The 262020-nt window shown below is 32.1% G+C and overlaps 3 protein-coding genes and 1 long non-coding RNA gene across 6 annotated transcripts; 2 read left to right on the top strand and 2 right to left on the bottom strand.

Moving 5' to 3' along the window:
* Nucleotides 1–40337: 40337 nt before the first annotated feature.
* LOC126749093 (uncharacterized) lies at nt 40338–42040 on the bottom strand. Its single transcript, XM_050458726.1, has 2 exons — nt 41254–42040; nt 40338–41195 (listed from the first exon to the last, which is right to left on the bottom strand). Exons 1-2 carry the CDS (start codon nt 41704–41706, stop codon nt 40662–40664), a joined length of 987 nt encoding a protein of 328 aa, XP_050314683.1. The 5' UTR covers nt 41707–42040; the 3' UTR covers nt 40338–40661.
* Nucleotides 42041–51276: 9236 nt separating this feature from the next.
* LOC126749130 (uncharacterized) lies at nt 51277–57561 on the top strand. The gene is made up of 3 exons (XM_050458786.1): nt 51277–51445; nt 54615–55039; nt 57203–57561. Exons 1-3 carry the CDS (start codon nt 51426–51428, stop codon nt 57394–57396), a joined length of 639 nt encoding a protein of 212 aa, XP_050314743.1. The 5' UTR covers nt 51277–51425; the 3' UTR covers nt 57397–57561.
* Nucleotides 57562–59022: 1461 nt separating this feature from the next.
* Nucleotides 59023–256906, bottom strand: LOC126748895 (protein strawberry notch). Of its 3 annotated transcripts, none has more exons than XM_050458439.1 (24): nt 256770–256906; nt 255801–255931; nt 247063–247254; nt 229333–229530; nt 227504–227625; nt 227315–227450; nt 227030–227230; nt 222769–222950; nt 196881–197109; nt 183798–184016; nt 167153–167363; nt 150972–151150; nt 144683–145004; nt 142360–142484; nt 142074–142256; nt 132695–132869; nt 102560–102745; nt 102299–102500; nt 88850–88983; nt 85514–85775; nt 78262–78438; nt 73617–73740; nt 73376–73525; nt 59023–59342 (listed from the first exon to the last, which is right to left on the bottom strand). In XM_050458439.1, exons 2-24 carry the CDS (start codon nt 255868–255870, stop codon nt 59257–59259), a joined length of 4065 nt encoding a protein of 1354 aa, XP_050314396.1. In that variant the 5' UTR covers nt 255871–255931; nt 256770–256906; the 3' UTR covers nt 59023–59256. The 3 variants fall into 3 exon arrangements, with proteins under 3 accessions (XP_050314396.1, XP_050314388.1, XP_050314405.1); XM_050458431.1 differs by having other exon boundaries at nt 255801–255882; nt 256770–256852; XM_050458448.1 differs by lacking the exon at nt 229333–229530 and having other exon boundaries at nt 255801–255882; nt 256770–256851.
* On the top strand, nt 150333–151222 carry LOC126749171 (uncharacterized). Its single transcript, XR_007664916.1, has 2 exons — nt 150333–150538; nt 151021–151222. It is a non-coding gene; the product is annotated as an uncharacterized LOC126749171 (long non-coding RNA).
* Nucleotides 256907–262020: the final 5114 nt, after the last annotated feature.

Genomic DNA, 262020 nt, shown 5'->3' with positions numbered 1-262020 from the left:
TTTTGGCCGGCCATTTTAGTACGAACGTACAGGGTGACTATCTTATTAGGGCCCTATAACTTTTCTTAGAATCTACAGTTCGGATTTACTCTAAAACATCTTAAATATTTTCTAAATAAAGATCGAATTGCACTCTTGGGATTAGAATGCAGAAATTTTGCAAGTGAATGAATAATTTGGAAACCGAAAAATTTTCCAAATGAGTTTCTGTGATAATTAACTCATTATGTTTTGCTTGACGTGGAAATAGCATGTTTTAGTCTACCTCCCACTCTATCCAAAATATGGATTCATCCAAAAAGAGGGCTAATTCGCTAACTCATCGCTTAACTCATGGGGTCCACATCTGCAGCTGTTATTAATTGTAATTCCACAATTAATAACAGCTGCATATCATATCCCATTTGGATTCCATCGCAAAATCCATGAGGCTCAAGAGTCTCAAAATTATTTGAAATCATTCTACGACAAATTTTTATGTCCTGTAATAACGATAAATAACTTTAAAATTGTTCCTCGCGATTTTCGAACTTTAGGTAGAGGCTGATCCCAATCTATTCCCAATACCCATAAATACCGTACAAGATATTTGGCAAAAAATTATATATAAGAGCTATAAAATCCAAAGGGTTCAAAAATTCGTGCTTATTCAGATAGGATACTTCTATTTGCGGTAGCTAACCATGTGAGATCCAAGAATTTTATAACACAATCCGAATTATCAAAACAGAGGAGTTGCTGCAGAAAATCTAACAAGGGTCTGCTTGAAGAATAGCCTGATTGCTTGAGGCCTCGACAGCTCGACCCAGTAATTGGATAAGATCCGATTGTAGGCGTAAAGCTAATTGAATGGATGTGCCGCAATCGCCTAAGGAGTCCGACTGCAAAATTTAGGAAGCAATAGCAAGTTTGCCTTTTGATATTTTGCTACTTGTACAATATTACGCAAAAAGAGAAATGGTGAAGAAGAAACACCATAAATAACCGAGTTTAAAATAAATTCTTGAATCAGCTCTTTCTGTGAAAATCGCCATAATATTCTTAGCCTTATGTTGTACACAACCCATTTCTTTCTAATTATAAAGACCATCTCTTAATTCCCTTTTCTCGTTAATTTCTTTAAACTTGTACTATTATTGTAATAATCGTCGCGCTGGTTGGCTACATCAGCATATTTTATATATATACCCTTAGTTTTAAGATTATTGTGACTTAGTAAATTATTTGTATTTTACAAGATTTATAACCTGTCACTCTTTCAGTTGTACTTTTTAAATAAATTACTTTTTAAAAAGTCTCAGTATCGCATAACGTTTATAATTGGCGCAGTCGGCAGGATTGTGCCCCAAAAGCAGTTTCAACGTCGAAGAAAACTTCTGGGAGTGTTTCAACACTGGTAGCGTAATCAAAAGAACCAGCGACATTTGGTATCAGAGCTCTGAGAAGTCACCGTAAGTGCCTTTTCCTTTTGCTTCTATAAACCCTCTGTTTAAGGAATTTATAGGGACAAATTTAGTAGCAGCGAATTGAACGCTTTTAATTTTTAAGTTGATAATAAATATATTTAGAAAAAAAATTCATTGCTATGTGACAGATATTGATCAATTAAGTTATTCACTTGGTGGATTATCTATTATAAAAGAAAAAGAAGAAATGACACCACCAAAAATGAACTGGGATCTTTTTAGATCTAAATTAAACAATATTAAACCAACCATATGATGGGGATCGTAATAAATTAAATAAATTTATTAATCGTGAAAGTTTTATAGATTATAAGTGTGCGAATGACGATGAATTAGATCATCATATTTTTGAATGTATACAAGAAAAGCTCGTGGAAAAAGCTGAAATTATAGTTGGCAACCGAGCTGAAATTACCAGTTGTCCAATATTAAAAGTTGCTTTAATCCAACCTTTAAATGCGTTTATTGTAGGTTGTAATGGCATACAGAAAAATAATATGCATTTAAAAAAGACCCGCTAGTCTCGAAGATACAATGGCTTACATTACTGAATTTGAAAATTTTGAAAGACTTGGTAATATATGGTAATCTCGAAATATCTATGAGTTTCTAAACCTAATTATAATAATGCTAATAATAATTTTAAAAATAATTAAAATAATTATACACCAATATATAATTGACAATTTTATAACATATCCCATATAATAATTTCTCTAATAATTATAATCAAACTCCACAAAATTCAAATTTCGCAATAGGCCCAGTTAATATGCCACCTACAAGGCAATTACCGCCTCAGAAATATTTCACTAATAGTCAAGTTTTTGGAAAACCAAAAAATGTTTTCAAACCCAATCAAATAAATCCAAGAGATTTACTTAAATCAAAACCCATGTCAACAACTTCAAGAAATCCCCCTATGCGAAGTATTAGACCACTTCCACAATACAGAAATACACAAAATTATTTCCAAAATAATGCAAATATTAAACCTAATTTTACATTTGAAGAATTACATATTCAAGAAAATCCTGATGAAATTAATGAATATACTGATTCATATGATCCAGATATAAGTGATATTTATGAAAATGGGGATAGTTTTCCTGAAGAATATTTCACTGCACTTGATAGGAGTGTAAAAAATTCTGAAAATTATGACGACCAACAAGAAACAAATTATAAACATGAAAATTTAAAGAACTCGACATGGTAGACAAACCAACGTAACAGAACTATATGCTTCTAGTTATAATTCATTACCTTATCTTGAAACTAGTCATCCTAAAATAAAATTATTAATTGATACTGGTAGTAATAAATCAATACTTAAACCATCCATTGTTAAAAAATATTTTCCAAATTGTATTTACAATTCTAAAAATGTAATTAGAACAGGCGTTGGTAGTAAAAATACTCAATATCAAGCGGCAATTCCTTTATTATCAGAATATGGAATTAATCATAAAATGGATTTTATCCTTTTTGATTTTCATGATTACTTTAATGGAGTAATAGGACTTATTGATTTACGAAAAATGAATTTAAATATAAATTTAAAGAATCAAATCCTTTTTAACGAAAAAATACAAATTCCGGGTTTCAACAAAGTTTCGGGTTGACGGAACTCCTGATGATATTAATTTCACCTTATTTTTAAATCCGTATGAACATGTATTAAAATATCTACCTGTGATCGTATACAACGGAGAAATATTAATTCCTCATTTACGCATTAATCAGCTGTATATTCCACAAACACTTAGCTATGCAAGAAATGGATATGGAGTAATTGAGATAATAAACAACTCGGATAAAATTGCAACTTTGATTTTAAATAGACCTATCAATGTCGAGCCTTTTATTTCAAAATCTTTTTATTTTAGTTCTTATGAAACAATGAAAAACAATTCAAAAATAATGAAAAATAATTCAATAATAGATTCCAAAATTTACCTAATAGCAATGAGATAAAAAATTTAATAAGTTTAAAACATTTAAATTCCGAAGAATCGCGTGCTATAATTAATTTATTTACAGAATTTAAAGACATTTTTCAAAAATTAGGAAACAAACTAGAAGAATTTGATTATTTTATAAAAAATCCAAAAGGTAAACAGAATCAAGTCGCTGATGCTCTATCCAGAAATCCAACCATTAAAAAACAAAAAATTGATACAAACGCTTTAGAAACTTCCTTTGTTATAAATGAACCCGGCGATATAGATGAAACGATAAGAAATCTTTTAGAAAACCCTAATGAGTTACCTTTCATCAGTGATGAAGAATTAATTCTTTAAATTATGAATTTTAGTAGTTATTCCTAGAAATAATCCAGTTCCCAGTATAATTTGATTCTTGAAAGAATTTATAGAACCAAAACGTTTGTAAGCTTCTTATTTCAAATCAGAAAATATTGCTCGAATTTTTATAAAAACTACATAAGAACTTTTTATGAATGCTTCCTTTAAATTTATTCAAACAACAACATTTTTAGAAGACATAGAAACTCCCGATGAACAACAAGAAAAATTAAAACTTTATCATGCTACTAAAACATGTCATCGAGGAATCTCCGAAATGAAATCCGCCTTAAGTATTCGATTTTATTGGCCTAAAATGATTGAGGATATTAAACGATTTGTCAACCTTTGTGACATATGTCAAAAAAATAAATATGACAGAAACCCACCAGCTATAAAATTCAATTTAACCCCTTCTACTTCAAAACCGTTTGAACAAATACATATTAATTTATTTAAAATAAATAATGAAATATTCTTAACAATAATTGATGTATTTTCTAAATATAGACAAGCATATCCTCTTAAAAATTTGACTGGCCCCAGCATTATAGATTGTTTCATGAATTTTATTTCCCACCATAGTCTACCCCTTCGAATACCTTGTGATCCTTGAACTGAATTTAGAAATAAAGGCTTTTGTAAGCTTTATAACATAAATTTACATTATACTACTGCAAAAAATTATAATTCTAATTCCCCAGTAGAACGATTTCATTCATCCATAATAGAAGCTTATCGTTGTCTTAAAGAGGATCAAAATCACCTCATAACTAAACAACTTATGAAACGTGTTATAGTTGGTTATAATAATTACATTCATAGTGTAACTAAATCTACTCCTTTTGAAATTGTTAAAGGTCATCTAAATAATAACAACCTTTTTGATCTTAATGATCACATTATTGTCTCCGATATATTCAAAAACACAAAGAAACTTGTCAAAAGAATTATGATAATATAGCACAAAATAACCAAGCTATAAAAAAGAAATTATAGACAAAAGAAACTTGAATCGTGACGAAGCTCCAGATTTTGAATCTTCTAAACCCGCTTATATTAGAATAAAACTACGTAATAAAGCATTACCTAAATTTAAGAAAACTGTTGTAAAAGATCAAACATCAATAAAATTAAAAACTAATTCTGGAACATATCATAAAAACCTTGCTGGAAGACCTAAGACTAAACAAGACAAATCTGTACAGGAGGATAAAAATGCAATTGAAGATCCGCTGATGCTTGTAATCTTCCAAGCACTTCAAGAGACACGTAGTGACAATGTTAAATTAAATACCATTAAAAATTCTATTCTTCCTATCTCTCTAGGACCATCTAAAATAATATATACTAAACATACTTTCTTGCATTACATTAATAAAAACAAGAAAACTTACTAATACTAATATTCAAATACATTTTAATAAATTAAAAAATCAAATTAATCAAGGAAATTTTTCAAGCCCTGTAAGTTTTATAGGTCATACTTACAGTTTGATCGTTGATTGAATAATAGGATGTTCCCAATGAGCTTGGAAACGACAATCCGATTATTTTTTAGTAAAAAAGAGCAGGCTCCAACTTAAATTTAGCAATTTATTTAAGTTCTCTAGCATTTATAGTTACTTCACAATTAATTTTCAAAGATCGAATAAATACGCCATGTTTAATTTTTACCTTGTAGCAGCGCGGCCGGGATGCATTTTCATATTTAACGTAGCGTATCGCAATTCGAGTTAAGCCGAATAAAATTTTATAAATAACGTCCGTGGTCGCAGTACACTTGCGATATCGCACGCGGAATATTTTGTAAATAAAAAGATCAAAATTCTGCATAATTTGTGTAGATAGGATTATTACAGTCAGGTTTTTTAAATTAAATAATAGGTAAAAAAAAATTTATGTAATATGTTATTATTTAATCGACACCGTGTTTATTATTACTATTTAATAAAACTATTAATATTTAAAATGTAATCTAGACTGTAAATAGAAATCGATTATTATTTTTTTAGATTTAAAATCTTTTTTACCTTAAAATAATGTTTTTCATAAAATGTAAAATTAGCAGTAAACTTTTAAGCGAGTTCAAAATTTAAAAAAAAACATTTTAAATAGTCAAATAATTTATTAAACATATGGTAATGGTGCGTACTTTCAAAAAATCCTTTTATTCACAAAAAATTATTTTTCACATTTGTTGTCCACCATACTTATGTTTTTTCCACGCATTCTGATAATGAATGCACAGTTTTTTGTTTTTTCTTAACTAAGCTTGTTGTATGTCGACCTGCTTGTACTTTTCTTCGTCCAGTTATGAGAGTTTTTCGCCTTGCAATTGATGTTGGCTTGAACTCCTATCTTTTTACCTTTCCATATTGTTTTTGTAAAGCTTCGTTTAGTGGTGCGACATTTAGAATCATTTGATTTAAATAAGGTATAAAAGCTACTTATCAAACTGGAACTAGAGTTTATGTTTTTTTGGAAGGACGTTATACAAGTCTGAATTGCTGGTGAAAACCCAAGCGGATCATCTCTTAATCCTGTAACCACTTTCTCATTAAGATTTCTCATAAAATCTTCCCATAAGGTTTCTGTTGCTGAGATGTCGTTAGAAATATTGGAAGCTCCGCGAATGGTGGTACAATCCAAAACTTCATCGTTAGTGTTTTTCGAAGTGGATGCTTGACTGTTACATAAATCCATTGTAGGGTGAATTATAGACTTTCCTTGATTCACTGTTTTAATCACTGCCTTTAATGGCATTAAAAGTTCTTCTGGAGGTTCCAATCCAGTGGCGATTTTGAAAAATAAAGTTTTATTTTTGTTTTATTAAAATGTTAAAAATGTTGTTTAGTTCCCCATTATTTAAAATAATACATGATTGATGTTTTTGAAACTTTTCCGGAGGTTCCTATAGGGCAACTACAAACACCAATACTTAAATCCACAAAATATTTATCTTCCATTTTACTATCAAGAACACAGAACTTCATGTCTTTAATATGCTTAATTTGGCTAAACGAAACATCGTTCGCATTTGGACACAGTCGGTTAATAGTATTTTTTGTAACTTTATTAAAACATACATCCAAAATTCTTTGTTTGTAGTAACTTTCGAAGTCAGATATAACAAAAGCAGCTAGGATAGATTATATGCTTTTGTTCGTTCTAGAGGGATGTCCTTAAATAAACGAAACATTACTTCTACAGTATTGTTTGTATCGCAACCTCTGGTTAAAAGATTTTTTCTATAATACAAAGCCCATGACTGTATGTTCTTAATTTTTTAATCTAAATATTTCTTATAATTCTCGAATTTATTTTTGGACTGCAAAGCTTCAATATTTAAGTCAAGTTCTTCCTTAGTTTGAGCATATAGGACATTTTTGAATAGCTTATAATGATGTGGTCTTTCGTCTTTTGGTATATTATTACGCGCAATGTTAAGCCACTTCCAAACGGCTTTTAAGACGTGAAAAGTACAGAGAAGTATTTTGGATTCGGGCCAGTACTTTTGAAGAACCTTTCTCTCAGTCATGTCATCATCTGTAAGAATAATTTTTTGTGAGACATTCTGTAAATTAATATCTAATAAGTTCCTAACTGCCAAGTCGAACAATTCCTCCTTTTGACTTGTTGAAATTATACACCCCAATGGAATGCCACCAATAGCAGATTGTGTTGCGAAAAAATATATCTTGTGATTTTGAACATCACAATTGCTTGTTGCATCTACAAAAAAAATTTCCGATGCTTGAATTAATAAAGTTGCAGCCTGTTTCATTATAGAATTGCATAAAGATATCGCATAATGATCGATGATGTGACATATTTTGTATGACACTTTATTGTTTGTTAGATTTTCTTCTAATTTTTTAAATATATCAGAACCTGTTCTCTCACCGTAATTCTCTTTAAAATGCTTTACTCATAAATTTTGAAAGTCTGTTTTATTTGGAAAATAATAACGATCGGCCGATAGCGTATTATATTCATCTTCCCATTCCTCCATTTTTTTAAAACAAAAACTGTGGTATGCAGAAGACACTGAGTGGCCCCTTTCAAAATATTGCAATATTTCTTATTTAGTGCTTTCACCTATACGACGTCGGATGAGTGCAGCAGCGCTAAGAATAGTGTGATTATGTTCTCCAGAAAACTGTATTATACAGGGCCAATCTTTTGCCAAAACATCTGGGGATTTGGATCTTGTTTTATTTTTGGGTATGTAAGCCAAAATAATTGTCAATTTGGCAGGACAAGATGTATTTCTGGAAACATATTTCTTCTTTTGAGGATCAGCCGAAGAGCGATAGTTAGTATTAAAGTGACAGTGGTATAATCGTTTGAAAGTATGCTTTTTGGCTTTTTCATGTGGTGTTCTTATGGTTCTGGTTATTGACCATATGACCTTGGATACCCCCATAACTTCGGTAATCCATTTCTGAAATAAATTAAAACAAATTTTCCACAACCTAAGAATAATAAAATATACGATAATTTAAAACATTTACAACACTTAATGGAAGTAATTAAATTATTTAGTTTACAAAGTAAATTGAAATCTTTTTAAAGTATTTAATTTATTATGCTAAAAATGTATGCCATAAGATTAACGCTTAAAAATTATGATGGGAAAAAATTACTATACTAACTTCGAATAGGTTGAACGCCACGCGCCACACACGTTTAAGTTAATTTGCACAAACGTAAGTTTGAGGTCTCGGAATCGAAAATTGAAAGTTTCTGGAGTCTTGTACAAGTCTTGACACTTGCGCAAACATTTTTCAACACTTGTAAGTATATCCTTACGTGTATGACTGGCAACGAAAGCGTAAAACTTAAAAAAGGAGTCACTCTTAGATATATGTAAGTAGGTATAAAATATACAGGTTGTCCTGTAATAGTGGTCCAAGCGAAAACTGCAGATAGATTAGACAATACCCCATCGGAATAACCCCATATAGGGTTAACAAAAGTGCAACGGTTTCCGAGATATTCGCATTTTTGATAACTTTTGAAAGGTAAAAAAAAGCCAGAAAATATTAAATTATTTGGTTGATTTTATTTTTAGTTGGATTTTTTATGAGATGTATACCAGAATTTCTTCGTAAACCATTTATCCAAGGAAAAAATTTGCAAAATCTGCAGAATATTGTTTCTTATAGAAGTGTGAAATTCCTGTATAAAAAAATAAGAATACCGACCTTGTCGTACTTAAGCTTAAAACCTTTTGCATTTAATGTAGACTTGGAAACATGATAAACCAATAAAAAAATGTATCTATCAAAAAATTCAGTCTTAGTCTTAAATTTCAGTCTTAGTTGCTTATCATCGATTTTTAAATATTCAGCACCAATTTTTTCCACAAAATCCATTTTTGTAAACAAATACTGAATGAGCGTGCTGAAACGATTCTTTTACTAGAAATTCTTAAATCACGTTTGATATTGCAGTACGCGATGCGATTTCACGCGTGATTTATTAAGCCGCATCGTGCAAGTTCGGACTGCAATACGCTACGTTAAATATGAAAATGCGGCCGGGATGATACGTCACAGGCGCCCAAGTGGACGCGACGACCGATGCTAGCATGTCGACCGCGCACGCTGCTTTGTTAATATTATTATGCATGTTTTTGCTGTTGTTTGTGTTTTTCAAAATGTCTGCTCCACATACCTGTTATAAATATTGTATTGTATTTTAATAAGTTCATATGTACATATGTTCTATGTCGAAAAATGCCTTAGACAAGGAAAATGGTTGGACCGGTATTAGCCTATATTTACAATGTTAACCAAGTGAGCCGAATTTTTCTCGCATTATGGTGACACGCTTACTTGTTTTTGAGTGTATTTTAACAGATTCTTGTTTTTTTTTAAGTAATTTTTGGTTAAATCTGTACTTTTTGGATATTACATCAGTGGGATGTTCAGTGTTTTGATTTAAATTTCGTAGGAAAAATAATTGCCAGATGACATTTTTGCAGATTTGGTGGCAAGCAGCTCGTTTCAGGTGCATGATTACAGGTCCACTCATTTCCCTTGTCTAAGAAGAATGCTTAGTTAAAATCAGGGTGTCAAAGTAAAAGTTTATTTTTAATTATTTTTGAATAGAATTTATAGTTTTAAAATATTTACGTTTATATAATGGGTAAGTTGTCTGACTGACCACGAACAAATCCCTGCTCCATTGTAATTAGTCAACAAGCAAAATACGTCAATAATAAAAGTTAAAAGTCAAAATGTCAACAAACAAAACCACCCTGTCAAAATAACGCCTGGGCACTAGGCTGTGGCTGGCTGGCTAGCGAGCGCTCTATAATACACCGTCGCGTAGCGTCGGCGTCTATCACGTAGCGCGTAATTGGGACGGAATCTCGGGAGGTATAAAAAACCCCAGACTAGCAGCCTTATAACTTTGCAAATACTTATCCTAAAAACTTGAAATAAACGTCATTGTTCTCATAAACTTATGTTGTATTTATTTTTGGGAAAATATATATATTTTGTTAAATTTTCCAAGCCCATTCTCCCCATATTCTCAATCAACGGTTTAATAATAAAAAAAGAATATTTAATAAATATTACACAAGATAAATTATTAAATCTTGAGCCTTATGATACAGTTAAAAGAGGACTATTTAATATAGTAGGCAAAGCAATTAAATGACTATTTGGTACACTTGATGCAGACGATGAAAAATATTATAATGATATAATAATAAAATTATAAAAGAATAGAGATAATTTAATAAAAACAGTAAATTCACAAATTTAATTATCAAAAAGACTTATTGATGATTACAGTTTAACAATATTTAGTCTGGTGAATAATCAAGAGAAATTAGAAAAAGGGATAAACATGTTGCAAATGTATATGGAAAATGAAATAAATAACACATAATACACTTTATATTTCTTTTGAAGACGTAATTTTTCAAATTAATTTAGATTGCCAAAATTTAATTAACTTTTTAGATAATCTTGAAAATGCAATTACATTCGCAAACCTTAATGATGTCCATAATTCTATAATATCTCTTAATGAAATTAAAAAAAATGATCAAAAGTCTCAGATTCATTTATGATTCTAATGCATTACCAAATGTTGAGAATATTCTGTTATACTATCAATTTCTTGGGAGACAAAGTAAGTTTTAAAGAGTAAGTTTAAATTTTTAAAAGAGTTTTTAAATTTTTAAAAGAGTAAGTTTTTCTGATCATAAAATAATTTTTGCTATACATGTCCATATAATAAAACTTAAACAGTCCACCTTTCATCATTTACTTCCTATTATACAAAATAATTCCATCGTTATTCCAAAATATCCATATTTGGCACAAGAAGAAGATAACAACATTCAGTTCGAAGACAATATGTCCTGAAATTGAAGACTTTTTATTGCCTCGAGAACTTCCATCTGCAAGACAGTTCTACTACAGAGCTGTTAAATAAACGACCACCGACAAACTGCATACCTATACAAACTCATTTAGTTCAACCAATCATTGAACAAATTGCTGATGAACAATTTTTTATTTTACCGACCAAAAATAAACAATTATTGATCAAATGTAAAACTGATCAATATATAATGCTAGAAGAACCAACTCTAGTCCAAATTCCTACAAATTGTGAAATCAAACTAAATGAGTCCAACTAATTAGAGGAAAACCTTTGATATTGCCAGGAATTCAAGAATATGAATTTCAAAAATCAAAATTATAGAAGATGCCCAGAAGATGATAAAAGTCATGTTAACCTTCAAGACTTATATGAATTAAAGAGCCTTGCAGACCAATAACATCCAATCGGAGAAACCTCACCTGAAATATCGATCATAGCAATAATCAACAACTGTTTAATTATTGCTATCATTATTGTATTGATATTGGTGATTATTCAGAAGAAAAAGATGCTTCCAAGATGCCTGTCACTCTGTCAGTTTTACTTTTTAAATAAATTACTTTTTAAAAAGTCTCCGTGTCGCATAACGTTAATAATTTTCGTTTCGTCGCTAAACCCTAAAATCTCGGCAATAAAATAAAAAAGCAATCAAAAATACTTGTAATAATAGCAAATAAATACTCGTAAATTTCTCGCTCTCGCTTTATCTCGAAGCTGGCTGTAAACTAAAGTTAATTAGTAATTACGGTATTGTGTGTAGTAATATAAATTATTAAATGACAAGCAATTCAACGCTCTTTTGATTCTTCCATTGAACCACCGCAACCCCAGTAATGTTTACTCTCAAACACTTGATCCTTCGATCGGATAATATGGAAGAAAATTATTTCAATTGCTTATAATTTGTAAAACTGTCTTGTGTTGTGCCCGAGAAGCAACGTTTTGATTCGCCGCTGTGCAGATGAGTATGAAGTACAATAATTACTGGTGTATGTATGAAGCCTAGGTTATGTTATGGTTGCTGCCCTTCAACATTCCATTTAACTCATGGGTAAGGCTCTAGCTCCTGTTGTTTGTAGAAGACAGATAAGTATATACAAACTTTCTGAGCTGGTGAGAATTTTTTACTAATATCTATAAAAAAAACAATAAATAAAATACTTTTGATAGTGGCTAAAGTGTTGGTGCTCGTTATTTTACTTTACTCTCGTTGACTGTTGATTAAATTAAAGTGCTCTCAATGTTGGCCTGGCTCTCTACCAGGGGCCGTATTTTCGAAACCATGCGAGAATCTTCGAATGCGAACAAAGTCGAGCGGCAAAATTCGCACACGAATTAAAAAGTGCATTTTTGAACAGCACTCGAAATTTCATTCGCATGCGAACATGAAATGTAGTGGCAACGTAGCAAAGTCGAGTGCTATTGGAGGCCGTGTCAACCGGGATGAAGACGATAAAGATTTAACCTAACCTAAAATTTAAGTTTAAAAACATAACGGAATTTTGAGGTTTTTTCATGGCGTTTCTTGAGTTTTTGCGACTTTTTTTTTTAAATGAATTCAAAAAATAAAAAATATTGCGGTTTTGTGTCGAGCGAGCGAAAGAAAGAACTAATTTCATTTATGGAAGAGCACCCGGAATTAAAGGCGGGCAAATTCACCCAAAATTTTTCGGCTAAAACTTCACAAGCCTTGTGGATAAAACTAGCGGACAGATTACACACTTACACAGTCTCTGGAGCACATAAAGAGCACATCATCGTAATAGGCTTAATCATTCTATCGTAATAGGCTTGTTTAATCTATATTATTAAATTGAGAATCTGAATACATTTCAAATGGGTCAAGAAATGAAGAGTACATCCTATTCCTTCTATCTGCCAGAGTTTTAGTCTCTTCCAGTGCATCGACGACTTTTCTTTGCACAATATTGTTTAATCTTGCTATTTGATTATTCTTATTTTTTTTTTCAATAAACAACAAGAAAACACTACAAAAAAACCTAACCAACTCACAAATTAAGAAAAAAAACAAAGCTAGTTTAAAATCAAAACAAGACAAGCGGCAGAATCGCACACGAACTTTGAAATTCGAATGGTATATACCCATTCGAGACACCGCATGCGAAAATGTTCGCATACGAAGCGGTCGAAAATACGAATATCGATTTTTCGTGCGAAATTCCCTAATTTCGTATGCGAATCAAAGTCGAATGGTTTCAAAAATACGGCCCCAGAACCGTATTTTAAAAAAAAAAGTTAAATTTTTATTTGTTGACGTAACTAATACATAAATGCATGTACATATTTAGCTCTTAGTGGATATTATATGGTATACATTTAGCTTATAGAAATTTAGACTAAAATTGTGTAGGTTTTACTCGGGGTATTCTCCTTCTTAAAAGTATATGTCTAGCTCTCGGTGTTTTCTCTTATAGGTCTATGTAAATAATTTTAGTAAGAGTTTGTTATATTTTAACACAAAATGTCTCTTGAAAAGTTAAAAACTGAGCGCAAAAATAGTAAATCTGGTCTAACGAGAGCCATAAATTGGTTGAGTAATAATCAAGATACAATCACTGATATTAGTTAAGTTTAAATTCGTCAAGAAGGTTTAAAAAAACATTTTGATAGATATAATGTGGGTTTTCCTCAGGCTTCTACCGAGGAAGATGCTGATAAGGAAAATAGGCTAGAAACTGAAAATAAATTCTATGATACTCTTGCTCAATATAAAAATTGTATTAAAAAATTGTCTATTTGAACTCTTACATTACAAAATGTAAACTTACCCCAGGATACCTCACATAGAATTTCAGGTGTAAAATTACCCGATATTACCATAGCACCCTTTAATGGTAACGCTGCCCAGTGGCACTCTTTCTATGAACTGTTTGACTCTTTAATTATTCGGAATGTTAATTTATTTAATGTATAGCGCTTTTCTTATTTAAAATCCTTCTTAAGAGGGGAAGCTTTAAAGTGAGTAGAATCATTGCAAGTAACTAATAAAAATTTTACTACCGCTATTGACATTTTAAAAAGTAGGTATGAGAATTTAAATTGTATTTTTAATGCTCACTTTAGTTCTATCTTAGATGCTCCTAGCCTTTCTAAATGTAAATCAAAAATCTTAGAGAATTTTTAATGAACTGTAAAACAAATTTAGAGTCATTAAAAAATTTAAAGCTAACAGAATCTCAGGCATATGAATGTTTGTTAATTTATACTTCAAAAGAAAATATATTATGGTACACATAGACTGTTCGAGCAAGAGCGAGACATTGCAATGTTGCCCAACCTTGATGAATTTTTGGATAAAAGGTGTGTTTTTGGAAAATTTATCAAGTTCTGAAAGTCATAGCAATAGAAGGCAGGATAAAGTTTCTCTTTTTGTGAATAAGCAACAGCATTCCCAAATAAATGCTTTCTTATTCCCCTTTTGCAATAACAATGGTCATCGAATTTATTCTTGCCAAAAGTTTATACACTTACCCCATTCTGAAAAACTAAAATTTTTTGACTTGAAAAAACTTTGTCCAAACTGCCTCGGAACAAAACATTCAATAAATGATTGGAGTTCTACCCACAAATGTGCTGGGTGTAATAAAAAACATCACACAATTTTACACAATCAATACCCACCTCGACAGAATAGTCAAACCAATAATAATTATCCACCCCGACATCATAATAATTTTCGAAACAATGTATCTCGTATGCAAAATGAAAGACTTCTCAATGAACAAATAGTTCAACCCCCTTTTGATTATCAGGTACCCTGTAGCTCAAGTTTCTCTGACGTTTTCACAAAGAATAAACAAATTCTCCTAGCCACCGCACAAGTGACTTTGTACAATAAATATAATATGCCTATACAGGCCAAAATATTATTGGACAATGGATCTCAAAATTCATTTATCACCTCTCGTTTAGTGAGCCAACTTGGATTCAAACCCTATAATCACACACACACATATCTGGAATATCGCAAAGCAGTACCATATCAAGCTAAATGACAGATATTGTTCTTTACACAAATGTAAGTCAACAAAAATATTTTAAGGTATCTTGTGCAGTATTAGATAAAATAACCCATCAAGTTCTCCAAGTTTCTATCCAGATTGATAAGTTACCTAGTTACCTGAAATACCTAGTGATATTTTTGAAAAACTCGCAGACCTTGGATTTTTCACTTCATCTGATATAGACATACTGGTGCCGATGTTTAGTATTCTCTTTTGTCCAGCGGTATTTTTGAGTTAGGTATTAATTATCCTTAAATTAATGAGTCTGAACTAGTTACTGATCGTGAATTGAATTCTTCTTTTTTATAGACATGTCCACGAAAGTTGAATCTCATTCATGTTCATATTCTACTAGTAAAATTTAAATTAGCTCTTCGAAAAACTTAAGTATCTTTATTCTTAATATACAATCCCTAAGAAACAAGATGGATGAGCTTCATCTTTTGCTGGACACATGTAATTTTCCTGATATTGTACTTCTGACTGAGCACTGGTTGAGGCCTAGTGAATGTTTTTTAATATCTGATTATCTTCCTATATCAAATTTTTGTCGTCAACAATCTATATATGGAGGAACCATGATCTTGGCTAGGCAAACAATTGAAACGATTTTTTGTAATATTGATAAGTATGATAATCTTCTGTTAGAGAATGTTTTTGAATTCTCTCTTTCTTTTTGTAAGCGTTTTAATTTATATATTCTTTGTGTTTATAGGCCACCTACAGGAGATATTGCTATGTTTCTGGACAAACTTGATTCTATTTTATCCCAGTTGTCCCTATACTCTAAGGTTATATTGGCTGGTGACTTTAATATCAACTACACTGATGAAACCTTGCCACGTACTTCTCTTTTAAGTATTTTAAATTCTTACGACTTGAAAATGCACGTTCTTTCTCCCACACGAATAACTTCTTCATCTGCAACTACAATTGCCTATTTCTGTACAACTTTTGATGACGTTTTATGCACAGTACTCCCATCTGGTATTTCCGACCATGAAGCTATTCTTGCTAAAATGCCATATAATACTGTATCATCTTCATCTCATTATATGGGAAGAATTTTCAGCAGGAGAAATTTCAATGCTTTTTCTGCTGCTACAGCTTCGGTAAATTGGAATGCACTTGAAACGGCTTCTGACCCACTTACTTTATTTTTTCAAGTTCTGTGTGATAAGATCAATCAGTGCTTTCCTAAAATGAGGCTTAAAAACTAAGAAATGAAAACCATACAAGAGGCCTTAGAATTTCTGCTAAAAATCTCCGTTTTTTGACTAAATTGTGCAAATATACCACAAATGAAAATATCCTTGTATATCATCAGAAATACCGTAGTCTGTACAGAAAGACAATTAAAGCAGCAAAATCTAATTATTATAGGGATCGCTTAAATATGTCATCAAATAGGCAAAGAGAGTGTTGGTCGATTATTAATGATTTTAGACATTGCCATAGAAAAGTATCGGAACCGGAGTTAAGACCTGACATTTTAAACGACTATTATTGTGATATACCCAATATCTTGCTCAAGGGCATTCGTAGTAACATTGATCCCTTACACTATCTTCAACAAGTGTCGGTTGAGCATTCATTTTTCTTTCATCCTGTCGAACTTACCGAAGTAAAAAATGAAATCAAACGCCTAAAAAACCATAAATCATCTGGAGCTGATGGGATATCTTCGAGGTTGTTACTCTTTTTGCCTGATTCAGCCTTAAATGCTTTAGTTTCTGCCATAAACAATTCTTTACATAATGGCATTTTTCCTTCATGTTTAAAAGAGGCAGTGGTTATCCCTCTTCATAAGGGTGAAGATTTGGATCAGCCTTGTAATTTCCGTCCCATTTCTATTGTCTACCCTCTCTAAGATAGTTGAAAAACTTGCAAAAAGCAGAATTTTGTCCTTTTTACATCATAATGGCATTTTGTCTGCAAATCAGTTTGGATTTCAAGCCGGTAAAGGGACTCATGATGCTGTTTTTAGCTTTTTGGAGAGCGTCTATGTGTCCTTGAATTCTGGAGAGTCATCGGCGGCAGTGTTTTGTGATCTATCCAAAGCATTTGACTGTGTGGATCATGGAATACTGTTATCTAAGCTCGATAAATATGGTTTTAGAGGCGTAGCGTTGCGATGGCTTGAGTCCTATCTATCAAATCGTACTCAGAAGGTTTCAGTGTCTGGGCGTTTGTCTGCTTCTAGATCCCTAAAATGCGGCGTTCCCCAGGGTTCAGTATTGGGACCACTGTTATTTTTACTGTATGTGGATGACTTGAGTTCATTGAAACTGCAGGGCAAGGTGGTTCAGTTTGCTGATGATACCACGATACTATGGAGCCATAAAAATTCTGACTATATTAAGACTTGTATCCTTGAAGACCTTCAGATTTTATCAGGGTGGTGTGCTTCCAACAGGCTCGTGTTTAATGTAAGAAAGACGTCTATTATGGGGTTTAAGTGCGATGTTCAGGGTCTGATGTTTGACGAAAATTCCCTCTTGCAGAATAAAGAGTGCTGCAAGTTCCTAGGAATTACCATTGATGGTCGCCTTCGGTTTGAAGATCATATTTTACATTTAGCTGGGAAATTATCTTCTGGATGTTTCGCAGTAAGAATGGCAAAACAAGAGCTGGGAGGGGTGGTTGCACGTTCAGTGTACTTTTCACTTATTGAATCTCATATTCGGTATGGCTTGCCTTTTTGGGGTTTAACCAATTAAGGGCTACTTAACATTATCTTTGTTATTCAAAAAAAAGCAGTTGTGTGTAGCAGCAGTGTGTTCTGCTAAGTTAAGAGATTCTTGCAAACCCCTCTTCATTTCTGAAAAAATCCTAACTTTTTTTTCACTCTTTATCTTAGAAACAGCTGCTCTTATTCACAAAATTCCCAAACTACCCTCTGACACTGGCCATTTGACTCGTCGTGTAAATGATGTTCCCCTACCTATTCCTACGTCTTCCCTTACCAAAAACTCATTAATTTACATAGGTAAAAAAATTTACAATCATGTTCCTCTGTGTGTTAGACATATATCGGATGTTAAGAAATTTAAAGGAGAATTAAAGTCGCTTTTATTGGCTAAGGCATATTATAACCTGGATGACTTTTTTAATGATAGGTTTTAACCTTGGACATGTTGGAAAGTTTTCTTTTTTTCCTTTTTTCTTCTCTAGTTTTGTCAACAAGTTTACCTTTACTTAGTAATTGATTGTTTTATTTAGTTATCTTTAATTTAAGTATGTTCAAAAAGTTTTGTCTTCTTGTGTTTAATTTTGTTCATTGTTTTGTCAATTTTTGAAATTGTATTTGTGTCTTGTTTTTTTAGCTTGTAGGATGCTTGTACACAAGATTATTCTTACGTAATATAGCACATTTTCTTTCTTTCTTTCTTTACTCTACTGAACACACTTAGGTTGGATAGCAGCAGGTACAGTACCAATACACTGTTCAGCGCTTCATTTACGCTCAGAGTTACAACTCTCATATTGTAACTTTTCTCAAGAAAACAATTCTCTTTAAAACTTAGATTTAGATAATAGTATGTGTAAACACTGAAAATTTTTTGAAGATATTCCCCTTGCACCTGAAGATAAACAAGCAGAAAGAATATTTGTTTTAAAGACCTTAGTACAAAAAATGGCTCCTATCAAGTTGATATCCCCCTCAAGTCGCCAGCTGAGAAAAGCGGTTTCAAAAGGACCCTTCTTTATTTTCTCGTTATTTCTCGATATGCGCAATATATCCCTTTTACTCTCATAACTCCAAAATCGGAAAAAAAAATTGTATTCCTCATTTATGTGTCATTCGTGAGTCTAGCGCCACCACGAAGCTTCGAGTCGTCTTTGACGCTTCCTCTAGTTCAACAGGATATACTTTGAATGTCGTAACACTCAAAGGTTTTACAGTTCAGCCTGAACTGTATGACATCTTATATTGTTTCAGAACTTTTAGATATGTCTTAACCACTGACATTGAAAAAATTTACCATCAAGTATCATAAACCCTGAACACAAATTTCTACAAAATATTTTATAGAGAGATAACCGCAAAAATCCATTAAGTTGTATAGAGCTCTCAACGGTAACTTATGGAACCAATTTTGCGCCCTTTGTTTGCAATCGCGTGTTAAATCAAATTACTCAAACCCATTCACAAAAATTTCCCTTAGCCTCTGAAGCTATTATGACTCAATGTTTCATGAAAGACATTTTGAAATCTGGATTTTGGTTTCACGAACCAAAATTCTTAAATTCGATGGATTTAAATTTGAAAGCTATTGACACTTCCTCCAAAGAAACTGATCTTCGAGAAGAACGAAAGCTTAATCTACACGTAGTAGAAACCTTTTTGTCTCGACAAAGTGCATTCTGGGATGATTTGTTTCTAAAGTTTTCTAGTTTTTCTAAGCTTCAACGAGTAATCGCATACATTTTGCATTATATTCATAACTCCAAGAATAAATTAAGTAGATCTGATGGCGCTCTGGCAGTCACAGAACTTAGTTCGGCTCTTCAACTAATACTTCAGATACTTCCGAAAAAATATTTTCATAAAGAAATCTGTGAGCTTAAAAGTAATAAGCCACTCTCTAACAAGAACTTAATTTCCCTAAAACCCTTTGTAGACTCTTTTGACATTCTAAGAGTTGGTGGTAGGTTGGAGTATGCTGAAGTTTCTTACGATCAAAAACATCTAATCCTTCTTCCAGCAAACGATTATGTCGTCTCTCTCATGCTTTTACGTGAACATAAACGTTTAGGTCACGCTGGGCCGCAAAACGTACTCTTCTATTTCAGAGTTAGATTCTGGCCCTTAAATGGCTTGCGCCAAATTAAACGCTTAATTAGGAATTGCACAGTCTGTTTTCGATTCAATGCTCAGACAAATCAGCAAATTATGGCTAGTCTCCCAAAAGAAAAAATAATAATTTCAAGACCCTTTTAAAAAGTTGGTATAGATTTTGGTGGTCCTTATCCCTCAAATCCTCAAGACTTCGAAAAGCCCATGTTATTAAAGGTTACATTGCTCTATTCGTGTGTATGTCCACAAAAGCCGTTCATCTTGAGATTGTCTTAAGTTTATCCACTGAAGCCTTCCTAGTGACATTTAAACGATTTATTTCTCGAAGAGCCAATCCCACAGTTGTGTTCAGTGACAATGCAACCAATTTCGCAGGCGCAAGAAATCAATTTAGAGAACTGTACGAGTTTATCCAAATTGACAAACAGTATGATGCTTTGAAGACGTTTATAACTCAAAACGAAACCGAACGGAAGTTTATTCCCCCTCGATCTCCTCTCTGGGAAGGTATCTGGGAGTCCGAAATTAAAAGCCCGAAGTATAACCTATACCAAATTGTGAAGAATTCTCAGTTTACGTTTGAAGAGTTTAGTACTATTCTTTGCCAGATAGAGGCTATTTTAAGTTCTCGGCCGCTTTGCTCTACGTCTAATGATCCCTCTGATTTCTTCTCATTAAACCCTGGTCATTTTTTAATAGGTACGTCCGTAACGGCCTATCCTAGACTCTCTTTTTGGAAGAGATATTGACAGGTCCAACAAATTTTTTGGAAACGATGGACTTTGGAGTACCTAAATCGTCTCCAAAATCGACCAAAATGGTTTCGGTCATCCAAAAACCTCGAAGTTCATTATTTGGTCCTCCTCAAAGAGGATGAAACTCCCCGTCTTAAATGGCCTTTAGCTAGAGTGACTGAGGTTATGTTACTAAGGTGCAGATGGAAGAGTCAGGGTGGTTAAACTCAAAACTACTGACGGATATTATACCAGACCCATCACAAAGGCCTGTCCGCTACCCGAAGAAAACGTTCAAGTTTCTCTTACGGAATCTGATAAATAATAAATCCCTAAATTTTAATTCTTGCTCTTATTATTCTATTGGTCCTTCGAGTTAATGTTACCTCTTATAGTAAATCTCTTAATCCTTTTTTTTCTTATTTTGCTTTGTTTGAAGCTTCACTCGGGGGCAGAATGTTGTGGAACACAACCCATTTCTCTCTAATTATTAAGGCTCCTTATCTATCTCTTAATTCCCTTTCTCGTCGATTTCTTTGTATTATTATTGTAATAATCGTTGCGCTCGCTACCAAACCAAAAAATATAAAAAAAATTGAATACTGTTTCGAAATTTTTTTCAAATAAGCTACTAGCCCAATAATATTTTGTCCTAAATAAATGTTACGGCTATGTATTTGTGTGTTAAAACCAATTAATTCGTTATTAGAGAAATTATCAGGCGTGAAAAAGACCGTGATGGAACTGTATAATTTGTAGGGAGCGCGGGTTCAATTCAGTCGCCAAATCCCACAGTTTGAGTTTCAACACCCAATGAGGGATCATATTAAATCGCATATATATATAAAGCAAAATAATAGACGAAGGGTCCTGTTTACTTCACAATCTTTATTTCAAGAATCCCGACGCGTTTCGGTTGTTAAACCATTGTCAAGGGAAAACTATGTAAGTAGAATATAAAAGATTGTTATTAAACTAATAAATTAATTAAAAACATAGTAAAACTTACATGATATTATTACAAAATGTCCATAAAAAGGTTAAAAAACGGCACACACATAACATGACAATATATCAATCTAAAAACATGTCAACACACCGTATTTACAAGCAATAACGGATTTTGGTTTTTTGAAAAACTTTACATGGGTATTACATTATACACAGATATTTAATACTATTACTAGTAGGGACATCTAGGATTAAATGCGGTTAACAGAACATTAAAAAAAAAAAACAGTAAATTCACAGGAATGTGGAAACTACTTAAATAAATTTACAATTTTGGCCGCCTCTCGGTAGTGAGCGTTAATAGGTTCGTTCAGACAATTAACTCTCAATCTTTATGTCAGATTTTGAAGAAAAACTATTTAACACACAATACAATCTTATCAACAAGATTTTAATATGGAGACGGTTTGTGGATGATATTTTTTTAATTTGGACAGGTTCCAAAGCGGATTTGCAGAAATTTCACGTTTTCTCAACTCTTTAAATCCGAAAATTCAATTTACGATCGAAATAGAATGCAATAATAAATTAAATTTTTTAGATCTAACTATTAATAGGATAGGTAAGAGTTTACAATACTCCATAAATAGAAAACCAACACAAACCGACAATGTCATTCCTGCAAAATCAAACCATTTCTTTGGACATAAACTGGCAGCTTTTCACGCATTAATTCATAGACTCTTTACGATCCCTCTTTCACCTTTGGAATTCTTAAAAGAACAGAACACTATCTATCAGATTGCAATTAACAATGGATACAAAAAGTCTTTAATAGATAATTTGATTAGAAAAAAGTTCAATAAAATGTTATTTCGATCCCTCTCTAGTGAACCCCTTGATCAAACCATCCATCCTTACCAACCTCCGAAATATGTAATCATTTCCTTTATTGGTCCGATTTCTTTAAGAATAGGTAATTGACTTAAGTCCTTAGACAACAATATTAAAATTGTGTATAAGTCCTTTCAAAATATAAGAAATCCTTGTTCAAGATTAAAAGACTTTGTAAGCCCATTAGAAGGCAGTGGCGTTTATCTTTTATCATGCGACTCTTGTCCAGCCAAATATGCTGGTCAAACCGGCAGAAATTTCAAATTAAGAATTAAAGAACATTTAAATTCTCAGAAGTCGCCTAATGATAAAAGATCTGCCTTTGGATTGCACCTAAGAGAAACAGGTCATTCATTTAATACAGACGACAATTTCAAAGTTTTGCACAACCTAAATAAAAGTAAAAAATTAAATATATTAGAAAATCTAGAAATAGCAAAACTAGAAATAAATACACAAGTTAATTGTCTGGACAAACCTATTAACGCTCACTACCGAGAGGCGGCCAAAATTGTAAATTTATTTAAGTAGTTTCCACATTCCTGTGAATTTATTGTTTTTTTTAAATGTTCTGTTAACCGCATTTAATCCTAGATGTCCCTATTAGTAATAGTATTAAATATCTGTGTATAATGTAATACCCATGTAAAGTTTTTCAAAAAACCAAAATCCGTTATTGCTTGTAAATACGGTGTGTTGACATGTTTTTAGATTGATATATTGTCATGTTATGTGTGTGCCGTTTTTTAACCTTTTTATGGACATTTTGTAATAATATCATGTTTTACTATGTTTTTAATTAATTTATTAGTTTAATAACAACCTTTTATATTCTACTTACATAGTTTTCCCTTGACAATGGTTTAACAACCGAAAGCGTCGGGATTCTTGAAATAAAGATTGTGAAGTAAACAGGACCCTTCGTCTATTATTTTGCTTTACATAATGGTACTTCACCCTGGAGAAATTTATGATAATTGCATATATATATATATATGTTAAGCACAACGTAAAATGGATATTTAGCAAGGAAAAACAGCTCGACTTACCTTAAAAGGTGTAGGTATAATTCTAGGGAAGCAAATCACTTTTCCAGAAATGAAGGTGTTTATTAATGCACTAGCTAGACAGCCCGACGTGAGGTCAATTCTCAACTTGGTACTGTTCGATTTTTGGTTCTTATTTAGTTCTTCAGTATTCGTAGTAGGTACAATACGTACTACGAATACTGAACAACACGTACGATAGACGGTTGCTCATATTTTGTGGAAAGTCTGTAAAAAATAAATGAAACAACAACAAACAATTGTTATATTATTGATTGATACTTTGTGTACCAAGTCAGATTTATTTAATGGAAGGTTTTTGTTTTTGTTCCAAAGGCCATGGCTATGGCTAGACGAAACAATATGGGTTATGGTGACCCTATAGAGAATTGTACTAAATGTAAGCAAGGTGTTCTGTTCTTGTCGTCACCTCAATTTCACTTTATTGATTAGTTTAATACTTAGTTTGATTTAGTTTAGTTCTATAAGTTATATTCTTAGGTGCATTCAAAGTATCGCTTCTTGCTGTTAATATTTTTTTGTTTTACATAATGAATGTTGAGATTTGCCTTATTTCCTCGCCTCTCCCTATAATATTTCCTTACTTGCTATTCTTTAATTTTACTAAAAACCTGGTACATACCCAAATAATACGTCACACGCAAGTACCGAAAATACTGACGCGGGGAATCGAGGTGAAAAATTCTCGGTACTAGATCGTCTTACTGTTAATAACCATTTTTACGACCAGTGTTCGCGCGGCCTTCCGCAAAAACCTCCTGTGTTATCCTGATCCTGACTGACCCCTAGGTAAGTCTTTTTACTTTTAATTTAATTCAATCACTTTTATATTTTTCGTGCTAAGTCAGCAGGCTATGATGTAAAACCGTCCAAAGGTACATGAACCATCGGAACCTATAAATTTTACAGTCTATAGGGCCTCAATTGATTAGAACTCTTTTCTAATCAATGGCACTCTATTAAACATGGTCCTTCGAGCCGGATAGTGCCCCTTTCCTAAATTATATTAATTTAAAAAAAAAAAAAAAACTTTGAACGATTTTCTGTACTTCAGTTTGCTCACCATATATACTTTAAGTGCTACTTCATGAATACGATTTAGTTTTACTATTAATTTGCATAATTTGAAATACGATTTTGCCTAAAACTTTCGAAAGTTATACTATAAAATTATTATAACCTTTATTTTTACATTTTTACATAATTGCTACTACTGTTATTAGAATACTGTTTCCACTAACCGGGCAATCTATATTTGCTTTTATTTGGTTGCATAACCAGTTCAGCTCTACTCTACTATACTTATACTGTACTATACTGTATACAAATATAATATACAGAGTGGCATTTGAAAACGAAACAGAGCCTATTTTGGGTCCCTCAGAACATTTGCGAAAAAATCCTCGGATCCGTCAATTTTTGATTCAAGGGGGAACCATTTTTTTGCTAGTTTCGCCCCCCTGAGGGCAAAGCCCTAGCGGGGGTGACAAGGGCCCCCAAAATTTTAAATGGAACGGGGGGTCGAGTGATACCTTATTTGAAGGTATTTTTATGTGGATTATAACCCTAAAGTTTTAAATCGTTACTATTTGCCTTGTCGATACAGGGGCTAATAAAAGTTACAAAAACATGTCAACATTTTTTATGAAAAAAAATGCTTGTAAATTTAGCAGTTAAATAAATACAAAAAATTTTGTTCTCCTACATTGTGAAAAGTACTTTCTGTTGTTTTTTTTTAATACCCGTAGGTATCTATGCCAATTCTGCAAGGAAACTCTTGGTTATTGTTGAGACTGTTATTATAGCAACATTTTGAAATTTAATTGTGGTTGTCAATTACTGCTGTCAGATCGTAGTGTGTTAAACAAATAGCTCTTTTTTAAAGTTAGTTAGTTACAACATTGAGTGTTATAATGGTTTATTCACTTGCTGAAAGAGTTGAAATAATTTCTCTTTTCTTTGCGAACAATGAAAATGCTAATAGAACTGCCTAGTTCTTTAACACACTACAACACCCTAATCGACAGGTCCATCGCAAGTACATTTTGGAATTGGTTCAAAAATTTAGGGAAACTGGGTCTGTGGCTAATAAAAAGCGCGAAATGGATAATCCAGTGGTGAATGAAAAAATGAAATGTTTGGGCTGGCATTTTTGGTAAACATATCGTAGGCCCCTTTTTTTTACCTGGCAATTTAACAGGAGAGATGTACCTGGAGTTATTAGAAAATATAATCCATCCAGCATTAGTGGAGATACTAGAAAATAACAACGAGTACTTGGAAAATCGTCTAGTATTTCAGCAAGATGGGGCGCCACCCCACTATGCTGCAAGGGTTCGTATTGATTCGTTCGAAATATTGATTTGGACCAAACGTTTCCAGGACAATGGATTGGAAGAAGAGGAGCTATTGAATGGCCTCCTCGTTCCCCGGACTTAAGCCCGTTAGATTTGTTTTTATGGGACCATTTAAAAACTAAAATTTATGCTAGTCAGCCAACATCGCTAGACCATTTGCGACAAAGAATAATTGATGAATGTCGTCAAATCACCCCAGAAATTTTGCAAAATGTACTTTTTAGCATTTTTTTGTAACTTTTATTAGCCCCTGTATTGACTAGGCAAATACAGTAAACAGTAACAATTTAAAACTTTAGGGTTATAATCCACATAAAAATACCTTCAAATAAGGTATCACTCGACCCACCCGTTCCATTTAAAATTTTGGGGGCCCTTGTCACCCCCGCTAGGGCTTTGTCCTCAGCGGGGCGAAACTAGCAAACAAATGGTTTCCCCTTGAATCAAAAATTGACGGGTCCGAGGATTTTTTCGCAAATGTTCTGAGGGACCCAAAATAGGCTCTGTTTCGTTTTCAAATGGCCACCCTCTATATATAAAATACTTCTTTCGGCCGCTCCGAGATCAGCTAAAATTTTAGTTGGGTTTTGTTGCATTATGTTGCTAAAGATAACGTTTGCATTGTGTACGCCAAGGCCGGGTTTTTTATTTTTTTTTTGTGAAGAATTTTATTATTTATGTTTCTTTACCAGGGATTCTCGGAAAGGGATACTTTTAAGTGACCTGTTTTTTTTCTTTTTTGCTTTTCGTTAAGGTGGAGCCTTTTTTATTTTCCATTTATTTCATTCTACACTTATAGCACAGGGATTCATAAAAGAGGTAACATTTTTGCTCTGAGATTTTTGGATTTGGAGTGATTTTGGGGTTTACAAAAAAAAACCTTACCATGACTTCTTCAGCAAATGATAAGATTTTAAAATCAAAAGCCTTAAGGCAAAGTGCAATATCCCAACTCTTTTTAGTGAAAGAGGCTGCGGCATTACTTGTTGATTCATCGGAATTACTTTCTTTTAAAATATGTTATAGAAGCTTGGCAAAAATTAAGAAGGATTTCGAGAAACACCATAACTCCATACTCACTTTACTTGTGGTTTCTCCTGACGAGATTAAGGTTGAGGAAAAAATAGGTTTAGATTTTGTTAAACGTTGCCATGAAATTGATACAATTTTTTATCAACTTTTTGAATTGCCGCTAGAGGAAAATGGTATTCTGGATACTTCTATTCGTCCTGTTGGCCCTACTTCACAATACTCTCATGAGATTGATCATTTGCCTCGGCTCGATATACCTACTTTTAATGGAGAGATCACATTTCCCACATTTCATCAAAGCTTTGCTATTATGGTCCATTCCAAACGTAATTTAAGTAATATCGCGAAGTTTAATTTTTTATTAGGTGCTCTAAAGGGACAACCTCGTGATCTCATTGCTGATATTTTAATCACTACTGAAAATTATCCTATTGCATTCAACACCATAATAGAAAGATACAGGAATAGACGCCTTCAGGCCTTTACTTATTGGAAATTAATGAAGAATGCCCGCGCATGTCTTCGGATAGTGCCTTTTCTTTAAGAAATTTGTTAGATACTTTTAACAAAAATTTATGTGCTCTTCAAAATTTAAAATTTGAAATTGATCAATGGGATTTTGTTCTTGTTTATATGCTGCTTAATAGATTAGATCCTTTAACAAGAAAAGCCTTTGAACAGTCTCACGCGTCTAATGGCGTACCGAAATATGAGGCAGTCAAGCATTTTTTACAAAAGCAATGCATTGCACTTGAGTCAATATTCACAAAACTCCTTTAATGTAAGTAAACCAAAATACCGTTCTGCTTTCATAAATTCATGAACAGCCAGAAATCAATTTTAATTCTATATGTTTTCTTGTGTAAATTGTCTTGCAAATGCTCACACTGTAAGTGGGTGCACATCTGAAAAACGGTGTCGCAATTGCAATCAAGAGCATCATACCTTACTGTGTTTTAAATCAAACAATGAAAAGTTTAACGTTAATAAGAATTTAAATTCAAATTTGCCAGTCGAGGCAACTAGGAATCTTGAAAGTCCAATGCCATCTACTTCTAAAGCTTCTACTGTGGGCATGCTAATAAATGATCAGGAAGTTTTGCTTGCTACTGTGTTAGTAAAAATTAAAGATGCCTTTGATCAATGGCATACCTTTAGAGCCATTCTTGACGGTGGAGCTTAGTCCAGTTTTATTTCTAAAAATTGTGCTAATAAATTATATTTATCCAAATTTAATATATCTATGTCCCTGCATGGTCTTAATTCTATATATGCTACTGCCAAAACGGGCGTGCATTATATAATTTCATCAATTTACAATTCAAGTCATGCCCTTTAACTTGATGCCGTTATTTTGGATAAAATATGTCACGATTTACCTTCTGTGTTTCTTTTTAAAAGAAAACTTTACTTTTCCTTCGGATTTGCAATTGGCGGACCCTTACTTTAAAACTCTAAAACTTACTTTGGGTAGACTATAACTGGCAAAACTTCCTATGAAAAACCAAATAAAACTATAAATACGTTTTTTACCACATGTAGTATTAATATGTTAAATGAAACATTACAAAATTTTTGGCAAATTGAAGAAGTACCAGAGATTCATGCCCAATCTAAGGATGATGAATATTGTGAAAACCATTTTTTAAACACAACTTTCAGAACCGAATCGGTACGTTACGTAGTTTCTTTGCCTTTTAAAATAACAGCCCCTAAGTTTGGTGATACTTACAGTGTAGCTTTACGTAGATTTTTATCTCTTGAAAAACGGTTCTTACAAGACAAAGAGTTTCATGCATCTTACTCAGACGTAATTAAACATTATTTAGATAATAATCACTTACAAGAAGTTACTAAACCCTTTTGTTCCGAAATTTCTAATTATTTTTATATAAGTCACCATGCAGTTTTTAAAAAGGATTCGACAAGTACACCCCTGTGTACGTGTAGTTTTCGACGCTAGCAGTTGTGCCAGCAACGAATTATCTTTGAATAAAGCTTTGCATACGGGACCAAAATTGCAACAAGATTTACTTTGTCTTTTGCTTAATTTTAGATTGCATAAATATACCTTTACTTGTGATTTAAAACAAATGTTCAGAAACATTTTACTGAATCCGAAGGATCGTAATTACCAGAGAATTCTTTGACGTTTTTCTCCCAATCAGCCAATGTTACACTACCAATTGGATACTGTTACTTTTGGAGTAGTTTGCAGCCCATTTTTAGCCATACGCACCCTTCTTATGTTAGCAGATGATTATAAAGATCTTCCTTTAGCGCAGAGATTCTTAAGTCATCAAGTTACGTGGATGATTTAAACGGGGGTGGAAGTAGCCCTGAGGAATTAATTGCTATAAAAAATCAATTTGTTGAACTTTTGTCTAGGGGTGGGTTCGAGGCACGGAAATGGGCCAGTAACTGTCCTTTGCTACTTAAAACTTTACCTAAAACACATGTTGCCCAAGACATTTCGTTCGATCAGGAAGAAAATATAACTTTAAAAATGTTGGGCCTAAAATGGAATCCTATTCGAGATTCATTTTTCTATAAAGTCGTTATGGATGATACGGGATGTACAAAACGTACTCTACTCAGTCACTGTGCTAGGGTGTTTGACCTTTGTGGCTATATTACCCCTATTATAATTGCTATTAAATTACTAATAAAATCTCTTTAGATTGCTGGTATTGATTGGGACGAAAGACCACCCTCTGACATTATTACTAAATGGAATAAGTTTAAGACGGAATTAAATAATTTGCATTTGGTTGAAATTCCACGTCAAGTAGATGTTACTGAGTCTAAATCACACGAATTGTTCAGTTTTTGCGATGCGTCAGAACGTGCTTATTGTGCTGTCGTATATATTCGTGTATTTTTCTCCCGAGAATTTCTGTATAAAACCTACCTTGTCTGTGCCAAATCTAAAGTAAGCCCTCTAAAGGTAGTAACTTTAGCGCGACTTGAGTTACTTGGCGCTGTTTTGCTTAGCAAATTAATGCATTATGTTTTGAATATTTTCTCACATAAAATTAAATTTACCAACATATTTTCATTTACTCATAGTTCCGTTGCCTTAACATGGATTAAAAGTTCTCCTCACCATTGGCAAACGTTTGTAAGCAACCGCGTTTCTTATATTCAAGAAAAGTTGCCACCCGAATATTGGCACCATGTTCCCTCTGAACTGAATCCAGCCGACTGTGGAAGTAGAGGCCTATGTGTCTCTGAGCTCGCAGATTTTTCTCTTTGGTGGAACGGGCCCAGTGTTTTATTATAAAACGGAGAGGAATGGTCATTTACAAAATTTGAAGTTCCTAGTATCGATTCTTTTAATTTTAAGAAGAGAAAGACTGTTTTAAACACTTTGATAACACAGCAATCTCCTCATTTTATTGAATCTTTAATTGATAAATATAATTCCTTGCCAAAGATTAAAAGAATTGTAGCTTATGTTTTGCAAGCTTCTAAGAAGTTCGAGTCTTTTAAAATTAAAGCGACAGTTTTAAATACTTCTTATCTTACTTTATCTTACTTCTTATCTTACTTTATCAAAAATAATTAAAAAATAATGCACTTTACTTACTTATAAAATTCATCCAAAATCTCTATTTTGCTGAAGATATTACATTGCTTAGATATAATAAACGTATTTCGAAAAGTCTTCAGGAATTAAGACCTTTTTTAGATAAAGAGGGCTACTTGAGGTTTGGTAGTAGACTCCATAACTCCGATTTGTCCTATGATAAAAGATTTCCCTTGCTTTTACCAGGTAATTGTAAATTTACGTCCTTATAAATGAATTCCATCTTAATTACTTACATTGTAGTATACAAACCACATTCAATTTGCTATTTCAAAACTACTGGATAATCTCAGCAAAGAGAATAGTTCATAAAGTAATCCATAAATGTCATATTTGTTGGAAGGTTAACCCGAAACCATATCAACCTCCTATGGGTAATTTACCTAAGTTCAGGGTATCCGCAAATTCCAAAGCTTTTATTAACTGCGGCCTGGACATGTGTGGACCGTTTCCAGTTACTATTGGCCGATTAAGGGGTGCTAAAGTCCATAAAGCATACGTATGCTTATTTATTTGCACTAGTACAAAGCCTGTTCATTTGGAGTTGCTATCGGACCTTAGTGCAGAGGCTTTTTTGGCGGGCCTTCGCAGATTTGTTGCACGGCGCGGAAAAGTACTTAACTTATATTCAGATTGCGATACAAATTTTATTGCTAGTGAAAAATACTTACGTCAAATATTTTTAGAATCTGCCGAAGTTGAACCAATTACGTGGCATTTTAATCCCCCCTCGGCCCCCATATGGGTGGTATATGGGAAGCAAATATTAAGTCCATTAAAACTCACTTAGTACGGGTAGTAGGCACTCAGATATTCACATATAAAGAGTCTAATACCGTAATTATACAAATCGAAGCTGTACTTAATTCAAGACCACTTTCCGCTATAAGTTCAGACCCATCAGACTTATTGCCACTTACTCCTGGACATTTTTTGACCCTACAACCTTTAACTGTTCCTCCCGATCCGGACTTTACTAACACAAATGTTAATCGCCTTACGCGTTGGCAGCTTTTACTTAGACTGCATCGTGATTTTTGGAGGTGGTGGCATTGTGAATATCTACATACTTTGCAACAAAGAGCCAAATGGCATAATGCAATAGGTAGAGTGGAGCCGGGTACTATGGTAGCTATTAAAGATGATAATTCGGCGCCTTTACACTGGATTCTTGTTCGAATCGCGGAAGTTACTTTGGGCAAGGATGGGGTTCCTAGAGTGGCAACAATACGGACACAAAGGTATACTTAAAAGACTTTTGGTAAAATTATGTCCACTTCCAAACCAATAATTTATTTATTGTTTCATGAAAACCCCTTGGTTTTCATAGGCGCGGGAATGTTCTGTTCTTGTCGTCACCTCAATTTCACTTTATTGATTAGTTTAATACTTAGTTTGATTTAGTTTAGTTCTATAAGTCATATTCTTAAGTGGATTCAAAGTATCGCTTCTTGCTGTTAATATTTTTTTGTTTTACATAATGAATGTTGAGATTTGCCTTATTTCCTCGCCTCTCCCTATAATATTTCCTTACTTGCTATTCTTTACTTTTACTACAAACCTGGTACATACCCAAATAATACGTCACACGCAAGTACCGAAAAGACTGACGCGGGGAATCGAGGTGAAAAATACTCGGTACTAGATCGTCTTACTGTTAATAACCATTTTTACGACCAGTGTTCGCGCGGCCTTCCGCAAAAACCTCCTGTGTTATCCTGATCCTGACTGACCCCTAGGTAAGTCTTTTTACTTTTAATTTAATTCAATCACTTTTATATTTTTCGTGCTAAGTCAGCAGGCTGTGGTGTAAAACCGTCCAAAGGTACATGAACCATCGCAACCTATAAATTTTACAGTCTATAGGGCCTCAATTGATTAGAACCCTTTTCTAATCAATGGCACCCTATTAAACACAAGGGTTTGATGATGTTAGATCTATCATACTATGTAATGGGTATAATAGATATTTCTATGGGAAATGCTAGAACATTGATATGCGTAGATTTCATATGAGGAAATTAACATGGAAATGAGAAATGTGTGAGCCTTTAGTAAGTGTATCGGAGGCTGCTAAACAAGAACGTACAAGGAAAAAGGGTCGTGTGGAAGGAGTCGTGTGGAATATTCTTTCCCTGTTTAGTCTGATTTTGCAAATGAGGTCAGTGCTACGTTGAGATGTTTAGTTGAAAAAACTAAAGAGCTGAACCAAAAAGTGGATCTTCGTAAAATCATGAACGCAGTGAAGTCGTCCTATGCTGCAGCTGTTGCTAATAATAGTAACAAAGTTTTGGTGGTAAAACAAAAATGCCCTGAAAAAGATGTGCAACAGTTAAAGCAAGATTTAGGGAAAAACGTCAATCAAACTGATATAGAGGCTGGTTTATCGTTAGGTAAACCAACTAAAAATGGAGGTGTAATAATCAGATGTGAAAATGAGAAGGCAATTACTACTATTCCATCGCAGATCCAAAGGAAAATGGGTGATAATTACAGTGTGGAAATAACAAAGATCTTAGAACGTAAACTAAAAGTAATTGGCATTAATGAATCGGAGTATCACCTCAAAGACAATGAGATTACGTCCAAAATTGAAAATTAGAACGAAAAAAACTGAGAACAAAACATTTTTAATGGTGCAATTGATGATAGCACTTACAACGTTTTCATGGAAAAAGAGAGAATGAATATCGGATGGAATCGGTTTCCTGTGTTCAATGAGTATGGAATTTAAAGATGTTTTAAGTGTTATCAGTATGGTCACCGGTTAAACGAATGTAAAGGAAACAAGGTGTGTGCTAAGTGTAGTGGACCACATGATGTAAAAGATTGTAATGTTATCAGTGTTAAGTGTATAAATTATGTTACATCTAATGAAAAATTCGGCCTTAGTCTTAATGTGAATCATGTTTCTTGAGACGTCAATAAGTGTGACTCTTATAAGAGAATTACAGAATTTAAAAAAAAATAAGTACATTAAATAGCAACTAGACTTAGATATTGTACTCAATACTAGTAAAGTTTACTTTAATTGCCAGAGTTATCTAAACAACAAACATAACATTGTCTTATTGGTAAATAATTGAAAGCTCAAGATCTTACTATTAAGTGAGACTCACGTAACGCGTGAAATTGAACCATGCGAGTTGATCATTGATGGCTACAGGTTGAACCAACGTACGAGTAATAATAGTAGAACAGGAGGGGTCATGGCTCTAATCAGAGATGATATTAAATATAAGGTTAAGTCTGTAGTGTATGATGGAGGTTATGTTTGGTGTTATCTGTCGAGCTGTCTCTGAGTGGCATTAACTATTTGTGTTCAGTTTTATACCATTCGCGAAGATTACTTAGAACAAGTTAATAAATTTAATGGTACTAACATTATTGCTGAAGATTTAAATTTTGACTTATTTCAAAACTCTTTTTATGATAACAAAATTCTAAATAGCATTTATTTTAATGGATTTAACCAAATAATAAAGACACCAACTAGAATAATTTCAAGAAGTCCGTAATAAAAATAAACATCTTCCGCATAAAGTCCATCTATTTATCCATTTTATCCATCACTATTGGTAATAAACAAAAAGAACAGCCCATAGACATCATAAAATATCAAAGGTCTCTTAATAATTGCAATAAACTTCAAGAGGAAATGCTTACAATGAATTGGAATAAAAATTGTACAGACGTCAACCTAGTAGCTGATAGCTTTGTTGGGGATATTCGAAACATTTTTGGCAGTACGTGTCCAAGAGTTAAAATTGTTCAAAAACAAAAATACATTGATAAGAAATGGCTAATACCTGATATAAGAGCACAAATTAATGCAGGAAAAGAATCGACTTTGCAAAAAAGCTCCCATAGAAAATAGTGAAATCATATAAAATGAATATAAAAATCTAAGAAATAGTATGGTAGATACTAATTATAATGTAATACTGTAGATACTAATAAAAATAATCCAAAAGAACTCTGGAGAAATTTGAAGACTCTTTTGCTCAGAAAGAAAACCAAAATCTACCGAATGAAATACTTTGTGATAATATCACATGCACACATGAGGTTTAAATTGCATAGAGATTTAATAATTATTTTTATCTCAAGCGGCAAATGGACTAACGGATTTTACAAGAACCCTGGTACCAAATAATATGACAAAATTTAATAAGATTTCCATGTCAAGAATAAAGGAAATACTCAAAGATCTAAAAAATGTTGGAGTTTTACCCCGAAACTGGTATTTCAGAGCAGGTTCTGTGTGATGTGACTTATGCTGTTGATGATCGTTTTTTGGATATTGTTAATACCTCATTGAGTACTGGCATCTCTCCAGAATCCTGGAAGCTGTCTACTGTTGTTCCTGTTCCCAAAGTACAAAACACAAAACGTGAAAATGAATTTCGACCTATTAATACTGTACCAGTCTATGAGAAGCTTTTAGAAGTTTGTGTCACAGAACAACTTCTTGGCCACTGTAAGAATAATAAATTGATTGTCCCGGTTCAGCGAGGCTTTCGTGAGAATCACTCATGCGAGTATAAGTATAGTTAGTAATTTTCTTAAAGCCCGAGACTCTGATAGCCTCGTTTTAGCTGTATTTTTAGATTTTAAAAGAGCATTTGAAACAGTCAGTAGGGAAATTTTAATTAAAAAATTAGAGCATTTGGCAATAGGAAATAATGTGTTGAGGCGGTTTCAGTCATACTTGTCCAATAGGACTCAAGGTATAAAAATAGTGTGTCTAAAAGTCTTAATGTCAAATATGGTGTGCCGCAAGGAACAGTTTTAGGAAGATGTAACTCAAAAGTGTAATAGAACATAAACATTGAACAGAACATTGAAAGTAACATAAACATTGAACTAAATAATTTATTTAACTGGTTCTGCAATAATAAATTGAGTTTAAATGAAAATAAATCGAAATTTTGTATTCTTGGTAAAAAGTCGATTTGTTTTGTATTCAGTTTCATTGAGGTGCGGTTGTTGTTATATTCGTGTCAAACCTCTTCACAGTTCACCTTAAAGGAGTTGATATCAACGTTTCGGTTCAAAAGTCAGAAACAAATCATTAAAGATACATAAAAAATTACTTTTTTCTATTTTCTCTGTTATTAATACCAGCAAATTTGGCAAGTGAAAAAAACTCCAACATGCGTTAATAGTTACACTTCTTATGTAGGTGATTCATGAGGAAATGTCCTATTTCAAGACCTTCCAATTACTGTTAATAGAGGTATTACTATTAATGGGGAGAACATTTCCTATGAAAGAGAAATTAAATACTTGGGCACAATTCTTGACGCCAACTTTAACTTTCATGCACATGCAGATCATGTAACAAAAAATTTTCAAAAAAGTGGGTTTTTTGACAAGAATTGGTAAAAATTTATCGCTACAGAATTCATCCTGGTCAACAGATGTAATATAGTACAAATGCTCAACTCAATTCTTAACAGAGGCTTGATTGAATATAATAATTTGCCTACAAACTTAGAATATTGAAAGACTATAATTAGTAAACCTATAATTAGTATCAACTTTGTTTGAGTCCAACATGTGCACAGGGGTAAGAGGGGTGTTTTGTTTACATACATCTCTGCCGATTCTCTGTTATCAAGTCTACACAAATTTCCAACTGAGGAAATTTTTAGCTATATATTAACAACCATTATAACGTTAATTTAACTTATTTCTGTTGTATTTTACAGGAAAGTTTAAAATAAAAAGTATAAATAGAATTAACCTATTTTAAGAACAAATATAATATCCTTAAGCAAAAAAAAAACAAAATTAATAACATACTCATTCCTAAAACTGCTTCTAAAAAATTTGAAGCGACAATACCGGAAGCTTAAGTGCCCGAGCGATACGCGTAGTGTGATCTGTCAAATGGCTCTTTGTTTATATTCAGGATTTGTGTATTTTCTTTCATTTTTGGTTTAAAAAGGAAAAAGATCATATTTTAGTGTTTTTGTAAATTGCTAGGGTGGCAAAAACTTGTGTCGTTTGTGCCGCATCGTGGAAAAAAGGCGATTCAAGCCGATCTTTTCACAAGTGACAAGTACTGATACTTTCATAACATCACATCATGGGGCTCCCATCATCATAAGCGTAGCATAGAAGGATCTTATAGAAATAAACCTAATAAAAACTTGAATGTGAAAGTGTGCGTGAAATACAAAAATCTTTATATTTTTAAATCCAAATATTTTTTTGGCAGAAAAAAGGCATAATACCTATGTAGTTATGTTTTTTTAATATAGACATTAGTTAGATGAAATTACTAATTTTTTATTGCTTTTAAAGTATTTTAAAAATTATTTAGATACTGATATCCATGTATAAAGTTAATTTTGCCTTTCCCTAAAATTTTCATTTCGGGAGTACTTTGAATCAATTTTTAATTTGTCTTAGTTTTTTTAATGTATTTTGAAAGTGTATTTTAATTGATTTTTACCTCTAATGATAGCCAATTTAAATTTTAAACTTTTGATATTTCTATTTCATATTTTTTTATATGTATATGTAGGTACAAACTATGTTGCAACTTTTTTTTTTAATATTTCATCCCTAATTTATACGTTTCATTATAGTCCTTTTATTCTCACTTCAATGCCGATAAAAATGATGAAAGCGTGCCGACGAAAGACCGATAGACCGGGACCAGTTTTAAACCAACTTTTTCTCCCAGAATTATCTTGAGATCGCGGTACACCGGCAGCATATAATATTATACCCTGCATATTATACCCTGTCGCGGCGGATTTGCAAAGAGAGACCGCCCGATGCAGGTGTGCGTCTGAATCGGTCCTCAATAGCAGATCAATGCCCATGCCGCCGTAAAAAAATTGCCTCTAATATTTTAATATTTAGATTATTTTAAAACAGTGGCGTAGGATTAAGTTATATCGTGAATTAAATAGACTTAATAATATATTTAGATGAAACGTGGTTTTACGCATGACGTAATCAAATACCATTGGCTTGGGTTGGATTATTATGATGATTAGGTATTATGAATTATATATTGGGACGTATTCACAAAACCACTTATATCTAGAGGCTGACCCACTATTCGGAGCGGTGTACTGTGGGTTGCCTATAAAACATAATAGAATGACAGCTTTCATAGTGTATTGTGGGTTGCTTCTCTTATTTTCTGCTGTACATAACCTCAGATAATCTGAATTATTTTTCCGAACACCAAAAATAATAATATTATAAGTATAAAAAATGTTTAGGTTCAATTCGAATTATTAAAACAGTTGATTGAAAATAAAAAATCTCATCGTGGAATAATAATTATTCAGTGCTCTTTGTGTAAATTTAAATAAGGATTTTGAGGTAAGTTTTTGATATTATTTTATAAGTTAGCTTATATTTATTTTAATTGCAGCAGTGGAAGACAAATAAATACGGAAAAAGAGACAGTTTCCTTATTTCGATAGTTACAGATTTGAAAGCTGCAATATTTAAGTTTTGATAGTATAGGGGAGATTATTAGTATTTATTATATTATTACTATATTATATATAGTATTTATTAATGTAATATAAATAAACAAATTATATTAAATAGTGTTTTTTTATTAAAATATAAATTAATTATTTGGCTGTTTGATATTATGCCAATTTGATTAAAAAACGAAATAAAATAGTGGATATTTTAAAGAATCAATCGAAAATAGTTTTTAATTTTTGAGATCTTACGCCTAAGCCAAACTCTTTTAATCGCTAATTTTTCCAAGCGTAGAGAATAGTAAATTACATTAATTTTAATTTCCTTTAAACGGCAATTTAAATCATTTTAATATGGAAAAAATAAAATCGCGTATTTTTAGCGACCAAAAAAAAAACTAATTCGAAACATATCCTAAATCATATTTAGCCCTGTAGTAAAATTTTAACTTTCCATTCATTTATCCTTTAATATTTCAGAGCAAGCGTAAAAAGTGTTATTACCAATTTGACCCCAAAATGAGCAAAAAAAAAAACTGATCATTTTATAACTTTAGGACAAATTTCAAGCCCCAAACAAATATATTTTTAAAATATAAATAAACGGGCAGAATAGCCAAAATTAAAAATGTATTTTTTATGCTTTTAAGACTATTTGAAAACTATGTAGGTGGGCCCAAATATTAATTCTTACCTCAAAAAGCCATATGTATCGGGATAAGCCAAACGGGTTTTCACGTATAGATTCCGACATGTTAGTTAAAGTGTAGGAAAACAAAAGAAAACTTTTTTTTTCACAGTATTTTAAAATGGGAGTCGGAATAAAGACTTTTTAATCAGATATAAATAGTAGTAACTAAATATTTTAAATAGTTTTAAGTGATTGTGTTTAGTAGTAAATGTGTAAATAAATCAATTGATTATTTTAACGAACGATAAAAACGATACATATGCTTTCCTAGATCCTTTAAAAGTTGTATTACTAATTTGACTGAAATAAATCGAAAACGTATATCTTGGCCTTGTTTGATTTTAGAACAAAATCCTATCCCAAAATAAATCCCATTGAATATCCTGAAATTTCTTTTCGAAGAAACGAAGACACTTTTAGGTAAAAAATTTTGCAGATGGCTATTTAACAATTTAAAAATAACTAACTTGTTATTTTTAAATTGTTAGTTTCGTAGAAGACCGCCATTGGGATAGGGTACTATACAATTTTCAGCAACTTATAGTTCCTTGAGATAAAAATTTTTATTTCGCAAATAAATATTTTTGTCGAAGTAAAATAGCTAATGAATAGAAAATCAGTTTTTTAACCTAGTGTAAGAAACAATTAAACTTTAATTGTTTTTTTTTCTTTTAGAAGAAGTAGTTTTCGAGAAAGCAAATGATTTAAAAAATGTTTTTCAGGATGATCAATAGCTTTATACGAAAATTAACCGTCTAAATAATAATAATTATTAACAATAACCGTAACCGATAAGAATAATCAATAATTATACTAAATGGCTAATTATTAATTAAATATCTTTTGGAAACGCTCGAAATGGTACCATTCCAAAGGTCACGAAGCGACTGGTGATGCGATCATGATCCGTCCCGCTGGATCCATTCCTAGTTGTTGTAAAATCCCTTGCGATGACTTTTTGGATGGCTTTTTTCAGTGCCGCCGTTCTAGTTTCTTTCCAAATATAAGATTAGGCTTTTTTCAAATTATTCAAAAGATTTTAATGGTGTACTCTACTTTTCTAATCATTTGCACTACAAGGAGATTGAATGCAATAGTTTCTGTGTAAACACATCCCTCTTCCCTCATTTATTTTCCCTCTCAGGAGGTTGAAACAAGAAGGCTAAGGATATTCACCTTAAGTGTTCCCCTCCCTTACAACTAGATTGACGTGTCTTCCCGATTTCTCATTTTTTACCTGCAAGAAAGGTATTAAGGGTGGAGAGTTTTTAAATTGATACTCTATAAATATATGTGGAATAATATTAAATAATTAATATTTCTTATTATTATATAAAATATATTTACTTCAAATCAGAGGATCGTTTTAAATTTTTATTCTTTAATCTCCGATTATATCGCCCTGTAATAATTTATATATATTTTTTTAATGATAGAAACTGTTATTCGGTTATATCTTATTTCTTCATAATTAGAAGACAGGGTTTGGCTGTTTTCTAATTGAAGACTCTGATGCAAAAAGGGGATAAGTAACATTTATTAGTTTTTATTTTGAGCGCAACAGTTATCACTAAATAAGTACAGAATTTTTACGTTTGCGCTGAGTATGTTCTCAATATAATATTATAAAAAGCTTAAAACATCGTTGGCTCCTTTTTTACAAATAGTTTCATCATACCTAAAAAAATGTCCCGATTTTTTTTCGCCGAATGCACACAAAAATTTTGAACCCATAGCTGACGCAAATAAAAAGTATCTCCAGATGGTACCTTGGGAAGTGGCATATTTTGCTGAAAGTCAAAAGACAGAAGTTCAACATGATCATTTTCTTCTGCCTCTTTTGATTTTTCTTTCAGTTCCTTGTAGAACCACTCAGACCCTAGAACATGTAGTTTTTTTTGGGTTTCGAAACTTCTCTTCTTCTGATTCAGCTCCCTGAATCTTGTTTTCGAACATATCACATTTTTTGCACGTATCTTTCCTTGGACGGCCAAAACTGATATTAAAATTTTCCCGAAAATAACGACCATAAAAATCATAACATATTTTAGGTTTAAACGGTAGTTCGTCTTGTTTTAGTTTGTAATTTTCTGGCTCAAATTTTTTTAGGTATAGATCGTACATGATTGTAAGATTTAAATCAGGAGACAAATACTGCTTGCTGCTTCTTGCTCGAAAATAATGCGATATTTTATTAGGAAAGCTCTCAATATGCTCACGAACTTGCTTTCTTAAAAATTTCGGAATCATATTTGGTCTATCACCGTGCTTACCTCTTTTATCTTGAACAGGAGTTACGTTGGCTGTTAAATGACTTGCTATGCGTTCCAAGCGCTTTTTGCCGATTCCGTGGATCAAACATAAAGCTTGCTTACAGACTGGTAACTCGAATGCTCCCTTTCTAAGCTAAAATAAAAATAAAATATGAATAATAAAACAAGATGCAAAACCCTCAGTGGCTTACCTTATACTTGTAGGTATAATTTCTTTGTGGATTAATGTTTAAATTATTTTTACGACGTCTTTTAATCTGGCTAACCGTTATTAAGCTAGATAGATATGAATCCTGTTTTTCTTGATCATTAAATGATGAAAATAGTTCATTTTTCTCATCAGGAGAAAGCCTTTTTATACACTCCTTTTCACATTTGCAGTCACTGCCTTGTGTTCTTGATGGTACTATTTTTCCCGACGTTATGGACTTATAGGTTTCTCCTTTAGCTCTTTTTACCTTTTGCATATTCCTTTTCCAACTTTTCACATCACGCTTTTTTTTCTTTATAGTTCCGTTGGCTTCTGGTACTTCTACTGGTTCGACAGTTTCACATTCAGAAGATGAACTTTGTGAGGATGGTTGATATTCGCTCTCCGAACTGTGAAAAGGATCACTATCTTCTTTTTCACTTTCAGTACTCATAATAATTTATTCTTTATTTTTAAAACAACAATGTAACAAAAACTGCAACAAAAACCAACCTGAATTACAACGCGCGAAGCTTTCTTGTCTACGAAAACAAAATACTAACTACTTATCCAACAGCGTTCCCGCGCACTCCGTCGCTTGTGAACAAATATGACCGTTTTACTGCTGCAGGGAACGGATGTGGTATTTATATCATAAAATGAAAAGTATTTGTGGTGCAAGAACGGGATCAGTTACACTACACATATACCCTTAATGCACCAGTACATCATAGGGGATATGTGTTTTCCTTTAATAACTTCTAGGTATTCATCGGACATGTACCATATTTGCACCACAATGAAAGAACATATTTTCTAAACTACACCTAAAATAACCTCAATTTTCCAAATTTTGCACATATCCCCTTCTTGCATCATAGTCTTCAATTATGAATGAGGCAGGTTTTTAAAACCGTTTTAAAAAAATGTAAAAAATACATTAACCAAAATGACCGTTATAATTAATCTTAATAGTAGTATAGTTGTTAAGTAGTTTGTTGTGTTATTCAGAAATTACCAATATAGATGTAAAGAAAGGTTATTAAATATGTAAGCATGATTAGAAAAATAGTTAGATAATGGTAATTAACCAAACAGCAAAAGGCCTTCGTAGTCATAGCTGACTCTGCAAGAAAGATGTGGGAAGCTATATCTGTCCATCGGAAGTTTTCTCACTAGTTTTTCTTTAAAGTGATTTAACATTGTTTATATTATACGAAAAATGTACCTCACAGGACATAACTCTATTTTAAGTCCCGAGTTCAGTTAGTTTTAAAGAAATAAAACAATGTTAAGTCCATATGGACTATAGTCCATAGTCCATAGTCTTTAGTAAATGTCTACATCAGAGAACGAAAATCTTACATAAAATAACATTTATTAAAAAATATTACATAGAAATTTAGTTTAATCTAAATCTTCTACATCTCGACCTTCACCATGTGGAAGTCGAGATTTTGATGAAATGGATGAAATTGTTGAGGAATCCATTTTAAAAGCTTCTGTAAATAGTTATACTTCTTATTTAAAATTGTTTTAAAACCATTTTTTATTTGAGGCAATGTCTTGAGTATTAGATGTTTTTTTCAGGTAGTAGTATTTAAATTAAGGGATGGAAAGTCGGCTTGAAATTTTATTTTATAAAATAAAACTCCTGGAGCACTTCGCCGAACTTGAAAGTGGACAATCTGAGAAATTAAAAAATTATCTCCCGATTCGGTTTTTTTTTCGAATTATGAAAGGAGCCATACTCACTTCAAAGAGACCAGTGAAAATAAAAATGTCTTTGGTTTCCATTCTCGTAACATGAAAGGACTTCTTTACGGCAGCTAATGTTACCATTTGCTATCAGTCCCATGGCGTAACCATTTTTAACGGGGGCAATTTTTTTCTTTCTGTTTCAATCACAGAGTGGTCTCCATCTACTTTCATGTGAGGATGTCCTTCTGCTAATGCTTTTGCTTTTGAGTTCGTAAGCTCGGTAGGCAAACATTCCTGTAAATCTATATAGTTTTTTGAACGTTATTTTCCCGTGACAGGTTTTTGTCTTCAGCTTTTATTTTATATCTTTCTCCGGCATCTTGCTAGTGCTCTTCATATTTTTTCTGTATTGCTAATCTTAGGTCCTCTGTTTGCGCCTCGCACGACTTTAAAGAAAACATATCACAGGTATCACATGTATCATTATCCGGATTTTTAAATTCATAGTTAAACTCATAGTTATAAATTTCTCCATATGGTTAGAGAATGGTTATTCTTTAGCAATACTCTATGGTGGAACGCCTGATTCTTGGTAATTCTCTACATAAAGTCTACACATTTTGGCAATATTAAGATGGTTTCCAAAATACTTTTTCTTTGACCTTTCTCGTGAGTAGTTCGCGACTCATATACGGGAAATTGCAAAATATGATTTCTTATACTGTGAGGGACGTTGACGAGAGATTAGATAACCATCTCTTTTTTTTGCAAAAGCAGTATCTACATACTGCTGTGATCTTAATAAAGTGTTTAGAAAAAAAATTGGCATACCACTATTCTATTCTTATTTATCTCAAAAAAATATTTGTTCGTATGTTGTTTTTTACCTTCGCGAAGGTTACTTCTTTTTCATCTTCGTTGGATGGGAACTTGATGGACATGAGAAGCAATGAATTATCTTTTTGTATCAATAGATTTCTAATTTATCCAAAAGTTCTGATGAATCTGCATTCGGATTGCTTCAGATATTTGCTTGGAACATTTTAGTTTACAACTATCTCCACAGGGAGCCTTTATAGATTTTTTTGCAAGTCTTTTAGCTTTTGTAGTAAATTCTACACTTTCTAAAAAAAAATTATGCTATTGGTCACGTTTTCCGCTTTAGAACTTTAGCCTTAAAATGCTTTAAATAAAATGTTTAATTAAATTTAATTAAACTATTTAATTTGACTCATTACTTTAAATTCTAAATCACAAACTAAAAATTAGAGTCTTAGTTTTATAATTGTTAAATAATTATAAAATGTGACATATTTTTAAAAAAGTTTTATAATATTATGAAATATAATTTTTTTATAAATATCCAAATAAATTATTTTGAAATGTGTTTTTTTTAAGAAGATGTTTATTTGGGAATTTGGCCGAAAAAATTAAATAAAATCTAAAAACTTATCTCACTCATTACTCATAAAAAACTTAAACTCTAATTTTTAGTTTGTGATTTAGAATTGAAAGCAATGAGTCAAATTAAATAGTGTTAAAACACATTCGGCTGTTAACATGGATAATCAATTAACATTAAAGAAATAAATTTAAGTTAAACAATAATTAAACACAGACAAGCACATACTATAAAAGCTGAAATTATTAAATATTTAACTCTTAGTGATAAGCTAACAAAGTAAAATAAAATCCAAGCATCTACACTAAAAATATTTTAACCCAGTGAGATATCAGCCAGACAGCATTATATTATGCCCAAGCATTTACACTAAAAATATTTTAACCCAGTGAGATATCAGCCAGACAACATTATACCATGCCCAAGCATCTACACTAAACATATTTTAACCCAGTGAGATATCAGCCAGACAGCATTATACTATGCCCAAGCATCTACACTAAAATGATTTCATAGCTGGATGGTTTAGGGATGCGTTTTCGGGTGAGGCAGGTTAAGCACGCGTCAATATACTTTTTAATGAATGCCCTCATTCTTGGGAACCAAAAGTGAGAGTTTATACTTAATAATGTCTTATCTAAACCAACATGAGCTTGACCGCCATGATATTCCTTTAATAATGCATAACGTGCATTTTTAGGCACAAAGTATTGTGTTACTCTTTCCGAATTTATCTTACTTAAATGGCACAGAGTACTACCAATCATACAAAACTGATTTTTATCAAGCTCGCCATTGTTTAATATTTCTGTAAGTTTCTGAGTTTCGCTGTCTGTACTTTGCTGTATAGGCGTATAATTTGAATGGAATACCGACAAAATAGTGTCTAAACTGTTTCAGTGCGTAAACCACGGCCAACGTTTCCGACTCGTATGAGTGGTAACGTGACTGGGCATCAGATGTGGCTTTACTGAAATATGCAACAACACGCTTAATCCCATCATGGATTTGTAAGATAATGGCTCCAAAACCATGACTACTGGCATCCGTATGCAGCTCTATAGGAAGATTGGGAAAAAATAAAGAAGATATGGCTAAAACCGGTTCATTTGACAAAATATTAATGACATATTCAAAAGCGTTAGATTGTTTATCACCTCAGCATTAAGGTTCATCTTTCTTTAGTAAATGTGATATTGGTCTGGTTTTAACTGAAAATTCGGGGACAAACTTGCGGAAATATCCTGCAAGACCTAAAAACTGGCGCACTTCTTTAACATTTGTCGGGGGTGACAGAGACTTTAGAGCCAATGTTTTTGAAGGGCTGGGTTTCACGTCACCTTTGCAAATTAATCTACCTAAATACTCAATTTCTTCTTTAAAGAAACTACATTTATTCATATTTATGGAAAATCCGTAAGATCTTAAAGTCACAAAAACTTTTCGTCGATTTGTTAAGCTTTCTTCAAGGGTAGTAGACGGAATCAGAATATCGTCTAAATACACCAAAACTAGACCTTTTGTAATTTCATCCTGTAAAGCAAGATTTAGCGCCCTTTGAAAAATGGAGGGGGTATTCGCGAGGCCAAATGGCATACACAAATACTCGTACTGGCCGTCGGGTGTAATAAATGCTAATTTTTCTACTGATTCAGGATGAACTTTAATTTGATGGAAGCCAGCGGCCATGTCTAAAGTAGTAAAATACCTACCTTAAACGATCAATTTGATCGTCGATGCGGGGAAGGGGAAATCGATCTTTCATAGTTATACGATTTAAAGCCCTAAAATCACAAGCTAGGCGCGGCTCGCCATTTTTTTCTTCACCAAAAGTATGGGACTGGCATATGGTGAGTGAGATGGTTGAATTATGCAATTATTCAAAAGATCTTGAACTATATTTTGCACTGTCTCTCTTTCAGTGACTGATAAGACGGTAAGGTCGATATTTAATTTCCTTATCGGATATAAGGCGTATTTGAAGGGACCTTATTTCCACTAGTAAAAATATCTTGAAATTCATCAAATAATAAATAAAGTTGATTTTGAACTAAATCCAAACCCAATTCAGGGGACTGAAAATGTAAAGACGGTACACACTAATTGTACGTAAATATTATGCCTGGAATGCTAACAGTTCCGATAGCATATTTGGAATAAAAAGAATTATCATTGCCTACTCCCATGATTAATTTTTGTTTCAAAATATGCAACGAAGATATTTCCTTAGCTTTATCTTCGCGAATAAGCGAAACCTGAGCGCCTGTATCTAATAATACTTCATAAAAAGTCCCGCCGATATTAAGAGAATATAAACAAAAATTATCAGTATTCTTATTTTGTGTAGGTGATGACTCACAAACATTAATGTGTTTGGACCCGTCACTTTTTTTATCCTTGCGTAATCTTTTAAAACAATTTTTAAAAGAATGTCCAGTTTTCTGGCAAAAACTACAACTATTTATTGGATCATTAAAGAATTTTGAAGCACTGGGAGTTGAAGTAGTGAATATCCCGTTCACGTTTTATACCTCGCTCTGGAAAAGATATTTTTCGGTGGCCTAGTTTTCCACATTTAAAGCATTTGATATTATTTATATTACCAGATGAGACTTTATCGTAATTATGAGCAATATCAACACCTTTGTTTTGGTTATCACGTCGATTATTTGGTTTAGACTGAATACGTGATAAATGAGCAATCAAAGAAGTTGTATTTTCATGACCTGACTGTGTTAATAATTGTGCCTGCAAAACAAAATCTTTTACCCCAAAACAAATTAAACATATCAGCTGTTCTTGAGAAAAAGTTACAAGCAAAAAATGTATTTTCTGTAGTTTCATGCGATCATAAAAGCCATAAGATGGACATCCATCAGAAGTAAACATTATTGCGTCATGTGCTAATTTTCCAAAATTAGTACAACCCAAAACTTTCACATAAATCTCGCTTTAGGTTAACCCAAGAACGGCGATCTATAGGAGCCCAAAAAAACCACTCACCTGCCTCCCCTTCAAAACAGTTTGCAATTCTGCCCATAAGAATACCATCGTTCCAACATAAATCAGTAGCCAACTCAGAAATATCATCAATCCATCTTTGCGGTTCGTCTCTTCCAGGCACAAAAGTAGGTAACTTTATAGAGTCACTAGCATAAGACACAGAGGGCACATTACCAGGAACGCTATTATTTGCTCGCGAATTCACTCGGTCCAATAGGCCATGTAATAAAGTCTCTAAAGTGGACGCAATCGATTTTTTTTCCGCCATAACGTTTGGGACGCCACACAAAAATTAAATAACACATAAATAAATTATGTTAGGGATAACTGCACAATGCACAATATAAACAGCAAAACGGCACATATATTTGGGATTCTTTATTCCACTTCTGATGTTAGAGAAAAATATTATTTTTACAGGAGATGCACAACAACCGTTTCAAACAAGGCACGTAGTCATTCTCTACTCATCGCTGGTAAATATTTCTGTTATTTTTACCAACGCATCGCATTGCTAGAATCACTACCTGGATCACTACCTTGCATTAAAAATGCAACAGTGGCATCGCATCGCGTTGCCCATATTATTATTAATATAATAATAAGCTTGTATATTTATCTCAATATTATAATAAATCAAATAATTACATAGAACTACAAGATTATTAACAAAAATATCGCTTGACGCTAACAATTTATAACTTTTTCTTTTGAATAGAGTATTTATTATTATACTATTATGAAACTTTTTGCATAACGCATAAATACATACAATACAAAAAAATTATTAAGTGACCTTAACAAACATACAAAAATTGAGTTAGTTTAACTTTAACTTTATATAAAACGCCATATAATCGATGTCTTACCATAGATCCATACAATTAAATCAAAAGAACAGATGAACAGGTGAACAGGCTTATAGAACATGTTCTCGGAAAAGAACGGAACAGTTCGAACCTGTTCACGATTTTTACCTGTTCTTTAACATCCCTAGTCTAAAGACGCCTCTAGAGCTAAACACGGTCACGTGACTTAACTTTACGTACAGGACCGTAATTTGGACTTAATTTTATTTAAGGCAGGCTATTTTATTCATTTAGGCTCCGGTAAAGTTAAAGGGACGTCTAAAAAATGATTTTTTTTTGAAAATGTTTACATAGAATGTTGAGTTTGCAGATTTTATTGATAAAAAGGTGAGGATGAAGTAAAAAAATGCAAAATTTTAAAAATTATAAAGGATTTTCTACTTACGTATAATTCACAATTACACCCGGCTTAACTACACTCTATTTGAGACTAGGCATCACGTTGACCATTATATATGCTATTAATTGAAATTTAAAGCCTTAAGTAACAAAATTCTGTAACTTAGAAGGATTTACATCACTTATTTAGGTCAGAAAGACAAATTTCCACACGCAAATCAGGAATATCAAATATGTAAATACGGATTTATTCATAAATAAAAAAGACTGTCAAATGTGACTTACGTCAACTAATATTATTTATTGGGAGTGGCTACTGTACTAGTACGATTATCGTAAGGTAGTATCGTGTTAGGTAGTCGTTTGAGCCCTACTTAGAGAATAGGATAATAGTTAGAAAATGGGAATTATAGGCACAAACACGGGGCTGCAGCCCTATTGTGCCTATAATTCCTATTCCTAATCCCTATAATGAATTTAAAGATATTTACTGTTTTGACTATAAGTTAATATACATTAAACCTGATCGTTATTATTTACCTATTAACAATTAAATATCTTAAATTATGTTTTTTTTTTAATTTATACTTATTTTTTATTATATATTAACATAAAATATCAAATAATTTAAATAAATAATATCTATTTTTTAACACCTGTTCATGTAATGTAAAATCTAACTATATTATGCCTTTATTATTTAAAATTGAGTCCACAACCAACCCATCTAACTAAAAAGTGTTCCAGACAAAACCAAAAAATACTACTAGGGACATACTGAAGCCACTGCCATTTGTGTCAATAAGGTTGTTGTTTTATTTTTCTTGTGTGTAAATTACAAAATATGCAATTAAAAGGGGTACAAAGCGATAAAAAAAATGCTATAAATTTACAATAATAGCCTCCAAAAAGTTCCAAAATTGCCCCAATATATATATATATATATATATATTTTAATTATAGCAAAATCAATAGCTAAAAAACATTGTGCAAGCCGGCAATAATTACGTATTTAACGTATGTAGAAAAACCTTCATAATTTCCAAAGTTTTGTATTTTTTCCAATCATCCTCACTTTTTTATCAATATTTTGACCACACTTAACATTCTATGTAAGAATTTGCAAAAAAAATCGGTTTTTAGACGTTCCTTTAACTTTACCGGATCCTTCATTTATTGTGATTAAGTCACTTGACATATTTATTTAATTTTTGACGATTTTGGACTTTAAAAGGCTATAAGATTAGTATTGCCGTGGAACTATGGGCAGGTTGTTTGCTTGCAATATCTCTGATGTAATAATGTCAAATGCCTATGTAGAAATGGCAAAAAAAACACCTTATAATATCATTAAAAAGTGGTCACTTATTTGCACAGGCACAAAGCATTGCTACTGCTCCTGTTTAATAAAATATGAAGCATTTTCTTTAATAAAATGTGATAAGATACTCTATAAAGAAGTTAATATTCAAAGTTAAATGAATGCAGATAACGTACCTATATTAGAGAAAAAGGCAACAACATCGCAACGCCGCTTGGTTATTGTTGATTTTACCAACACAAGGAATCTTTACCAATGACGTCGTCAAAAAATATTGACATGAAAAATATTTATTAATAATAGATTATGCTTTAAATTAACATTACAATTACCGTTTATGAACTATTTATAAAACAATATTACCGATGAACTCTTTATACGTTTTTTAAGCGTACTTCATTACAGTAAAGGTATGTATGTACCTATGTATCCTTAGAACATTGAAAGGCCTTTCAATGTTCTAAGTATGTATCTAATATAAAGCATTTTTATGGAATTTGAATATCTTATAATTATTATAGATTTCCTAATAAGTTTTTATTATTCTACGTTTATGATGACATTATCATGAGGTTATGACATTATTGGTAATTTACTTGTGAACAGATCAGCTTGAAAAGAAGCACCATAGAAAAAAGGAGATTTTCTATGGTGCGGCATAAACGGCATAAGTTTTTACCATCATAACAGTTCACAAAAACACTGAAATGAGAGCTTTTTCCATTTGAAATCAAAAACTAAAGAAAAAAAAGCAGAACTTCACAAAAGCCGAATTTAAACACCATAGAGAAATGAATATTAAATACTTTTAATTACTCTATGGTAAACACAAAGCCTTTTGACAAGATGATTTTTCGCAAGATGACATCAGTTTTTGCTTGCGGTGTTGTCATTTCAAAGTTTTTACAAGCGGTTTTAGGAATAGGAATATGTTTTTTTCCTTTAAAGATCGTATTTTTGCACTTAGAATACGATATATCTATTTCTACTTTTTATTTTTGACCTAAAATCTAAAACCAATAAGTTAAATTAACATTATTATATGCGTTTATATATAGCTAAAAATTTCCTGTTTTGAAAATGCGTGGAAACTTGACAATACAAAATCGATGAATATCTTTGTAAACAAAACACCCTACTTGCCCCTGTGCACATGTTGAACTCAAACAAACTTGTTTACTAATTCTAGTCTTTCAATATTCTAAAATTTTGGACTTATATTGATTTTAAATTTTTTTTAATGGCTTGCGCAAAGACGTTTTTCTTTCCAGCAATATTTCCAAATGCTCTACGAGTAAATGATTTGGAATATAGGTGAGAGACAATCATCCTGTATATAAAACTTTAGGACTTGAATGACCTTACATTAAAAGTATGTTTTACGTCGCAGACGCCTTTGTAATTGATTTGTCAATGTTAAATGACGCGAATTTTTTTTTTAAGTCTAAATAATTATAAATTTTTAGTTGTTTTAAGGGACTAAGGATACACGCTTAATCCAAAAGCTGCAAGAAGTATGTTCCTTTAGTATTTACACAATGTTGCGGAGCGTTTTCAGGTAAATATATTATTGTATTTCTAGAAAGTATGAAATTAAGAAATTGGTGATATAGATCCGTATTTAGCATCGATAAAACTTTTTTAAACAGGAGAAACTTAGGCCTTAAAATGGTTTTTTTTAGTTGCACAACAAAAAATAGGTTAGAGTAGTTATTTTCTGCTTATAGGAGTTTAATAATCATTTGGTTTCGTTAAATATTACTTTCTGCTTAACATTAAGGCTAATTTGACGTTGTCTTTAAAATTTTTGCAATGTTGATCCAATTTTGGTAGCCAAGCTCTAAAAAGTCAAAATATATCAATTAACGCATCCAAGAAAAAATCTGTCCAAACTTGCATTTTATTTAAATTAGCATATTATATTAAATTGGGTATACATGTATCAGTATCTTAAAAACTATAAGACATAGAAAATTTGTTAAATGAGAAAGTTGTAGCTAATCTAATGGCATATCCAATGCCGCTTCGAGAATAAGATAAAAAAACATTTTTTAGTTTTTCAAAATTTAAAAAAAAAAGTTGCATTTTCGAAAAGGTTTCGTTTTTTTTTTCAATATTCTTCAAATCTACATATAGTTTTTATTTTTGACTATTCGGTTGGGAGTTAAACCAACAACTTCGTTTTTTTCTTATGGCAGCCATTTTGATTTTTTGCTTAAAGAAAAACAATATTTTCTACTACCATGCATAAAGTACTCACTTTACACACTTCCAGGGGTGTGTAAAGTTTAATTTTTTACACACTAGTGCATAAAAAAGTCTTTTTACGCACTATTGCGTAAAACGTAATTTGATGTTTATTTGACAAATAATTTATAATTTGTAGACAAATGTTTTAACTTTTTTTTTACCGTAAAGTGCTTAAATTTGATATTTTTGATTTTTTTTTATGTTTTCTTCGGTAGTAGAAAAATATAAAATTCGGTAGTAAAAAAATTTTGTATGTTACACGTGTGTAAAATTCTTTTTTTTTATTCATGGGAATTAATGACAAGTTTCCCATTCATAAAAAAACTATTATTTTACACACTTGTTACATAAATAACTATTTTTTTTCTTTAAAATGATGTATGACACTTCATAAAAATATTTTTTCTACTACAAAAGTACTTACTTTACACACTTCCCAGGGTATATAAAGTTTCACTTTTTACGCACTTACGTTTCTGACCTAAATCCATGCTCTATAAGGCCATCAATAAAGCCTCGGGCAGTCTCGACGCCTTTTTCGTGTGCATAAAATTAGAAATCAGAAAAGAAACTTTATCTTCTTTTTTAAAACCCCTCAGATGCCAGATGCCGTAGACAAAGAATTTTTTTTGTAGTAAACGAGCCAGTAGCTTTTATAGTTTTTGACCAATGTATTCTCCTCGTCCATGAGGCGCACCAAAAAAAATTTGTTAGTGCTTGAACCGACAATCATCTTTTAGTAGAAAAACCCTATCATTTTTATTAATTTTTTTCTTCACATCCCTGGCAAAATCCCTGTCACATGGCATGTAGGTATGTCCTCTTATGGGAAAATACTGGTTCACACTTTGAAATCGTCCGTCTGTAAGGCCTAAGCACATCCTAACAACTGAATAGTTTTTATTCTGAGCACCGCATCCGTCAGAAAAAATATGGAAATGTTCAATGTTTGGTGGAATTTCACTATTTACAAAATCCATGATAAAGGAACAAACCTTATTTGGTCCTTTTTTGGCCATACCTTCATAATATACATAAAACATTGTTTTTCTAGTATTAAGGTCGTGGATATTAAAAACATTGATACTAAGTTGATGCAGGTAAAATGTATCTTGAACTGGAATAACAGGGAGGGCTAGATTTTGCATGTAGTCAACGCAAATTGCTCCTACCGTGGCATCTGTTTGGCACAACTCTTGAATGGTTTTCATTTTGCTATAGAATTTTTTGGCTTTTCTTTAGTTGACAATTTTCTCCGCCACAGCTACACGTTTAGCTACGTCGTTTAGGGCCTTAGATTTAATTTTGTTGGAATATCTTGCGATAAAAGCTGTACTTCACAGATGATTCGAGATATTTAATGATAAATAACTCATGCATTTTTTTGATGTCGGATTTTTCACTAAGATAGTGATTAGTCTCAACTGCCATAATCCACCACCTTTCCAGGTTTTTGCATTTCCTGGGGTACTTTTCCCTCGTCTAGCGTTAGGTGATTTTCCCAATGATAATAAATTAGCAAAGCGTCGAACACGGTCTACTCACGGTGGTTTTGCAGACACTAAACTTTCACAAATTAGAAGCGTTGATTGAATAATAGAAGCGTTAATTGAATAATACCTATTATTCAATCAACGCTAGAAGACACACAGTATTTATATGATTTGCTTTTTGGTTTTGCATTATTAGTTAATACTCTAGGCCGTTTTCTTGAAATTTCTGAACACTCAATTAAAGTCTGCAAATATGTATCTTGTTCATTTTTCGTTTCTAGAGCATAAAATTTATCAAAAATCTCTCGCCGCTCACCTTCGGGAATTCTATGGAAACAGCGTGATCTACACCTAAAAGCGAAAAACAGTGATGAACAATGATACTTAGATCGACAAAAATAAATTATTTATTTTACCGGCATGGTTCACCATTATTGGTTGCTCATTTACTTTAATGCCTCTGTAATTCATACATTCTTTGCCCTTCATTCGAGAACTTTTAATCACTTCATTTTCATAAATAACTTGTTTAAATCCCTTTTTGCGTTTCTTAGAAAATTTTCCACAGAAACATCCTCCTCGGATGACGACATTGTGAAAACTAAATATAAATAAACGCAACACGCAAGGCATGCTATTTGTCACGTAGGCGTTTATTTGAGAAACACCACATGTTCGGGACTTTAGGGTTTGTCAAATAAATACATATTTTAAAGTAGCGGTGAAAGCGTTATAATATGGGCTGGACATGTGTGATTTCTCTGTAAAATATGCGTCAAATATGTAAATATGTCAAATTTATGGACATGTGGGGTTTCTCAAATAAGCGATTAAGCAGTCGATATAATAAAAAAAATATTACATCTTTAATTTATGTATATTTTACAATTTGTTAACTTGTCAATAACTGACATCTCTAAGATGTATACAATTAGATATTTGTTATATTTGTACTAAATTTTTATCTTTAAATATCTTTTTTAGCTTAATTCAAAGAATTATAGACTTCTCAGAAAAGAACTACACAAACACGAAATCAAAATCTCTAATTTTCTGCTTTGTTAACCTAGAACATATCGGCGATATGAATTTAGAAAGTGAGGATAAAGAGCAGCTATTAAAAAGCTTGGAATATAACAAAGAAGCTAACCGAATCCAGCCAACGCATAAAAATTGTTTTCCAGTTGAACCTAAACATGGGGATGCTGTTACGAGTAAACCTAAAACAAAAACTGACAATAGATTACCCCAAGAAGGTAAGGATGAGTTAAAAAGAATTACTTTCTGGAACTCCGACAAAAAGGGTGAAGACAAAGTTGTGGAGAATGCAGTGGATGCAGAAATTCAACCAAATGTTCACCTTTTAATAGACCAGTTGTCTGAAAAACGTATTGAAATTGCTTCCAAGGGTAAGAATAGAATGAATAATTAAAATTAGGTAGAAAATTCTAAAAGCAAATAATTATTTAAGTAGGTCCATGAGAACTTTGAAACATGAGAACTTTAAAAACATTTCACCTTGTTAAATATGAAAATTACGGTTTTCAATGCAAAATAAATGCTTTTTAGTAAAATAAAATATTTTATAGAATAGGCACTTTCCACCAATAAAACGTACCTACTACTACCACAAAATATTAAATATTTTTACAAAGCGAAATAATGTTAATTTTTCTCGTTAAAATTTAAACCTTATTTGACGTTTGATACAAATATGAATATGTTGCAACCTTCCATCAAGAGATGAACAATGTTCATACAATTAATCTAGGCCAATACTCCCAGAAGGGAAAATAAAGCCTTTAAATTTTGACCAGCAAAAACATCCTTCCTCAATACCTACCTTTAGCGCCTCCTTTGACTTACTAACTTGCTTGGCGAGGGCCGCCCTTTCTGTTTCCTCAGCTCCCTCCGCTGATAGAATGGGCGACTCCTCTTTCCGGACACATCCGCAGTTGGCTTGGCCTCTCCCCCTTTTCTTTTCAAAATTATCAGGGGTGAAAACTTGATCACGACTAGTAAAGGCCTGCGCACGGGATATGTAAGCTGAGACGTTAAAAGGTCGTAGTTCGATCATAGGTACATCTTTTTCCTCTGCCTTTAAGACCTTTATTTTCTCACCCAAGTTAGTGGAATTTTATGAACCAAGTTCTTAACTTCAAAGGTGGAATTAACTGCCGTCTTTTATTCGACACAGAATTAAAAAAAAAAGATTAAAAAAACTCGTCCAACATCGACCACTGGTGCCAGTACTTTTTCCTTGGTTTCCTAAGGAATATTTAAGTTAATCATCCTCTAAGAGAGTATTTAATTCCAACCTCAAAGTTGAAAGTGACTGGCCTAAAATAGAATGATACCTAATATGAGTTTGGTTCCTCACAGAATAGAAACTGTTCAATTCTTTAGCGCAGCCAACGGACTATAATGTAAATATATAAATTTCAAATTCTCTCCCCTCGGTTTTGTTGGTAACAAATGGCGTGTTGCTCGGTTTTTGCCAGTAAATTTTGTATTTTTTTGTAGTCCAGCCGTTGTCCTTGTTCATATAAACATTCGTTAGTTAAAATGTGTCTATATACTTTTTAATATTTATACCGGGTGGTGCGTCGCCGAGAGGAACGTAGGAAGTCCCATTTAAATTTTAAGTGGGTCAATTAGACCAATCTGGCAAACGTTCGTGCAAAGTTTCAAAAAATTTTAATAAGCGAATCTTGAATTATTCAATTAAATGTAATTGCAAAATTACCAAATTTTCGGTTCAGGTAAAACCAGACACCAGCCACTAGCAAACAATTTGTTATAAGGCTTTGTCAAATCTGACGTACAGCCGAATACAAGAAATGTTTTTTTTTTCGTTTTATCAATTTTACAACCATACATTCAAAGTAAGACACATTAACATTACTTTTTTATCTAAACTTTTATTTAATATAACGATGAAGTTAAACCAATAACAATTATTATTATCGATTATTAAAAAAATAATTTTATCATACTTAGAAATTAATTAAACCAATAGGAGTATCTGAAATATTTCCAATTTATTTTCCCATCAAGCCTATCTGGTCCATTTCAACCATTAAACCTATTGTTAGTAAATTCGAGTCCAAAGACATTGCAATAAATAATTGTAAATGTTTAACTCAGAAGATCGAAAATAGATCCGAAAAAAAGAGAGAACAGAACTCTTAATATTTTACTAAGTGTGGAAAAATAAAATAAAATAAAATACAATATCTATATATTTCGTCGATTGAATAATTCATACTTGTTTTCAAATATCGACTGACACTGATTTATTATTCCTCACTGACGTGAGGAAAAGTGTCAATAAGTCATCAGTCAAAACTTTGCACACGCGTTTGCCAGAGGGGTCTCTTCAAAGTTATCTTACATTTTTTCTATAAAATGTACAGGGAAGCTAATAATTGACCCCCTTAAAGTTTACATGGGTTTTCCTATGTTCCGCTCGGCGACACACCATCCGGTATACAACCTATGTATAAAAGCAAATATTTACATCATTACATTTACATCATTTTTTTTAATTCACTTAATTCTTTTTATTTTAGAATCAGATCAAGTTTCAACGTTACTGGAACAAGTCAAAAAAATGAAAACTGGATTAGAGCGACTGCAAGAAATAGCCATGCAGTTTAACTGCTCTGAACGCTTCAACGAAGATGTAAATTATTTAATGAATAATGCAAGAGAGTATTTAAGACGCCAAAAAGATGATAACAGTAATGTTTCTCCTAAAGTATAAACAAACTGAATTAAAAGTAAACTGGAATGAAAGTACGCTGGGTAAAAATGTGTGAAAATTCAGATATGTTACTAATGTTTTTTCTGTGCTGTTTAAAATCAAAATTGTGAGTGTTTCAATAGTAACAGTGAGGTGATGTGGTAAATAAAACTACATTTTAAGTAATACTATTTTTTTTCTTCTTAATAACTGAACATTTTTTTAATCCATGGCCAAATGTTTCATTATTATGAATTGTCATCATATTCTACATTGTGAAAACTAAAGAAGAAATTTTTCAATTTAAAATCATTTTGATATTTAAATGAATAAATCATCGCTACAGCACAGTATTTAAAAAATCCCGAATTAATAATATATTATATTAAACTTTAAAAAATATTTCGGAAAATCTTTTTTTTTTGAAAGATTTATCTAAATTTATATTATACAGAGTGTAAATACAAACATGTCATGAGTAAAATTTAATTTCTCTAAAAAAAACGTATATAACTATAGCATAAATTTGAAATAAATCATCATACTGTCAGAAAACTTGGAAAGCGGAAAGAATTGAAAAATTTAGTTTAAGATGAAATTGCTTAATATTTTTATAATATAGGGAGATTCTGATCTGTTTTAACTTTTAAAGATGCTATCCATCAATAAAAAGTAATTTGATTCAAAACAAAAATGTTAAAAATATTTAGCAAATTTATTAAGGAAATTATGAAAATTAAACCTTATCGGAGATTTTTTTCACAGCTGTTAATAAAATATTTTCCCTAGTAAAATTAACATTTACACCCTGTATATAATAATACTTTACAGAGTGTTTCGTAAAATCAAAATGTTCTTATTCAGTGTATAAAAAAATAGAAAATACCTATAATATAGTGCATAATCCCTATTATAAGGCCAAAAATTAAAAGTTTAATTTTAAAGGATAAAACCTGGCGAAAAAATCTAGATCTTCTTAAAAAATCTGAAGCCCATCTAATAGAAATTTTGAACTATAAAGAAAAATCAACAGAGACAAATCAACAAAACTAAATTAAGTTTACCTGCAAAATTGAGGCCTAAAAACTATCACTGCTAGTATAAATTACCTTCGTATTTTCTAAAATACATAAATATCAAGTATTTTCACAGTTTTTTTTTATGTTTAATTTGGAACGAAGCTGTTCAATCTAGTGAGGTTTATTATCTTATACAAATATATAAATGTTTGTCTTTATGTGCATATACTGGTACACATAAAAAAATGAGAGAAGTCTTAGACAACTCGCTTTTAAACTGGCTGCTTGGCCAGTTAACAAAACATTTAGATTAATTCTTTCACGACTTTATAAGTATTTTTTCAACCCTTTTTTAAAGATTTATATGACTTAATACCATAATAGCTTATTAAAACTAACTTTTCTTTAAGTTTTCGATCTGGTATCAAACAATTTTATTAAAAAATCGAAAACAAGGCTTCGTTTCACGAAATCTTAAACTAAAAATGTATCACTCAATAAATATCAAAAAAATAACACAGAGCCATATGTCAATTATTATTGTAGCTAATCTAAACGTAAAGCTTAACAATAATTTTTACGCTGCTCTTATTTTATCCCAAATTTTGTCGCTGTACTCAAAAACCGCTAAATCCAAATAGTTTTTATTGTGTATATGTCTATATAAAGTATCAAATTTGGGTTTTAACGCTTCTAACAATTTTCTGGTTCCACTTCAAACCTATTTTACAGTTATCTGGACTCACTTATCATTAAAGAGTGCGCTAAAATACTTTTTTGCCCTGTAATAGTTACAAAATCTAGAAAAATAAAAACAATTGAGAAGCTTTCTTTCCCATTCAATTCAGTCTCGAGTTGTTTCCTAGAATGTCTTTTCCTCCACTTTTTCAGCATCTGAAGACAGTGCCTCTATCAAAGCTTCTACGCAATTTTTAGGAATTACGGTACCTAAAAAAAATCAATAGGTAAAGCCGGTTTTTTGTTGTTATTCTAGCATGGCAATGGCTGACAAAATCCAGAACTTTGAACAAAATTTACACTGCGGTATCTTGCCGGTGAAAAACAAAGATTATCTTTGCATTTTTTTTTGGGTATCCATAAAAACTTTTAGCAAATATTTGTTTTTACGTTAAAATTAATTACTGCTCGTGTTTTTAATTTCGGTATCTCACTCTAAACCATCATAGTTTTTATGGATGGCATAACAGGCTTTTGCATTTTAAAACCGCATTTTAAATATTTAAACAATGTTAAAATTATTATAAATTAAATTTGTCTTTTAAATTATCAAAAAAAATTTGTAGAATATTTCTGCATCAATGTAATTATAGTGACCTCCGAGTGTAACGGTACCGTCTAGGGCGAAAAATATGAGTATGTAATCTGTATTCTCGTAATAATTACATTCATACGTGATAAATTTATAGCGGACTTAAACATTGAGTATGAACAGGGTTGGACAGTTGTATTTTTTATATGTGCTGTATAAATTGTAAATACGTAGAACGATATAATAATTAATTGTCGGCCATATATTCTAATAATATTTCTATCTTATTCCACTGAAAAAGTTGGCCTAGATCTTTTCATTCTATTTACCAGTATATACAAAATTGTTTTAAGAAATGCTCGCGTGCAATGATGAGTCTATTGTCTACGGGATGGGCAACAGCAATATAAATAGGGGAATACTGTATTTCTCAGCCAGTCACAACATATTTTTATACCCAGTATATTACATAAACCTAAATAATACATATATTTTAGTATGAATCTTACTATTTTGAAACAACAACGCGAATTTTTAATATGATGATATTTAAATAAAAGTTAGATAGATTAATTATATCCGAAATAAAATTGGCCGACAGTATATTTTAATAAGTTTAATATTTTTCCAGAAAAGGCCCCTTTAAAAACTCTTTTTTCTTGCAATTTTACGGCTGTTTTTGACAAATCATTGAGTAGTTTATTGTTCAGAATTCATAATAATATTGTTTTATACAATAAAATCGCAAACAGAAAACCATCTATCTAATTTAACAATTTATTTTGGCTAATTCAAAAAGTTGATAGCGAGAAATTAAATTAGCGTAAATGCCCCTTAAGAATATTAAACTAATTTCACTATTTCTATGGCGAGAAGGTACATAATTAACAAGATTAAAAATAAGAGATACTAAAGGACAAAACTAACGTCACTCCCATACATTACAAGAGACAATAGAAGCACTAATTTTTAATTAAAATACTTACTGATAACATCATACGTAAACGATAATAATACGATAATAAAGATACTATATACAGTTGAAATTACTTAAAACTAGCCGCTACCACCAGGTGTGATAATATCATAATATGTTCGAGCGGTGAGCCTACCGGAGCGAGCCAAAAAGGTTTAAAACACAGGTTGCTTCTTTAAATTGAGTTTTGTTCTTTAGTATCTCTTATTTTTAATCTTTTTAACTAGTAGATATAAAGAAGAATTACTACTTACTGAGAAAAAAATTAACAGAGGTTTATTCATCCGTACAACATATTAAACTTATAAATATAAATAAAGATTAAGCAATTAGTCAAAAGTGAAGACAATTCAGCCTGCTCTTCACTTTTTACAAACTAACCATTATTTCATCGGATTAAAGGTAACAAACCGTTATATAGATAAACATACATATGTATATTAGCTAAACGAGCAACATCAAAAACAACAAAACAGAAAATACTCATAAATACATTTACATCTACTCATAAATAGATTTAGGTGCTTTGTCAAAATAGATATGTTATTGTCGTTTTTCTCTTGTTCAAGACTGCTTTTGACAAGGCTACAACCGAAACGCGTCGAGGGAATTAAAGTTTTTACTAAACAGTGGACATTTGGATTTGTTATGTTCTTACCCTTAATAATATTAATTTCAGTTCGAGATTTTAAAAAACTGGTAAATTTTTCTTTAATCATATTTATAGGATACCATAGGGACACATTAGCATAATAGACAGGAAGCAAGTTGTTTAATACATAATTTATAAAAAAATTATAAAACAATGCAATATTATAAGGAAAGGGAGTCGACAGGAGAACTAAGGCATATAGGATTTTGATTTTTTTGTTTTTTGAGATATTTGCAATTATACGTTTTATTTCTTATTTAACAAGGGCTATTTTTAATTTAAATGACTGATTTTAAACCAAATTTAAAAAGTCGATTGATTTGAATTATTAATAAGCTTTCGTTTGCTAAAAAACCTAATTTTTTGATACATATTAGGGGATATAATAGTTATGTATCTAAAAAGTGTGTAAAATGATCTAGTTTTTAGAAACTTGTCGCATGGAATTTGCATGGAATTATCACAATTGACAATTCCCATGAATAAAAAAAGGGGATCTTACACACGTGTAACATACAATTTTTTTTCTACTACCGAAACATAGAAAAAATCAAAAATATCAAATTATATTTTGACAAATTATAAATTAAATGTCAAATAAAAGTCAAATTACTTTTTACGCACTAGTGCGTAAAAAGTGAAACTTTACACAACCTGGGAAGTGTGTAAAGTGAGCACTTTATGCACGGTAGTAGAAAAAATTTCTTTTAATTAATTATTGGGTTAGGAATAATATATTTTATATAATAAAACGTCAAGATGGAAGAAAAAAACCATAGCATTTAGATTATAGTAAAAAAATTGAATATTTTAAGGCTTATATTTAAAATATGAGGTTGAAAATTAATATCTTAAAACTTTTCACAATGGCTTATGGCTTTTTCTCTGCTTTTAGTTAAAAACAAAAATGTATAAAAAGAATTAAAACATTTAATATTTTAATTTTAAAATCTACGAAATATTACTCAATTAAATATGTTTTTTAAATCGATAAAAAATTAATGAAATAGGAAAAGTTTTAGTTTGTATGTACACTTAAGACAGTAGCACCGCGCGGAATGTCGATGGTTCAAAGACAGTACCATGAACAACCTCTTTGATGCAACAAACAGCGAATGGCTTATTTGACAAAAATCCTTATCGTTGTGGTTTGAATAATAAAAATACAACGATAAATGAAATTTTAAATCGAAGTAAAAATTTATTTATCACTATGATAAAATTTCGAAAGAAGTTGTTAAAAGTAAAATGGTGGAAAAAACTCTCGACCACCATGTTTTAATCGCATAATTCAGACCACAAATACTATATTTGTTTTATTTGAAGAAGAATATTTGTTGTTTTTGATGTTACTCGTTTAGCTAATATATGTATGTTTATCTATATAACGGTTTGTTACCTGTAGTCCGATGAAATAATGGTTAGTTTGTAAAAAGTGAAGAGCAGGCTGAATTGTCTTCACTTTTGACTAATTGCTTAATCTTTATATATATTTATAAGTTTAATATGTTGTACGGATGAATAAACCTATGTTAAATTTTTTCTCAGTAAGTAGTAATTCTTCTTTATATCTACTAGTCAATAAAATTCATTTATAACCTTCCCAATAAATTTATTACCATTTTATTTTTTTTTATTAGAACTAATTATGTGAAATATTTTATTAGCAATTTCTTGCTAACGCAAAGATATTTGAACAGTTTACTCCACAAAAATATAGGCAGATGTACTTTCTTTGCCTTCCCCACTATCCACATCAAAAACGGTAATTGAAAACCGAATATTATCTTCAAAAACTCTACAAAAATTAAACCATGATAACGTCGCGCAGCCAAAAGCAGATGTCGGTGGCGCTTATTTAAATTTAGCTGAAATATTGGGTCGAAAGAGCACCTATCGCGGTTCGCGTTCCTTCATAAGCCTGAGCCTTCTAGAGGGACTTATTATATTCTATGCTCGTAAGGTAATCTGTTGTATCCACAAACTCTTCAAATTTTTTTTCGCATGGTATAGTAGGAAACAATCAGAGATTATCTCATGGTGATGAAAGGTTTCATAGCTACTTAACCTCATTCATTTTATAAATAATTTAGGGGAATAAATTGCTGTTGAATTTTAATGTTCACCTTACTCTGCTATTCATGTTTTATCTATGTTTGGGAAAAGAGATTTTCGCTATGTTTAACTGGCATTTGCTTTGGGAAAATAAGCAATTATGAGTCATTATTGATTTTTCTAAAGACAATATGCCACTTTCATTTTCTTATCGGATCAAATTTCTGACATTAACGATTCCAGTTGTGTGGTCAACAGCTGTGAAAAATTAATGCGCCACGCTCAAGCGATATGTTGACAAACAAATTTAAATATAGATATGACCTTACACTGGTTGCCTTAGGGCGGGTATACACGATCCGGTTTAAACGAATGCGGGAGAAATGCAGCGGTACAGCATTGGTACGACAACAAATAGGAGGCGTTACTACTAGACGGAAGAGAAACGGACGACAGGATGGTCCTAGCCAACACATGTTTGTAACGCGCGTTTTTAGTCATTTTCACCCAAATTATTACATTAAATATCTTGTTCTAATGTAGTTAACAATTCGCCAAATGATTTTTTAGACATTCTATAATAATTGAAAAACTTATCATTATACTGCCGAATATTTGTATCAAATTTGTCGATTTTTTTTTCTACACCATTTTCAAAATATGGATGCCTTTAATGTTTACTTTATACTGACCCTCGCAAAAAAATCTTCTGCTTAAATAATTCTAAGCAATAAAGATATTATTTCTCGATGAGTCTCGAAGGAAATTAAATTTTGGAATTTTTCTTAGTGCATATCCGTTTTCAACGTATCGCGTATATCCTGCGGTAACCATGCGGTAGCAACGTATCCGTTTCTACTGCATCCATTGAAACCGGATCGTGTATACCCGCACTTATTTTCTATTTAATTAGGCGTTTTAATGCTTTAATTTTCAGTTTTTGTTTTATTTTTTGATAATTATTTCTGGGTTAATTATCGCTAGGTTAAATATGGACTGAGCCCAATTTCTCAACAGAACCAGATTGGTGTTGAAATGTGATTTATGTTGATAGACCGTCACTTTTTTCTTGTGCAGTTATCTTCAGGTTATTAATGAGGCGTAGTCGTGCTTAGTTACCGGTTTTCTGACATCTAATCCGCTCTCGTGATTGGTTACTTTTCGCATCTTAGAAAAGTACAAGAAAAAGAATTTCACAGCGGAATAAATTAAATATGGTCAAAGGGTTTCTTCTTCGATTATTTTGTTTAGCGATCTATTTTAGCTTCGAATCATGCAAATTATTTACACTTTATTAAATTTAAAGGTAACCAAATCGAATATCGAAAAACACAATAGGCGGTCTGAGCGCCATAATCGCGAAATGAGCGCCTTACATCTGATGTAAGGTGTTTTAATTTTTTACTTTTTAGGCTTTCCTTGATTTTGTCGAATAAAATTGTATCTAAATTGTTAAAGCAGTTTTTAAAAGATAGCGCCACATGTAAATCCTAACAAATTAATAAAAATATTTAAATTTTCAATTTCGACAAGGCTTTAATTTCTCTTTGTGATTTAATTCTAATTATGAATTTTTCGATTCTGAGGTTTTTACATTAAAAAAGAACTCGTATATTGATAAATTTAAAAAAATAGATTTGTCAGAGAATCACTATTATTTGTTTTCAGGCTCCATTTTAACACTCGTTAACAAAAAGAAATAGTGAAATTTTCATAATAAAATAATGCCAAACTATCGATCCGTAAAGGTAAAAACCTGCGATCCGTAGCCGGTTAACGATCTCGACCAAGTCTCTCTCAAAACTGTCGGTCTATGCTCCTAAACGTACTAATAAATAACCTTTTTTATGAATGATCTATTCATTCCCGGAAACGTTTCACTATTTCCATATTATTTTAATATCAGATAATTTTCCGTATCAGTTCGAACGTCGAATACTTGAAGTATACATTCGAATTAAATTCACATTGAAATTAAAATAATAAAGAAAGCTTTACTTTTGTGGTAAAGCCGCAGTCGCCAGTCACTTAATATTTTTAAATAAATACCCTAATTGAAATCAAAATTATATCGAAAATCAACACAAATTACGAGACAGTTTTACCATTAACTAAACCTCTTTATTTTACTCTCGACACGTGTTTCGCTAACAACGTTTGCATCTTCGGGAGAAGATTAAAAATAAACTAAAACTACTTACAAGTGGTCTTATATACTAGTACTTTTTATAAGAATTAGCATAATTTCAACGATTGTGATAAAAACTACATAGGACAAACCAGAAGATCAATTAATGTCAGATTTAAAGACATGTAGCTCACGTGAAATATGAAAGAGTTGAAAACTGAAGTTTGGTTGAACATTTTTTAAATACTGGTCACTATGTAGGATTAGGCAACTTAAAATTACTTAAGTGTTTAAGACTTGTTCGGTCATGATTCATTGGATTTTCTGCTCTATTAGTTAGTTACACCTTTAATATCTAAGGCCACTTGTAAGTAGTTTTAGTTAAGTTTTGATCTTCTCCCAAAGATACTAACATTGTTAGCAAAACACGTCGAGTGTAAAATAAAGAGTTTTGGTTAGTGGTAAAACTGTCTCGTAATTTGAGTGTCACACCAAAGTTGTAATGTAACCTTGTAACATAAACAGGTTAGGAAAACCCATGTAATTTATAATAGGGTCAAAGTCCCCTAATTATTTTAGAGAAAAAATGTATTATAATAGTTCAAAGAGCACCAAAATCTGCAACCAATAAAATAACTTGTAATTCTTGGTTTGTCCGTTTAGAAGTAACACCCAAAAATATTTGCGAAAATTTGTATTTTTTTATTGCCTTGTATTCACACGTATGCCAGCGAAAATTTATTACCTTGACTGGTGATAAATATCAAATAATTTGTCATAATATCATGTTATGTCAGCTATAAGTTACACTATTGAAGAAAAAGTACTAATGGTTAAATGGTTTTTAGCAAGGCAATACTTTCCGAGAAATTTCAGACTTGTTTGCAGCTTTTTTTCCAAATAGGCCAATACCAAGAAAATCAACAGTTAATAGAACTGTTACAAAATTTCAGCACTTTGACAAAAGCGCACTGTAGTAAATAATTCCAAATGTGAGGCCAACAATGAACGAAACAATCATCAAATACAAGAAAACGATAAAAATTATAGACTTCAGTGTTTTTTACATGTGGAAGAAAATGAAGGAAATAAAGTACAAGAAATGTACGAGGAGAGATCATAGGCATTGATCATACAACTGTGTTTCAAGCTTTAAAAAACCTATTTAAGGAACAAATTGTGCCAAATTTAAACGATCTTGCCGGGAAAAATCAAGAGGTTTGGTATCAAGTAGATGGTTTTGCCCGACGCATACTACGTTTGCTGTTCGGGAATATCTAAATAACGCTTTCAATAGGAATGTTATTGACCTGCGACACGTAATAAATTGGGCACCAAGGTCTCCTGATCTCTTTCCCAACGATTTTTTTCTGTGGGGCCATTTAAAAAATAAAATTTACAATGATAAGAATTATTCAAATCTCAAAGAATTAAAAAATGCGATTATATTTCGTCCTCGTTCCGTAAATAAGATAACAACGTAGTCTCTCTACTCATACCGTACACCATGAAATTTAAAGAAAACAATCCCCGCTCCCCTGGTCGCAAGGGCTCCCACGATGGTCCGAGTTAGTTTAAACTTTTATTTTCATCTGTTTCGCAATTAGTTTGTTTTTTATGTGTAACTATATTTAGGGTAAGTCAAATTAAGCAAAAGACAGGTCAGCCTAGTGTAGACCCGGATAGGGATGACTATATCTAGTACAAGATCTTAAAATTAAAAAATACAAGAAAATGTTTTAAAAATTGCAATCGAGTATTGAAAGGGGTGCCTTATCTCGATTTCGCCCATGGTCCACTATTTCAAGGTCGACACAGGACAACTGAATGTTGTTTTAACGAGGGATGATGACGATGTGGCCTTTATACGGCCAATATTTGCTTGCCGTCAATGGCAGGTAAATGTATTTATTAGTTGATTCTTAATTATAATATTGATGAACATATTTTACATTGAATAAATATTTTCAATTCTCTTATTCATTAGTTAAAAAAATAGTTCTCTTAAGTCAAAATAATATACCTAAGAACGATGAAAGCAACATATTAAACAATTGTAAATTATTATGGTATATTTTACATTTGTTGTTTTGCTAAAATATTATGATTAATGATTTAAAAAATTATTGATAATGTTTTTAAAATATTGCACTATTGCAGCATGTTCACATAGAAATAGGTCATTTTTGTTGGATAAGGAGTCAATTGAAATCGAAGCTCTTCAAGAAAAACTTTCTTTCCTTTATTGCCAATGTTTTGGCAGATATTACGCCTTCTTCAGGGCGCTTAGCATATAGGTTTTCAAGATGTGAGTTTTAAGTATTAAAGTGCTCAATATCCTGGAGAAATCCCATCCTGTGTAGTTCTTTTGTCAATGTGATTATTGATTTTGTTAAGTTGATAAAGGGGTCGAAGATTGTTGAAAGAAATTAATTGATTTTGTTAAGCTGATAAAGGGGTCGGAGTAACTTTAATTGTCATAAAATATGAAATATTTTTCAAAGGTTTAATTGAAAATGTGATTGAAAAAAATTGAAAAAAAATGATTATGGTATATATACTACAAAAATTGTCGTAGATTTTCTAAAATATAGCATATTTTACATAGATTAATATTATAGAATATTTTTTAAATTTAATTACTTAGGAAACTATTGTTTCAAAATATTAGGACATATTTTATAAAAAAGTAAAAAGAAGGGCATATAAAATGTAATAAGTATAAAATATTAAGTTTTCTAATATGCCATATTTTAGATCTACTACCATTAAACGCCCCATAAAGCACACAATGCTCTTTTTAATATTATTTATAAAGATAATTTATAATTATCTCTTTAAATTTTATGTGATAATAAATATCAAAATTGTTCTGCTACAAATGACACAATAATACTATAAATAATAAGGATATATTATTTCATAAGAAAAAGAAAAATGGCATACTATATTTTACAAGATTTGTTGTAAGATCTCTAAGATATTATGGAATATTTTAGATCCACAACCCCCTAAGATCATTTATAAAAATGACCTCTTTTAAAAATTTGGTAAGATCATAGATGCTATAATCCGTTTCATGCAAAAAACAGAATGCTACAAAATATTATGATATCTTTCACATAAGAAAATGAAGATCCACAGCCATTAAATGCCCTTCCTTACTTAAAAATCATTTAGGCAAGTGACTGATAAGGACTTAAATTTTTATTGATTTAAATTTGACTTAAATTTTCTATAGGATAATTAAATAAAAAAATTAAATAATTAAATCGTTCCGCAAATGATGGATTAATCCTATTAAATATTATGGTATATTTTACTAATAAAAAGCAAGAATGGCATATTAAATTTTGTAATTTATGATGGTATATTTTACAAGTTTTGTTGTTATGGCATATTTAGATCCACAACCATTAAATGCCCGGTCTTACTTAACATCATTTATGCAAATGATTGATAAAGGATCTTGAAATTTTGCGAATTATTATGGTATAATTTTGCAAAATTTGTTATCAGTTTTCTGATATATTATGGCATATTTCAGATCGACAACTACCAAATGCTAACCCTAAATATTTAAAAAGGTCAAGCCTAAGTTGAAAACTTGTCCGCTTAAATATATTGAAATAAAAATTCTGATGAGAAAGATAGCAATGGAAAGACAAGGGCAGCAAAAATATTGTCTATATATTTTACAAAACTTGTTCATTTTTTAAAATATGCCTTTCTTACTTATTCAATAATCTCTTCTTAGAATTCATAGCTTAATACATAGTATTATCCCTCTCTTTCTTAGGAGAGTTTAATGTAAAATATAATTAGAAATTTTACAAAGTTTGTTGTTAGTTTGCTATAATATTATAAGAAATTTTATATCCACCAGCATCTATAAAAGGCTTCCTTATTCAAAAAAAAATTTATAATGATCTTTTCGTAGATTGTTATTGGTATAATAAATATTTTATCCCTTTCATGAAGAAAGAGCAGAAGTTTGCACTTTAGCACCAAAAATACATACAGAACTAGCAAGTAGGTATAGTTCTTGTCCTGAGTCCACCTTATGTACCTTGTTAAAATAAATTCAGAGGTTGCCTCAATCCTCAATGAGCAAGTGGCTCAAAGATACTAAAATTTCCAGGTATTTTAAACCCATATTAAAACATACATAAAACAATCTTATGCGGAATTATTTGAGTAATGTTAGCACCCTGCTTTGGACTTTTATCATATATACTCTAAAATACATACAGATATTATTATTGGTTCTCCGGAAAGAATTGAAAGAGCAAATATGTCTGCAGATAAATGGTTGTTCTGGAACATCCTTCAAGAGTGACAGGAGATACTATAAGATCTCTGGTTTGGTTTTTAATGTATGCTTAACCCACATATTATATTCGGCAAAATTCAATTCCTTCTTAGTCGCTCCAGCAGAGCTTCTGCTAAATTGTCGGGTCCTTGGAACAAGATCATGGTTGTCGACAGGATGGGCAATGTTCCAAATTCATCCAATATGTTCCAATAGTTCATCTACATACTTTTTTGCCAATATAGAAAGACTAGAGAAATTATTCATTTTGTTACAAAAAAAAATCAAATCCTAAAATCTATTTGATTCCTTTTAAGGAGTAAACATTGTAAAACACATAATTAGTTTATGTACGCCCGGCTTTTTGGGTATTTATCTAGTTACTAGAAAAACACTTGTAGATTTAAAACAATCTATCGGAAATTCCCTTTTACCTAGTAATCTCTGATGCTGGTCACACATAACACATAGCTTGATTTGCTTAAAGTTATATTTTTTCCAATAGAAATTTTTGTTTATAATAATGGAAAATCTCATGGGTTTTCATCGTTAGAAGGGGATCGTTGGATAAATAATTTATAATTGAGAAAAGATATGATACTGCCAAATTTTCATTTTTATATAACATCTATGGCAGATCGTAAAGGTGTATCAATAAATATAATTGAATTAGGTGCCAGCTGGAATTCAAGTTACCTTTGCTAATTTTTGCAAAATAACTGTTGTAATGCTGATATTAATGCAAGGGCATGTTTTAAAATATTAAAATATGTCAATTTGTATTCTAATGTTTAGAAATATAACAATATTATTGTTATTTTGTTATTACTAAGTGTTTAATATTGTCTTAATGAAATAATTCTTATATAGAAGTATATATTACAAATGCAAAAATTTAATATTTTGTATTTTAATATCTTTGTTTTAAAGATTGTTTATTTTTTAGTCTACAGTTGCACAATTACTTGTCTTAAACATCTACGTTGTTATCTTATTTACGGAACGAGGACGAAATTTAATTACTAAATCAAACGAACTTACCTGTAATGAAGTTCGATTGTAATTATATGAAGTCATATTGTTTGATTGTTGTTTTCTTTAAATTTCGTGGTGTACGGTATGAGTAGAGAGACTACGTTGTTATCTTATTTACTTCACGAGGACTTCATATAATTACAATCGAACTTTATTACAGGTAAGTTCGTTTGATTTAGTAATTTCGATGGAATGTAACAAAATTTCAGTCTATCAATTAGGGTATGTTAGGAATGAGTCTTACCACCGTTTGGATCATTACTTAGCGGCTTACGGAGGATTATTTGACCATTAATATTTTGGGTTTAATAAATTATTTTTAATAAAAAGTATTAAGTCTTAAAGTTTACCAGTTTTTTTAAAATATTTCATGGTTTATATTATAATAATTTGTGTGCATGTGTACGATTGTACTAATTTTCAATAGGAATTTAATTAACAGCAACATTTTATTATGACAACTTTACTTGGCAGTTTACTCTTACCTAACTTTCTCACCTTGAGCGATACCGGTAAGTACGGGGCGACAAAAAAGATAAAATTTTCACCAAAATTTTCTTCAATAACTTCTAAGGGCAAACTACAAAATTAAAAGGTTATCGTGTTGGTTGCAGATGTTAGTGCTCTTTAAATTACTCCAATACATTTTTTCTCTAAAAAAATTAGGAGAGCCAATGTTTGACCCATTTAAAAATTACATGCGAGTTCCTATGTCCCGCCTGGAGGTGCAACACCCTGTATAAAACTTATTCCTATAAACCCCTTACTGTGGGTGAAATTTAAATTTTTTCCGAAGAGGTACTGAGTACTTTACCACGGCTCAAATTCCATAACGTCAAGCTGCCACAATCCGCAGTTAATCATGTAAAAGATATCTTTTTTCAATCTTCAGGACAGAACTTAACTTTCAATAATCAGGTTGTTATATCCAATAAGAGTATTGTCAATCCAGCCTATTGGCTAATGATTTGGTGGGTACATTTACCCAGCATGTCATTTATGCACTATAGGGATAGCTGTCTTTCTTCGTTATATTGGTCAACACCCGGTAAACAAAATTAAATCTGTAGATCCATCATTGAATCCGTGGACTGGTAGATAATCGCACTATACCCTTTCCTTATATTATATTTATTTCCTTATCCTAGCCATAGTGTACTAATGGGGCAAATGTTTGCCATATTGATGTTAGGCTTTTTAGTCTTTCTTCGTTATATTGGTCAACACCCGGTAAACAAAATTAAATCTGTAGATCCATCATTAAATCCGTGGACTGGTAGATAATCGCACTATACTCTTTCCTTATATTATATTTATTTCCTTATCCTAGCCATAGTGTACTAATGGGGCAAATGTTTGCCATATTGATGTTAGGCTTTTTAGTTTTTCTATAGAGCGTTTTCTTAATTGTTAATAGATTCGATATAACCTGAAATATTTTCTAGTTGTCTCCTCCAGATCTTTTCAGACTAGAAGAGTGCTGCTTCCAAAATTGTATGGAATTTAATCCAGCCAAATGCCAGAATATTTGCATATGCCTTGTACAATACACCAGTGTCAAATGTGACAACTAGAGATCTACGAGTTGTATTCGACTCGTCCCTATGATTTAAGTTTTAGAAATCTAAGATTTTATCAAAAGCACTTAAAATGACAGGCACTTTTTATCAAAAGATATACAAGAGATTTTAAAAATATCTCTGCTAACGCATGCTGGTCTGTACTTTTATTGGATTTTACTCTTGCTGGAACATGTCTCTTCAGTCTGTAGTCCTCAGTATGCATAGTACAAACATTTACAGGTGAAAACAGGTGCAACAGAAATATCTAGAATTTAAATCAAAAATTAATTTTAGTGACAACTACCATAATTATAGAGTTCTTTATCAGATGTTTGGTCTTTCTCCTATTGTTGTTCATCGGGAACAGCAGAATTAAAAAAAAATTATATACTATTCTAACATACATTATTTTTGTAGCTTCTTTAAAGTTGCTATATTCAATATGTCTAGTAATACCTACAAAAAATACAAAGTCAAACCACCTTTTTTACTAATCTTTCTGCAGAACAAATATTAAGTACAATAGTTTTACTACTAGTTCAGTCAGAGTGGCAAAAATAGTACATCTCTGAACTTTATTTACTTCAACTTAGTAACACTTTGCTACGTTTGTTCAGATTTTCATATATGATTTCGTGTATTCGATTAGAAGGTTTTTTTTATAAAATTCATATTTTTATTTAAGTTCATTAGATGCAGAATTTCAAACTGATGTGGGCTGGTAGAATCCAATTTGGGATGTTTCATCAGGATCTTGTTGTGTTCTTTTGATACTAATATTTCTATCGTTTCGTTTTGCTATACCTGTTATTACTGTTTTTATGATCGTGATAGTGATAGGTTGTGAAATCAAATGATAATTGTATGAAATATCATTAAAAAATAATTGTTGGATTTATGCTATTTTTTTAAAGATGTATAGGGCCAATTAATAAATAAATGTTTTTAAATAATTGATGGTAAAATAACATACTGAATAATAAATACTCACCCACAACCTTCAAATCTTCTTCGGTCCTTAATCTAATCACTTGCATCTTATTATTTTGTACTCCTCCCCTAGCAGCTAGAACACCCTCGACTCTACTCCATACTGACAGAACGCTTCCGCTAACTACATGATATGTACGCCGACGCAAACCTATCATTAATATTAAATATGATTCATTTTCATATTATTATATGAAAAATTATACTTTACTACTGCGCAAAATATAGAAATGAACGCTTACCAACTTCACATTCATGTCCGGCAGTTGCGTTTCGACAATTGCCTCGCCAATAAGCATGCGAGCACGTGTTCACTGATGAATCATATTGTTCAGTCCACGACTTTTCTGCGTCTACAGATTCAACCTTAATACAAAAATAATTAATATTATATTTGCAGTAGAGGAAATAATATCAAAAAGCAAGATAATTGTTATACCAAGACAAAGTGTTTGGCTTGCGATAAAATTTGCATGTAATAACGGTGACCTTAAAAAATGTCTCTAGTACAATTTTTGCTCAAGTATTTCGTAAGCAATAGAATTTAGGATATAATATAGCTTCTGAACAAGTGATGTTTTTAACAGATAAGCAAGAAAGCTTCATCTTTGATTTTTTTATTTCTCTCGCTCATTAATTTTTGTTACAAATTCACACTTGTAAGAGATACAAAAAGTTCAAATAGGGGCTAATTTGCATAATTTTATAAATAGCTACGTAAATATACCGGCTAGTAGTCCGGGAAAAACCAAGAACTCGGACAATTTTTTTCCCTTTGCTATCTGATTATAATTTAAAATTTAGAATACGGCGTTTTACTTTTTGAGGATCATCATTTTTTTCTTATCGATGGTTTATTAAATTATTTTTTCTACTACCGTGCAAAAAGTGCCGATTTTACACACTTCCCAGGGTGTGTAAACTATCAGTTTTTGCGTAAAAAGACTTTTAAACTTTTATTTGACATTTGATTTATAGTTTGTCAACAAATATTTTGACCTTTTTTACCGTAAAGTCGTTTGATTTTTTGATTTTTTTTTTAATGTTTTCTTCAGTAGTAGAAAAATTTTGCATGTTACACGTGTGTAAAATCTCTTATTTTTATTCATGGGAATTTAATTTATATTCATTATTAATATTCATGGGACAAGTTTCCCATTCATCAAAAAAGGATCATTTTACACACTTGTTACATAAATAACTATTTTATACTACCGTGCGTAAAGTATATTGGTATTTTTGATTTTTTTAAATGTTTTCTTCGATAGTAATTTTTTTTATGCTACACGTGTATAAAATCCTCTTGATTCAAGGCAATTGTGGCATTCCCATTCATAGTAAAAGGTTCATTTTCCACACTTGTTACAAAAATAATTATTACTAAAATTTTATTTCGGTAATTTGTTAAATACCTTTTCAGTGACGTATCACACTCAATGATGTGTCACATAATGGCGGTTCCCTTTTGATATATCAAAGTGAGCTTAGTTAGCTAGAGGTGAGGAGGTAATTGATAGAACTTTGTCAAGTATAAAATTAAACGTCCCCCTGTATATCTAGATTGACGTGTTTTTTTTATTAAGTTATGAAGGGTGGTTGGTTTTGAAATGAAACCATTGCATATTAAGTGATTTACGCATGATGCCATTAGACTTTGAATCATTTTGTCGCAACGATCTGGTTTTAAAATAAACGAAAATCAATTGCAGATTGACGATGAAACGATATGAAACATGGATGATATGGAAATTATTTCTTTATTTGTAAAATCCAACTGTACATTACATTTATTTCAATATATAAACACACTATTTTTTAGAAGTTACCAAAAAACTAGTCCTATGATTGGAATCTTTGGTGTTACACTCAAATCACAAAAGAACTTTATCACTAATTAAGACGCTCGATAGATCAAACAGCGTTAGCTTCTTCGGGAGGTTTTTTAAACGAGTTTTAAGCTTCTCCCGAAGATACTTAAATAACTTTGTTAGCTAAATACGTGTCGAGAATAAAAAATAAAATAATAAGTTTTGATTAGTGGTAAAACTGCTTTGTGACTTAAACTAAAAAGCTAGCTCGGAAATTAATTTATAGTAAAAAACTGAAGGTACTATCATTAACAAAAATTGTATGTATTTAAAGTAAAATGTGAAAACTTTCTTGTAATAAAAAAAAAATTATGATTTATGGTAAATTAGAAATTTAACGCCTTTAGATTAATATTATATTAATATATAGTATCTATATTAATATACAGGGTCCTGCAACAGTGCGTCGGTCTTCCATAAAGCCTAAAAAAATTAGGTTAAAATTTTCTAACCTCTTAAAAAATGTTTGGGACCTGACCTGATTGTTTCCTTCTGTCATATACAGGGTGTTCGTAGTTAGCAATCATATTTTAAATTTCAAAGCTCCATTTCTCGCTTTTTTTAAATGGAACACCCTGTATATTTTTTATCCATTTAATGAAGATTTAATACATGAAAATTTTTTATTATGTAAACATAATATAATAAATAGCTATCTTTAATCGTTTTTAAAATATTCACGGTAATTATCCGTAGATAATAAAATGTTTAAATAAGAACCAGGAAATATGTATTCTTAATAAAAAACATAGGTATAAATATATATAGGTATTAATACCTTTTTTGTTGCCAAGCAAAATATTTCACCTGTTTCTCTAAATAAATTTTTGACATTTTGGTGCGAATATCATTTTTGTATGTGTATTATCAGCTTAAGTATTCAGTTATTTGAATTATCGTAACTTTGTTTGTAAAAGAAATTTGGAGTTTTGTTTCAGAAATCTTAATCTGAACGAAAATTGCATACTTAAAAATGCATTTTAGCAAAGACGAACTTGACATGATATTTGTGTTGGGGGAATCTGAAAAGAATTGCCTCTCGAATGTATGGGGCGCGCTATCCTGATAGAAGATGTCCAGAAGAAAAATCTTTTAGAAGGTTACTAGCAAGATTTGTGGAGACAGGGAGTGTTTGTTACCCCAAGCAAGATAGAATGAGGCCTGTTACTAATCAGGAGCAAGGGTTAGATGTGTTATTAACGGTAACCGAAGATCCTCACCTAAGTCAGTCAAATATTGGAGCAGCAGTTGGAATAAGTGAAAGATCAGTGCAACGAATTTTAAAAAGAAATCATTTTCATCCATACCACATCCATGAACATCAAGCACTTTTTGATAGGGATATACAAAACCATTTCAACAACTTGAATTTTGTACTTGGAGCAGAAATAAATTACAAAACGATCCCACGTTTTTTAATAATGTCCTATTTACGGATGAGGCAACATTTCATAAAAACGGATCAGTAAATAGACATAACTTTCATTATTATTCATCCGAAAACCCCCATTTTATGCGGCAGATCGACTACCAGCATAGGTGGTCATTAAATGTGTGGGGTGGAATTATTGGAAGCACCATTATCGGTCCCTATTTTTTTAATGGTCATCTCAATGGAGAAATGTATCTTTAATTTTTACAAAATGAACTGCCTAGAACTAACTTGCAAATGTTCCATTAATTACTAGAAACCGAATGTGGTTTCAACAGGACGGAGCTCCTCCACATTTTTCTCGAAATGTCTCTGAATATTTAAATGTAACCTTTGAAGAAAAGTGGATTGGAAGGAATGGACCTATTAATTGGCCTATTAATCACCTGACCTAACAAAATTAGATTTTTTTTATGGGGTTTTGTAAAAGAAATTGTTTATAGTAGAAATCCATCTACAACGGCAGTAGATATGAAGCAGAGAATACGGGATGCGTTTGCTCAAGTAACTCCACAAATGCTACATGAAGTAGAAAGAAGTTTTCAGGAACGTATTAATTTTTGTTTTGAATGAAACGGAGGACATATTGAACACTTAATGAAATAATAATAAAATGATAAATATTTTTAATATGCTTGTTTAATTATTATCGTGAATATTTTAAAAACGGCTAAAGATAGCTAATATGTTTACATAATAAAAAATGTTCATGTATTAAATCTTCATTAAATGGATAAAAAATATACAGGGTGTTCCATTTAAAAAAAGCGAGAAATGGAGGTTTAAGATTCGTAAAATATGATTGCTAACTACGAACACCCTGTATATGACAGAAGGAAACAATTTAGGTCAAAGTAATTCTCCATTCTTCTAGAATCCCAATTAAGTCCAATATTGATATTGAATTAACTATTAATTAACATTTCTAGTATCAAGATGAAATTAAATGATGTAATGATTTTTAGATTTTTTTTATAAAAAAAATTATTGCAGTCAAACTGCGCATGACAAAGCAGCCATATTTAGCGCATATACTAGGTAGCCTAAGGCGGTCTTAAAAATAAAATAAAAAGAGTGGCAGTCTGTTTAAAAAAAATGCTGCTTATATCGCCCTACTTTTTTGAAGCACCCTGTATACTTCAAAATATTTTCCAGATATGCGCTATCAGGTCCCAACATTTTTTTAAGAGGTTACAAATTTATAACCTTATTTTTTTAGGCTTTATGGAAGACCGACGCACTGTTGCAGGACCCTGTATAGTATTTAATTCCACGACAGTTCTATTTCACATCAACTTATTTGGAAATTCAGTATGTAAGAATTCATTCACATCCTTAGTCTCATGGGATGAAGCCTTGCTAAAACCTGCAGAGCCAGTCTGGCTAGCGGGATATCGGATCTAAAATATTATCACCCAAAAAAGTTACATAAAATTCTTAAAATTTTAGCATGATTTAAGATGGCTCTATTAGATTACAGTACATCTGTCTCGTATGGATATTGGCGCATTGTTTTCAACGAAACCCTTTTACAACTACTTTCTTGGAGTTGGAATAACCTGCATGTGTGAACATATACAATCTTACCTTTTTGTACTTTTTCTCAAGTTCTGCCAAGCTTTCTTGTCTAAACTGCAAGCCAGTATTTGGTCTGTAAATGGAGAACATTTGTTCTTTTTTACTTTCTGATTTCTTTTTGTTACCAGATGTAGTCCCGCCATCTACAGCCACCGCTAGAATGGCGGTATTTTTCCCATTTCTAACCTGTAATAAAAGAGTTAAAATGTAAACTATAAACTATATATATGTATCTAAAACTCGGGGTAAATTGATTTAATGTTTGGTAATAACAAAAAGCAAAATTTAGAACTTATGAAGGTGAAATGTAGTGTAAGAAAGTTTCGATTGTAGCTTTATAATAAAAATATGTAAATAAGTTATTTTTTATTAAAATCGTAAATTAGGGGCAAATATCATGGACAATGTGAGAATAGGTATATTATTGATTATTGTATTTTTACTTTAGTTATTACTATTGTATTGATACACAACAGACAAATATGATTGGGCATTGAATTTCCATAAATTTTAAACAAAAACATGTCTAGAATTTAGTATTTATAGTCTGGATGTAGCACAATAGCAAATACATATACAAAAATGGTTTATTAAAAATGGCAGTTGTTAAGAAAGAATAACAAAAAAGTGCGAGTTCATCGTTCTTCGAGATACGGATACCAATGTTAAAACGGCTACAAAAGTTATGAGAGTCAATAAAGAATTCTGCTTATACATAGAAGTTCTACTCCGCAGCTTTTAATAGTCATTTCTCTTAAAGCGTAAATATCTCTTATCCATTGCACGAAAAATAGGGACTTGAAATAAATCATTCGTCTCCCTCCATCTAGAGGAAACTTATACAAAATTTAAAAAGACGTCATGCTAGGTATTATTAATCCAAATATTAATTATGAGAAAGACTTATCGAGCTCGTGCAAGAAATGCCTACTAAACTTTTAAGCCGTTAATGAAATCTAATATAAGGCTACACTGGAATAAGACCAATTTGATTCGACTGGATAATTAGTTATTACAAAATGTATTAAACTGGAACGAATTAAATAAGCAATCTCTAATCGGGGTAATGAATTTGTAAAAGACAAACCGTGTTTTTAGCACATAGCAGCTTACATGTACAGGGCAAAAGTTCCATTTTGGGTACTTTTGCGGGGTGTCTCTGTTATTTTTAACGGTAACGAGTTGCGGTTTTCGCGATAGTGTGCTAATATTTCGTGAACCTTAAATATGTTGTTTATAAAATGTTCATTGCCCTCTAAGTATTTAATCTCCGTTATCTTTCAAATTGAAAAGGTAAAATAATATTATTATAGTTTTTTTTTCCGTAACCCTAAACATAATAAAAATGCACCTCAATATCCATGTACCATCTAAAGTGGTGAGATGACATGGAATTATAATCGACGATAATATAGGCAGACTTACAATTTTAATTGGTTAGTGACCTCTGGGGCAGAAATTTTATTCCATTTAACACCTTGGACATAAAAAATTTAAACAACATAGATCTTCGCTATTTAGGACGATATAAATGCAATCACGAGCAATAGGTTTCACCGAATAGAAAAAGACATCTAACATCGGGTTCCATTAAATAGGATATTTAGGGGACAATTTCCTTCGTCAATAAAGAAGACATTCTTCTTGATAAGCTTCAAGCACAACGGATAACAATTCTTCTCTTTTAGCGGCCCACTTTAGGACTTTAAGAGGTCAAATCCATCTCAAAGACGTTAATTTATTAACTTCTTCGATTTCATAATTCCTTTAACTAAATGACCAGATCCAATAAAATCATTAACAAAACTTGAAAAAAAATGTCTTGACCAATCATAAATTCTTTTCCATAGTCTTCCACTAGTTAATGTAAGATTTGGATGGCTAAGTATGGACTAGAATTTAGACCATGAGTAACAATATGCAAGATATAATCTTGAATAGGTTTCAATCGCCATAACATCTATTGGTAATTCAAATGATGTTCATGGGTGTCAATGCCAATATTCCTATATGTGTCACAACACAATGGTGAGGAAAATAAAATGAGAGGTGGTCAGAAGAGGTGTCATGTGATTTTATTCTAAATAATCTAGCATAAAACCATTACACAAAGTGCGAAAAAGTGGATTTCTAATTCTAGTTTTTCAACAAAGCTTGAAGAAATCACCTAAATCAGAACATGCTTGTTTAAAGTAAAGACAAGCTACATAACGTTCATAAGGTCTTTGAGAACGAGTAGAAACAAAAAAAATCTACATTCCTGTTCCGCGGGATTTAAATGAATCTTATCAAGTATGTCTTAAAACGTTAAAAATGTATGCAAACATACATTAAGGTAATACTTACAACCATTTATTACGCAACAAAACCACTAGGGCTAGTGCTTTTAAATATAGATGCAAAATCATATACATTTAAGCGTATAGAAAAAAAGAAGAATTTCATGGACATTTGTATAAATATTCGATATATGCGAGGATTTCGAATTTTTACACAACATCTCTTTCCTTAAAGTGATAAATATCTATGAAACAAATTTAACGTTTAATCTTTGAATAATACATCAATAACAAATTTGTCAGGAAGTTTAATTTTACTGTGGCATCTTGTAACTTCTATTCGAATTTACTTCACTAGTATCACTAATATTAATCTCTGTATTTTCCGCTCTATTCAAAGAACTATTAACAAACGCAGTACATAGTTGGTATTATTTTAAGTTACATCAATTGGTTTATGGGCTAAGGTAGATCTTGATATTAGAGATAAATTTTAAGCAATATTATTTTCAAGAAAATTTCATTTTAATTGGCCAGTGTGACGTTTATTATTGCATAATGCATGTCTTTATTACAGCCCTGAAAATAATTTTTTTTTTAATTTTTGTTTTATAAAATTTTGTTTTTCACCACTAAAGCTGCTGAAGACAGTAGCAAATCAAATTCTGTTTCTCCCTGATGTGATATGAGGAGTATTTCTTTTGCAAAATTTTGTTATCCCCACTTTAAGCTAAACCATTTCTTGTAGGATGATTAAGTTTTAAAAAAATGTTCGCAAAATATTTTAATGGTATTTGAAGTAATCAAATTATTAACTTCAACCCACTCAACCCACAGCTATTTGAAAGTAGCATCATGGAATAATAAGAAAATTTTTACCAAAATGATCAAAAAAACAGCATGTAGTCTTGCCCAGACATCCTTTGGCCAATCCCAAAATTGTATAGAAGTATTCAGTAAGTTACTTTCATAAATTATACATGTCTATACTCTATTTCAGAAGTGTGTAGAGCAATAAAACCTCATTAGGTATGCAAAAGTGGTACCTGGTGATCCACCAATATTTTATGCCACTACCTAAGTTGGGTATTTATATTTTAATTATATTTTTGTCTTGCCACATTTTTTGGACTATATAACCTTCGTTAATCCACGTCTCATTAAGATAAAAAACTTTCTTTTGCTCCCTGCGGTACTGCTTGATACTTCTCAAGTATTGTCGTCTCCAACAAACAATTTCGTCGCTCTCCAGTAAAAGTGCTTTGCGGTTATGCTTTTCCCAGGCAAAATCCATATTTTTTAAAGTTTTCCATAAAAGTTTTCTACTTATCAACGGAATACTGTCATCTCGGCCAAGCTCCATTAAAATTTTGTCTAGGGTGGGTATTTCCTTTTTAAAATAAAAAGAGTGAACTTTTCTTCGAATTATACATTTAGCATTTTCATCAAGGACTTTTGTAGGTCGTCCTGGCTTTTGCTTGGGAGATTCCACTTGACCTGCTACTTTTCTTTCCCGCAACAATTTGAAAATGGTGGACTTTCCAATTCCACTCATTCGAGAACATTTTTCAACAATTTCTTGCACAGTAAAACTAGGGTAATCCTGTTTTATGCAATCATGTACATTTAAAATAATAACTTTTTCACTCAGCGATAGTGGAGAATTTTTAGTACATCTTTTCGTTGGACTGAATACCTCCATTTTTTAAATATTGGGATAATAATATTGTGATTACACTACAGCGTAGCAGTGACTACTAACGTTTAAAATATGATTTAAAAGTATTTATAGTCTGTATATATAATAGAGTACTCTATTTCAGAAGTGTATAAAGCAATAAACTGGGGAACTCCGTTCTGTTTGGCTACATTTCGTGGTAGTTCATAGGCGCAGGTACTTATAATATTTATGAATTTAATTTTCACGGATTAAATGCCTTTATTTTGAAAGAGATTAAATACTAAATAAATACTTTTAATCCTTTTGTATAGGTACCTATCTTTTAACACTTTGTAACATGCAAAAATGGGGTCAGGTAATATATACAGACTATAAATACTTTTAAATCATATTTTAAACGTTAGTAGTCACTGCTACGCTGTAGTGTAATCACAATATTATTATCCCAATATTTAAAAAATGGAGGTATTCAGTCCAACGAAAAGATGTACTAAAAATTCCCTACTACCCTATTACCTATTACCCCTTCCTATTACCCTAGTTTTACTGTGCAAGAAATTGTTGAAAAATGTTCTCGAATGAGTGGAATTGGAAAGTCCACCATTTTCAAATTGTTGCGGGAAAGAAAAGTAGCAGGTCAAGTGGAATCTCCCAAGCAAAAGCCAGGACGACCTACAAAAGTCCTTGATGAAAATGCTAAATGTATAATTCGAAGAAAAGTTCACTCTTTTTATTTTAAAAAGGAAATACCCACCCTAGACAAAATTTTAATGGAGCTTGGCCGAGATGACAGTATTCCGTTGATAAGTAAAAAACTTTTATGGAAAACTTTAAAAAATATGGATTTTGCTTGGGAAAAGCATAACCGCAAAGCACTTTTACTGGAGAGCGACGAAATTGTTTGTTGGAGACGACAATACTTCAGAACTATCAAGCAGTACCGCAGGGAGCGGTACTGCTTGATAAAATGTGGCAAGACAAAAATATAACCAGTGCTCGCCCAGCTTTCATAGAAGGCCTGTCTACGGGTATTAAAGTACCTTCGGGAAAAGGAAAAAGACTTATAATCACACATATTGGAAGCGAAGAGGGATTTTTAAAAGAAGGTCTGCTAACCTTTGAGTCGACTCGCACAGGAGATTACCATGAAGACATGAACTCAGACGTTTTCGAGGACTATTTTGGTGAAATGATAAAATTTCTTCCGGCTAATTCGGTGGTGGTTATGGATAACGCAAGCTATCATTCACGGCGAATAGAGAAGACGCCAACTTCAAGTTGGAGAAAGCAAGAAATTATCGATTGGCTGACTGCAAAAGGTATTGCGTTTGAAGCAAATTTGATAAAAAAAGAACTGCTGGCAATAGCAAACTTACACAAAACTCGTTTCATGAAATACGCCGTGGAAGATATAGCCGAAAAATATAATATAACTGTACTGCGCTTACCGCCATATCATTGCGAACTAAATCCTATAGAACTGATATGGGCGCAGGTAAAAGGATTTGTAGCAAGACAAAACACGACTTTTAAAATGAAAGATGTTAAGCTACTGTTTGATCAAGCCATTACGGAAGCGACACCAGAGAATTGGCGAAAAGCAGTCCAGCATGTAATTAAGCAAGAGGACAAAATGTGGGATCTTGACAACCTCATCGATCAGACAGTCGATCCTTTAATTATAATGTCAAGAGGTGATGACAGTTCGTCAGATGACGAAGAAGACTACAATCTATTATAATTTAAAATTGTTATACACTGTTCAAAAAGTGCCAGATCCAAAAGTGACATTTTCAACTGTTTTACTCTACATATTATGTTCAATAAATTTGTGAAAAAAATATATTATTCCATTTAAACAAAAGTAACTTTCTAAAATAAAATAGCATTTAAGTACATTAATTATAAGATAAAAAACAAGTCCCAGTTGCACGCCTTTGGCGAACCGTTTTCAATGTTTATCAGTGGGTAACAATGGGCAAAACTCATAAATTGACCCAAAACCGGGTGGCACTACCTGCAATCAACGAAAAGAAAGAATTTTACATTGAAACTAATACCCAACTTAGGTAGTGGCATAAAATATTGGTGGATCACCAGGTACCACTTTTGCATACCTAATGAGGTTTTATTGCTCTACACACTTCTGAAATAGAGTATTTAATATATATATTATTATAATAACTTTTAATTTATGTAAACATATACAGAGGATTTCATTTAATAAACGTACATTTTTCATTCAATTTCAGAACATCATTCAAAGTACAACAGATAATAAGAATTAATAAGTTATTAAGTACGCGGTACATAGCTAAGAGATATAAAGTACGAATATTCAATATATATAAATATTTTCAAATATGTCTATAAAACCATAGCAGCAAATACCAACTCAGCACAATATATACAAAAATCCATTGTTAATAAAATTAAATCAAACTCCAATTAAAATTAAGCTGCAGTCCAAGTTTATTTCAAGTTTCAAACCTATTTCAGATCCAATATTTTTTTTGATTATAGTGAAATTTTGTATAAATAAATAAAATCTTTTGTTGTGAATATATATTTATAATATACAGGAGACTGCAGTAAGATACAGCAATTTTATTACTGCCTCTTGCATTCTTTTAAAACTAAAACTATAAGTTTACTTTTACCTACTTGATATTATATGGAAAATTATTGCCATAACTTGAAACCTTTAGAGATACTGGAATATAGCATAATATTTGTGCAAAACTAATAAAAATAGTTTTTCCTCGAAAACCGTTTACGTAATCAATATTGATTAAGAGTACCTTTTTTTATACTAAGTTTTGTACTATTTTTACTTTTGTCAAATACATAAAGAAAACTGATAAGAATATGTTACAGACAATCCGTTGTATGTATAATTGAAAGCAATTCTGATTCATTAAAAACCACTTGATTTGTGTGCTTTGAATCTAATAAATTTAAGGGGAAATAAAGAATTATAGTTGGCGTCAAACATAATCTATTTTGGTCACCTGTCAAAAAACCTGCTTACCACCAGTCAAACAATGGTTGCGACCTGCTATTTACATTGTTTGACGGGTGGAAAGCAGGTTTTTTGACAGGTGACCAAAATAAATTATGTATGACGTCAACTATAAGAAGTTGACTCATAAAAACCCATCTACTATCTAAAACCTTTCTTCTTTCCTTTGTTTGTGTGTTTTCTTCCCATGTTTAGTATATTTCGCAGAAATAGAAAAAAAATTCCTAGCTATAATAAGTTCATGCTTAAAACTATTAACAAGTACATATTAACTGGTACCTGATGTGACACCCAGAATCCTTCATTTTCTCCAATAAGATCAGCAAATTTTTCTAGAGCTTCGGGCCAAGACATTCCTCGCTCTACATGAACGGTATGAAGTTCTGTAGGGGCAGTTCCGGTTGAGTGTTTCCTCATAAAGGTGACGCACCTCACGCGTTTGACGACTTCACCCCCAGCACCTAAATCTAAAATGCCTAGGTCAAAGCGACCGCTCCTCTTTGCCTGCGTTATAATCGCAGCTAATGTATCCGTAAAATATCTAAAAAGAAAAGGATTGTAGAAGAGTGGTTATTCAAGCCTTTATTCAAACATTATCTGGTTTATTGATGGTTTAAAGAGATGGCCTAAATTTATAACGATTAAATAAATATATATAAACCCAATATATTTGCGATGTGTAGCTCGTTTTTTATGTAACAGTAATAGCAGTGAAATAAAAGTTGTCTTGAAGGTTAAACAAGTCAACATGGAGAGCAAGCAGAAAATATACAGATATATTTTTTCATAGAAAAATTCTCTTTTAAGAATAGGAGATATTCCCAACTGATCCCTTTTTTGAATCTATTTTTTCCCTCACACGTTTTTTTATTCATCTTATTCCTTTGGTACAAGAATAAAAGCAAGAACATCACTTGACGCCATCTTTCTAAAGCTGAATGCCATAGAAGTAAAAAGTGAAAACGAGCCTTAAAATTTAGAAAAAATATTATTTCCAAAATAGAATCATTTACAGTAGTATAGAAGTACTAATATAGCTCCTTATTATTCACAACTGTGCGTATCAACAAAACGAGTAGTTTTAAAATTATGAAGTAAAACTTCAACCAATTCATCGTTAATAATACAACAATCTGCTTGAAGTAATTTTCAACTAACTAAAGTGCCGCATAACTCAAGTTCTATATCCGTAATTTTGCTTTTGATCTCCTTTTCCTCCTCTTAAGTCATCACAAAGGAAAAATGTGGGAAGGTGTTGTTTAGTCACAAGAACTATTAATGTCGCCGTTTCAGAAAAAAATGCTACCTGAGATTTTCCGGGGTGTATAAAATAATGAGTATATAAAATAATGTTATCGTTTCTCCTATTCTGTAGCCGCTCTCAGAGATATTCGTGATCCAAGTATTTCAAGTGCTCCAAGAAAAACTTGTTATTATGACACATTTGCCAATCCTCAAAATATGCCTTCGTACTAAAAATATTTTCGTTTTCGACAATTGATTAAGGTATTATATTTTCCAATTTTTTTACAGAAATAAATTATTTAATCGGCTTCTACAGGTTTCTTTGCAATGCAATAGATATTCATTTAGAAATGTTGAATAGACGTAAAAAAATAGAATTGATTTCCGCTTTGTTCCAGCAAAACAGCAAGTTTGCTGCCAGCAAATACATTCCTATTTATATTGAAGAATAATTCTAATACAGCTATAATATTTAAATAATGCAAGATATTGAGGAATTCAAATGAGACGAATTTTAGGTGACAGTCATTGCGAATTAAAGAGAAAATTTATTAAATTAAATATGTTAAAACTATCGTTTTAGAGATACCATTCCGAAGTACGCATTTAAATAATTTAGGTGTAAAAGTTTAGTTTAGGTTTAGAATTTAAAGATATAAAAAGTAAGGGTGTACAAAGGTGTTTAATAAAAAATAAACAATTTAGCTTAATATATTTTATTTTATTAAATTATTCTCTATTATTCGCGAGACAATAATGAAGTCTGTTTTGAAATTCCTCGCGAATATTGGCATCAAGTGTTTGTCCGCTAATATCTTTACATTCGCGACAATGATAATTGTAACAATCATAATCAACTGGTCTTTTTTAAAATGTTAACTAAACGTAAAATTAAACGTATTAAAAATGCTAGTTACTGCAGTGTTATTTTTGTACCTTATTTAGTGCAAAAAATACTAGTAAAATAACAATAGTTATTTTTTTGCAAATAATAGATGCATATTTTACAAAAAAAAATGTTGGTGCTGTTTGCGTCACACATTATTTTAAATTATTATATTTAAAATACATATAAAACATATTATACACAAAACAATTTAAAATTTAATTTAGAATTTTAAATCGTTTTATGTGTAATTTATATTGTTAATTTAAAATAATGTGTGACGCTATGAGGCAACCACTTGACTTACCAAGTGGTTGCAAGCCACTTAAGTTGATAAAATGTCTTTTATTACAACACATTTTTGCGTACTCTTCGCGTAGTGCGGGTATACACGATCCGGTTTCAACGGACGGCATGGGATATACGCGATACATACTGCGTTCAAAACGAATATGCACTAGGAAAAATTCCGAAATTTAATTACTTCGAGACTTTCATCAAGAAATAATGTCTTCATTGCTAAGAATTATTTGTGGTCTTGAAGCAGAAGATGTTTTGCGAGAGTCAGTATAACGTAAACATTGAAGGCATCCATATTTTGAAAGTGGTGTAGAAAAAAAAATCGAACAAATTTTATACAAATATTCGGCAGTATAATGATAAGTTTTTCAATTATTACAGAATGTCTAAAAAATCATTTGGCGAATTGTTAACTGGATTAAAACAAGATATTTAATGTAATAATTTCGGTGAAAATGACCAAAAACGCGCGTTACAAGCAGAACGTGTACCGAGATACATTTAAATACATGCGTTGGCTAGGACCATCCCGTCGTCCGTCGCCTGTTGCTACCGCAGCAAGCTGCGTTTCTCTTCCGTCGATGCGGTGCTAACGCGTCGTGTATTGCCTCCTATTTAAACCTATGTGTTGTTCTACCAATGCGGTACCGCTGCGTTTCTCCCGCATCCGTTGAACCCGGATCGTGTATGCCCGCACTACGGGTCAACCGATGTTGTTTTTTTTCGGTTCGAACACAGATGTAAAATGCTCCGCAAAAGTGCGGAGCTATTTACATCTGTGGGTTCGAAGATATGAGATTATATTGCCCTTTAAACTGATATACCAACCTTAAGGTAGCCAGTTGAAATACCAAAGTTTGAGGTCGGTAAAATATCCATTATTCCCCGACCTTTTTGGTCACTATTCGCTGATACGTCAACCGCTTTAATTTTTTTTGGCACTGTTGAATCGACATTTATATACTGCTTACAATGATGTGTCACAGGATAGAGGTTCTCATTTAACAAAGCAAAATGAAGTTAGCTGGGGGTGAGAAGGCGATTGACAGAAATGAACTTTGTCAAATAAAAAATTAAACGTCGCCCTGTATATATCTAGTTTCACGTGTCTTTTTTAAGAAGTTATTAAGGGTGGTTCGTTTTAAAATGAAAGCACTCTATATGTTACTGGAGACAATACTTACTTAAATAACCTATTTTGTAATTCTACTGGCATTCCAAGTATTCGATTAAGGAACTTTGACATATTGTTATAGTCTTTATCCAAAGACAAGACTCCAGGCATATTTTCGCTATTTACTATGAGTCCTACTCCAACCTAAAAAGAAGATTACTTTAAATATTTAAATTAAATAATTAAAAACTCTCTTTTAAATAAGTTACATAACATTTCAATATATTGACTAATTATTGTAATATTAAATTTGCCATATACAGGGTGTCCCAAAAGTATGGACACACCCAAAAATCTTGGGAAATATGGGCGCTAGAAAAAATCATTAAATGCAAAAGTTTTGGGGAATCAATCGGTGCATCTGATGGTGACCTTAAACTTGCCCTTGAGCTTGACCTTCAAGGTTATTTGAAGGTCAAAGCGATTTTTTTTAATGGGAACCCCTATTTTTGACACCGAATTCTGAAAGAGCGGAAAATTTTACGTCCGGGTATGTATTGAGGTATGAGGTTGAAGTAATCCCGAGAGGTCAAATAATGACTTCTTAAAAATCTCGCGAGTTCAGTGGTAAAAGAAAACAAATAAAGGTCATACCCTAGGTAAGTCTTAACGAGGAACCCAACGGTGACCTTGGATTTGACGTTGAACCTCATTTTCAAGGTCATTTGAAGGTCGACCTCATTTCTTCAAATAGAAATCCTTATTATTTGACCTCTCGGGATTACTTCAACCTCATACCTCCTCATACCTGAATACATACCCGGACGTAAAATTTTCCGCTCTTTCAGAATCCGGTGTCAAAAATAGAGGTTCCCATTTAAAAAAATCGCTTTGACCGTCAAATAACCTTGAAGGTCAAGCTCAAGGGCAAGTTTAAGGTCACCATCAGATGCACCGATTGATACCGATTGAAAGATTTTTTCTAGCGCCCATATTTCCCAAGATTTTTGGGTGTGTTCATACTTTTGGGACACCCCGTATATAAATTTATAGTTTTAATTACAATTATTTTTTTCCACCATGCTGTAACAGTGAAGGAGGTAATAATGAAAAAATAATATAGAAAACTTAACGCTGCTTTTAAAGTTAAGTGTTTTAAACATTATAAAAATTATGAATTTTATAAAATCTATTTTAAAAAAATGGTCTAATTTATTTAAAAAACCACGTATGTGATAAAAAAGTTTCAACCAGAAAATTTTCCAACGAGATATACTTTCAGATTACCTTTTTTCTCAAAAATCACATATTATCTTTTACTATAATATCGAGATAAACATAACCGAAAAAACTACACAAATGCCGACTTTTCAGAGTAAAAGTTGGGTTTCACTTGAACTTTGCACCTGACAAATTTGTGATTTTTTTTTGTATTTTCGAAATAAGGTTAGCTCCGCACTTCGCTGGTTAATATATTGCGACCCTCAATCAGTATCTATGTGTGTGACATCGCACAAAGGCACTTTTTCTCAAATTTACTTAACTTCATAAAAAGAATACCAACTTTAGTAATATTTACGCATAGTAATACAGTGGGTGATTAAGAAAGAAGGTCATTTTTCTGAACTAGACGCTTTCCATTCACATAACTTTATAGTACTTTTACCAATATTTGACGAACTATGTTTAAATTTTAAAAATTAATTAATTTTTTACCCTACTTGAAATTTGATCTTATAGGCCATATAAAGTTGACCTAGTAGCATAAAAAAGATAAACATATATACTGAAATAAAAACGACTTTTTTGTGTCAGTTTTAATGCAGATATAATTATATAATTATAGTATCTGATCTGTGATAGACCTCACAATTGTTCATGATACATGTCGGATCCTTGACATATTCCTTTTGAGATAAAATATTCATTGAGATAGAATATTCGTGACGCATCTCAGTTTTAAAAAATATTTCTTTCGTGAGAAAGTCATTGCTGGGTTGCCTGCAAAGCTTTAAAGGATTTTTTGAACCAAAAACGACGGAGTGATTAGGAAAAATTTTCATATCAGAAAAATTTTGGCTGCATAAAGCGGGCTATAGACAATTAGTTTGGTTATTGCTTTGGTTGTTTCCAATATTTAGTTCTATTCGTCACCAGTAAACCAAAAATTATACAGGATGTTTCATAATTATTGGGACAAACTTGGATGGGTTGTAGAAGGCCTCAAAATAAGCAAGTTTGCGCTATAAGCCCCTATCCCAAAATGACCAGATTATCAGATACAAGTGATCACCTTTTAATAAAAATTTTTATTTTTCACGATAAATTTGACATTTCTGTACACTTTTTTCTTAGTAGGTAGTTTCTATGCATTTAGTACTATTTTCTAATACATAATTGAACTTTTTATTTTACAAGTAGCGTTCATGCCGGGTTCCTCGTAAATTCTTTTAAAAAAATGGTACACCACTGTTTTTTCAAATAGAAACTTTGTCAATCTTCCGTTATCATCCGTTTGATAATATATACGGTAGGTATTCATTGTTGGAAAAACAATTGCAATACAATTCTTTGATTTTTAGGTTTTATAAATATCTACTGATTCAAATTCTTTAATTAAAAAAAAACATACATGTTTTTGATAGCTTTTATTTGACTGCTTTTTACTCGAACACCCTCCAGAAAACAAAAAGAAAAAAAGTGATTGTTACAAATTTATTGATGTCGTACATAGCTCATAAGAACTACTCAAGGTGTTTCGTGGATCGTGTGCCGAAGGACCACCAATTTAAATGAAATTGGACTGTATAACTTATTTAATTTTAAATTTTACAAAGTAAGATCAGATTGTATTGTCGGTCCTACCAATATTATATCATTAAACGAGATTCCTGATTCACTTTTTGCGCTCACATCAAAGACCACTCTGCACTTTACAACAAAGAATCCCTCAAAACAGTAGTATGAGGCATAAAAAATTATTGACTGTTAATTGATTTATCAAAATCTAAATTATACTTAAAAGCCATGTGCCCTAATGTCTCATATTACAGCACAAAAGCTATGTACTGCTCTCTTAAGTCTTGATTTTTGTTTAACCGTGCTTCTAAATGCTTAAAACGCTACCGATTTGGAGTCTCCTAAATGTTTCTCAACGTATTGTTTAAACGGATATTTAACAATAAGAGAGCCATCGGCACCAAATCGGTGTTCAAATCAAATTCTTGTAGTTTTGTTAAAACAGTGTTCGCAATATTGTTCATCTTTGGACAACACTTTTTCGTTCGATAAATCTTCAATTTGCCAAAATCTTTTTAAGGATTCGTATAAATCGTTATTTGTCACTTTAGTGACAAAATTTGATTGCTGTTCCCTGAAATTTTAAATTTTTACTAATTTTCCACCTCTTTAAACGTGATTCTTGTCAAAGATCGAGTAAGATGTAAAACCATCGGATAATATTGGATTATTGCTTATTGAATTATTCATCGTACGTAAGCTTTGTACTCCTTGTTACTTCCTAATCACATCGTGTTCGCTTAATAATTCACCCGAACTTACGATTTCTCTATCCCTGCGATTTGGTTCACGCTGGCATCGATGCATCGGCCGTGACGTCACCGCACCGTGGACGGTTTCGAGTTACCCTCCAGTAGCCGCTGCTCGTGGGTGAAATGTTGCGACGTTGCCGCTTTGATTACCAATTCTTTGATAAACATGTGTATATTGATCGTTATGTGAAAACGTGTTGTGTTCCAACTAACATTTTTTGCATCCACTGGACTCAATTCGAATTTTGAATGTCCCGATTGCGAACAATTGGTGCATAATTTGTGTTTTTCAACTTCATTATACTTATCATATTTGCTAATTTATTAAATTAGAAAATTTTGGACAGCGATAAATAAAATGATTTTCTTGAAAAACATAACATTGATTTTCATACGATTTTCCCGTTGAAATAAAACATTCTGAGTTTGTTAAAAAACCTCTATTTTGTTGCCGTGACGTATTTTCGCAACAATCAAACAATAGATTTTACAAAATCATTATGTATGATTCAAGTGTAAAGCACTTTTTTGTTAAAAAATCTGTTAAATCATTTATTGTCGGTAAGTTTTGATTTCTCTGCTTACTTTCCTATTCCCGTTTAGTACGATTGTCGACTTTTTGTAATATTACAGAAATGAGTAAGATATCCCAATATTGAACAGGTAGATTTAATTTTTCTAAAGCAGTTTTATGCTGATGAATCTGCTTGATGAGGTGTCCAATAGTTTACTTAGCTGTACAGAGGATTCTTTTGAAACGTTGGGTAAATTAATCAAAAGATTATTAACGTGGTGATTAATGATAATGATTACACGTTTATTTTCATATCGTTTCTGTAATAAATCTAATGCTATAGTATATTTTGATGCCCTGACATCTAAAGAATCGATAAGCATTAGAGCATCATCTTTACAACAAATTTTCAAATATAAAAATTTAACAATAACACTTAAATCGGGTCGATTATTGACCACCGAGTCAAACACATTTTTAAAACCGTACCAGATTTCATATTTACCATAAAACGTTGGTAATCCGAGATCTGGTAGCTTGGCAACCCCGCCAAAACCCCTATGAACATGTGAATGTGATGTTGCCAAATGTGCGTTATGGCTCTCCGTTAAAAGACTTTTTAATTTATTATTATATTCGGATATAAGCTCTTTCGCGCAAGATATTCGAATATAACTTATTTAATTTTAAATTTTACAAAGTAATACAAATTCTACATCCTTTATTCCTTTCTTATACCAACGAATGCTGCCGATCTTCGTTCCCTTCATTAAGCGGCCCACCTTGATGTATGCTGTGATGCAGGCATCGACTCTTATGTTTCATGATGCAAGTTGCACTTTGTGTTTTACTGAATGACGTATTTGGCATCAGTTGCGGCTTGCAGCCACATGTATTAAGCTTGTATGGTAAAAATCGGAATCGTATTTCGGCCATCTTGCTTGGCAAAATTGGCAGGAGCAGATAGATATGACGTTGACATTGACTGATCAAAGTATGACGTTGACATTGATGATGACATGACTGAGAACATCATTTGTCATATCATATTTCTATTATCGTCATATTTTTATTATCGTCAATTTTTAGTCTGTAATTTAGTTGGTTGCAATCAAGATGTTTCACCTTTCAAATATTAAATTTTTAACTTGATTATTATGAATAAATGTCTGGCCCCTCATTTTCTTTTGTCAATTAAAAAATTGATTAAAATTTTCATGTAAGTATCCTTCATGTAAGAATGGTTCAGATACATATTAATAGTAATTAACAGTAATAAAATATTTTTCAATTTCCTTCAGTCCCCATTACAAGAAAAACATGGAGAGATATGCAATGTAAATTTTATTAAGACTGAGCTATAGAATTTGTTCTGATCAATTTTCTCCATCAAATGTTAATAATGCCGATTCTGCTGGATTTACACTACAATACCGATTTATTTAAAAACTTCTTTTGTCATAATTTTTCACAGGAATCATTCAGAGAATTTACTTATAAGGTTTACACTACCTATTTTTGCATTGTATTTCAGTGAGACAAGACATAGGTATAGAGACTAACAGAGCTGAGCACCCAGAATGGATCAAAGTGAATGTTTTTGTTATAACTTGTTTTTTTAATTTTCTAGAGGCATTGAATTTAGTTAGTCTTTGAATTTAGTTTTTTTTTTAAATTTTATAGTTCCAAGTTATGTTGCTAGTATTATCGGATACCAACAAATATACTATGTATGTGATATATGCCATACTAAAGGGTGTTTTATTTTAGAGGCGGAAAATTTTCCTTTGGCAACACTGTTTTTTATGACAGCCGACCTCACAGTTCTGGGTTATTTTTAGATTAGTTTGGTTTGGCAATTCATCATGAACAGACTCACTCCGGAGCAACGTTTCCAAATTGTTCAAATTTATTTTGAAAGACATGGTTCTATTCGACTAACACATCGGGCATTACGTGAGTGCTTTATGGTGCTCATAATCGTCCTTCAGAGAGATTAATTCGAGAAACTGTTGATCGTTTTCGCAATACTTTTACTCTAGTCGACAATACGCATCCCGTAAGATGCCGTACAGTGCGCACGCAACAAGCGATAGCTGCTGTGCAGCATAGTGTTGATAATGATCCAAATGTGTCAATTCGTCGTCGTTCTCAACAAGTGAACTTATGTCCACCCACTTTATGGAAAATTTTGCGCAAAGATCTCGGATTGCGAGCATATAAAATTCAACTTGTCCGGGAGTTGAAACCCCACGATCATCTTTTGCGCTGTACATTACCTGAATGGGCGGAAGGAAAGATTGCTGTTGATCCACGATTTCATATGAAAATTTTGTTCAGTGATGAAGCACACTTTTGGTTAAATGGCTATGTAAACAAGCAGAATTTTCGAATTTGGGGGGATGTGAATCCACGAGCTATTGGCGAAAAACCGTTACATCCAGAAAAACTAACCGTTTGGTGTGCTTTATGGGCCGGTGAAATCATTGGTCCTTATGTCTTCAGAAATGCTGATGGTCAGAACGTTACAGTAAACAGTGAGCGATACAGAAACATGATAACCAACTTTTCTGTGCCTCAATTGGAAGCCGTTGCAGGCGTTGCAAAAATGTGGTTTCAGCAGGACGGTGCCACGTGCCATACAACACGCCAAACAATTAATTTACTGCAAGAAACATTCGAGCAACGAATAATTTCAGGGAATGGACCTGTAAACTGGCCAGCTCGTTCGTGCGACTTGACGCCATTAGATTATTTTCTTTGGGGCTATGTTAAGTCGCATGTCTACGCTGATAAACCCGAAACACTTGAGCACTTGGAAGCTAACATACGACGTGTGATTGGCAAAATACAGCCTGCAGTACTGGAAAGAGTGTGTGAAAATTGGACCTCTAGATTACGCCACGTACGCGCCAGCCGTGGGGGTCACATGCCCGAAATCATGTTTAAATACTAATGCCAAAAAAAATTATTTAATATAAAAGCAAATTCGTTCATATCAATAAAATATTTTGTGTTTAATTTCAATTTAAAGTTCTCCGCCTCTAAAAAAAACACCTTATAAGTTGTTTTCATTTTTAAAGAGTTTATTTGGTATTGCAGATAAATATATTGTTTTTTTATACTAATATAATACTCTGTTATAGAATTTTTAATTAGTTTTTAGAATATAAATTTTTCTTTAAGAAACAGAAAGAAATATATAATAAACAAAGATAATTCATTCAGCAGTGAAATATTTTTTTTTTACAAAAAAATTATTTTACATTTTTATAAAATATTTAATTTAGGTGTAGTTATATTTCATGTATGTATTTTTTTGCTCTTTATGTCTGCATCTGGCATGTTGTTTTTAAATCACTTTTAGTAATATAGATTATATATTCTATTCTATTTAACTTGTGTAGGTTTAGTACAGGGACGTTATTACTTATGTCATTAATCTTAAGTATTATTCAAAAAGATTATGTGCTAGGTGAACTACATACTTTATAAAATGTTCCTTCTTTTTGGGGTCACAATATTGAAGACTTAGAATCTGCACTGTAGAAATTTCAAATTGTCGGCCTTTTATTTGCATGTATAGTTTTGTACTACACTTATAAATATTTTGTGTATTGTATTTTTGCAAATAAAAAACATTTGAATTGTCGAAACAGTGGGCTGCCAATATGCATATAGGTCTTCTAATGGACCAGTCATGCCCCACCAGGGGTTACCAGAGCCCAACGGCCTTAGAGAAACCGATAAGGCTCTCTGGTCTGAGATCACTCGGTACACTGAAAGTGTTACCCAAGTATTTGAACCTGGCGCGCGTGAGTGCTGGGCACTCCCCGACTACATGGTCAACGGTTTCATCCTCCTCACAGCACCATCGGCATTCCGGGTTGTCCGCAATACCGATAGTATGGAGATACTATCGGTAACTCACACACTACAAGTAACGTAGCGACGTAGCGTAATGTAGCGGACACACTACAAAAAACATTTATTATTAATATATTATTATCATCTATAGAATCTGTTTGTGTTAGTAAAATAGGGGTATTATTAACCTAATGGTAATGTGTTTACATGTATGATAAGAAAATAACACAAAAATCTTCAGATAGATTAATTCTAGATTAATTCTAATTTATATAATATCTATTATAATGAATTATTGTGTATTATTGAAAAGTTAGTAGGGGAAGTCTTTTAACTACAAATAATCCTCTAATTTCAGGAGTGATGCATTTCGGCAAGTGTTCTTGCCATCATCAGACTCTAAAATATATTTCAAACAGTTCAAAAACATATACGAACATTATTTTCTTGACAGATGACAAAATTATGAAATTGTAAAATACTTACTGGGTTACTTAACACATACACAAATTCTAAACAATAACAAACAATACTTTAATAGTACATTGCACGACATCTAGTGAACAGTTAAAATTATAATAAAATTGAACAATACGTGATTAGCAGATTTCTACTGAGTACTGGGAGCGAGTGAGAGAGAACCATCGGACTGTAATGTTATAGGATGTGAACAAATAAACAAATAAATGTGTGTTAATAAGCCAAATCAGAATGGACTTCTTCCTTAATATTGTATATTATGTATATAATTTTATTTTATTTTGAAATTGGTGATATGTTGTACACTATTGTAAACTGATTATCGGAGTACATTAACTCATTAAGATATGTATGTGAAATAAGGCTAAAGAATTTTATTTTATCCTGATCAATATCTGATGCTAACACCTAATCAAAAAGTAACCTTTATGATTAGATGTTTGCTATGGATATTGCGATTAAGTAATAACATGAGATTTCTTATTAAATGAAAGTTGAATTTTTTCGCCCTAATTTGGCCACGCCTTTCTACCATTTTGATTGGTCCAATTAGTTACGCGAAATGGTCAGGTTAGTTACAATAGTTTCCGTTGTCTAACGAGAGGACGCTAGCAGATTTGTCAGAGAAATTTCGACCAGTTTGTATGCAACCACCACTTCACTATATTTGTGTTCTGTGCTTGCAGCGATGCAGAGTCTGGAATCCCATTTTGGTCGGCAAGCCACGACGCCGAGTCGGTGATGCTGATGTAAGTTTCAGCGTGTATACCGGATGACACAGAAAAAAGGGAACACTTTTAATTACACTCAATAACTTTTTTACTTTTCAAGATAAACAAATAAAATTTGGTATATCGATAGAATAGTTATAAAAGCATCTTTTGACATATTGTATTGTTTTCCACCACTTCCGGTTTAACAGGTTAACAGTTTAACAACTTATTAACTTATTTTAAATGGGACACTTGGAATATTATTACATATTTCGATAGAAAATAATATTCTATAAACAATGATACTATATTTACTAAATTTTAGTTATATTTACTATATTTACCAATTTTAAAATAGGGTGCCGTGAATGTGTTGAAGGTTTTAACACAAACGGTAAACAAACAGAAAAAATATGAGGTTTACAAACTATTTTAACATATCATGTTCGAACCGACCACCTTCTTGTCTAATGAAAGTACGTATGCGCGGCAATATAGCGTGCGGCATATCAACAAGATGTTATGTATTATGTCAATTGAAAAATAATTGAAGAACACGTCAAAACACATCCTATTCAAGCAATCAAAAGCCTTCTATGCTATTTTTATTGATTAAATGCGTTTATTTATGTGACTTGGTTGGTTTAGACATTTTAAATAGGAGTATGAAAGATTTAAGTCATAAAATGTAACGAAAACTATTTTTTTGTGATTACTGGATTAAAAATTAAAACTTTCAACGCATTCATGGCACCCTATTTTAAAATTTAAAAAAGTAATTTTTTTTATGAGTATAAAACAAAAAGTGGAAAATACAGTATTATTGTTTTTAGAATATTATTTTTTATCGAAATACGTAAAAATCGAAATACGTAAAGTGATCGTCAATTTTGGGAAGAGTTTATAAACATTTATTATCTGCATAAGTGTCTTTTGGAGTAAAGAGTCAAAGGCTAAAAAATATTCAGACAAAAGCATAAGAAACCAAGCATATGAAGAACTTAAACGTAACGTAAAAAAGGCCAAGAACAGATTTCCAAATGCAAATAAGGACTTTGTAGTTTAAAAAATGCATACCATGCGATGCAGTTTTCGACGAGAAATAAAAAAAAGTCGTAAACTCTCTTAGATCTGGGAGTGGCACTGATTAAGTTTACGTCCGATCCCTATGGTATTATGATATATTAAGTTTCATAGCAGATTCTGAAATGCCTCAAAAAGGAAAATCAAATATAAATGAGAGTGGCACCGAAAAAACAGAACGAGGTATGTATGTAAAACACGTGGACTTTAATTTGTTTTTTAAATAATCATATACAAATTTTATTCCATATTTTTTTTAAAAGTAGGACACTGAAAAAAATGAGTTAACAGAATTAGAAATCAATGATTCATCAAACGCAGACTTATCAAACATTCAGTCTCCAAGTACTTTACGTATGAGCAGTACTCCCTCGACGTGTCTGACTACAAGAAGACAGAAGATTCCCCAAGAAAAGGAATTTCTCAATATTGCAACTAAAACATTGGCAAATTACAATTTTTCTAACAATCATAATCTTTCTACACATGTTAATGATAAATATGATGCTATGGACAAAAAAATGGCATTTGATCTAAGGTCCCTTTCCCCTGATCAACTTAATTTTGTAGAAAAATGAATGCGTGATGTTATTGATTATGCCAAAATAAATAAGCTCATTGAACATACGATGGTTTCTATTAAACAAAGTCAGGGGTTTGAAACATACCAATTTCAAGTAAATAAGAATGTTCAATATTGTAAAAATAATAATTCTTTAAATACAGTTGTTACTCCTACATATACTAAGACCTATAAATGATACCAGTACATTTTAACTTCATGATATAACTGAACCACAAAATTTTTAAAGTTTTAACAAATTCTTGCATTTCAATAGTCAGTAGTTTTAAGCTGTGCTTTAATATGTTTATTTTAAATAAATAGATATAATTTATTGTATATATTTACCTTTAAGAAGTATCCTTCCTTTGAGAATTCCTCGTATATAGCAGTACACGTTTCAGGAATAATTTTGCCCAATAGCTGAGGAGAAATCGCAATAGAAAACTTTAAATCTTCATAACTATTACCAGTAGCTAAATATCTCAGCGTTATAGCCAATCTTTCTTCTGTAGTAACGGACTCCCTCATTATCGTATTTACTTTTTCAATTCGGTGGGGAATTTTGTTCAAAACATTTTTCGTTCATATGGAGGTAGTTCGAATAGTCCGCTGGCTCACGTACTTTTAGCTCCTTCAATAACTTGTCATTTGAATAACGTTTTTTTTTCGACAAATCATCTTTTGGACCATTTTCTTTTTGGTTTCCTTTTTCTTTTATGGAGTATAAAAAGTGACCCAACTACTGCTAATAAAACTGGCGTTGGCAAAACGTGCCTTATGTTATTTGACAAGCAAATACTAGCACCCTATTTTTTAAAAATAACTTAACCCAACTGTTTTTGTGAACATCGAGTCGATTCAGACAATGCAACAGGTTTCGATTTGAGTGGGCGCTTATGCAACTGATTCAAGTTTCGTGAAATATAGAATCGATGCCTGCATCGCATACATCAAGGTGTGTGGGCCGCTTTACTCTCGCGTTCATGGCGTCATCGTAATCGCTTCACGACTCTCTCCCATCTCGACTAAGCGTCGCGCGCACGTTGCCACGTTTTTATAAATTATTATTTTTAAAGTCCAAACACAAAGTGTCCGCCAAATCTTTCGTTGCAAAGCTGGCGGCTTATGTTTTGTCGAACTCTTTCAAATGTTCCCAGTACATAGACAACCTCTGCACGTCCAGCAATAGCTCACCCCAAAGCCACCTAGCGGCCAAAACAAGTTCCAGCATCAGTTCCTGCTGCAACCACCACATACAAAACCGGCATCGCGGCATGAAATCATGTGGACCCATGGCTTGAACTTTTTGCAAATGGTATGCATGCAGCTGTTAATCTCAGATTCCGCTAAATAGTACTTGGAGCCGCTCCCACATCATATGCAGACGTCGGAAGCCACCAGTTTCACAAAAATTCTATGAATTTATATTCTCTTATAATTAGATGCATGTCAGCGTAATCCAAATGACCTTAATTTTAAAACACCTATTTTTTAATTATTTATCAATTTCTTGCTAAAAATATTAACACGTAGATACCAGGCAAGTGGTTGCTATACTAAGAATACTGATTTAATATGAAACATTAACAATGGCAAAAATTGACTTACTGGTACCGAATTCCACATTAAAAGCAGGTAATTTTTTATCCTTATAATAAATACCGTATATATTATCAAACGGATAAAACTAAAAATTAAAGATTTTGTGAGAAATAAATTTTGAACACGGATTTTATTTTTTTATGCGAAAACGGTACGTCGGAGAAAACAAAGCCAGGAAACGAGATTTACTCTAAATTAAATGAGGATTTAAAAAATATTTTTTATTTGAAGAAAAAAAGTGGCGTACCGTTTTTTTTAAGAGTTCACTAGGTTCTAGTCCGCATGGATGCCATGGTAAACAAGATGCATAAAAAGTACCTACTAATTTTCAGAAAAATATCTACGTGGATATCAAATTTATCGTGAAAAATAATCTTAGAACACTGAAAGGCTAGAATTAGTAAACCACAACTTTGTCTGAGTTCAACATTTGCATAGGGACAAGAGGGGTGTTTTGTTTATAAACATATTCATCGATTCTCTGTTGTCAAGTTTACACGCATTTTCATATGAGGACATTTTCAGCTATATATCAACACATACAATAATGATAATTGAACTTATTGATGTTAGAGTTTGCGTAAAAATACCATCGTCAAAGCAAAAAAAAAATATTAACAATCTGATTCCTAAAACCGCTTCTAAAAAATTTGAAATGGGAACACCGCAGGCAAAAGCTGATGTCATCTTGCGAATGATATTTCGCAAACTTGACAAACGGCTTTGTGTTTACATTGTTTGAATGTTGACTTCTTTATAGAGAATCTTATCATATTTTATGAAAAAAAAATGCTTCACATTTTTTTAAAGAGGAATAGTATTGTTTCGTGTCTGTCAAAATAAGTAATAAACTTTTATGATATTATAACGTGTGTTTTTTGCCATTTCTACATAAGCATTTGACATCATTTCATCAGAGATGTTGCAAGCAAACAAACTGCCCATAGTTCCACGGCAATGCTAATTCTAGCTTTTCGATGTTCTAAGAAAATTATATTTTTTATTAAAATTTTATCACCCTGTATCTTAAAATCTAACGATTTTCAAATAGAAGTTTATTGCACAAACTTGCTTATTTTGACACCCTCTACAATCCCTCCAAATTTGTCTTTTCGCGTTTTGGAAAATAAATGCACTAACTTACCAAGGCACCAGCAACATCTTTAAAGAAATCTCCTTTATAATCTTTCGGCGGCGGAACTACAGGTGATTCATATCCCATAACGGCTTTCATTGTTGCCTCTAGTGCTGCCCTTCCATATTTGTTATCGATGTTAAACTGGCTGAGATCTCTGGTTTCTGTTGCCCTTCTATCACCATGTGTCAAGGCCCCTAAGCTTTCCAACCTGAAATTAGGTAAGTTGAATGTGTTCTTGTTTCTATTTTTTTTATGACTCGCTATTACCTTTTCGCAACAATCGAAGCAAATCTCCGTTCACCGGCTAAGTCAGATATAAGGAAAATATATTCTGGAGCATTTACTTGGTTACTTCTATGAGTGCGTCCGAACTGTTGAATCGCTCGATCGGCAGACCAGGGTAATTCTAGGGTGATATGTACCCTTCTTCTTTGGTTTTTAACCCTTCGATCACTAAAAAAAAACTTGAATTTATATGTAACAAGCAGCTATTAGCATTCTAAATATCGTAGCAAAAGTCCAGGATATATGGAATTAAAAATATTTAAAACTATATTAGTACACATATGGCAAAATAGTAAGTATGTAAGTATAAAAGTAACAAAGTCTAGAAATAAACATTATTTTACATAGGAAAACAAACAATCCTTGAGAAATTCGCCGAGTAACAATGTTTAAGGTAATTTTAGTTCTTCATAATTGCTCCCCAATACAAATTTCAATCTAACAACTCCTCGTATGTGCCGGGTGACCCAATAAGGCTGCGCCTCGGCCATATCTCGGGAACCATTCGTCGTATGCTGTCGGCGTATAACTGTTATCTTAAATTTTAAATTTGAATTTTCTTTAATTTAGAATTTTAAAAACTTTTTTGAGGAAACCAGTTTATCTCTCGTTTTTATCTCCTTCATAAAAAAATCAGTTATTTTAAAAGCAAAGATGATGGGGCGTTCAATTGTATTTGCAATAACCTGCTTATACTTTTCAACGGTTCGGCTGATTTTAACAAATTTGGTAACGTTAAAACGCTGATTTCTTAAAAATCAACCAAAATATATTTAATTTAGTTGAATCCTCCGCCAGTTTTGACTTAAAAAACAGAAAAGAAGAACTTAAAAAACCGAATTTAAAAGTGCGTTCATTAACTAACTTTTGTCGTACTTCGGTATTTTATCGATGGCGTAAGAGATTGTTTCGAAAAGCACCCTACACTTTTAGGTAGGCCTTAAAAAATGGATCACGATGCATTATAAGATAACAACCGCCGTTATTTGTAAATTATTCTGTTGTGTTTAAATTTAGAAACTGCAGTTTCTTGGATCTGTGATCTTTTCTAAAATGCTGATTTCGAAGTATTTAGTATGCTGCCGATTTATTTTTAGTGTTTTTAAAATGCGACCATCGGTGCCCGCACTTTCTATTTGCTAAGTATTTGCCATTTAACCACGATATCACTATCGCGTGTTTGTGTTTTTGGCTCAGCGCCTGTTAATAACGAATAACATCCATACACATAGCTATAGGCTAAATATCGAACAGAATGTTAATAATCTCCTGTCATGTCAAAATAAATCCCCAAATTAATGCTAACGAACTTTCTCGAGAGCCACAGATTATATTATCATAAAAATAATTCAGAAAATTAACTATAATATACCCTTGATTATACCTATAATATTAAAGTGACCTAATAAGTCCAGGACGCGTTTTGTCCCTTTGAGCAACATGAATGTACTATAAGTAATATATATTTTTTAAACTCACATTTGCCTATTTTTACTTATTTTATCTATTTTGTACCTAAATTTTTAATAGTTTTAGGAAATTTACCGCGCGATCCTTGGCCTTCAAAGATCCATTAATCTCATTTTCCCAATATTGCCAGTTAACAACGAAATTTTGAATAACGGTTTTCAGTGGCTTCTTTGGATGGTATTTGTCTACTTTTTCCTAAAGAAAAAGTGATTTTTTTTTAGGATTTTTGGGTCAAGGTATCAAAACTAATCCCTGGCGATAAAGGATTCAACTAAATTAACTATATCTTGGTTGATTCTTACTGTTCAAGGTGCTTATTTCAACGATACTAAACTTATTCAAATCGGCCAAACCGTTAAGAAGTTAAAGTGGATTATTGCAAAAACAATTGTACGCCCCACCATCTTTGTTTAAACGGACTACGTTCTTTTTCATGGGAGAAACATAGCCCAAGATATGACCGAGGAATCTATAAATTAATACGATAGAAAACCGTATTGGTGATATAACTGATTCTACAAGTGATTGTAAATAACTAATATATTATTTTCAGGAAGCTATTCTTTAAGTTGATAAAATTTGTGATATATTTTTCTTATCTTAGTAGCTATGTGATTGAAAGAAAGGTTTTTTTTATATAAAATGTAATTTATCATAACACTGTGACTCTCAAATTAAATAGACTCTAGGAGTGAAGGCAGGTTCCCTTCAAAGAAAGCCTGCAGACCTCATTTCTGGGGGAAAAAATCAGATATTTTGTGAATTCCTGCATTATGGTGAAGTGAGCTTTCCTTGGTTAGTAGTAGATGAACAATTTTGGCCTAAACAAAAAATAGATACATATTCCAGAAAAAAGACCTAAATAGCAATCATCGACTTTTACTATACATATCAAACTATGTGATCTTATTTCAAAATATTCATCGATACTAAAATTGCAAAGAATAATTGCATTAATTTTCAGATTCAAACATAATTGTTGAAACAAATCTAACAGGCGGTATGGTTCTCTGTCTATAATAGAACTTGAATCCAGTTAATAAGGTAGGTAAAGTTATTTATAAAGGTTGTATAAAGAGAATGTTTGAAACCAATTATTTTAGTAATTTTTAAAAATAACAGCGTTAGCATAAAAAGCAAACAAAAGTTTATTCAGGTCTAACAACAGCGAAAAAGATTTTGAGAAAATGCATTTCATGTTTTAGAAATAAGTCAATTTCAATTAACCTATTAATTAATGGAAGTACTAATCAGAAAATAGAATTATTCCTGAAAATTCTTACTTTTAGGTTTGGAGTACTGTGGGCCTTTTCCAGTTAAGGCTAACAAATTACGAAATTCTAAAATTATAAACATTTATGTTTATATCTTTGTGTGTTTTAGTACTAAAACTACACACCTAGAAATTGTGACAAATTTAACAACGGATGTTTTTTGAACTATTTAACACTTTTTATAAGTCGAAGGGGTAAAACCACTAACTTTTTTTTTGAGACAATGCAACAACACTTTGGGGCAAATATTCATCTAAAGGCAATGTATGACTTTAACTACTGAATCTACCAATTTTTTGATAACAAGGTCTCCACATTACGATGGTATCTGGGAGGCATCAGTTATACCCTCCCAATTTCATTTGAGAACAATTATAGCTAATCCAGGGTATTTCCTAATTCTTTTAAATTTTCATATTAACAACCTTTCCCGAATCTAACTTGCGCGAAATTACTCGATTAAATAAGATTAAATAATTATCCGCATATGACGCAAGTACTACAACATTTTTGGGCAAGGTGGTCGACGAAGTACTTAACTCAGATATAGTCAAGCACAAAATGGAAAAGTATTCAGGAATAATTGGTTTGCCCTAAACAAAATAATTTATCCCCTCTTCAACGGAGACCGGGGCAGATTTCCAAAGTTCATCCAAGTAAAGACAATAAAATTCGTGATGTGACCATTACGACATCTAAGGGTGAAGTGAGACGCGCTTTATCACGAATATGTATTTTACCAGTAGATAATTGATAACTTTTTCCTTATGTACGTAATTGAAACAGTCAACCTATTTCAAGACTAGGGGTATGGAAAGGAGAGAAAAAAAGAGCGGAGAAAGAGAAAAAAGGAGAGTGGAGAAAGGTAATGGAAAGAAAGTTTTTTTTATATAAAATTTAATAGTATTCATATACTTTATTTGATTCTATGGCGGCAAACCCGCCACCCGTGTGAGAACTTAAATTTGGACGAGTCGTCACGCGGCAGTCTCTTTTCAGTAGTCAAACAATAATAATTTCAGACTGGTAATTACACTTAAATGTATACTTACTGTATATACTGTGTTGATACTTAAGTATGTCCCACTTGGGGTTAGTGTTGTCAAATTGTATTGTAGCAAATCAAAAAAATGCGCAACAACTTCAAAAAAGAGAATATATGAAAAAAACAATTAGATCACAGACTAATTAAAAGTCTGATATAGTTTATTCAAATTGTCAATAATAATATATAGTCTTAATAATAAGGAATATAGTGTATTATTAGTTAATTCTTGGAAGACAAGCATATTGTTATTATTGAAAACACATGTATTATATTCCTCGGAAACAAAATGCGAACATTTTTCAAACAACTTGATTTAAATAAATAAGTGGCTTTACGGGTGTAAATATTGTGACTGATGATTTCAATTTTAACCTTATAAAACATTCATTTTACGGGGAAAAAATAGTATTGTAATGGAGATCAGGCGCATACTCCTGTCTGAAATACACTTATGCCAGGAAACAATTTTATGTCAGGAAGATACTTTTTTCATTTTTTACGTCAGATTACAACGTTTATTGTCTTTAAGAGAAATAAAACTGAGTAAAGTGTCAAAAAACATTGGCTCTATGAAAGACCCACTGAACGATTTGGAGATGCTTGAAAGTTTCTACATTGTTTCTGCTGATGAAGACTAATAATATCAAGAGAACATTGACTGCCAAAGCAAGCAAGTAGATAAACTCTAGGATTTACAATAAATCAACCTAAATTGAAGTAGAATCCTAAATAAACTAACCAGTCTAAATTACAAAATAATAACAAAATAGTAAAAAATCTAAGATAATAATTCATGTATTTATATTTTACTAACAATATTCACTCGTTTGGATTTTGTTAGCTAGTCAATACAAGGATAATTAAAATAAGTAGTGCTTTAATTGACTTTGTGAGATTAGATGAAAAGAAGTCCTAGTCTATATCTAAAGTTTTCTATCAAAAGTTGAAATAGAAGATATTATCTATTATAAAGAGTATTCTAGAACCCAATGTACATATTTAAGGTAGGTAAGGGACACTTAGGTGTTAAAGAATTGAATGCTTAAATTAGTGAAAAACGACTTTATTGCGAATATACAGGGTTATTTTCTTATAAATGAAGAGTAGCCCTGTAGCTTCATCGATAGTCATTATTATTATTTTTTTAATTTTGCTGGTATAATACACACTACTAAAGCTAGAAGTGTATCTACATAAATGTAATTCCAGGATCGGACTAGAATATTTAAATATTTATTTCCCTTGTCAAAAAAAAACATCTGTAGATTTTATGATGGTATTCGTTTAAATTGTTTATAAAACTATAATAAACAAATACTATAAAATATAAAACTACAAAAACAAATGTGAACAAAATAACATAAAAAAATAATTTGGCAGTACAGCCACAGAAGTTGGTAAACAAAAAATAATAGTCAAGTGTTATGTAATTTTTTCTATCCTTTTTTTTTGTATTTATTTCATATTGTATACCAGTCTGGCTGGCTACGCACCGGTCATAGGCAATTCAATACCGTATTAAATAAATGGAAGTATCAGTGGTAAGGAATGATCGCGCCGCGTCGAGGAGAAGTTCTCCACAAGGGGCATGAACTATTTTTTGGCGATAGATGGTCTCTGAGGCATCTCCAATAGAAAAGATCATTAAGGGATAAATCTGGAGATCTAGGAGGCCATCAAATAAACCCTCGCGTGCTAATGACTTTATCTGAAAAAGTTTCTTGCAAAAAGTCGCAAACCGCTCTTACATTATGGGCTGGGCAACCATCCTGTTGATACCAAGTTCTATTGAGATTAATATTCAGCCTGCGAAGTGTAGGTTGTGGTGAATTCCTTAAATAATCATAATCAGGTAAAATAATTTTTATAGCTATCTTTTCATTTTAATCTCATAATTTTAATATACCTGTCACTATCAGAGTTTTACCACTTCACCAAAATATCTTGTCATACGTGTCACGTGTTTTGGTAATAATATGTTACCATCTCAGGAGAAGATGATAACATATAAATCTAAACTAAGATTATTTATAAAGCTTCTTTGGGCAGTAAAACTCTTTTTGTGTTAAAAATCTATATCAAAGTTTCGAGTCCCCTTGGACCAATAGTCCGTTTTTAAAATATACAAATAATATTGTTTTAGAATACTCTAGAAAATACAAAAGAAGAACCTAAATTAATAGTCGTATTAGATCAAGTAATTTTATAACCAGATTCTGAAACGTCTCTTTGACAAAAAAAATCGAATGAAAATATTATTTTGAAATTTTAATAATAATTATTTCGAAATGAAATCTTGTCAATCAGCAAGGTAAGATATTTTTCTAAGACAGTTCTTAAAATGCTTAAGTCACAAATAATAAAGTAGTTAAGTTTTACCATTTCACTATAGTAACGATTTTAATTTTTGAAACACTTATAGAAACTTTGACACATAAGTAGTACAAGTTTGTATAAAACTATTTTAAACAGCAAAATAAGAGTACCATTACCAAAATCCAGCATAAGAAAATACTGAAGTGGATACTGACATACTGTCGAATACACTGAATACTTCAGATAACCGAATACTCGATTACTCAAAATGCTCTGATTACTCGAATGCTCGGGTTGATCCATTTCATGCACCATCAAGTGAGGATTCTATATATTCTCCCTGTAGTAGCGATGTAAGTATTGGATGGAAGTATACGATTAAGTTAGGATGTCATTTCTGGTCCGGTTGCTTTTTTAATTTAAAAGATTTTAGAAACGTTTCACTATAGAATTATTAACTTTTGTTTTGATAATAATTAATGATGAAGACATCATTAATTATTATCATTAATTAAGTAAAATAAGTATTATATAAAAATAAATATTACTAAAGGAAGATGAAACTGAAAAACCACTACACGATATTTTACATTTTACGGTAATAGCTCCGACTCCAGCAACAACGAAAAATCAACGTTTGGAAGATGCTAAAGAACTAATCATTCCTGTTAACCAATATCGAAATCATTGGACGTTAGTTTATATTAGTTTTGAGAACGATTTTAACCGCTATTATAACTCGACGGCGAATATTGTAGCAACAAGATGTTATAACACATAAACATAATAAACTGTATTCATGATTTATACAAAGCCCGAAAGTTATCCAATTGAAATGCCAACTATCCCGTATCAATCAGACAGTTATAATTGTAGAGTTTTTATTATTTATTTTGGAAATAGATTAATTAATCAGAAAGCAGTACAAAATTCATTTGTTCCTAATGTATTTAGAATATTTTTAGAAAAATTCATTTAGGGAAACTCGGATAATGTAAGAAATCTTTGCGTATATATGTATATATATATATATATATATAAAAACTTTATACTATTTTTGCGTTACCGAATTTAGTTTCTTCATTTATCATAGTAAAATAATTCAAGTTTATTTTTTCAATGGCATATATAGTAAATATCTATGGATATTGTATTATCATCTTTCAAAAAATCCACTTTTTAGTTTTACTCCACTTTTTAGTTCCACAATTTAGTTACCCTTTAATTGTCGATTACACCAAATTTGGTCTCCTTTTTTATCATAGTAAAATAATTCTAACTTTAGAAAAATACGTCCGTTTTCCCAAACGGTATATATAATAAGTAAATATAGATACTGAGTTATCGTCCCTAGAAAAAAACTTATAATTTCGACCATATCAACGGAGTTTAACGGTTTTTTACTCTTTAAATATTAAATGCCTTATATCGGATTCAAAATTTTTTTCGGATTAAATTTCACATAATTTTATTAATTGTGCCGACATAACAAAATCAGTAAAGAGGAATTTTTGCGTTAAGAAAATGCATCTAAAGGAAGTTATAATCTTAGAACATGGAAAGGCTAGAATTAGTAAACAACAACTTTGTTTGAGTCCAACATGTCCAACAAAAATAAATATAATATCCTTAAGCAAAAAAAACAAAATTATTAACATTATTATCCCTAAAACTGCTTCTAAAAAAATTTGAAGCGACAACACCGGAGCTTAAGCGCCTGGGCCATGTGTCATCTGTCAAACGGCTTTTTGTTTATATTCGGGATTCCTGTATTTTCTCTCATTTTTGGTTTAAAAAGGAAAAAGGCCACATTTTAGTGTTTTTTTTTTTAATTGCTAGGATGGCAAAAACTTGTGTCGTTTGTGCCGCATCATGAGAAAAAGGTGATTCAAGCCGATCTTCTCACAAGTAAGTACCGATACTTTCTTAACATCACATCATGGGGTTACAATCATCATAAACGTAGAATAGGGGATCTTATATATATAAACCTAATAAAAACTTGAATGTGAAAGTGTGCGTAATATAACAAAATATTTATATTTTTAAATCTAAATATTTTTTTCAACATATTCACCTATTAATAGGCTATAAAAAATATAAAACTAGAATTTTGTCCCTGGTCTTATTACAGGATTTTATGTTTTTTTTGTTGTTTTGGCAGAAAGAAGGCATAATACCTATGTACCTATCTATACATATATAGTTATGTTTTTTTTAATATAGACATTAGGTAGACAGATGAAATTAGTAATTTTTTATTGCCTTTAAAGAATGTTTAAATTTATTTAGATATTGATATCTATGTATATATAAAGTTATTTTTGTCTTTCCCTAAAATTTGGTCGATATTTTTTTTTTGTTTTACCATATTGCAACTTACAATAATATATATAGTAATTGGCACCACATATTAATTTATTACTGTAATTTTTTTTTGCTTTTTGATTAAATATTATTATGAAAATGTAAATACGTTAATTATTCTGCTAGTTTTTGTACAATTTTATTAGTATTCTGTAGTTAAAGTTGATTCGTAGGGTTTCTTTAGGGTTCTACTTACGTTTGGTTTATTATTTTCATCTATAGTGTTTAGTTTTTAAGTAGTTCATCTTGTTTGAGAGCCCCATTTTGGGGCTCTCAAATCCCCATTATGGGATTCAGATCTGGGGACTGTGAAGGCCAATCCATTAAAGCAATGCTCTGTTCATTTAACCAGTTTTTCACAAATTGGGACTTGTGTTTAGGGTCGTTGTCTTGCTGAAACAACCATCTCAATGGCATTTCCTCCTCAGCATAAGGCAACATGTTGTTCTCCAATATGTCTTTGTATAGAAAACGGTCCATTATTCCATTAATTTTAACCAGGGGGCCAACACCTCATCGGGAGAAACAACCCCACACCATTACGCTTCCACCACCATGTTTTACCGTAGGCATTTGGTATTTGTGACTGTACCTTGTACCTTCTGGTCGCCGGACATAACGTCTCCCAAAATATTGAACCCCGTCACTCCCAAATAATTGAAACTTCCTTTCGTCACTAAACAATACAGTATTCCAACTTTGGTGAGACCAGGTAAGATGATCTGGTGCAAATTTCAAGCGATCCTTTCTATTTTTCTTTGATATTAGTGATTTCTTTACCGCAACTTTCCAAAAAGCCCCACTTCATTTAGCCTTCTTCTCACCGTGCGAGTAGACACAGAAATCTCTATTTCACTCATTTCTCCAGAAATATCTATAGAAGTTTTCTTTGGGTCGTTCATCGATATTCTTTTCATTACCTAGACCTTTTGGACAACTTGCTTGGTCTTCCTTGCTTGTGGGCTACCAAAACATTTCCTCTCTCTTCAAATTTTTTAATTATTTTTGAAACAGTGCCTTTTAAAATGTTTAAATTTTTACTTATTTCAATTTGTTTATAACCCTTCTGGTATAGTTTAACTATTTTACTTTTTAAATCACTAGATAAGTATTTACACTTAGGCATGATGCCTGTCTTCACTCAAACAAAATCGTACCGTTAAACAGCTTGTAGTAAACAATTATTATGATTTTATTAAAGGTTTCCATACATTTGGCCACATAGAAATAACTCCTCTTTCATCAAAACTAATAAATAACATTATTTTGCTTTACCTCCATTGGAATTTCTTTATTTGCTGATAAGCTGTTTATTTATATTTTTGAGAGTTTTCGCATTGCAATATTTTCTGCATTTTTTGAAAAAGTTTAAAGTTTCCATACTTTTGGCCACCACTGTAAGTTACAGCTAAGAAATTCTTAAACTCTCTCTCACTGTAATTTTATCTATTTTTAAGTATTTTAGCAACAGAACAACTGCAACAATATGCAAATTAAAAGCTAGACAACCGGATCATGAACTTTAAACTAAAATATTTAAAAAAATGTTAGTTATATTTTCGCGGCTGAAACAAATATTAATAATGCACATATTTTTGAAATAAGAATAAGACCTATCATTAAAAAAAAAAGTACAGTGTGTCCCATTTAGAAAATGTTTCTTTTGTTTTTTTTTAAATTATTTTTACAACATGCTGCATATATTACAATATATTTCGCAAAACTAAATGTCAAACCCTATAACTAACCATTTTTTTATGCAGGGTGGTGGAAAAAAGTTTAGGGGTGGGAAAATATAAGGAATGGCCCTGTACCTGTTGCATATAAGACGGCTGTAAATGTTCTTTGTGAAGCACACGCTATACATATTATTAATGGTAATCTTAATTGAACACCTTCATTATTCACTTATCTTAGGATAACATAGGTTAATTTTAATTTATTTAGTATAAGTGGAATATTGAAACTACACTCAGGCATAGTTTTAATTATACCAAACAATAACCTCAGAATAAACAATAACAGTGACACTGGTTTTTAATAAGATCGGAAATGCCCTTTTTAATGACCCCAGAGAACTAGCAAATTATTGCAATGAATATTTCATTACCGTAGGTTTAGATATGTACAGAAATATTAAGCTTCAAAATATGTTATTGGAGGATGCTGTTCGAGTAGTTGATTAATTATTTTTAAATCCAGTTAATAAAAACAAAGTAATCGAAATAATGTTCACATTATTAGCTTAACTTTTGCCACAGGTAGTGTCCCCGAACAATTAAAAGCTTCAGTTGTTTCGCCTATTTTTAAATCCGAAGACAAGGCAAATATCAGCTTATTAGCGTAATAAATAATTTTTCAAAAATCTTTGAAAAGTGCCTTAAAGACAGATTATTAACATGTTTAAAGAAAAAAAACTTAATATCCAAACACCAATATGGTTTTCTTAGTGGATCTAGTACTACAGACGTCCTCTGTCAGCTTACTAATTACAAATTCACTCGACGATAATAAAAAGTGAATTGGGGTATTCTTAGATCTGGCAAAGGCCTTTGATACCGTACCCCATGACGGGCTTCTTGATATGTCGTCCAGCTCCGGCATGAGGGGCACGGTCTTAAATTTATAGAGAAACTATTTAACAAGTAGACAACAATTTTTAAAAATAGAAAATATTTTGACTGATCCCCTGAAAGTGAAGATTGGGATTCCTCAAGGAACCGTACTGAGCCTATTACTCTTCATTTTGTATATTAATTCACTAACAGATCTAAAAAATGTGAACGGATTTGTAATATTTTATGCCGATGACACAGCAGTTATTTTTTCAGATAACACTGGGATAAAGTAAGGAGAAGCACAATTATGCACTAATATATGCATTAACAACAATTATGCACTCAACATATCTAAAACACATTATACTGCATTTTCTTTAACTGAAGCAAACCGCCCAACATTCCATTCTTTAAATGTAGGTTACGATACTCAACATGAAGATGTAATTAAAGAGGTCTCTTTTACTAAATATTTGGGTGTTACAGTGGATAAGCATTTAAAATGGAGCGAACATATTTTAAATCTAACTAAGAATATTCGAAAGCTATAACGAAAATTTTATATCTTAAGGCAAATTTTATACAAAAATTATTAATATCTTTGGTGGAGTCACTTATCAGATATGATATAAAACTCTTTAAATTCCTTAAACGTAGTGCAGAACTATATTTTAAAATTTGTGTTTGAAAAAAAAAGCTCTACTCAATAAATCTGTTATACTCCAGCGATATTTTTGATGTTCGATCAATCTATGTATTAGAGGTATGCTGCTTTACTAAAAAAAAAATAACGAAAAAAACCACTATGTAATGCATTCTTATAATACCAGAAATTGCGTAAACAAACACTTAGTTACTCAAAAAATTAAAACAAATTTGAACAAGAGATCTTTAAACTATCTTGCACCAAAAATTTTTAATTCCAACAACAACAACATCCCATCCAAACAACATCAAGAGTGTTTATAGGTTCAAAACATTTAAAAAATTATGTAAAAACTTTATTTTCGAAAATAGAACAAAACTTAAAGAACTCTTCATCTAGGTTAGATTTTTGTGAAAGTGAATTAAGGTTGGGGATAGGATGATGTGTATTCATTTGTGTGTTTTGTTATTGTGGCTCTTTATTTTTGTAATGGTTAGGGTATACTTTATTAATTTTTTTCTTCGTAAAAACTAAGAGTCGCTAAGAACGGAAAATTGAATTTTTTTGATACTCGGAATAGCTAGGAATTTAAGCATATAATGTAAAACTATAGTTAAGATCATATGGATAAGGTTTGATTTTCTCATAGAGTGCAGGCACGCTGAAAATTAATAAAATGTGATAAGTCGAGTATCCCAAAAACTATTAAAATTGGAAATGTGCTATAATTACATAAGACAAAATCTTGTATACAGGCATCCTAAAAAATTACAAATCCACAGACCAATACTAGAAATATGTATTATAACTATAAAAATGTTTAAAAACAGAAATAACAAAACAGACTTAAAAATAAATAAAACTGCTATCAAAAAAAGTTGGTTATGTATGTTGGTCAGTATGGTTCACAAAAATTTCACTGCATATACAGTTATACAGCATTTCAAAAGCAAATAATGAGGCGTTTTTTATCAAAAAAGTCCAAAGACCTAAAAGCTCCGAAAGAGAACGGAGAGAGAAGAAGCTTCCGCGAAATTGAAGAAAAAAAATTGAATATTTAAAAAAAAAGAGCTCTAAATATACTGTTTTTTGTCAGGTAAAATGAGCTGTTTTGATTAAAACACTTTCATTTTGACTACCCTCAAGCCTCTGAAACAATTTGATTACTACTTTACTCTCTTGTTCTTTCATATTAATTAACCCATCCTGTTTGTTTATCTTTTCCAAAGAGAGTACTCCACATCAGCTCCCTATAAACTTTTATGCTTTAAATTTTAAGATATTTGAAAACTTACAAATTGAGTTCTGGCAAGGAACTAAATATTTTTATTAATTTTAAGAATTTTCCAGAAAAATCGAATTTTGACAGAATTACCACCGTCATTGTATTTCGCCATCCATACAGCCAGAAATCTGTATTTATATATAATTATATTACAAAATGTTATTTGTCAAAAAGTACGGATTTTCTAGTAGTATTTTGTAGTACTGATAAATTATTTGTCTAAATAAATACAAAAAATAAATGTATGCATAAGTATAGTAAGCAACTAAAGAGATGTTCATGAGACAAATTACGAAGACATCGCGATTATAAAAGAGTATCTATATTTTCCGTTTCAGTGACAATGTCATCAACAATTTTTTTAAGGCTGTAGTGCGGTTATGATGTGACGATGAGTAATATAAAAAAATTTTCTCAAAATACAAACCATTCAGAAATGAAAATAGAATTGCAATTAATCGTAATTAAAAATAAATCTTGATGGAGCATAAATCTTGATAAAAATTGATGGAGCATTTTGAAATTACTAAGACATTTTAATATTATTGAAATATTTTCTTAAATAAAGAAAATTGTGAAATAACCGAAGACCCAATATTGGTGGTTAAAATATTTAAAAACGTAATATCGGGAACGAAAAATTTAATTTAAAAAGTTACTATAAAACGAACAGGCACAAAAATAAGCATATTATATCACGCTTATCAGAGAGATGCAGTTTTAAAATCTTCAATCAAGAATCAAGATTAGTCGACGAAACAGCGCAAATTGAGATTCTGGGTATGTTCGCAATAAACTCAACTTTATTTTCGTCAAGCAGCTGTTGCAATTGGATTACTTCATGAATCAATAAGAAAGGAACGTAAATTTTGAAGTTTTATCCCTATAAACTGCAAATACAGTAAGAACTTAATGATGACGACCCGGACAGGAGAATCCAGTTTTTTTAAATAATGACAGATATAATTACGGCAGAACCTCGACTAGTTAAAAATACTTGCTTCAGTGATGAGTGTACATTTCATTTAGATAGGCATGTTAGTAAGCAAATCTGTTATTGGAATGACGAGAACCTACACGTATCCAGTATTTATACCACGACATTTAAATGGTTATATTTCAGCTGAAATGCTACAGAGTAATATGGAACAATTAATACGGCGGGAATTAGAAAATCAGGGGGACACAGACGGAAATTTATATTTAGAAGAAGGCTTACTACAATTCTAACAGGATGGAGCACCTGCTCATTATGTCGTTCCTGTTAGGAGCTGGTTGGATAATCATTACCCTTATCACTGGATTGGAAGAAGCAGTCCTACTGACTGGTCATCTAAATCCTTGGACCTAACACCTCTTGACCTGTTTTTGTCGGGTCACCTAAACTTAAGGCTTAAGCAGAGCTGAAGCTCTAAACCTGAGTCACTAGAATAACTCCAACATAGGATAACTCTGGAATGCCGTGCTATATTTAGAGAAACATTTGTATCTGTTTACAACATTGGTGTTATCATATCGTTGTATCCACTAGTCTATGTTGAGGGTAACGGAGATATGAAGAGGTCCCAAAATGCAACATTTTCACAAATGACCTGTATCTTAAAAACTAAGAGAGCTATGAACTATTTTGTTAACAGTATCTTTAGTTTCACGAAAAGTAGCATACTTTCGCGAAAACCGCATCCCGTTAACGATAAAAATAACGGAAATACCACGCAAAAGTACAACATAGTACACCCTGTAGGTGAAGAATTTTAAAGCAGGCTAAGCCGGTCTTCTTGGGGTAGATTCAACCTGTATACAACCAATGCTTGTATACAGGTTGTATATAGGTACCAGTTGGTTTGCTTAAGGTTTATCACTAGTCTCAAATAGGTTTCAAATGTTCGAATCTTTCAATCTTTCCATCAGACCGTGGGCGGACGTATTGATTTCCAGTAGCTGGCATACTTGTAGGAATATTCGTCACTCAGAGTTCCTTTCCTGGTCTGAACGTATCTCTCTGGGAATAGTAAATCGGCATATCCAGTTCTGGAATAGCACTTCATTTACTGTGGTTGCCTCTTGCTTTGGAATGGGATAAACCTCGGACCACTTACTAAAATAATCCATACCAACAAGAGCATATCGATTTCCGGAGCTGCTAGTAGGAAAAGGTTCTGCCACATCTATGGCAATTCGTTAAAAGGGTGCCAACCACTAAGCTTTTAGTTCTGGCGATTTGTTAGCAATATTGTTCCATTCTGGTCCTGAAATATACGAAGACTTTAGTTTATAAATAAGGCCAAATATTGAATCATCACACTGATCCTGGATTACCTGCGTCCCACTCTTCAGGATTGTTAAAGCCAATACGATGATAAGTAATATCTCTGGGTGTTGTTTCCATTCCTTAACATAACGTTGATTTATTTCCATAGAAGGTGGCCATCGGCGAAAAATACCGGTGCTTTATCTATTTTCTATTGTAAAGTGATATTCTTGCAACCGTTAAAGCCACGTTGCTATTTTGAACCTAAGTATTTCAGGATTTTCGAATTGCAACAGCCATTTCAGAGAAGCATGGTCAGTCCTAAGAATGAATAGTTGACCATACAAATATTTAAGGAAATGTTCAGTCGCTTTTACTGCTGCCAATAGCTCTTGTCTCGTCACACAATATTTTCTGGGATAGCGTTTTACTGAAAGAAGCTATCACTTGCTCGCCATCTTTATACTTTTGTAAAAGGACGGCTCCAATTCCAACAGTTTTTCATCATGTATATACATTTCATCTGTATCCAAAATAAAAGTTTTTTCAGGAATAGGATACGTTAAAATTGGAGAAAATTGTTAAAATTGCTCTTTTTAGCCCTTGAAAAGCTTTTTCGCAGTATGCTGAACAACTAAATACCATCTGGTCCACCGCGAGCTGATGTAGAGATTTTGCAAGGTTAGAGAAACTTCTTACAAATCTTCTGTAATATGTACAAAGACCTAGAAAGCTTCTTAACTGGTGTTTGGCAGTGAATCGTGTTTAATTCTCAATTGCTTCGACTTTATCTGGATCAATATTCATACCATTTCCTGATATAACATGGCCGAGGAATCGAATTTTTTAGAACCTAATATCAGGTTGCCCTCTCGGAGGCCTCCTTATTAACAAATACGCTTGACTATTCGTTAAATGATCTTCAAATGTTCTTCCCATTATGGCGACGGCGTCTAGATAAACCAAGCATGATTCCCAAGTAATTCCACATAACATAGTTTCCATAAGTCTTTCAAAGGTGGGGTGAAACGTAAACCTGATAGCGTATCCAGGGTGTCCTCAATTCCTTTTTCTTTAGTAATACAACTGCAGATGTCCCAGTTCTCCGCGATGGTTTTATCAATGCTTGTGTCCTCATCTCTGGCAGTATTGAGGAAACTGCACCTTGTTTAGCTATGGGAATCCTTCGAGGTGCTTGTTTTATCAGAACATTATCTCCAGTGTTAATTCGACACTGCACCATCGCTGAGTTAGCTGAGATGCTAATATTCTGAAATAAGTTAGCGACACGGGCGTTTCCAATATGTTCATAGATGGTGCATAAGGATCTCTTCAGTTTTTGTCATCTATATGCGGTTATATACCACTTTAAACTTTAACATCTATTTTAAACTGCTGAGCATTCATAACATCTAATTCTAATATAACGTCATCCATAATTTCTGCTACTGATGCTGGAATGTTGTTAAGCCAATGGTGACTTTTGCTTAATGTATCCAATAATCGGGATACTTTTTCCATTCGCTGACTCCCGGATTAAATTTGGTCGTGGTAAAATTCTACAATCCTGTATCCACCACTATCTCATACTCACGGCCGCATACTTTTCCCGGTACTACCAAGCTCTCTCCAGGACGTAGCAGTCGGTTTATTCTTATGTGTGGAGCTTGGTAGCACACAAGCAAATTTTATGAGTGCAGCTAGCTTGCACCTTTTAAAATTTTCCTGGTTCGTTCGGACAGTCAACGGCATTGGTGTTTAAGGTGAACCCCTACTTTTTACAATTCCAACAGCGGAATGGTCTCTTAGGTTTTCCACCCAAATATGACTCGAGCTTCTTCAGGCGGTGTTCAAGATCCGAAGTTCGGATTTATCTTATCCCTGTCGGTCTTCTAGTTGCATAGAAAGCTGCTTCCTTCCAAAATACTTTTTGGTGACCGATCCTTGGAACTTAGTTAGTATCTGGATCTTAAAACCCATCAATAAAACAATTTATAGAAATCTGTTTCCGGAACTTGTTGAGGCGATAAGCCAGATTTTAGGCCTGGTATATTTGTTGCAGATGGACTTTACTGTATTTAATCTTTAACCAGTACGTCGAAATTGAGCTGATCCTCAGATGCCACCATTCTTAATATTTCTTATATTAAGTATTATATTAATAGTAAATATTCTATTTTCTTTTATTCAGTAGCTTGCTTCTCCTCTCAAAAAGAAGAAATAGGTACATCTTATTTTAAGCGCAAAAATAACATTTTCCAAGCAAAAACAAAATTATTAACAATCTTATTCTTAAAACCGCTTCTAAAAAATTTGAAAAGGCAACACCGCAAGCAAAAACTGATGGCATCTCGTCAAACGGATTTGCGTTTATATTCGGTGGTTTTTGGTTGAAAAAGGACGCATTTGAGTGTTTTTGTGAACTGTTACGAAGGTAAAAACATTTGCCGTTTGTGCCGCACCATGGGAAAAAGGCTATTCAAGCCGATCTTTTCACAAGTAAATACCGATACTGTCATAACATAACACCATATCAAGGAACAAACATCATGATAAACGTAGAATATTAAAAACTTATTAAGAAATCTATAATAATTATAAAATATTTATTTTCCATAAAAACTTAGATAGGTACTTTTCCTCTAATATAGTTCGTGAAAAAAACGCATAAAGAGTTCATAAACGGTAATTGTGTTTATAATTTAAAGCATATATTATTATTAATAAATATTTATCATGCAAATATTATTTGACGGCGTCACTGGTAAAGATTTCTTGTGTCAGTGAAATCAGCAATGCGATTAAGCGGCGTTGCGATGTTGCCTTTTTCTCAAATATACGTAACTTGCATTCATTTTACTTTGAATATTGGTTTCTTTATAGAGTATGTTATCATATGTTATTAAAGAAAATGCTTCATATTTGCCCATAGTTCCATGGCAATGCTAATTCTAGTCTTTCAATATTCTAAGTACTTGCACAAATTCTTCTTTAATGGTTTCTTCAAAGTTAGTCATTAATTGTTTTTGTTTCATCTCCAGATCTTCCTTTCTGTCTCGTTCGTCCTCTACTTTTTAAAAATCATCCATCGTCTTCTTTCATGGTTTTTATAAGGTGTTCTTGTTTTCTGTCTCGATCTTCATTTTCACTCTTCGGGTAATTTTTTATGATCCTAATCAGGTCTTCATTTTCTTTCTTCAAGTCGGATTTAATTGCCTTTAATAAATCTTCCAGTTTCATGACTCGTTTTTCTTGATCTTTTCCCTGTTTACGGTTTTTTTTTGTTCTTCCCTTTGTTTCTTGTCTCGTTCTTCTTGTTATACTTTCTGCTCGTCAAACTTCTTTAAGAGCAGCTTAATTAATTTCTCGTTCTCCATATTGACCTCACATTTTGTTCAAGGCATCCACTAAAATGGGCTTCCAAACATCATTTACTTATGACACCAATTAAAACTTAATTTAGGAACACATTCCTACACTCCAGGAATACTCTTTTATGGCAAAAACATACCTTTATTGAAATTGTCAAAAACTCTAATCTGACTCTCTTTGACTGTCGTTTAATTCACTCTAAGTTACTAAAACTTAGTTACGAAAGGTAACCCCTTTTCGTGATCCCATGGAACAATTTAGAAATGTTTAGAATTTCGTAAATTTTTTTACCGATGGAGACCAATAATTTCAAGAAAATACTGACAGTCAAAGCAAGGACACATTCTAGAAAATATAAAATACATGAATTTACAAGAACATAATCTAAATCTAAATTGGGGCCCAAAAATCAGACATTATAGGTGAAAAAAAAAACTAAATGTAAGTAGAACCATAAATAAAGGTTCTTGTCGAATTATCTCCGATTTTGTAATATTTTAAACTTTTAATAGAAAGAGTACTTTAAAAAGAATAGATTAAGAGAAAAAAGTTTGAGTATTATCCGCATAGGACTAAATAGGAATTTAATCTAGTCCATTTGATAATCGAAACTTGCTGTTATTGATAATTATGTTGTAAGACTTTTGAAACATATGCAGCCGCAGTTGCTAAATTGTGCATATTTTCTATAAAATATAATTATTACGCTTCCGCTCAACGTAAGTAATGAGAAACAAACTTACAATACGGCAGACATCTAAGTCTATGTGCCAATGATAGCAGTGTTTTTACATTATAATAGTTATTTTAACAGTTATTTGTACACAAGCTAATACCCAGTTGAAACATTCATACCTTAGAACACTGAAAGGCTAAAATTGGCATTGCCGTGGAACTATGTGCAGTTTGTTTGCTTCCAACATCTCTGATGCAATGATGCTAAATGCTTATGCATTTGAACAATGGAAACATTTTCAAGGACGGAAAAACTATGACCCGTTGATAATAAATGGTTAGCAAATGCTGACTTAGTTTCTGTGGTGTCGGTAAATGTTTCCATTATTCACAAGTGCCCTAAGGGTAGGAAGTTGGTCTCTTGGAGAAAATGGAAATCACCAAAGCCAAAAAGAGTCCAATTTTGACATGTATTAATGATGTCTTCACCTTTGAGCCAGGACTTATCTTTAATAATCTTATCTAACCTCCTGTTTCTGCTCACGATACGCATATGGGCCTTTGACTCTAACATTCATAAGCAGGGCTAGCCGAGTGGTTAACGGTCTGGTGTTTCACTGTTCAACTTTAGAGCGTGGGTTCAAATACTACACTAGTCACGTTTTTCCTTTTTATATTTTTTGTTGAATTTTTGTGCCATGTTATAGTTTTTTATTATAAAATATGTAAGTATTCTCAGATTTAAATTTTATTTGTCAGTACTTAGCAGGTCATCTAGCTATAAGGTAATTTTAACTAATTTTAAAATTTGATTTTATTTTAGTGTAAGGTTTTATTGTAATTACGTGTGTTTTTCTATTTATTGTAGGTCTGATGATGCTTTATTAGCGAAACATGTAACCTGATTGACACATAAAAAGATATTTTGAGACTGAGACTTGCAGTTTATTTTTTCTCTAGTTACGTAGGTCTCTTTGAGATAATGGACGAGTTCTTTCAAACATCAAATACGACAATAAAAAAGAATCATAACAGGAAGATGGAAGGAAATTTTGTTTTTGTTATTTAAATGAAAAATAATTTTTCTTTGGAGTTAATTTTACATAAAATATCATTTTTAATTCAAACCGAAATCTCAACATTAAACAGTGTCTTGTTTTTTACATGAAAATAACGGAATTACTTACAAGAAAAGGTAAATATAATTCAGACTTTTCCCAAACTATAAAATGCTTAATTGCAAAAAATAAAACTGACATAGTTGAAACCCAAACCCAGGCCGCCCAACTCAAAGTGCACTGTCATCGCCATTAAGCTGTGAAGTCCTTACACAAAGTTATCGAAAACGTGTTTATTTGAAACGTAGGCAGATATTACTATGATTTTTTCCTAAAGTCAACTAGAACCCACAAAGAATACTCTAAAAAAGAATAGATTAAGAGAAAAAAACGCTAAAAAATATTTAATTTCTTTCAATTATGTTAAAAAGGGGATCTACTTTAGCATATTTGATGATGAAAACTCGTTGCCATTGATAATCACATTGTCAACCTTTTGACATATGGACTTGCAGTTGCCAAATTGAATATATTTTCTATTATAAATATAATCATTACGCTTAAGCTCAAGGTAAGTAATAAGAAACAAACACGTCTAAAAAGTGTTTCCTTAGAACATTGAATGCCTAGAATAAGCCTAGTTGCACAACATAGGCAAGGTTGTTTGAGTTCTGTTCAGACAATGATGTCAAATCGACTTTCCATTTTTTCATTCAATATATAATTTTCTTAATCCACTACATATTTTTTATGTGTTGTATTTTGTAACAGGTAAAAAATGTACTCTTTAAAACTTTCGTTTATTTGCTGACTAATAATATATATTTTGAGAGTAATCAACAAATTTTTCAGAATAAAAAAAGATTCCTAACAGAAATTAATGAAAAAAAAGCAACTTGGCAACGTAGAATACCTTTATGTTTACAATGCAAGTAACCTATGTTGCCACTTGTTCAGATAACTAAATCGACTTATAGTAATTATAAACCCCTACAAACTAAAGTTTTTTTGTGAAAATTACTTAAAAAGTCGAATGTTAAAGAAATGAACAAGGCTCTGAAAAAATTTGAATTAATCTTTTTTATATATTAAATATCTAAACGCATTTGAGATGGTTGCAAACCTCTACAAACAAAAGATTTTTGGTAAAAAATAATTGAATTGTTAGATGTTAAAAAATATAAAGAGCTATGTAACTCCTAACGGTTAACGGTTATATTTGGCAAAGTTTTATCCATATCTTTTGACAGTTATAGCCCTTTATAACATCTAACTCAATAATTTTTAATCAAAAAACTTTCGTTTGTAGAGATTTGCAACAATTTCAAATCCGTTTAGATATTATATATTACCAAAAAAAGTTTAATTCAAATCCTTTGGAATTGGAAGTTAACCTTTAAATTGATTTTTACAAAAAAACCTTAATTTGTCACCGTTTATACCCACTATAAACCGATCTATTGTTAATATCTAGACAAAAATCATCAAAACAGCTTTGGAATTCCAGGAGATACGGGCATTATATTAATTAAATAATAATGGGCGCAGACTATAAAATCTAATGCTGGCAAACGATATATGCTGCGTTTTCGATTTTGGTTGCTGGATATCGACCAGACACTATCTCATTTTGCACACATTAATTTAGCGGCATTTCGAGTTCGAATAAGCAATAAATTTGCTATTATAATAATATACTTAATTAAACATTTTCATTAATATCTTGGTATGCAATATTTACTCGCAGAGTTCCTTTTACAGAGGAACGGCTTGAATTTCTTTTTTTCCAATATATGTAACTCCACTTCAGACTTCTTTATCATTTCCCAGTAAAAAGAAACTGAAACCACTCAAAACATCCTTTTAATACTAATACTGTATGAAAGGTGCACCATCTAAAAGTAAACAACGAGCGTAGTTACCAAATATCTTTATCGCGTGAATATTTCTGGGCAAAATCTACCGCGTTGCCGCTTTGTGTGGAAATTTGGTGATTTAAAGAATCTAAATTAAAAACATTAATTATTATTAGTGTTTAGTGTAAATATAGTACAAAATAGTTCTGTTTATTAAACGGATTTCACTTTTTCTTTTGCTTTATAACAAAGAATGCAATTCAGTTTCTGCTAATTATAATAATTTATTATCTCACTTTATTTTCCTCTGTAAAAATTGACTAATCACTAGCAACATGGAATACTAAGCATGTTTATCAACAAAATATCCCCTCTGCCCCCCTGTGTAGATGTTGCGCTTAATCCCAAGCTGCCAATATTTATTCTAGTGTATTCAATGTTCTAAGAGTGTATCCTATATAAGAGAAAACAAGGAAAATATCTAAATCCATCTGCCAAAATGATAGCAGTGATCGTTGTGTATGATCTTTTTCAATGTCGAAATTAGTTTTCATACAAATTAAACAATGTTAGTTGCACTTTATACATATATTTGATTAGGTATTAATAACAACATGTGAAGGTATGAAAGTTTGATACAGAGTAAATTTGGATGGTTTTTTTTTGACATGACAAGCTGTCGCGGTGCACCTGCGACGTCAAAGTAGAGCTGGGCTGTGAGATTTAACATACCGCCCCCCTTGAGGGCCTTAAGGGCCTTCAATAAAAATACTTAAAAATTACATAAAATTCATAAATCCAAATTAAATAGATTAAAGTTCTTGGTTGGGGAGTACGCAAATTTTTACTACCGGCCTTTTAAAAGTTCCAGAGTTGTTTTTAATTGTTACGGCACGTATCACGTTATCTGCTCCGGGATGAACTTCAACTATCCTTCCCAGGCACCATTTTAAGGGAGGAACTCCATCTTCCTTCACTAGGACTAGAAGACCAGGTTTGATTATTTCGTTAAAGTGCTTCTTCCATTTGTAGCGAACTTGAAGAGTAGAAACATATTCTTTCATCCAGCGGGACCAGAAATGTTGTACTATTTTCTGGAATCGTTGGTACTTCGAAAGCAGGTTTTCCTTGGCATTGAGCATTGGAGGTACAGGTAAAGCTTCATTGAATGGTTCACCAATTAAAAAGTGTGCGGGAGTAAGGGGAGTATAATCATTAGGATTAGTAGACATTGCATAGAGAGGTCGAGAGTTAACACATGCCTCGATCTGACAGAGTACGGTGTAAAAATCTTCAAAATTTAAAGGAACATTACCAATTATACGTTTTAAATGGTGCTTAACAGTTTTAATACCGGACTCCCAGAGACCACCGAAATGTGGTGCTCTTGCTGGAATAAATGAAAATTCAATGTTCTCATTTGTAAGTTCAGTTTTAATTGCTATTTCGTTTTGTTTAAAGAAACCCTTTATTTCTTTGGCTGCACCAACAAATGTAGTACTATTATCGCTATATATTCGTGTACATTTTCCGCGACGAGACATGAATCTACGTAAAGCTGCAATGTAACACTGGCTGGTTAAGTCACTAACGAGCTCAAGATGCATAGCTTTTGTACTGAAACAAATAAATAAAGCTATGTAGGCTTTAATCATTTTGGGATTCCTAGTATGTCGATCCTTTAATAAGAAAGGTCCAGCGTAATCGACACCAGAAATTAGAAATGGACGAGAAGGTGTACATCGGTCAGCAGGAAGGTCACCCATAATGTATCGCGATTGTGGTGGATTCACCTTAAAACAAGTAATACATTTGCGTACAATATCTCTAACTAAATTTTTGCCATTAAGAGGCCAGAATTTTTGTCGCAGACAAGCTAGGAGTGCCTGAGGACCACAATATAGTTGAGTGATATGTTCATGTTTAATGATCAAATTTGTAAAATGATGCTTGCAAGGCAATATTATTGGGTGTTTTTTCTGAAAACTATAATTTGAGTTAGTAATACGCCCTCCAACGCGAATTAGACCGTTTGAATCAAGAAAAGGATTTAAACAAAGCATGCGGCTATTAGATTCAACTCTTTTGTTTTTCAATAAATTCTGGTAATCAGTATACAGTGATGAAAATTGTATTAATTTTAAAAGAATATTCATAGATTTTTTAAGTTCATTACAAGTAAGAGGACCTATTGTTCTCAAATGGTTTGAAGACTTGCAGTTATTTTTAAAACGAAGGATATGTGCAAAAATATGTTGTAGTTTTATTAAAGATGTATAACATCTAATAAATCATTATGTGTCGAAATTAAAGAAATTTGGTTATTTTTTAGTTCTGGAAGTTCACTAAGATCTCCTGAAATTGAAGTGCTAGGCCATTGATCTTTAGATAAAATTAGCCAAGCAGGACCGTTAAACCATAAATTACAATTTAAGAGGTTTTCAGGTTGTAATCCTCGACTGAGAATGTCTGCAGGGTTCTCAGACGTTTTAACATAGTTCCAAGATGATTGGGGTGAGAGTGATTGAATTTGTTCAATTCTATTAGCAACAAATTGTTTCAAAAGGTTGGTTGATGTATTTATTCAAGCGATAACAATGGTTGAGTCACACCAGTAGTATGTATTTTTAAATGACAAGTTCAGAGATGATTTAACCTTATTAATTAGTTCGGCGAGTAATAAAGCAGCGCACAATTCTAGTCTGGGAATTGTGGTGTGTTTAAGTGGTGCTACTCTTGTTTTAGCACAAAGCAGATGTGATTGATATTCATTATTTGAATCGAGAAAAGTAATATATACACAAGCTCCGTATGCTGTAGTAGAAGAATCTGAGAAACCATGCAAATCAAAAACAGAATTATTGTCGCCAAAGATGTTGCGAGGAAAGTATATCTTGTTAAGATCTACTAGTTGAGTACAATAGTTAGTCCACAAAGTATAAAGTTCCATAGGCAGACTTTCATCCCAGGCTAATTTTAAGCTCCATAGGCGTTGCAAAATAATTTTTGCTGTTACAGTACTGGGGAGAGCAGACCTAATGGGTCGAAGATTTGGGCTATTGTTGACAAAATATGTCGTTTGGTTATGTTTAAATTTGGATTTTTCTCAATTTTGTATTGTAGAGTATCGGAAGATGGGTCCCAAAGAAGACCAAGTGTCTTGCTAGGATGTTCTGAGTCAAATTGTACGATATTACGATATTATTTGTATCAGTCAATTCCGGGACATTGGAAGACCATTTTCTAAGTGTAAAACCATGTGAACTTAAAATATCATAAAATTTTAGTTTTTAGAGATTTGACTTCGTTGATAGTACTACCACCTGTTAGTAAGTCGTCGACGTAAAAATCATGAAGGATGATATTACTTATTATAGGGTCAGTTTCTCTGTGCATAAAACCAATTTCTTGTAAACATCTAGTCGCCAAGTATGTTGAAGATGCCGTGCCATAAGTGATTGTATTCAATTCGAATGTTTTTAAAGACTCAGAAGGATTTGACCTCCAGAGAATCTTTTGTAAGCATCTTTGTTCAGGAGAAACAAGAATTTGCCGATACATTTTCTCAATGTCAGCATGTAAAACAATAGGATAGGTTCTAAATCTTAAAATAATTGAAATTAAGTCGTCTTGAACAGTGGGTCCTACTAACATTAAGTCATTTATCGAAAAACCAGATGTGGACTTGGCTGAGCCATCGAAAACTACTCGAAGGCGAGTTGTTGTGCTAGAGTTCTTTATCACGCAATGATGAGGTAGACAAAATCCAGAAGTATTGTTTTGTTGATCTGAGAGAGCCATATGATTTAAGCATAAGTATTCATCAATACAATGGGTGTATTGCTGTTTTAAATCTGAATTTGCATTAAGCCTTTTCTCAAGTGAATAGAATCGATTGGTTGCAGAAGTATGTGAGTCACCAAGCATAGAGTGATGATCGTGTTTTAAAGGAATTTTAACAATAAATCGACCATTGGCAGTTAATTTGGTGTTTTGTTTAAAATGAGTTTCACAAAGTTCTTCTTCCTCTGAAAGGAATCTTTTATATTTACACTCCTCTAGCAGCCAAAACTTCTCTATTTGTTTCTCTAATGAATCATTGACCGATAGATTACATAGGGAAACTTGTTGAAGATTACTGTTAATTGCGGGTACAGGACCTGACACAATCCAACCTAATTTCGTTTTTTGTAGTATAGGACAACCCTTATTTAATTTAATTTGTCCCACCGAGAGTAAATCATAAAAATGTTCAGCACCTATCAACAAATCTACGGGCAAGCTTTCATTGAATGTTGGATCAGCTAATGATATGTTTGTAGGGACAGAAATTAATTGGGAATTAAAATTAAAAGTTGGTGTATTTGATGTTATTCTAGGAATTACTAGACATGAAAAAATCAAATTAAAATTGTTGGTGTTGGAATTTATCTTAACAGTTGTACGATAATTTATTGTTGAATAAGTTTCATTAATTCCCATAATTGAGATATTTGTTTTAAATGTTTGTAGGCTTAGTTTGCAACAAAGATTTTCAGAAATGTAATTGCTCTGTGAGCCACTATCAAGAATAACTCGGCATGAATGAGGATTTCCAAATTTGTCAAATATTGTTACAACTGCTGTTGACAGTAAAACGCAAGTGTATTTTAAGTTATTATTCGATGTCATGGTTATAGAAGAATGATTTACAAGCGTTGTTACATTAGTGTTTATATCATTTGTGCTAATTGGAGCGGTTCCTTCGAGAACAGCTTGTGAATTTGCTCGACGGATGTTTTCTAAATGAAGAAGAGTATGATGACGTTTATTACATTTTCTACAATGTATTGAATGACAATCTCTTGTAAAGTGACCAGGATGTAGACAATTTATGCATAATTTCAAGCGTTTCGTTTCATTTAACCTATCACTAGGAGTGAGTTTAATAAATTCTGGACACGAAAACAGTAAATGTTCTTTTGAACATAATAAACAATGATGTGTTTTAGTACTTGCAATAAGCGATTTCGAAGTCTTTTGATTGTTATGTAAAAATGAATTAGGCTTAAACGTAAAACGAGGTTTGTCCTCATTAAAGTCTAACGACTCAAGTAGTCTACACTTTTCTTTTAGAAAAGTTGTAAATTCTCCATAGGTAGGTAGATTACCTGTATTCGATTTTGTAAGTGAGTGTTCCCAATCCCTTCTAGTTCTGTGATCTAGTTTTGTAGAAATAAGATGTATTATTAATGCATCCCAATGCTGTACAGGTAGTTCTAGTACTTCTAACGCCCTAATATGCTTTTGCATGCTATCTAGGAGAGTTCTTAAGCTTTTATATGATTCTTTGTTAATTAATGTCAAATTAAAAAGTGCTTTTATATGATTGCTGACTAAAAGAGGTTTGTTTTCAAATCGCTCTTGCAATAAGCTCCAAGCGAGTGTATAATTTGCTTCAAATATCTCTAGGGATTTAATTGTTTCAGAGGCTTCAGCTTTTAAAGATAATCGTAAGTAGTGGAACTTCTGAACACCAGACAAAGCAGTGTTTTCATGTATTACCGAATTAAATGTGTCACGAAAGAAAAGCCAATTTTCATAGCAACCATCAAATGTTGGTAACGACAAAGTAGGTAATTTAATGTTAGAAAATGATAAATGTTCAGAATTATGATTACTATTTGCTGTATGAATACTAGCGTTGTCGGTATCTACAGAAGATGCTGATTTGTCAAAAATAAATTTCTTAACTTCAGCTGTAATGCTTAATAAGCCTTTTCAAATTCTAGACGCTCTTTCTCATGTATAGTATTAACATGTGTATTATAATCATCATCTTCTGCCTCAATATTAGATTGTACAGTGTTAAAATCGTCAAGCAACCTAAGAGCGTTTTCAAGACGAGTTTGCAATTCGATAGTGTTAATTTCAATAGATTGTGTTTTTAAATCTTCAAAATAGTTTTTAAAGCGAGTTAAAGTACGTTTAATTGTAGTACGTTTGTTTTTTGCAATATCTGCCATTATTTATAGCAAATTTATCAAAATACCAAATAAAATATTTAAAGTAAACAAGTGAATATACCCACAATTTTATGCTGTAGGTTGTAGCTTCAAATAAATAAATGATATTATGTAGCAAGATGTATCAATGAAACTGTATCAATGTATGCAAAATGTAAGTAAGACAGGCTTTAAATGCCCCAAAATAATGTTTGCAACGAAAGTACCTAAAACATATGCATAAACAACAAACCAAAATCATTAAAGTTAGAAAAATGTTCAATCAGTAGGTATATATTTAAATAAAATGTATTTGTTTACCTTTAAATACACCAAACAATGTCAAACCAAAACAAATGCAACTATAAATAAATAGGGATCAAAAAAGGATACACACTTTATACACTTACCAAACAAATTAGCGAATACCTGATACCTGTGTAGAGCTTTATTGGCATAATTTCCTCAAGCGAACCATTAAAATTGCAGGCGTCAGCAGTTAGAATTCAAAAATGCTCTTCAGACAATGTTATTAATTGAATACTTCTAGCGCGTTCCCCTGTATGAAGTCAAAACGATCGATCCGTTGGTTTCTTGGCGGTGCGAATCACCGCACAAAGCAGAGACGCCGATTAGTAGATTTTTGTGGCGTTGAAAATGGACGATTTCACAATTTTGTTTTATGTAAATACGATGGTTCATGCGGTTTGAAGGACCATGATTGTTGTGTATGATCTTTTTCAATGTCGAAATTAGTTTTCATACAAATTAAACAATGTTAGTTGCACTTTATACATATATTTGATTAGGTACAACATGTGAAGGTATGAAAGTTTGATACAGAGTAAATTTGGATGGTTTTTTTTTTGACATGACAAGCTGTCGCGGTGCACCTGCGACGTCAAAGTAGAGCTGGGCTGTGAGATTTAACAAGCAGCGTTTTCAGATTATAATACTGTTTTTACTATTTGTACACAAGGTAATACCCAGCGGTGAAAAATGTATACCTTGTACAATGTTTCGTAGCCTTAACATTTTGAGATTCTATTTATATGAAAATCCAACACAACCCAGTCTCTCGTAAACGGGGTTGGGTAACAGGGGGCGTAAATCCTCCGGGTGCTTAATATTTACTCAATTCAACTCGATCTAACCCAACCCAAAACATCCCAATCCAATGCAACTGAGCCCAACACGAAAACGAGTTTATATCGTACTTAGGTACACATTGTCATGATTTTTTCTTTTTTCATTCTTTTTTTGAAGAAAATATTCATTCTCTTATTTTTTTAGTTTAAAATAGTACAAAGAAGATAAGTTTACTATTTCATATTCAAAAATATTAAAAATCGAAGATACCTAAAGTCAAATAAAACCCTAAATAAAATTAACTAATTAACTTAAGCTACAAAAGACAAGTAAAACAGTACAAAAACTATGAGAACAATTAACGTATTTAAACAATGTATGTATTTTAACAAATATTTTGACAGATCATTAATATGAGTTTCGATCCAACACATCTTTAGAATTAGCAATTTTTGATTCCATTTCTTATATATTTCAACAACTGATAATCAAAAGTTGGCCGAACTTTACTTAAAACACTCAAAAGCGTTTGACACTATAAATCAACAGTTACTCTTTGATAAGGTAAATCAATTTGAAAAATTAAAAGAGGGGGTTCCTCAAGGCTCATTCCGGAAGGAGATGTTGCTTGTGGTGGGATCAATTTACCAGTATACAGATGGCAAGTCGTTTCTACTTGCCAATCCTGACGAGAGTAGGATGACATATAGAAACCTTACTGCCTATATTAAAAGTTTCAAAAATGATTCTGCAGTATGTATACTCTTCCAATATATAGATGAAAAAGCTCTTACATAGTTCATATGAACATTAAATATACTACGTTTAATCATGGTTTAATGTTGTTTTGACAAGTACAATATGTTACCTTTGCAGTGAAATACCGCTAGAAGCCGCTTCGGAAATAATAGCGACATCTTTTTCACCATCCATAAACCGTTGTTTTTCCGTAAGGTTCAACGTTTCTAATGGCACATCAACCTCCGATCGACTTTCGTACTGTATACCGCCGTCTTCTGTTTGTACCACACGACCTTTTCTACCTGCAAAAAAAAACTCGGCGTGTAGGTAAATGTAATTAAAAGTGTGAAAAAAATAAAGTTAAATAGATTTATTTTCAATCGACCTTAATCAGATTTACTTTATTATAATAAGACTTTATTATACTGCTGCATTTTCGAAATAACGATATCTATACCGGATGGCATAGCAACAACTAATTAATATATCATGTAAATGGCGATAGTCAGCAGTTATCAATTATTTTAGCTGTGTACTTAGGAGTGTGCTGGTATTTAGAATTTGTGGACATGCGTTTAATTATTTATTTTTGCTGTCAATAACCATTAGGTATTTCATTACTTCAATGTAATTTTTTTGCAAATAACGTTTTTTATTTCTTTATATATTTTAAAAACTAGGATAAAAACTGATCATTTTATTTAATATACATCCAGCATTAAACAACTATCTTTAAACATATTTTCTAAAAAAATTAAATGACTGTTGCTAGTTGAACAAAGAACAGGTTAATTAGCATCTGGTCCAAAATAGGATAAATATGTAAAAAAAATCAATCTTATTTGCCATTAGTTGAAAACTGTCTTTACCCTTGTAGAAATGGGCATTTTGCTTTTTTGGGGTCTTAAATATTAGGCGATACCCTCCTAGGTTTGTTTATCCGCTGTCGCATCTGTCCCTATCCCGTTGTTCATTAATTTTGCTTATTATTATTAGTATTATTTGTTTTCTTTTGATTTATTTTAGATAAATTAATTATTTTGAAGGGTTATGTCGTCTGTACCCCTAAATTAACGGTTTTTACCATCGAGAATTAATCCTTTTTGTCAAAATTTTAATTAGGTTTATAACTGTATTTTATATACAGGGCGTCCCAAAAATCAACGATAAGCCAAAAACGACAATAGACCAGGAGCTCAGGAATTCAAAAAAAATATTTAAAAAATCTATCTTGAGTACTTTTGAAATTATAGGCATTCATAGAAAACCGAAAAAAATTAGACACATCCTGTTGATCTTTTTAGTACTGTGGTTACAAAATTTTCTTAACAATTTTTTAAATGTAATCCTAAATAACCCTTCAATAAATTACAAAACTAAATTCAAATACAACTATTCACATTTTTAAGAAATTATTAGATTTTTGTTCAACTTGTGTTTAAAAATTGTGTCTTTTGACCATCATTTCTCAACTTTATCTAACTGCTCTGGCAAAAAAAATACTTACTGTTTGGCAGACAGATGATTTCAAAAGTTGGCATATCTTATCTAGATTTCAAAATCGTAAGATACTTGCTAGATTATTAATTTAATAAGGGTGTATTTTTTAGTACATAGTCAAATGTACGCCGCTACTCTAAGCTAATATAATAATTGTACAGTCAAAAAATCCAAAGGATTTAAATCGGGTGAACGTGGCAGCCAGGCAATTGTTCCATCCCGCCCTATCCACCTGTTCGGGTTCTTTATTCAGAAATTCCGATATTAGACGAGCATAGTGTGTCGAGCAGCCGTCTTGTTGGAACAACATGTTTTGTGGCACATCTTCTAGTAAATCTGGTAAATGATTGTCTAAGAAATCTAGGTAAACTTCGGCGTTAAAATTTTCCGGCAACTCGAATGGTCCAACGCTATCATTAAGTATTCCTGTCCACATATTTACTTTAACCTGGTATTGTGACCGGTCCTCTCGGTGTAAATATGGATTTCCCACATGCCACTCATGTATACTGTGAAGATTTATGTATTTAAAAGTCCTTCTTAAAAATCGATTCATCGGACTATAGATTTTTTCCAAGAATCGCGGATCTTCTCTATGCGTTTGCAACATTGTTTGACAAAATTCAATGTCTTGCCGGGTAGTCTCGAGGTAATAAACTTTGTACTCGTTGTACGCGGTACGGATGTAACTGTTTTTTTTTTCCAATATTCGATGTGTCAAATTTTTAGACACACCTGTCGGATAACGTGCAACTGTAAATTTTTACATTTTTGGCTTCCACGTGAAATTCTAGGTATATTTTGTGTATAATGTTGTAACCGTTTTTGACATATTTTTCATTTCATATGAAAAACTATGTTTATAAGCCGTAACATAATTACCGATTACTCCCTTTTAGTAGCCTTTATTTATTGGTTAGTTTTGGTTTTATTTTAAAGGAACAATCACTTTAAAAGGCTATTTTAATATTTGGCTAAAAAAAAGATACAGGGAGGTCAAAAACTAGCATTAAAAATTAAAATGAAAAAATCATTAAAAGTCAATTTTTTTAAATGGAAACCCCCTGTTTTTATAATTTTTTCATAAATATAATTAAAAATAAGGCTAACTTTATATAAGCTTATCTAGTTCAAAAATTAATAGTTTCCGAAACATTGGCCGTTTAAATTTGGCATATATAATAGTAACACGGCTCAATGATTGTTGATTAGTTGGCCATGACGGTTCTCATAGTAACCGCTAGAAGTGGCAGTAAGATAATGGATTATACCAGAAATGTCAGTATTGCTTGTAATTTCGTAATTTTTTAAAAACCAATATGCCGGGGCGATTAAATTATACACAAGAAGATTATTTAAATTTGTTTATTATCTATGGAGAATATAACAAAGTCTTATCGAGAACATGCCAAATATTTGCCGATAAATTCCTGGAAAAACAGAAACCATCATGTTGGCAAAGTAACAAGTTATTTTGGCAAATGTTCAAAATTTCCTCCTTGAACTTCTAAACATTTTTCACATCTGCGAATTAGCTCATCATGGGTTGCCGCTCTAATTGACTCTGGAGATAAACTTTCAAATGCTTGTCTAACCCTTTCCATACAATCCTGCTGCGTTGTTAATAAATTGAAATAAACAATATTCTTTATTCTTCCCTAAATAAAATAATCTAGAGCAGTTAAATCCGGAGAACGAGGAGGCCACAAAATAGGTCCGTTATTAGCAATCCACTTGCCATTAAATGATGTGTCTAAAAATCTCATAAGGGTTCTGTGTGATGGTGCACCATCATGTTGATAATAAAGGTTTCGGTGTTCTGCCAATGGTAAATTCATTAAATATTCTGTATCCAAGCCTTCTAGAATATTTAAATATCCTTCTCCTGTAAAAATTGATACAGAATTAAAAATTTAAACTTAATATGCATTAAATTTATAAGTAACTTGGTATTTAACTTTTCTTCATAAAAGTGTAATTTAATTAAAAAGTGGACATTTCTGTTATAATCCATTGTCTTACTGCCGCTTCTAGCAGTTACTATGACAACCGTTATGGCCTACTAATCAACAATCCTTGAGTCGTGTTACTATTCGGCTTTTAATATTAGGCCAAATTTAAACGGCCAATATTTCGGAAAATATTAATTTTTGGACTAGATAACCTTATATAAAGTTAGCCTTATTTTTAATTATCTTTATGAAAAAAATATAAAAATAGGGGGTTTCCATTTAAAAAAATTGACTTTTTAAGATTTTTTCATTTTAATTTTTAATGCTAGTTTTTGACCCACCTGTATCTTTTTTTAGCCAAATATTAAAATAGTCTTTTAAAGTGGTCCTTCCTTTAAAATAAAACTAAAACTAACCAATAAATAAAGGCTACTAAGAGGGAGTAATCGGTAATTATGTTAGGGCTCATAAACATAGTTTTTCACATAAAAATTAAAAATAAATATATTTAAAAAAAGGTTACCCTTACGTATAGGACATTATACACAAAATATACCTAGAATTTCATGTGGAATCCAAAAATTTAAAAATATACAGGGTGTTCCATTTAAAATAACGAAGTTGACACCTACTTCCGGTATAACCGGAAACGTCACAACTGTCAAAATATTTTAGTTGTGTGGCCCCCATCACCTGTGCCATGTTGCCAAATTTTCAAAGTTTCTGAAAAATTAGTTTCCGAGATATCGATCGCGTCGTTTCGTTGTGAGACACCCTGTATATGGTCTTATTAAATCGACGAGCACTAAAAACAGTGTTATATATGTAAATATGGAAAAATTCTCTTATGATTTTGAGAAATTGTCTACAAAATTACATTTATTTAACAAAAAAATAAACACGGCAGGAAATAAAATTAATTTTAGGGATGATATTAAATGGATACGAGTACATGAATTTGGTAGCTACTTGTATAAAACTAATGTTGACGAGAACTCACCTTTGCAAAAAGTAGATATATTAAAAAAGGGAAATTGTAGTGACAACAACAGATAATCTCACATTGAGAAGAATCCAGGGAAAACGAGGCAGTATTAGCTCCGAAAAAATAAACAACTTGCGTGAGCAACTTAAATTTATTAAAGACGAATGGAAGTGGTTTTACGAAAACATTTTGGAAGATACTCAAAAAAAGTCGAGAAAAAGAGAAAAACTAAGTAATATTTTATTAGTTAAGTAAAGCTGTTTATTTTGTGTCATAAGTTTAATAAATAAATTATTTTGTATAAATATCGTTTTTTTTTTAATATACAGTGTGGCCCAAATTGGGTGTACATGTATGGGTATCTTGGAAACTATAAGAGATAGAAAATTGGTTAAAAGGGGAAAGTTGTAGGGCATTTAGTTACCAATTAAGTGCCGCTTTCAGAACGATTTTATCTTTTTCCGATTTTGAAATATTTGGAAAAAATCGGGAAGTTGCATTTTTGAAAAAGAGCTGTATTTTTTATTTCAACGTATTTTTAAAATCTGTAAAAACATTATTAGGACAACTTTTTAAGGACAACGCATACCTGAATTCAGTTTATGTTTTCGACGTTTCGGTTCTGAGATTCCATCCTCAACTTCTTTTTTCTTATGGCGGTCATTTTGTTTTTTTGCTAAATTAAAAAGATCTTTTTTGTCCCTTTAAAATGATGTATAACACTTTATGAAAATATTTTATGTTTACGTCAAAAAATTAAATAGTTTATTTTTCGCTGAGTTGTCCATGGTTTTTATTGGCATTTTGTCGTACACACAATTATTATTAACTTACTAACTTGCTAACTTATACTTTTACGTAATTTCTAAATAAAATAAATAACTAATTGTAACAATAATATTAAATGAAACTATTCAAAATGACGGCCATTTTTGTTAAAACATTTTTGACATTTCTTTAAAACACTTCTAGTTACCTTGCGCAGGGTATTTTTATTTATATTATTTAAGACAGTCTGAACCCTGTCCTCAAGTTGTTCGAGAGTGGTTTAAACTCGTAAACTTCATTTGTAACATATCCTCAAAGATAAAAATCCAAGGGTGTAATATCTGGAGACCTAGCTGGCCAATTTACAGGACCGCGGTTCGCGATAAGTTTATTGTTAAATACTTGCGTTAACAAATTTTGAACGTCCCGAGTATTATGTGCGGGACACCCGTCTTGTTGACCACACTTCACTGATCACTCCGTATTTGTTCTTCAGGTATTATAGCTTTCACGGTAGGTAATATCTGCGCTTCCAAAAGATTTAAATATCTTTGACCTGTCAATATTTGGTGATAAAGAAAGGGCCCAATAAGGTGATTATCTAAAAACAATTATAGGATTTTACTTGAAAATAATTTTGTGGAGTGGGTAATTAACTTACCATACATACCACACCATACATTAAATCCAAATCTTACTTGTAACCTACGTTCAGCCACTTCATGAGGATTTTCACTAGCCCAAAAATAACGATTATGCCTGTTGAATACTCCGCAGTTGCTAAAAGACGTCTCGTCGGTCTAAATAAATTTCCTGCTGAAATTAGATATTTCTTGACATTGCCTTACAAACCAGTTTGAAAATTCTAATCGTCTTGGGTAGTCTGTATCCTTTAAACCTTGAACAATAGTAGGCTTTTATGGACGATATTTTTTTTAAGAACTCTTTGAATGGTAGTCCTTGGTATATTCATATCAGTTGCAGCTTTTGGAGTCAATGTTTTTGGGTTCGCATTAAAATGGTCTAAAATGTTTTCATCGCGAGCTTCATTGTCCCTTTGATAATTTTCTGGCGTTGGTATTTCAAAACTTTCATGAGTTCTAAGGTTCATGACAAGCATAGCGAATAGTCTTGGACCTGGCAGTTTCTCTCAGGATACAGTTCCAAATATCTGGCGATTGCAAGATTTGCATTCCTATTACATGTAATATAACATTCCCATATGTCAAATTTTTCTTCACTGGTATTTTTTTACATGGCGATTTTTGGAAATTACAATTTTAGACAAAACTCACTAAAAAGAACTAGATACGAAAAAACTATTTAACACTAACAAGAACAAGAAACATGAAATGAACAAGATAAAAAGTTAAATCAAATAAATAATATTTTGCAGAATTGTCAGTAAATGACGCTAAATTATTAAACAATATTAATTGTTTATACGACAAATTGCATCCGTAGTCATGGCCTCCGCATTTGTGGCCAACTCCGCGAAAAATAAACTATTTAATGTTTTGACGTAAACATAAAATATTTTCATAAAGTGTTATACATCATTTCAAAGGGAAAAAAAAGATCTTTTTAATTTAGCAAAAAAACAAAATGGCTGCCATAAGAAAAAAGAAGTTGAGGATGGAATCTCAGAACCGAAATGTCGAAAACAAAAACTGAATTCAGGTATGCGTTGTCCTTATAATGTTTTTACAGATTTTAAAAATACGTTGAAATAAAAAAAATACAGCCCTTTTTCAAAAATGCAACTTTTTGATTTTTTCCAAATATTTCAAAATCGGAAAAAGATAAAATCATTCTGAAAGCGGCACTTAATTGGTAACTAAATGGCCTACAACTTTCCCTATTTAGCCAATTTTTTATCTCTTATAGTTTCCAAGATACCCATACATGTACACCCAATTTGGGCCACACTGTATTTTAAATCCTTTTAATTCAAATTATAATGGATAAATGTGTTATGTTCATTTAAAGTGTTTTTTTTCTTTTAAATATTAATCCTTCTATTAAAAAGTGCAAGAATATGTAAGATATCTCATGTGTTAAATTTAAAATATAAAAAAGATAAAAAAGTTCCATTTAAAAAACTTTAAACTCATTTATCTCGAAATAACAATTTTGGTACATGACACTTTTATCCACTTATGTGTTCAATTGTTGATTTTCCTGGTATTCGCCTATTTGCAAAAAAAGCTGGAAACAAATCTGAAATTTCCCATTTAACCATTAGTACTTTTTGTTCAATAGTATAACTCATAGCTGAGTTTTTTAATTTAGAATTTTATGCAGTGTACTTATTATGACAAATTATTTGATGTTTATCACCAGTCAAGGTAATACATTTTGGCTGGCATACCTGTGCATACGACGCAATAAAAAAGACAAATTTTCCCAAAAATTATTTGGCTGCCACTATAATAATAATAATAATGTTTATTTTCAAATGCAATACTATAAACGGACAAACCCAAAATAAATAGTTATTTTGTTGGTTGCAGATTTTGGAGCTAAATTCGGTGCAAATATTTTAAAAGCGTATTGTTGGAGTTAAAATAAGATTTTTTTTCTATAAACATGTGTCCTAAAATGCACCCCTCAGAGCTACATTCCGCGCAAATTGCTTGAAGAAAATCGATCATTCGACGCAATGAACTGTTTATTACCATACATTTTTACTGGTAAATCGTTTCAACTTGCATCAATTTTTTTGGCGAAGTAAGATGGAAAATTATTTGCCATTTAAAATAATGTGACACTATTAGTCAACCATTTGACCTACCAAAGTTTGAGGTCGGTAAAATATCCATTATTCCCCGACCTTTTTGGTCACTATTCGCTGATACGTCAACCGCTTTATTTTTTTTTGGCACTGTTGAATCGACATTTTAATGCTGCTTACAATGATGTGTCACACTATGGGGGTTCCCATTTGACAAATCATGGATTAGGGAGATTAGCTAGAGGTGAAGAGGTGATTGACATAACTTTGTCAAATATAAAATTAAACGTGCACTGTAGATGAGTACTTACGTCTTTATGAAAGCGCGCGAGGTTTGAACAGACCATAATTATTGTTTGCTTTCTCTAACATGCATTATCTAATGCATTTTAAACCATATTGAAACATTTTAAAAATTAAGTGTTTCAGTTTTTCTCCTTGTTTCTAAAATATCTAAAGAAATAAAAAACGTTATCTGCAGAACAATAACATGCAATTAAAAACAGTTAATGGTTATTGACAACAACAAAAAAGGTTAAATAAATATGCACACAATTGTCCACAATTTGTCAATACCAGCACACGTAGCTAAAAGAATTTCTACCGCGGTATCCATAGTCAACTAATTGAATAGTTATAGTTCACTTAAAAGATATACCGTTGATCTTTTGACCGCAATAAAACCATAATTATTTGTTGGGTCATAAAAAGACCTTAAATTAAGAAAATTAAAATTATTATATTTGTGGTCAGAGCCGGATTATAAATTTAATAAAAAATGTGGATTTAATAAAAAATAAAAAATGTTAAAATTAATTTAAAACGAAAATGTGATAACCATGGGCAGGTTTCGATAGTAGGCCACCCTGTACTAATACTTTAATTTTCAAGCCGAGGCTGTTCCCTTTATCAGCTCTTAAAAACGTTGGACGTTGCACAATGGGGCTTAATGTTCTAATCGATTTATGGTAGTAGAAGTCAACAGTATATCTTCGAGTGAACTATATATTAAAATCACTTATAACTGTCACTTGCCAATTAAAGGTCAACTTGTGATATGAACGAATTTTAATGCGCAGGGAATGAAAGCTGTGGTTACTTAAAAAAAGGTAACGTAAATTAAGAATATTTCAAATATTTTAAAGAATTACCAAAATTTGGTCGTCAAAAAATGGTCGCTGTACCACCCGGTGGTGGTACAGCCATTTTATATAATCGACTATTTTATATAACCGATCGTAAAATCGAATAAATGACCAACTGAATAAGATAAAAAATATATTTATCAAATTATTTCAAATCTTGATATCGTGTATTTTTGCTTTAAAATGTATTATTTCTTATGTTGTTTCTATAGCATGAAACAGGATTAATCACGGAGACACCACCATTTTAGGTAAACACTGCCTGACACGATTTCTCTTAATTTTTAGAACTAACAACGTGCTACTTATTAAATTTTTAGTTCATAATATTTGATAGCTTTTTTCTTTTTTTTTTTAATAAAATTAAATTTTAACTTAAAAATAAATTTTTAACATAAAACATGCGGTTAGTTAGTTCATACCTGTCATTTCAGCCACATTTTCTGGCCCACCCAATTCATCTATGAGTTGATCAAGAGTATTAGGCGGCAATTTGTCTCCTAACCTTTCTATTGCTTGTAATAAATCCTCCTTCATACTACAGGCCCTTTCAATAGCATCCATAGGAGGCGCTGATGTCTTTATGCCTGTACCGTTTTGTTTAGCTAAAAAATAAATGAATAATTTTTAATAGCAATTATTGTAGTTTGTGTAGGGTGTATTTTCTATGGTTGTATTATTTTTGCATAAGGGAATGCTAACACTAACCTTTGTGAGTTTTTTGCGTAAGTAATACGGACAATTTATCTTGTGTGGACTGTCGCTTCTTAGGCAATTTTTTCTGCTTTTTTCCTTTTTTTTTATTTCTGCTCCAAGGATCATTATCAGAATCACTAAAAATAATGGAGTTTTATATCTCGTATTGTGAAAAAAACAACTTTTCTAAGTTCTATTAATAAATATTTCAAAACGAAATTGAATATTGAAATACTGCTTTGTAACAAAAAATACCCAATAAATATAATTTTAAACCAAGATGACGTAATCAAGTATCTATAGAAAATCTATCGATATCTATGTAGATAGACAATGAAGATTGTCACTTAATTATATGATATGCTAGACAATTATATAACTTATGTTGATAGATACTTATCTCAACATCTATCTAAAGATAAGTATCTATCAACACCACGCCACCAGATCACGAAGTAGTAAGTCGTTAATTTGTTTTTTAAATAATTTGAGTTGAACAGAGAAATCCGAAATTTGATATTTATTTAATATAAATCGACACGTTATATGAAAAGGATCTTTTGAATATTTCTTTAGTAATAAAAGAAATGGTTAAAAGATGTTTTCTACTTATATTATTATTTTATTTACATCATTCAACATAGTAACTCCAATAATAGAGTGGAAAAGATCTATATAAAACTGAAATCATCTTATCAAAATAAAAATAATATTATAGATATAACAAATTATTAATACATACTTAGAAAAAAAAGAAAGCGAGATTATCTAAACTAAACGCATTTTTTTAATTTCGGCTAGGCTACAGTTAAATATATCGTATTGATCCTCTATAGAGTGGTATGTATTGCAAGCTCTATGAATAGGCGAAAATGTTGTAATATTGGTTCTAGGCCTTGCAAGGTAAAAAGTTTGAAGACTGAACTGAGAGCCAAAGAGTGTAAATTTAGAAGTGGAACATTAGAAATATGTAAACTTAAATTTAAATCTCTGGCGAGTCAATTAACCCATTAATTAATTTATATAAATATTGTAGCTCTGCCGAATTCCTTTCTTCCTTTAAAGATTTTACCTGAAATATTTCAAGCAAACGATCACGTGAGAAGCCGATTTTCAGATACACTCTTTCGCATTTAAACCAAAGGAATTTAACCAATTTTCGCTGTATATTTTCAAGCTCTTGAATATGGTCCTGATAGTATGGTGATCAGAATTGGGAAGTATATTCCAAAATTGAACGAACATGGATAAAGTACAGGAGTTTAATGCTATAGATATTCTTAAACAATGGATACTTCCAGACAACAAAACCCAGCATTTTATAATTTCTTTTTATGATATCTTGGATATGCAAATGAAATGAAAGTGAGCGATCAAAAATGACTCCCAAATCTTCAACATGAGTTAATCTTGGTAGTGTGACATTATAAATTTTATATTGGTAAATAATAAAGTTATTTACCAGTTAAAATATTTTTTGACGATTTTTTTACGCACTAGTGCGTCAAACAAACATACTAATCATTAATACTAATCGTTTTTAATTAGTAAAAAGGATTTAAGATTAAGCACAATTTCCTGTTAAAAAAAGCTCAAAAATCCGCGAAGATTAAGAAACGAGAATTGGCTTAGACCAATTAAATAGCTAAAATTATTTCATGCCGCTTGGAACACTGAACTGTCAAGAACAAATTACAATATTCAAGTAATAACCCAAAAAATCATTTTAAGGCCTCAAAAGCTTCAAAGCTTTTCAAAAAAACATTGATATTGTATGCGACTTTCGATTACTCAAATTCTTATTCAAACGTTTATTTCTTCCATTTGCGTCTATACCGACAGGGGTTAGCATAAGATTAGAAAAAACTTTGAAACAAAAGTTGATTGGTTTCTATTCTTTTATTATTTAATATCGCTTTGTAATTTATAAATTGAATATTTTTTTTAAATCTTTTTGAATTTCTAAATTTTGCGTGACATGTCCAAAACAAAGAAAATGGATAAGTTAAGACCATCTTAAGGTCTTAATAATTTATCTGCATTGTATCATATGAAAATGATAAAGCTTAGTCTTTTTATCCGTTTTATATTCTATTAAAAACAAGTAATCATTATCACGCTCTTACTTCAATAATACTACCTAATTCTTCTTAAATGTTACTTGACATTTCAGTGCCCTGAAGAAGCAAATAAATTTCGCGAAACGTCGGTATTTAGGTAATCCCTAAACCCAACAATATACCAATCGCTGAGTAAATACTGTAAGATTTGAATATTTAATGTGATATAACATACGCAAGACTTGCTTTTTTTCGACAAACGCACACTTACCTACCTGTCAGAGTTAAACGGATTAAAATCACTGCTTTGGTTAGAATCAGTTTGCCCATCGGAAATTTCACTCTCGTTGTCCGACATTTGGAAATCGGAATCACTTTTCTCGCTATTTTCACTATCAGAAGTAGACCATTTATTTCTTTTTACGGCTCTCTGTGCCGCCTGTCTTACTGGTTTTCTTTTTAGGGCCGAACTTCCCTCTTCTGAATTACCATTTACTGATTTTTTGTAGTCTCCAGCACCTCCAATACCTAGTAGTTTGTGAATTCTATTTCGGTCCGGAGCAGGAAAATGTTTTTCTACCAAAGTTTGAAAAACACCTAAAATATTTTTTAAATAAGTAAACTAAATTTAGCTTTCGGTATTGAATTTTTGAGGGGTAATTTTTTCTTGATGGACTTACATTTTTATCAATATTATTTTTTTCTGACATAATGCCAAAACTGTTTGTCGGGATTTTAAGACATGTTATTTAAATATCCGCAATTAAAATTCAGTAAAATAACGGCTGAAAATAAAAAATATTTATATTAAACATATCATATATTCGAAGAACGGCAAACCATTGGCGACTTAGAAAATCACTTTTAAAATAAGTCGAGCGACATACGTTTTAACAGCCACGTGAAATTTGATTTCACCAAAGCGGAATTTCGGACCGTGGCCATCTTAAAGGGAATTTGACATAGGAAAATTTGACCGTAATGATATTGGTGACACACTTGACCGTTTTGACGTTGACTTTTTTTATTTTTAGTTTTGTGAAGGTGTGGTAAAAAAAATATTATTTAAATTAATGGCTCTCTATTTACCGTAATTTCTAGTTGGAAATTTTATTTTTTATGGAATTAGGGCATACAAAGAAATATAATATGAAATAGAGTAAGTTTTCTAGATAAAGGGTTCTAGAGAGGACTAGAATAAAACTACCATGTAAATATTGTGTAAGAATATCTATGTTATTAATTATCTAGGGACTTATAAAAATAAATATTTTTTCACATTTCCTATAAACCCCATAAAGAAACCATGTATGGAGGTATGCCAGGTCAATTGATTAAATATTGCAATAACTTTAAAGTTTGTTCCAACCATTTTGCTGCCTTTAATTATAATAACCCTAATGTTCCCTCAGCTGAGTCAAAGGTGTTGATGGTCTCCGTTAAAACAGCAGATTCTGTTACAACACAGTTATTTTTCATTTTTGCCAAAACCAAGAAAATCATTTTCAGATGACCAATTCTCATCAGGTATCCACTCATCACTCATCCACTCATCATCAGGGAACTCTTGTTATATACCAGCTGATACAGGAAAAAGGGAACACTTAATAACTATTTTTTATAAATAGTTTATATATATATTTTTTTAAATAGCGTGATATTGGGAATAACTTTTTTTTTCAATAATTTAATATTATTTTTTTAAATCGGTTGATTAATAAGCCCCCTTTTTTTCAACTGACATAATACATGACATCTTGTCAAGTGCAATTATTATTTGTCATTCAAATAAATTTTCCGCAGTTTTTTGAGAGAATTTTAGTGGTCACTAATATTTGAAATGTTTACTGACAGTATTTCTGAAAAACTGCATTTCAAAAGTTGTTTATAATAACGTGCTACTTAAAAGAATAAAGTAAATGCCAAAAATACAGGGTTGAAAATTTTAAATAGGCGTGTAAAAGAATTAAGTAATAAAATACAATAAATATTATTTTGTCCCATTTAAAATAAAAAAACCTAGTGTCTCTTCCTGGTAAACCTGATCACAAAATATGTGAAAAGATACTCTTATAACTATTCTATCGATATACCAAATTTCATTTATTTATCTTAAAAAAGTAAAAAAACTAATTAAGTGTTCCCTTTTTCCTGTGTCCCGGTATATTATATTCTTTTCTCTTAGAGAACAGAAAAGGCATTCTTGCTAAGGTTGGTGCTTCAAAAAATAGCTCAACTCGTTAGTGGAAAATTGCTGTTATAAATTGAAAAGCAATGTATAATACCCATAAATCCACCATGAGCAAGTTATCTTAATTGAGGTTAGTTCTGAAAAATGAAAAAACACATATTATTGCCACTTTAAAGTCTCTTTAGAATGATGGAAGGTTTCAGTTTATAGAAGAGGATCTTAATGAAGTAACTAAAGAATTCATTAATTCTCAATTGCTAAATGCAAATCGTCCACCTTCTGGTTGCATATGATCAGTGAAAGACAAAGCTTTTGCCTTCTCTTAATTCCTAAACACACTCCAAGGCTATACAAGTATTTAAGGCACTTTTCCCAATTACCTTCTCCAAGAAATCTTCAAGCTATATTCTCCAATATACGTTTTAATTTTGGACAAATCTAACCAATTTTGGCACACCTTACTATATTTTTGTACACAACATATAGTTAAGGCAGAGGTTTTAGAAAACCTAATAATTAACTGCATTAAAGACTTGCAGTCGATTGGAATGAAAGTCTATGCAACTATTTATGATCAAGGTACTACTAATATAGCCAGACAACAAGCCAATTCATATCACTTTGTTGTTAATAGGAAATCTATTACTTAGGAATTTTATATTTTTATATTAATTATTGTTAATTCTTAGAGTATATGTTTCTTTTATGCAGACTTAATGTCAAAAAATATAGAATACTATAGTGTTTATATATTTATAGTGCTGAGATATATTAAAGTATATTCTGTTTTGTTTATAGAGTTTTATGTTTTATTTTATAATATATTATTATATTTTATATCATTAAACTATATTTCACTTAATATATTTTTTCTATGTTTAACTCAAGAGGAAAAATATTAAATATAATACCATTAGCTTTCAAATTGCAGTTATTATCATATTGACATGTAAGATATTACAAATTGCCGGAGAAAAATTGCCGGCGCTGCATAAATCAAAAAGTTAAAATACAAATATTCTTTACAACTTGAAAATATACATCCACTCAAAATATATACGAATTAAATACGTGCTTTCCTAATAGTGCACAAAATAATAATACGCCGAAAACAGTACAAGTACTTTAACTGACATCATAACGGAAGTGGATGTTGAAAAGGCTCTCCCGTAATGATGGTTGTGTTAGTGCTCTTGTACTAAACCTAAGCATTTGACATGGTCCTTATGGTTTTTGACCATATACTTTACAGTTTTTTAAATCTTTCTAGAAATAACTCCTTCGGTGAATTAACAAGTGACGGTCAGGAGCCGGATCTTGACATATCTAGAATCAAAGTCCTTATCTTTTCTGGGAACATTGATCTATTTAGAAGATTTGTCCATGACAAAAGAACCCTTTCCCATATACAAAGATTCAGCAACATCTAGCCTCTGGTTGAGGCTATATTATAAAGAATTAGCCTTAACCAAAGATAACTATCCTGTATCATTTTGAAAATAAAAGTGCACTAGCAACTGATTATTGGCTTACTATACAGGGAATTACAAAATAAAATGCCGATTAATTGCCGATTCAAAGGGTTTTAATCCTTAGGTGATTTTAAAAAAAAGAGTTTAAGCTATATCCTAAATCCCTTAAATTTTGAGCTTCAGGATGGAAAAATGTTAGGAAAAAATCGTTTTTTTATCATTACTTTAATAACTTCATAGATATGTGTATGAAATTTAAAGCATACCCTCTAGTATCAAAATCTACTTTCTCATGTAGATTTTTTTAAAAGTTTAACCAGTGGCGTGTATGTTATATGTTGAAATACAAAACCACACACGTGTGTTATTTCGCAACGAACCAGAGCAGTTCTAGGAATTGGCAACAATACCATTTCCGTCGATTAGCAAACCGGTGGCCTGATTCCTTTACCATGGGAACCGCTGACGCACCTCTACCATTGTCTACGCCCGATGCTCCCACCATGGGAACCGCTGACACCGCTGTACTATTTTGTATAAATACAGTACACATAATAATTTTAAGTTAGTTCTGTAAGATTAAAATAAAGTTGTATATTAAATCTATGTCCATTTGAATTTTGAAGTTTTAATAATTATTTTAATTAAATAATAATTATCTTAATAAATAAACCTTTTTTAAAAAGCGAAATCGAGTTTTAAAGTGATAACATGTATACAGGAACGTAGACTAAATATTTTTGAAAAACATGCACGCCATTGCTTTTTTCGTAAAATAAAAGCTATTTTTATAATCCCCATTTATTTTAAGACAATTTTGATTAGTTGACTTTTTTCATTCTGCTGTATTCGACATGCAATTACATCAGAAAAAAAAACATTTTTATGCATGGTCAATTAATTAGTAACAAAAAATTAAATTTGTTTATTTTATAAACAATAAGTACATACATTATTCCTATAGGCAGATTCATACAGGCCACCACAACACTTAAACACTCTGTAGTTTTATTTTAAAACAAAGTTAAGGATCTTAGGACATTATTATTTTATTCAAACTTTTTTTCCTTAAATTGTCTAAGGAGTAACATCCTTAAGGATCAGCCTCTTATTCTGTAAATATGGAACCGTTAAATTCCTTGCAGGGAATTGATTTGTAGGATTCAAGCAAATTAAATTTGTTGTTGGGAAAGATTTATTGAGTGTTTTGAACCCGATTTGAAGTTGTGCAATGCAAGAGCTTTGGAATATATATCCTTCTGAATTAGCCAAAAATATTCTTCATATTCCCAACCCAATCCTAATTAGAAGGAATCTTATAACACCAATCAATCTAAAAGGGCATACAATTTTTATGCATGTTTCGCATGTTTTTTCTGTAAACTAGATTCATGCACCCCTTATAAAATATGACAAGTTTGGCAAAGCAGAAGTTTCAGCAAGACTTTGCGAAAAAACAGCATGTGTTTCAATTGTTTCTCCAAGATTCACAGTATTCCTGGAGATCCTGGAACAAAGTTGTGTAAAGTTTTTTTCCAAAAAACACCATATTTTGCTGTACTTTCAACCCTCCAATAATATGTTCCTAATGTGTGGGAACTTGGAGAACTTCATATCGATTGCCATTTTCCATATTGTCCCTTGTTTAATAAGTGAGTCCTCCCAGGAATATCCTACCTCATATAGTTGAAATATTAGTGTACAATATTAAGCAAGATTTGCTTTCTCGTCATGCCATGCTTGATTGTGCTACTGTAACCAATTTTGTGAATTAATCTTGTGTAAAGATACTCAATTTACCCATAACACCTAGCCATATTCCTATTCACGGCAAAAATAATATGTCTACAGCTTTATCATTCGGTACTGTTAAACTAAAAGTAATATCCACAAATGGCGCATGTTTGGAATTTGAAGCAATTGTTGTGCACTCCATTTGGGAAAATAACCCAAACTATTCCCGTTAATATATTTAAAACATCTTGAATCCGCAGACAAGAATTTTTGGTTTACCCTACAGTGTTGATTTACTCCTAGGTGTTCTCTTCTTTTCTGAGATTATTTGATATTTTTAAGATCTTCCAGATCTTAAAAATATAGAAGTTTCAAAAATAATTCCACACCATTAAATTGATTATTGTCAACATTTATTTAATTAATAATAAACAATCATATTTCCTTAGATTCTAATTTTTTTTTTCTTAAACTATTACCATCCATGTTTAAAAATTCTTAAATAAAAACCTGATAATGAAACACGCCGTTGTTACCAACTTGTTTTGAACGTCCTAAATTAAAGTTCGTACAAATGCCAATGGTATGTCATAAAACCAATTACGTTTAAAAGTAGAATAGCATACTTTGTGTTTGTATAGATTGTGCATTGATTTATTTTATTATTGTTAAGCGTCCTAATTATTTTCAAATTTAAGACGAGGTATGTAAAAGATGCTGGAAAAATATGCAAGGTAATGAATAAAGTCTAACCTTAAAATTAATTATAATTATTGAAGTCAAGTAGATAAATTCAAAATATTTAAATAATAGTTTAGTAAAATACCGAAATAGATTATATTGCGTTCCTTTCCTTCGATCGGGTGGTTCAAGCATCAGAATCAGACCTATTATTAGTCTTTGTTGGTCACACACGGTATAATAGAACCCTATTTATATGAGATATTCCTGTTTTTTAAAGCCTTTAACTTAAAGTAAAATTTATTTCATTTTGTTAATTGTAAATAAATATACCACATTGTGAGACTTTCCCCTGTATCTTAATATCTGAACCTTAATATACTTATATTATTATATAAGTATGTTAGGCCTCTGAATAAAGTAAGCAACTTTATTTCATAAAATAATTTGAATAAATACTAAAATAAATATTTTTTTCTTACCTACCTTTAGCAGTAGAAACAAAATCTGTTAATTCTCCCTCATCCCTTTCCAGCTGTTCTAAAGTTCTGGCTTCCCCCGTACTCTGTAACCCAATAACTACGCATTTTCCCATTTTAATGGCTTCATGGGCGACTGCAACCGCATGAGGCACCTTAGCGGCTATGCACAGATATTTAAAGAACCTGGAACATAATACTATGTAAAATAAAAACACGTATTTACTAAAATCTACAAAATTATATTTAAAGACTTAAGTAGTTTGTAGTTTTTAATTGAGTTTATTTAATAGTGCAAAAGTTAGGCAAGTATCATAATATTATTAGTAAGTACTTATTACATTATTAAGAACCGATTTTACATTGTGAGGTTTCAGATTTGAAAGCAAGTACAAAATGTGTATAATTAATAACATAATAACACTTGTGCATCAAGGACCTTTAAATGCCGTTAAAAGTATAGTTTCTACGTGTGCCAATATGGCAGGACTCATCGACAATTTACAAACTTCGTAATGAAAGAGAAGGCGGAAACAGTGTAAAGTTGCTTGATAATGGAAAAAACATAGCTGGTAGAAAGCCGAAAAATTTATGAAACAGCAATAAATAAACCATTCGTTTTATCTTAGGAATGAGATTAAAATCATAGATAAATTTTTATAAGTAATAAAAGTATGTACCAGAAATGTTAAGGAAAAATGTGTGGAAAATTTTACTGATGATTTTTGAAGATGATATTTAGCAAGATGACATCAGCTTATGCTTGTGCTGTTGCCATACCAGTTTTTTTAGAAGCGATTTTAGGAATAAGAATGATATTTTTTTTCTGCTTTGAAGATGTTATTATTGCGCTTAGAATAAGATATACAGGGTGTTGTACCGCCAGGCGGGACATAGGAAATCCCATGTAATTTTTAATAGCGTCAAATATTGACTTTTCTAAGTAATTTAGAGAAAAAACGTATTAGAATAATTTAAAGAGCACCAAAATCTGCAACCGATAAAATAACTTTAATTATTTTTGGTTTGTCCGTTTAGGATACACAGCCAAAAATCTTTGCGCAAATTTGTCTTTTTTTATTGCCTCGTATTCACAAATATGCCAGCCAAAATTTATTACCTTGACTGGTGATGAGCATCAAATAATTTGTTATAATAAGTTCACTGCATTAAAATTCTACATTAAAAACTCAGCTATGAGTTACACTACTGAAGAACTCTCATAAGTACAAGCAACCAAACCTTAACCCGACCAGTCGGTTCCTATTCTCCGAGAGAGTCACAAGTCCAAGCACCTAGATGCGACCCAGAATTATAAAAAGAAGGCGCCTAATCTCAACAAAGGATGTATTCAAAAGACCGGCAAGAGCAGTACAAGCTAGTCCGGAAGTACAGTGTAAAACATCACATCATCTACTGAAGAAAGCGTACTAATGGTTAAATGGTTTTACCAAGGTAATAGTTACCGAGAAATTTCAGACCTCTGCAGCTTTTTTTCCAAATAGGACGATGTCAGGAAAATTAACAATTAATAGAACTGTTATAAAATTTGAGCACTGTAGTAAATAATTGCAAACGTAAGGCAAACAATAAACGAAATCAGGGAAGCATCAGGGGCAAACATGGATAGAGATTGTATAAGAAATATTTGCTTCATAGATGAATGCACTTTTATTTTTAACGCTGAATCTGATGTTTAAAATTATCGGTATTAGGGTAAAGAAAATATATATCAGCATAGATATGTAACAACACGAACTCAGTATCCATAGAAAGTTAATGTTTGGGCGGGAATTTTCGGACACTACATTTTAGGACCATTCTTTCTCAATCGAAGTTTAAACTCTACTTATTACTAAGAACTACTTGAGGAACAAATTTTGCCGAGTTTAAATGTTGTTGGCGGGGAACATCAAGAGGTTTGGTATTTAATGGGCCCCGCGCATACTCCGCTTGCTGTTCGGGAATATCTAAATATCTCTTTCAATGGGAATGTGATTGGTCTGCGACATGTAATAAATTGTGAACCAAAGTCTCCTAATCTCTTTCCCAACTATTTTTTTCTGTGGGGCCATTAAAAAAATAAAATTTATAAGGATAGAATTATCCAAATCTCGAAGAGTTGAAAAATGCGATTTCGATGAAATGTAACAAAATGTCAGTTTATCTATTGGCGAATGGTAAAAATGAGTTTTACGACCGTTTGGGTCATTGCTTAGCGGCTTACGGAGGAATGTTAGAACATTTGTTATGACATTTTTTTAAGTTAATATTTTAGGTTATTAAATAAATTATTTTTAATAAAAAAGTCTTATGGTTTAGGTTATAATAATTTGTGTGCATATGTACGATTGTACGAATTCATTAATCAATTAAATCATCATTAATAATTCAATTAAAACCACAATTTTATTATGAGAACTTTACTTGGCAATTTATCCTTACCTAACTTTCTCAAGTTGAGCGTAAGTACGGGGCGACAAAAAAGACAATATTTTTACCAAGATTTTCGACAATAACTTCCTACCGGAAAAACCCACAATTAATAGTTATCTTGTTGGTTGCAGACGTTAGTGCTCTTTAAAATGATCTCATACACTTTTTCTCTAAAATAATTAAGACTAAAGCAAGTTATTGATGAACCGACGAGAATTACTCAAACATCCTCCAAACTAATAGATCATATAATAATTACGGAGGATTTGAGCATTTTACGGTCAGGCACGCTAGACCTCAACATTTCTGATCATGAATTGATCTATGCAATTTTCGGCTTAGAAACTGTGAAGGAGGAAGTGGATTCAGTCACGTATCGAGATTTAAAGAATGTTAATTTATTGGGTCTTTATGATTCCTTAAAATCGATCCCCTGGCATAATACTTTTTATTTGGATAATATTGATGACAAAGTAAAAATTTTTAATGATTACCCTCAAATTAAAGAAAAAAAATCTTCCATGGATAACGCAGAATGTAAAATTCATGATAAAACTTCGAGATAAGGCAAAATCTAAATTAAAAAAAAAGACTGGGAAATCACACAATGAATATAAAGAACTTAGACATTATATTACTAAGCTTATACATAGAGAAAAAAAAATCTTTTTAGAGCATCATCCTAATAATGGAAATAGTAAAATATTCTGGAAAAAATTAAAGAATTTCAATATTTTTTCAAAACAAAAAAAAGATAATTTATCTGGTATGATTTTTAATCCTATTGACATTAATATTTTTTTCGTAAATAACATACCCCCCAAGTAATATTTCTGCTGAAATTCATAAACAAGTTATTGGTGCAAAATCCGAAAGTTTTAAAGTTCTTATTGTCTCAGAAACTGAAGTGTCTAAATATTTAACCTAAATCAAGACTAGGGCTGTTGGTTCTGATGGAATACACGTAATTTTTTTAATATTTTGCTGTCCTTTTATTTTAAAATATATTTGCCATCTAATAAATAATTGTATAGCAAATTCTCTGTTTCCTTCTGAATGGAAATGGGCTGATATTGTGCCAATTCCGGAAACGAATATTGTAAAGGGTTTTAATGACTTAAGGCCCATTTCCATTTTTCCAATATTGTCTACGGTTATTGATCGAGCCCTGAAAAATCAAATTCTAGACTATGTGGAGTCTGAAAAGTTGATTGACGCCACGCAATCAGGTTTTCGAAAAGGTCCCAGTTGTGCACGGCTCTTCTTAATGTAACGGATGACATTTTTAGATCTATTGATAAAGGTAATTGTATTATTCAGGGTTCTACTCCATAATTCCAAAGCATTTGATACCATAGACCTTGATACGTTATTACTAGTCTTGGAATATCTTGGTTTTCATCAGAGTTCAATCAGATTAATTCAGAATTATCTTATGAATCGCCAGCAAAGGGTGGTTTTAAATGGCAATAAATCATATTATCTTGGCGTTAATTCAGGTGTCCCTCAGAGGTCAATTTTAGGACCAATTCTTTTTATTTTATATACTTTCCAATTTTCTAAATTTTTAAAACTGCAAAATACAAGTATGCAGATGACACTCAAATATATTACTCTTTTTCGCCCTCGTTGCTGGCTCATAGTTGTTTCTCTGTAACTGAAGATCTAAACACACTATACAAAATTTCTAAAGACCATGCTCTCCACTTAAAACCAAGCAAATCCTTTGTGATGTTTTTTGGCAGGCCTATTGATTTAAAACATCTGGCTAAAAGAGTTATCTTAAAGATTAGCGATGAGATTTAGATTTTAAAAAACAAATTAAGGTTTGAAAAACATATTTCTATGTGCATTCAAAAATGTATCTTTGTGCCTTATATAACTCCAGACGTTTCCTTAACCAAACAACTAAAAGAGTTTTATGCTTTAGTGGTTCTCTCTGTTTTTAATCGTTGTGATGCTGTTTATGGACCTTGTTTAACTGCAGAGTATTGTGAGAAAATAAAATGAGTTCAAAAATATTGTTTAAGATTTTTTCATTGTATTCGCCGTAGACAACCAGCAAGTCATAAACTGGAGGCCATTGGGTGGGTAAAATGAAACAGAGACGTTTTATTCATAGAATTTATAGATTCATAAAATAAGTCTCCTCAATACTTGTTTCAAAAAATTACATTTAGAACAGATGTCAATACCCTTAATTTGCGATTCAATGGGATCATCATACCTAGACAGCAATCCGAAAAATTCGAGAGATCTTTTACATATGACCTGGCTAAAGTATTTAATACTACCCTCTGCCCTACAAGTCTACAAGCTTTCTCTAACCTTATTAAAAACTATGTCTTGTCCTTCCCCCAATCTTCTTAATTTAATAGCTAATGCCGCCAATAATCAAATCTTGTACCGACACATAATCTAGTTTTATGATAGATTATAAAAAAAAATATTTTTTCTTCTTGAATTTATTAGCTTTAGGATCTTTTTTTTATTTTACTGATGGAATGTATGTCTACTTCTTCTTAAGGATAAGTGTATAATCAGCTGAACAAATTATGTTTAACTGTACTCTTGCCTTTTCATTGTATATGTATAGACTTATACTTAAATAAAGATTATTAGTATTATTATTATTATAATTAGGAGAGCCAATATTTGACCCTAATAAAAATTACATGGGTTTTCCTAGGTCCGCCTGGCGGCCTAAATCTATTTCTACTTTTTATTTTTAATCCAAAACCTAACACCAATAAGTTAAATAAATATCCTATGTATTAATATCTAGCAGAATATTTCCTCTTTTGAAATTGTGTGTTAATTTCATCACAGAGAATCGGTGAATATGTTTGTAAACAAAACATCCTCTTTGTCCCTGAGCACATGTTGAACTCAAATAAAGTTACTGTTTACGAATTCTAGTCATTCTATGTTCTAAGCACCCGAAGGAAAAAATCTAATGGTGTCTGGCGACCGTGTTGGCCATTCAATTGCACCACGCCTCCCAATCCACATCCCTGAAAACTGTTCATTAAGCCATTCTCGCACTGTCAAAGCGTAGTGCGAGGAAGCTTCATCTTGATGGAAATACAAATCATTTTCGTTTAGTTTTTGTATTTCTTAAAAATAATTCCAGTTAAATGGCCGCCCCCTTCGCTCAATACACTCTTGTCTGCCTTTCGTGGAAATTCTTCATAACTCCATGCAACATTATAAACAGGAATATTAGTAATTTCTTCAATAATTTTCATTTTGCTCCTGAATGGCTCTTAATTTAACAAGTGCAAAGGAAGAGTTTTTGCTTTAGGTAGCCCCACAAAAAGTAATCGCCTGCGGAATTCCTTAACTTCAGTAACGGCTATTTTGTTTATTGGTGTAGCCAAATAAGTGGAAGTGGTCCTCGTCATATATCCACAAATTGTGAATTATCGATCTCATTGTCAAGGAAAGTTTCAGCAAAACGTAGACCATGGTATGTTGGTTTTAGTGAATGGAGTATTTGAGATTTGTATACATGAAAATTGATATCTTTATGCAATATTCGAAGTAAAGGAATCTTACATATGTTTAATGCCTGAGGTCGGTTTAGGGTTGAACGTTTGAACGTTTTGACTATGCTCTACAGATTCTCTAACGCGGTCAAAGTTCTAAGCCGTCCTTACACGTTTTAAAAGTTTAAGATTATAAATTGATTTTTATTTCATTACAATTAAAATATAATAACTTGTAAGAATTAGAAGTTTAATCCTTGTAAGAATTGTTATGCTACATGATTAAGCAAGTTAACCTAATTAGTAAGTATGTATTATTATTTTGATAGATGAATTCCAGTATATACTTTAGAAACGTAAGCAAATATATTAAGTGGTAATACATGTAAGTGGTAAAAAAAAATTGAGCCGTCTTAAGTAGAGTTTTAAATAAAGATATTCTAAAAATGGCTCTCATGCATTATAAATGATCCCGACATTACATCGGTGGGAATTTTTTTTTTAATAGCTCGGACCTGTGAGCTTTTGCAAAATATGTGTTTGAAGAATCCATATTTAGTGAAAAATATTTCTTTTCCGAAAACACTTTCTGCTTGAAGGGTAGCGGAAATACCCAGAACTATCGGTACTGGTCCGATATAAATCTATACTGGATGATCGACATATACAATTCAATCGAAAAGTAAACGTGTGGGCTGGCATTGTTGTCATTATCGGGCATTGTGTTAGCATTATTATCGTGTGACTGGTTGTTACACGATTAATTACGCTTTAGACGGGATCTGGAGAATCCTAACTTTTATTCATTTGGTTAAAATATTTTAAAATGACTTTGTTCTAAATAAATAGTAATATAAAAGTACGAGTTTCTGACTGAGACACCCACCATAATTACAATTGTCTTCGACTCTTAATGGAAATCGCCAATATTTTTCATTGAACCACTATCAATATTATCACCATTTTAATTCTTTGTTATTGTTTACAATATGCTGTGCATGGAGAAGATTTCACTGCAATTAAATTGGTCAACCGGTTTACTAAAGCGGACGCCAGTGGCGCTGCGTGTCGAATTATTACGATTTGGCCCGTATTTGTACTTTCTACCAGGCACTCTATAGTTTGCTTATTAGTGATTTACGTATGGGTTTTGGTTGGACCCATAGCGGCTAAACCCATAAAGTAACGAGCGAAGTTCCTCAATCTCCGGTCTTGCGCCCAGACGCCTTCTGGACTACTACTTAAGCAGTTCCGCGACGCATCTGGGGGGTCTTTCCAGTTGCTGCGTCTGCCAAAGGTGAACCGTGCTGTCCGCTGTGACGGAGAGAGAGTAATGGTGTAGTGAAATAAATCTAATATCATCTCTCCCCGCCAGCACATTTTTGTCTAAATTAATACTAAAAACTAAAATTCATTAGTGTTTCTTCATTTTCAACCAAATATTTTTTTAAGCAGGATGGTTTTTAGTGGTTTGATGCCTCTCGAAACTTCGTAAGTAGTTTTCACCGTTTGTGACATTTTATTTGGTGTTTCCATTGAGAAATCTTAGGGCTCCTTGAAAATGAGTTTGTAAACCGCCAGTCATGACCCAGCAGTGATGAGGATTTCGCCCTGAAGCCTAAAAGCAAATAATTTCGCCGCCCTTAGCCCCGTCAACCCACATCATGCTTTAAGCCCTATGTGGTGAAAAATAGCTCATCGCGGGCTCTCGCCCCCGAAAGAAGAACACCATGGAACTTGACCCGTAAGCATATTCTTTTATTCTTAACCATATTCTTTTGATTTCTTTGTATGATTTAACATGAATTTATTTTCTTATTACCTTCTCATTTTTTTCTTTAAAACTATATTTATCTTATAATTATGTAAATTCAAACACTTCAATGTTACGCCTTATTATGTAATGCTTCCGAAGTTATCACTGACGAATTCAGGTACCTTTGGGTATAAACTTATAAATAAATATAAACTTTTATTTATTTTTGTTTACATTTTTAAGACCATCGTGTATATTTACTTGTATTTACTTACCATGTAGATTTTGTAGATATTAATTTTAATAAACACCCTATTTAAATTAAATTAGGATGTTTTACTACTAAGTGAGTTAGTGTGACTGAGACAACTGACCATACAGAGAACCGACGAAGCCGGCCTGATAGGTTCTTTTTGTTTCATCATTTAAATTTAACAGGGTTTTTGTAACCTATCAGATCTAGGGAGTTCTTAATGTTTAAAACTTTTAAATCAAGACTGTCGAACAAACTCAACACCCTAGAACTAGTCCCTGTAAACCGGTTAGTCTTGCCGGAATATTATTTATACCATAACAGGTTGACTGAAGGGAGCGGTGTTATTGAGTGGCCACCAAAATCACCCGATCTAACAGCACTAGACTTTTTTTATGGGTATACCTGAAAGGACAGGTGTTTAAAAGCCAACCGGCAAATCTAAGTAATTTAAAACAACGCACCCGTGAAGAAATACGACGAATAAAGCCCGAAATGTGCAGCGAAAATTTGTAAATCGATTAGGCTTTTGTTATTTGACTAAGGGAGGACATTTCAAACATTTGCTGAAACAAAATTATTTTCAAGTTTACGAAGCTTTGCTTTCGATATAATAAAAAACAATGTTTTAAAAATTATTTTATTTTTCCTTTTTTTAATAACCTTTTTTGATTTTCAAATTTTGGATGAGAATAACTCCAAAACGCTTGGACTTGGGTATAGCACATGCTACATAAAAAGTGTTTAGAATTGAAGGGGCAATCCAAAAGTAAAATAAAAAAGTAGGTTGCAATTTAAAAAAAAAAAAAATTAGCAAAACTTTTTTGATAATTTTTTTCCTAAATATGTTCCGAAAAAACATCGACGGGTCCGAGCGATTTTAAGAATTTTTTTTACGAGATATTGAATTTATTCCTTACTTTATGACCAACCTGTATGTATATTATTAGCAGAGTACTAAAGTGTGCTAGTGGTGTTCTCAGTTAATATAATGAGTGAAGCAACTCAAAAGGAAAACTCAGAGCCAAGTTATTAAGAGTTAGCTGAAAACGGAGTAGTCAATTCCAACTAACTAACAGCAAGAAGAAGTTCATGTTTTGTTGTTCCTTTTTAAAGGTTTCTAGTTACACAAGAAAAACCTAAAAAAGAAGTGGCAAAGAAACTCTTTCCTTCAGCAATATTGGAGCTGTTTAATGTCAGAGTAAACATGTGCGCAGTGTTCCCGTTAATTATTCTGAAAGTTTAAGTGTCACTAGCTAAGTTCTAAGATAGAAATCAAAGTAATAAACTTAAAATGTATTTACCTTTATTGTAAATTAAATAAAATTAACATGAATGTTGATCGGTACTGCAAAATATAAGTAGGTGATGTAAAATATAAGAATTTTCATTATTTTGGGAATATTAGTTATATATTTTTTGAACAGTTTTAATAGTCCTATAGCTGGAACCTTTGGTGTAACGCTGAAATTACGAGACAGTTTTACCACTAACCAAAACTCTTTATTTTTACTCTCGACATGTGTTTCGCTAACGATGTTAGCATCTTCGGGAGAAGATTAAAACTAAACTAAAACTGAAATACTTTAAACAAATTAGAAATCAAACTAATATCGCTATAGCAAAAGAGAAAAAGAGATGTCTTGAATTTACAATTCATAATTGTGGAAGAGATTCTCGAGTATTGTGGAGGAAATTGAATAATTTAAGCATTTGCAATAAAAAAATTAAAAATTCTATTCCTGGCACACTTAATAATCCTGATTCTATAAATCGACACTTCTTACAATTATTCTCAAATAATAAACCACTGGATCAATTACTACAAAGATAATAGGAAATGTTGCTTTCAATCATTCTTTACCTTTAGGACAGTCACTATATCGGAAGTCAAAAAATATCTGTTTGAAGTAAAATCAATGGCTACCGGCTCGGACTTCATTAATCTTGAAATGCTGCACTTGTGTTGTCCAGTCCAATTCCTGCTTATTAGATTCTGTTGTTCCAGAATGTTGGAAATTTTTCCGGGTTATTCCTCTGCCCAAAAAAACTGCAGTTTCAGGACTCGATGATTTGCAGCCAATAAGTATCCTTACAAGCATGTCCAAATCGGCACATTTAAATCTGTATAAAATTCTCCCTCCGTACCAATCTGATTTTCGCTCTGGTTTTGGTTGTGCAACCGCATTATTAAACGTAACTGATGATATAATTAGGGCTGCAGGTGACAGCAAATGCATAGCTTTAATTCTACTAGACTTCTCTAAGTAAGTAAGTAACTCTTTTCTTCAATCTTAATTTTTGTTGCGCTTTGTTTTCAGAGCACGCAATTGTACTTTTAATGGATTATCTTTCAAATAGATTTCAGTTTGTTGAAACATTAGATGACAGATCAGAATATGGCAGGGTGAGTTGTGGTGTTCCACAAGGCTCAATTTTGGGCCCTTTACTCTTTAATATTTGTACTAATAACCTCACTAATTGCCTAAAATTCTGCAAGGTACACCAATATGCTGATGATACACAAATTTATTTTTCTTTTCTTCCATCTGAATATATTAATGCATAGAAAGTCATAAACGAGGATCTAAATACTTTGTTAACATTTTATATCTTCTTATTAACACATCTAAGTCAAAACTTATGATTTTTGGTAGAAACAAGGAGAGTGTTGAATCTTTTATAACCATAAGTATAGGTGATGATTCTTTATCTTGAAAGTTTCAAAAAGTTTAGGGTTGTATCTGGATGTCGAGTTGCGCTTTAAATTCCATATTAAAGCCTGTCTACAAAAGGCATATACCGCGCTGAAGTTACTTTATCATCACAGGCATTAACTATCGCAATCTTTAAAAATTAAGCTCACTGACACTTTAGTTTTGAGCCATTTTAACTTTTATGATGTGGTTTACTCACCTTGTCTAGATTTCACTGAAATACAAGATTCAACGGGTACAAAAATCTTGTTTAAGGTACATCTATAGAATTAGAAAGTATGAGCCGGTCTCTCATAAACTAAAAGACTTGAACTGGTTAAATATGGCGAAGAGACGCAAATTACATTTTTTGGTTTTATTTCAAAAAATTATACTTAATAAGTGTCCTCCTTACTTGCTAGAGAAGATTAAATACCGAACAGACATTCATAACTTAAATTTAAGATTTGTAGGGTTAATTACTCCACCACCTCACAAGATCAGTTTCTTTCAGCGATCTTTCTCTTATAACTTTTATCAGCTTTATAATGACATTCCTACAGATCTAAAAGCTTTATCAGAGGGCTCTTTAAAAAAAAGGTGAAATTACTGATTTAGTAGCATGGTGTTTGGTTACGTCTTATGTGATGCTTTGATCTAGGTTTATAATATGTATGTATGTATATATGTATTTCTTTTTGTACGTTTTGCTTAGTTTTCTGCGGGCAACAGTGGTAGTATATAATATTTTTCAATATTTTCATTTTGTACAACAACAATTTCATTTTTGTACAGGGTGGCCAAATAAGCGAGGTAAGCGGTTGTATCTCAGGACCTGTACATCTGGCAACAATGGAATTTTTTTAATTATTATAAAAGTGGCCATGAGAAAATTCTGGAAATTATTTTTAAGTTCCGTATTTCACCGCAAGAGGGCGCAACTAAAAATTAAATAAAAGAAACGTCTTTTTCTCCGAAAACTTAAATATTAACCTATACTTTTGATATTATTTTTAGTAAGCCTAGAGAATTTGCTATAATTTTGGTTTATGAATTATTGACGTACGAACGATAGTAGGGGTGGGAGAAGCTATTGAAACTGGAATCATTAAAATCGGTGTAAATTCTAAACCACTTATTCGATTTGAGCAATTCAAAATTTATTTGCAAGATAAATGTAGCTGCTTTTAAAGTCTGATCTCATTGCTACCCTATAGTTCCTAATAAAACCGCCAGAGGGCGCAATTTGTTATAATTCCAGTTTTTTTCATTTTGCTCTAAAAATTCAAACTGAATGATATATTTTTGACATTCTATTTAAAAAGTAAATAAAATTTGCAAAAGTACTGTAAAAACCGCACGATGATATCTTTGCTCGTTTTAACGTTATAGCGAATTAAAGTTTTTTACGCACCGAGCCTAAACTTGTGTGTCCCGCCTAAAAATCTCTAATTAGTATTACCACAACTAGAATACCATGATATTGTCATAATTAATAAATTATTATAGTAATAATTTATTGATAAATAATATATTAATAATACCTATGTATCACAGAATAACTGGAAGTTTATGTGACTTTCTTAAGGCGAATAATTTTATTAACGAATTTCTTTTTATATTTAAATTATGGTCCTGAAAAGGACCATAATTTAAATATAAACAGGAAGGAAAAAAACTAATTAATAAAAATAGAAAATTAGATGCATACGAAACTTTAGCAATACTCAAAAGCAAAAAAACATTCTTAACAGGGATAAAGGTCCAATCCCTTATAGTCAATTATATAGTTTATTTAGTATTTAAGATTTGTTTGGCCATGCTTCATTGCCTTTTCCGCTCTATTCGTTACATCATTTGTATATAAGGAAATTTGTAAGTAGTTTCAGTTTCGTTTTAATCTACTACCGAAGATAATTGTAAGAGAACATATGTTATAGGGTCGCCAAATTTTCGTCTTAAAGCTTCTTTTATATCTTGTCAACATTGTAAATCTGGCCGAGTTAATAAAAAGTTGACCGATGGTGTCAGTCCTAAATTCACTGGCAGTACGTCAGGGCTTTTGGCTCTACCAATTTTCCTGTCGACTCTCGAGATTTTCGTAGGTCCCTAAACTTTTCTTTTTACGGAATTTCCTTAGCACTTTTCACTGACACTACGAAGTTTGTATAGGTCAAAGATCACATACATCACACACAACAGAAGACAAAGATTTATTTTTTTACTTTTTTTATAATTAATTTAAATAATTAAAAAAGTATAATGAGATCTGCAAGTTAACATTCAGATAAAACTGTTAAATTATAAAATTACAATATATAAAACAATTTATTTAAATTTAAACAAAAATCTTTAAAAAAATAAATTAGGGATAGTACAAATCAATTAATTGGTGTCTCTGCAGATGCCCTAAATATGCAATATTCTGTGGAAGAAAAAATCATCTTTATTGTCTTCATATTCACCTTCCTTTTCTATTCTCATACTTCCTTCAATCCCAATGTTTGCTCCTATACACATATTATTTAGGACACACACTATCTGGCCTGCTTTATATGGGTGATACCGTAAGACTCTTTTACTGGCAATACAGCGAAAGCGCATTTTTAAAACACCTGGACCAAAATGTATATTTAATACAATTAATGCACTATCATGTGCTGCACCTCCAAAATTAGCATATACATTTATTATTAATAAATTTCCATCACATATTATTTGAATATTTTGAGTGGTATCTTTTTTATCTCATCTTCAGCTGGCTCTAATATGGCAATATGGGTACAACAAATACATCCTATGGTTTCAGGAAACTGAAAGGCATCCATAAAATCTATTTTCTTCTTTTGTTTTTCTACTGATGATATTGGAAACCTTATCCAGTTATCGGCAATAGCTTCAACTGCATTACAAACTTCGGATAAAGTTCTACTGACTATTGAGCCATTGATACTTGACTTCAGTACCAATACTTCTCTGATAAGATCCTTGGGCAAAAAGGGCATCTTAGTGCAGTGAAAATTCTACTAACTATTGTCATTTTAGTGCTTTTTTAACCCTGATTCATATGAACTATGCAGAGTGAGTTCTTCAATTAAGTTTCTAGCTAAATCCTTGCTTAGACGATTTTTTTTTCGAAATTCCGGTTCAGGTAATTCAAAAACATAGCTTGTGACCCGTAATCATCTAGTTTCGATTCTTAATTCAATCCTTTGTTCTTTCTCTTCCATTTCCTAGGCAAAATCTAAGAAATTAAGCTCCATCATGAAGTTCGTCGTCTTATTGAAAACCTTTCTAAGAAAGTCTAAAAACCAAATAATAAAACTACAAGAAATTGTTTCCCTTTGTGAAACATGGATACCGGATAAAAACAAAAACATTAACAAAGCAAACTTAACCTAAGAAATCGGTAGTGACGAATGACATTTCCGTAATTGACATTGTTGGCTGGTGAAAAATCTTATTCGCCCGAAAAGCAGACGAAATGTTTGTAGACTGGGTAGTATAAGAAAATCTAAAGCCGAACGATGCCGAATGACATAGAGAAAACGTTAGAGAGTGCTATAGAAATAGAAATATAAAGAAATTTTCTCTCTATCTTTTTTCTCGTCTATTTCTATATCTAACGAGTAAGAGAGTTCCGCCGCAGCGGCGATAAAAATATTTTTTTTTAAAAAGAAGTAGTTTCGGTCAGTATTTCGCTTTAGACAACTAGGAAACATTAAAACTTCCAAGATTAAGATGCGATATTAAGCCGTCTTATCTCAGGATAACAATTAGGCAAGAAAATAAAATAATTTTTAAAAAAGGCCTTAAAATCACTAATGGCACCATTGCTTTAAAACAAGTGATGTATGATATCTAAATTTAATGACTAGGGATAATAAACATAAGAAAATTAAGCCTAGGCGATGAAATATTTAAAAGCCATAATTATTTGATTATTTAAACCGGCTAAGACTATAACCTATAGGGAAAAACAACTAGTGTTAACCAAAAAAATTAATAAAGAGCCATTATTAGGTCATTGTGGCCAAAAACGATTACTAAAAATACTAAAAACCACCAGTGGAAAAATAGGTCGCGTGATGTAACAAATTTTATTAAAACAACTAGTAGTAAGTAGCTCTTGCTTTGTGTTTTGCCTTGCGAGTGCAGAGTAGAATTGGACGCAAAGAGTTTACCCAGTAAGTTGGCTTTTTCCCTTGCTGTTACCGCGATAGAACCATCATCTGCTGTTAGGGGTGGCAAGGCCGACTTAGCAAATCCTTGACTAACGGCTTTCGATACCGACCAGAAAGATCTTGTTCCATTTGGGCAGTTTAGCAATTTGTTTTTGATCCTGTTGTTGTGACTCTCTTTGCATTCATTAATAATTCGCTTGCAGCTATTTCTGGAGGTTAAAAAGTTCCTCCGATTTTCGGTGGAAGGATGTTGACGCCATTTGCGATATGCTGCGTTTTTAGTGTTTACTGCCTTTTTGCAATTCAGGTTGAACCATTGCTTGTTGTTTGATCCGCATTTATTAGAAAAGGGGATATAAGCTTCCATTCCTGCCAAGATTGTCTCTGTAATTTGGTTTGCACATTCTGAGATGTTATTGATTCTAAAGCAGACTTCTTTCCAAGGGAATGAGCGATAAAATTCCCGAAGATGGTTCCACTCTGCTGATTTATAGTGCCATACCTTCCGCGGCATCGGAGGATCCTGCGTTTTAACATCCAACTGGCAAGAGACTGTTATCAATTTGTGGTCCGATGTTCCTAGGGGAGCCTGTACTAATACAGTGTACGAGTCAGGGTCTGAAGTTAAGACCAGATCTAGGAGACTCGCGAACTCGCCGTCTCGATCGGAGATTCTGGTAGGTTCCTCCACAAGCTGCGTAAGCCCGCATATGGTGGCAAATAGCTCAGCTTCTCGTCCTTGAACCCATCGTCGTCTTTGTTGCAGAAGCGCAGCCAGTTGATATTGTGAACGTTAAAATCACCCATGACGATGATTTCTGCGCTTGGGTAGTCAATTTGCAGTTGGTTAATGCAATCAACCAGGTTCAAAAAGAGCCGCCTATATTGGGTGTCGCTTGGTGGTCTGTAGATACAGCAGATAAATTTTGTGGCTTCACTGGCTATTATTTTAAACCACATGACGTCGAAGTCCGCAGGTTCAAGCGTTTCCTCCCGCTGGCAACTCAAATCGCTCTTGACAAATACTGCCAATCCAAAGTTTAGTCGAAATCAGGTGTGTAGATCGTATCCAGGATAAATGAGGTGAACATTTGTTGTTGAGTATGCGACATATCTCCGAAACCAAGCTAATTTTCTCATATATCATAAGAATTCAGAAATTGAGGTTTCCGCTTAAAAAACATATTGATGACGTCATATCTTTTTTTGAGTATATTTAATTTCCACGTAGAAAAACCCTAAACCAAATATTAGAATCGACGGGTTCAGGCATTTTTTTCAAAAATGGTCCATGTCATTTTTATTGAATTTATCCGCTACTTTATAGTAAAGATGTATTTAATAAAATTTTATGCAATAAAATCAAAGATCTTACCTTTGATGCGCAGACCAGAACTGTCCCCACATTGTTTTTCTCATTCTGTTTTCTGCATCTACCAATTCGGCCGCTTCGTGGAACTTCTGCATAGCTTCTACCCACAACTTTACACTTGAATCATATACTTTCTCAAAATCTTTAGACAGCGGCACTTCCTCGATTTTGAATGCCACTCCATGAAAACTTAATTGTCTCGCGATATACATTCCTGAAAATAAAGAAGGGTAACAGAAACGAATTATTTGAATCTGTATTTTAACATAAATATTTAAAATGACCCGAGATAAGAAGATTTTAAAAGGTATGCCTTAAAATGGCTATGAAAAATAATTTAGCGGCTTTGGGTGCTCAATAATATGCCGCTTTGAAATCTAAAAAATTCTGGGTAGTTCCGGGAGATATCCGACAAAAACCGAATTGTTGAAAAAAAATAAATATTTACTGCTGAACTTATTACAAAAGATTTAAAAAAATAAATGACACTTTCTCATAGCCACTTTTTTCCCTTTTTAAGATGTCGTTATTCAATTTTAGATCCGATGTTTCATCTTCTGGCCACCATATCAACTTTTTTTTTCAAATACGAACCTCATTTTTCGATATGAAATATTAAAAGTGCTTTTAATTCCGAATTCAAAGGTATTCACAAGTTGTAGTTCAATCATGTTTTAGACCTTTTTAAAGCGTTATTCCAACATTTCCCATGCCTAATTAGAAGAAATTAGGCTTTGGAAATAAAATGGCAGTCATAGAGATACTTCAGATTTGCGTTTCATGTTACGACTTTCTGCTATTATTACAAGATGGTGGTGATTCTGATTTTCAGTAACTTCTTAAAATGAAAATAAATGTTTTATATTTTACTTGGACGTACATTTGTTATTAATATGTATAATTTCAACACAATGATTACTTCTTAGAAATTTTAAAAATTCATCATTACTTTTCTACAAAAAAAATACTATTTGCAATAAAAATCGGCTGTAGTATCTCGGAGCCAATTAAAAAAAACTGAAGCATTGTTACTGTTCATTTGAGTTTAAATTACGTGTTTAAGTTATTAAAAAGTGTTTATTATTAAACACTTAATACACAAAATTGCCAACTGACTTAATACACACATACATATTAAACCCAAGATTTAAGGCTTCTACAAACTTAAAGACTATATTTGTCTTCTATTATTTATTTCGGGTTTAGTGTGGCGCCAATATTTCTTATAACGCCTAGAGAGATGCTTAAGCGTCTTACTTTGATGAGAATAATGTAGATATTATTTTTTACTAAGATGTAGGTATTACTTCCAATAAAATTTCGCAAAATATTACGGGAAAGTTCAAGCATGTCTAAAATATTTTTCTAATGCAGCTTAAAATAACCTCGAAAATAAGTCATTTATTAAATTATTAAAACTTGGTTTTAAAGCAACTCAAACTATATTTGGGCCTTTAAAGTGACATCAATAAAAAATAATCCTATAATATGGTTGCCAAAGAAAGTAAAACTGTCCCTATGGAACTGTCGCAGGATATGCAGTATGACTTGGGGCATAAATCCAAAACAGATGCAGTACTTATACACACAGGTAATCAGACCTACGACCTCCTACGGGTCTGGGTGTGGTGGAGCAAAGCAACACAACTGACCAAAATAAAAGCCATAAGAGGCACACTTAAAATGCCATCAGACCGAATGCAAAAAAAAATTAAACCCAAGTTCATACTCAGTCAACATACCAGACCGAGTGGACTGGGATCAGAAACGGATGGAGCTAGAGAAAGCGGACATCCGAGTATATTCAGACGGCTCCAAAATCAATTTGGGAGTAGGAGCTAGAATATACTGCATCAACCCAAGGACAGAAATATTTATCTGCCTTAAAAAACACTCATAAATCAAGCCGAAGTACAGCTCCCGACAGTGAAGTTTCACAAAAATCTGAGAGGCAAGTACCTCGCGTACAATACGGCAACGCCGCGCGCTCTTGCTTTTCCCTCTCGCGTCCCGCAACAACTTTAATTCAGCACAACAACGACGCATCCCGATTGACAATTTGAACTAAATTTGAAAACCATAATACCACCAGACAACACTTGGATTTCTTGTTATGGATATTCCGATATTATATTATTTTAAGAAGTATATTCTTATAGGGAGTGGTAATAGTAAGTTTAGTTGAGAAGAATTAAAAAATAAAGTTTTGTTTTTAAATGGGTTTGTAGGAAAATTAGTCTCCGTTAATCCTGTCCAAAAAAACTCGTAAATATTACGAATATTTTTTTTAATAATGAAAAAAATTACATTTAAGATTTGCTATTAGATTTTTCTATTTTTATTTTAAAACCTCTTATTTGTTTAGGATTTTTTTTAATGAGTTTGGAGGAAAAATATTCTGCTTCAATCCTATTAAAAAAATCATAACTATTTGATTTGGATAAATTTTTTACTTAGCGAAAATCAGCAGCGTGTAATGATTTTTATCACATATATCAAGTTTCCCTCTGAGACGCCACTTAAATTGAATCTAATTATGTGAAAAGTAGCTTCTTAGTTAAAATTAGTGTTATCTACATTCTACATAATATATTAATAATGACTAAAGCTTTTTTAATATAAACTTAAACACCCTGTAGAAAAAGAATGAAGCCGCTGTGAACATGTTCATATGAACTTTTGTTTATAAAATGACCTGACTAATCATACATTAGCATATCATTAAGTAACTCTATACAGGGTAATTCATAAATAATGGTAAATATTTTAGTAGCAGATTTTCCTAGTCAGAAAGTCTGTTTGCGACTTTGCTTTTTTTTATATTATAAACAAAATGTGTTCTTGAAACTTATAAATAATGGACTGTTTAAAAATGCTAATCTACCAGCACGTGCGTTTTTGTTTATTAAGCATCTTCTTTGTACCAATACTGACGCCGCCGCCGTTTAGAGACGTGATTACATTAAAATAAGCTTTTTTTTAATTCATTCGCATTTTACATTTTAGACCTGTAACTTCACTCCATAATTTTTTTAGTGTAATAAATAGTTCTTAAAAAAATTTGGAGTATTATTGTGTTTTCCTTCTTTTTAAGAAGAAGAGGTTTAAAGTGAAGTATAATACATATAATACCACCCCGGTATTATTCATGGTCCTTCGAGCCGGATACCAGAAGGCGAATCACTGGGTCTGGAAAATTGTTTTTTGTTCAACCTACAAATTTAAGGGGTTGAAAATTTGTACTAGTGCAGTAGTGAGTCACAGCGACCGCAGATAAGAGTATGGTTTATGGTTAGCGCCGATTCTTGCTGTTTTGGAAACCTGTATGGAAATTAGACGTCACAATAATTACCAGGAAAAGGGTAACGCGTGAGTAAGATCTATTTTGTGATTGTTTTTGAACATTTAGTTGTGTTTTTGTTAACTTGCGACTTATTTATTTTGTATTTTTCATACTCGCACGATTTTTATTTTATGTTCCATTTATTTTATTATTTTTTTTATTTTTGTAATTTTTGCTGATTACACGTAAAATGGACATACTGAAAAGACAGCGAGGCGCTATAAAGGTAAGCTTAACTAATTTTTCTAAATTTGTTGAAGATAATTTCAAAGACAAAAGTGATATTTCTAATACCACTATTATTGAATTAAAATCGCGAATAAATGATATTGAGGGAAATTTAATGCAAAAATTTTGTGACATTCAAAATAAAATTGAAGCTTCTTGCGATGACAGTGATTTAGAAAAAGAATATAAAGAAATGTGCGATTTTGAAAATAAGTATTATTCTTTATTAGCCATTGCAAGACAATATTTGTATGAAAATAAAAAAGTTGAAAACGTTAAGAAACCGCGAAATCAGAATCACATATGTCTTGTAAAAGAGATTCCGCTCAAAATGTAAAACTTCCGGACATTAACTTGCCCATTTTTGATGGAGCGATCCAAAATTGGTTAGAATTTCGAGATATATTTGATTCACTTATTAATAAAAACGAGCATTTGTCGGATATTCAACGGTTTCATTATTTAAGGGTGTCAATTAAAAATGAGCCTGCACAAATAATTTCCACTCTAGAGTTTTCCTCCAGCAATTATAATTTAGCATGGGAATTGCTTGGAAAACGTTTTAACAATGATAAAATGTTAATTCAAAATCACATAAAAAATATTTTTAATATTGAACCTATAAATAAAGAAGGTTCAAAGGGAATTAGAGCTTTATTAAATGAGATCACGAAAAATTTGCGAGCGTTAGGTCAAATTGGTTTACCTATTAATGAATGGAATGTACCCTTGGTTTATTTATTAGGCACTAAGCTAGATAAAATAACGTCTAGAGAATGGGAGACGCATAAAGCAAAAGCTAAGTCATTTCCTTCATTAGAAGATTTTAAAAGGTTTTTGACATCAAGAGCAGAACTTCTTGATAATTTAGACCAAAAGGGTTATGATAGAAATTATAGTAATAGTACAAGGGGTTTAATGCTTGTTGATGAAAATAATTCTAATGACCCACATTTTAAGCAAGTGAATGGTAAAATAGCTAATTGCGTATTTTGTACAGGTCAACACTATATACAAATGTGTCCTAACTTTTTAAAAATACCTGTAGAAAAAAGAGGTCAAAATATTATATCTTTAAAACTTTGCTTAAATTGTTTAAGAGCAGGTCATTTTAATAAAAATTGGAGGCGTCCACCATGTAAAAAATGTCACGGTAAACATAATATTTTATTACATGTTGAAAACTCTAATTCGACAAAAACCAGCAGTGAAAATGAAAGCCATAATTCATCCGATCTTTCGCGAGCTGAGAATTTAAATATTATAAACAATAATTCGGCAAACTGCATGGTAAGTGATGTTTTGTTATCTACCGCGCGCATAAATATTATGAATAAAGCCGGCAATCAGCAAGAATTACGCGTTGTTCTTGATAGCGGTTCCCAATCAAGTTTTATTACTGACCGAGCATGTAATATGCTTGGTTTAGATCGAGAAAATGTTAATATTTCCTTAAATGGTATTAATTGTTTATCCTCTAATGTAAAGTTTAAATGTAGCACAAGAATATATTCAAAGTATAATAATTATTTTTCAGATATTTCTTTTTTTGTAATTCCAAACATAACTGGCATTTTACCGCCATCGACATTAAATGTTAACGAGTTTAAAATCCCAAATAAATATAAACTTGCCGATCCGGCGTTTTTTGAGCCGCAAGAAGTTGATATTTTAATCGGCGCCGATTTGTTTTGGAATATTGTGTGTGAAGATAAACTTTGTTTAGGTCCTAATTTGCCTATTTTGCAGAGTACTGTTTTTGGTTGGGTTGTTTCAGGGCCAATAGGTCAAGTTTATAAAAAGAATATAACGGGCTTAAGTTGCACGAATTTTAATAACGTTATTATTGATAAAGAAATTTCTGATAATTTGAAAAAGTTTTGGGAAATCGAAAATGTTGATCCCGCGATAAACGTTCTTTCTCAAGAAGAAGTTGAATGTGAAAGGCATTTTGTAAATAATTATACGCGTAATAATCAAGGCGCATTTGTTGTTAAATTGCCATTAAAAATTAATATTTTAAAATTAGGTAATTCATTAGACCAGCAAAAAAGATTTTTAAATTAATATTTTAAAATTAGGTAATTCATTAGACCAGCAAAAAAGATTTTTAAATCTAGAGAAAAAATTGAACTCTAATAAAAAGTATAAATTGTTGCATCATGAATTTATTCAAGAATATATTGACCTAGGGCACATGTCGAAAGTGGGCAACTCGGCAGATTTTAATTTGAAAAAAGGCTATTTTATGTGTCATCATGGTGTTTATCGCGAGGATGCTATAACTACAAAATTAAGGGTAGTTTTTGACGCCTCACTGCCAAGTGATACGGGTTATTCATTAAATAATATTCAGATGGTGGGTCCCACTATTCAGGAGGACCTTTTTTCTATTTTAACCCGGTTTAGGCAGCATTCCATTGTAGTTTCTGCTGATTGTTCAAAAATGTATAGATCAGTTTTAATTTCACCTGATGACAAACATTTACAACGAATATTATGGCGTTTTAGTTCTGAAAGTCCTCTCGATGTTTATGAATTAAACACTTTAACGTATGGCACTGCTGCCGCGTCATTTTTGGGTATAAGGTGTTTGTTTGAGTTGAGCTTCAAATATTGAGGATGAAAATCCTAAAGTTGCTGAGGTCATTAGACGTGATTTTTACGTTGATGATTTGCTGACTGGGGCAAACACGCGCGAAGAAGCCAAGTTTATAATTAAAATGGTGTTTGTAGTGTTAAATCGAGGTTGTTTTGGTTTACGTAAATTTTATTCTAATGACCCTAGCATTTTAGAGGATATTCCTAACGTGGATTCTTTAACAAAAATTGTCGAGCTTGGCGAAAATGATGAGAAAAAGACTCTTGGCTTAGTTTGGTGTCCAGCCCAGGATACTTTGTCGTTTAATGTTAAACAAATTAAGGACTCATCTAAAATTATTTCCAAGCGTTTAATATTATCTGAAAGTTCTAAACTTTTTGATCCATTAGGTCTAATTAGTCCCATTGTGATTGTTATTGAAATTTTATTGCAGAGCTTATGGCTTGAGAAATTGTCATGGGATGACCCGGTCCCATTACAAATTGCAAATGTCTGGAAAGAGTTTAAATCCGAATTAAAATTTTTAAATGATTTAAAAATTACGCGTCATGCGCTAAGTAACAATCCCGCATATATTGAAATGCACATTTTTTCGGACAGTTCAGAAAAGGCATATGGGTCTTGTGTTTATTTAAAATCTATTAAAGAAAATGGAGATGTGTCTGTTCAACTTTTAGCTTCTAAAACTAAGGCGGCACCATTACAATCTGTTAGTTTGCCGCGCTTAGAGCTTTGTGGTGCGTTGGTAGCAGTACGGCTGGCAGATAAGGTTTCTAGAGCTATTCGAATTAATATAAACAAAAGAATATTTTGGACTGATTCCACCATTGTGTTAGGTTGGATTAAGACGCCTAATAAATTAAAGACTTTTGTTTCTAATAGAGTGTCTGAAATTCAGACCATCTCAAGTTGTGACTCCTGGAGGCATGTGCCCAGTGAGTTTAATCCTGCAGATTTTTTATCACGAGGTGTTAAGTGTTCTGTACTAAAGAACTTTGATTTATGGTGGCATGGTCCTCCATTTTTATTGCAAAATGAGTCTTGTTGGCCAGATATGAATTCTAAAATAATTCTTGATCTACCTGACCAAAAGAAAAATAAATCTTGTTGTGTAACATCATTACTTGTTGATGAAGATGCACATAATATTGTTGACAAATTTTCAGATTTATTTAGGTTAAAAAGAATAATTACACTAATGCATAGGTTTATTTATAATTGCAAAAATAAAAATAACCGTCGTACGGGTCTCCTATTAAAAGGTGAAATAGATTATTCTTTTAACTTGTTGTGTACTATTCAGCACCAATGTTTTCAACAGGAAATCAATCAAATTAAATTAAGCCCAAATAAGCTTACTATTAAAATTGAACCCATTTATCGATCAATTTGAGTGTTTAAGAGTTGGAGGACGATTAGCTAATGCTAAATTTAATTTTGAAAAAAAACATCCTTTAATTTTACCTTCCAAGCATCCTATTACAAGGTTGATTTTAAGATATGAACATAAAAAATTATTTCATTGCGGACCGCAACATCTACTTGCATCACTACGGGAAAAATATTGGCCAATATCGGGTCGTTCTTTAGTCAGGCAAATAGTCCAAAATTGTATTAAGTGCTGTAGATATCAACCGAAAATTTTGCAACCCATTATGGGTAATTTACCCAAAGAACGATTAATACCTAGCCATCCCTTTGATATTGTAGGAGTAGATTATGCGGGTCCATTTTTAATAAAATCTCGAATGGGCAGGGGTGCAAAACTTTTAAAATCGTATGTTGCTTTATATGTTTGTTTTTTAACAAAAGCTGTCCATCAGAATTGTTGGGCGATTTAAGTAAAGAAGCTTTTATTTTATCTTTGAGGCGATTTTCTTCTCGAAGAGGTAAGCCGTCTACGATATTTTCGGATAATGGTACTAATTTTATTGGGGCGCGTTCAGAATTAAATTCTTTGGGGAAATTTTTAAAAGAAAACTGTAAAGAATTATCTTCAACTTTTTCCAAGGAAGGAATTGATTGGCACTTTATCCCGCCTCAATCTCCTCACTTTGGAGGGCTCTGGGAGGCAGGTGTCAAAAGTATGAAGCACCATTTAAAACGTGTAATCGGCAATATTTCATTAACTTTTGAACAATTTTATACTTTGTTAACTGAAATTGAGGCGATTATGAATTCGCGCCCAATCTCGCCATTATCAAGTAGTCCTAACGATCTTACTCCGCTTACGCCTGCGCATTTTTTAATTGGCAAGAAAATCAGTCCTGTACCTGGCTTGGATATGACAAATTTGCCGACAAATCGTTTGTCTGTCTATGAACATTTGCAGCAGCTAAAGCAGCATATATGGACACGTTGGAGCAAGGATTATGTGTCGGAATTGCAGCAGCGTAATAAATGAAAGCAAAACTATGACACTTTAAGTGAGGGTGCTGTAGTGTTAATTAAAAACGATAATGCGCATCCTATGTGTTGGAAATTAGGCCGTGTCCTTAGTGTTTTTCCGGGAAAAGACAATGTTGCAAGGGTTGCTAATATAAAGACTGATACCGGAATCATTAAACGTAGTTTTGCTAAAATATGTCCTTTACCAATTAATGTTTGAATTTTATTGTCTAATTTTCTAATAATTAATATATTTTATTTTATTTAGGTATTTGGATTATATTATATGATTTTTATTTTTATTTCATTTATTTTTTTTATTTTCGTATATTATTTTGTTTTTATTTGATATATACTCGTATATATGTATATTTTATATTGTTTTATACATTTTGTAAATTTTATATTGTTGTTTGAAAGCTTTTAGCGTTTCAAGGCGGGCGGTATGTTTGCGACTTTGCTTTTTTTTTATATTATAAACAAAATGTGTTCTTGAAACTTTTATAAATAATGGACTGTTTAAAAATGCTAATCTACCAGCACGTGCGTTTTTGTTTATTAAGCATCTTCTTTGTACCAATACTGACGCCGCCGCCGTTTAGAGACGTGATTACATTAAAATAAGCTTTTTTTTTAATTCATTCGCATTTTACATTTTAGACCTGTAACTTCACTCCATAATTTTTTTAGTGTAATAAATAGTTCTTAAAAAAATTTGGAGTGTTATTGTGTTTTCCTTCTTTTTAAGAAGAAGAGGTTTAAAGTGAAGTATAATACATATAATACCACCCCGGTATTATTCAAAGTCAAAGACAAGCAAGATAGATACAGGGTAATAAATGTGTTTTTTTTTTTGAATTTTGGCCATAGATTTAGCATGAATTGTTCATTTTTATATAGCAAATTTTAAAATTAATCTTATTTTAAATTATATCATAGAGGGCGCGACCAGCTACATTTTGATTTTTTTAAAATTGCGTAGCTTTTTTAGGCTTGACATAATTTAATTTATTATTTAAAATATGTATTGATCAAACAGTTTTATTAACCAGTTTATTTAAGGGTTTTTATTAACCCTTTTCGAGATATTTACATTTAAAATTTTCAATTCACTCAACAAAAACGACATTAATAAACTATCTAAAATGCTTTATTATACTTCAAATAAATAATAAAAATATTTGCCATTAAATGATCGATATAATCTCCCTACATTTTATAATTCTTTTATTGAAAGATTGCCGAATCTTAACAAAGAATTGCTCATTTCGAAATGCATCATCAGCAGTTAATATTTTTACCATTAATTTCATGTATCCTCCAGTATGCAAAAAGCCAATGGGTGAAAGTCTTGACTTCGTGCGGGCCAAGACTTCCACGTCATACACAATAATAATAAATAACAATAACTGGCAGAACTAAAAATAAGAATGCAATAAAAGGTTACTAATTAATAATAGAAAACGTTACGAGGTCATTCCAGGAAAACAAATTGAGAATGACACTGCCATTTAATGAACTAAAGATTTCGTTATGCTTTTGACATCAAAAATTGTCCCCCTCCCAAAACAAACTTGCGTATGTTTTGATTTTGAGGAAAGGATTTTTCCCTCCCTGTAATGCCATACCTTTTTTATATGTGAGAATTCTAGTAGAAGTCTGCCGTCCGGATAACACCCGATATGATTCTAAATATTTTGTCAGGGACTCCAAAGTGGTCTTGGTCCATGTTTAGGGTTGGATATCTCTGAATGATTCTGGAGTAATTTGGCAAATAGAGGGCAATCTGACAGGAGATCGGTATAGGACCATTCTCGAAAATATTTTGCTGCCGTCCGTTGACGTCATCTATCCCAATGAGTTTAAAATGACGACAATTCACCACGACAATTCACCAATTCATACATAACGGGAATGGATTGGGCGACAAGAAAATATGCAGATACAACTGGAAAAACTACTAGATATTTTATGCCATATCCATTTTGCTTTTTTCAAATTTCTCAAATCCATTAGTATTTTTTGAATTTGAATTAAAACTAAGAACTTCAATTTTTTTTAAAATAAGGTATAACTTTTGCCAGTCTGCTTTTAGAATAAGAAAACATTTATTAAGTATTCAGTTCTTACATAATTTTTTTTTAATGTCTTTTTACTTTAAAAACTCAGGTATAAGCTTATTTTGTTAATCTAGATAAAGATAATACATTAAATGTCAAAAACTTTTAGTATATTGTAGGTAGTGGGTATCGGATTCTAAAGTAATTTCATGTCGTAAAAATAAAGATATTTTTAAAATACAATATTTAATTTACAGGTATTCAATTTAAAATAGAGAAAATAACGCTTCCGGTCAAATCCCACTCTTTAATTCTCACAAGTTTAATTTGTCATTACAAACCATTTTGGAATATTATTGACAAAAAATAATTGCATAAAATATTTAATTAATAAAGGTTGCACTATTAAATCGTGAAATAATATCTAAAAACACATAGAGATATTTTTGACGTTAAAATTCGCTTACCACCAAAATTACTTTATTCTAACAGAGATACGGCCGTTTGGTGGGGACAAAAGCAAGGCGTGCATCTCGGTGTGCGCGAAACCGTTCTCACAGAATGGCCTGAAACTTTTTACTGACGGGACCTGTACATGCCATTGAAATCTATGCCAGAATACATAACCAAATTAACTTGAAAACAGGACCATTAAAACCTACAGCGATAGCCAGGCGTCTCTTAAAGCGCAAGAATCCTTTACCTGCACATTTAGAGCCCTAAAATGTATATTAAAATTACCTCAACATGGATATCCGGACATGCTGGGCTTACAGAAAACGAAGCGGCAGTAACAGCGCAGAATCCAACCTGATAGGTCCAGAATCAGAATTGGGCATTGTCTACAATATGGCAAAACACGTAATGACAACCTTGGTGCATACCAAAGCAAAGCGTACTGGGAGGGGCGTACACAACCATGCGATGTTTGTAGCGGATGCAACAAGCAAGTAAAGTAACCTAAAAACCCTAATGGAAATGTATACCGGCCACTGCAGACTGCATCAACACATGAATAGGATTGATTTGGCGAAAATCTGCATGGAAGAGGACGAGGCTGCAGAGCACATCCTATGCAAATGGCCGGCATTAAAGAGAACCACGCAGGCCATCTTTGGAAATGCCTTACCTTAGACGGAAGACATTAAGAATGCTTTTGCCAATCAAATTATCAAACTCCCAGAAAGGGCGGACTTGACTGGGGAAGTACAAACACCTAGGAATGAGGCGCAAGTCAGTCGCAGTCGAGGGATACAAAATGTCCAAACGTTTAATTTTTAAGGATACTGACTTCTGTGCTCATTTTCACGAGATCAATATCGAACACCGGAAGAATTGTTTCCCATGTAATGCAAAAGAAGACTTATATGAAAATAGAATTTTTCGTAAAAAAAAATCATTTTCATTTAATTTTGCCATCGTTTTCAAATCAAATTTAATTCTTCATTACTGGCCTTCGGAAAATATCTCCTGCGTTTTGAAATGTTTGAAACATATATACCGATGTTTTTTCCAAATACCGGTAACAATTTGATGGTCCATACCCAGCTCCCCTTCAACACTTCTTGATCGTGTGGACCAATTCTAGGGCACTATAAATCATTTCTTCCAGTCGTTCTTGCTTTTAGTGTGGCATTTATGAGTATCTTGAAGATGGCCGCTCAACGACAAAAGAAAGCGATGTTGCCATTATTTTTAACAATGCATAATCAGGAATTACCCAACTTGTATAATAGGTATACCGGTGTTCCGGAACATTTGCTAACTTTCCAAGTACGCCCCGATATGTCGGCCACTCCGCCGAGATGATTCTTAAATACCGGAGAACAGAATATACGCGTACGCGTATATAATTACATTCGCGAGTTTGCATGCCACTTCTCCTTTAGAGTACAGAAAGCGTCCGAAACATCCTTACAGGTTGGCTTCTGATGTGAAGCCTCTTTGATAACCATCGAAAATCTTTCTACTCTAGTCTTTTAATCAGTTATCTTAAGTGCTTGCCGGAGTCTAAGGTTAGATCTACGCAGCTCTTGATTTATTTCAAACTTTCTGCGGAAAACCTGAGCTATCCCTCGAGATATTTGCAAATCTTTAGCAACACAATGTGCAATTTTCCTACCACAATAATATCATCAAGATAAATTATGTCACGTCTTCCAGGACAACCCTCGTAAAATCAGCTATTTAAAAGGTACAGGGGCATTATACGGTCAAAAGTCATCACGTTAAATTGCTAGAGACAATCTTAATCCACTTTTCAAGTTTAGGATGGAAAAAGCTAGCTTTTCTTTTTACGTTTGTTTACGTTATTAAGCTGGCCGTCTTTCTTCTTTACCACTTTCTTCTTTACCACTGGTGAAGATCATGGTTCTAGGACGCCTTCGTTGACCATACTATAAACAATGTTCTCAGCCTACTCTCTCATGACTAGTTAGTAGAGCCTCTCATATGGGACGAGCATTTGCGACTAACTAGATTGGTGCCCTCTTTCTTAGGTCTGATCTCAGACCAGTGCCTAACGGCGATACCTCTTCAAATTCTTTCGGAATTGCGACACTTTAATTCCTCTCACGCTGTAAAACAACTTCCTCATCCTCTATTTTTAGAGCTTAGAATTAGTAAACAATACCTTTGTTTTAATTCAACATGTGCTCAGGGGCAAGAGGGGTGTTTTGTTTACAAAAATATTCACAGATTCTCTGTTGTTAAGTTTAAACACACTTTTAAAAGCGGAAATTCGCAGCTAGATATTAACATATATAATAATGTTAATTGAATTTATTGGTGTTAGATAGATATACCTTATTCTAAGCGCAAAAATAACATCTTCAAAGCAAAAAAAAATTTAGTAACATTCTTGTACCTGAAGCCACTTTTAAAAATCTCATCTTGTCAAACGGTTTTGTGTTTACATTCAACACAGAACTTATATTTGTAAAGTTCTATTTTTTCTTTAGGTTTTGGCTGAAAAAGGAAAATGGTCTCATTTGAGTATTTTTGTGAACTGTTACGATGGTAAAAACTTGTGCCGCACCATGGAAAAAATACAATTCAAGCCGATCTTTTCACAAGTATAAAAATATATATATAATAAAATAATAATAAATAAATAATAATAATAAAAATAAATATATATAAATACCGAGACTATAATAACATCATAGAAATAAACCTAAATAAAAAGTTATTAAATCTATAATGATTATAAAACATATAATGGCCATAAAAATTCTTTTTATTAGATAGGTTACCTTTACTCTAATGAAGTATGCTAAAAAAAGCATCAAGATTTCATAAACGTAATATTGTTTATCATTTAAAGCATAATCTATTATTAATCAATATTTATCATGTAAATATTTTCTGACGGTGTCACTGGTAAAAATTCCTTGTGTCGGTGAAATCAACAATACGATCGAGCGGCGTTTCGATGTTGTTGCCTTTTTCTTATCTTATATACGTTATCTGCATTCATTTAACTTTCAAAATCTTCCGCGTCATCCAGTCAACACGTGGTAGTTCTTTGTCCTTTCCAATTCCTCGTATCCTTTCCTATCCCCTACCGTTGGTGACTGAACCTATTCACGCCGATAGCCAGGCCGGATGAATCGTGGGGGAAGCGACAACGTGTATTGAAAAATTTAGTTTTGTCTAAGTTATCGATTTATTTTTTGTGTTAAATTTGGATTTGGGGAACAGGGTACACACCCGATGGTTTTCCCGAATCACCCGAATGAGCTGGCAAATTGCCCGAAAGGAGCAAAAGCCACTACAAGAAGACAAGACAAGATATTTAACTTTGAATACTGACTTTTTAATAGTATCTTATCATATTTTATTAAAAAAAGACGTATATTTTATTAAAGAGGAACAGCTTTATTGGTTTGTGCCTGTCAAAATAAATGATAATTTTTTATGATATTATAAAGTGTTTTTTTTTCATCTTTACACAAGCATTTGCCATCATTGCATCAGCGATGTTGCAAGCAAACAAACTGCCCATAGTTCCACGGCAATACTAATTCTAGTCTTTCAATGTTCTAAGAGAAATTAGCATTTACGTAACATACTTATATTCTATTTTATTCTGGGCCACTTGAACCACTGCCGCACAGGAAAACTTTATATAATAAATGAGTGGCACTCCGCTCATAAATCTGTAGCCAATCCCAAAAATTAACGATAAGCCGAAAACGGGCAATAGACCAAGTGCTCAGGGATTCAAAAAATTTTTTAACAATCTATTATGGGCATTCATAGAAAACTGAAAAAAATTGACACCCCCTGTTGATCTTTTTAGTACTGTGGTTACAAAATTTTAATAAAAAAAAAATTCTTAACAATTTTTTTTTAATGTAACCCTGAATAACCCGTCGATAAATTACAAAACTAAATTTAAACCAACTATTGATATTTTTAAGAAATTATCAGATTTTTGCTTAACTTATGTTAAGCAGAAAATTGTGTCTTTTGACCATCATTTCCCAACTTTTAAGTAACTGTCCTAGAAAAGAAAGTTACTTCATTGGTTGGAAAGTGATTTCAAAAGTTGGTGTATCTAATCTAAATTTCAAACTGGTAAGAGACTTTCTAGATTATTGGTTCAATAGGGTGTTTTTTTTAGTACATAGTCAAATGTATGCCGTTACTCTAAGCTAAGTTAATAATTGTACAGATTATTCAGATGTTAATTAATTCATGGAAATTCGACAAATTTCCCATTCATAAAAAAGGACCATTTTACACACTTGTTATATAAATAACTATTTTCTGCTACAGTGAGTACTCACTTTACACGCTTCCCAAGGTTCATAAAGTTGCACTTTTTTAAAATACTTTTTCGGCACTAGTACGTGAAATGTAATTTAACGTTTATTGGGCATTTAATTTATAATTTGTTATAATAAAAATTGTTTCGAGGGTTCTTTCACGCACTAGTGCGTAAAGTAATTTGGTATTTTTCATTTTTTTTTATGTTTTCTTCGGTAGCAGAAAAATTTTTGTATGTTACATGTGTGTAGAATTCTTTTTCTTTTATTCATGAAAATTTTCGCATTCGCCGACGCATCATCCGACAAATTTCCCATTGATAAAAAAAGGATCATTTTACAGAGTGCTTACGCCCCCTTTATGCGCAACGGGCGGTAGCTTTTGCCTTATGTATTTAGGCGAGCGAAATAGATTATTACTTCAGTTCATAATTTTGCAGATAATTCTGACTGATTTGGGAAGAATAATTTTGAAATAAAGTATGGCTGATGTTTTTTGCAATACTACTATATATAAAACATGTGAAATTACCCTTTTGACTAACATGTAAAATCAATTTCATTTTAGAGCATTCTGTCTTAATATTATTCCTTAATAAATCATTACATATTGTAAAACTTTATGTTTTTATAAAACACAAAAAGTTTTGTGTTTTATTATTAGTTGATAATCGAATAAAGTGACGAATTGTGGGCAGAATTAGATAAAATATTTATGTACCGATGTTTTATATAACATGCGCATAGCATGCTGAACATGCTCGTTTGCATTACTGTCTGTTAATTGGATTTTTGATGGTTCATTGTCTGTATTTGTCGATTGTATCTATATTTCGTTGTGTGCTTGTAATAATCTGACAAGATCCCTATAATTCATTTGAGATGGAATTTTTTTTAAACTTTTTCAGAATAGTTCATTTAATCTCCAAAATAGCTGATACGGTAATGGTTAAAATTTTAGTTTTTGTTTAAAAAAAAGTTGTCTTTAGATAGCACAGAAATTTGTCAAAGCCAAGTTGTCTTATTCGGCTTCTGCAATAGGCTCAGAACGTTGATTTTCAGGTTGGACAATTACTTTAAATAACCTGATGTTAAGTAACGTAATTCTTTGTTTATATTTCATGCATTTGCTGTATAACAAATTTAAAATTGAAATAATCTCTTAAAAGACTAATCACTCGATGTACGACATTTAAAAAAACTGTATAATAAATTGTTTTATTTTTCATATTTAGAGATATACAAAAAACCATACCTCGCAACTTCATGTCCATTGCAACGATTTCCATTGCGCCTACGCCGCGTTTCTCGACAGCAGAAATAAAGTCTGCAAACTCCTTAAATGGCGTACCTTCGCCCCAGAGCCCCAACCGAACCATATAGGCCATGTTACGTGGCTCTGATGCACCAGTAGCGGACGCATAAACAACCCTTGCTTTTGGAAGCTTATTTTGTAATTCTAGAACAGTTAAACCTAAAAAAATATCGAGGTGTAAGAAATATATTTATTTTTTTATTGCAATTTAAAAATATTATCTTGTTTATTTTTTTGCAAGAATTATAAATGAAAAAAAGTTCACGGTTCTATAAGTTAAGTAAGTAATTCCAGTGGAAAACTATTAGATTTTTAGTAATATTTAAGTAAGACCTACAGAGATAATTAGCGTTCTATTATGGCTTACAATCTTGTTGGTGACTCTGCTATTAATCTAGGCCGTGAAAATTGTTTTCACAGCCTTTTTCCCTAAAAAACGTAAGTTTTTTAAATAACAATATTCTTGAGTATTATTATCACTTAAAATTACCCACATTGAGGCGTACCAAGATATGGTGGCAGCGAGTGAACTCCAAGAGAAAAGCGTGAATTTTGCGAAAAAGGCTGAAGGTTGTTCTAAGAATTTGAAATGATCCTGTATACCGGGTGGTGCGTCGCCGAGCGGAACTTAGGAAAACCCGTGTAAATTTTAAGGGGGTCAATTATTGGCTTCCCTGTACATTATAGAAAAAAATGTAATAAAACTTTTTGAAGAGACCAATCTGGCAAACCCTTGTACAAAGTTTCAAAAAATTTTAATAAGCGAATCTTGAATTATTCAATTAAATGTAATTGCAAAATTAGCAAATTTTCGGTTCAGGTATGAACGGTGAATTCGGTTCAAATGAATATTGTCACTGACGTGAGGAAAAGTGTCAATAAATCAGTGACAGTCGATATTTGAAAACAAGTATGAATTATTCAATCGACGAAAAAATAGCCATAATTAAGTGGCATTATGCGGGAAACAGTTTTAGAGCAATATCTGAAATGTTTTCAGTTTATTTCCCCACCAAGCCCATTCCGTCCATTTCAAGTATTAAACGTATTGTCAATAAGTTTGAGTCCAAAGGTACCGTAATAAACCTAATTGTAAATGTTCAACTGAGTGTGGAGGAAAACATTCATTGTGGAGGAATTCATAATGAGTTACTTATTATATTGGGTATTACGTCACTTATAGCAAAAATCAATTTAGAATTTTTTATCTCACACGCTCAACAATTGAAAAGAAGAAGAAAATAGACTTATTCACGTATTTAAAAGAAATATGAACTTAAATCTGTAACAATACCGTTCGATATACTTAATTTAATTTAAGTTCAATAAGTTTTAAATACAATAATTTACTTGAGGTATAATAGATTTTGTATATACCTAGGAGCTAAGGTTCAATCTGTTAATCTCTGAGCTCGTTTCTTCTTTTCAATATCCTACCTAACTTTGTTATGAATATTACAATTAAAAAACGATAAAAAAACAACAAGAAGACCTACTTTTTTCGTTCATATTTCTTTTAAATACGTGAATAAGTCTATTTTCTTCTTCTTTTCAATTGTTGAGCGTGTGAGATAAAAATTTCTAAATTGATAATTTATAAGTGACGTAATACCCAATATAATAAGTAACACAAGATGGTTAGTACGAGGGTTCTTGGGCAAGAGGTAAATAAACATCATACAACGGTATTACGCACTTTAAAAAAACACAAATATTATTCGTATAAATTCGAAAAACATCAAGAGCTGCAGGAAGGAGATGAAGAGCGAAGAATGGCATTTTGTTTTGAAATGATGGAAAGAGCAAATAATGATAGGATTTTTTAAAGAAATATTTGTTTTACGGATGAATGTACATTTACCCTCAGCAATGAACCAAATGTTCAGAATTGCCGGTATTGGAGCCAAGAAAATGAACATCGCTTTGTTCATACTTGGACACAATATCCACAAAAAACAAATGTATTCGTGGCAATTATCGGACACCATACCATTGGACCCTTTTTTATGGACTATAACCTAACAGCTGAAACCTATTTGGACTTATTTCAAAATCAAATTGGACCCGCCTTGGAAGAAGTTGTTCAGGAAGATCAAATGATCTGGTACCAAATGGATGATTACCCGGCCCATAATGCCCGTATGGTTAGAGAGTGCTTGGAAAATGCTTTTAACGGCAATATTATTGGTCCACGGTACCGGTTACTTTGGCCAGCCAGGTCACCTGATCTTTCACCAAATGACTTTTTTTTGTGAGGTCATCTAAAGAGTGTCATTTATAAAAGTGTAAAATTTGAGAATCTAAACCAGTTACAAAACGCTATTTCATTAGAATGTAATAATTTCCCAATATCAACTTTGTAACGTTAGAAATGAATTTTATGATCGGTTAGGATATTGTTTAGCTGTTAATGGGGGGGTTGCTTGAACATTTTATTAATTGATGTTTTTATGTAATTGTCTATTATTGTTAAAAAAGTTATTGTATTTTATTTTATTTTTCCACATTAGTAAAATATTAGTTCAGGTTAGAGTTCAATCTTAGTTCAGGTTAGAGTTCATCTCTCTTTTTTCGGATCTATTTTTGATCTTTTGAGTTAAACATTTACAATTATTTATTGCAATGTCTTTGTACTCGAATTTACTAACAATAGGTTTAATGTTGGATTTTAGAGCTCTTAGAACTACATATTCTGTGAAAGATGTGATGTTAATAATATCAGAATATGAGTAGTTGCTTTCTGTTGGGATGTGCTAGTGTATGAGTTATAAAAAAGAAAAACTGTTTTTTTATGAACTCCAAAAGGTCTTTGGTTGTGTTGAAAGATTTTGCTCAAGGTTAGAGCAGTAGGATTTATATGAATGATCAATGTCTGCTTTTATTTGTGTGCGTAAGTTGCGAAAGTCCTGTTTATTGGCAGAACGCTCATATTTTTTCCAGGTTCTATGTTTTTGTTTAATTAGTCTTAATATTTGTGGAGTAAACCATGGCGGATATGTGCGCTTCCTTTTTTTTGGTAGGTTTTAGGAACATATTTATCTAGATAAGACTAAATTTTCTGATAAAAAAGTTTGACAGCTGTATTGACATTCTCAACAGAGTAAAGCATATCCCAATTTATTTCCAGGAAAATAGTGTATAGTATTTTAAGATCACCTCTTTTAAAATTATAGAAAACATTTTCTACTTTAAGATGATTGTGAAATTGTTTATTAGAAGTGGTGTTCAATTTTTATAAGTGTAGAATTGTGCATTGGCAGCTTGTGTCAGTTACTATTTTTATACCTATTATGTCAACAATATTACAAATCGATTGAGGAAGCATTAATTTCAAATTAAAGACCGCAAAGTTCTGCCTAATAGCGAAAATTACATCCCATCCACGATAGTCGCATCTTTCCGCGTATTTTCTATCGTATCTGCACATAGACTATTCCTGTGAGAAAAGTTCTGAATCGGAAATGCTATCGTTTAACCACGTCTCGGCTATAGCAAAAATATCAAAGCCGCAGGTTAAAACTACACTATAGAAAGATGTTGTTTTCGTTCGTAGACCTTTAATATTCTGATAATTGCGAAGGTCACTGTGAGGCTGTTGCTGTCGCCGGGCAGTCTGCAATAATTAAATAGACGAGTTGCTTGAAAAGCGATATGCAAAAAAGATGTTATGGTGGGAGGGAGTGCGCGATCTTAGTTGCTATAGAGTGGACCCAAAAATGTCGGCTCTATACGTTGTTCGCCTAATTATTAGCACGAGATATGCAATCTTTAACCTGATGGGATTCAGAGCGCAATGGACAAAATACATTATTTTTACAAAACTTAAAGGGAGTGGCCAAAACCATTACATTTAAAGCAACGAGTGACTGAAGTTGCATCATACACATTGCAGTTATCCAAACTTACCACAAGCCTATTGTTATATTCTTTAAGACGATTGTATGCGATAACATCAGTTCAAAGAGTCAAAATCCAGTGATCCCAATGGAAAGAAGAACCTAGGGTATAATGTTGGATGTTTAAGCAATTTACGACCCTTTATGTTTATGAACCTTACCTTAAATCAATTATATTAAAACAAAAAAAAGGATGAGCCATTTTTTAACAAAAAAAAAACGAAACTTTTTGTTATTTGCGATTTTCCTATACTCCTATTTACTTATGGAGACAAATATTGAAAATATACTATGATATTATCGCCAGCCAATCACTTTTATATTGATATATTTGAAAATATTTTTACTTCGTTCCTATATTAAATAAATGAAATATACTGATTTTTTAGTTTTACTAGAAATGTGGTTCTACAGACCGAACCCTTTCTATTAATTTTTTTTTTGAAACGTTGGGACTAAAATTGCCCAAGCACCTAATGTTGACTTGCTTTGTCACCAACAGGGAAGAGCTGCTCACCAAGAAAAAGGTTAGAGAAATTGTTTTAGAGTTCTATGGAGGCAAGTTCGAGACTCCTTATGTCAAATTCGAATACTCCTTACGCCATCTAATTCCATGCAAATTTTTTAGTATAAAGCATAAAATTACTAAAGAATAATAATAGCTCAGTGCAACTTTTTGCCCAAATAGGAAAAAAACTGACAAGATTAATACAAATAAATATTACGTTATTCAATTATGTGTAAGTCCTTTGGTTTTTGTGCATAAAAATTATAAAATTAGATTGTGCGTTGATTACACTGGGCAAAACTTGTTCTTATCCAGCTTTTATAGAAAAATAAAAAAGAGAAAGCTGAAGACATTACTGTTAATAGACAAATGTGTGTAGAACCCATAAAAGTTTTCCGGACTAAATTAATAAGGCCAATTTATTACAATTCTTAAAGTTAATATTTATTCTAGTAGATTTTTATAAAAATGCTGAAGCAAAAGAAAATAATTAATTTTTAAAAGGACTATATAAAAAAATTATTATATAATAGGTATTTCGGTCATGTTCGAAACGGATCCTCGAGCGGAATATATATGAGAATCTGTGTGACAACTTTCAGACAAACCTTATGTAAGGATTTTAAATCTTGTACATTTTTATGCTCCATTTTGCAGTTATGTATGTATGAAGATACATCTTCATAAAAAAGTTATTCCATATTTTTAACTGCCGATTCGGAAAGCGAAGAAAATTTAACGTTAGATAGACATAACATATATGCATTATGTTCGGTGATGCTCACGAAGAGTTTGATGAAACAAAATTTAGTCATGAAACTAGCGCGCACTTGGAAATGTACCTGAAGAATTTGAAAGTACGCTTTATTATTATTACAAATATATTATAGCTATATACACGGTGTTTCATTAAAAAAGGTAAATAATTAAATACCAGATTTCTTTAAAAAAAATTATTAGGTTAAGAGGTTCGACCCAAATCAACCCAACCCATTGTACAGGGTGCCGCAAATTTGTAAAAACGTAAGAGTTACGAGGTCGATTAAATGGAGGCAAAGTTGCACAATTTGGAGCTTAATCAAATGACGTTTAAAATTTTTTAAATTCCGGATACTTGCGGAGATTTCCGGATACGAAATTGTCAAAATCGTTTTTACCTTCTACCGACTTTATTTAAAGAGATATCGAAAAATCAAAAACAATTTTTCATTGCCACTTTATATGCTCTACAACTTGACGCAAAAAAATAATCCAACGTTTCGTTTTTTTTTTCGATCAGCATCAACTTTATTTTTACTTATGGGCGCCATATTGGATTTTCTAATTTTTAATTGCCTGTAAAATGAGGTACCGCACTTGCATGCGAACTTAATGGGATTTGTTAACAAGTTTATCTGGGAAATTATCATCAACTTTGTTTTATATATGAACCAAAGTTATGAAATACCATGTATTCAATTGATATTTTCAAAACCAATTTAATGTGTTACAGGTATTATTAAAAAAAAAAAAGATTTTTTTAATTAAAATAGTAAGTAGGCCATGCCAAAGTGACATGGCCATTGCGATGGTAACAAAAAAATAAAGGTGGCTATGACTTAAAACAATTGGATTGCTTAGATCAAATGTCAATGTCACCTGTTTTCCCTTTTTTTAAAGTAATTCTTTAGCTTTTAAATTCTAAAAAAATAAGAAAACGCTATTTTCAAATTTAGAAAAGCGCGATATGTTGCGAATTTATTTTGGAACAAACCGAAATGCTAGAATTTCAAGTGAGCGATACTTACAGGAATATCCCGACCGGTTGCAGCCGCATGAGAATTACTTTGCCAAACTTGATAAAAATTTGGTGGAATTTGGAAAAGCCAAGGAAAAAGTATGGCCAGCGAATAACCGCTGCGGAAGAACAAAATATTTTAAATGTTTTAAGTTTTAAAACATTATTAACAAAAGTTAATACAGCTATTGACAATAATTATTGTTCTTTTTATTTAAAGTGAATAATGCACCTTGAGGTCAATAAGACAACTTGAGAACGAAATGCAAAAGCCGAAAATGAAAATATGGCGAACTTTAAATTCTTTGAATTACCACCCATATAAAATTCATCTAATTAAAAGACTTAGACCAGGTGACAATATTAGACAGCTGAAATTTTGCCACTGGCTCTCCAACAACTTATGAAGACAATGAGTTTTTAATAAAAGTTATATGGACGGATGAGTGTAGTTTTTCTACTGACGGAATTTTTAATCGGCACAACGAGCACTATTGGGCAGTAGAAAACCCAAGGCAACACGCAGAAGTCAGGCCGTAGGGTCGAACTTGTTTTAACGTGTGAGTAGGATTGTGGCGCAACAAAATTATTGGCCCTGTTATTTACGAGGGAAGTTTAACTTCCGAAAGGTATATAGAATTGGTTTTAAACAACATATAAGAAGAATTTGAAGATGAGCCTCTTAATGTTATGGTCTTATTGTTATGGTGGCAGGAGGATGGCGCGCATCCCCATAATGACGATTAGTCACAAATCACCTAAATGAAATATTTCCAAATAAATGGATAGGAAAGCACGGAGCTGTGCAATGGCCTGCTAGAAGTCCAGATTTGAATCCTTTGGATTATTTTTTATGGGGTTAGCTTAAAAATAAATTATATTAAGGCGTAATTTAATAAGAGAAATTAGCTCAATTCCCGCAAGGATCATTCAACGTGCAATATAAAAATTAGGTCAACTTTCTGCAAAACGCATCGAAGCAGAAGGATATCAATTTGAACATATTTTGTGAATATTTTTTATTATTAATTAGTTATTACATTTTTGTGATTGTTGTTAAAGTTTTTTTGTAAGATTAGATATTTAGTTTTTATTTCGTTATTATTTTTGTAAAAGATTATTTAATACCTATATCAGAGAAATTTCGCATTCTTTTTGTCTTAAAAATATAAAGTCTTAATTATAAAGCTTTAATTATTAAAAAATACATTATTTTTATTTTAGTCCATAGCCAGGTTTCATTTTATTAAGTTTAACCGACTAATGTCATTTTGTCATGGCCTACTAATTAAAATTAAAAAATCAAGATATTAGGTTAGGAAAGGATACATTTTTATTGAATTGGTTTAAAAAAAAAACCATATCAAATATAGAGTATTTTATAGCTTCAGTTTATATAAAATCAATTTAATTGGAAATCCCATTGATATATCTTTCTCATGGAGTTCTTTCTCAAGGAGTAATCGGACATGCAAGTGCGATACCTCATTTTAAAGGCAATTAAAACTACTTTTTTAAAAATAAGATAATTTTAAAAAAATCAAATATGGCGCCCATAAGAAAAAAAAAGTTGATGATGATCGAAGAAAAACGAAACGTCGGATTAATTGTGATAAAACTCTTCAAAAATATAAAAGGAGTAAAACTGAGGCTAATAGGGAATACTATTCAAGGTTGCGTAATTTGACAACTCTAACTCTAAAACAAGAAAAAAATCATTTCTAAATAATCAACTATCAAAATCGAAAAATTATTGTCATGGAATTAAAGAAAATAACACTGAAATATCTAATCTTAATCAATAATTTTTTAATGTCTGTTATTCCTTAAAACCAAGTCAATAAGAAAGATCTCATGCATTTTTACAAAAGTAATTTTAAGGAAAACTTCTTCAAACAATCTTTTTTGAAATTTACCCCAGGCTCGGAAATAAAAATTCTTAAATTAATCTCAAAGATTAAGTACAAAGCGATAGGATCCGATAAGTTGGATATAAGGATTATTTATTTCTGTTGTCCTTTTCTTTTACCTTATATAGCACATCTCATTAATTTTTTTTTTATAAAATTCAACTTTCCCAAGTCAATGGAAAAGTGATATAATAACACCCCTGCCCAAATGATAAAGACTGCACATCCTAACCGGATGTTGAATCATGCAAGTTCTGCATGATGATGTCCTAACCGTCTGGATTTCGAAAAAGGCCATAGCTGTTCTACGGCTTTGGCTCATATAACAGATGATATTTTGAGGGCCACCGACATGGGAAAAATTACAATTTTAACACTTTTTGATTACACCAAAGCCTTCGATACCATAGATCATAATTTATTATTGGCAATTTTATCTTACGTAGGATTTAAAAGAGATGCGATTCAATTTTTTAAACATTATTTAACAGGAAGAAGTCATTGTGTTAGGATTGATGGAATGTTATCTAGCTGACAGCATATTCTCTGGGAACCCCCATCAGGGATCGGTTATAAGTCCAGTATTAGATGTTATATATACATCAAATGTTAATAAAATAATAAAACATGTAAAGGTCACTACTACGCGGATGATAAGCAACTATATTACTCGTTTCTTAAAGAGCAAGCTAGTGAGTCGCTTCAATGTATTAATACAGAATTAGAAAACTTAAGATCTATTTCCCGACAGCAATCTCTTTATCTAAATCCAAGCAAGTGTCGTTTGTTAATATTTGGTCCTAAAAATGATGTGCAAATCATTAAAAATCAAATTAATGTTAGGGTAGGTGACATGTCTTTAGAAATAAAGGAAAATATAAAAAATCTTGGTCTTACTTTTGACAGTCAAATGCGAGTTTTTCCTATAATATTTCAAAGCTTCACAACTCTATTTCCGATTTTTTCAAGATTTTGGAACCACGAATCTTCAAACATAAAATCTTTAATTATTATTTCCAGAAGGAGAGTTGAGTAAAAAAAATATGCCTATAGTAAAAAAAAGTATTATTAACGTCAATGACAATATCTGTCTAACTTTAGAATATTGTCCAATCACAAAATACCTTAAGACACTAATCACCGTAATGACAGTAAATAATTTTTCAAAGTTCGTCTTTATTTTGGAAATAATATAGGATTTCCAGGATTATTGCTTTTTTATTTAATTACTATTTGTTTTGCTCTTATACTACTAATTACTCTAAAGAGAAATAATGAATGTTTTATTGAGACCATCAGTTTAATAACTTCTCTGTTTTATTCTAATTTCATAATGGTGAAAAAATATGCGAGTGTCTTATCTCATAAAAAAATATTGCTTTTTGATATACTACGAATGATTTTTTTAGAAACAGTTAGTGCTACGGATAACTATCACTAAAACCTACATTTGCATTAAACGACAGATCTTTGTTTAAAGCCTTAAAAACAAAAGCTACAAAACTTATGCCTAAAAACAATAGTTTTAAAACTTATGCCTAAAAAACAAAGCTACAAAATTAATCGAATAATTTAATTTTTATTGTTCCTGGGGATAAGGTCTACAATAAATTTTCAAAGTGTTCACCACGAGCTCGTACGCAAGTTCTGCACTTTTTACAAAATGTCTTTTTAATCGACGCAGAGTTCCTGCTTGATTAATTTCTCGTGCTGCCTCAAGCATTCTTTCTCTTAGTTCTTCTCTTGTATTAACTGGTCTTAAATAAACGATCTGTTTTAACTAACCCCAATAAAAAAATCCAAAGGATTCAAATCTGGGGAACGTGGTGGCCAAAGAATAGGACCCAAGCGCCCTATCCGTCTTCCATGGAACGTATTATCCAAATGTTGTCGAACAATTGCAGCATAATGAGCTGTCATCATTATGATGATGACTAGGACAACCGTCATCATAGCAGGACTCCGTTAAAGTTATCGGGAATTGTGACTGGACCAATTCCCCTGTTGTTGACTATTCCCGTCCAATAGTACGTGGGTTTTCCATTGCCCATTCATGTACATTATGGATGTTAAAAATTCCGAAACGTCGATATGAGGATTCGTCACTCCAAAGAATACTACCCGTTTTCTGTAATCCGCTGGAAGAAGAGCTTGTACTCTTTGAACATAAAATGGGTGCATTTGGTATCTTTTTAATGTACAATGCACAGTAGTTTTTTAAATTCCCGTTCGTCGTTAGAGATGCACTTCATATAAGATGATCTCATCATTAATTGATGAGCTTTTCCTTGACACACTTAAGAGTTAGGATGGTTTCATAGAAGTAGAAGAAATCGATCCCTGTAGAGTCTAGCGATGATATTTGATGACTTTCTCCGTAGATAAGATGCATTTCTGCATACTCACGCGCTGTGTACCTAGCATAAGGTATTGTAAAGTAAAATGTGAGTGTGAAAACTCAAACTGGACAATTTGATTACCTTAGCAATACGTTGCAACAAAAGCAAGCTTTTAATAAAAGTTTTGAGTAATAATATCAAAATTATGAGGCGACGGAAGTGAAATGTAATGTATTTCTGTCAACCACTAATTTGCAAATTTGATCGCAAAGTCCAATGTTTTTTCCCATCAAAAATTCCTTCAAAGTATGAGATTTAACAAAAATCGTTATTCCTGTCCGTAACATCATAATAATATTGGTTTTAGTGATAGTTTTCCGTACTATTAGCTGTTTCTTCGTATATATCAAAAAGCATGACTTTTTTATAAGATAGGACACCCGCATATTTTTTCACCAGTATGAAATTAAAATAAAACAGGGAAGTTTTTAAACTGATAGTGACGATAAAACATTCATTATTTCTCTTACCGCATAAGAACAAAACTAACAGTAATTAAGTGAAAAAGGAATAATCCTGGGAACTCCCTGTATTATTTCCAAAATAAAGAAGAAACTTTCAAAAAGTGATTTTTGTCCTAAGGCATTTCATGATTGGAATGAATCTTAAAAAGTTATTAAAGTTAGACAGATATTGTCATTGGCGTAGTTTAGATTTTTTGAAAAAATTTGGTCAAAATGAAAATAATTTTTGAAAAATTTTAAAATTCACCTATAACTCGAAAACCGTAAACATTTTACTAAAATTTCACTATCAATTGACATATTTCGATAGACCATAGGAAGACCTAACCTCACTTAAAAGATTTTACAAACTCAACGGGACACCCTGCATAAATTTAGCTTTTTTATATATTATATAAATTATTAGCTATAAACATGTTGACAAATAAAAGTTAACAATAAATAAGGTAAATTATTTTCTCCTAACTATAAATAATCAACATATTTACAATATATAAAAATCTCATCCATTATTTTCAAGGAGACCAACACATAAAATTGACGAAAACAAAGAAAAAACGAAGTCACGGTTTCACAACATATAATCACAGGCTACACGTGTTTCGATCTAGCATCATCAGGCCTAAAATTAAAGTATTAGTCAAAAAACAAAACTAAAAATATAAATAAAAAACACTAAAAAACCTTTAAAAGCCATACACAAACTTCACACTACATAAATAAACAATAATTTTTAGGTAGGCGCAACAACATAGACTTGATTCGACAACTAAAACATGTCGACTAAGTAGACCTAATACTAAATTACTTAAATGTCAACAAGTTAACCAATGTAAGCTGAAGATTATGACTAAATAAATAAATAATGACAGGCAAATGATAAAAAATAAATACTTAAAAATACCTAAATTAAATTAAATACACACACGAGAACAGGAATCTTTTTTGCCTTTGTAATTTCTATTTTCTCCAGAAGATCAAGCTTCTTACCTTTAGAGCATAAAGCACTTCAGTTTCTACACCTGAAGAAAAATGAGTAGAGGACAGCAAATCGTTAACAAATGCTGATTTGGTATCATTGACATTGGTATTTTTATATTTTTCAAAAAGCGCTACGTGTTCTTTAATGCGTGTAGAAATTTTTCTACCAGATTGAGCAATGTATACTGCGTTGCGCAATTCCCGCACTTTAGGGAGTAAACTCCTTATTTTGAAAGAATTCTTGGCTTGTCCACTACACTGACCAATTGGTTCTTTAAATTATTGACCTTTTTAAAAGCAATTTTGACATTTAAGAGATTTAAAGAATCTAACTAAATTTAAAGAGATTGTACCAAAAAAGGACAGGAATCTGAAGAAACTTTTGCATCCTTATTATGGAATATATTGTAGGTCAATTTATATTTGTTCCAAAATTCCTAATAAATTTTATCTATTGAGTAAAGGGGAAGTCCGTTGTTAAGCAAATGGAAATATGTTTAAAAATATGAAGTTATTTAGAAAAAGCTTCTTTTGGCAAGGGGATATTAAACAGACAAATTTGTAAGAGTAGGGAGAATTTGAAGAGTACTAATTAATATTATATGTAGTGGTGGGTTTACGATATATTTCAAAAATAAGTTTACTAAGTACCATCTCTTTCTTCTTCGATGGCGAATGAAATGTTTGGGTGTAAATAATTTACAAAACTAAAGAAATTTGGCAAGTCTTACTCCCTGCTATTCCAGACTATAAAAATGTCGTGCGTATTCATCAATGTCGTCATCAATGTATTAAGCATAATGTGTTTCTAATTGCTTGTAACAACGTTTAAAAATGTAAAATACGTATATATTATAGTCCGGACATTTCTTCTCGCTTATAAATAATAAATAATATAAGAAAAACCCCTACACGAAAAAGTCAAACCTCATGTACACAAAAAGTAACATTTTTGACTGCGAATTGTAGAATTAGTCAGTATTTCTCACACAGTAACCATGGGGTACTAAACTTAAAATTAAACTAAAGCTCTATTACTTGATTTTCTTCAATAAAGTATGACTATCTACAGTGTTTAAACTTGTTACCTGTTTTAGTAGGCTTCGAAGACCCGACCGGACAGAGATTTTTTGCCCTATGACATTCATCGAATACAATTAACCCATCAAAATCTGGACCGCACCACTGTAGCAGTTGTTTTAATCTCGATTTGTATTTTCCACCTGCGGAGTTGCTCTCACCGATCAACGCAGAGTACGTGCTGAATATCACTCCTTTCTTAACGTTGTTATTTACTGCTGAAGAGATCTTTGCGTACTGAAAAAACATTGAGGTAAAAATACTAAAAAGTTTCGTTTTATTTTTTTACAAAAAAAAGGACTTTAACAAGTAGTTGTGTTTACGGATTGCAAAACTTTATATATATAACTTAAATGAAAAAGTCCAATTAGAAAATACCAACTAACATTTTTTACTAAAGCTTATCTAAACATTATCATTTGCGATAACATGTTTATAACAGTATTAACAAAAACACAACAGTGCCATATGTATGTAAAACCACAGATAAGTATACGCTACGTGAATTATGTTCTAAAACTAAAAATTCTATTCACTGGACATATTACACACAAATACGAAACTACAGCTAAAAGAGCTGAAAAAAAGGCTTATCTAAACTTTAAACTAAGAAACAGTAACATCAAAGAAAAATGTTATATCGTGAGAAAAATAGGATTTTGTAAATCAAAAAAATCATTCCTGGAAACCTTAAAAATGTCAACCAGATAACTCTCACTTTACACAAAACGCAATTTCCTTTAATACTGATCTTGATCTAAATTATTATCGATATAACAAGTTATTAGAGGATTCATTTAATTTTGCTGACAGATCAACATTATGGATATGTTGAGTAAGCTCATGTCTAATGCAAATGATCGCGATATTGTAAATGTGGATAATATTTTGTTGTCCATTTATTATACTGCATATTACCAATAAAATTAGATCATCTTCTGAATTTGTGACCAGAGATTTTGTATGAGAAGTGGTATTTTGTAGATGTATTAGTCAATTGTTAAAGAACACTATTTGGTTCTAGCCAACGTTTCAAATTATATCTAATTCATCTTGGTGGCTCCAAAATAGATAGAAAAATATGGTGTTTAAAATTTTTTTTTTCGCTATTTTCTATAAATATTTGTTAAAAAATTTAAAAAATATAAGTTAATATTGAATGACAATATGTATATCATGGAGTTTCAAGAAAAGGGAAAAATTTCAAAAACACTTACCGAACTCAAAGTTCTCTCTCGACAAAATATAAAAATGACATATAACAGGGATAAAAACATAGATAATGATGCGAGGCAGTAATTATCAACATCATTACTAATTTTACCAACGTTACTAAACTAATTAAAAGGCCAAACGACACATAAATTAATCAAAATAAAATCATTTTAAAAAACCACTCTAACTTATTAATAACAACAGCTGACAAAGATAATACGACTGTTTTGATGGAAAAAATAGATTACATATCAAAAGCAAATTCCCTTTTAAGTGACAACAATAGACTCCTCTTATGTCTTTTCTTCTGAAGACACTAGAAAAACTGCTCGACAGACACATTAGGGATAGAGCATTGGTTGAAAACCCTCTGTTGCAAAACCAATGTGCTTATACCGCAGGTAAATCTACAGAGACGGTGCTGTCTAGGCTCGTAACTATGGCAGAGAAAACTCTGGAAGCCAGAGGGATGTTAGTAGCTGCTCTCCTGGACGTCACCATTACATACGAATACACCATTTGAGTCTATCACAAGGACCGCAGGAGAACTTGGAATAGATACAAGAGCATGCAGGTCGATAGACTGGTGATAGAATGGCATTCTAGATCTGCACCAGAGTAGTACTGTCCACTATAACTTATGCGGCACTAACGTGGTGGCCAAAAACTCTGCAAGTAGGAGAAACGCTTAACTTAAGCAAAATACAAAGGCTCGCATGTCTAGGCATAACAAGAGCCATCAAAGTGCACCAACCGGATCCATGGAAGCCCTTCTCCCACCATTACACCTGGTGATTCAAATTCGCTGGGACTGGAGCGATGGGAAATAATAGTCAAGTTAACTTGACAGAACACTAAAGAATATAAAAAATCTGTGAGGTAATCAAATCAGAAATGTTTTCGGATTACATGATTCCAAAGTATTGCTTTCGCACACCATTCAACGTTGAATATCCAACAAGAAAACAATGGAATAATAGCAACCGCAGACCAGAGATCTTATTTACTACGCAGATGGATTCAAGACCGACAAGAGAACGGGAGCTGGAATTTTTGCAGAAAAACCTAACGAAACGTCCCATCTGCTTGGAAGAAGAAATGCCACAGTTTTTCAGACATAAATATTTGCGATACTAGAATGTGCTAGGGAAAACATTAGAAGAGCATACACTAATAAGCAGATCTCAATAATAACAGATAGTCAAGCCGCTCTAAGGGCCTTATCAAACGTTGGGGTTACATCAAAGCTGGATTGGGAATGCGTCATAAAACTGAAAACCTTAGGAGACCCCAACTCAGGCTTATGGGTTACGGGACATACAGGTAATCTAGGAAATAAAAAAGCCGATGAACCTTCAAAAGGCTCTACGGCACAAGTGCCGGACCTGCACTGGGACCAGAACCTGCACTGAGTACCAAGAAGCACACTCCGCAAAGAAATCAGGGACTGGGTTTAAAGAAAACATCAAGCTCACTGGACAGAAGTGAGACAGCTGAAGAGAGAAAACATGTTTATAAACTTTAAAATAGACGAAAAATGACTATAAAAAAGACCTCCTAATATTTGGGAGGCAGAAACTCAGAACATTTATAGGCATCAGAACGGATCACATGGTCGTTAAAGAACACCTGAACAGAATTGTGTATAAAGTGTATAATGGATACCTTAATCGTCGATTGTGCAAAAAGAAACCAGAAACAGTCCGACATGTAATTTACGATTGCGAGACCTTGTGTCGCAAGTGCCAACAAATATTTGGGAGAGACACCCAGCCAAAAACCTGTACCGATGGGTACACGGCAGCGAGATGCTAGGCTAAATAGTATAGATGTATATCGGGGTGAGTACAATAAGCCTTTAGGCTGAGGTGAGGGCATAATGGACGAATCCCAAGAGGAAAAGAAAAATCTCATTCAGCAATTTTTAATTAAGGATAATTACCCAGTTTCTTATTAGAAAGATACTATATAGTGAGTGACCCTACTACACGTCCGTCATCCATCACCAGAGCCACAAACCAAGCGTACTTTAAGATTCCATCAAAGGTTTATCGGAACGGTTAGCTCATGCTCTCAATTGCGAACAAATAAAGATTACTTTTTGCACTTTTAGTAATATCAACACTATAGGATGCAGATTATTTAACAAAAAGAAAACTGAAACTCCTATGCAATTGCAGTCAGGTGTTATACAGATCGTGTTTTCGTTCGTTACTTATAGAAAACCGCATAGAGGCGAAATTTTGCAACGCCGCGCGTGTACGAGTGCATGCGACAGAGCACCGTCCCGGCCGGCCCGAGGACGGGCTTAGTAAACATCTGACTTTCGTGGGAGCTGCGTCGTTTGGCGACAAAATGTCCCAAAATATTACGCGAAAATCCAGGCATTTTTAAAATATTTATTCTAATGCGGGTTTTACAGACATGACAATGTGTAAAACCAGCATAGAATTGTAATCTTAAAATGTTTAATATGCTGTGTTTTGCATAATGAACATTAAAGCGTTATTCTAATAAAAAATAAAATATCAACTCCGATGAAAATATAATAAAAAATCAGAAATAAAACTCTAATAAACAACTTAACAACATATCATTTTTTAAATAAAAGGCTCAAATAAACCGCCTTCTTTCGCTAAACAAAAACTTAAACTATCGTAAAAGCTATTTCGCACCTCCAAAAGAGTTTCAGGTAAAATGGAATTGGCACCTCAAATGTCACTGAAAACAAATCTCTACATTGTACTGCCGAATTGCCTCCATAAAACCATTTAATTAGTTGAGCTCTTTCGGAAGGGGTATAAACAGCCATAGTGAAAAAAACACGAAAATAACGCTCAAAAATTATTAATGCAACATGCAGTAACACAGCAAAGAGAGGTCTGCTGACTCCCGGTTCAAAATATAAAAACGAAAAATTCCGCCGCCGCCTGCAAGCCGCAACCAAGCGGTGTTGCCATTATTTTGGGTAATACGTAGCTCATGATAACACGATCTGTATACCAAATTCCATGTAACAACTGTGGCAAGAGTTATGCAGGACAAACTGGTACATATCTCGAAGAACGTATTAAGGAACACAAAAGAGATGTTCTAAGTAAAACTGTTATTCATCCTACTAGTTCAACATGTTAAGGCCTGGTTTCTCTGACCAGATCGGTCCGAAATATTTCGGCGATATGGAACAAAAAGTTCGTCAGCGGTTCCGGTGAAACCCAGGATATGCGGAGTACATAGTGGTTTTTATAAAAGATCGAAACGAAATTTCGGGAAGGTGTGCGGACAGCAGTTCATCGAAATCAAACAGTTTTTGAATTGAACGATTTTAAACGGCTCAGTTCGCCGATTCGTTTGTTATTGTATAGACGACTGCGTGTTAATACAACAATATTTCTATAAAAAATTACTTTTTGATACTGATATAATAATTGAAAAATGTCTGTGCTTAAAAAGTACCATAAATTAGTCTTTTCTGTGTTAGAGGATGAAATATTAGTCCAAAAATAAAAGAAAATCCTCCGTTACATGCAAAAAAAATAAAAAGTTACAAGCCTCCTGATCAGGAGAAACCACCAGATTGTACATTAAACAGCTACTTAACACTTAAAACCCATGGAATAATACACAATAATACGTAAAATAATATACAGGGTGTTTCAGAACTATGAGATCAAACTTCTGGGAGTTGTTCAGTGCAACAAAAGAATCCATTTGAGTATGTGAACCCGGAAATGCGTCACTACGCCACTACGGCCCTAAGACAAATTAATTACATTAAAATTTATAAAAAAACATTAATTACCTAAATAGAATCTGCTGCATTTATTTTTATCTTTTGTACATGATACCATAACAACAATTGTTTAAAATCCGATTAGACCGATGAAGCCTCTTTCACAAAAGACGGTATTTTTAATAGTAGGAATAGCCATGTTTGGGACGATAAAATCATTGTGCAATTTTTCCAAGAAAACATCAGAATCGTTGGTCTGTCAACGTATGGGCAGGCATTGTTGATAATTATTTAATTGGGCCATACCTTCTACCGAAACGGTTAACAGGACCTATTTATCTGCGTTTCTTGGAGGAAGTTCTCCCAGAACTCCTTGAAAATGTTACGTTAGACAGCAAATGTGGTTTCAGCATAATGGAGCGCCGGCTCACTTTGCTGTACAAGTACACGAGTATTTAGCTCAGCGGTTTGGGCACCGTTGGATTGCCAGAGGTGGAGCAGTTTCTTGGCCTCCTAGGTCACCCGACTTAACGTCGCTCGATCTTTTCTTGTGGGGACATGTAAAGTCTTAAGTCTACGAAACTCCAGTGGAATCAGAGCTAGACTTAATTGGACGAATAACAGCAGCATTTGAAATCATTCAAAACGAGGATCAAATTTTTAGTGTAGTCCGTCGAAATCATGTGCGGCGTTTAAATCGGTGTATTGAGGTTGGGAAGACATTTTGAACAATTGTTGTGATGGTATCATATACAAAAGGTAAAAATAAATTCATCAGATCCTATTTGGGTAATTAATATTTTTTCTAAATTTAAACGCGTCTTAGGGCCGTAGTGACACATTTCCAGACATGGGTTCCTATACTCAAATGGATTCTACTGTTGCACTGAACAACCCATAGAAGTTTGATCCCATAGTTCTTAATTCATTAACAATAACCATATTTCTTTAGCAACGTTACCAGAATTAGCCAGCCTGTTATTATAATATCTTTTGCGGCTTTTATTGCTTTTCGATACAATTTCCTGTATAGCCTTACATAATTATGAAAAAATATGCTGTTCGAAAAATTTTTTAGGTATGATAAAGAGCGCATGTTCCTTGCAGACACACGTAAGCCTTTAGTGGACCCGGGTTTTTTGATGCGTCTATAAGGAAAGGACTTATTCGCAATACTTTACAAATTTAGAAAACTCACCATCGATATCATCAGAGATAAGACCCCAGTCAACTGTTTGGCATAGATTCTTGAACTTCAAAAAAAATTTTTTACCAAAAATACGGCCTAATTTACGAAAATTATTTTTGCTTAAAGTGTCAATAGTAAATCTGGCCAAATACAGCTTCATGGTCAGAAAAACCTGAATTGAGCTGAACAATAAGAAGTTCAGAGTAAAAGATGACACGACATAGTCAATGGTGCTGGAACTATTTTTACTTATTCTGGTTGGTGAATTTACATGCATTAAAAAACCCATTGAATCGAAAATAGACTGAAGAGATTCTTGAGCAACACACACACACACACTGGTGTAGTCAGTATTAAGGTCGCCACGCAAAATTAATTTACTTTTTAGAGGCATAGATTTTAGCAAGCTTAGAAGTTTTAGACAGAAAGTCTGTACATCAGCGTCAGGTGTTCTATAAACACAAGCAATGTGTATTTGCATAAAATTAAGAGAATCGAAAAGAAAGTTCGACCCATACAATTTTGTTAAATATGGTTGAATGGATAATAATAATAAGTGCTCATTAAATGGACCTTGTTCTCGAGGTAAACACGTCATCGTATTACATACGGGTGGTAATAAGGGTTTTGTTCCTAATGCCTTAACTAGTAACGATCAACGATGATGATCCTAACGATGAAATGTGACGGCATAGAATGATGCGACCGAGGCCGGGAGGTGGGGGCATACAAAGGCATGCAAAACAGAATAGCAGCTGGGTTGACCTCCCCCACCTGCTGTTCTAGCTCTTCCTACCGATTGTGAAAATTACTTGAAATTGCAGTTCTGATCACGTTCTTAACCTCGTCATGCATTAATTTTAATTTTGAAATTGAACCCATTGAATCTTTAGCATTTTTAGATCTTAAACTAACACGTATAAACAATAAGATCAAATTTTCAATATACCGTAAGCCTACATCGACTAACAACGGTACCATCCCTTATAATTCAAATCACCCTAATAGCCAGAAATTTGCAGCTTTCCATTCCCACGTTGGATAAAGCTGACTTCAACATAGTTTAATATTATAAAACAAATAGCTTTTAACAATCACTTTTCTTTAAAATTAATCAATAACATTTATTTCAAACATTTAAACAAAAATCTGATTAACCGCCCTAAAAAACGTCTAATTTGTGTTAAATCTGCAAAGTCAATATAATATAACAAACTTAAATCAATTTTTAGAAAAACTATTACGTATTTTATCTTTTGCACACTTACAAAAATTTAGATCTCGAAATTTTAAGCTTAAAACAAATCAATGAAATATTGCAATACTTAAAAATTCACTATCCTTAAAATGCACTATGGCCAATCAGACATTTATCGGAATTAACCTTAATTTGTAAAACCGGCCTTTTAAATTAATTTTAGATGAAATGACAATTCTAGCAATCAAGATAACCATATTTAAACAAAATGTATATGATTTAGAATCAAGAATAATTAGAAGTCCTAGTAAATATTGCAATGAACTATGATATAGCCTATGCGAAGAAGTCAATTCACAGTGGATCTGCTCTGCACCAAAAATTGTCAGTATGCCACTGTTCTAAACAACTCTATAGGACATACCTTAACCCATGGGAATGCCTTCCTATTTTGTACAAAAAGCCCTGAAACAATTTATGAAGATTGCTTCCAGTTTAACAGAAGATTATACTTCAAGACTGCAATCTTATTCAAAGTCAATGTGACGTTGTAATTAGTCAACACAAATATTCATTAGCCATCAACAATATATCAGCCATAAATAAAAAAATTACAAAAGTCTCAACACCAATATTTCAATCAATTTAGAAATTCGACATCTTCAGGATCCGAAGAAAATCCGAAAAGATATCATCAAACCTATGCAGCTTCATGACCTAGTACAACATGTCCCGATGCACAATTATGTTCTTATTTTCTGCTTATGCTGTCTAGCATTAACCATCTGCCATTGGCAAAAACGAGGAAGAAAGAAGGCTATCCCTTTAAAAATCCTGCAGAGGCTTGTCAACAAGGACGTTAACAGGACTGAGGGTGGAGGAGACATATCCTCAAATCATAATTAACTGTTTATATTGCATTATGATATGCTTAGCTTATGACTATTTTTATATTTTAGGAATCGAATTCTTTTTAGTTTTTAAGTTTAGTTGGATATGGAGCCAAATGAAACTCCATGCCTTTGAAATTGTTCCTTTATGTCAATGTATTTATAATAAAGTCCATATTTTAGTCAATAACGATACACGATGGTGTCAACTCATTTTATTTTATATTTTTTTATTTATGTTAGTGTTAGTCAGTGCGTGGTTTTTGTATTTAAATAGGTATGTCTTTTCTGTTAATTAGCGTTCTGTTCTGTATCATTTAATTTTGATAATTTTATTTAGGTCTGATGATGCCCTAATACGGCGAAACGCGTAACCTAAAATAGACGCTTGATTTATGAGACTTAGACTTTGAGTTTACTTTCTCCCTCCTTTGGTCAAGTTATTTAAATTTTAGTAAATCTAAGAAAATACATATACTGTAAATACTTAGTACTTTAAATAATAGTTATAGATATTTCTGGTCCTTATGTTTTATATCTGTTTATTTATATGGATTATATTGTCAAAAAGTATCATAATGTATAACACAAAATACTTTATAGAAGAAAAATATGTATGTTGACCATTTCAAGAGTAAGAAATAGGTTCGTAATATTTCTTTTTAACGTCCAATATTTATTTACGGAATGTGTTTAGGTTTTATATTTTTATTGATTTTCTCCCTAAAATTTCTTATTTTTGTCTGCATATACAGGGTGTTCCTTAAAGACGTGCTAATGTTTAAGGGACCCACTTTAAGAAAAAAAGTTCTTATGAACATATGTTACGTCATGCGACCACCAGCGAAGACGGATCACAGTTCTGAAAATCGTTATCTCGCGCTCTTAAAATAGTTTTCTAGAATTGATTGTACCGCCGCAGAGTAAAGTCATTCGTTTTGTTTTTCAACTTTGATTTTTTTTAATAAAATTATATTATTTACGGAAAAACATCGTTTCCATTTTTTTTACATCAAAACTGGCGCAGTCGGTAGGATTATTCCGCGGAGAACATACGGCTGTTCCCTTTTGAATTTATTCGATTAACTGGAATCCGAAGAATTTACGTGAACGGAAATACCGACTCTAGCTCTGCATTCGCGCTGAAGATACTTTACGTCTTCAACACGCACCCATAGCCTTGCGGAATTTGGCGTGCATTGAAGCTGACGTTAAGCTATGAACTACCCTTAGTCTGTGGGTCACTTGAATTTGGGACACTACAAGAAGCCCTAGCCTAATCGGAATTTGCAGCATTCTTGAAGACAACTCCGGTAGCACCCTTAGCTTATGTACCATAGAAATCTGGAAGAAGTATCAGCATCCCAAAGGTGTACGGCAACTCTTAGGAAAACGACGTGCGAGGCGGCAATTATTCTCAAAGGACACCAGAGCTGTATGGTGTCCTTTGAGAATAATTAAGAATGTAGGGTGAGTTTGATTGTGTGATTTTAATTTTCCTTTAATTCTGTTCCAAACTGCATAATTTCATTGACACAGTTGATTTTGTTTTGTCAAAATTTAATCAAAATGAAATTGACATTTTTCCTTTTTTTGTAAAAAGCCGTTTGGAAGGTCCAGCTTTAGAATTTATTGGATCAAGGGAATTTAACTCTTGGGTTAGTATTAAAATTGCACTCTTGGAGCAGTACGGTGAAATTTTGGATATTCATTGCTTGAATTTTGAATTATGCCATTTTAAGCAAAATGTTAATGAGCAACCAATAAATTTCGTAGAACGAGTCGAAAATCAATTAATCAGAATTCATAAGGTTATAAAATATGACATAAGTCTTAATGATGTTGAAAAGAAATGCTTAACCAACTTTCATAATAAATCAGCACTATTAACAAGCATTACCGGTCTAAAAGATCCATTGTCACAAACCTAAAGATCTTTGAAACCGAATTCAATAGTAGAAGTCAAGCAATTAATAATCGATTATCAAAACCAACAATTTTTCAAGCAAACAAACGCGCAGTTCTCTAAATTAACTATTAGTAACCAAAATGATGCAACTTTTAGAGCAACGAGGCCTCATACTGAATCTCAAGCGGGTCAAAGAACGCCTTTAAAAATAACAATTCCTAAATGTAGAGTTTGTAATAAATTTGGGCATAAGGCTGAAACGTGCTATAACAATTTAAAACCTCAAATCTCTGTTAACTCAACTTTAAACACTGAACACAACGACGAAATTGAACTAAAAATCGATCAGGATTTTTTATCCGAAAATTGTGTGATGAACAAAGATTCCCCTTTAACAAAACTCAAATTTTCCAATTAAATAATGAATTACTACTTTATATTCATGTAAAACCCTTAAATATAAAGTTACTTGTTGACTCTGGCGCAGCAATTTCAATTTTAAAACCCCTTGATTTTTTAAAATTTATAAGCTAACCCCTGAAAATTTCCAAATATTTGGAATAAACGAACTTCCCACTACAATTTCTCATAGCATAGCATAAATTTTTCTATGTTTTCAAAACTTCAAAAATTCTACATATGTGACATAAATTCTCCTTTTAATGGTATTTAAGGATTAGATTTTCTTAGTGTTAATAAATGTAATTTAGATTTCCAATCTCCTCATTTAATTGTGAATGGTGAAAAATTTCCATTATTCTCAATCCAAAATAAGAAGCAACCCGCAGAAATTCATCATGTCTCACAAGTTAGATTTCAAAATTGCCAAAACCTTTTAGTAAATCATTTAAACTCTGAGTTAACAAAATAAAATTAAAGAGTTGTGTCTAAAATATTCCGATGTTTTTCTGGATAAAGTTAAGTCATTAACCTTTAGTAATAAAATTAAGCATTGCATAAGAACAATTCACGAAAACCCTATTTTTTCCAAAAACTATCGCTACCCCCATGCTCAAAAATAGGAAGTTAAAACTCAAATAAAAAAAACTACTCGATCAGGGATTTATTAGAAATTCAATATCACCATGGAATTCTCCCATCTGGATAGTACCAAAAAAATTAGGTAATGACAATATTCAAAAATGGCGCGTGGTAATAGATTACCGAAAACTAAATGCTATTACCATAGATGACAAATATCCAATACCCAATATTAATGATATTTTTGACCTATTAAATAAATCAAAATTTTTCTCCTCTATCGACCTTGCATCAGGTTTCCATCAAATACAAATGAATATTCCCGATATAAAAAAAAATGCCTTCTCGACCGAACAAGGGCATTTTGAATTTACAAGGATGCCCTTTGGGCTGAAAAATGCACCCATCAACATGGAAACTGCGAAGCTACTCAGGTGACAAGGAGACCACGAGCAACCCCATGGCCATCTTCTCAGGAGGGAGGTGTTACGTCATGCTACCACCAGCGAAGCCGGATCACAGTTCTGAAAATCGTTATCTCGCGCTCTTAAAATTGTTATATGCAGCAGTTTTGGTATATTTGGAAATTAAGCTTAATATAGTTTTTTAGAATTGATTGTACCGCCGCAGAGTAAAGTCATTCGTTTTGTTTTTCAACTTTGATTTTTTTTTAATAAAATTATATTTTTTACGGAAAAACATCGTTTCCATTTTTTGTTACATCAAAACTCATATACTCTAAACGTCTTAACTTTTGAGATACAGCGTGTTAAAGTTTTCAAAAAAAAAAAAAAAGTTTTTTATTAATAACTTAAACAATATTTATAAGACATTTTTATGAAATTCAGTACATGTATTCTATGCATCAAGACGCATTTTTTGATGTAGAAAAAAAAATTTCTCTGCCACTGGCGTCCCTACAGGTCTTCTATTAAATATTTTTAGTGAAAAAAATATTACGCCACTGCTTTTTCTTAAAACAAACATTATTTTTAAAATCCTCAATTACTTTTTAGCGAATTTGATTTCTTGTTTGTTTTTTCGTCCAAAAATTCGCTTAAAAAAATAAAAACAATTTTACTTCCCTTGTTTGTGTTGTGACACAGATTTTCATACAGCTTTTGTAGTTTCTATATTCTCATCTTCTTTTTTAAAATGGCGACTAAAGATTTAACTGTATTTTACCTGGACCAAAAGTTTTACGACTTTGAGTAATTATTTTAAAGATTGAAAGTCTTCAATCTTAAAAGGGAAAAAACCTAGATTCCTCTGAGCAGAGGCAAAATCTAATAACATGCGGATTTATAAGAAATCTGCTCTAATATACTGATGCCATAACCAACACTTGCAAATAATTCAACCTGATCACATGATCCCTTTGAAGAAATCTTAATTCTTTAATCTTATTAATAAATAATAATTTAATTTTTAATTTTCGCAAAAGAGTCTTAAGGGGATTATTGACCCATAAATTTCTGTTTCCAGGATAACTTTTTTATTTTACAATATTTTTTAATGCGGTTTTCACTAATGAAATGTACATATTTTTGTCAAGAGTTGATAGGTGGCAGTTTTTTTAATTTCTAAAATGTTGATTCTTTATTTAAAAACCAAAAAGATAAATAAATCTTTCCATACATCTCTAGATACATCGATTTTAGAAACATTATATTAAAAAACCATTTCAAAGAATTATTGATAAACCTTTGAGAATGGAAATACAAAATTCAGGCATTTTTCTTATAATTTCTTGAACCGCCGATAAGTTTAGTATCATATGGCAACAACGTACGGCCGGGCTAGGATGAATCAAATCAAGAAACGCGCGACGCTTGTTCGGCTCGATCTGTGCAAACGACGGAATTTGGCTACTGGTCAACAGCAGTTGAATATTATATAAAATTTAAATATTGATTGGGATTTCACTTAGAAGTATTTTATTGCGAAGGTGTTCCAATTTTCTGCACGTTGTTCTTTATACTATTAAGTTTTTAATGTTTATTTTTAAAAAATGGGAAAAAGAAAAGAAGGAAAGTCAAAAGTTTATTATTCTAAACGAAAAAGTAGGAAGCCAAAAAAGGATCAGTTTAGGCCTAGAATGGCTGCAAATATGGAATAAGAATGCCACATTGCTTTTACTATTTATATATAAATGAAAATAAATGATCCATTTTGGAAAGAGAAAATGATAGAAAAATTAAAGATTTTTTATTTTAAATGTCTACTGCCTGAAATCATAGATCCCAGGCATAATAGAGGCATGGAAATTCGAAACCCATCTAGAACTTGAGCTGTAAATGACAATTTTTGTATTACATTTGTTTGGTTTTTCGATTTTCATTAGAATATACCACTTCGTTATATTAAAATTTTCATTTTTGTATACTTACTTACATAACTATTTAATATTGTCTTATACAGCTTGTTCTAAAACATGTACCTACGTCATTATACGTACACACAACATCCATAAACATAAAAAATAAGTGTAGGCTAATGTAACGAGTTGAAAACTGAGACACAAATTTTTTTTTAATTAATTGAACTTTGGGGTTTATTTTATGCCCCTTTGATGAAGCTCATGCGTATGTCATAATTTATTTTTTGTATTCTGATTGCTTAGAACTGTTTAAGTAGGCATATTTAAAGGTGATTCACATTAAAAGAAATTAATATTTATTTATTTTTTATTTCTCTTTGACGAGAGCTGTATATACAGGGTGGCTAAACGCAAACGAAACGGCGGCCATGTCGGGCTCGTAATGATTTTAAAAAGAAAACGCTCGGCACGTCAATTTAGATTACCAGGAGGAAACATTTTCAGAGTATAATACCACCCCCATCTGTCATCCCTTAGCCAGGGTGGAACTAACCTCAAACATTTTTAATGGAATAGTGGGTTGAGTTATACCTTGTTTGAGAGATCTTTTGATTTTCTTTACGGCTACACCTAATTTAAAGGATTTTACTTCAGCGGTTCTCAAACTATTTACTATTTTAACATTTTAAATAGTTTATTGGAAAACCTGTATTAAATGTTGGGTGTTTGGAAAAACAGTATTAAATCGCAATTCTTTATCGAACTATTAATTTATAACAATCATACATAAACACTAGTCCAACAAATACTGAAAATGGCCTATAACGATGGCCATGCAATAATACAGATTTATATATATATATATAATACAGAATAATAATACAATAATAAAGAATCTCGTTCTTCTTAAACGACACTGTAAACTGTCATAATTGCCGTTATAGGTCGGACCACAATGCACATATTTATCACGAAGTACATACATATATATATTATACTATCGATTTGGCAATCACAAACCTGATTGAAAATGACAATAACAATCAATACATTGAAGACGAGTTGATGTTTCAGCCGGGACCGTCGACAGTCCATCGGGCCGGAGACTGTATCCCCTCCACAATGATTGCGTCACACTAGTGGCCGGCGGGAATCGCGCCTCGCTTTTTAAATATTACTATTGCAATAATACTGCACAGTGAGCGTTTTGGGGCCCAAATGGAAAATTCGTTTTTGAAAGAGTTTTTAACTACAACCGATACTTCAACATTCAAAGCATCAGTGATTAACAGTACCACTACTAATACTATTATTAATACATTTGATGATTCTTTGTTGTATAACGAAATAAGCATATCTGATAATGATTTAAGATATGACTCAAGTATGCCAAAGATTATTTTAATAATATAATAATATTATAACTACACGTAAATTATTATTTCTGAAAGATAAGAAAAAAAAAATTTTTAATTTCACTAAATTTTCCCACAAAATTTAAAAATTTTTTTTTTTTAAACATTTGCGTTAAAAAAACTGGATGTAGCAAATTTTGAAATGGATAAATACAATTGTGACTGTGGTAAGAACTTATCAACACTTAGTGAAAAATGTATAACACCTTTTCAAATATGCTTTTAAATAGTTATAACAAGCCCAAAAATAATATTATCGAAGAAAATTTATTAAAAAAAAAGAGAAAGTTGGGAAAGTTGTCTGGAAAATCCGAAGTTAGAAAAAAAAAAGATAATTCGAAAATGTATTGGAAAGGCCAATAATCCTTAATTTGGTATTTTTTAATTTGTTTTTTGTTTTATGACTAATTTACCCACCTTTTCACTTGACGAATTTAAATTTTTTTTAAATTTATTTTTTGTAGGTAATTATTTTTGTTTAGATATTAATTAAGTATATTTATAAATTATTTTTTTGTTACCTATATATTTTTGTTTTTGTACAAAGACTTTTAATAGGTTTGTGTTAAGTTTTTTTTTCCGGAAAATACATATATTATTTGAAATAAAACGTGTCTAATAAATAATAGTGCGATATTACGAGGCATGTCCAGAAAATAAGTGTACTAAATTTTTATAGGTTATAAATTTTTTTATTTGAACAAAAAAAATATCTGTTTACATTAGTACATATCTAAACTATTTTTCGACATAGTCACCATTCCTCTCAATGCAGGTGGTGTACCGGGGTATCAGTTTTTTGATGCCCTCCTCGAAGTAGTTTCTCGCCAATCCCTTCGTCCACTTCTCCACCTCCTCCTTCACCTCCTGGTCAGTTGAAAACTTTTTTCCACCCATGTGCAGCTTCAGGGAGGTAAAGAGGTAGTAATCTGACGGTGCTAGGTCGGGGGATGCGCAGGATCCCATTTAAACGAGGCGAGCAGGTTTTTCGTGGCGTTAGCTGTGTGTGGTCTGGCATTGTCGTGCAGCAGGCAGACTCCCTTTGTCAGCATGCCTCTCCTCTTGTTCTGAATTGCCCTCCGTAATTTTCTTAGGGTCTGACAGTATCTTGCAGCGTTGATGGTCTCCCCTTGAGGCAAATATTCAATAAGAATTATGCCTTGACAGTCCCAAAACACGGATGCCATGATTTTCTTGGATGAAATTGTCGTTTTGAACTTTTTGGCAGAGGGTGAAGAGGTGTGACGCCATTGTTGAGACTGCCTTTTGGTTTCTGGTGTGTAGTGGGCAACCCAAGTTTCATCTCCAGTAACGATGGAGCGGAGAAATGCATCGCCATGCAGTGTGTAGCGTCTCAAAAACTCTTGCCCGGCCTCAACTCTATTCAATTTGTGTTGGTCTGTCAGCTGTTTTGGGACCCACCTCGCCGACAGTTTCCGATATCCGAGGGTTTCTGTGATGATTTCGTGTACCAGAGATCTCGAGATTTGTGGAAACATTGCAGAAAATTCATCCACGGTCAATCTGCGATCGTCACGGATCGCATTTTCGATTTTTTCCAAAATTTCTTCAGTCACAATTGAAGGCCTTCCGCTCCTCTGATCATCATGCACAGATGTACGACCATTTTTAAACTCGCGACACCACTTGAACACACTTGTACGATTCATAGCTTTATCACCATGCAGTTTGTACCTCATTACAAACCTCAACCGGAGTTAATCCCTTCCAAACGAGATAACGGATAACGCCGCGTATTTCACACTTGGCGGGAGATTGGATTGACATTTCTCACTAAACGTGTTGCTGCGTCTATAGTTCTCAACGTACTGACCTCGAAGCGGTCTTGTTGTGGAGGGGAGAAATCACGCTATGCGGCAGTGCAGCCAACATGTGGAAAAACAATTCCCTACCGCCGTGACAGGCTCAGTACACTTACTTTCTGGACATGCCTCGTATGTTCATTTTCTTGAAATAATTAGCAGTTAAAAATTGTAGATATTTTTTTTACTTACTGTAAGGCTTAAAAATAAAAAGTAACTTTTTAAATTTATGGCTAAAAATATTCCATGTCTAATAATTTTTACTTTAACTTACTACGAGTAATTGTTTCCGAGATATTTAAATTTAAATATATTTTCGACGTCGCTCGGTGTGTAAATTAAACGGGGCAAAGCTGCAATACACGGCCACTAACGTGACGTCACGCCAACCAGTCTCCGGCCCGATAGACTGTCGACGGTCCCGTTTCAGCAGGATAGTGCACCCCCTCAATAGGTAATAGCTGTCCGCAATTATTTAAATGAGAACTATCCTGGTCGCTGGATTGGACGGAGAGGCTCTGTTTAATGGGCCGTGCGGTTGCCTGACCTCTGGATTTTTTTCTGTGTGGTCACCTAAAGAGTAAAATCTATGCTACCCAACCAGCTTCAATAGAAGAATTGCGCGAAAGGATTACATTTGAATGCCAACAGATAACTCCTGATATGCTACGAAATGTGCGACGTCGATTTGAACAAAATCTGTATTATTGCATAGAAGTTAACGGTGGCCATTTTCAGCATTTGTTGAACTAGTGTTTCTGTATGATTGTTATAAATTAATTGTTTGACAAAGAATTGCCATTATTTTCTAAAAAACTGGAAAAACTGCATTAAATGTTAAAATAGTCAATAGTTTGAGATTGAGAACCGCTAAAGTAAAGTCCTTTAAACTAGGTATAGCCGTAAAGAGAATCAAAAGACCTTTCAAAGAAGCTATAACTCGACCCACTATTATATTTATAAAAAAAATTAAAGATAGTAATAAATTTTTGAGGATAGTTCAACCCTGGCTAAGGAATGACAGATCGGGGTGGTATTATACTCTGAAAATGTTTCCTCCTGGTAATCTAAATTGACGTGTCCGAGCGTTTGTTGATGCACCTTTTATCTAAATGGATTTGTTAATAAGCATAACTGTAGATATTGGAGCAATGAAAATCCTAATGAATTTGTAGAAGGGCATACCCAGTACCCTCAAAAAATTATTGTATGGGCAGGCATTTTAGGAAATAAAGTGATTGGGCCATTATTTATTAACGGAAATAAATTTCCGTTAATATGGGAAAAAAATGGAGACATTTATTTGGATATGTTGGAAAATACCATCAATCCGCCTATCACTGAATCCACTAAAAACCAAATCAATGATGATGAAAACCCTATACTTGATAAGGCTGAAATATATTGCCAGCAAGACGGCGCTCCTCCTCACTATGTTCTTCCCGTTCGGCAATGGCTAGACGACGAGTTTCTAGATAAATGGATAGGGCGAAGGGGGCCTATAGAATGGCCTGCTAGATCTCCTGATATAACGCCCTTAGACTTTTTTTCTAGGGGGTCATTTGAAATCTATTGTGTTTACTTCCCAACCTGAAAGTTTAGATGAACTTCGTCAACGCATCATCGACAGCTGCCATGATATCGCACAACATGTTTTTGAAAATGTCCGTCAGAAATTTGAACATTGCCTATATCATTGTTTGGCCAAAAACGGGCAAGTTTTTGAACCCTTATTGAAATAAAAACTGATATTTTCATGTTTTTGTTTTCTATCTAAACAAATTAAGATAAACAAAGATTTTTCTAATTTTCCCGAAAACGAATCGACCGATTTAAAAAAATCAAACGTCAAAATAAAAGACTTCGAAAGACCTTTTAAACAAGCTATTACTCGATACCCATTACCATTTAAAATTTTTAACGGGATGATCCTGGGGGGCAGAGGGTGGAAGGGGGTGAAGTAATTTTAGGTTAGAAAGTTGCCCCCCTTGACAAACCTTTTGACGTATTTCGGCATTTTTTTTTTTAACAGTGGTTTTCGATAAATCCGTGGTGGGAGGTTTTCAAATGAACACCCTGTATATAAATATATGTATAATAGTGTTAGGCATATTTGGAAATGAGATAATTTCTTTTTTCGATCTATAGGGTTGCTTCTACCCTTTTTTGACGGAAGTCACTCACACGTCTCTAATTTATTATTTATATCATAATTACTAAAAACTGTTTTAGGTACATACATTTGAAAGTGAGACAAAATTATAAACATTTTTATATTTCATTCCTTCTCCCTAAATTTGTGATACTAATACCCTCCTATATAAAAGCATTTTTTATGAATAAATTAAATCTGTCAATTTCAATAGTGAATAAACTGTATTACCAGGGGAACATGAGGATATTTTGATTGAACTTATACAAAAATGTTATTTTCTTCACTGAATCAAACGTCTTGAGATACCAAAATAAGTGTGCGACTTATTTGTTAGTAAACGCAAAAAACAGTGGTTTTCGATAAATCCGTGGTGGGAAGTTTTCAAATGAACACCCTGTATATAAATATATATATAATAGTGTTAGGCATATTTGGAAATGAGATAATTTCTTTTTTCGATCTATAAGGTTGCTTCTACCCTTTTTTGACGGAAGTCACTCACACGTCTCTAATTTATTATTTATATCTTAATTACTAAAAACTGTTTTAGGTACATACATTTGAGAGTGAGACAAAATTATAAACATTTTTATATTTCATTCCTTCTCCCTAAATTTGTGATACTAATACCCTCCTATATAAAAGCATTTTTTATGAATAAATTAAATCTGTCAATTTGAATAGTGAATAAACTGTATTACCAGAGGAACATGAGGATATTTTGATTGAACTTATATAAAAATGTTATTTTCTTTACTGAATCAAACGTCTTGAAATACCAAAATACGCGTGCGAATTATTTGTTAGTAAACGCAAAAAAGTCCAACCGCATGCAAACTAAAAAATGCACGAATCCTCCTGATGAATCTCTGGTAACATTGACCCGCCTGCTGCGAGACGAACAGTGTTCTGCTTTGCTTTTACGATGCGCTGTTGCCAAATGCTCACCTTCCCGATAAAGCGCGTTAAATCCATTTCGGGCAAAGTCACGTGCTGATGATTGCTCTTAAGAACTAAACCTTTAGCAACTTTAAAAAATAGTTTTCATTCTAAGGTATGCTGCTAATAAAGGCTTACAAATCTGAGCTATAATCGACCAATAGAAATTAAGGAAATCATATGATGCTCCGTTATTCTATTCTTGGAAATAAGAAAATGTTTCTTAATCTCTTTGATCTCCTTTTGAAAATCTCCCAGTCAAATTATCAAACTCTTAAATAGTTTGATAATTTAGGAGTTTGATAATAGGAAAATATAAACACCTAGGAGTGAGGCACAACTAGGGTCGCAGTGGAGGGACACAATTAAGGTGCCCCACCCACAATAAACCTAATAATCGAATAACCTATTTTCTTCTTGGTGCAGAAACTCCACAGTGCAGAAATTGGTTGAAAATGATGCAGAAAAGCAGTCTTCCTGCACTGAACAGTGAAACTGATTCCACAGCTATAAACCAGAATTATATCGATAGGTAGTAAATATTGTAACCCGTTGTTTCCCGCGGCATCTCTTTTACTCAAGGCCACGCTGAATAAATCTCTTTTACCAACAACATTGTGACTGAGTGAATGTTTTAATTAGTATAAAAAGGAAAAATACACATTTTTACTTTCAGGCCACTGTCATAACAAAGGGAGCATAATAATTCTGTTATACTAAATATCTTCCATTCCACTTAGAGATGCAATAGTTTGCAATAATTTGCAAGAAAATACAGCTTAGTGAGAAGATTGGCAAAGCATTTTAAACTAAAAAATGCTTTTCTCAATTATAAATTATTTATCCAACGATCCCCGATCGATTCTTCTAACGATCAAAACTCATGAGATTTGCCATAATTACAAACAAAAATCTCTACTTGGAAAAAATATAAGCAAATTAAGCTATATTTTATGTGTGACTAGTATCAGAGATTACTATGTAAAAGGGAATTTCCGTTAGATTGTTTCAAAACTACAAGTGTTTTTCTAGTAACTAGACAAATACCCAAAAAGCTGGGCATACATAAACTAATTATGTGTTTTACAAATGTGCTTAATCTTGAGTCCCTTTCTATATTGGCAAAAAAGTTTGTAGATCAACTATTGGAACATATTGTATTAATTTGAAACATTGCCCATCCTCTTGACAACCATGATCTTGTTCCAAGGACCCGATAATTTCGCAGGAGCTCTGCTGGAGCGACTAAGAGGGAATTGAATTTTGTCGAAAATAATACGTGGGTTAAGCATGCATTAAAAACCAAACCAGATATCTTATTATATCTCCTGTTACTCTTCAAGGATGTTCCAAAACAACCATTTCTCTGCATACATTTGCTAGAGTCTCTTTCAATTCTTTGCGGAAATCCAATATTAATATATCTATATGTATTATGGTATGATGAAAGTCCAAAAGCAGGCTGCTAACATTACTCAATAATTCCACATAAGATCCCCCCCCTCCCCTTTTTTCTTCTGATATCAAAATTGAACTTTTTTCTGCATATTGTAACCTGCCATCATATGACCATCAAACCGCATATTTATCATCATGCATCAAAAAAGTCAACATAAAACGTAAACAAAATGATAGGTCTGTTGATAAACATTTTAGCACGAATATATTTTTTAGAGATACAAAATTCATTATTCTCGAAAAGAAAATTCTCAGACCAAATACCTCCCATCGGGCTTAAGCATAAGGACTATGTATGATCTATATAAGACTGCGTGCAATGAAGAAAATAAATCTCCTGTAAAGCTTTCCTATTATAGATTTATTTTTAACAGCGAATTTAACTTAAGATTTCACCGCCCACATTCCGATACATGCTCTCGTTGTGACTGCCATCAAAATATTATAAAACATTCGTCTGATGAAGCCAAAGTTTCAAACAGTAAGGTGCAGTTAGTTATCCCTCAAAAACGTGCTGAGAATGCAGTGAGTATGAAAAAATGGACATAGGAACTGATAAACTTTCTACAAATACTATTGTTATATGCTTTGATTTGCAACAATCTTTGCCTACACCCCTTTTGGCAACATCTAAAGTATTTTATTTGCGGCAGTTATGGACATACAATTTTTGTATCTATACTCTACTAGATAATAAAGCTCATATGTATGTTTGGTCGGAAAATATAGTTCCAAGAGGCTCTCAAGAGATAGGGTCATGTTTACTGCATTTTATAAAATCTCTTCCAAAAAACATTAAGGGTGATCGCCTATAGCGACTCATGTGGTGGTCAGAATAAGAATAAAGACATATGCAAATTATTTATGTTTTTGATTAAAGCTACCCAACTTGAAGAAATTGACCATAAATTTTTGGAGCCTGGTCACACATATATGGAATGTGATATGTCTTTTGGCCTTATTGAAAAATCCAAAAGAAAAATGCCACAAGTATTTATTCCTTCCGATTGGATCAACGTAATTAAATCATCTTCGAAGCGATTTTTGGTACAGGAAATGACCAAAGAGCAGTTTTACTCCTTTGAACATCTCAATGCTGCAATAGGTGATCCAAAAAAAGATACCAACATGAAAACAATTAACTTTAGACAAATTTGTCACTTTAGTTATGCCAAAACTTCAAAATCATATGCATTTAATTTCAAGTGCACACTTAACAATGATTTTCCATTTTGTACGTGTGAATGTGATTCATTGGCTTCTGGTCGACCATGTAATCGTATGAAAAATATGTTCCGCACATTATTAAATAACGAATCTTTATCTATCAGCGTTGACAAATGGATGAATTTACAATCTCTTATGGAGTACATACCACCTCGACACCATAAGTTTTACCAAGAGTTGACACATGGAAATAAAAAGAAAAATCAAAAAAGTTAGTGCAAAAAAGGAAAATAATAAAACAGGAGCATCTACATCGGCTGTTACTGATAATGTTCTTCCGAACGATACATCAAAATCTGAAGGGGACGACATGGGACTTCTAATATCTGATGATGATACTGATTAGTTTTAAGTTTATATTAATCACTGTTTATTAAAATTAAATGTTATTTTTGATTTTTTTTTAATTTTTACTAAACTACCTCTCTGAGTTGTTAGAATAAAAAGGGTATAAGTGCTTTTGTTTGTTAAAAACACTTTTATTTAAATATCATATTAAAAATTTAATAATACCATATTTTAAGTATTATATTTAAAAAAAAACTGGAAGTAAAAATATTTATTGGATTTTTTTATATTAAAACAACTTTAAGCCTAATTATCTCAAAACTGTTTCTATGTTACTTGCACCCTTTTTATTCTAACCCCTTCAATTATTGTTAATTGATACAGAGCAGAGAGGGCGGCTCCAATCTGGGTTTGTAATGCCATGGAATTTGGGTATCTTTGAGCCACTTGCTCATTGAGGGTTGAGGCAACGTCTGAAATTATTTCAAGGCATATTCAATAAAATACAGAAGGTGGACTCAGAACAAGAACTATACCACCTTGCCTTCTGTATGTATTTTTGGCGCTAGAGTGTACATTTCTGCTCTTCTGCATGAAAAGGAGTATAATATTTATTATCCAAGGAGGGCATCTTATAGATGCTCGTGGATATAAAACCTCTCATTAAATTGTTTTTGCAAACTAACAACAAACTTTGTAAAATTTCTTATTATATTTTAAATTAAGCTCTCCTCAGAAAGAGAGGGATAATACTATGTTATGTATTATCTTATGAATTTTAAGAAGAGGTTATTGAGTAAGTAAGAAAGGCATTTTTTAATTGGAGATCTAAAATATCCAATGATATATTTTTTTAAATGACCAAGTATTGTAAGATATATACACAATATTTCTGCTGCCCTTGTCTTTTCATTGCTATCTTTCTAATCAGATTTTTTATTTAAATATAGTTAAGCAGACAAGTTTTCAAGTTAGACCTGCCTTTTTTAATATTTAGGGTTAGCATTTGGTGGTTGTGGATCTGAAATATGCCATAATATATCAGAAAACTGACAACAATTTTTGCAAAATTAATATAAAAAAATTACTAAATATTAATTTAATATAATTAAATTAATAATTCGCAAAATTTCAAGATCCTTTATCAATCATTTGCATAAATGATGTTAAGACCGGGCATTTAATGGTTGTGGATCTAAAATATGCCATAATATTCTAGACAGCCAACAACAAATCTTGTAAAATATAGTATCATAAATTACAAAATTTTATATGCCATTCTTGCTTTTTATATGTAAAATATACCCTAATACTTTACAAAATTATTCCATAATTTGCAACAGAACGATTTAATATTAGTTATCCCATAGAAAATTTAAGAAGAGGTTCTTTTTAATCACTTGCATAAATGATTTTTAAGTAAGGAGGGGCATTTTAATGGCTCTGGATCTAAAATATGCCATAACATTTCAGAAAATTAACAACAAATCTCGTAAAATATACCATCATAAATTACAAAATTTAATATGCCACTCTTCATTTTCTTACGTGAAAGATCATAATATTTTATGCCATTCTGTTTTTTGCAAAAAATGGATTAAAAAATCAATGATTCCATCAAATTTTAAAAAGAGATCATTTTTATAAATGATCTTAGGTGGTTGTGGATCTAAAATATCCCATAATATCTTAGAGATCCAGTATGCCATTTTCTTTTTGTTATGTAAAATATGTCATAATATTTTACAGTATTATATTATGTCATTTGCACCAGAACAATTATAATATTTATTGTATAATATTTATTATCTTTATGAATGATATTAAGGGCATTCTGTGCTTTATGGGTGTAAATCTTGTGGTTGTAAATCTAAAATATGCCATAATATTTTAGAAAACTTTATGTTTATAACATTTTTATGTGACTTTCTTATTATTACTCCTTTGTAAATATATCCTAATATTTTGAAACAATAGTTTCCTAACCAATTAGAGAATGAAAATTACTCAATAATATTAGTCTATGTAAAATATGCTATATTATTTTTTTGGGAAAATTCACAACAATTATGGTAAAGTTTACCATAATATGTATACTATGATTTAAATATGACATTTTCAATTAAACCTTTGAAAAATATGTCATAATATTTTACGACAATCAGTGGCATCCCGACCACTTTTTCAACTTAACCCTTAAAAGTTAGCAAAATTAAACACAAAATCAATTAATTTCTGGATCACATTGACAAAAGAACTGCACAGGATGGGATATCTCCAGGATATTAGAAGCACTTCAATAGTTAAAACTCACAACATCTTGAAACCATATATGCTAAGTGCTCTGAAGAAGGCGAATATAGGCCGAAACATTGGCAATAAAGGAAAGAAAGAAGAGCTTGGATTTTAGTGGAGGAGTTAATAAAAAAAGTTTTAAATGTTTAGATTTAAAAGTCTTTAAATCTAAACAAAAATAATGTATTGTAACTTATTTCTATGTAAACATGCTGCAATATTTTAAAAACTTATTATGAATAACTTTTTAAATCATTAACCATAATTATTGTCATAATTAGCATATTATTGTCATATTATTTATTAATTGTAAATTATTATGTCATTATTGTCATAATACCATAATCATTTACAATTGTTCAATATGTTGCTTTCATCGTTCTTAAGTATATTATTTTGTCTTCAGAGAACCATTTTCTTTTTTTTACTAATTAATAAGAAAATAGAAAATTGGCACACTGGCAAAATTGGCCGTATGCAGACCACACCATCATCATACCTTGTTAAAACAACATTCCGTTGTTCCTGTGTCGACCTTGAAATAGACCATGGAACGCAGGCCTTCACTACTCGATTGCAATTTTTTATACATTTATTTTTTAATTAATAATATCTTGTACAGCATATAGTCATCACTATCAAGGTCAACACTAGGATAACGTTATATTCGCAGGATAAATTCGTTGTGTATAACATGAGTAGAGAGACTACGTTGTTCTCTTATTTAGGGAACGAGGACGAAATATAAGAAAGATTCGAAATTTTTATAGTGTCGCTCATGACGTCGGATTATGATGATTCGCACAATTTATTATTAAATATATAATATATAAAACAGACAAAAAATGTATAAACAGTTACCTTTAGTTTATTAAGCGCATGTACTTCCACTTTTCCCGCTCCAATATCTCGGAGATCCCGTTCGGCGTCATATTTTAAATCGTTGGATACTGAAACCCAAATGGCTCTTTTTCTACCTTTAACGTAATTCTCAAATATAATTCCTGCGATTGTTCGGCCTTTACCGACCCCGGCACCGTCACCTGAAATAATATAACTGTAATAAATGTTATAGTCTTGTAAAGAAAACGCCACTAAAAGAAGGAAAGAAATAATTATTTATTTAAGACTTTAGTTCCAACAGAAAATTTAAAGAATAATAGAAAATTGGTTACTGATTAAACTTAACTAAAACGAAAATAAAAACCAACAACAATATAGAATCTAATCAATACAAATTAGAATTTTAAGTTTTAAACACAACTAACCGCAGTAAGCCCTAATCAAAGTCACGATAATATATTTTATCGATTATATTACCAACAATAATCACATTTATTGAAGAAACATTTCTATTGCAAAAATACATACATAAAAACTTAACAATAAAGGCACATCTTCTCAGACGCAATTGATGTAGATTAAAGCGGCCCAACAATTGGGTTGGGTTACGTTTGTAATGATTAAAATCCCTTACTGGATATATCGTGCTTTCATTTCAAAACCAATCACCCTTATTAAATCCTTAAAAAAAATACCCCTTTTTTAAGTAATAAATCATGGTAAAAAAAACTCTTTTATTACTATACATTTTAGCTTACTATTCGCTTATATGGCAACCGATTTTTTTTGGCACTGTTAAATAGACATTTTAATGCAGTTTCAATAATGTGTCACACAATGCGGGTTCCATTTGAAATATCATAATGAGGTTAGCTGGAGGTGATTGACACAACTTTGTGAAATATAAAATTAATTCACAAAATGACTAGGTATCTCATTTTTTGTCTACTTGCATAAATATTTATAAAAATAAAGATATTTATAAAAATATTTATAATAATAAGACTGGTTTGCTGCAATATTTTTCATCTTTGTCCTATTATACCTAAAAATAAAGTACTCTGCATTTTTTGGATAGAAAGTTTTATAGTTATTTTAAGTTGGCTCGACCCTAGTTTACCGAGCACAAAGTACCTTGAAAAAAACCTCTGCTTTCTTTTTTTGGCTAGGACCAATTTTCTGCCACTCACATTTTTTTTTATATTTCAAACATAAACATGAACTTAAAAGTAAACCCTCACAAACGCCCATGTCAAGTCATGGTCTCGGACCCAGGGCCACATGACTGCTAGTCAGGTACATACCGACCATGCTGTCGGAGCCGGCTCATGGCTATGTTCCATAAATTACACCGCCGAAACATCAATAACCCTGTTTAATTATATTATATAACTATAGCTACTATTAAATATAGTTATAGATTAAGTTGACTCCCTCTCGCGATTCTTGCAAAACATTTATCACAAGACAAAGAAATTAGGAAAAACACGAAAAAGTATTTCATAAATTTATAAAAATTGTCAGAAGCGAATACTACCCGTCACAAAACTGCTTTAAAAGTGCGGGCCCTTGAGCTTCAAATAATATACTTTAGCAATTTAGAAGACCCAAACTGATATGAAGCTCAGTTCAGTAAACTCGATAAATTGCTTCTTGCAAAAAAATAACTATATACAGAAACATTGAACAATCCATTTACTGAAAATCGATATTTAATTGATAAAATAAATGCGAAACAAGAATGTTGCTATATTTATGCACATTGTCTAAATAAACAAACATGAAGTTCCTTACTCTGCATTGGCATTCTTATGATATCGTGATATGATGCGTGTACTTAAAAGTAAAGAAATAATATGGAATAAATAAAGGAGCAAATAATATTTTTGAAAACATATATATACCATATATATAACGGGTCTTTAAGGAACACCCTGATATCCACACGAAACACTTTCTATGTGTAGTTTCTTAAATGAGTAATATACTTAAAAACGTTTGTCTCATTATTGCTATAATTAAGTGTAAAAATATTGTCATGCTGTAAAAACATGTCATCCCATATTGGAAACAATTGTTAAGCCATTCCTCTACAAAAACATTTCCTTTTAATATGATCGGTTTGTTAATTATATATATATAAATAATATATGCAGTGGATCCCAAAAGTTATGTCTAAATTCATTTAAAATTCAGGGGTGTGTTCGAAAAAAAACGCTCGGACCCGTCGATTTTTATTTCAAGTTGCGCATTTTTGTACGCGAAGTTTGTATATACAGGGTTGCTCAAAAATAAATTAAAAGCACCTTGTTTTTTATTTCATCTTTGAATTTCGCGTGGAATTCTACGTATGTTTCATGCATCATGTCCTCTACCTAAAGTCAACAGTTATCGAAAAAAGGCGATTCATGTAACAAATAAAAAAAGAACAAAAATTAAGTTAAATGTTCAAAATGGTTGCCATTCACGGCTTGACAATATCCACGGCGATTAATAAAGTCTCGTTGCACATTTTCAATCATTTCCGGAGTTATGGCGCGCACTTCTCTTCGAATTCTCTCTTTCAAGTCGTCTAGATTATTCGGCCTATTAACAAATACCTTCGACTTGAGGTATCCACACAAAAAAAAGTCCAATGGTGTTAGATCAGGCGACCTAGCAGGCAATTCGATGGGTCCTCTCCTTCCTATCCACCGATTGGGCGCCATCTTGCTGGAAAATTAGTTCTTCGTCAGGATAGTCTAGGTTTCCAATGGATTTGGAAATAAAGTTAGTAATGCTCGAACTAATTCAAATTAGAGAAAATCGAGATACACTTTCCCGTTAAAGTCTGTTCAAAGAAAAAGGGATCTATTACTCTTCCGCGCACTATTCCACACCACACATTTAGTTTTTGAGGGTACTGGGTGTTTACCTCCATCATCCAATGCGGATTTTCTGTTGCCCAATATCGACAATTTTGTCTGTTCACACTACCATTTAAACAGAAGGTGGCTTCATTGGAAAAAATAATATTTGTTACTAAATTATTATTTAGATTGCATATGTTTTGTAAGCGTTCACAAAACTCATTTCGCCTATCGAAATCGTCATCAAATGACTCTTGCACAGGAATAACTTTGTAGGGATGATATTTATATAGGGATGATATTTTAACTATATATATATATATATTATATATATATATAGTTAAAAAGCACAAATATCATCCCTACAAAGTTATTCCGGTGCAAGAGTCATTTGATGATGATTTGATGATAGATATATATATATATATATATATATATATATATATATATATATATATATATATATAATATATAAATAATAGGGTGTCTTGTATATACAAAAATGTAATAAAATAAAACTTTGCTTAAAGCTAAGGGATTTTGCAGTTACATTTTTTAAAACACCCTGTAGTATCTGAAAAGTCCTCGGTATTTAATGTTTTATCTAATGACATACCCTTTTATAAAAGGTAAAAACACAAAATCTACAGCATCACAGACGATATTAAAGATAGATTTAATAAAACGACAAAGGTTAAGATGATGTAACCCGAAAAAAGGAAAATTCAACAAAAACTTACCATAAAATACACAATATCTGATGTTGCTTGTTTACGGAATAATTCAAAGCATATCTTATTTCTTTCCCTCTTAAGTAATAAATCTAAGAATGGTAAAGTGTTGTTCTGTTTCCGTTCGATTGTGACCAGATCGGCTTTTGCTAATCACCTCAACTCCAAACATAATTTTCCTGACAGCCAAAATATAAAAATACTTCAAACTACATTAGTGCAATAAAAGTAAAAAACTAGAGTTGCTGGAGACAATGGAAATTAGCAAAGATTTTAAAAGTCCAGATATGTCCTGTGTTAATGAAAGATTTGAATTTGATGGCCACCTAGTTTTTAATAACCGTAAATAATTCTAGACTCTCAAATGATGGTTAGATTTCTGAAATGTATGAGGTGATTTGATTCTTTAGTTGAGTTCTTTCTACATAGATAGTGCCACTTTGTTGTAAGCTTTGTTTATTTATATGTTAGGTGTTTTGTGTATTTTATGGTAAGTTTTTGTTGAATTTTCCTTTTTTCGGGTTACATCATCTTAATTATTATAGGTCTGATGATGCTCTAGTCGAGCGAATCATGTAACCTTTGTCATTTTATTAAATGTGTCTGTGATGCTGTAGAATTTGTGTTTTTACCTTTTATAAAATTGTATGACCAGCATCTTTGGGATAATGGATGAATTGTTCGAGTTTAATAGCATACCGATTAAAAATCCGGCTCGATTTCCATCAGGTAAAATATGTTCGTGGGCCTGTGAAGTATATGTAATACTTTCTAATTGTAAGGCTGATAGCGCTCCGGTTTTTATCGTCTCTTCAGGAATCGAGAGACTGTACCATACGTCTACCGGGGCTACTGAAGATAATGATGCCGTTTCTACTACTGGATCTGGATGTTTTTTGCCTAAAATAAAATTTTGATGTTTTAATAATTTGGTTTGACTTAGATATCTTAGTATAAAAATCGAAAATCGAAACCAATTTTTACCTAATTTAAGTTTAGATGGCATGTAGTCAGCATAAGTTTCAGCAACTCCTAACTCTTCATCGTCTACCTCTTCTTCTTCTTGATGATGGTGCATTTGTTTGTTATCCATTTGATTCATCCACATTTGCTGAACAGCCTAAAATTTTTTTTATCAGAAATTAAAAAATACAAAAAAGAAACCAACATTACCTTATTACTAAGTTGACCACCCCAGGCTGCCATAGGATTTGTATTATATAACATGGCGGATAAGTTTTGCAGGAAAGGGTTACTATATGGGTTCCCACCCATTCCAAAAGCCGCCATTTCCACTATGATAAAAAAAATGTGTTTTCTTCTATAATATACAAAGAGAATGAACAAAATTCTCAAAGGGTGAACAAAAAATTTACTTGTAATAAAAAATTAAAATAAAACATAAAATAAAACTTATCATGCATTCCTAACAAAACTTCTTATAACAGATTTTTTACTGAAAATGATCGTATTATAGTTTAAATACATCATCAGCTTTAAACACATCACTTTAAATAAAATAGTGCGCAGTAGATATCTGTAGATTCTATTAAACATTCTTGTTATTAAGATTCTTATGAGTTAAGATCATAAAGGTGGAAATAACACTTCTTGTAGGATGAAAGCAGGATAAATATTGATTTATATCCAAGGGGCACGTTACTCATGCACTTCAAAATTATAACGTAGCTAAGTATGGGAATCTTGCTAACTTTAGGAAAAACAAAGTCGGTTGAATCGGAACCAACGTTATGTAACTTTTACTTTTTTTAACCCCAGTTTAAAAGTTTAAAAAATCGTAATTCTTAGATATACCTGCTGGGTATTAAAACTAAGTTAATCAATTTTATCTATAAATTGTAATTTAAAATATAATTTATAAATAAAATTGATTAAAGTAAATTAATATTAATAAAAAGCATTACAATTCACAGATGCAATATTTATTTTTATTTTCAATAGATGCAAATTCTATTTTATTCTTGATGCAATATCTTAAGCGGGTACGCTTCCTGGACATTATCCTCCAATACGTTTTATTTTTCCAGTAAGCCAGTAGTATATCATTATTGAATTATGTATAAGAATGACTCATTACAATTTTGCTATGCTATAATAATGACTGGCCAAAGTGATGTAAAATAATGGAAGAATGTTAGCTTGCAAGTTTAGATCGTATACTCTGATCGACTATCTGACCGTTAATTCCCCGTCAACAGAGTAAGTTTCCGCTCATGATTTCGCACCTTTCCATTATGTTTTCCTTCTTTGAATCGGGTTTTAAAAATTGATTCTGAGCGTTTTTGTTACTCTGTGGTATCTCCCAGTACATCTCACTTAAAAGTTGTCAAAACATTCACGTATATTTTAATTAAAGTAAGAGTGGTTTCCGCTGGTTATCAGACCAACACTGAATGTGTTGAAGGTGTACTTCAGCTTTATTTTTGCCAAAAATGATTCAACTTTCTACATACAAGGATTCTCATACTTAGCAAAGCATTTCTAACACCACTTATTTTTTTATGATATAACTTGAATCGCTTCAAAATAAGCTGCTAGCAGGAACATACAACTACTAACCAATCAACGTCTATGCTCTCCTTTTAATTAGAAATACAACTTACATGTAATGCCATGAAATAAATCGTGCGTAGTTATTTATTTATCAATGTAAATAATTTTACAACTAGATTTAGATGTAATTTTTATTAAATTAAATCGGAATGAAAAGTATTATTTATAACTACGTTAATGCAGAAGTACTGAAAACTATTAATCCATATTAATTCACTTTTAAATTTCGACATCTATAGAAACATATGCATTGTCAGGTTGGTATATAATCATGAATACTTTATAAAATATTCCTAACTTAAAAAAAAAATACAAAATTAATGAAAGCAATGCTAACTAGACCCTACTCAAGCGACGCCATACTTTAACAGCCAAAAAAATACATGACCGCACACCATGTCTACCATCTAAATATTGAATCGACTTACTCTGCTGCAAAAATTGTGCCGCATTAAAAGCAGCAGAGGCTGATCCGGAGGCACCAGGGCCTCCCTGTGCTCCGACGCCAAACATGTTGCCCATGGGCCCTCCTGTAAGGCTGCTTAACATTGAGGCCATTGCAGCCAAGTTGCCCATGTTAGCTGTGGAGTTTGGAGCCCCTTGCCCGCCGCCATATGGAGGGCCCACTATTACAGGAAAATCGTCACGCTAATTTAGTACTTTCAAAATTAAGTAGAGGGGTAAATAAGCAAAAAAAAGAAGCTTTGGAGCAGAAGTATACTACGTTGGCACATGGTTTTATAATCTTAGGCTTTTAGGATTATTATTATATAATTTGAAAAATACCAAATAGTTTATTTTTATAATAACATATTAGTTTATTTTTAAATTAATTATTATTATCTGCAGTATAAATATAAATAATATCAAAAAGACATATAATAAAAGTCTATAATCTCTCTATCATTTGTCTCGAAGTAAAATATATATTAGGAAAATCTATGTCGCTTTGACGAATTTGCTTGTAATTCTGTAATTACCTGTTTTATTGGGTATTACGTCACTCACTAAATGAATATTCAATTTAGGAGATTCTGAGATTCTATATGATTTAAATCTCTGATTATAAATTTAGAAATAATTATGAAGTACCTTTTTTAAAACTTTTTTCCAGAAATTAATATTACTCGCAATTACAGATTTTACATTGCCATTTATTTTCTGCCGGCTCAAAGGATATCAAATTTAATAATTCAGAATTATATTGTAAACAGTATTAAATTGAATGTCCTTAAATGAATAATTGAAAAATGTGTACTAATTATTAGGTATTAATTAATTATTTATACAATAAAAATTTTACACATATTTTTTTTTATTTTATATATTATATTTATTTTTTATGTTAAATATATCGCATAACATGAGATAAAAAATAAAATTGTAAGTAAGCTTGATGGTATCTAGGTAAAAAGTAAAATACATTTTTATTATTCATCTCAAATTTATAAGTGGATAAGATGTTTTGTATACTACTGGCGCCGTTAGTATCGCTACGCGGATTTTATTTTATCCTTCAATCAATCAATCAATCAATGCTTTATGCTTTATTGTCATAACAATAAAGCAATATATAATTTATAATTTATAATTTATATAATTTATGACAATAAAGCATATTTTATCCTTGATTTATTTATTGGAGTCTACTTTCGTTCATTGTCCATGTGTCATTGATTTAGTAGAATTTCCTTTTCCTTATAAGCCGCGATTTGGTATTTCGTAGCAGAATCCCCAAAATTTAATTGGACACTTAGCGAAGTGAAAAATGATAATTTATTTATTTCTACCGACTTGGTGAAAGACATTGAATTTAGTGTCTATGTTTTGCAGGGAAGAGGGAAGACATGGAGGACAGCAATATTTTGCAAAAAAAAGTGTAAGCCTAGAATTAAAATTAATAATTTATCAATGAATGGAACATTTGAATGTGCTGCAGTGGAATGTATTTTTTCAACAAACAAATTAATTATCATCATTATATCAGCCGGCCATTAGATCGGCGAGTGGATCTGGGGTTGCCATGACAACGAGCGGAGTTGTGCATCTGCTGCGGTTTCAAAGTGTTTGCAACGTTTTGGATTTAGTTTAAATGCGGCTCTCGTGTCATCGTTTCAAGTGGACTTATTTTTTTATGCTAAATGTACCAATATACCAGTTAGGGGATTTAAAAAAGTAAAAACTAACGCAATGAGCGCCCTCTACCGAAAACACGAAAACTGTATACGAAAATTTTTCTTTTTAAAAGACTCGCATGTTCTAAATTTCATGTCAGTATGTTATTTGGTTCAGGACCTATGATAAAAAAACGATAAATCAAATAATACTTTGACACCCTGTATTTCAGTTACTATTAAAGTTAAGATAAGGCAAGTTGATCACATTATTTTGACGTAAGGAATCTACTGTTGTTCTATGTCCCATTACTTTCGGGACACCCCGTATAAATGTATAGAAGTATGTAATAAATTTTGAAAAATACCTACAGGAAGTTCGAAATCATAAAATTGATTTATTACTTCAACAAGGTAACAATAAAAAACAATACATAAATGACAACGTATTGAATTGCCTGAAACTAGAGACGGATTTTTTTATAAAAAATGAACTTTTAAACTTAGTTATATAAGATATAATACTTAGTAAGGTGTGGTTGAGCTAAGAACTGAACTTCTCACGGGGAGAGCCACAATAAGAAACCACTAGACGAGTAGGCACATAATGCTTCTGGATCTTGGGCAAGCCGTACAACAAAGTGAGAGTTTAAATTTATTTGTGTTAAAATATTCTAAAGTTGTATTTACTTGTTTTAATGTATTTTTGAATTTAACTAAAAATGTGTCAGTAGTACACGATACCATCTGACTGAAAAATTATCTGTAGACAAACAGGTTTCAACTTTTTCATCATATTGAACCCTGTCCAAGATCAGAAGATAGTTGCCCTTGTCGGCTTTAGTTAAGGTTAAGTTATTAGTAATGATCTTATTCTGTAAAGATTTTAGCGTCTTAAGAATACGGGAAATACTCGAAGGAGAAAAGCTATTGCGCCTATGATATGTGTTAATACATGAAGCCGCCTAGGATCTGAGTGTCTCATTTAATGGGAGATCATTGATAAAGGTAAAGTTATTCTCGCACTCGACCGCCAACAGTTCCAAATCCCTTCTTTGACTGATGTGACAATTATAGTTTAAACCTGAATTCAACAAACAGTTTTCGTTATCTGTAATAGTAACATTGCTTAAATTAAGTGTTCTGGGGAGGAAAGAGAAGTTGAATAAGTTATTATTGGGAGTGAATGTTTAATAAATAAATGGAGGCAGACTAGCAAAAGTATTTGTTAAACATTCTTTTACCATAATCGCATTATGAGCAGGACAGCAATCCTGAATATAAACCGATCCAGCCTCTAAATCATTGAGAGAATTTGAATGGCACAAAGAACCCGGCCAACAAGACAAATGGCGGTAAATATGATAGCCCAATCATTCATGATCATGAATGATACTGAGTACAAAATTTAGTACTTTGTGCTTATTTTCCCGAGATCAACATCGAACAACGAGAGGATTGTTTGTACGTAATAGAAAATGTAATAGAAAAGAAGATTAATCTGAAAATAGAATATTTCGCTAAAAAAAAAATTATTTTCTTTTTTTTTTTTCATCATGGTTTCAGAAAATTCTATTCGTTGCGAGTTTTGGAATATTTCAATCATTTGTAGCCATATTATTTTCCAAACACTGGCAATAGTTTCATCTTCCGTAATCGCTTCGTCTGCAACACTTCTACTTAATCGTGTCAAATTAACTTCTAAGGCAATAGAAACCATTTCTTTCAGTCGTTCCTGGCTCCTGAACCTTATCGATAGAAGATTCTTGCAATTTAGTGTGGCATTTGTGTCAATCTTATTTATGTCAAATTACATATAAAAATTCTCTTTCGCAAGAAGTCTGTCTACTTCCAAATGTCATTGAAAACAAATCCAATTTACCGCCGAATTGCCTCTACAAAACCATTTCATAATTTGAACTTTCTCAGAAGGAGTATAAACGGCCATAAGTTGAAATAAAAAATATACATCGTTTTTCCTCAGAATGGGATAAAAACGATTATTTTGGATCATACATAAGGCTTGATCCCCTGATGAGATTATACTGTGTTTTTCGTTGTCACGAACGTTAAATTACTTACCATTTGGATTCAGCTTTTCCCGATTCAGCGCACAGTCCGGCAACAAGGCTCGAATCGCAGTCGATCAGCGCACCAGTTCGACCTTGTCTAGGCGCATTCACACAGAGTGCGCTTTAGTACCTTCTCATTAGTAAATCGGCATAATCCAAAATAATCGCTTTTTTTTCATTCTGGGGAAAACGATGTACATTTTGGTTCAGCGCCGACGGCTTGACTCCCTGAGAAGTGTTTAGGTTCTGACGACGTGGGATGCATACTGTGAAGTAGAATTTTCAGCTAAAAGAAGAGTCCAATGTTTGTCTAGTAACATATAGTTTATTTATGTAACAAAATATGTGGTTAAGATATCGTTACGTAAATCATAAGTCTAATCAACTAATTCTGATTTTGAATGCAATGGTCCATTTTTTCAATTTTTTTGAAATGGTGCTTGAAATTTTGACTCTCTTGCCAATATCCATTTTTCAAAATGGTATCCAGAGGTATCCCGTTATTCCATCTTGCTGATGCTACAACCCATCTAATACTTACCGAAGGAAAGTGTATTCCAACTCTTTTAAAAATTGTTTTAATCTATCCAGCTATTATATTTCTAGAGGCGGATGATACTTTGCCTCTCGACGTAATAAACAAGTTGTTCAGGTTCGCCACTAACTTTCTTCTCTCTTGGAATACCCGAATAAGCTGATTAATTCAAAAAACGGGATGAAGTGCTCAATCCGAAACTTTTATAATTTCCAATCCGATTGACGGTGAGTATTCTTGTCTGTTTTTGATCCATAGTCTGGCCACATCAGAATAGCGTTAATATCATTTTCCATATAGTCTTGATCGATTTTCAGTAGGGTGAGATCATGAATTCTACGTCCCGATGCTAGAAGTAGGATCAGTGCTGTTCGTCTAGACTCTGGACACTTGAAACATACTGTCTGAGTATATAGTTTTCTCATCCATTCTATTAGAGTATTGACATTCCAGATAACTTTCTTTTTCGGTAAAGGTTTTGATACTTCAAAATTATGCGTTTTATCAAAATGCTACTCACTATTAATTCGCTTGCTAATGGATTGGAGAAGGCCAAAACACCCGATTTGTGTAATTTTATAGTATAAGGTGCTAGGCTCCTTTCTCTATACCGGGTGGTGCGTCGCCGATCGGAACATAGGAAAACCCATGTAAATTTTAAGGCGGTCAATTATTGGCTTCCCTGTACATTTTATAGAATAAATGTAAGATAACTTTTTGAAGAGACCAATCTGGCAAACCCTTGTGCAAAGTTTCAAAAAATGTTAATAAGCGAATCTTGAATTATTCAATTAAATGTAATTGCAAAATTAGCAAATTTTCGGTTCAGGTAAAACCAAACGGGCACCAGTAAAATGAATATTGTTAGTGACGTGGGGAAAAGTGTCAGTAAATCAGTGACAGTCGATATTTGAAAACGAGTATGAATTATTCAATCGACGAAAAAATAGCTATAATTAAGTGGCATTATGCGGGAAACAGTTTTAGAACAGTATCTGAAATGTTTTCAGTTTATTTCCCCACCAAGCCCATTCCGTCCATTTCAACTATTAAACGTATTGTCAATAAGTTCGAGTCCAAAGGTACCGTAATAAATAGTTGTAAATGTTCAACTCAGGATATCGAAATTAGAGCCGAAGAAAGAGAGAACAGAGATCTTATATTCTACTGAGTTTGGAGGAAAACAAGTTTGTTAGTACGAGGGTTTTTGGGCAAGAGGTAAATAAACATCATACAACGGTATTGCGCACTTTAAAAAAAACACAAATATTATTCGTATAAATTTGAAAAACATCAAGAGCTGCAGGAAGGAGATGAAGAGCGAAGAATAGCATTTTGTTTTGAAATGATGGAAAGAGCAAATAATAATTATAGGAATTTTTTAAGAAATATTTGCTTTACCGATGAATGTACATTTACCCTCAACAATGAACCAAATGTTCAGAATTGCCGGTATTGGAGCCAAGAAAATTAACATCGCTTTGTTCATACTCGGACACAATATCCTCAAAAAACAAATGTATTCGTGGGAATTATCGAACAACATATCATTGGATCCTTTTTTATGGACTATAACCTAACAGCTGAAACCTATTTGGACTTATTTCAAAATCAAATTGGACCCGCCTTGGAAGAAGTTGTTTAGGAAGATCAAATGATCTGGTACCAAATGGATGGTTGCCCGGCCCATAATGCCCGTATGGTTAGAGAGTGCTTGGAAAATGCTTTTAACGGCAATAGTATTGGTCCACGGTACCGGATATTTAGGCCAGCCAGGTCACCTGATCTTTCACAGACTTTTCACTTTCACTTCTTTTTGTGGGGTCATTTAAACAGTGTCATTTATAAAAGTGTAAAATTTGAGAATCTAAACCAGTTACAAAACGCTATTTCGTTAGAATGTAATAAAATTTCCCAATATCAACTTAGTAACGTTAGAAATGAATTTTATGATCGGTTAGGATATTGTTTAGCTGTAAATAGGGGGTTGTTTGAACATTTTATTAATTGATGTTTTTATGTAATTCTCTATTATTTTTAAAAAAGTTATTGTATTTTATTTTATTTGTCCACACTTAGTAAAATATTAAGAGTTCCGTTCTCTCTTTTTTCGGATCTATTTTCGATCTTCTGAGTTAAACATTTACAATTATTTATTGCAATGTCTTTGGACTCGAATTTACTAACAATAGGTTTAATGGTTGAAATGGACCAGATAGGCTTGATGGGAAAATAAATTGAAAAAATTTCAGATACTGCTATTGGTTTAATTAAATTCTAAGTATGATAAAATTATTTTTTTTTATAATCGATCATAATAATTGTTATTGGTTTAACTTCATCGTTATATTAAATAATCGTTAGATAAAAAAGTAATGTTAACGTGTCTTACTTTGAATGTATGGTTGTGAGATTGATAAAACGAAAAAAAAAACATTTCTTGTATTCGGCTGTACATCAGATCTGACAACGCTTTATAACAAATTGTTTGCTGGTGGCTGGTGTCTGGTTTTACCTGAACCGAAAATTTGGTAATTTTGCAATTACATTTAATTGAATAATTCAAGATTCGCTTATTACAATTTTTTGAAACTTTGCACGAGGGTATGCCAGATTGGTCCCTTCAAAAAATCTCTTCAAATCTTACATTTTTCTGTAAAATGTACAGGGAAGCCAATAATTGACCCCCTTAAAATTTACATGGGATTTCCTATGTTCCGCTCGGCGACGCACCACCCGGTATATGTTTTTGCTATATAAGTTGTGCTCTATAAGTTTTTAATGAGAACGATCTCCAAGAATTTTGTAATAGGTTAATGTCTTCCTCTATTCTACAAGCTTTGACCACCCAGTATTTTCCAAGCCTCCAAATGTAACAGGTGTGTTTTCGGTAGTGGTATTAACGAGGTTGCGTCTATTAGGTGACGGTGTAGGTTTCGAGTGGAAAGACTCTGTGGGATTTATCCAGAATGGCCGGTCCCATTTCGGAGTAATCAGTATGTATGTTCCCTTCGCTTGATTTAGGTGACCGAGTACTTGAGGAATCAGACAAGGAGGGAGAAAGATCCAAGCCAGCTGGTAGGACCACTGGCGACTGAATGCATCTATGAAAAGGGCTTAGGTGTCTTTGCTGTCTCTTGTTACATAGACTTTCACCACCTTCGATCGTTTCGAAGCAAACAGGTCTATTTCTGGTGTGTCCCAAATTTTGAACAGTTTCCTTGTTATCATTTCTGAGAAGTGCCAATCGGGAGCGCATTTTTGACGGCATAAACCTTCTGCCATCGAGTTGTATTGACCCGGAATATAATGGGCTAGAAGCGATATTTTCCACTTGTCCATCAAAGATACTAGTTGATTTGTCCTGCCCATGTTGAAGATCCAGAAGAGTTTTTGATTTTGTACCTCCCGGATTCGGATTATAAGAAATTACTGTTTGGTGGTTGTCCGATTGAAGAACCACCGTTTTTCCCTTTAACTGATTTTGCTGGAGACGAATAGTCTTGTAAGCCGCAAACAGTTCCTTTTTGTTAATATGCCAACCCTTTTGATGCGTTTTCCAAGTTCAGTTTAAAGGTTTCTTTCCTATTTGAGCTTCCCAGCCATCGTCTGACGCATCGGTTATCATAAAGATCGACGGAACGTTCTGAAACATTGGGGCTTCTGGATCTAGGTGCTTTTCAGCGTTGACTTTGTTGTTTGGATGTGCTGACGGAGAATTTCGGGCTTTTGATTTGGGCTACGAGGAAATCGTAGTGAAACTATTATTCGTATGCCCATCTCTCTTAGCCAATTGGCTATCCAGTTGGTTATTTTTGCAAACGTTATAGGTGCAATTGATAGATCGAATGATAGACATGTCATTTGGAAAACTTTGCCTTCGAAGATCATGGAAAGAAATTTCCGATGTTGGCAACTTACAGGGATATGGAAATATGCATGATGTAAATCGATTTTTACCATGAAGACTCCTTTTTGTAAAAATTGGGATATTTTTAGATGACTGATAAGTTGAATTTTTTTTCGGGATAGGTTAATCCTCTTAGGTTGAATATTGGGCTCCTATTTGATTCTTTCCTTGGGAACATTTTTGATAGGAATCCTGATGAATGGTTCCAATATACCCTGTTCTAGCATATGCATTATTTTTTCATCCCGTAGGTCTGGGAAAGATTTGTGATTCATTTTTAGTCGCATTAGTGGAGGTTTTTTTTACAAAGGGTACTTTGTATTTCTTTAAAATGTTTAGAATATATTCTTGGGCACCTTTTTGAATCCTGTTTTGAAAGTAATGTGGCAAGCGACCCCCCTGAAATGCTTTGGGATAGTCATTGACTAGATCTGTAACGGGAGCCAATTTTTTCGTATGGTTTTTTTAACTCCTGCGGCACTGCTGCGTTTTCCATTACGGCTATTGATATTTTTCCATGCTCCTCTACTCGTTCGCGCTTTGATTTTAGTTGAAATTCCTCTCGGTTTAAAATCTGTTCTTGAAGACGCTTCCGATTGTGCGTTCTAGAAGTAGAAGTTCCCGTAAAGATTTGGCTTCCGGGTATTTCTTAATTATGCCACTGATCTTGTTTGAAAATTCCTCCCTTTGAAGAAGTAATCCATGCGGCCATTCGGGCTAGTTGGCCTTGGTGCTGGGTCATATAAAGTTTATGCGGCAGTTGGGGATTTACTTTAAAAGTAAATATGGGAGAAGCATGTAATTTTTTATGAACCTCCGAATATCTTATTTTGTTAAAAGAAGTTGTACGTAGTCCTTGACAATCTCTACACTGTTGGAAGATATTAGGTTTTGTATTAGGGATTGGAGGTTCCTGTTCCTTCGTAGTAGGAGCAAATTCCAATTCTACATCGTCTTCTTCCACTTCGGCTAACAAGGTCGGAGGAGCCCATGGTCTTTCTTCTCCTTCGGTTGAGTCACGTTCCCAGAGAATCTCTGGATCCGATTCTTCATATTTACTATGGTTTTCTATTTTAATCTCTACTTTTTCCTGAGAGTTGAATTTCTCCAATATTTGTGACATCATATTCTTTATTTTATTTAGTTATGCCTCTGTTTCCGTTAGTTTTTTTTATCAGTCTCTTTGTCATTTGTTCTTTTCCTGAAGGTGCAGCTTTCACTCTTCGAGATGTCATGTCCGAGCTCTTTATTTGCCTCTTTCCTAGATAGCATTAACGGCTTCAAGTCACGAATAGCTGCAAGTATGAGTTCATTTTGAGCTGATTGATCCTCTGATTTTGTTAGCCACGCTAGTTGGTCACACAATTAGTCCTACACAAAATGGCCAGTCTACCATCTTCAGTATCATTTCTCTTAAAAATCCCTTAAGATATATAATTTGAATTAGGTTTGAAGGCTCGAGGCATTCGAGGAAGTATTTTTATTTCGGGTGATAAATCTCAAATGTTCGTTTACTCTGACTTCAATTTTCTTTCCGCTTTGGCCGACATAACAGATATCACGTAAGGGGTGGGAACCGGTTAATTTGTTAACTCAGATCGGTGCGTTATCGGTATTTTATCTTTAGTGGTTACTAAATGTTTTGCCAAGTTGTTTTTGGTTTTAAAACAAATAGGTTTAGTGTCAGATTCATTGCACTTGAAACACTGTGCAACACTATAAGAGACATTGCCAAACTAAGTAACAGAGCGATAAGATCCGAGGATGTTGGGGTCACCGAGCGATGGTTTATTAAGTTTTTTGAAAAAAGGTTTGTTACATAGCTTCTTAATAACATTTATAGGATATCCATTGTTTTGAGAAATTTTTGTCTAAAAGGATGGTTGGAGGTAAAGGGTATTACTGTATCTGTGGCTGTAGGTTTACGATATATTTGGAATTCAAAATGATTATTGTGATTAAAAAGTCTAAAAATGGTAAACTTGATTCTTTCTCTAACTCATCAAAATTAAACTTTTATTATCAAAAAAAAAAAAAAATAGACACAAAGTGTATTTCGTCACAGTTTTACATGTTATGTTATGTTATGACCCAAAAAAAAAATTTTTTTAACTACCTAAATAACTAAAATTCAAAAATATCCACCACATACTATATATTACAAAAAAAGTTAAAATAGTCAAAAGTAAAATAACCTTACATCGTTAAAAAAGTTATAATACTCTATACACTGCCTAATCAGCTAGATAGCTATCTACATCATAAAAACATTTATTGGCTAGGAATTCCTTTAACTTTCTTTTAAACATCGAAACGGTTTTGCTAATCTTTATGTCATTCGGTAATTTGTTGTATAGTCTTGGACCTATTCTTAATACAAATTTTTTAGAAATAAGTAGCCTGCTATGAGGCATGGACAAGTCATTTCTAGAACGAGTTGGGTAATTATGAAAACTACCATTAACAGTAAAGGAATTAAAATTCTTAAAAACATATAAGCAAACTTCAAATATATACACACACGGGACCGTCAAAATTCTATATTCCCTAAAATGAGGTATACAGGAAGATATCGGTAATACTCCGGCAATACACCTAAGAATCTGTTTTTGGCTAATAAACACTCGACGTGCATGCGACGTACAGCCCCAGAGCTGAATACCGTCCAAAATTCATGAGTGCATAATAGCGTGGTATAGACAAATTAGTTTATTAATTTCCATTAGCACCCTAAGGTGGGCATGACATAAGATAACATAAGATACCGAGCTTCATCGACAACTCAGCACAATGAGATTCCCAAGAAAGTGAATCATCCAATGGTAAGCCAAGGAACCTGACTGATTTTTGGCGTTTCAAACAATCGTTATCGTTGGTTACACATAAATCAATATCACCATTTATCTGACCATGACATGCATGAAAAACCATGCAATTAGTGTTTTTATTGTTCAAGTAAAGTTGATTCAAAATAAACCAATTGCTAAGTTCCTCTAAGGCTTTTCCAGCAGATACCTCAATTGTTTCCATGTTCTGTCTTCGGACCAGCGCAGATGCATCATCAGTTAATGGTTTAAGGCAAGCCCCAGCAGTATTCTTAAAAATATATAAAGGAATGGCATCAGGTCCACTTGACTTTTTGTTTTTAATAATATGTAAAATTTCATTTTCATTAAATGGAATAATGCTCATGCTTTGCCGTAAAATAACTGACCTGTTTATGTCTTTAGCCATATTTTTATTTTTAGCAATATTACTTAAAATGCTTTTTGGTTCTTTTATAAAAAAATCATTAAGGTAAGTAGCCACTTCTTTGGGATTATTAATTAAAACTCCATTATCATTAATTTTAAAAATTAGATACCTTTTTTTTTGTTGCCATTTCTGACACAACAGACCACATGGTTCTACTCAGATTTTCGGAATCAATATTTTTTTGCTGGTAAAATTGTTTTTTACAATTATTAATCAAAGTTTTATGTTTGGCGCTTTCAATTCTGTTTCAAGATTTACGAACTTCGTCAGTAACCCATGATTTCTTGTTACTACCGGAGCCCGATGGTTTAGGGGGAAAGTTTACGTTAAAATGCCACACATATAATGAATAGAATATGTGAAACTGCAAATTAAAATTACTTTTTCTGTAGACCTCCTGCCAGCTATCATTCATAAGAGCATGCCTAAAATTGTCCACATTGTTCCGAGTAAAATTTCTGTTGAACATAGTAACCCGTTCAGTGTTGTTTTTAAATAGACCGGTATTAAAAAATATGGTTTCATGATCTGATATTGTATTACTTTGAACAACCGCATCAGCACAGTCAGATAAATTTGTAAAAATTAAATCCAATACAGTAGCACTTTTAAGGCCAATAAGAGTTGGTATATGAACCTGATTTCTTAAATTAAAACTGGCCATTACATAAATAAATTGCTGGTTTTCTAGAGAATTAAATGAGTTCATGTTAAAATCACCTAAAATTATAATCTCGCGATTTGGTTTAAAATACTTTTCCATCATACAACACAAATTACGAATAAAAATATTAAAATCACCAGTTGGTGCCCTATAAACACTTATTTGGTGCATAAGGATATGATACCCCACATAATTCGATATCCCTTTCTGAACAAAAATCATCCAATTCAATATTATCACAATTTATATCATTATGTGCCCAGATAGCTGCGCCACCATGAGTTGATTATTGCGCCAATAGTGTGCACGTAGACAATATTCCTCGATAACCATAAAATTTATATAATTTTGATTACCCCACGTCTGTGAGACAAAAAAATTTTAATTTTTTTTTCCGTATAGTTAATTTGAAAAAAGTCCGATTTAGAAGTATTGAAACCTCTAACATTTAACAAAATAATGTCATAAAAATCTGAGCAGTCAAGTGCTATTTCTGTGGTAGTTTTACAGTCTTGGGGTGAAAAAACCGATTGACACAAACCCCATTAGGCCACAATGTAGGCGCCATGGCAGCTGATAATTTACTATCATTAACGGTGATTTTAAATGACGCATAATACTGAGGATATTTAGAGACAAGTTGTTCTGCTTGCACTTCGGGAAAAATTGGTTTTAAAGAATTTAACATGTCATTAACAGTTGTATCAGGGTGAAGTTTATAAACATGTAGGAAAGCTAGTTTAATTAGTGGTTTCAAACACGCATCTTCATCAGAATTACAACCTATAATTGGCTTATTTTTGGCTAAAATATTTTTTCGCGCGGCGATCTTTGCAAATGTAGTATCATGAGCCTTTAATGCGCCTCCGGATGCAGCTAATTCAGTCGCACTGCATATCGCTTGCTTGACATGCTTAGCATCCATTTTCATATGAGATGACGACGAAGACGATTTCGGGCCTGCACTGGGTACAGCAGCAGCGGTAGCATCGTACTGTTGTAGCATTGACTGCCGGTCTGCGTGGCCGATAATGATTTTAAGCGTCTGCTTCCCCCACGACCTCGTGCTGTGGACGTCATCGACGCTAGATTCGCAGTATTCGCACTTGCGTAGGCAATCTCGATGCTAGGGCTCCCTGGGCGACCTGAGCCTGATTTACTAGCAACGGAGTAACCGTTAAAATTTACGAGGGCCCCATTCGAAACGAGTGTTTTGGTTGCGTCATAGGTAAACTGTATGTTGGGATGAACAGAATTAATAAAATCAACAGTTTTCTAAATCGTCTTTGGTTCGTAAAAATGTCGTCTACGTAGCGAACGCATGTTTTTATATGTTCTTTAAATAAATGATGTTCCGAAATGTATTGTTCTAGTTTATACATAAAGAGTTCGGCTAAAAAAGGTGACAAATTAGAGCCCATTGCCAAACCAGTTTTTTGTTCGAAAAAATGATTATCAAATTGAAAAAAGTTTTGAAGGCGTATAGAGAAACTATGACTGGGTAAATTAGTATTAGTATAAAGTAATTCTCTGAGTATCAAAATGCAATCATTCGGAGGTATGCTCAGGAACAAGTTAGTAACATCAAAAGAGATAATCCAGGATTGCGGCAGATTACGGCACTTTTATACTCCCATTTACTTTTTAAACGAGTTAAAAACATGAGTATTTCTTAAATTTTTTTGACTTTTCATACTTCTTGTAATAAATCTGATCCCTTAATTTGCTTGCAATCGACGAACAAACATTTTCACACGGCATCAGATTTTTAAGTAAAATTGTTTTTATTTTTTGAAGCGAAAACCATGCGTCGAACGAAAAAAAACCAAGAGATCAAATTTGCTAAAAAGTGATTAAGGATTTTAAAAATAATTTTTATTTTAAGAAAAAGCAGTGGCGTAGTATTTTCTTCACTAAAAATATTCAATAAAAGACGTGTAGGGACGCCACTGGCAGAGAAAATATTTTTTGCACATCAAAAAAATGCGTCTTGATGCACAGAATACATGTACCAAATTTCATAAAAATTTCTACAATATTGTTTAAGTTATTATTAAAGAACTGATTTTTTTTTGAAAATTTTAGCACCTGTATCTCAAAAGTTAAGACGTTTAGGACATATGTTCATAGGAACTTTTTTTCTTAAAATGGGTCCAGGAATCACCCCCTTAAATATTAGCACGTCTGCACGTCTTTAAGGAACAACAACGAACACTGAGGTTCTGCATGTTTGCGAGAAAGTGCTAATAAAATAACTTTTACCTTTATTGTTTTTAACTCTTTTATCTTTTAGAATTTAAACATTTGTATTTAACATATTAAATTTATCATTAACGTAACGTTAATACACAATATTTCCTTATAGTACCTTCCTTTACTATGTAGAAATCTGTAAAATCGGTATTGACCTAAGTTTAACTTTTATATTATGAATCATAGATGTCCTTATTGTACAATGTTTTAAATTTTAATTCTTTTTTTATTGTTTTTTTGACTCCCGATAACGGGTAGTTTTTGAGTTTTATTTATTGAACGTATATGTTTCTGTGAGGTTCTGGTAAGTTCTAAACCAGTATTATTATAACGAAGAAGCTCCTTTTAAAATTGTCTTAAATTCATAAGTATTTCATTTTAGTATCTGAGAATGGCTGTTTACACAGCCAAAATGCATAATACATTCAACTTAATGATCTACATGCATTTTTTCTTGGAGATAAAGACTTCCCTATTTAGAAATCTATATATACAAATTCTCCTTCAAAATATGGACTTTTATTCAACAAACATTATTTTTAGTTATAGGGACTTTATTCCAAGTAAGGCACTATTTGGTGAAGGGATTAAGAAAATGCCTCGAAGTAGTAAATGGTGGACATTTTGAGCCTTTCTGAAAGTGATGTTTTCCATTATTTTTGCCAGTAGTCTTGTACACTACTGGCCCAAATTCGACCATGATCATTGGGGTCACGGAAACCGTAAGAGATACAAGGTCCGTTAAATTATGGCAAAGTTGCTAAATTTCATACTTAACAAAATGCCGTTTTAAAATTTTAAAAATTTCGAATAGTTCCGAAGATATCCGGAAAAACCGAAATCTGCAAAAATCTTTTTTATGACGTTATTTAAAATCGTATAATGAAATAAATAACACTTTGTTAAGGGCACTTTTTCTCATCTACAAGATGGCGTTTTCAGAATTAAAATACGACGTTTCGTTTTTGAGATACCATCATCAACTTTTTCAAATAGGGTGATGGATTTCTATTACCTTATTTTGTTGATCTACATTTTTATAAAACCTATGACGTATCAAACTTTTTTTATTTTTAATCGATTTAATAGCAAAAACTGAGATTTTCCATAATTAAAAAAAATTCTTAATACGAACCTGCTTTTATTTTTTTTTCTTTTAATTAAGTATTTAGTAATGACTTATTAATAAAAAGTAATGCACCCCATATATTTTTGTAATTGGCAATTTCATCAACAACTATCAATAAGCTGACGAATTTAAGCTAATGTGGAGGAAATTCAACGAGTTCATATTTTTTGATCGCCAATATTAAAACAAAATTAAAAAGGCGGCGTTGAAATAAACAAAAGATGGCCTTCGCTTGTCTCCAAAATATGACATGCGCTCTCGACCTCGCGACTTTTCTACACAACATACAGTCCTAAAATTTTACCAAAATCGTTCGAACCACGTAAAGGCCATACTCGTTTTACGACTGCCTAATTCATATTAGACAATAGTAATAATACCAAACTTTTGCGGTCTTTTGAGGGCCTGGAATGAATTTTTAAAAGGCATAACATCGCTTTTTTTTTTAATTTTAGGTTTGGTTTCGCCAAAAAAAAATGGCGATATTAGGAACAAGATTAAGACAAATGCAGGTAGAGAGCAACCTTAATCTTTTAAAACAACGTTTTTCAATAATATAATAAGTAAGACATTTTGTTGCCGGCCCCGGCAGCATGGTGGGGACATTTCTGCCTCGTCGTGTGGCCATGGATTCGAGTCCCATAGTTGGCATGGGCGTTTGTAAGTGTCTGTCTTAGTTTTAAGTTTGTAATGTAAGGGAGGTAAGAAAAATGTGACTGGCTAAATGGCTAAAACTGGCCCAAATAAAAAAAAGGACATTTTGTTAAAGGTTGCGGTAAATCCTCGCGGTTCCTCACGCAAGAATTTTCTTTGGAACTGAATATACCTAGGACGCAGATTCAGAGTTTAAAAAAAATAGATATCGACCATATAGAATCCATATTAGCCAAGAACTTAAGCCAGGAAACAGCGCAAGAAAGCTTGAATTTTGCAATTGGCTTAATGCAATGTTACATGAAGATGCAAATTTTTTGAATAAAATAATATAGACGGATGAATGCAATAATTCCTCCACGCGTGGTTTTTTTAACACAAATAATAGGCATTATTACGCAGTCGAAAATCTGTATCAAAATCAGCAAATTCAAAGACAGGGACGGGAGTCATTTAATGTTTGGATTAGGCTATATGGAAAGAAAATTTTAAGGCCAGTTTTCTATAATGGAAATTTGAATTCCGAACGATACCTAAATTTGCTACAAAACGATATATTTGATGCCCTAGATGACTAGCCGTTGAATATTGTTCAGCAATTATGGTGGCAACAAAATGGGGCATCACCACATAATGGTATGGCTCTGTCTCAGTTTCTTAATCAAACTTTTCCCAATAAGTGGATTGGAAACAAAGGAACATGAACAACAATTTAAGACAACATCGCTGGCCTGCCAGAAGCTCCGATTTGTCACCTCTTTATTATGTTTTATGGGGACATTTAAAAGACCGTGTATTTAAAGAAAGTCCTCAAAATATAAATGTTTTATGCCACAATTTTATTTTGGAAATCACAAATTTACTAGCAAGAGGAAGAATGATCCAAAGGGCAGTCACGACTAATCTGGGCCGTAGTAGGGTAGATTAGTTTTTATTAATAATAAGTTGATACTTATAATTAAAAGAAAAAAAAAAAAAATCGGGTCCATATTAAGATTTTTTTTTCAAATTTTGGAATTTTTCAGTTTTTCTATTAAGTCGGTTGAAAATGAAAAAGTTTGATACGTCATAGGTTTTATAAAAATGTAGTTCAACAAAACAAGGTAATAGAAATCTAGGGTCGTATTTGAAAAAAAAAAGTTAATGATGGTATCTCCAAAAACGAAACGTCGTATTTTAATTCTGAAAAGGTCATCTTTTAGAGAAGAAAGTGTCCTTAACAAAGTGTTATTTACTTTATTATATGAAATATAAAAAATGATTTTTTCAGATTTCGGTTTTTTCCGGATATCTTCGGAATTATTCGACATTTTTTAAATTTTAAAACGGCATTTTGTTAAGTACCAAATTTAGCAACTTTGCCATAATTTAACCGACCTTGTAACTCTTACAGTTTCCCAGATCCCAATGGTGAGGGTCGAATTTGGGCCACCATACACTAATTACCTGATTATATGTATACCTAAAAATATTTGCTATTTGATAAATGAATAATAAACCACAATAACATTTAGATTTTTTTGATCCAGAACAACTACTTGAAAACAAATAGGTACTTTAATAAGCACTTACTTGGTTGTCTCATCATATCATATGGGCTAGGATGCATGTTTATACCAGGTATTCCTTGCATCATCTTGCTGTTCATGGCCATAGTACCCGCTGGCCCAATTTTAACGTCAGGTTTTACATCTTTTTCTTGTTTGAGTTTTAAGTCTCTGTTTTCCCCTATGGTGGCAGCAGTAGCCAAATCCTTTCCTCCACCTTTAGATTTAAATAATGTAATATTAGGTATTTATAAATGCGTAAAGTTTTGAATTTAAAACCTCATATGTGGTTAAGCTTTCAATAAGATCTATATCAAAACATCATATTGTTCTTCTGGACGTTCCGCTAGTCTACTAAAATAGGTATCTCAGAGGTACCACTATATCAGTCGCTGAAAAGCTGGAAAAACCTCTAAAGGAGCTAACAATGTGTGTCAGCAAAACGGCAGTGCCTAATTTTTCGAGCGAATTTCAATTGTTTTTTTACTGAATAATTTTTGTAACAATTTTTCAGGTACTTATGCAAAATATAGTTTATTATTTTTATCAAAAATCATTTTTAATTTGTGGGGTTGAACAATCAATATCCAGTCTCGAGATTCCATCAGTTTTTGTTTTCCATTCTGTAACCATTTTTAACAAAATTTTCTTTTAATTGCAATTGGTACCATACATGTTTTTTTTTCAAGATACAAAACCTCCACACGCACTGATAAATTATTTCGTGTGGAAAAGGTGTACCCAGTTTTAAGATCACACAATCTGAAGAGTTGGATTGAAATTGGACCCGAAGCGTTATCTTTTGATAGGTATTCGTCAACATTTCAGCCATCTCTGACGCGCAGTTGTATTGCTACAATCACTTGACTTAGTAGATGAGGGTGTTTTCGTGAAAATTGGGAAAATCAACATATATGTTAAAATTCTCTGTTTTATTATGAAGTCAAGTCGTACCTAGGAATTTGATTCAAACTAATACCAAACCTGAATTTCTCACCTTCAAAAACTTTAGTAGGTATACTAATGGTTAAATTAATATCATCAATGGTTTTGAAATTATGGTAATGTTTTAAAAATTAAGTTTTGCTTTAGGCACCCTGCAACTTTGTAACAACTGCTTTCACATTTATAGAACAAATCTTATTTTGATTCCTAATTTCTATACATGATGTCCCAGAAAATGTGGGAAATCTCTCGGATTCAGGTAAAAAATAAAAAATAATACATTTTAATACAAAAAAAAATTCCCTACGAAGATACGACTCCTTAAAGACGCCGCTGCAAATCGGTTTTTCTTGAATAACTCTTGAAGTACTTTGTATAATTTGATAAAAACTTTATGTGATCAACACTACTAAGGACTTCTTAAAACGGAGTCCTTAAAACACATTTAACTTGTTTATTTTACCTGAGGCAGACTAGGTTGTACCTTATATTGCTTAAATTTTTTATACCCTGTATGATAAAGACTCTAAATTAATAAATATGGATAACTTGAACCTTAAACTAAAAAAAGGTACTCTTGTTCCTTATTGGTAAAATAAACCGTTTTGGAGAAAAAATAATTAATATACAGGGTGTTAAAAATTTAAGCATTATAATGTACAGCCTAGTGCGCTCCTGGTCAAATAAACAAGATAAATGTGTTTTAAGGATTCTGTTTTAAGAGGTCCTTAGTAGTATTAATCAAGTAAAATTTGTATTAAATTATACCAAGTACTTCAATTTCCAGTGGCGTCTTTAAGGGACCGTATCTTCGTAAGTAGGGCCTCTAAGAAATTTTTTTGTAGCAAAGTTCCATATTATTTTTTTAATTTTCTACCTGAATCCGAGATATTTCCCACATTTTCCGGCACACCCTGTATAGTGGATTCCATAACTTGAATACCCCTGTATACCTATAAAACTGATACCTATATATCTATATGGTACATGTATTTAATGGTAATTGGTTTGAGGATTTACATAATAAATACAGTTATGGCAAAAAATAGGAGCAAAGTACTTTTTTATGTATAATTTAACAAAAATTATTACTGTTGTATTTTATTTACTTAACAGTTATTTTGTGAAACAATCGGGAGGGTCTTTTTATGAGTGAAACAAAATAAAAATATTTTAGTAAAATAATATAAGTGGATAAAAAAATTAGAGTATTCTAAAAAATATTTATTTATAAGCTAATCATTAACATTTAGTTGCATGAACTTCAACAAGAAAGTAACATAGAAAACCAATCTGTAATAGTCCAACCAGGAAACCTCAACTTTGTGGCAAATGCCGCTGAAGACGAAAAAGATGCGGATGTCACCATACATTCAAGTAATGAAAATCTCCTCAGGTCAATTATAAACGAGATGAACTCGTTGCAGTATAAAACTGTACAGGTTAGAAATGGCGTTTTCAGTTTGTAAGTTTAAGGCAAAGTATTTATTAGAAACTTCACCAAAAACTTATTTGAGATTGGTACTAGACTGACTCTACTGGAGGAACAAATTCAGGAGGTTCAAGTGGTGACCAGGGTTGTCCCTGATCCCATGGCCTCATTAAAATGTCTTGGAGATTATATTAAATCCATCAAACATTGCTTTCATACTTCATTTGCAGAGCTTAAAACGGAAATTACTTCTGTTAAAATAACACTTGAACAGTACAAACCACCATCTTCTGAATCATCAAATATGGATATCTTACTTACTGAAATAAATGACCTGGCTGAGAGGGCCAGCAACATTATTGTTCATAATGTGTATGAATCAAACTCAAACATGATTCGTGACAGGATTAAGGAAGACAAAAGAAAAGTGGTGAAGATGTTGGTATTGATCAAAGAGGAGGGAGCAGCTGAAGACATTGTTAGAGTTTTTTGACTGGGAAAACAAGTGAATAATAGGACCCATCCACTAAAGGTAATATTCTTCAATAACAAGATCACTAAGGATATCTTGAATGCATTCAAAGTTAAGTGTTCTTACCCCCTACAACGAAAGTGCTGGACTAAGGTTTTTGTTGAGCTTAACAAGAGCGAAAGTGATGACGATACAGAAACAATATGCCTTATATCACAACAAGCATGTTCAGAATCATAGAAAAAACTTGAAGTAGCCCCATTACAAGTTTTTTTTTTAATGTAGGTGGCTTACATACTAAACTTCAGGAATTAGATAATAATATTATATGTTCTAACTATGATATCTTAATATTTGTTGAGAGTTTGCTCTTTGATGATTTTTCGGATGCTGAATTGGCTGTGAAATCTTTCTCTGGGGTTCTACAGGGTGGTCATTGTTCTCCTCTGTTCAATATTTTCATTAATGATATTTTGGTTTGCTTTCAAAATAGTAATTTTTTGTTGTTTGTCAATGATTTAAAAATTTATTGGGTGATTAGTTCAGAACAACAACTGGTTAGTTGAATTTTATTACTCCTGTGAATACTATTATAACTTAAGCATCTAAGGTCCTTGGTTTTGTCCTGCGCAATTGTAAAGACCTGTCGGTTAAAACTTGCAAAAGGTTTTACATATCACTTGTTCTCTCTTTGTTGGAGTATGGATCAATAATTTGGTCTCCTCTTTACATGAATAATTGTATGGCACTGGAGAGTTCAAAATAATTTTTTACAATTCTGCCATTATAAACTTCACATTCCAGTTCCTAATGACCATTGTTATGATGAATCGATGAACTTGCTGAATATGCAAAGTCTACTTAAGAGACGCACTGAGAACGATTTAATGTTTATTTATAAATTTTTGAATGGCCTTGCGATTTGTCCCGAACTACTTAATAAAATTTCATTCACTATGCTATGCACTCGCCTGTCAAAAGAACCTTGAGGCTAGTAAACTCTACTAGAATTGAAGTTTTGGGAATTTCCTTATTGCATTTTAGGAGTCTTATTAGAATTTGTAGGATCTTGTTTTTTGAAATAATTTTGCTCCATGATTAATAATTTGAAGTACATTTGACCATTGTCATTGATAATAATATTATGATATATTTTGTTTTTTCTTAGATAATTTTGCATTGCCAATTTTCAGATTTTGAGAGATACATTTATATTAATTCACTAACATGAGTATGAGTGATGGTTCATTGGTATCACACTCTGATGACACATTCGCAGTATTTTCTGGCAGCTCTTGGGAAAACACAAAGAAGCAGCAGAACATGGTTTAGCGAAAATAAAAGATTAGTTGAATTCTTTTAATTTGAGTCTGAAGAGCCAAAAAACTAATTATATAGCCTTCACCGCAACATGAGGTACAGTAAAACTCTTTTTGAGTTTGCAACTGCTTTAGGGCGGGACGATTTTGCAGCTAGCATAGGATGGTTAGATAAGTTTAAAACTAGGCATAACATCGTTCAAATGTCTTTATGTGGTGAAAGTGCTTCTGCAGATTTGGCATCTTGTGAAGAATGGCAAAAGAATGTATTGCCCACTCCGATCTGTCAATATGATAAGGATGACATTTTTAATGCTGATGAAACAGGAGTTTTCTTTAAATGTTTACCCAACAAGACACTAGCATTTAAAGGACAAAAATGCCAGGGTGGCAAAAACAGCAAGGAACGAATTACAGTTATGGTTGGAAGTAATATGAGTGGGACTGAAAAGCTTAGGTTGCTAATCATTGGTAAGTCAAAGAATCCACGTTGTTTTAAGGGCATTAAATCATTTGCAGTGGACTATGAGTTTAATAAAAAAGCATGGATGACAAGTGAGATTTATGAAAAATGGCTATTAAAGCTTGATACGAAATTTGCAGCCCAAAGAAGAAAAGTTTTACTATTCGTTGATAATTGTCCTGCACATCCCAAGTCTGTTGAATCTAAGTTAAAAAATATTAAACTTGAATATTTTCCGCCTAACCTTACGTCAATCTTACAACCCATGGATCAAGGAATTATAAAAAATTTGAAGCAACATTATAGGAAGCGGATTGTTATGAAAGTTTTAGCCCATATGGAAGTGGCAACTCCTACAATTGTGACGTTACTTGACGCAACTCAAGATCTTAATAAAACGTGGACTCTGGACGTAAAAGAACAAACCATTGCTAATTGCTTTAGAAAAGCAGGATTTGTTAAAGATAAAGTTCAACAAGATGCTGATAACTGGGACGAGGATGACCTTGTTCCATTATCTGAATTAAAAACCCTGTGGACCTCATACAGAAGGGCTATAAACATGAGTGATGTTTCATTTGAAGACTATGTGACGATTGATGATAATGTACAAACAACAGGTTTTCCAACTGATGAAGAGATCCTAGAAAGCGTAATAGAAAATCTTGTTCCAAATAAAAAAGGTAGGCTAGTCTAGAATATGCCTTTTTAGATTGTAAGAATTGTTTTGTATTGTTTCAGACCCTGAAGAAAATGAAGATGATGGCCAAAGCGAAAGTGAGACGGTTCCGACACCTACAATTGACGAGACGATTTCTGCTATTGAAAAGATAAGATGTTTTATTTTATCCAGAGAAAATATACCATATGAAATACACAATTCTTTAAATTTATTAGAAGATTTTATAGATAAGGAAAAATGGACCAATTTCACACAAAAAAAATAACTGACTTCTTTAAAAAAAATTTATAAACATATTGATATGCATACATATTATGTAACACATACAACATAAAAAAATTTAGTTTTATATGAAGAAAATACTTTTTTTGGTACTAATAAACAATAACCCCTTAATTAGGCGTTTTTTTCTGTAAGTTGATATTTCCATAAGTCGAATTTTTTAGTCTGTCCCTTGAAGATTCGAGTTAGAGAAGTTTCACTGTACTACATGTCAGGTATCTTGGTGTTATTGTTGATAAGCACCTAAAATGGGATCAACATATCCTAAAATCGACTAGTAATATATGCAAACTTATTTTTTGCTTTTATATTCTAAGGAATATCTTAAGCAGTAAATTACTCTTGTTGGTTTACCAATCATTGGTAGAATCTCTTCTAAGATACAGAGTGATCATCTGGAGAGGCCTATATAATAATTCTTTGAAACAACTCAACATCGTACAGAATTATATTCTGAGAGTTATAAGCAAAAAAGAAAAAAAATACTCAACTCAATTTCTGTACTCTGAGCATATTTTTATGTACGATCCATATACATATTATCTACATGTATCTATACACACAAATCAAACCACTTTAAAACATATGTAAATTACCAACATTACAGAAGAAATGATATTAACAGACATTTAAAAATACCAAACATTCATAAAAATTCACAGGATAGATTTAAAGGATTACTACTTTGTGTTTGTTTATATAATTTAGCGGGCGATCTTCTGTTACTAACTTATCCTGTCTGTCTAGCCACATCTGTGAATCACTTGATGTTAATACTCAAGTCGATGTTATTTATACCGACTTCCAAAAAGCTAGGATAGATCACTATATTTTGCTGCATAAATTAACTCAGTATGGTTTTTGAGGAAGATTATTTAATTTATTCATTCCTACTTGATTGGTAGATCTCAATAGGTGGAATATGATGGCTTTAAATCAAAACTTTTTAACGTAACGTTGGGTGTGCCACCAGGCTTGAACCTGGATCTGCTCCTGTTTAGTTTTTTTATAAATGACTTGATTGAGTCACTCACTTGTCATAGGCTGGCTTTTGCTGATGATTTGAAGCTATATTTAAATGTATATGGTTTGGAGGCTTTGCCCTAAATACATTGGAGGTATCGTGTGCTGTTAACAGGTTAGGCTTGAATGCAGCTAAATGTAGTGTGGTCAGTTACTCTAGATCAAAAACACCCTTAAATTTTGATTACTTTATTAATGATACTATTTTGAGTAGATTAGAGCAAATTACTGATCTTGGTATCACCTTTGACTCTGCATTTACATTCATTCCACACTTCAACAACATAGTCAAGTCAGCCCTGAGAAGGCTTGGGTTCATAATTAGAAGTTCTCAGAGTTTTACTTTGGAATCTACATTAAGACTGCTTTTCTGTTGCTTTGTGAGATCAAAACTGGAGTTTGGCTGCATTATATGTAGCCCGCTTTATCAGAATCATGTTGGTCTCCTTGAATCTCTTCAGCATAGATTTGCTAAGTTTTTGGCCTTCAGGCAGGATGGCATATATCCAGTGAGAGGGTTTGATCATCAGCAACTATTGGAACGCTTCAATCTACATACATTACATCTCAGAAGAATGATCTTCTCCTAAAATTCCTGCACGGGTTACTGAATGGATTCATTGATAGTCTTGTACTTCTTTCTGGTGTACGTTTCATGGTCTCTAGGCTTAATGCTAGACATCCCCTAACATTCTTTCTGCCAAGGCCTCCTACTAACATCCTGTTGAAATCGCCACTATATACAATATGGGCTATATTTATTCGGTCACATGTGTGATATAAATTTCTCTCCAGTTCATGTGATTGTCGATATCTTGGTGGATCATTACTCTTGGAATTAAGACCCATGTGCTTAAGTTATAGTTAGTAGGTATATTGCAGTTAATTTAATTTTGTCGATTATTTTATTGTGATTATCTTGTTAAACTTTTATAATTAGGTTTTTATATCATATTAATAGTTATTTGTTCTAATTTTTTGGATAACTGAGATTGTGCCTTTACTTGTTTTCTTTTCTTTTCATTCTTTTAGGTTTGTTTTGTGTTTTTTTTTTAAACTATATTTTTCATTGTTTTGCAACTGTTTCCTGTTATTGGCAAAGTTGCCTGTTGGAAATAAAGGCTTATTATAATTTATTTTTCATAGTCTTAGGTATTATATAAACAAACAGATCCGTCTAGAAAAAATAAAAAACATTTATGCAATTCTTTATGTAGATGATTTAGCAATATCTACAGGTAAGATTAATACAATGTTAAGTTTTAAAACATTATTAAAAAACAAATTTAGAATGGTTGACATGAATGAATTTTAATTTTTCTTACATATTAGAATTCAAAGATATGAAAATAACATTTCTTTGGATCAAAGTGGATACTTACAAAATGTAGTCAATAGTTTTAATATGAATAATGGTAAACCTGTTAAATCACCACTAAATTAAATTATTTAACATTAAATGCTGATGAACATTATGAGGCTCCATGCCGAAATTCAATAGGTTGTTTAATGTATGCCACTCTTTGCACTCTATTTTTTTTTATAATTGAGTCATTTTTGAGAGGGTGTTTTGAAATCCATTTATAACTGTATTTACAAAACTGTCTCATTATTTTAGAATTAGTATAACAAGCATTATCATAGTATAGACGCAGTTATTTTATAATATATACAAACACCTCTTGGTTCAGTCTGTAAAGAAGAAGAAATTAATTCGTAATTCTATTTTCATCAAACATAAAAGTATAAATAAAAGAATAGTTCCTATTAATGTGTTTTTGTTCTACCCATATTCCTAATATTTACCTTTTTAATATGTCTGACAATAACGGAGTTACAGGAAATTACTAAAAATCCATTTTTTTATCACCTTTGGCAAATTTGATTAGTGTATCTTTGGTTTCAATAAAAAGAAGCATAGTGAAGCAAAAACTGCAATTTTCTATCTCTTTTTATAACTGAAAAATCACATAAAACATATAAAAATGGGACACCCTATACACCTACTGTATAATATAAGATACTTAAATAAGATCTTAGTTGTGGAAAAAATATACTTTACAACAAACATTTTAGGTACATTTATAATTTCAATTTATACTAGGTAACTATCCAAAAATAACAGTAAAAAAAGTTTACTCTTACCTGGGACTTCAATTTTATCAGGATCCTCATCATCATCAAAGTCACTTCCAGACAGCTCTTCTTCCTCCATGGTTCTTTTTGACTAGTGAAACAATGTCAAAAAAAGTAACTCTCAAGAATATTTAAAAAATCTGCAAAAATCACAAGAAATATGCATGGGTACCTAACAACTACAAAGCTATGAAGATATATACTCCCTGTTGTCTAATCTGTTTATGAAGAAGAAAACTAAGGCAAAAGTTTAGTAAGGAGTAAAAAAAGCCTGATTAATTAGACTTATTATTGATATTGTTCCTTACATATTGTTATTAAGTTTCTTTATATTAACTTAATTTAATCTATTTTATAAAAGAACATCATCTAATATAATAATATATGTATAATCTAAGATATTATCTTATATGATATTAAAAACATATTCAATTAAACACAGAATACTTTTTTTTAATAGGAAACAGTATTTGCTGTTAAGGATCACATATTTATATATTGTATTTCAAAGAAATGTAAAATTTTTATATTTATTCTAAGACAAATATGGCGTAAACCAACGCCCTAATGACAGTCTAGGGTCTATAACATCAGGTCAGCCCCAAAATTATTTTGTAAGAGTAGATATAAAGGTACAATTTCTAAAATCTTCAGTGTTTTTTGTATTTTTTGGTTATGAATTTTTAAACGCGGGTTTCTGCTGTAAAAAGGAAAAAATACCACAATGTAAAAAATCGATGGCCAAAATTCCACTAAGGAATAACAACGAGTGTACAAAAAGGTAGAATTATACAAAATTCGCAAAGAAAAACGCAAAAATAAACAGATTAAAGCACGGGCAAGAATGCAACAAAAAAATGACATGACCATTTTTTTCGGTTAGCCTTTTTCATGCAAAATTAAGTAAAGCTGGCAAATATTAACTAAGTTTTAAACTCTACAATATCTACTTCACTTTTACGATAAATATGAACTTACAACTTTCTTAGTACGCGGCATTTTTTAATTTTTAAAGAGAAACACAATGAACAACCTTTGCAAAACACGCCAGAACGCCATTCTATTACCCAAGATGCTCAGCTAAAATATCTGTACAGCGTTGCCGGTTGTGGAATAATAAATAATACGTGGGCAATTATTATTAAGGAGTCATAAATTAAGAAAACAATGTATCATAAGTTTTATGTATACCTAACAGTAACTCTAGCATTTAAAGCAATAAGATGAAATTACTAATGTTTGTATTGTGCTGTAATAGAATAACTAAACATGACGTTCCTTACATACTAAATATCATGAGAAGATATAACACAACTTGGCAACGTACATGAATGGCTGCCAACATTGATTTCTGGTGACAAAAGAAGAAAAGTCAGTGAAAAGCTAGGGAATTTTTAGAAATTTTTATCCTACTGTTCGAAGATGTATATCAAATCACATTTAGAGATATGCTGCTATTGGCCAGAATAATGTTAATGTATAACGTTTTATCTGTACTTTAATTGGAGATAGAATTTAATTATTAGTTTTAAATCCTAATGTCCTATGAATGTAACACTTTTCAGATGATGTGCTTATAGAAATAAAAATTTTAAATACATTTAACTACCCTTAAACCTCTGATTGAATATTACCCGGACTTACTTGGTTAGTTTTAAATTCGGTCGTTAAGGATGTTACTAATTTTGCTTTTTATTCCAGTCCTATTTTCATCAAGTGCCTCATAAATCTCGAAATACAGATCAATATATTAAATTGTCGACGTCCATCTAGGTAGATCTTCATAGACACTCAATCATATACATACAGGGTGAATTTAAAAACTAAAGTAAGTATCTGACAAACCAAAAAAAATTTAATGGAATAATTACTTAACTAGTTTTCACTTACATATTCATCCCTAGCCACCCAAACTTTGTAATCTTAAATAGTAACGACATTTAAACGTCTTAAAAAATGCTTTTTAATGGGAGCATCAAAGCTGCCTTAACCATAACACTGCACAACAAATCGAAGGTTATTTTATGTTGACTGAAATATTTTTATTGTTGTTTACTAATTCGAGGCATCTGATTTCGAATCTGTCGTCAGTTTTACTCTAACAGCTCGAGTTGTTTAGAAATAGCTACGTTCTTCTCATTTATCTTTATTTTTGGTTTTTTATCTATTATAGTCGCGTTTTAGATAAATTATTGTAATTTTCATCATGACTTCGCTAAGAAGGGTCTGCATTAACGATCCGAATTGTTTTTGTTATATTTGTGGTGAATATGTTTTTCAAAAATTTCGATTGAATATGTCAGACTTTGTGAAACGAGCGTATTTAGAGTGTTTTGGTTTTCCTTTGGAAACAGATAACAAGTGCTGGGTGCCCCATATTGTGTGCAAAATTTGTGTTGAAGAATTACGTTTATGGGCCACTAAGAAGAGACTCTCTTTTAAATTCCAATCCCCAATGATTTGGCGTGAACCTTTAAATCATCACGATGACTGCTATTTTTGCGTTGTTAATATAAAAGGAATCAACAAGACGAACCGCTCCAAATGGATTTACCCCACATCAACATCAGCTGTGAGGCCTGTAAGGAGCTCAAAAGATACATCTTTACCACTACCATCTACATCTACAGAAAGTTCTGATGAATTGAATGAACTGAGTAGCATGAGCGATGACGAGTTTGTTCCAGAAAATCTCTTTGAACCAAAACCATTCGATCAAAGTGCACTTGATGATTTAATTAGAGACCTTGGACTATCCAAAACTTCGTCTGAATTATTGGCCTCCAGATTAAAAGAGAGAAATCTTTTAACTAAAGAAACTAAAGTTTCTTATTACCGCACTCGAGAAAAAGACTTACTTCCCTTTTTCGCTGAGGAGGATAATTTTGTATTTTGTACTAATATTTCTGGTTTAATGACTGCCATGGGCTTGCAGAAATATGAACCAATCGATTGGCGTTTATTTATTGACTCGTCAAAACGGAGTTTGAAGTGTGTACTATTGCACAACGGAAATAAACTAGGCTCCATACCAATAGCACATTCAACTAAAGTTAAGGAAGAATACCCCACAATAGCACTGGTCATGAACAAAATCAAATATAACGATCATAAATGGGTGATTTGCGTTGATCTTAAGATGGTGAACTTCCTTTTAGGACAACAAGAAGGCTACACTAAATATCCTTGTTTTATGTGTTTATGGGATAGTAGAGCAAAATCAGAACATTGGTCAAAAATAGAATGGCCCTCTAGGGAAGCACTACTTCCAGGTAGTCTTAATGTTATAAATGAACCTCTAGTGCCACGAGATCGTATCATATTGCCACCCCTACACATTAAACTAGGTTTAATAAAGCAATATGTTAAGGCATTAAATAAAGATGGTGAATGTTTCAAATATATTTCAAGGAAATTTCCAAGTCTAAGTTCAGAAAAACTCAAGGCAGGTATATTTGATGGTCCACAAATTCGCAAGTTGGTAAACGATCCTAATTTCACCAGCTCAATGTCAGAAATTGAGAAGAATGCATGGGATTCCTTTGTTTGGGTTATCCAAAATTTCTTAGGTAATAGGAAGGGTGATGATTACATTGCGCACGTCGAAGAGATGTTGTCACACTTCCAGCGACTTGGATGTAACATGAGCATCAAAGTGCACTTCCTACACAGCCATTTACACCATTTTCCTGAAAATCTCGATGACATGAGTGAAGAACAGGGTGAACGATTCCACCAAGATCTTCGAACCATGGAGGAACGATTTCAGGGTCGCTGGGATGCACATATGTTGGCCGATTTTTGCTGGAGTATTCAGAGTAGCAGTTCATTCAAAACTAGTAGAAAATCATATAAAAGAAAATTCCTGAGTGTATAGTTCTTGTAATTAAAAATGTTTGTACGTTGAGTGTATTTTTAATTCCCAAAAAATACTCCCTCCTTTTAACTCAAAAACTAGAGCTGACACATATAAACTGATGACATTATTTAATATCAGCATTAAAAATAAGCCTAGAATCATAAAAATATTCCATGCAACATACATGCTGTTGGGCGGTGTAATCGATAGCTAAATTTTCCATATCTTTGGGTTTGATATGTTTTATCGTGTGCTAGGAAGTGCGGTGTTTTTTCGTGATGAAAAAGTATAGAGGGTGTCCGAAAAATGTGAAAAGTCCCTCGGGTTCAGGTAGAAAATAAAAAAATAATATGGACATTTCCTGTAAACAAATTTCCTATAGACCCTCCCTTCGACTGTTTTTAATTTTAATTTTTATAAAATTGTACCAAATACTTCAAAAGTTAATTTAAAAAAAAAACGATTTCCAGCGGCGTCTTTAAGGGGCCGTACCTTCAAAAATTTTTTATAGGAAAGTTCCATATTATTATTTTTTATTTTCTACCTGAATTCGAGAAATTTATCACATTTTCCGGTATATCTTGTATATCTATGTCATTAATGCAGGACCGCCAAGAGAAAAACTGGACCGGTAAAAATTTACGAGCCCCTATACAAAAATCCATAATTTCTTCAAGTGAATATTATATTTTAATAATTTTTAATAGCGTAGCATGACGCGTTTATTCATTTAATCCCTGGAGTAGACAGAACATTCATTTATCCCCTTTTCTTAGATATCAAAAGGATTATGCTCTATGGGCATCCTTACCCTCTTAATGGTTCTTTCTAAGGTCTTTATTTATTTATTTAAGCAGATACATACAATTTAATCTTATTATCATATAACTTGATAACAAAGCTTTGCGGTGGCGCGAGCCGAAATAGCCGCGTTGTCGGCAGGCCAGTAAGAGGCAGGAATTGGCGTGGCATTTAGTCGACATAAATAGTAATAAATAAATTTTGTGCAAATAAATCATGCTTAGTAGATACGTTTAAAATAAATCAGTTGACTGTTGTTGTGCATCAAGTGTTTCAATTCACACCTAGAGAACGGGTAAAAATGCTACATTGGTGTCAGGTGTGAATTGGACCTCAATCAACTATACATTGATGAGAAATAAATAATAGTGAACTGACATAGATCGTGTGAATCGCCAAAATCTGGTAGATTTAAAAGTTGCTGAGCAAAAGGGAGTTGGAGGAAAGTGACTGCAATACGACATGAAATATAGCGGCCTTGTGGAGGCGGCTTCGTAATGCATTAAGAAAATTTCACCAACCTGGAACCAATTTGAAAAAACACCAGCAATGTGCGGTTTTTGTGAAAACTTAACCTAAACAAAAGCTAAGAGAGAATTATGTTAGGTTAGAAGAAAATATTTTGGAAAATAATTACAATTCAAAAAGTGAGCTTGAGGACAGGCTAAAAGATAATTCTGAAAAAGATGGAAGACAGGATTCAGGAAGTTTAAAACAGAATCGCAATATTGGACATTAACACTTTCGATAAGCTGCCATGTAGATCTTTAGACGTGACCAGAAGAATAAAGTTTATGATAATAGGGAATCTATTGGCTAATAAGGCGCAACTAACTTAATTTGATGGTACGACATTATTAAATATTATATTATCAGCGTCAGTTTGAAGCGGCTGCAGAAGCAAATGGATGATACACCAAAGAGAAGGCGATGTCAAGCAAAAACCCTGCGACCGTTTGATAAGGCATTAAGAGATGCTTTATGGCTAGTCACACCTGGAACATGTCTACATGCAATTAAAAAATGAGTGTAAGAAATTAGAGGAATTCTTGCAAATATTTGAAGCCGATATGTATATAATATATAGATGTATATTGGAAGCACGTTAGATTCGACTCCAGACGTCGTGAACTCCGCGAAGGTGAAATGAGGCAGGCCTTGCTACTAGTACATCCACTTAAGGCTATTAAATTTAAAGCTGCCAAGAACTCGAACAAAAGTCAGGCTCGTGTACGGCAATGATTTCAGGAGAGGACGACTTTGAGGAATAGTTTAACGGATCATTAGGGATGCTATTGGCTGTTAGGACCGGAAGTTGGAATGTTGAAAATGTGGCAAAGCAAGTCACATACGATACTAACCAGAAGGTTGACAGCTAATCCGAAAAACTAAAAAAGTTCGATGCTGCTGAATACAGGTGCAGCTATGGTTCAGAAATCAAAACGGCCTCTACAAAACCCGATGAGAGATCAATCAAATGTCCATGATGAAACAAATATTCTGGTTTCCATAGAGAAAACTATATTTAAACATACGCTAGTAGCGGCTATGATTGAGGATGAGGTGATC

The sequence above is a fragment of the Anthonomus grandis genome, chromosome 2 (assembly GCF_022605725.1).
Source record: "Anthonomus grandis grandis chromosome 2, icAntGran1.3, whole genome shotgun sequence".
Lineage (NCBI taxonomy): Eukaryota > Metazoa > Arthropoda > Insecta > Coleoptera > Curculionidae > Anthonomus > Anthonomus grandis.
The sequence above is the reverse complement of the archived record's forward strand: the minus strand, read 5'-3'. Positions and strand labels throughout refer to the sequence as shown.

Excerpts from the sequence above, each read along its gene's own strand:
- LOC126749093 (XM_050458726.1), bottom strand. The coding sequence starts at position 41,706 with ATGAGTACTGAAAGTGAAAAAGAAGATAGTGATCCTTTTCACAGTTCG. Across the intron at positions 41,196-41,253 it reads ATTATACCTACAAGTATAAG|CTTAGAAAGGGAGCATTCGA; the intron begins GTAAGCCACTGA and ends TTTTTATTTTAG.
- LOC126749130 (XM_050458786.1), top strand. The coding sequence starts at position 51,426 with ATGTTGCGGAGCGTTTTCAG. Across the intron at positions 51,446-54,614 it reads ATGTTGCGGAGCGTTTTCAG|CTTAATTCAAAGAATTATAG; the intron begins GTAAATATATTA and ends TATCTTTTTTAG. Across the intron at positions 55,040-57,202 it reads TATTGAAATTGCTTCCAAGG|AATCAGATCAAGTTTCAACG; the intron begins GTAAGAATAGAA and ends TTTTTATTTTAG.
- LOC126748895 (XM_050458431.1), bottom strand. The coding sequence starts at position 256,790 with ATGCCGCGTACTAAGAAAGTT. Across the intron at positions 222,951-227,029 it reads TCGAGCCGGATTTTTAATCG|GTGACGGTGCCGGGGTCGGT; the intron begins GTATGCTATTAA and ends ATATTATTTCAG. Across the intron at positions 73,526-73,616 it reads CGGACATGAATGTGAAGTTG|GTTTGCGTCGGCGTACATAT; the intron begins GTAAGCGTTCAT and ends TATTAATGATAG.